The 218,125-nt window shown below is 31.9% G+C and overlaps 11 protein-coding genes, 2 long non-coding RNA genes and 2 other non-coding genes across 25 annotated transcripts; 8 read left to right on the top strand and 7 right to left on the bottom strand.

The window, feature by feature from the left end:
• The first annotated feature begins 1,154 nt into the window (after positions 1 to 1,154).
• LOC126737863 (uncharacterized) lies at positions 1,155 to 9,508 on the top strand. Of its 2 annotated transcripts, none has more exons than XM_050442935.1 (6): positions 1,155 to 1,238; positions 1,924 to 2,372; positions 2,429 to 2,638; positions 2,695 to 2,841; positions 4,111 to 4,308; positions 8,099 to 9,508. In XM_050442935.1, exons 1-6 carry the CDS (start codon positions 1,223 to 1,225, stop codon positions 8,420 to 8,422), a joined length of 1,344 nt encoding a protein of 447 aa, XP_050298892.1. In that variant the 5' UTR covers positions 1,155 to 1,222; the 3' UTR covers positions 8,423 to 9,508. The 2 variants fall into 2 exon arrangements, with proteins under 2 accessions (XP_050298892.1, XP_050298891.1); XM_050442934.1 differs by having other exon boundaries at positions 7,719 to 8,241.
• Positions 9,509 to 11,909: 2,401 nt separating this feature from the next.
• On the top strand, positions 11,910 to 93,505 carry LOC126737084 (unconventional myosin-XV). Of its 2 annotated transcripts, none has more exons than XM_050441788.1 (40): positions 11,910 to 12,077; positions 24,082 to 24,301; positions 30,879 to 31,012; positions 34,048 to 34,234; positions 38,118 to 38,355; positions 38,443 to 38,607; positions 38,663 to 38,831; positions 43,434 to 43,646; positions 43,721 to 43,973; positions 44,037 to 44,192; positions 44,253 to 44,433; positions 46,182 to 46,446; positions 48,600 to 48,685; positions 49,710 to 49,943; positions 50,004 to 50,273; positions 50,332 to 50,785; positions 50,851 to 51,076; positions 51,134 to 51,370; positions 51,429 to 51,691; positions 51,747 to 52,273; positions 52,387 to 52,682; positions 52,806 to 53,309; positions 53,467 to 53,602; positions 53,659 to 53,820; positions 53,878 to 54,144; positions 54,546 to 54,769; positions 54,826 to 55,025; positions 55,091 to 55,290; positions 55,352 to 55,448; positions 57,607 to 57,776; positions 57,833 to 58,048; positions 58,104 to 58,348; positions 61,828 to 62,061; positions 87,748 to 87,971; positions 88,857 to 89,109; positions 91,556 to 91,653; positions 91,711 to 91,925; positions 91,992 to 92,268; positions 92,326 to 92,684; positions 93,015 to 93,505. In XM_050441788.1, exons 2-40 carry the CDS (start codon positions 24,176 to 24,178, stop codon positions 93,329 to 93,331), a joined length of 9,078 nt encoding a protein of 3,025 aa, XP_050297745.1. In that variant the 5' UTR covers positions 11,910 to 12,077; positions 24,082 to 24,175; the 3' UTR covers positions 93,332 to 93,505. The 2 variants fall into 2 exon arrangements, with proteins under 2 accessions (XP_050297745.1, XP_050297744.1); XM_050441787.1 differs by having other exon boundaries at positions 91,538 to 91,653.
• On the bottom strand, positions 40,472 to 91,572 carry LOC126737087 (uncharacterized). Its single transcript, XR_007660876.1, has 4 exons — positions 91,417 to 91,572; positions 41,621 to 41,795; positions 41,132 to 41,557; positions 40,472 to 41,066 (listed from the first exon to the last, which is right to left on the bottom strand). It is a non-coding gene; the product is annotated as an uncharacterized LOC126737087 (long non-coding RNA).
• LOC126737086 (syntaxin-18-like) lies at positions 81,947 to 83,144 on the top strand. Its single transcript, XM_050441791.1, is given in 2 exon segments — positions 81,947 to 82,866; positions 82,868 to 83,144. Coding segments are annotated over 2 exon segments (906 nt in total). The 5' UTR covers positions 81,947 to 81,994; the 3' UTR covers positions 82,902 to 83,144.
• Positions 93,506 to 94,130: 625 nt separating the features above from the next.
• On the bottom strand, positions 94,131 to 101,933 carry LOC126737085 (uncharacterized). Of its 2 annotated transcripts, none has more exons than XM_050441789.1 (6): positions 101,555 to 101,933; positions 100,065 to 100,341; positions 95,797 to 96,086; positions 95,564 to 95,741; positions 95,329 to 95,508; positions 94,131 to 95,111 (listed from the first exon to the last, which is right to left on the bottom strand). In XM_050441789.1, exons 1-6 carry the CDS (start codon positions 101,594 to 101,596, stop codon positions 94,918 to 94,920), a joined length of 1,161 nt encoding a protein of 386 aa, XP_050297746.1. In that variant the 5' UTR covers positions 101,597 to 101,933; the 3' UTR covers positions 94,131 to 94,917. The 2 variants fall into 2 exon arrangements, with proteins under 2 accessions (XP_050297746.1, XP_050297747.1); XM_050441790.1 differs by having other exon boundaries at positions 94,917 to 95,111; positions 95,283 to 95,508; positions 101,555 to 101,931.
• A 4,849-nt stretch (positions 101,934 to 106,782) lies between these two features.
• Positions 106,783 to 110,850, top strand: LOC126737127 (uncharacterized). The gene is made up of 8 exons (XM_050441875.1): positions 106,783 to 107,016; positions 109,364 to 109,509; positions 109,558 to 109,731; positions 109,786 to 109,856; positions 109,913 to 110,083; positions 110,130 to 110,279; positions 110,335 to 110,472; positions 110,533 to 110,850. The coding sequence occupies exons 1-8, from the start codon at positions 106,882 to 106,884 to the stop codon at positions 110,829 to 110,831; spliced, it is 1,284 nt and encodes a 427-aa protein (XP_050297832.1). The 5' UTR covers positions 106,783 to 106,881; the 3' UTR covers positions 110,832 to 110,850.
• A 4,174-nt stretch (positions 110,851 to 115,024) lies between these two features.
• Positions 115,025 to 143,643, bottom strand: LOC126737126 (adenylosuccinate lyase). Its single transcript, XM_050441874.1, has 6 exons — positions 143,356 to 143,643; positions 120,068 to 120,363; positions 119,690 to 120,015; positions 115,709 to 115,910; positions 115,441 to 115,654; positions 115,025 to 115,379 (listed from the first exon to the last, which is right to left on the bottom strand). Exons 1-6 carry the CDS (start codon positions 143,518 to 143,520, stop codon positions 115,113 to 115,115), a joined length of 1,470 nt encoding a protein of 489 aa, XP_050297831.1. The 5' UTR covers positions 143,521 to 143,643; the 3' UTR covers positions 115,025 to 115,112.
• On the top strand, positions 123,889 to 130,484 carry LOC126737125 (uncharacterized). Of its 2 annotated transcripts, none has more exons than XM_050441873.1 (13): positions 123,889 to 124,152; positions 124,222 to 124,402; positions 124,460 to 124,630; positions 124,688 to 124,791; positions 124,861 to 124,896; positions 124,953 to 125,012; positions 126,791 to 127,072; positions 127,126 to 127,444; positions 127,493 to 127,710; positions 127,765 to 127,944; positions 127,999 to 128,129; positions 128,230 to 128,398; positions 130,099 to 130,484. In XM_050441873.1, exons 1-13 carry the CDS (start codon positions 124,116 to 124,118, stop codon positions 130,239 to 130,241), a joined length of 2,031 nt encoding a protein of 676 aa, XP_050297830.1. In that variant the 5' UTR covers positions 123,889 to 124,115; the 3' UTR covers positions 130,242 to 130,484. The 2 variants fall into 2 exon arrangements, with proteins under 2 accessions (XP_050297830.1, XP_050297829.1); XM_050441872.1 differs by having other exon boundaries at positions 124,212 to 124,402.
• On the top strand, positions 130,857 to 141,061 carry LOC126737123 (uncharacterized). 6 transcript variants are annotated; one of them, XM_050441866.1, is made up of 19 exons: positions 130,857 to 131,022; positions 131,069 to 131,239; positions 131,317 to 131,477; positions 131,531 to 131,578; positions 131,643 to 131,705; positions 131,792 to 131,845; positions 131,902 to 131,943; positions 132,012 to 132,204; positions 132,255 to 132,355; positions 132,411 to 132,532; positions 134,969 to 135,314; positions 138,439 to 138,636; positions 138,696 to 138,853; positions 138,980 to 139,354; positions 139,439 to 139,605; positions 139,656 to 139,736; positions 139,808 to 139,990; positions 140,548 to 140,705; positions 140,767 to 141,061. In XM_050441866.1, exons 1-19 carry the CDS (start codon positions 130,976 to 130,978, stop codon positions 140,964 to 140,966), a joined length of 2,868 nt encoding a protein of 955 aa, XP_050297823.1. In that variant the 5' UTR covers positions 130,857 to 130,975; the 3' UTR covers positions 140,967 to 141,061. The 6 variants fall into 6 exon arrangements, with proteins under 6 accessions (XP_050297823.1, XP_050297825.1, XP_050297824.1 ...); XM_050441868.1 differs by having other exon boundaries at positions 131,081 to 131,239; positions 140,767 to 140,981; XM_050441867.1 differs by having other exon boundaries at positions 130,880 to 131,022; positions 140,809 to 140,981.
• A 3,725-nt stretch (positions 143,644 to 147,368) lies between the features above and the next one.
• LOC126737090 (protein snakeskin) lies at positions 147,369 to 156,280 on the top strand. 2 transcript variants are annotated; one of them, XM_050441795.1, is made up of 4 exons: positions 147,369 to 147,530; positions 147,720 to 147,916; positions 155,737 to 155,866; positions 155,926 to 156,280. In XM_050441795.1, the coding sequence occupies exons 1-4, from the start codon at positions 147,483 to 147,485 to the stop codon at positions 156,025 to 156,027; spliced, it is 477 nt and encodes a 158-aa protein (XP_050297752.1). In that variant the 5' UTR covers positions 147,369 to 147,482; the 3' UTR covers positions 156,028 to 156,280. The 2 variants fall into 2 exon arrangements, with proteins under 2 accessions (XP_050297752.1, XP_050297751.1); XM_050441794.1 differs by lacking the exons at positions 147,369 to 147,530; positions 147,720 to 147,916 and adding exons at positions 150,386 to 150,554; positions 151,203 to 151,399.
• A 408-nt stretch (positions 156,281 to 156,688) lies between these two features.
• Positions 156,689 to 199,746, bottom strand: LOC126737088 (uncharacterized). Its single transcript, XM_050441792.1, has 16 exons — positions 199,202 to 199,746; positions 195,982 to 196,281; positions 191,552 to 191,784; positions 175,882 to 176,033; positions 175,452 to 175,612; positions 170,357 to 170,492; positions 170,113 to 170,241; positions 169,825 to 170,058; positions 169,503 to 169,771; positions 168,749 to 169,451; positions 168,408 to 168,581; positions 165,094 to 168,353; positions 162,975 to 163,536; positions 162,561 to 162,922; positions 162,331 to 162,508; positions 156,689 to 157,550 (listed from the first exon to the last, which is right to left on the bottom strand). The coding sequence occupies exons 1-16, from the start codon at positions 199,472 to 199,474 to the stop codon at positions 157,261 to 157,263; spliced, it is 7,416 nt and encodes a 2,471-aa protein (XP_050297749.1). The 5' UTR covers positions 199,475 to 199,746; the 3' UTR covers positions 156,689 to 157,260.
• On the bottom strand, positions 174,042 to 174,113 carry Trnag-ucc (transfer RNA glycine (anticodon UCC)). Its single transcript has one exon. It is a non-coding gene; the product is annotated as a tRNA-Gly (tRNA).
• Trnag-ucc (transfer RNA glycine (anticodon UCC)) lies at positions 174,700 to 174,771 on the top strand. Its single transcript has one exon. It is a non-coding gene; the product is annotated as a tRNA-Gly (tRNA).
• Positions 177,149 to 180,642, bottom strand: LOC126737089 (ubiquitin-like modifier-activating enzyme 1). Its single transcript, XM_050441793.1, has one exon. The coding sequence runs from the start codon at positions 180,433 to 180,435 to the stop codon at positions 177,307 to 177,309; it is 3,129 nt and encodes a 1,042-aa protein (XP_050297750.1). The 5' UTR covers positions 180,436 to 180,642; the 3' UTR covers positions 177,149 to 177,306.
• A 13,222-nt stretch (positions 199,747 to 212,968) lies between the features above and the next one.
• On the bottom strand, positions 212,969 to 215,342 carry LOC126737585 (uncharacterized). Its single transcript, XR_007661058.1, has 2 exons — positions 215,203 to 215,342; positions 212,969 to 214,932 (listed from the first exon to the last, which is right to left on the bottom strand). It is a non-coding gene; the product is annotated as an uncharacterized LOC126737585 (long non-coding RNA).
• Positions 215,343 to 218,125: the final 2,783 nt, after the last annotated feature.

Below are 218,125 nucleotides of genomic sequence, written 5' to 3'. Positions count from 1 at the left end.
GCCTGTGCCTATTGTTCCTTTTATAAAGTGTGTTTATTGATCACTAGGATTCCTCTAAGTCTTCTCTAACTATCATCATAAAAATCCGAGCAGAACAAGATGATTAGAATGATTGAAAAATTGAAAGTTTTACATTTTTAACCCAAAATCCATGAAACCTATATTTTTTTATATTTTATATAAAAAATCAAAAATATTTGCGTGCAGTAGTAATTTCTCTATAAAAACCATAACTAACATACACCAAAAATCTAAACGTCAACATTCGCCAATGTTAGAAATAATGACGTTTAACCATTAATTCGCATATACTTTAAGAATTTCTGAGCTTCACAGTAACATGTATAAAATATGCCCTAAAACACTAAGAAAGTAGATTTTAAAACTTGAAAAACAATCATGCTTAAATATAAAAAGCACTATATTTACCCTGTTTATATAAAAACAGTTATATTCCAGTTTACGGTTATTAAAACATACTTGTTTGATAAATGATTTCATTATTGCAAAAGAAACCTTAGTCAAACTATTGAATATATCCGGTAAACGTTTTCGAAAAGTTTATTTGGGTAGTAATATTAATATTGCACCTGTATATAACTTCCTCAGGATATATATAATTTACTATCTTGAAAAAAGCGATTTTTATACAGATTAACAGTTTACTTTTTTAAATGAAAACACGCAAAGTAAAAAATGGAAAACTATGAAGTTAATTGTCCGTTAATGGTAGTTATTATCGGTAAAGTATTAAATAACCATTATAAAATAGACGTATAAACGTTTTAAAATTAGCGTGGTTTAAATCAAATTAATTAATTAGATTTTGTGATCAAATAACTACTATATTTAAAGTTTTATTAATTTTTTTACCGAAATTAACTTTTCTTGTACATGTGGATCAAATAATAAGTGACAGGAAATAAATTATGTAATCTTAAGACCAAAACGTCCGCACACAAAAGACTAAGTCATGATAATTATACAGAATAATAATAAAACATTTAAATTAAGACCAAAAATATCTCTCCACTCATCAGTTTTTCTAATATCTATTTTCATCAATACCGCGTCAAATATTATCATCCTAATTTATGCCCCGAATTCTTTGTTACGGTTTGAAAAATTGTGGCTTGTAATATTCATAGTTTCGATAAAAGTATTTCATATTTTCTTTGATATATCTAAAAGCCACAGTGTTACTATCAAAGTGATTATAATCATGGATGAGTCGAAAGGTATGAATTAATTTGTCACTTATATATTTTATTAATGGTTTTTATTACTTATATTATGAAGTCTCAATTGTATTATATGTAGTTATGTTGTTTGTTGCATTATTTTATTTTAGTTGTTTATTTACTTTAAACTATAAATCATTTATGTTTAATTTTAAGAAGAATATATATACTATGCGAATTAAGGAATGTACGTGTGCTGATTTCAAAGAAACAGTAATCAGTAAAAACTTGCAGATTCAAAGAAAAATTTATATTTCGGTTCATTTTTCATTAAAAAACATATTTATAGATAAAATTAACTTTTTCAAAAATTGCAAAGAAATAAGGATTACGCATTATTTCGACTTTTATAAGATGGATGTTTATTATCAATACCTATCCAAATTAAAATAGGTGAACAAAATTTTGACTTTTTAATTGGCTATGTGTGTGCTGCATAACATCTTCAATATCAATAGAAAAATTCAAGGTTGAATACAAGACATGTTAAAATTGACAAAAACATATTTAACAATATATAATAATTTAATTTAAAATTTAATTTTTTATTAATACCTTATTGGCCCTGTTACTGGCAATTTTTAATTGATCTTACTATGTAAATCCATTATAGTGTAACATACTTTTTACTTCTGCTTATAAAAAAGGATGTTTTGACTATAATAGCAGATAATTCTTTTAGACTCAGCAGATGATGTACACATGCGCGAGGAACCTCCCACTTGGGAAGACGTAATGAAAGAAAAATCCCAAGAAATAGGAAAAAATCAAAAAGAAAAAATTGCCTGTGACGTTACAGTCCATAATCAGCCACAAAATAAAAATCAAAGAACTATGATTATTACTGAAAACTTTATTAACGGAGAAAAAACCAAGGAAAAACAGCTATCTGAGAATGGTATTATTAAAAGGGCGAACGATAAATCTCTCTTTGAAATTTCTGAAGTAGAAAATAAAGTTAATGGAGATTGTAAAGGGAATGATGTATGCGGTCTAGATGAATTAACAGTTGATAATGCTTACTCAGAACTTACGACAAAAGAGAAGTGTTTGGCTGCTTGTGCTAAAATTTACACAGTTTTAACTATCTTTTGTAAAGGCCTGCTCATTTTCTCAGAGTTAATCATCTTGGTAAGCACTTTTTATAATTTACTCTTATTTTATGTGTAGCAATATTTTGTTCGTAGGCCTGGGCTATTTTAGCAATAGTCTATGTGTCATTTTGGGGTCTAAAATGGACAGAGCAAAAATCAGTTAATGGCTGCAGGAAATTTTACTCCCCAATTATTGGAAAGCTTGAAGAAGCCATCGTGGTTATAGGTTACGTTACGATAGTTATGCCATGTTTAATTGGGATTATTGGTGCTTGGTTTAAAAACCGAAAATTACTCAAATACGTAAGTTAAATAAGCAATTATTGTTACATTTTGATTCTACATCGTTTTTCTTGTAGCACAACAGCTTACTTTTAATATCCCTTTTAATTCAACTGATGGTAGGCTTTCACTTCTTTCGTGGCTATTTTGGAGTCAATTATAATAATAGAAAAAAGATCTTTCAGCAAAATCTTAAGCAATTTTATGGTCACTGTGAAGTCGTAGTAAGTACTTTATTAGATTGAATTTACTTATTTTATTTAGAAAATAGTACGTTTTTTGAGTAATATGTTTTTTTTAATCACCTTATGGGTCAGAAAAGTACCCCACTTTCTAAATTTATATTTGTGATACCTGTAATAAGACTTCTGAACTTACTAGAGAGATGTCCACATCTAATACGCTATTCTTGGATACTCTTATCTTCGGTGACATCTATTTTAATAATAAAAAATTAATACTTAGTAAATAGCGTGGATTTAGCTGTGGAAACTCCTTCTTAGTAAGGAACTTGTACATATTTACAGAAAGATTTGTTAGATGCCTTGGAAAAGGGTCATCATAAGAATGTGATATTTACAGCTAGATTTTCTATGCCTTCGAAGAGTTAATCGCATTATATTGTAAAATAATCTTGTACGAGGTTTTCTGGTTAAATGTATTGCACTATTGGTTAATATATAGAACAAACCGTACTTTAGTACTTTGATTTTGAAAGATCTATTAAATGCCTTGGAGAAGGCAGTTGATCTAATTTTGCAAAAGAAGCTATTAGTTGTTTCCGTTTTTCCCATTATAATCACAAGCTTCCTGTCAAGTTAATATGTATGGAAAAGGTATTTCAGAAGGATGTAATATACAGACTTTTGAATGCTTTCTATAGAGTTAATTGCTGTATTTTGCAGAATAGGCTTTATTGTACCTTTAGAATAAAAACGACAGAGTTGGTCAGAGTATTTTGCTTTAAAAAATATAAAAAAAAATTAAACTAAAAAAATATAAGAATAAACTTCGTTGTACTCGTTATTTATCTTAAAAGTAAAAAATACTAAAAATATATTGGAAGGAGATATAAAAAAGTATGAAAGAATGACATATATACACGAATTTCCAAAGCATTTTAGTAGCTTGCAAAAAAAATCTTAGTTAGTTGGTTTTTCTGGTTAAGAATGGTCTTAACAAACTCAACACAACATGTTTGATTTTATTAAGGAATACCAGGTGCAGTCGTGAATATTGTTTATTGATATAATTAAAAATGATGAGTTTTAAGAAGATGGAGATAAACAAAATCTAACTGAAGCAAAACAGACTTTATCATCCCTTTCAGGATCCCAAGATAAAATAGACAAACTTCTTAGTCATCTCATACTAGCAGTTATTGGACATTAATTTATTGATCTAGTTTTAAGAGACAAATTGGAGATAATATTTAAATACTGTGTCTGTATGACTAGTTTTTTGGTGTTGTAATCTCTTTGTAACATTTTCAGAACAAAACGATATGCAGTTGTGAAACAAGCATGGACGATGTAAACGAAGTGCCTATTGAAAAAAGAATCTCATATATATGGACTTTTATAGGGGATAGATTTCAATGTACGCATCAGAGGGACTTAAAATGTTTCTACGATGCTGATGAGCTCTGGCTTCGGGGCTTCTGGTTTCAATGTATTTTTTTCTCAGCTCAGGTAAAGATATACATATATCTAAAGCAAAATTTCTATGTTGGTTTAAATTGTCAAAATATTAATAGTAATTAAATCTTATATTCAAGCTTATAATACAGTAGTAAAAACAACAGATTTATTATAAGTTACGTCAATAAGAAATAAGAGGGAAACTGAGGCATATAGTGCAAACTAATATTAACTATAATAATAACTATACACCTATCTATGTTGTTAAAATATGTCCAAGATCTATATTGTCAGATTTGAAAATGATCCATATACAGGGTTTCAGAACTATGGTATCAAACTTCTGGGGGTTGTTCAGTGCAACAGAAGAATCCATTTGAGTATAGGAACCCATGTCCGGAAATGCGTCACTACGTCACTACGGCCCTAAGACGCGTTAAAATTTATAAAAAACATTAATTACCTAAATAGGATCTGTTGCATTTATTTTTACCTTTTGTACATGATACCATAACAACAATTGTTTAAAATCAACGCTTATCAATGTTAATTCACAATGTCATGTTTAAAAATTTTATAGCTTACAATTTTTAAACATTTATTGCTAATGGAAAACTTTACCAATCAAGAATTGGCGGATATGCATTTGGCATACGGAGCAACAAACTGCAATGCACGAGCAGCATCGCGGTTGTATCATGAACGTTATCCCAAACGACAGCATCCTGGATACAAAAAGTTTATTTCGGTTCATCGGCGGCCCGCTGAGACAGGCATGTTTAAGACCAGGATGCATGATACTGGTGTTGCTCGAACCGTAAGAACGGTCGAATTTGAAGAAGAGGTGCTTCAGCGAGTTGCCGATGAACCATCAAATAGCACACGTGACGTCGCTAAGAGTGTGAATACGAGTAACGCTTCTGTCTGGCGGGTACTACACGAGCAATAACTCCATCCTTACCACTTCCAGAAAGTTCAAGGTATGACTGCAGCCGATTATCATCCTAGAGTTCAATTTTGTTGATGGCTTCTGGATCACATCTGACTGGACCGATGAAGCCTCTTTCACAAGAGACGGTATTTTTAATAGTAGGAATAGCCATGTTTGGGACGAAGAAAATCCTTATGCAATTTTTCTAAGAAAACATCAGAATCGTTGGTCTGTCAACGTATGGGCAGGCATAGTTGATGATTATTCAATTGGGCCATACCTTCTACCGGAACGGTTAACAGGACCTATTTATCTGCGTTTCTTGGAAGTTCTCCCAGAACTCCTTGAAAATGTTCCACTAAACGTTAGACAGCAAATGTGGTTTCAGCATGATGGAGCGCCGGCTCACTTAGCTTGCGGTTTGGGCACCGTTGGATTGCCAGAGGTGGAACAGTTTCTTGGCCTCCTAGGTCACCCGATTTAACGTCGCTCGATTTTTTATTGTGGGGACATGTAAAGTCTTTAGTCTACGAAACTCCAGTATAATCAGAGCTAGACTTAACTGAACGAATAACAGCAGCATTTGAAATCATTCAAAACGAGGATCAAATTTTTAGTGTAGTCCGCCGAAATCATGTGCGGCGTTTAAATCGGTGTATTGAGGTTGGAGGAAGACATTTTGAACAATTGTTGTAATGGTATAATATACAAAAGGTAAAAATAAATGCATCAGATCCTATTTAGGTAATTGATATTTTTTCTAAATTTAAACGCGTCTTAGGGCCGTAGTGGCGTAGTGACACATTTCCGGACATTAGTTCCTATACTCAAATGGATTCTACTGTTGCACTGAACAACGCCTAGAAGTTTGATCCCATAGTTCTGAAACACCCTGTACAATACTGATGAAAATGATAAAATACGATATATTTTTTTATGTTTGTGTTACCATCCTCCTTTTTTCACCGGTAATAGGAAATGAATAATATCCTTTTACCTAATTTTTTGAAATTTTTTCTTATCATCAGGTTGTTTTTCCACAGTCATTTCGTGCTTCGTTCTCTGATTTACCATTCTCCTAACCCTATTCTTTAACAGAATTATAAGCTGATCTGTTGCTTCTATAGTTATTTCTCATTCTATAAACTCTTAATTGCTGTTATGTGTCGTATACCGTTTCTTTTTCTTTCTTAGTCATGTCATTTGACAGTTATTCCAAAAATCCAAGATGTTCCTTTCTTACTCTTCACCATCATCCATTATGCCATCCATCCTTTTCTTTGCAATTTTCTCAATCTTATGTGACACTAATGCCACTTAGTTAAGATATTTACTTGATTTGTTCAAAATGATTAAAAAATGAGGTTTTGGCGGGGGTCTTTTGGAAATATGAGTAACTAGCTAAAGAGCAACGGTGTGATTGCCTGAGGAAATCTCATTAATATTCTACAAATTTTCTTCTGATCATTGAAATAAAGCATACTCTTGATGAAATTGATATTTTTTTAAATTATCATTGCCAATATTTAGGCAACGCGCTTAAAATACTAATTTTTCAAGAATTTTTTTAATCATTGTTCTTTAAACAGAAGGTGATTAAGTACACTGTAGTACCTTTATTTTTTAATAAAATGGCTACCATTCAAGTGTTGATTCTTTATTATGACAGAGTTGTAATATTTCGTACTTTTGTAGGTCATCTCTAGTTTACTTCTGCCTAGTACTTTAATCCAGAAGTTTGGTAACTCCTTTTGGTTTTATAGCATATTCTGCCAATATTATGAAAAGTCATCTGAATTCATAAATTGATGAACCATGTTTTGAATTCATATTGGTTCATAAGAGTTCTTGAAGATTTCCTGCTTCTGCTATTTTGTATCAAAGAGCAGAAACTACTTACCCTTAAATATCAATCAGTTGTATCACTGTCACTATAGTATAATAAGCAAGGCATAAAGAGGAGATTATATAAACAGGTAAAGCAAGCATTTCTCTTACTGGTATGCAACTCTATACCTTCTCTACTTACTACTTCAGATTCCAGAGAAGAATTATTTAAAGAAATACTGCATGGACAAATGAAGATTAATTGAATAAAAATTTATACTTCCATATTTACGTTTTTGAGCGTTTGTCATCAGCAAAACTAGGTATTGAGTCCGATGTTGATGAGGTATCTCATCAATATGGACTATACTTGAAAGAAGATTGGCATTTTATTTTGTAGAGAAAAGACTTACTACTTTCAAAATGGACTTCTTCACTAAAAGCTTATATTTCTGCTTCGACGCGGTATTTTGGGTACCTACGGTAATTCAGCCATATAATATTTATGGTTAATACTTTGACAATTTAAACCGACGTTTTTTGAATATCTAGTACTTTAATTACCCAAATGAATCCAGGAATTTATACACTTTTTTCATATTTAATTTAGAGATAATTCTTGTTTCGTACATTCATATATTTTGTTACAATTTAAACCCATATAATCTATGAACAAAACCATTTGTTTTAAACACATTTTCAGGTTTCTGCACTATTCTTCGGAATAGTTTTACGGTTGAGTATATCAAAGTATACAAAAGAGGACTATTTGGACGAGGACGAAATAGATGCGATTGACAAAATAAAAGCAACTAAAGAAAAAAAGGAGATGGGGCTATTAAAAAAAGTTTTAATATATTTTTTTGTTAAAAAAGCGTTTTACATAGGCCTTGTAATTTCATTTTGGTTGCTTCTTCTAATATTTAAAAAAGAAGCTCAAAAAATTAACGTTAACGTCAGCAGAGGTGTAAGCGGCGTTTATAGTAAAATGACTTTATGGGATATTTTTTCTGCCGCGACTGGATTAACTGTATAACATTTAGTTTTAAAAGGGTCAAATAAAATCAATGTGTCTTTCTTTAGGTCTCGGCTTTACTATTTGGCATGATCATAAACCACCAAATAACAGCAAAATATTTGGCCAAAAAAAAGAAGAGACGCAAACGTTATCCAAAAGGAAAAGTCCGGAGGATTGCTGTAAAAGCTCAAAATTTTATGTGCAGAAAAATTTTATTAGTTATATTAGGGTTTTTGTTTATTTGTTCTCTTTTTATAGTTAGGCTTTGGTGGAAGGATTGGACGGTTAAGTTCGGTAAGCCTGAGATTGATATAAATATTCTCGAAATAATTAAAAGTCACATTTTTTATAACGAATCACAATTTAAGGAACTGATTAAATTAAAGTAGTTGACAAAAAACTGTTCGGAACTTTGTACGTTTGTTTATTTAAAAATTGTTCACTGATAATAAGTGTAAATTAGAAGTGGGGGCATCATTTTCACATAAAAAACTTTGATGGCATTGAAAATTTATAAGTTATATTTTAATTCTGATGTTTGTAAGCAGGATGATTTAAATTCAAGTGCAGTTATATAGAAGTTTCCAAAATGGTATTAGATAATGATTAATTGTATATAAATTAAATATTACAGTATCAAAAAGTAAATTAACAAAAATCCATCTCTCTAAATCTCATAATTTAAAATTAGTAAAATTTATATAATTTAAAAAGTACAACAATAACAATTAGTTTAAAAAGTATATATACAGAGACGGAATGGTTAATGAAACTAAGTATGTGTTTAAAAATGTAGTAAAAGTGTGTCGTGTATGTACCTTTATCGATAATCTGATAATTAGTACTCATTTTTTGGAATTTCTGTTTTTATCAATCTATAGGAATGGCTGGTAAATAAACGAAGTATTTCCATCAGATGAACCATCGTGAGTATGCAAATTTCATAACAAAGTTATTAAAGTTATGAGATTATTTAAAATTTCTTCTTAAGTCAGCTTGTGCATTTAAGCACTTGTCATTAGAAGACATATCCTTGCGTATTTTTATGTCTTCCAAAACATCCAAACACATACAATTTTTACTTTTGACATTGACTAAAATTTTTGAATCTTTGTCGGGATCAAATTTGTGTTACATCATTTACATCCAAAAGGAGAGTTATTAGGATTTTTCAGAAGCTCAATAAGCCTAAAATTCAGTGATCTGCAAGTTCTCCCAACATACATTGTTTCTCATTTACCACTGTTTAACTTGTATACACCACTTTTATCTAATTTATTAAATCCGTCTTTAGAATTTACTGAAACTTTCTGTATATTGATATTTATCTTGTAAGAAAATTTTATATTAGGAACATGCTCAATAAATTCTTAGTAAGAATCTTGCCAAATATTTTTAGTAAGAATTTTAGTTAAAAACCGGATACATAGCCGAAAGCGCTAATAATTAGCTAATTGCTATTGGTTTATGAAAAATATATACACGATATACAAATCACTTCTACGTATATACAGTCACTCTTGCAAGTTTAATATTTATTGACAATCAAGATCTATACATTTTTCAATTAATACATTGGAATGGCATTGATATATCTTTTCCTGGCTGGCAGATTACAGAGGAAGTGGTTTATTTTCCAACTAAATTAATGTTGGATGTATATTGGTACGTTTGGAGTAGGATCTGATTCTACTTTCTTAAAAGCATTATTGTGTTCATTTCAATTCCAAGAGATCTTGGTTAAAATTGACTGGACCGGTGGCTTAATGAATGGTAAAATGCCAGTTATAAAAATTAAATGAAATTCTGAAAGAATATTGAAATTCGTTTCCCTGATAGTTCAGCAATGTGTTTAGAGCGTGGGTTGTGGGAGATTGGATAGAAATTTGACTTTTTTTCCTAAGCAGAGTGTTTCAGTCTTTTTGATCTTTTTACAGGATGCTTTAAGATGTCCAAATTTTTTAAAGAAACACGATTGATTATGTGATGATTTGACGAAATATTTTTCAGACCAACCCATTGAGGTCATTTTAAAGAACATGAAGATTTTTGATCCTTGTGAATTGGGTTCACCGAGTTTTCATCAATTTTATTGAGAAAACTTCTAAATCCCATATGGTACCATTTATCTATTAATTTTGCTTTTTTTCACAAATTAGATAAAAAAAGAGAATCGGGTTTTAGGATAACGTTTATCTATTGTGAAGCTATATTCTATTTTCCCTTTGTATTTTGATTATTTTTCACATTTCTGATATTTTTTTGGCATTTTTCATCCTTAGCCTTGAATATTAATCCTCCTAAAAGCTAGTTTTTCTTTTAATTTTTTTATGAACAAAATAAGTATTAATCATACCACTAGAATTTTTATTATAAAATAATAAATAATTCGAAATTTATTTAAAAACCATTTATAGTACGTACGTTTTTGCCTTAAAATTTGAAGTATCTATTTCATGCCAATTATTCTTAAGTTAATTAAACAATTGAATTAAATGTATGTTTGTGTACAAATTTGAATAAATATTTACTTAAAAAATATATTTTATTTTTTTAAATTACCCTACGTTAACTGTAATTATATGACCTTGCATTTAATTGTTAATTTTATCAGCACGTTTGGTAGATTATGCTTTAGTATTTAAATATCATAAGGTAAGCATTGTCAAGGAATAGAATTAATAAATAAATGCCATTTAAAATGTGGTTTAGTTTGAAATAAACTTAATGTAAAATGAATAGTGAGCTTTTGAAAAACATCACTGTGGTTTTAAACTTTTACTGGTTCAAACTAAACGTCGATTCTCTTTAGAACAAATAAAATATTGATTTGGCGTTTGATACCATTTCAATATTTCCTTCAAAAAAGCATAAAAACATATCTAGATTTATTATTAAGTGAATCATTACTGACTTCTCGACCGAATAAATTATGTAAGAAATTTACAATTTCCGGCAAAATCAATCCTCCTTAGACTTCTATAGATGTGGGTCACAATAATAATAAAATTCCAACAAATCCCCGCCAATCTTACTTTTCTCGATATCCCTTATAAACATTTCCTACCGATATCGAAAATCAAGCCGCGAGCAAGAAAAATGGAAAGTTGCTGTATCGTCTGCACCGGACGACCAAGTGATTTCATCAAAGAAGTGTTACGGAGACATACTTAGACAAAAAGAAGTGTATGTGAATGCGCAAAAGAGATTTTTAAACGTTGAACCAACCAAATAATCTTCAATGGTAAACAAATCTATAGCAACAACGTAAGACGTGTCAATTTTATATAGCTTGTGCCTTGAGGTCAGACAAGTTTGGGTGGATTGCCGTTGTTTGCACCAATAGCCGTCAGATTTAATATAAAATTATGTTTTTAAATGTTGATAAGTCAAACATATGAAGAATTTTATCCACTTGCAGTCTTTTTTGAAGATGGTTTATATTAAGGCCGAAACATCGGCATTTCTTCTAAAATAAAATCAGTTTTATTTGCGGTCCTAAATATGCTACATTTTCCCTCTATCCATGGAAGTTAAACTTTATTAATAATTATCTTTTTTCTAAGTAAAGAAAACTAGAATTTTATAAACGATAAACGAATCTATTTAACATTTAATCATTGGATTTATTGAAACAATTAATGGTTTGCTTGTGGTACCCCTGGTACATATTCACTCACCACTAATAATTTCCGTATATTTTTATTATATTTTATATAATATGATATTAGAGTACCATCAAGCCTAACCTTCTTGGTGTAGACCATCTGTTTCGCATGCATACCAACCTAACGGGACGCACCTCTACCTCACCTTTCTTTCGTAAATGTTCGTGTCCAGGCAGGCCACCCGAGATGGTACGAATCGAACGGCAGTACTTCGATAGGTTACGTTAGTACGAATTCTTATGAACCAGGTACTTCTTATTAAAAATCGGTCGAAAATGCAATGGTGACAACGGTACGGTGGTTTTTTGATCGCTCTTAGTGTTTTTTACTGATATATTTTTGGATAATTTTCAGTGGATTTTACAATAATTTTAAGGTAAGTTAATGGTACTGCGGTCAAAATGTTGTGGTAATACACGGTTTGTTGTTACTAGATTGGAAGGTCGTACGGGTTCGTTTCTTAGGTATTTAAAGTAAAACTCAAACTTTTATCTGTAAATTTGCAATGAAATTAATCTGAAAATTTTTTCGAACTAATTCTCGTTACTCATATGGTGGTAATAATTCGAATTTAAATACTGGCACCAGGAAATAATTAAATTATCCTATATTAAAACCGTGCTAATATAATTAATGAAATATAATTGCCTCAGGATGTATTTTGATTTCGTGTCTCTTAAACTAATTCTATCAGAATTTATTATATATTTTAATATCCTGTATTCCACAATAATAAATTTTAAAAGACTTCAATTTAATTAGGTTGAATTTAAACGAAATATGATATTCAAAATCAGTTTCTTGATGTCATCGCTTTAATGATTTATTAAGACATCTTTAAGTCACCACAACTGAGGTTTAAATAGTTTATTAAAAAAGCCAAAATATAAAATAAATTATTGGTATTTAAATCCCTTGCAAATACCAAAAACATTAAAGCAAATATTTAAGAAAGACTCTGCCTTACTGGAGAGTTGAACTCCTTTGTGACTTTAACGATAGATTAAGTAAGAAACTTCTGTAAAGTTCTTATAAAAATTCCAAATATAGTATGATAATCAATAGATGAGATAATAGTTATGACAATTGAACAGCTGCGAAGTAGTTTATTTAAGTATTTCATAAGACCAAGATATTAAGCTTTAGATATAAATCTAGAAAATGTATGGTCAATTTTCCATCTATTCTTTTGACGAATAAACTAGAGAATTTTGCTTGTTTTGCTGGTACTAAATGGTCCTACAATTTTACTAAAAAAACCCAATCCTAGAAAGCACGCTTTTCCCAATTTTGCATCACAGATAAAAATTAAAATTGCTCTAAAATATGGTAAATTATTCTATTTTCTATCTGCTAAACCTTCACGCCGAAGCTAGCAAAGTACGTTTCCAATATTTTTTGCTTAATTGCCTTATTTTCATTCACATTTAATAATTGACAGTAAGTAGTGAGGATACCTTTCACTAGACATAGTTTCCTTCTAGCCAGAGACAATTTGTAAATTCCTTCCGACTTCCTGACATTAATGACTCCATAGACAATTTGCATGTTACTAAACCAAGTTTAGTGTAGGGATCAATCAAACAAACTTAATTTAAGTGAGCCTTAATTACAGCATTTTGGCTTGTCTGTATTTATGATAAATTTTCGTGTTTTCAAAACATTCATCCATATATAATTAATTAAGAGCAACCTGAAGATCAGGTTGTTATTTTTGGTTATATTATTTACTGGATACTTTTCAACTTCTTCCTGCCTTCCTAATAATTCTTTTTTTTCATTTCCCTAATTTTAAGGGAATACTTCCGCTTAAAAAACTGTTTAATATCTCCAAGTCATAAACATGCGTTCATTCATAATTCTCCAATTCACTGTTTGCCAAAATCCCATTTAGTTAAACTGATTTCCATCTACTAAACACGTAAGATCTATACATTTCTGAACTGCTTATGTACTAGCTCTGGTGTTTTAGACCGTTTCTTTCTGATTTCTTGATTTGTTTTTTTAAAGCTCTTTTGGAAATCTGTTCGCTTTCCATGGCTCTTGGAACAAGCAAAAACATTTTTAGGGTAGCGTAAAGGTCAGATTATATTTCCGTTTTTTAACTTCTTTTATTAGAAGAAGGAACATTCTTCAAGCTTGAAAAATGGGTATCTTCCATCCCCAAAGCCTGTTCTTTAACATGTTCGCTCTTAGACAAAGCAAAAAATCGATAGCTGCATTTGAGCTTAAAAAATCAAATTGCTTGTTCATTTAATTATAAATAAAACCTTCAATTTATTGCGTTCCATACAAAATCATCTTTAGTCCAACCGATTGTCTCCTAGCCATAAGTCACTCAAACCATGTCTTTAATCTACTTTTCTGAACCGTTCTTAAACTTCTTTTTGTCATTTGGTAAATAACCACTACTTTACTTCTGTAAATAAAACTATATTTTAATAAAAAATTACTTCTTACTTCTAAAGTGAAGTTGCTGCTTCATGAATTCTCATTATAATATGCGATCTTTGTGCTCAAATTTTAATTCTTTATGAATTTTCGGATACGGAAGAAATTGATAAATTGGGATTATTAATTGGTTGATTGGTAGTATTTTGAGTAGAGCAATCGGTATTCCTGAATATCAATTGGCTAGAAAGGATAGAGTTGGGCACGGAGGCGGAGTAGCTTTTTATGATTGTGATACCATAAAGTCTAAAGTCTTGTATAGTACCACAGTTCTGCTTCGTGAATGTTTGGATTTTTAAAATAGTTCTTGCTTAGTACCTAGTATGGAATTACAAGAAAGCGTTCGAGATGCCCGACCATTCAATTTTACGTGCTAAATTGAGTAACTTTGGTCTGGAAATGAAATCAGTTGAATTAATTCAAAATTATTTAAGTCATAAATTGCAAGGAGAATCAATTGGTCAGGAATTATGGGAACTAGTAAAAGTAGAGCGGAAACTCACAGGGAAGTGTCATGAGTCCTTTATAATTTTCCCTTTATACAGATTTACATACACTTTGCCGATGACATCCAACTATATTATTTGTTTAATAAAAACCTGTTTAATAAATTCTGATTTATTCACTATTTTTGAGTTGACTTTTATTTTATGAGTCAAAAACTAAACTGTTATTCTTCGCATTATTCTGAGAGAACAATTTAACGTAAACATTAATAATATTAAAGTGACAGCTACCGACTTTTATAAAACTCTGGGTAATCTGCTACTGCAAAAAAGTTATTGTAAATTAAAAACACTTTATATTTTATAAGGACTTCCTAGATCAACAAGTAAGATTAAACTTGTGTGGTATCTAATCCTTTTTGTAGCGTTTATGGTGAAGTTCTATTGGCCTGTGCTTTTTAACAGAGATAAGGATAGATAAGGAGTTGCTTGATATATTGTTTAGGTATCAAAAAGTACGATCATATTTTCCTTGCTTAAGTTGGAGGATACATCATTTATACATACGTGTGGTTCAGTTTTTAGAATCAACCACTTTAATAAACCAAAATATTTATTCGAGAAACTCATAAAAGGCTCTGACATATATAACATCTCACTCGCCTCTACTTTATTCTTAAACATAGAACCGCTCTCTTTTAGTGCACATTTTCCTATAACTCATTTAGTATACTGGATATATGACCTAGCTTTATTTTTTTTATTAGGATTAGGTTTGGGTGGTTAAGTGAGTAGCTGTGCTACATCTTTCTCGTCAATACGTTAATTGATTCGTTACTGAATGACGAACTTAGGATGACTTCTCTCCTCTTTCATTAAATGCGCACAATGAATCCTATGAAACCTAGGTGCAGTATTGTATACAAAAGTATTAGTTAAGCAATCAAAAATTCGTCACGGAGAAGAAATTGAAAGAAGACATAAAAGATTCTTAGAAAAGTTTAAGATTTTTTTTTTGATAATAGTGCCTCAATAGTAAATAGTTTTTCCTTATTATTATGTAATCACTGTTTTTGTAGAATTCTAACAAATATCCGAGAAATAATCAAAAAAAAACCTGCAGAAAATACACCATTACAAAACTTTTTCACTATTTTCTATTATTTTTAAGCACTTCAAATTCTTTGTGGTTTAGGATATTAGATCCTTTTACCAAAATCATTGTTCATATTAAACCTATGCCTCCTAAAAAACTCAAATATCCATGAAATTGCTTTACCAAAATTGGTAGATTTGACTTAGAATACTTTAAAAACTGTAATACACCACATTAAGTATTGGCAACACAATAAATAACTTTATCTTATAGGCCATTTGTAAATACATTCAACCTTCTTCGGGGTCAAAAAACCGGAAAGAGTCCAAATAAATTTCTAAAACAATAAACATATTCAATCACAGATTTGGCATGCACAATGACTTTTTTGTACAGTTAGACGGTAAAGTCTATATATTCTTCGACATGTTTGGGTTTACCGTGCATACTAATGATAATGTCATTAAAATGGTTTCACTGTCAGTGTCTTCTTCGTGTTGGTGTTATTGCAACTTAAGGATGTTTTTGCATTTATTTAAGACGAGTGTTGTTTCAGTAAATAATTTAAGGGGTCATTGGTTTGGTTTCAAGTGGTGACTAATATCAGATTTTAACGGATAAAAGAACAGAGTGCTCTCAAAATTGTCTGTCAGCATTCATGAGTTTTTAAACAGACCTTTCAATATTACCCTTATTTAAGCTTAACTATTGGTGACGCAGTCGTAGTTCTTCTGTGATTTCTTTAAGGCATTCGATTGCGTGAACCACAAATTATTACTTAATGCCATGGTTTCAAAGGCATTGCATTCTTGTCTGGCAGAACGCAGTGAGTACTGCTTTGAGGAAGCAAATAAGACATATGTCTTCCAGGCAGTTCAAACAACAGAAAAAAACTTCAACTTGTTGTAAGAAGACAAAATGAGAATATATCTTCAAGGACTGCCTGTAAGAAGAAAAAAATTTCGATAGATCTTCGAAGAGTGCCTGGACAAATGCGAAAGGTATTGTAGCATCCATGAGTTCTTATAAAGAGCTTTCAATATACAAAAGATGTATTGATACTTTTGACATTATTTTACCGGTTATGCTACCCCTTTGAACTTATTTTAGTCGTATATGAAGAAAGAAAAAGACCATCATCAATAAATATAATATGATAATCAATAGATGAGATAATAGTTATGATAATTTAACGGCTGCGAAGTAGTTTATTTAGGTATTTCATAAATATAAATTAAGCCTTATTATATAATTACTTTGAGGTGATTGGTGATTCTCTTGTTTAGGTCACAATAGTTCTGAATTTGGTCAAAGTTTTGGTTTTGATCAAACATTTTTTAGTACTTTTCGTTTGCTTCCAGATATAGATAAAATCATGTTAATCATTAATTTCTTTAAATCATGATGGTTTGATGTTAATTATTTTTAATGAAATTTCTTTTGGCTCGTTGAGGTCGAATTTTTTGCAGACTATCCCTGTATTTTTAAAAACGACATTGGAGCATTCATTCATTTGGGCATATTCAGGCAGTTTTTATTTAATTCTGAATTTAAAGACTTAAACTGAAAAATATAACTAAATATATAGACTAAGGAAACAAAAGCTATTAATGAGTTAACAGCAGAATAAGTGTGAAACAAGAAAACTATAAAAAAAAAATATTATATATATGCTTCAATATGTATGGCTATTCAATTGAACACCATCAATCCAAATAATTAACAAAAGCCTTACACATCTACGTTCCTTTCTTTAGCTTACTCAATGCAAAGAACAACAAATCTCTTGTGATTAATTGCGAAATCGAATGTGTTAATAAGAAGTGTGTTTTAATGATATAGGATTGCCTCGGAGCCGGAATTCGAGGAATGCTTGTTTATGTATTTGACATACATACACCATCAGATCCGCGGCATGCAAAAGGTAACTAATAGATGTAATTTCCTTCATGTTATAATAAACTTTAAAACAGACATACGGTGAAATTCCTTTAAATTTTCCAGCGATACATCATCATGTGTCTTAGATAAGAAATAAAATTGACTACCTGCTCAAGTTACTGTATTGTATACACATCCTGTTCTACCTGAACTAAACACCATGGATAAAGTATTAAAAAAAAGGCCAGTGTACCCTAAAGGTATTAAATTATGGGAGTTCCCACCATTGTTGGGTCCGAAAGAAATCATGACTGATTCATATGGAGGTCAACAAATACCTACTTATTGTAGCAGGTTGTTTTCGTCAATGAGTGGTTTTATTTGTGACTGACGTGTACAAGACGACTGTAATTCAAGTGCTTTTTAGAAGCAAAATGACACAAATACATATCAGCTTATATAACGTTTTAAAAGGCTTTAATTACATCATAATCTACATACAATGCATTATGATGAATGAGCTATTGAAGTTTATGACCATATGGTGCAAAATTAATATGGGCTTCTGCTTTCAGTAGCATGATCGACGGGTCAGGTTTTACTGCATAAATCACTTTCTAAAGGATTTTTTAGCGTTTTACTTTAAACTACGGTAATTGCAAATACAAACGTGACCTAGTTGAAACACATGTGAGTCAGGTAAATTAATAGGTACATCAGGTAATTTTTGGAAATGTTTTATGAAATTTTTTCGGTAGGAAGAATCGTTTTTTAATAAGGGTCTTAATACTTTCATCGTAAGATTTGTCTTCTCATTATTGTGAATGTCTGTATTAGGCGATCTATGAGAGTTTTAATTTGATTTATTTTTGTATATATGGAAAATAGTCGTACTTTTAGTAACTAGAAATTCTGGTTAGTAATCTAATTTATATTTTGCTCCTCTGATAATTACAATGTCAGGTTTCTGTAATCAATCAGCGACTTTATAAACAAGCAATTAGCTTAATTTTATTATGTGTGTGTAGAGTTGCCGATTTCTGATCTTATTCACATTATTTAAAAAATTGTCTCTAGGGAATTATTGATACAAATGAATGAAGACTTTCATCCTTTTTACCCAGTAGCCATTTCTAGCTTTTTATATAAACTTGTAATCTCAGTGTTTGATGGTCTCTAGATATCCCAAATGCATAGCATTAATAAGCAACTTTAATTCTTAGGCAAAGAGTTAAGTTCGTGTTGGAAAGATAATACATTAATTTCTGCACTCTCCGCTATGTTGGTAGGGCCTGTTTAGTAATTACCAATATCTCTTTGGATTCTTGGCTCACATGTTACATTTCTGACAGTATAATATAATTGTAGTGTTTCTGCTTTTGGAAGTGTTGATTTTCAAGTAACCACAACTTTTTCGCATTCCAGCAAGACACTTTAACTTAATTTTCTGTATTAAATTCTATTTATCACTAACTTAGATAGCCTGGAACCTATGTAGACTACTGTTTTCTGGATTTTGACGTTTTCTCTCGATGAAAATTGTTCTGAACCAAAGCGACTGAAAATTAATTGAATTTTAGATGAATTTTCTAAATAAAAATTCTAAGTGTTTTAGCAGGTTTTATATCGTCCTTTAATATTTTTATAATTTCTAGTTATAAGCTAAAAAGCATAAGCCCATATGATGCTATTATTTTACTACTGTATTTTTTACTCAGTATCATTCCAGTCTGAGAAATCACGACTTATTGAGATTAAATTAAGACTTTTTAAAATTAGGACTTTAGAAACTAGCAATCTGCTTGAATTGCATTAAACAAATCGAATTCAAATAAATGGTATCAAAGGAGATGCTAGTGAAGACATTCAAGTGGATTAAGAAACCCTCTCAAGGTACTGTATTGGCTTATATATAATTTGAGGAGTTCGCATGCATAACCGGATATATCCACTTTCAGAAAATTTTCAGGAAACACGAAAAACACCCTGTGTATTTATATTTAAAAATAGTAATATTTTAAGAAAATAGCTTTAATTAAGCGGGGTTGACCGTTTTATTAACATAAAAAAAAACAAAAAAAAATTAACAATTCGTCATTATTAGCAATAAAAGTTTGGATATATCCGTTTTTGCACACAAATGAGACATAGTACGAAAGAATATATATTTATTTCTCTTTAGATAAATTGGATCAAGTTAATTAATTTGACAAAAGTAATAAAAGGAAAATTAAATACGTATTGCATTCTTCATGCAGACAATTGCATAACTTATTTTTTTCTTGGGTTTCAAAATTTACCGAAGTATCCATATTGGCTCCAGTATTGTTACTATTTAATAGGTTTTTGTACCACAAAAAATCTTTCGTATTTCACCAATGGTACCCCAAATGTTCCATCAAATGATTTAAACTTTTTTTCTGGTATCGAATTACCTAGTGGCAGCGTGCTAAGCTGTATGTTGTCTTCTGATTTACCTTCTTAAGAAGTGATTCCCAAACTGTGTCACCCAGTGATGTAAACCGATAAAATTGAGACATCTTAATTTTTACAGTGGTTTTGTGTTGGTTCATTCTCAATTTTTTTTAGTGAATTCTTTTGCACTCTGAAATTCGCAGTTCTTTAACATTATACATTTGCCAGTCCAGGCCCAGTGTTTTTACCAAACCCACTTCAGAATATATTTCAACAAATTTTCCTTTTGTTGTAATGACTGGATGTCTTATGAACTTAAAACACTAAAAGAACACTTTTATTCGACTGGCCTTACAGGAGTTAAAAGCGCGTGGAATCACAACTTCCAACGTCCAAACAACTACTAGAATAGATAATAAAAAGTGCAATAGAATACGCACAACTTGTTTATTTGAATATATCCGCTATTGTTATCAAAATTTGGATATATCCGGTTTTGCTCCAAATGTCGAAGTTTACTTAACGTTTTACATGGGATTAATTCGGTTTTGCTTCTAAACAAATAAATGAACATATAGAAATGATAACAAAGAACCAAAAACCGTCAAAAAACGTGGATATATCCGGTTTTGCACCCAAACTCCTCATTTACATAAACTGAATATTCAAGTTGAATTTAAATAGTAATATATTATAATTTGCAGATGATACCATAATGCTTGTAAGCGGCGAAACATGGTTAAAGATCAAGAGAATTGCAGAAAGAGACCTAAAAAATTAAATTTTGATTTAATGAAATCTCATTGTAACTATTAGCTTCAGATGAGCCAAATTTACCTATGGATCCTTCTTACAATACCTTAAATATACCATTACCAACTACCCTAAGTGTTAAGGTATAGTGTGCAATTACCTATTATAGTAAAAAACTGAGTTCTTATATACATATGAATAAAGTTGCTTCAGAAAAATCGAAATAATAAATACAGAAATAATTAATATCCTTTTTCTACAAACACTACTGCAGTATAGTATTACAGACTAGGGAATAGGTCTAGACTAGGGATAGTCGTTTATCACATCAGCATAGCTAATGTGATAAACGACTATCTACGAGCACTATAATGGATTCATTAATAATGGACTGATTTGACATAAAAGCGTCGAATATCACAGAGGGCCAAGATGACCGTTTCCAGAAGAAGAAAAAAGAAGTTAGAGGATGATGAATTACGGGATATAAAAGTTCAGTTTTCAGGTAACATTATATTTGACAACGTCGATCCTGAGTTAAAAAAAAGGTGCCTAACATATGAAAAAATCCATGACAAATTTTCTCTGATTACTGAATTTGGCAACATCGATTAAAATGAAACTTGTAAAAGATCTCTTCAACATCCGTAATATAGATTATGTAATTATTTTCCTACGATTCTTCAATCAATAAATACAATTACGTGAAATGCTGTATGATTAATATACAAAAAAATCATTCAACGGTGCCTTGAAAAACCCTAATATCCATTTCTGCTTCTTCACATTACTTCCATTCAATTTCAGCACCTATTTTTTATACTGTACCTAAACATAAGTTTGAAAGAATTCTGCATCTATAAGTTACAGAGAACTCGTCAGAGATCTTTATTAGGAACAAGTATTTTCATTCACCAAAAAATAGGAAAGGTTTTTCTCAAAATATTGATTATACCCTACAGACCTTTTGTTTAAGGAAAGTTACCTATTCTTTGCATATATAGCTTTGATTATAATTTATATTTTATATAATAGCTTTAGTCCGATAGAGCACCCGTATCAAGTATCTATACCCTAAAGATAGAACGAGATTTTCTTACTTTATTACCAGTGAATTGGTCAACGCGAATTTTATTTTATTGTTTCAAAATTGTACCTCAAATTAGCTCACTAAAGAAAAATGTTATCGGGCCTATTTTAACGTACAAAAAATCGAAATATTGGTTTCTACAAAATCCTAGAGAAGTTATTGCGTTAAGTTATTACATAGATATCTTTTAATATTTCTTTTCACTTTTTATTTTCATTGTTTGCTTTTTTTGTTTTTTCCAATTTTTTAATAATTTCCTCCAAAATAATTTTTTTCATATAGTTCTTTATATACAACATTGACATACTAAGCCTGATCTTTCTGCATATAAGGGCATAATTTAATTTTGAGGCACAGCTTCGCAAGACTGTAAAATCGTTTTTCCTGAATATCTCTTTCCTCTCACTACAGATTACAAAGAATGAACGAAATTTATTTGATCTTGATTTAATTTAATATTGAGATATGCATAAATGTTGTCCAGTATATTAGGGGCGTATTATATAGATTCTTTATTGACGTAAACGCGATGGATTGTTAGTGCGTAAATCTGCGTGATACGACAATATACAAGTATATTTTACTCAGTAGTAATTTTTTGATACCTGAAAATGTATAGAGGTTTATTAATTAATTTTTTTTAAATTTTGAATCTGTTTATTCTGGAAAAAAATATAAAAGCCTGACGATTCTCTTTGGTAAAGATTAGGTTAAATTAGGAAAAAGTTGACTTTTTTTAAGCGTATTCATCTGCCCTTGAAAAATTTGTTTCCTGCTAAGATATTTTGAAATTAGAAAAATTAAATACGAAATAAATAATGTCAATATTTTTTCTGACTTTATTTTAAGATATGTCAACAGATTAATTATTAAAAGTACCACCATTTATAACCTTAAAGTTACAGAAAACTGGAATTTTTGGGGTTTGTGTTAAGTTCCTCATTTAATACATCGATAGTAACTTGACTAAAAAATATTTTTGTACCATCTGCATAATGATTACACGTACAATACAATGCTTAAAAATCTTATGGTAGTCTTATCTATATATTTTTTATTATTATTATATATAAACTGGTATTTTATAATTTCCGTAATTATTTTGCATCATACCACAAATAAAAAGCAATTCATTACGTAATACAAAACTATTACTTAAAAGTAATGATAAAAGAAAAATACTTTTTCTTCTAGAAAAACGAATTAATAAACCAAAGCCAATAATAACATTTGCAAAACAACTCAAGATTGACATTCCAAGCAAAAGAAAAATTGCATAACGCTTATCTTCAGGTGTTACAGTTGGTAAACCCGAGGAATGTTTGAAGCAACAAATAATAAAAAAAAATAAAGTCAGTATTATTTGTTGCGTGTTTTAGAAAAACCAGGTCTAACATGTAAACCTCATTACCTACAAGAATGTATGCTAATTTATGACCTGGTGGAGGTTGCGTTAAAACTGTAGAACTAACATTTACTTAAGACGAGTTAAAAATCCATTAAGTTGATAAGTAATTTGATTATAATTATTATTGTTGAAACTAAACTTAGCATTAAGACAACAAGCTGCTTTTATAATGCAAATATCGTATCTCAAGGTTCCCTACGACATTCTTCAGTAACTAATAATTTCTTGTTGTTTAGTCAATACAGCACACCATTTATGCCGTATTTTTTATGATAAATTAGCAATAACCTTATTGCAATACAGTTATTAAAAAACTGTATATATTTTTTGTGTATAAATTTGTCATTGTAAATACCATAGTTTGCATAACGAAACTGTAAACGTATATAAACATTTTAATAATTATAATTTTATTGTTAGGTAGTGAAAGCGATTTAATAATAAATATGACTCTTCTTCTAGTTTTAATAAGTGTTAATCTTCAATAAATAAATTACTGTATTTAGGTAAAAATAGAACAACAGCATTATTAAATCATAAAAATATTGACGACACCCAATTCTTTTTGATTTTTACGCCCAATAATAATAGTTTACTTCTTACTAGATAATAATACTTCTAATTATCCAGTAAGAAGTAAACTATTACTGAACATTTGAATTAATAATTAGACTAGAAGTACCAGCAACCGCACTTTGTGCTTCTTATTCTTTATCATAATCATCTTGTTTTAGCTGCTTTATTAAACCCACATCTATTTGGATCTCTGAAAAATTATTTCTGACTAACTTATCTATGAATTTATAATATTTTTTAACTAAATTTCCTTTTTCTTTTCAGGTACCATGGACTAGAACTTCGTGTATCAGTGTTCTTGTGATACATAATGACAAACGTGTATAAATAGTGAATATAGTAACTTAATAAAGACAATATGGAGTGGAACGCGGGTGATTTAATATGGTTTGATCCAGGATTGGGTCATTCCATCCCTGGAGAAGTTCTCGAGTGCCATAGGAGTGCAAACGTCATTACTGTGCAGGCTGTTATCAATGGCAAGGTAATAAACGTTTGTTTTATGAATAATTAAGTATCACACGAGTGTAATTAGATTATGAAAGTAAGAACATAAAAACTTCTATTTTTTTTAAATTTTAAGTCCGTGGTGGAGTTTAATAAGCAAGCACAGAGTGCGAATTGCACGCTTTTCAAATAGCAGGTAAACTTAAAACTGCTTGCTCTTCAACGAACACATTTTTTATTACATCACGTCTTTAAATAAATTCCTAATCATCTTTAATGCATCATGTTGTTACATAATTAAGTTATAAACATTTTTCAGTAATGACAAAAATATTTCTCATAATGGATCACCCTTCACTCTGTTTCAGATAATGAGACACACTTTTCGGTTATGTTTTTAAACAATAAAGATTTTGATATCTCGTCATCTTTGTTTAGCAATATTTTTTTTTGAAGATGATCCATTGTATTGCTATTGCAAGATTTGGTGTTCTGACATTTACTTATATAGTATCTTTATGTCTCTTTTTAGCGAATTGATTGGTTGATGTTTTTACAGCTTAAGATCTATTTTTAGTAAAGATAGAGAAGTTGTTGATTGCATTTCATTTAGGTCGCAATTGGAACATTGTACATCTTCTTATTAAAAGAGATTTTGATCAAGCTTTTCCGATAGAGAATCGCAATAGCATTTTTATATTTTATTTGTTTTAAATTTGTTTTAAAGATATTAGAGGATCATGGATAGCTTTATAGTTGAGAAAGCTTATAGTTCAGACATTCATACTGAACTAAATGCTCCAAACAAATTACTTATGCAATCAAAGTAATCCATAAATATTGTTCAGTTTTAACTAAATTGCAAGCAATAGCTAGTATCAGAATCAGTAATAGAAGATGTTTTTCATTTTCCTTTCATTATCTCAAAAAATTGATAGCATAGCAAATCTAGATTTTCTACTTTGTAAGAAAACATCATATCTACATACTCCACTTTAATAGTGGTCGTTATTTACTGTTTACTGTTTTATTTGATCATTTAATAAACAAACTGATAATAATGAGATGGTGGAGAGTGACAAAGCAAAGTTACGAAGTGAGCCTAAAAAGTTAAATAAAGTAGATATAATTGAATTAATTATTACAAGAATGTTACCAAAATGTGTATCCAGTGCAAGTCTTGGGAAATTACTAACGAGTTTTATTTAATTTTGAAGACAATGACAAAAGATCGGCTCAAAACGACAAAAACGGCCATGACACCATTTTTTGTTGTGATAAAAAACTGATGACACAAAAACAGATATTAGAACAGAATATCAATGAAACCAAGCTACGATATTTGCATACCGCTCTGTAGTAGTTCCAGTTATTTAGAAACACGTGATAAAAATACTTCTTTCTCAGTGTTGTTATCGTCTTGACCACTTGTAATTAAATAACTCTTCAACAGTCAGCTAGTTTAGATTTCGTAAAAAAAATAAAGAGCCTGGCAATTGACCTCTTAGAAACAATTCAGAGTCATTTATTTTCACTCTCCTGTATTTACTTATGTAATCTTTCAAGATCTTGTCAAGGAGTTTGATCTTATCAAGTCCGTTCTAAGAAAATTATCCTATTTAATGGCAGCACACAACCCACACTGTTATTATTCGCTACTGATGATATTAAATTTATCATCAATCTGAGGAATCAACTTTAAGATGTTGTGGGGAATTCAAGCTTAGCCTTAATAATTCAAAATAATTTAAGAACTATTAATACTACTCACAGTTTGTGAATTTTTTCTTATAAAAACACATCAACAGAACACCCTCTTTATATAAACTGCTAGAAAAGTTAAATTTCTTAAAGTTTATAATATAAGCCGTACCTGTGACCACTCTTTTACTATCTTTATATCTGGTCTTATTTCGGTCCATTCAAATTCGTCACGTAAAAAGAAGTCACAGGGAACAGGGAATCACGAACTATAAGGAATTTTTCAATAAATTTGCTTCATTCATTGATTGAACACCATAATCACTCTTACTTTTATTCAAGTCTTGTAGGATTGTCTCAAAGCTAAGATAGCTATGTATTCTAATAATAGCAGTAATTCTAATAAACTGCTAGTAGCCAATTATCGTTAGATGATATTTGAAAATGCTCCAATGAAAATTTTTAAGTAGTATCTCCAAGTTGTTGCATTTCCTGATCTTCTAGATATTTTTAAGCTGAAATTTTAGATGCTTTTTGCACCTTGCTTAGAAATTTCATTATTTCAGTAAAAGTTACCATGATAGTAAATTCAATCGATGTTAGTACAAGTAACTGTCATTGAAAACCATCAATACGGCTTCAGTTGCTAATCATATGTATATATATACCGCTCTTACTTTGTAACAGCTATTTAGATGCAGGTCATAGCAAAATTCCTATTTCTTAAAGTTGTTACCGTTTTGATCCCTTCCAATTAAATAACCTTTTAACCGTCAGCTAGTTTAGATTTCTACTTACTAATACATCTAATTTTTTGAAGGATATTTTAAGCATGTCAGTACCGTTTTATGTCAAACTAATTTTTTTTGGAAACTTTTAAACTTCATCACAAAATAAGAAATCTGACTAAAATCAACGCCGCTTCAAGTACAGCTTCAATCTTGCACGTAATAATCATTAATCAAAATATTGAATGTAAAACCGCAGAATCTATTCTTAAGCCTGAAAGTATTACTAATCATAATTTAACAGATGTAAATTTAAATATCCCTAAATACAAGCAATATAGTAAAATTATAAGATATTGCGATTATGATAGTACTGATACCTTAGCATTTAAAAATGAAGCTGAGCATTTGCCATGGCATGATTTATACTATACTAATAATATTAATTAAAAAGTGACGATAATTAAGAACAATATTACTTATTTAATTAATAAATATGTCACTGTTAAAAAAACTTTTACCAAAGAGTTTTAGAAAACCTATTTATTCCTTGCCAATTGGATTGCTGCCAACATAAAAGTTTTAATGAAGCTTATCGCGCATCAAAAATAGAGTTCAGTAAAGTTTTATTGGACATTCCCCAAAAACAGAACCCATACCTTAATCTTTACTCAAAATTAATATATTATTTTCTACAAGTTTCTTCGGATGTGTTTTTATAAATAATTTAAAAAATTAATTATTTTTTTTCAAAATCACCCTGTAGCAGAAAACTAAGATAGCTATAGCAAATTTGACTAGTGCATCTTTCGTTTCACTAAAAAGCAGTACGCATGAGGCGGAAAACTAAAGGTAGTATAAATTAATACAGAGAGTTGAAAATTTACACTAAACATGCAATAAACAGGGAAAAACTAGCTTACTTTTAACAAATCTTATCAAAAAAGAATAAGAATTTTGGAATAATGCTAAAAAACTAAATTTTCCAAAAAATAAAGGCAGCTATTTGCCAGATAATTTAAATAATGCAGAAGACTCATAATATATCAACAATTTTTAAAAACAAATTAAAAAACTCTATGGTATTTCAAAAATTAACATCCAATGAAAACATCAATTTCTACCTTACGAGTAAAAAAAGGAGAATTTAACATAAAATTAACAAATGAAGAAAAAGCTGTACATATTATAAAAAATATTGGAACTAATGCAGTAGGAATTAATGGAATTTCTATTAAAAATGTTAGGTTATACATTCCTAACTGCCTGAAACCTTTGGTAAATATTATCATTTGTTGTGTTTTGCGAAACAGTTTTCCAAGTGTATTGATGAAAGCTATTATTGCACCCTTATCTAAAATCCATCTTCTTAATATTTTAAAGGTATTAGACCTATCAGCATTGTACCAGTGGTTTCAAAAATTTTAAAACGTCATATTTATAATGAAATTTCAGAGTTTGTATATAAGCTAAAAATAATCCCAGACTCTCAATCAGGTTTCCGAAAATCATTGAACATCACCACATATTTTGAGCATGATTAGTGACATCATTTAGCCAAACATTACATTAAAGAAATAAAGTGTTTAGCCCTGCTGGAGTTTAGTAAAGCCTTTGATACTATAGATCATAAATTACGACTAGCTAAATAACAGTACTCTGGGTTTTCAAAAAATACTATTAAATTTTTAAAATCTTATCTTGAAAATCGCTGTTTTGCAAGAAATTTGAGTATTTGATTCATATCTAGAATACTCAAATTTCTTGCCATTATTTATAGGTGTCCCACAGGGTTCTATATTGGGACTACTACTTTTTTCTATTTATGTGGCTGATATGGAGGACTGCCTATAATATTCGAGATTGCAACAATTCAGACGACTCTCAGGTGTATCTATTTTTTGACATACCAGGCTTGGTCATAGCTCAAAATAAAATCAAGAGTGATTTGGAAAAATTGACTTCAATCATGGAAAATCATAATTTAAAACAGAAAACTTTGAAGTCCTGTTTAATGTTTATAACAAATGATGATTTGTTAGAATCTGCACTTTGGTCATCTTGAGAGGACTACAAATTTGATTCATTAATCACTATCACTCTAATTCTTATTTAAGTCTTGTAGGATTCTTTCAAAACTGCTACTATTACAGCCAATTTTCGATTTGTATTATTTATGTCTACTCCTCTATTACTGTATTTTAGTGAATAAGAAGTCCAGTTTTAGGATGTTTTGTTGGTGCTTCGTTGAAAACTCTTATTTAGTTTCTCCAATTATTGTATCTCCTGTAATTTATATATTTTTAAACTGAAATTTTTGATGTTTTTTGAACCTTGCCTAACAATTTCATTATTTTATTCAAATTAATAGATACAACATAATTTCAAAACAAAATGTGCAGTTGGAAACTCAACAAAAAATTGAATTCTCTAAAAAATCTAAATATTCCAGTCTATTACATTATATTGAATTTATATTTCTGGTAAAAACTTGCTTTTAGTACTTTCTATTGTTTACCTTTAAGAGCTAGTCATGAGGTCTTGCTTATCGCTCTTTTTAAATGAACTTTTAATAAACAATCTCGATATAAAGTTTTTCAATAATCATTTTAATTTTACTTTAGAAGGAATGCGTCATTAGTCAATTCATTTGCTATTAGTACAAGTAATCATATCAAAAATCTTCAATTTTAAACTATGACTTCATCTTTACACATGAACAACGAAGCTTATTATTATTATTATTTGCAATAACCGACCTTCAATATAATTATACGTTAGCACTGCACCGAAAAATTATAAGTTAAAATTTTAATTCGCGTTGGGCAAAGGCGAGTAAATGTGGTAACAATGAAAGAACTTGGTGGCATTGACTTTCTTTCCTGTCAGCCTAACTTATCTATGTGTAGGTGTGCGTATGTGTGTATTATACGTAGAATATTGTCTTTCATAGAGCCGCAATTTTTCTTGAAATCAGATAGGCGTGCATGTACGCTGTCTAAAGTTTCTTAAGATATTGGTTGTAGCTATATGGCTTGTGTTAATAAAATACAATGGTTAAGGTTAAGTAGTTTGCAGGGTTCACGATAAAACGAGTTGTATAAGGTTATTCTAACAAAGGTCAAAGTTTTTGGTCAAAAAGAAGATTAAAAACTGTCCTAGAGGCATGCCAATATTAACTTTAAGTTTCTTAGTTGATTATTAAGTAAACGTTAAACATGCCACAAATTTACATTTTTTAACCGCATTTTCAGATTTAAACGTCCATTAATGTCACCGTCGTTAATAAATCTAATATTTAATGCTTAGTAACATGGTAAGTTCGAGTTATAAAACAGGTACGTGTCACCCAGAGAGATGTGTGAATATACAATTTATTTGTACAAAATAAATTATCCGGTTGACCTGTGAGCGGCGGCGTGCTTCACTGGTTTTTTGTCTGCGGGGAAAGTTTGAGAACTTCTCTGTTAGCCGTGCAGACTGAAAAGAATTTACTTGAATAGGATGTTAAGATATTGCAAATTTAAGACAGAAAATCCTTAGAAGAGAATCGGATTTATAAAATGCGAATATGACAATATTCGCGATAATTTATTCAATCTAGTATTGCCGTGAAAAGATACTAAAGTCGAGTTGAGTTTAAAAATTAAGAAATTGAAACTAACCTCAACTATTACCATTTTGACCTATAAAGATCTTTAAGATCTGATTATTTCTAAGTGATCTCTGATCTAATTCTCTCCGCTATTATTTGTTTCAATATTTCGCGTGAGGGTTCTAACTAAAAAAATAAACGCACATTAATAATTCTGTTCCTAGATAATATTGCCATCAACTAATAATATACAAACTTCTACCACAGTTTACTTTCAATATGAAATGTCATGTTTACACGCATTATTATTATAATGATGATTAAGGTATCTCTTTTATTCCTAGCAAGTGTAGATTTATTATGTAATTAATCACCGATGCATGAAATAACTACTAAAATAGCCATTAAAATTCTTTAGATGTAACTTTGCGATTGTAAATTGTAATTTTTTACATGATATTCGAAAATAATATTATAGCATACAATAAGTACTTGGCACGATTGTTGCTAATTTATTAGATAAATTGATCACGATTGAGTAATGTTTTAGATGTGATTAGACGAATATTATACAGAGTTAATTTTTTCAGACTCAAACTTTCGCTCTTCAAGATGATGAGGGTCAAGTCAGACGAAGACAAGATCTTGGGAATGATGGGGTAGAGGACATGATTCAGTTGACTGACCTTCATGAGGCTGCTCTATTATGGAATCTAAAGTTGAGGTAAATATTTATATTGACTTTAGCATACTTTATTAAGATAATCTGAATACTCACACTTTAAAGAATTAGCAAACTATGACTTCTCCTTATGGTAACAAGGATTCTGGCCATCAAATACAAGATCGTGAATACTGATTGACTGCATCTAATTTTGCAATCCTTATTTTTGTTTAAAATTGCATCCCTTATCCTATAGATCTGCAGTTCTTTTAGGCTATAGAATAGTATTATCTATGAATCGATTATTGAGTAATACAAAGGCGGAATTTAGCCAATACCAAGCTACACTTTGCAATGTTCTGATTAACAGAATCAGAATCGTTGGATGGATAAGTTCTAGTATTCAATCATAGCGATCTCTTATGGTGTCTTTTAAGAATAAAAACTTAAAGATGTCACCTTGACTTCTACTTTAAACAATGTTGTTATTAATAGTTGTTAATCACACACCACATACTGTTTCATAATAGTTCCGAGGATCTTGACTTAATGTTACGTATAGTTTTTATTCATTAGCTTTAGTCAATTTAAAACTTAAAACTTAAGGACCCATAACTTTTAGAATATGCTCATGACCTTATAATGAATATCAAATACGAAAAACATAAATTAATAGACTCTGCTAATGCATTTGACCAAATTTTTTTTTGGAAAATTATTCCTCTATTAATTTCTCTATCTTATAAGCTCCTTATTCCATGAGATAAAATATCTTTAATTTGATTGGTGATTAATGAATAATTGATAATATTGTATGAAGATAATTTGTTAAATAAGCTAAATGTTCTTAGGATTTTCAGGATTAAGTTAAGTTCAAGATGTCTACAAAAATTATTTTTAAGTAATGGCTTAAACTTGACTATAACTGAAGCTTAAGGTTAACTATAAGTTATTGATTTCACTGGCTCTTTGTTGCATTTATATATATAAACTTTTTAAAAACGGAAGATGACAACCAGTTACCTAGTTTGAAATCCAAATATAGTGATTTTGCAGGGATTTTTTTAAGGGAAAAATTTAAAAAAATTTAATTTTCGTGCCAAAATAGGAAACTTACCTACAATTCAAAAATTCTGCTCAATTGCTTTTTTAGAATAATGGAACCAAAGGACTCAGAACTTATATTAAAACCAACAAATTCTTTAAATGTAGAACTCAACTCCCTTGTTACTAAGCTAATTCATAAATCGAAGACCAGGTAGCAAAAGTTATCAATAAAGCTCTCATGGATAATTAACATCATTTCTTTGTATGTATTCGTTAGTAATTTTATATAAGTATATACCAAATTTTTCTTTAGAATGTTATAATCCACTAGAGTATTGAAGTCTTTAACACAAAAAAAGAGAAAAATTATTTGCTGCAAACTCTCTGTCAGCTCTGTGCTTTACTGAGTATATCAGATCTGTTGTTGATGTTAATCTTAAGAATCTATTTGCTGATAATATAATAATTTATGACAAAGTTGACTTTTTTATTAATTTTTCAAGATTAACGAGGTTTGAAGTGTTAACATAACATGACATTATAATAATTCTTTTATTTTTTCTGTATCAAAAGTTACATAATTCATAAGCATTAAAATTAGTATTAATTAACAAATTACTGAGACTGAAATTATTCAGTGAAACTGAAATTAACTTTTTATTACTTTAAATTCAGTTTAATTAGAACTTATGCTGTATTCGACTTGGACACATCCATATTCGACATGAATTAAAAGAGAGGCACTATGCTAAGTTTGATTTTATTAAAAAATTATTGATAGATAAACGGCTCATCTAAGCACTAATTTTTTACTACAATTTATAAACATGAGTTTATACTAACGAGCATTTTTGCACATGCATAGTTAGACTAATATCAGGTGGAATTTGCAATTGCCCAGACAAACTAACTACACGCATAAACTAAGGATGGCTACTTCCACGATGATAATTAGAATTTAATTATAGTGTAAGTAGATACGGGAAAGTTGGAGCTCAGTTAAAGAATTACGAGACGAATTAGTTGAATTTTCGGTTTTAGTTCGGTAACATGAAACCTTGTGGAAAATTGTTTGGGTTTCCAAGAAAAACTAGACAAAAGTTAGGTGTAAGAAAGTTAATTTTAAGGAAAAAGAAATCAAAATGGAAGTACTATCATAAGTTCTTTTTAAATAAAAGGTAACATAAAATTATAACTTCTATATATTTTCATTTTACTTCATAAATCAATATCTTTTAAACAATGCCTGTATTTAATAGATTTAATTAGATCTGCACAAGGTATACCTAATAAATATTCATATATTAGTTAAATTGCCGTTTCCACAGAAAATCTCAAGCAAACCTCCACACGTGATTTTTCCTCACGTTCTTCAGACTATAAATATTGCATTTTACACAATATGTATGTAGGCATAAATTATAATAACATATTATATAAAAGCAACTGTATTTGTGTAACATAAAAACACTTCCGTTATCATTAACATGAATGTAAAATAATTGCTAAAATAATTTTCTTGCAGCTTTTACGTTATGAGAACAAAAAGTTTAAATAACCAATTAGTAATTGAATAAAGGATTTGTATGGTTACTTAACTATTATCACTTTTCACTTACATTTAAAATGCTTTTCATTACGTTATGGATGTAATGTGCATATTTTCATAGAAATAACTAAGCCACCTTATTCACAAATTGTATAAAAACTGGCATAACAAAAATGGATATGATACACTTAATTATTTTTAAAAGCGCTTTAAATCGCTAGTTAACTGAAATAGAACATTATTGTATTAAATAACTTATTGTTATGAGTAAAATGAGTTTATATGCATATTAGTCATTCGGTTAATGTGATTTGTCATTAACTTTATTTATAACACCTGAAAGAATAATTACACTCTATAGTACTGAACATCTAATTGCCTATTAGAATTACATCTGACTTTCTACTTTGTTCCATCTTATCTACTCTTGTTCTTTCTGAATGCTACTTTATTCCTAAATTATGGTATGAAAACACCCCATTAACAACGTCTTTTATAGGTACGATCGAAATCTTATCTACACCTATGCCGGAAGCATTTTAGTTGCGGTAAATCCATATCGTATGTTCGATGGATGCTATGGAATAGAATCGGCACAAAAATATAGAGGAAGAATGATTGGGGAACTACCTCCTCATCTGTTCGCTTTAGCTTCTTCGGCATATAGCGCATTGCCTTCACCGCAGGTAAGTTTCATTAAAAATATAATTTTGTTTTCATCATCCAGTATATATTAATAAACCACCATTTAAAATGTTCTGCTATACTTAATAGTCGGAAGATACAGTTGCAAATTCTAACTATGTTAGCATTAAATATATGATTTTAATTTTAAGCCCTATGCAAGCTAAATATCAGTAAAAATTCTTCGGAACTAATAAGAAGTTTGTTATTGGCTTATAATATTTAAGAAGGTTATCTGATGACTTATGGTGTTATGACTATAGTTATCTCTAAAATAAATCCATTCCACCACATTTTTGATCAAACTCAACGAGGAATGAAAACGAGTGAAGATTATTTGGCAAAAGGGATGACCTTATTTAAGAAATTAAATTACGTTTCTATTACTAAAATATTACAAAAACTAAATAAAGAAAAGATGGATACATATGAGTAATGCAAAAAAAATAATTTTAGAAACATATTAGTAGCACACATTATTATTTTTATATTCTCAGACTAAAGGTTGATGAACCAAGTTGATTATTTTCAGGTAGAGTCTGTACAGGCTTTTCATTAGATTTTTACATCGGGTACTGACATAACTCTTCCCTGAGGATGAAAATAATTTTATTACTGGACAATACAAGTTCTTATAAGATTTTAGTTTTATATGTAGACTTCTCTAAGGCATTTCACTAGGTAAACCATAAGCTTTTTGATCAGCAAAACATATATCGAGAATAAAATAAAGAGTTTTGATTAGTGGTAAAATTGTTTCGTGATGGGAGAGAACTCAAGTTATGAGAGATATTCTAAGAGAGCTTTAAATTTCATAAGATTTAATATTGGGATTCTGCAAGTTTTATATTTAATCGCTCTATTGTTTTTTTGCATCTTTATTAAAATTTTATCTAAAAGGGTCAAAGTTACAAAAGATTGTAGTCATATTTATGCGAGATTTGTCTCTAAAGTGCTAAAGCTATGGATCTTAATAGCAACAAGTATTTTCCAACACATTTCAGAAAAACTAAGCAGCCTTAGCTCTTTCTTATTGATAATGCTATATCGAACCTACATCCCAAATTGAAGTTCTTCGAGCAATTCTTTATCACCATCTTAGTTTTATTTCACGTCGTTCCTTGACATAAAGCGTTAATTATTAGTTCAGTTTTTTTCCTGTGCTGATTATTTGCATTTCCATATTGGAAACATCGTTTCTGTGTTTGCTGTACATGTTACAATAAGCATACACATAATATGGAAAGTATCCAATATAAATTCAAGCAGAAAGTAAGTAAGTAAACTTTTAAAGTAAACTTTTCATATTTTGAAAACTTGATTAAGTTGGATCATTCAGAATTGATAAAAATAAAGAATATTTACACTATGAGTGTGAACGTTATGAAATGGCTTTTAAAGACCTAATAATACCCTAGCCAAAGCGAAACACGTGTAACCATTTATTATACAGGGTGTCCGGAAAAAGGAGGCCAAGTTCTAGTAAAAAAATTTAATTATTCAATATTTTCTTAATAAAAAAAGTATTCTTACTAAATGTCGGCCTGAGAATCCGTTTATTAAATATCTTAATTTTAAAATCTAGATACATTTTAATAAGTTAACAAAATAAACGTAAATTATTTTTTCTAAATTAATGCTAAATTACTTATTATAATAAAAATCATAGAATAATGACCCTAAATTATTTGTTCTACGTGAACTCCATTCCTTTGTATATATATACGAGCCCTCTCCAGCTGCTATGATTCTTTCCCTTAAATTATCCTCGTTTAAAATCGGAACCATATACACATAAGTCTTTCATACATCCCCAGACTGAAAAATCAAAGGTATAAGGTCGGGCGAACGGGGTGGCCACGGAACAGGAGCATCTCGACCCCGACCAATCCAGCGATTAGGAAATACTTTATGTAAATAGTTCCTAACATTTACATCAAAATGAGCCGGAGCACTGTCGAGTTAAAACCAAAGATTTTCTCTTAAATTTAGAGCCAAATCATCAAGCAAATCGGGCAGTATTTCTTGTAGAAACAGCAGAAATGAATCACCAGTCAAATTACCTGATAAAATTACAGGTCCTAAAAGAAAGTGATCCACAACACCTGCCAACACATTGGCTTTAAAATTTACTTGATGATGTGTCTCAACTATGACCCTAGGATTCTCTTCAGCCCATATGTGTGCGTTATGGATATTTATCATGTCGTTTCTCGTGAACGTGGCTTCGTCAGTAAACAGAATCGCCCTTATAAAATCCACATTTCTATTATTCATTTCACATAACCATCTCCAAAAAGCAAGTCTTGCCTCGGAATCGTCGGGTAAAAGACCCTGCACTTTTTGAAAATGAAATCGGTAAAGTTGTTGAGTCCATAAAATATTATGTGTCTCTGTTTTCCCAATATTTCTACACGTTCAGCCAAAACCCTAGTACTAATGTTTGGTGATTCTTCAATAATTCTTAAAATTTCTTTCTCTTGCCCTGGTGTAACTGCACGAGGTCGGCAGCAATTATCCTTCCGTCTTTCGCTGAAACTTCCAGTCTCCCTTAGGCGATTAATCAAACTTAAAAAATATTTTGAATGAAATCGGTTTGGGAATGTCTGGGCATAGCGTCTAGCGGTTAAACTGTCATTGGAGTCACATTTTCCTAGTTGAGAATTGACATGTATTTAGTCTTTACAATAATATTTAAAACTTACCAAACATAAAAACCATATCTGCCATTTTGGAAAAGGGTAAATTTATTGGTCTATGAGCCATTATGTGTTTTATAAGTTGTAAGAAAATACATGAAATACAAATATGTAATTAAAAAATTTAGATTTATTTTAGGAGTAATTGAGAAGCTTGTTAATAGTGTCAGATGCGTTTAAATTTGTCACTTTACAGTACGTAAAAAGTTACTGGAGCCCGAGGTCAGCCAATTTGTTTAAAAAGAAGTATTTAGATTTTAAAATTAAAATATCTAATAAACGGATTCTCAGGCCGAAATTTACTAAGAGTACTTTTTTTACAAGAAAAGACTGGATAATTAGAATTTTTTACTAGAACTTTATTATACAGGGGTACACAAATTTTTTTGTATTTTTAACACATGCAATATACCGCAGATGGCGCCCTCTGCAAGGTATAGCGAATTGGTGAACGGATTTCAATTTCTCGTTCCAAAAAACCCCCTCACACCAAATTTTAATTTAAGATCTTATGATATTAAATTAAACATTATGATTTATGAACACTCTACATACTTCAAAAAAACGATTTTATATTTCTCATTTTGACGCCCTGTATATTGAATACCGAGCACCCAATTAAAAAATGGCATTACGAAAGTCGCATTATTTTGGTTCACCCTATATGTGGCCGGCGGATTGGCCTCCTTTTTCCGGACACCCTGTATATTGTAAGAACGTGACTATGTTTCCTTTACTTTCGTCAATTTTGTATGTTAATCTCTTTGCGAAGAATGGATGAGTTTGTAATTGGATCATTCAGTATAAATTAAAAGTATTGCCAGGATTTGAAGTGAATGTTTCACTCGAATATTATTGTGAGTTTCTTTTATTTTTGTGTCTGTTAATGGCATATTACTTAACATGACATTTACCTATTACATAACTACATCAGAGGTCTCTGAACAAAATAATATGATTTTTGTGACAATATTCCTCTTAATCTTTAAACAAATAAGGAAGCCACATATCATATATAAGTCAAGAGAATTACTTTTTTTTGACAATCTTACCTTTATCTAAGTGATTTCATAGTAAAATTAAATCTAGTAGTTTTTCATATTTCTTAATAAAAATTGATTTATAGAGCTACCATTTTCATCAATTATTTTTCAGTAATGTATATCCTTTTTTTATCTTTTTATAGGTAGTAGTAATAAGCGGTGAAAGTGGCTCTGGAAAAACTGAATCGACAAAACTAGTGATGCAGTATTTAGCGGCAGTGGCGCCATCTGCGCCGCGTGGTCAAGCGCTCGTAACCGAACAGATACTCGAAGCCACGCCCCTTTTGGAAGCATTTGGAAATGCTCGAACTGTAAGGAACGACAACAGCTCCAGATTCGGAAAGTATTTGGAGGTTTATTTTAAAAATGGCGCTATTATCGGTAAGTACTTTTATGATTTTTAAGTGGAATTTAGTAAGAATACGAAATGAGTGAATGGTAATTATTCTTTGTTAATGTCTATTTTAGGTGCCAAAGTAACGCAGTACCTTCTGGAAAAATCCAGGATTGTAACGCAAGCTCCAGGTGAAAGAAACTATCATGTTTTTTACGAACTTCTTGGGGGGTTAAGTAAAACCGAAAGGGAGAAATATGGAATGGTGGAGGCTGAGAAGTACTTTTATCTTAATCAAGGTATAATTTTAAACAAAATATATGTATAGGTGTAATTTCAAACGAAAATTTGTAGGTGGCAGCGACTGTTCTCCTGGACATTCTGGTTCAGGTGCGGATTGGAAAGCGCTTACGAGAGCGATGCAAGTGTTGGGAGTTAGCGAGAGCGAACAGGAAGGGATAGTAAAGATTTTGGCATCCGTGTTGCATCTTGGAAATGTCTATTTCCATCGAAGGCAACTAAGGTAAGACTTTTAGGCAAAATAGTGATGTAGTATTATGGAAAAGAATGAAGTCGCATATTTGTCATATTTGACGGATAGTTGTCTATATACAAGGTATTAATTAATTGCCTATAATAAATTTAACGGGCGATTCATTAAGTAACTTTAAGACAAAATAAGCATGTGCATGCAACGGTTTTGTTTACGAAAGAAAGAGTGTTAAACTTCCGGATTTCCATAGATTGTATGAGTGAGTATCCGTAATTTGTTCGGCTTAAGTTTGCTGCCTTTAACAATGTAATTATTAGAGACTCTTGATTAGGTCTTATGATGCCTTTAGGGACGATACACGTGTTACCAATTATCGTTAATCGAAATGTATGTAAGTTCGAGACCTTGAGCAAACTTATAATTTTTCCATACGTTTTTTCCATACAACAAATATGGAATAAGTTTCTTTTGGAAATGTTGTTATCTTTCATAATTTTTTTATTAACAATCATGTAACAGCAACAATAGATTTTAATAACCACTCTATTAAATTGCATTACATTTACACCTAAACTAACGGTTTTTTACTTAAATAATTAAGGAATACGTAGTAGATAATAATTAAGGGTTGCCTTGGAAAGCAATTGCAATATTTAGTAAATAAATTGACAGTTGTTATCAACCTATTCTAGGTTATTATCGGGAGGCCTGTAGCTGTAGGTACAGTTCAAATTGAAGAAGCTGCCTATATAAAATTGAAGCAAATCCTAATACCAGCACTTGAAAAATATCCAATGAATTGAATAGTAACCATGGCACATCTTAAGAGATCAGTAGCTCTGCCGCCCGAAGGTGAACGGAGATTTTTGTCAAAATTCAGTTTGTTACATCAGTGGATTCATTATGGATTTAACTTAAATTCAGTTAGCCGCTTTTATGCTTTGTACGGCAGAGCTTTATCCTTATTATGTGCAACGTGTAGGTATAAAATAAGAAGAAATCCAAGATTCCTAAGACAAATATTGTTTACTGATGAAGATCGCTTTTCACGAGTTTCAATGATCAATTTTTATAAAAATCACATTTTTAGAATAATGGCACAATTTCATCACACTTTAGAATAATGGCACAGGGTTTGAATGCAAATTATCATAATCGCTAGATTGGGAGAGCAGGCCCATAATAGCTCAGGCCTCTTCGCTCGCCTGATATGAATCTTTTAGATTTTTTTTTGGGATACATTAAAGAGATGGTATACAAAACACCCATTGAAAGTGACGAGAATCTACGGAACAGAACTTATGTAAATTGTTTATTACGAACATTGGTGCATGTGACCTCATAAGAAATACGCTATAGGTAATTCAATGATGAGGCGAAGACTGTTTATTCATTTTTACTAAAATCTATTTATTTTTTCTCAAAAACGAAGCTAAGATAAACAAAAATTTAAGACGATAAAAAAGGATCGAAAAGAAACAAGCGAGAACCAGCTAAAGCGGAAGTGATGGCAGTGATGAACATTTGTTCCGGTTGTGATGGAGAGCCGTTCGATAAAGCTCTCGTCTTTCTCGAGCGTTTTATGGTCCGACCGTAACGCAGTGTCGGATCTTTTAGGGAACGCATCTAATTTTAGGTATTTTTTTGGTGCTATAATATGTAAGGGTATTTGTAAGTGAGTTGTGGCTCGTTCGTGTTTAATGCAAAGGCAGCACTATAAATGAGGCGTTAAGAATCGTAGTGGCGTAACATCAAATATATTGAAGAAATTAGTAATTTATATATAAAAATTGCTACTTTTTTCAATGGCGGTTTTTGTAAAGTTCCTATAAGATTTTTAATTAAAAATGTTTTGATTTATGTTTGTTATTAAAAATGTACAGCCAAGTGAAACTAGATTTTTGAACTTATTATCTTACATCTCTAAAGAAGTCTAGAGTAACTTTTCAATACATATGGAGTACACAAACAAAATCATTAAAAAAAATTAATGGAGGATGACCGAAGTATCTTTAGTTACCCATTAACTTTATTCAAGGTTTTCTTTATCTAATCATAGCCATTTTCTAGTTTTGTCCTCCAGTTTGTCAATGAAAAACAGATAAACAAAAACAAAAAAACAGATGAAACATATGCAAGAAGTTTAATAGGACCTACTTTCTTCCGTTTTTCTATTGGGCCTCTTAATAGATAAAGCAGATCCAAATTTTCAATTCATGCACAAGGCTTACGTTTTGCTACACTTACCAAGTTGAGTTTGAATACCTAAAATCAAATTAGTATTTAGTGTCATTCGGAAATTTAGTCCATTGTATTTTCATTCATTTCACCTTAGAACCTAGATAATTAGAACCTTTCTATTAGCAATAGCATCCTCCAGGTTCTTGGTAGAAAAAAAAATATCATTTCACTACTTGAAATGGCTTTCGTTTGCATGCAGATTTAATTACAGTCATCCAGTGATTCGGTATATACATACATGTTTATGACACTTCTTTTCTTTTTCTACAATACCGAAATCCTGATCACAGGGAAGATATAAACAAAATATAAGAGAATTGCGTTGAACTTGTCATAAAGTAGAGCAAATTAGGGCTATCTTAATGTTGCGATATTGGTTATTGTGATTACACCAGAAGTTTTGTTTCTGAGACAACATTTTTGCAACAGTAAATAAGGCAAGACAAATAATTAAGGCCCTTTGGATTAATTTCAGATATAAATAACGGCAGTATTAGCACCTAAATCATGGACCCCTAAAACAAAAAACACTTAAAAAAAAGATATTGTATTATTAATTTCGTGATAAGCTAACTTACCTAAACAATCTTTCCATAGTTGATGTTTAAAGTACGTTAATCCTGTGGACAGATCTGAAGTGGGCAAAGTCATTAAGTCGATTAAAGATAAAAAAGGATTACTTCTGATTGACGAAGTCAGTGGCATGCATTTTTCTAGTTAAAAATATTGGTTATAGTATTCCTCGGGATCCCACTGTAAAAAAATTAAGCTGAATCCACACCTTACTTTATAAATTATACGGCCAAATTACAACAAAATTGAGTAAGGATATTCAAGATATTTACTGCAAAATATTTTTTTATTTAAGCTTAACACTGTATTTCTTGTAAACGAAATACTTGTCTATAATATGTCTAATTTATTTCAACTTTTTGTTTTGAAGTTACCCAAAGAATCGCCTGTCAAATTTGTTGTACAGGGTGGGCAAATAAGCGAGGTAAGCGCTTCAATCTCAGTACATCTGATGCATTTTTTTAATTATGAGAGCATTCCGAAAAAATATTTTTAAGTTCCGTATTTCACTGCTACAAATTAAATAAGACTAAAAATTAACTAATAAAAACGTCTTTTTCCGAAAACGTATATATATTAATCTATACTTTTGATAATACTATTATTAATGCTACCTAAAAAATTCTCTATCATTTTGGTTTAAGGCTCATTGACATATAAAGGATACTAGGAATGGAAGAAGTTATTGAAAGCGTAATCATTAATATCGGTGTAACTTCTAAGCCACTTATTCGATTTTAGGAATTCAAAATTTGTTCGCAAGATCAATGTAGCTGTTTTAATTGTCCGATCTCATTACTACTCTATAGTTCCTAATAAAAGAGCTAAAGGGTGCAATTTGAAGAAATTCCTATTTTTTTTCATTTTACTCCAAAAGTTCAAATTGAACCGTATATTTTTGATATCATATTTGAAAGGTAGATGAAATTTGCAAAATTACTTTTAAAACCGGACGATGATATATTTGCTCGTTTTAAAATTAAAGCGAATTAAATTAATTTTTAGGCACTGAGTCAAAATTTATGTACCGCTATCTAGCGTTAGAATGTGTACGTCTTAGTTACGCTTCCTTGCGGTGAAATACGGAACTTGAAAATAATCCAGAATTTTCTCAGAGACACTCTTATAAAAATAAGAACAATTCCATTATTGCCAGATGTACAGGTCCTGAGATACAGCCGATACATCATTAACATTTCTTTTGTAAATTATTTTACTCAATATTTTAAACAGTATGTAAATCCTTAAGACAGCTCGTAAAAATATCGTAGCAAATAAACGATTGGGTCATTGAATTTATTACGCCTTCTTAATTATGCAGAAGAATGTTCATTTGCATTAAATTTATATGCGCCTTAATATGAATTTCATCAGTACAGGTTGCCGAGCCTCGACTTTGATGACCAAAATATATAATTGCCATTTTGTATTAAAGATTATTTTTGAAAAATTTATGTGACCAGAGAATTTTTTATAAGCGGCATATTAATATTCCTTACAGATTACTATAAGAAGACTATACAAAGAAACTAGGTTGGGTTGTATAAGTGCATTGGACTAACTTCTTCGTCCGCTATATTTAAAGGAACCTTTAAAATCAATTTATGGCTATACGTAGTACCTAATTAATTTCTTTTAAAACAGCGCAATATTACCTATGTGCGTAGTGCCCAACAAGTATTTATATGGTATGTGATCTGTAAATAATGCTTATATGCTAATCAGGATGTTAATATTTCCTCATAGTTTCATAAGATGTACAGTCACTTTAAGGATCTTCTCATATATACCTAATTTATGTGTAAAATTTCAATTTAGACATGGACAAGAGGGCGTTGAGGTAGGCTCCGATGTTGAAATCAAGTGGGCCGCACATCTTTTGCAGATCTCTGCCAATGGGCTACAGAGGGCCCTGACGTCGCGTATAACGGAAGCGCGGGCGGAACGCGTTTTTTCGCCGCTCAGCATCGATCAGGCGTTAGACGCGCGGGACGCGTTCGCGAAAGCGCTTTATTCTGCGCTTTTTAATTGGTAAGTGTTTTATTTATTAATTAAATATTATAACAATAATGTAAAGAATTTAATATATGTGTATCTTCTTATAGGTTAGTAACAAGGGTGAACTCCATAATCCAACGGGGAGGACTCCACAACGCAGCCCGAGTTTCGCTCCTAGACATCTTCGGTTTTGAGAACCTCAATGAAAACTCATTTGAGCAACTCTGCATCAATTTCGCCTCTGAGTCTCTGCAACTTTACTTTAATAAGCACGTTTTTAAATTGGAGCAGCAGGAGTACGCAAAGGAAAGACTCGAATGGACCAATTTGACTTGGAACGATAATACTCCAGTTATACAAGTAAGTGCCATTGAAGCATCTTGTTTTTTAATTTATAAATTATATGATTTCTTTTCTTTTAAGCTATTAGGCAAGAAACCAGTAGGTATATTCCACTTACTGGATGACGAAAGTAACTTTCCTAGAGCCTCTGATGCGTCATTTCTGGAAAAATGTCACTACAATCACGCCTTGAATGAGAACTATTGTCGGCCCAGGGTTGGAGGCAAAGAATTTGGGGTAAATATATTATTCTTTGCAATTTATTTTACCTCATATATAAAATACAAAAATTACCAGATTCGTCACTATGCTGGTCAAGTCTGGTACTCCGTAGATGGATTCTTGGACAAGAACAGAGATATCCTGCGACCAGAAGTAATAGAACTTCTGACATCCAGTAAAGAACCATTGGTAAATGCTATAGCAAAACCATTAAGCAACCAGTCACAAAGCAGAACATTACCAAAGGGAGCCAATGGTAAGACTTTACGTTCAAAATATGAACTTGCTTTCTTACTTTGCATACTGAAATTATATTTGTTACTAATTCCTTCAAGCATACATGCAGAGTGTCCCGAAAAGGTCTTTGCAAAATCTCACCACATATTCCTGAGAACAAAATAGGCCCATTTAAAGCAACTTATCTTAGTCCGGCATTGCTTCGACTCACAGGAAGGTAAAGTTAAAAAATGAAAATCGTTTTTCTTTTTAATTTATGAACATTTTTTAACGTATTATTAAAAATGTGAATCCAGAAGTTTTTTGGAATACGTTTAATGGTTTCTTAGCTTTTTTGTCATCAATTAACAAAAAGGGCCCTTTTGTTAAAACCCAATAAAGTTAGCTGTTTTCGCGGTAATTCGGTTTTTAGATGTTCAGTTTCGCAATATCGGTGATATAGTGGGTGTATTCAATTTTTTTTAATAAGAAAATTAGTTGTCTTATTTAAGCACGAAATTAATTTATTAAACAATACGGATTTTATAAAAATTGTTCAAAATGCTTGCCATTTTCATGAATACAAAGATTTACATGCATAAGAGAACTAAAATTAACTTTCTGCATTAGCTCGAAGATTATTTGTTGCGTCTTCAATGCATTGCCATAATTCCTCTTCATTATTATTAATTATTATTCGCATTGACTTAATACGCCCTAGAAAAAAAAATCCAGAGGAGTCAAATCTGGGGAATATGGGGGCATCATTACCTCAGGGCATAAACCACATATTTCTGCGAACTTGAAGAGTTAAATCTTCCAATAAATTCGGCAAAGTGTTTTGCAGACGCTGCTGATAAATTTCTCCCGTTAATCTTGGAATTACAGAACCAATAATGAAATTGCCAATTATACCAGCCCATACATTAATGTTAAATTCGTATTGAACATCATGTTTTCTTACTGCATCTGGATTTTCTTTATCACATACAAGCTTCGTCGGTAAACAGAATATTATTGCTTAGGTTTAAGTTTTTTTTTCTTTGTAAATGAATAAAATTATAAAAATTTAGGCGCATTGCAGAATCTTGGAATAACATGTCTAGAACTGGCGACTTATGTTATGGATATAAACACTGTTCTCTGGTCACTCTATTAACGACATATAAAATGTATAAATAAAATGCAGCTACTTTAAAAAATGATCAAATCAAAAAGTCTCAAAAAAAACATTTTGCACAAAAAATAAAATATAACATAAATAAATAAAAATTCGAGCTAATGCAGAAGATATGCAGAGATTTAATTTTAATTTTCTTTGGCTTTTAAATTTGTATTCGTGAAAACGGGGAACATTTTGAACATCTAACAACCGAATTTTAGGAAAAACGGCTAACTTTAACAGGTTTTAACAAAGAATTTTTTTTGTTTAAAATTTATGATAAAATTGTTTTTTTTTAACAAAAAACGAAAGAAATTACACTTAGAAAAAAGTTATGGACATTTTAAACCAATATTAGTGCAGTGTGAAGCGCCCTCTGATGGCCACAGTGAAAGGGTGTGCATTTTCGGGTTTTACATCCCAAAAAAACCCTGGATTCGCATGTTTAAAGTAATACGTTAAAAAACTTATTTTTTGAATTTACCGTCCTATATAGGTCGGAATCGGAGCAATTTCGAAAAAAAAGTAAGTTGCTTTAAATCGGCCAATTTTAATCTCAAAAATATGTGATGAGACTTTATAAAGACCTTTCGGGGACACCCTGTATAGATTTCCCGATTTTTTAGGCCGGTTTGTTACTATGAAACCTCGTACTCCTACAGTGGCGGCTCGATTTGGTGATAGTTTACAACAACTATTGGAAAACATGTCCAAGTGCAACCCTTGGTTCGTCAGATGCATTAAGCCCAATAATGATAAGACTCCAATGAAATTTGATATGCCTGTGGTTTTGGAGCAGCTTCGGTACGCTGGGATGTTAGATACGATTAAGATCAGGCAGTCCGGTTATCCTATCAGGATGAAGTTTCATCACTTCGTGGAAAGATACAGGTGAGAGTATGTTGCATTTGTAGACGTTTTATTTAATTATTTTTCATTAAAAACTTTTCATTCTTAATGCTAGGAGAAGTTGGATTTACATAAAGGCCATTGCACATTAAGCAACGTTATTTGAACCTGTATTATGAAGTTCGTCTTTATTATTCATTTCATCTCTTATCAACCTAATGCTTTTGCCATTTTTTTTGTATTACCTTTTATAATTCTTATTGATTTTTTTATAAATGAAGGTTACTCTTGCTATTCAAAAAATTCTTAATAATGCTAGAATCGTATTTAATAATAGGAAAATAAAAAGTTGTATTCTGGAATGGTTCTTCTAATTCTAGTGTCTAGGTTAATCAAATAGCAATCATTTTTTCACAAATCCAACGTATTAAATTATTTAACAAAATGTTACTTAATTAGCCTACTTAGGCCTGTGTCAATATATCTTTTTTTAAATCTACGCCAAATAAATCCAAGCTTTTTATAAATATCTGTAATTAAACCATTAATTGGATCTTCGGTAGATTTTTTTAAACTAAAAATCCTATAACCCTGACAGATTAAAATTAAAAAAAAAATAGGGCAGAAAATAAAATAAATACTATGAATAGTAATGGACAATAATAGTTTTAAAGAGCCTGACAAAGTTTCTATTTTAAACCTAAATTAATTAGATACTGTAAAATGGGTGTCTCCAAATACCAGTGTGACCAAGTGTTTTTAAATACTGATACGGCAAATTTATTCCTTGGATGCATAAATACCAATGCATTAACATACAACATATTAAAAATAAGTCGTTTTCTCTTCTCTATAAAAAAGACAGAACCTTCTTATCAAATAGTTCCCTGATCGCAAGTTAACACTTTAATTTCCATACCAATCTTTGGCCAAGCCGGTATATTTTTTAATTCATAGGTATAAATATTGATTTGTAAGTATTTGATGCATTCCTTGATGCAATTCCTTGATGATTCCCTTCTTCAGTTTACAGATAGAATAATGCGTTTGAGTTGACTTTTTAGAGTTTGAACGTGAAATTTTCTTATTCTGCTGTGATTTACTTCAGAGATTGTAAAATCCTAAAAAATCATGTCCTATAAATTGTATGCCTCTAAAAATGAATAAGTTCAAAAGCTAGCTTCTATCTAAGAGACTGGGACAGAGCTTTGATCAAAATGAAGAGGGTTAAATAATTTTTGTGTTTTTTTCACTTTAAATGAAAGTCGTTAAAAGTTACATTGAGAAGTTGGCATTGGGATTATATTAGTAAAGCAACAGCAATCAACGTTGAACCTAGTTAAATGTCTATACTACTTAATGAGATTATTAGCTTATATGGTTGTTTTTAAACCTTTGTTCCTAACTAATGGTTACATCACTATAATAATACTATTCACTCAATTTAAAAAAAAATGATATTAACCAAGAAAAGAATTTTATTAAAAATCTAAAGCATAACGATAACGGTATATGCTCTCCGCGATAGACCTCTACTAAATTTCTCATAATAATTAAAAGGATATTTCATAATATGTGTATAGCAATTAAATACACGGTAAATTGGTTACTTAAATAGGTTTGTTTTTAATGCGACTAAGGAATACCAAGTTTCGCATTTAGAAATGAAGATCTGGTGCACGATTATGTGAACTTGTTAATTTTATTTTGTGTATTACCATAATTATTGACGTAGGATTGCCAGTGGGTTTCAAAATATATTTTTTTGGTCTGCTAGTTCTTTGCTAAATTTTAAAATTGTTTTTTCTTAATACTTACGTTTATTTACTAAATTTACACGTAAATATAAAGCAGAAAATACTTAGTTTAGGCTCTTAAGAAAAATTATATATTGTTCTAAAATTTTAATATGCTTGTTCGTTGTTTTGTTGACCATACTTTATAGAACCTTGAACATGTTTTAAATTGTTTAAATTTCTTCCCTAATTTTTACAACTCGACTACGATAATAATCAATAAAAATACCGTAACGGTAAACTCGAGTAGTGCCTCTCTAAATCCGCGATATTTCAAATAAATTACAACTAATTAGCATTTGCTGAAGAACAGAAAGTAATATGTTATTTCATATTTAAAACGTATTAAGGTATTATGTGGTCTAGACGTCATAATTTTAAAATTTTACATTTCGGCAGGTACCTGTTGACGAGAATACCAAGAGGGGCGCCTTATAGGGATTTGTGTAGGGCCATTTTGGAGCAGATGCCCTACAGTGGTACCGGTAAGTACTAGTTATTTGTGCAATTCATAAAAAGTATTAAGGTTACATTTTCAAAAGAATAACTTTAGGCGTTCCAGGTGTCGGCTTCATTTTATTAATTTGTTTTTATTGTAAGATAAGTTTCATTGTAAAGTTTATGATTTTTAATATTATTTTTTCTTAATTTAAATTTTTTATCTCATTGTTTTTTGTTCTTTAAATTTTGATTTAAGTTCTTCGAACTTGTTGAAATTTTTTTTGTTTTTTTGTACTAAAGCTTTCTTCTAGAAAACATTAAAATAAATTTTTGTGATATTAGGTGTATATATCATATTTGTTTACCTTTTTCACCATCTGTTTCACAGAAAATTGAAAGTAAATTTAGGATTAATCTTATTCCTAATAATAATAATTATGATTAAGAAACATTTGACTGTAATGATGTGCATCATTTTCTCAATTTTTATTACCGTTTTCTATATTATCCTTTCAGATCATTCTTTTATTTCCTCTTTATTAGTTCGGGTAGTTTTTAATTTATAAGACTTTATTTAATTGCTTTTTAGCAGGAATCGCCATTTAAAGAATATTTAAATAGTCTTCTTTTAATACTAATTAATTTATTTAATAATTTTAATTTCTTTTTAACGTGTTTCTTCAATCTTTTTAAGAAAACAATACCAAAATATTTTTTTTTCCAATCATATCCTACTTTTACAATTGGTATGTAAAATTTTGTACAAAATTTAAGACCCCTAAGTCTTAAATCATCCTTTATAGTTACTGAATGTATTATGTCTCCTTTTATCGATAAGCGATAAGGTGACAAACCTGTCCTCTAGACTTATCACTACTCATGCTCTAAATGTAGGTAGAGGTTGTTAATAAGATGAAAGGCCTTATTTATCACGTTGGTTCTGAAGGTCAAGAGGTTCACTTCTGACCCTCAGTATGATTTTCAATGAAATAACAATTAAATCATAACTGATCAAATAAATATTAACATGACCAGTTAAGTTCAACAAATATTGTTTTCCAAATTCAGAGGGTCCAGACTATCAACTGGGTGCCACCAGAGTATTCCTTCGTGAGAAACTTGAACGAGAACTGGAACGCCAAAGAGGTGAATCCCTTAAAGGAGCAGCTATCGTAATCCAGAAAAATATCAGAGGCTTTTTGGCTAGAAAACGCTATAGGAAACTTAGAAGAAGTGCTGTTACTTTACAGAAACACTGGCGTGGATACAAGCAGAGAAGAGATTACTATAAAATTAAACAAGGTAGCCACAATCGGAAAATATATTGATTCAATATTTATTAACAGCATTAAATTTTTCTAGGTATTATTAAGGCTCAAGCTCTATATAGAGGGCGTAGAGAGCGTAAACTCTACGGTAGACGCAAGGCCGAATTCAAGCGCCGAGTCGAAGCTGAGAAGATCGCTCAGGAACGAGCTAAGCAACGTGCAGCTAGAGAAGCTCAGCTGCAGGCGCAAGCGCAAAAAGCCAACGCGAGTGCTAAGGCTGCTGCTAAGAATATTGATAATAAAACAGCTGTTAACCATTTGGAAATACCTGCAGAGTTAGCCTTTATATTTTCTAAGTTAGATGGTAAGTCATTACATTTTAATATCCTCCAAAGATGTTCACTCCACTAATAATTTTTCAGGCTACACTCCAATCCACACCGAACGCAACCTAGTAAAAGTCTTAGGTGGAGTGACAGGCAACCCTCCTCCTCTCAACCTCCCCCACGACCTTAACCAGTTCGAATTTTCCAAATTCTCTTCGGTTTACTTTAAGGACGCCGATCTACACTATAAAAAGGACCCAATTACCACTCCTTTCCTCTCCAAGGCCGCAGCTAGAGACCAAGACTTCCAAGATGCTGTAGCTCTATTCAAACTAATACTGAGATGGAGTAATGACTCTCAATTAGCAGGACCTAGAGAAAGAGCTTTGGCTGACTATATGGTGTATAAAGGATTGAATTCTAGGGGATTGAGAGACGAGCTTTTAGTGCAGCTTTGCAACCAGACCTACAAAAATGATAATTCTGATAGAGTATGGCAGCTGATGGCTCATTGTTTAAGTAGTTTCCAGCCGAGTCCACCATTAAGCAAGTAAGTTGATAATATCAAGAAAATATTTTATTTACAATGATTTTAACTTAAATACCACTTTACAGATACCTTTTGAAATTTATCACCGACCACGCTCCAGCTTCAATAAGAGAAACTCTTCAGCGAAAGCTAACGAGGAGTCTTCAGAAAGCACCACATTCTAGAAATATGCCCCCCAGTTTACTGGAGTGGAAAAGTATCCGCCAAAAGGCAAATTGCGCTTTACCGCTCACTCTTCCAGATGACACAGTGGCTAGCGTTAATGCTGATTCTTGGACTACATGTGAGGAGGTAACATTTGAATTAAAAATACTAGTTGAACTCTTTAAAATTTATTTTACCTTACAGGCTGCCGCTCTGGCTATGCAATCTCAAGATATCTCTCCAGATGGATGGACAGTAATTATGGATGATGCTGGTGTAGTCTATGAAGGAAATGGTCTAGACTACGTGTTTGATTTGGTATCGGAACTAGAGTTGTGTCCAGCTTTTCCCATTCAAAAGTCTACCTTATTAAGAACTGGTACTAGAAGAAATTTTCCGGTGGAGGTGGACCATCATGTCCCAAGTCCAACGAGACCCCAGGTAGTAAGAAAATAATGAGCAATTATGAAACTTTCTAATGAATATTTTGACACTGTAGGTTCCACCACCTGAACCTCCAATAAATATCACCAGAAAAGTATCTAGAGAACCGCCAAGAGAGATAGTGAGATCTTCGCCACCAGCTCCAATTATGATGAACGCATCAAAACAAAGCTCCAGAAGGTCTTCTAGAGACGTACAAAATGTTGAAACAAGATATAGTCCTAGCAATAGAGGCTCACCCGTGGTAAATACCACTGAATCTCCTATTAGAAAAGCATCACATGAAGCACTCTCCAGATCGTCTGCATTAAATGACAGGTATAATAATTTTTTATAAGTGATTCACTACCTATTATAATTTTAATTTTTTTAGATATTTTGACCAAGAAAAAACCACACGATCGAGAAGCTTAGACAATCTCTTGGGCGAGCCAGAACCCAATCCTTTGGCAGAACTGGGCCTCTCTCAAACTTCAAAGCTAAATGAAAGATACCACTCCGTAGAACAGTTGGCTCCCATTAAGCCGGTAGTAATGAATCACCAAAACTACATGGGTAAACAAGATCTCGACTTCGAATATCCCGATATTGCAAGCGTTAGTACCTCGCATAGAGACCGCGGAGGCCCTAGGTACATTAAATCACAATATGCTGGTAAGAAAGCCCCTCCGGGAAGCCATTCTAGCAGGGCTTACATAGAAAAGTCTGAGTTTGGAGTTAGAAGTTCAGCTATGTCAGACACAAGTGAGGCTCCAAGTTTAGCGTCACATGTGCGAAGAGTGAGGGTACCCTCACAGGCTAGTGATGTTGATCAGTTTCTTGATGAATTGTTTAGTCCAGTTTTGGATGGAAATTTGGATGAATTATCTGATGCAAGATCTCTGGCAGCTAGTATTAAAGGTAAATAGTAGTTTTGAAGCTGGCACTAGTTGAACAAAGAGATTCTAATCGTGTTATATTAAATGTAGCTTCTTTTTCGTTGTGACTTTTCTTTAAAAAATGATAATTTTCAGGAGGCGACGAATCTCAAATGGATGAATTTGTTGACCGTCTGTTTAGTCCCATATTAGATGAAGATCTAGATGATCTATCGAGTTCTGACCATTTAGTTGGAAGAATTAAAGGAGGCAATAGCCATCTAGAAACTCCTATGGATTATGATGAAATAGAAGGTTTAGATGAATTTTTAGATGAAGTGCTTGGGAACACTGTAGATCCTGATATTGACTTACTATCAGATGCTACCCAAATGGTGTTAAGAATAAAAGGAGGTGGAAATAGAGATAGGTCCAGCAGCCAGATGAGTGAGGTATGCATTTGTTGATTTATGGCTTAAAATGTATTTTCAAATAATATATTATATTTACTTAAAATCAATGAAAAATTATAATCCTATAGAGAAATATCTGTAAAAGTTTGTTTATTTTTGTAGGGTTCCTCAATGTTAGACCAAGAAGTAGAGAACATTACAACACCACAACCGCAAGGCTCCGGAAGTAACACCAACGTCGACGACTACATTAGCGATCTTTTTCGACCAATATTCATCAACGACAGCATTAAAACCTTAGCAGAAAAACACAATCTCGTAGACTCTATCAAAGGAGGTGGTTCTACCCAAAGTGGCGCCTCTTCATCGAACTACAACTTTCCAAACATGTCTTCTCCACTAGTGACGCCAGCTCCTCTGATGATGCCCCTTCTAAGTCCTACCCAAGAGGGTTTTGTTCCAATGTTTAATATGCCTGCAGTGGGAATGAACGGGATGCCACAGAATAACACCGATTTGGCGGCATACCAGCAGAACTTACAGAGGGCGTTTTTACAAAGTGCCATGGCCCAAAATATTCAGATTCAGCAGCAGTTGCTTGCACAGAATCAGGCGTTACAGCAACTTTTGACTCAGAATGTCACAACCGGCGATCTGAATGTAAAGGTAACTTTTTAAAGCGTTAATCAATCAAATAATTGTGCTAATCGAAGTACATAACAAATACTGGTAAATGAGGACATAAACTGTTATGTTTGTGTTGCAGTGATTCTGCTTAATTTTTATTGTTTGCTTTAATTTAAATCCAAAATGTTAATTTTAGGTTACTGAGACCATTCAAACAACAGTCAAGGCCCAAGTACATGCAACACCTCAAACTGATACCAAGAGATCCAGCTTCAGGGGAAGCAACAATGCTATCACCAGAAAATCTAGTTCTCCTAGTGTTGGATCTTCTGGTAAAACCACTTCCAATAGCTTCGTGGTATATTATTGCTAATAAACCTATTTTCAGACTACAAATCAAGAAAAACCAGCTCCGACTCTAACCAGAGCATTCACAATAGAAGTGGCATTCCAGCTCCACCTCCAATGCCTCCGCCTATAGACGAATGCGATCCAAATGAAACTAGACCATTTATGGATCCATATGGAAGAGCAAAAACAGTTCGAATTGGTAATAGTTACACTTTAATAATGTATTTCTTGTATAATGAGTTTTATTCAATTTTAGGCAAATGGCGTTGGCCTCCTCCTAAAGGTGACATGAGCCACGGGCAGATAGGAGAAGACTTCATGCAGTTTAAGATGCGACAGAAAGAGAGAAAAGTCACTCCAAATAAAGATCAAAATATTAGTAATGGAAATGGATCGGTAAAGACTGATACCTCACTGGAATGGGACGAAATCGATTTCGAGCCAATTGTTAAAGAAAGTGATAAATTAACAAGAACCAATTCTAAAAAAGCTTTTGAGATTGGGGCATCTCGGCCCTCACCAGGTAATTTTTTAATTTTAATACAAAAAAAGTTAATATTGTTATTTTCAATTTTAAAGGTTAAGTTTAATGTGAGGATGAAGTAAAATCCAAGCCGTTTCAATTTTTTTCTCTTTATTGCCAACGCTTTTCGTTTGTCGTAAAGTAGAACATTGTTGTATCTTTTGATGATCCCATTAAGTGTCTAGTTTTTAAGGATATATATCGAAGTACTAGTGTGCAAGCAACAAGATTAAATGAATCCTTAAGAAAGCCGAATATAAGCCGAAACGTTGGCAATAAAGAGGAAAAGATTTAAACGTCTTGGATTTTACTTGACTTCACATCCAACTCAACCCTTAAAGCTCAAAACAATTAAACTGGGTCACTAAAATAATATATTAAATTTTGATATCATTTTTTAGGGAGCATAGGAAAAATCAAACTAAGCTCAGAAATGAAGTTGAGGCTGGAAAGGGTTACAGCTAATCATTCGGTAAGATCTACGAGTAGCAGTAAAGTTGATAAACCCTCAAGGTCTGTTAGCAAATTGGAAGATACACGAAAATTAATGCTGGAACAACAGCTAGCCGGCAGATGGGGTGATGATAGTGCTAGTGGAAAGTCTAGTCCTGATACGCCACCACATGTAATAAAGATAAAACTTATGTATTATGCAACTTCTTGAGTGCAATTTTGTTCCAGATATCCCATAATGGTAATAAATCGCCAACGCAGCAGAGCTGGGCCAGTAGCAATTGGAAACCTGGACCTCCGCCTCCACCTATAGGACCAAACTCTTTACCCCCAGCTCCGCCTGGGCCCGCACCTCCTCCTCCAGTTGTAAGACCGAATCAACCTCCTCCACCAGTAGAACCTATAAGGGACAGTTTTAAAACACATCGGTAAAAACGAATTAAAATTAAGAACTCACATTAAGGGTATTAAATCGTATTTATTTACTTTTTAGGGATATGATAACTCAAAAGCAAGACCTTAGAGAGCAGTCGTCTTTTATGACCCAACGACAAGATAGAGACGCATTTGGAGTCCATCAAAATAGAGTAATGCAACAAAACAACTCTAAAAGGAATTCTTTTAGTGCCAATTGGGAGGTGCATAGTAGTATGACTGAAACCCATAATGACGGAACTAGCTGGGCACAAGAGGGTACTAGATTTTAAATTAATGGTTTTTGTTTCAAGTTTTTTTATATATGTTTCTATTTCAGAGAGTGATAGGCATGACGGGAGAATATCTAGAGACAGCTGGGAGCTTGCAGAATCGACAACTATTACCTCTATCGAGCCAAGGGATGTTGGAGGAAGGTAAGTTTTATTATTGCAGTAAATAAATAAATAAAAAGTCGTTTGGATGTGGATCAAGTGCAAACTCTTAAGATATAGCTTATGATTCGGTGAATATTCTTTTAAAAATATAAGAATACTTTTAATGGTAAAAACTATAATTGCAACAATGTATTCGCAGCAATCATCTTCGGAATGAAAATTAAAAAAAACAAGAGTAACATAGAGGTAAGACCATCTTTTATAAACAATAAAAGCAGCTTTCCTATTATCATGAATGAGAATTTATAGGTTCTAAAAAAGATCATGTAAGAATAACAAGACATCAAGATTTTTGATAAATAGGGTCTGCCAACGTCGTGTATTATCACCTCTTAATAAAACAAAAATAATTGATAATTTGTAGATGAAGTAAGACTTAATTTATTTAGAATCTACTCTGAAGTCTCAACCTCCTGGTGAACCTATAGTTAGAATCATCAAGAACCACAATTGCCTAGAACTATGAAACTTCACAAACAAATGTAAAATAGATGAGTTAAAATATGTCAAAAATAAGAATTTATATTATGAGTAAAATAAAGAATATCAGGAAATCTCATTGAACCATTGCTTAAAAAAAAGTTCTGACAGAAGAAAATACTCTGTAGATTTCCAAAAATGTTTTATTAAATATCTGCAAATAATGAAATGAGCAAAACTGTGCATTATGAAACCTTTGAATAAAATAAAACAGGTAATAATCAGTATGAACGTAAAATTGACTTGATCCATATTAATAAACTGGTAAAATAAATATCAAGTAATTGACATCTCAAATGAATAAAATTACTGCCTAAACTATTTACATAATTCTCAAGAAATAGACCAAGCTTAATTTATCGATCTACCCAAATAATTCTAGTTTAAAATCAATGAAGGGCCTCGGGAGAAAACCATGGATATCACAAAAACTTGTTTATGAGAAAATTAATTTTTAAAGTTTAACACTGTATATTACAGTACTTAATATATTATTAATACTTATAATATATTGAGTGTTATATAATTATAATAATATTGAGTGTTACTTATCAATAAATATATTGGTCACATAAGTTTTAATAAAAATAGAAAAAATATGATTGGGTGTAAAGCTTTTACTGGAAAAAAAATCCAGTTGTTGCTTATTTTTATTTTAAGCATGACTTTCCACTTTGGGGTTTACTAGATAATTTTGTTCAAAGTCGCTGGAACCCTTGGATTTTGATCTAAAAAAATTTACTAGCTATTTATTAAGGTTAAAATATTACCTTTTGATGTAAAAAGGATGTATGATTTATTACCTGATGGGACTGGTACTACTGAATCATTGTCATAAAATGGTCCTAAAATTCGTTATTCATCTTAAAACTTTATTGAGTTCATAAAAGCATTTCCAATTACCTGATTTTCTCTTACGATTACAACTTTTACTTTTCTTAGTTTCAACTGGGTGGAGATCACCAGGATCGCAACTTGTATTTGATACAAGTTTGCAGAAAAAGCTAGGTGTTATATAGGAGATACCTTGGGAGAAGGATACTGGTCAAATAGCTTAAGAGTCTGATTTCAACACTTATACTATATAGCACTATTCAAAGCATTAAAACAATTTTAAATGCTGAATTTCTTTTTATTGTTTAATACTACTGCTTTTCTTTCATTCAGGTCTTCATTGACTTCTTAAAAGAACAAATTAAAAACATTTACTTTACGTCGAATTCCATATTCGAATTTCTATTAACTTACCCTCGTATATCTAACAACCTTAAATCGAAGCCCAAGTTTTCGATTTCAATGCAACAAAACGGTAAAGATACATAATTAAATTGTTTCGTCATCTCCGTTAGGTACTTATTATCGCGATTAATTGCATATATTGATCCTTTTACTATGCATTGAACAAAGACAGATCACTTTCTAAGGTATTTTGAATGTTTTAAGCAGACTAGTTTGTGGCCGTGTTCTTTGCTAAATACCAGTTTAGTAAGCGATATGATTGTGATATATTTATTATTCGTTACGGTGTGTGTGCCTTTTTGGGGATTATGATGGTGTATGATAGTGCAAATGCTAGATTTTTTCCTACAATTAAATTAATAAGGTTTACATTTTAATAAAGCCTCCTTTCATAAAAATAAATGTTTTGTTGTTTTAGATGGGATAGAGAGGAAAGAAAATTTGAGAAGTCTCGTGGAGCAATGAAGGAATCGTCAAGTGAAAGGGCCACTTTTAGAACTCACCAGATGAACAAAAGTGCTTTAGAAAGAGAGAAGAAACATTCTATAGCATCCACTTCCGTGACAGATAAGACGGATCGTCATGAAGGTATTTAATAAATCTTAATTTATATTATCATCAAATAGTTGATAATAATTTTTTAGTTCAAGAATGGCCAGAATTTATGCGACCAATTAAAACTCCGCCATCAAAATCACCTGTCAATGTCCCATTCATGGCGGACGATAATGAGGAGCCAAGATCTCCTTCAACCCCCAACAGAGTTCTCCCATTGAGTGCCTCTGCTTATGTTACTTACAACAGGGTTTCTTGGTTACTTCGTGTGAGAAAAGAATATTTTTCTCCTTCAGAACCTCTAGGTAACTTTTATCAAACGCAAACATCATCCAGAAATATTAAGTTAAATTGTTTCAGGTCCTCTCAACGCCCTTCATCTGATATTCTGTCAAATAGTAGCGGACGTTTACGGGTTGACACCTTGCATACGATTAAATCCGAACGAGAAACGTGCTGGGGTTAATATGTTGTCAGGATATGGAGTCACAGCTGAGAACTACAATACTTCTCATAGGGCTAATATTAAGAGGAACGCCATTGAATTGGCAAGGACGTGGCCGCTGTATTTCGCAAGGTTATTTCCAGTATCTGGCGCAGCACAGGTAAATCTTCATGATCAATGTATTATAGCATTATAATTATATTTTTTTTCAATTTTTTATTTATACTGAAGTCAGAGTTTATATGACACATGTGCCTTAAATTAAATATGACAAGGGCTGGTGAATGATCTGTTTGAAGATAAATTAGCTCCTAAGATATAGCTCCAAAGCTCTGACAATTTTTAACATTAGCCTCAGTTATGATTTTTTCTATTTTTTTATTAGCTTTTCTTCTATTTTAGAAACTAGAAGATAGAACTGAAATCAGGCCTTTTAAACATTTCAAACAAAATTTTCTCAATAATTAAGCTTAACTTACTTAACGTCTTCTGATATTTATTAATGATTTTATTTTATATTCATAATCCTTAATTTATAGGCTTTAGAACTAAGTTATTTCTATAAAACTTTCTTTGAAGATGTTTATCACTAATTTATTGCACGTATGTCATATATTTTGTGATTTTGGATCAGATATTTCCTATACTTCCTTTAAATGTTTATTGTCATCTAACATCTTTTATATAGTTAAATTGCAATGATTCATTACATCATTTATTGTTACCAATTTTTACAAAGGTTTAGAAAATTTACATACTTTAAAGTGGTATGTCATCCACTTACATCAACCTGTAAATAAAAAATAAATTCTTCTCATATAAATTAATATAAAAGGATTATACAACGCTTGATAAATTTCTTTATATACAGATCGTGTTATCGTGAGCTACCTATTACCCAAAATAATGGCAACACCGCTCGGTTGCGGCTTGCAGGCGGCGGAATTTTTCGTTTTTATTTTTTGAACTGGGAGTCAGCAGATCTCACTTTGCTGTCTTACTGCACGTTGCATTAATAATTTTTGAGCATTATTTTCGTGTTTTTTTCACTATGGCTGTTTATGCCCCTTCCGAAAGGGTTCAACTAATTAAATCGTTTTATGGAGGCAATTCGGCAGTACAATGTAGAGATTTGTTTTCAGTGACATTTGAGAATAGACCGATTCCTTGTGCAAAAACGGTTCTAAATGTGGTTACAAATTTTGAGACATCTTTTTGTCTTCAAGATTATAAAAAATGCGACACAAAACGTCAAGAACCACCTGTTGAAGTGGTCCAGGATATAGAACGGCGGGAAGAAAAGGTTTGCAGTACCCTAGAACTTGATTCGACACGGTCCACTAGAAGTATTGGAGAGGAACTGGGAATAAGCAATAAAACTGTTGCTCGTATCTGGAAAAAATATAGGTACAAATGTTTCAACGGTACAAAGGTATAAACGGTACAAACGGTTCAATGGTACAAAGTATTCAAAAACTCAGGAAATATTTCCTGAAGACCAGTGGCGAAGAATGGAATTTTGTGAAACCATGATGGAAAAGGCAAATGAAAACGAATATTTTTTAAAAAATATTTTGTTTTCTGATGAATCTTCTTTTCCATTACATGGCAAACACAATCCTTCCATTGTTCGTTATTGATCTCAGGAAAACGAGCACAGAAGTTTTCAGTTTCGTACCCAGTATCCTCAGAAATTGAATGTTTGGGCAGGTATTTTGGGCGACAATGTTATAGGACCATTTTTTATTGATGGCACTTTAATGAAACGCCCAAAAGTACCTTGAGTTGCTGCAAAACCAAGTTCTTCCTGCCATTCAAATCCTACCTGATGTAGACCTGGGATCGGTTTATTTTCAGCAAGATGGCTGTCCTGCTCATAACGCGGCTAGGGTAAAAGAATTTTTAACAAATACTTTTCCTAACCGCCTTAGTGGGACTGGCGATATTAAATGGCCTCCTAGATCTTCAGATTTGTCTCTAAATGACTTTTATCTGTGGGGTTACCTTAAGCAGACCATTTACAAGCATGAATTTAGTGGGCCAACAAATTTAGAGAAGTTGCGAAATAAAATTGTCGAAGGTGTCAATTCCATTTTACCTGAAACTCTTTTGGAGGTGCGAAATAGCTTTTACGATAGGTTAAGTTTTTGTTTAGCGAAAGAAGGCGATTTATTTCAGCCTTTTATTTAAAAAATGATATGTTGTTAAGTTTGTTTATTAGGGTTTTATTTTTGATTTTTTATTATATTTTTATCAGAGTTGATATTTTATTTTTTATTAGAATAATGCTTTAATTTTCATTATGCAAAACACAGCATATTAAACATTTTAAGATTACAATTTTATGCGGGTTTTACACATTGTCATGCCTGTAAAACCCGCATTAATCCCGTCCTCGGGCCGGCCGGGGCGGTGCTCTGTCGCAGGCACTCGTACACGCGCGACGTTGCAAAATTTCGCCTCTATGCGGTTTCCTATAAGTAACGAACGAAAACACGATCACGATAAATAAATTAATCCATAAGAAATGAGTTTGAACATTAAATATATTAGGTATCCTATCAGCTCAAAGATAGTCTTGTCAGCAAATGATGGATCTTTTAAAAAATGTGTCTTTATCATAAAAGCATTTTAGAAAATTTGTATATTATTGACGTCCCTTTTTATAATTTATTTTTTATCTTTTAATTTGCATAAAACATTATTAACCTTCTAAAATATCATTTTTTTACATTTGGAACTCAAACGAATTATTTCCATCAAAACTTTTTTTTCACCAACAACGAAAAACGAATATTTCTTGTTTCCGTTTATTTTAAACCTCCATTGTAAGGTTTTTTCATAGATACCGGTCGATACTTCTGTAAATAGTTCTAATTGAAATTAAAACCAACAAACCATGTGACAAAAAAACAATAAACAGTTGGACATAACGCTTTTTGATCCACTACTGTGGATATAATGCGTTTTGTTGTGGTCAATATGGGACATAATGCTGGATGTTGTAAACATTAAATACGGAATAAAAAAGATTAGACCCAACTGAGCAGTTTTTTCACTTAATATAAAATAAAATAAATAAAACCAAGATACGAGAAATAATTTTAATAGAAAAACTTCTTGCTTGAGAAAAAATCTAGCTTGGAGCAATTTTATATAATTTTTTTTTAAATCTTCGTTGATTAAATTCAGAAGTAGGATATCAGATAGCTCTTGTCACAATTTTTTTCTCGACCCTTAGCTATTTTCTTCTACAGAAACACGATGATCAAGATTTTCCAACATAACAACAACAAGCACTGAGCACTTCTCGAGTGGATATAATGCGCTTTGATAAGTTGCTCCTCATTTACATGAGTTGTTGTCTTCAAACTTCTTATCCAGGATGTTATTAATTATTATTGATTTATTACACTTTACCCTTTAACCTCAGATATTTTATGTACCCATTTTAAAGATTAATTTTCATCTAAAAGCTTCTATGTTGAAAAAATTATTAATTTCGTTCATTAATTCATTACATCATTATCATTAAGTTTTAAATCAATAATATATCTTATTACCAGTTCTTAAGCTGTAAATAAAAAATAAACTCCTCGCATTTAAGATTGCAACCTTAAATCCATCTATTTTTTACAGCTTTCTGACGTTCAACTAGTAGCAGTTTCACACTGGGGAGTACATCTAGTAAAAAGGGAACAAACGTACCTTCAAGTAATCAAGTCTTTTCCATTGAACGAAATTAGTTCTTGTACGGCTCCTAGACCGACTACCGTGAGTTTGGATGGACCTCAGGGTAGAATCAGTCTACACACACCCAGAGCGCAACAACTTTCTGAGATGGTCAGTAGGTTTTGTGCAGAAGCAAAGAAGGTAAGTGAATATTCAAACAGTCAATTAATCTATTTAAACATGCAAGTTACAGAGATATTAATAAATATCTTGCATCTATTTATTGGGACCAAGTTTTATGGTGGATATACAGTGTATAAAATGGTGAATAGATTTTATGGGCATATAACTCTTGTGATAAATCCAGTTTGAAAATTTTTTTGCTGAGTTTGTAAAAGCTGAGCAAGGTTGGTTTTATAAATATGTTTCATTAAAAGTATGCAAAATCAAGTATACAATGATTTTTGTGCTATTATGCTAGAGTACCTTAAATATTTATCACAAACGCAAAGCAAATGATACCAAGAAATATGAAGTATTTTCAAACTTACGTTAACAGTTTACATAACAATATCAGTGGATTATAAAGGATTAAGTAGAAGGACTCCTGAAGAGCTAACTAATGCTTTTGGGGACCACTTTGGGTCCTGTTATACTGATTTCTCCTTATACAATTAAATGTCTATAATAAGCCGAGTTATTTTTTATAATTTTTTATACATAATATAATCCATACAATATATCTTTTTTTTTAATCCACGGAATATTTTTTTAATGCGTTGTATTTTGTTATAGGTAAAACATTTACTCTTTAAAATTTTGTTTTATTTAACAATTACTAATATATACTTTAAAACTAATCAACAAACTTTTTAAAATAAAAAAAATATTCTGAAGAAAAAAGTTAAGGAAAAAAAAGCAACTTGGCTCCTATGTTTACAATGCACGGTAACCATTGTTGCCATTTTGCGTTGTCCCTCTAGATATTTTTGCATGTGTGTGAAACTATAATATATAAATAAAATATATATTAATATATATATAAATTATAGCGTCCGATCGATATCTAGTAACCAAAAGCAAGAACGCAGCATATGTCGTATTTATAGTCCGCACCCCCTATTATTTAATGGACCTTTAACCGCCCATATCTATTGATATTCCCAAGCAATTTTAATTATTTTTTGTCCAGATATTAAAAATAAATAATTAAATCGATTCAAGGTGGTTACAAACTAAGGTTTTTTTTGTTAAAATTAATTAAAAAGTTAAAGAAATGAAAAAGTAAAGAAAGACAAGGAAAAGAAAGAAAAGAAAAAAGTCTCAAAGGATTTGGCTAAAAATTTATTAGACTATATTTCTAATTCGATTTGTGGTAATGGTATTTTTTAAATGGTATTTTTTTTTCTTTTGTTTGTTGGCTCTAATATATTTATTTTAATAATTATTTATTTTTTTATCACGAGAAATTATGAGTTTAATAAAATCTCAATCAAGTATTATAATTTTATGTCAAAAAAATATATAAACTAAACTAATTATATAAACCATTTTATAAATTTCTGGTTTCAATTCTGATTAAAGTAGACTCTCATTAGCAATATTTTTTATTACATAGATGAAAATATCATAATTTTTTAAAAAAAGTTAATCTAACTGTATGTAATTTTTTTTTCTTTTTTAATAAAAAAAAATATTTTAATTAAAAATACTTGATTACATTTGAATAAAAAATCCAATAAGATTTAACTGAATTTAAAAGATTTTCATAAACAAAATAGCCGTAAAAAATTACGAAATAGGTGAATTTAACGTTTAATCAAAAAACTATAAATTAGACATTAAAAACTTCAATAGATTTTCTTTTTGAACCTGTTTTAAAAATTTACTATTATGACCACAAATTATAGCAATATTGTATCAAAAATAATTAATACAACAACAACAACTAATTTAAGAAACCGCAGCCATACTAATTAAACAAAATAACCACATTAAAGAGGAATGCAGAGGCGTAACTAATATAACATATTTTCCACTCTGATTCTTCTATTTATTTTTATTAATCGATGGTTGCAGGTAGCGTGCTAATGGTACCTATTTTCATACATCGTAATGGGCTATATTAGTATACCGACCATATTACCGTGAATATTAGTGCGAAAAATGCATTCAGTTTTCGAGATCTTCCTTATTATTAGACGATGGAAACTCTCTGTTTTAAGTGGGTTTTGAGAAGTTTATCATGCGTGTTTTTTATGATTTCTTTTGTTTAAAAACAGCTTTTTTTGCACGATACCAATGTAAGTAACGTAAAATTTTCATATTATATGAGGTAAGATCCGATGGTAAGATATCCTAGACTCACTATTAATATCGTGGAAGCTAAAGGAGATTTGCTTGCTTGCGAACACTGTGGGTTATTAAAAATAAATAAGAAATTAGTTCAGAAAGCACCAAATAAAAATACGGTTGAATATTAATCTATCGACATCTTATGAAAAAAATATATATACGTAAATACAGTAACATGGAATATTGGGCAATTAAGCTAAGCTAAGAAAGTGTGTTGAGGTTAAGTACAATATGTAATTCTAAGAGCTTCAATTTAGGAATAACACACACATCTCATAGGTGAAATGTATAATGAAACAATCTTTTGTGTATATAGTCTATATTATCTTCCTATCTTAAACTCCTTTTGGCTATTACGCATGTGTCTGGAAGGTATATCAAAATAATTTAAAAACAACAGATCAGAACAGTCAGTAATATTATTTAAAATTTAAAAAAAAATAAGGCAAAAAATATCTTTAGTGCTCTAGGGTTGGCAGGTTGTAAATATTTTAAAATATGGACTTAATAATTAAGTATATTTATCATTATAAGCATCATTTCAACAACCTTTGGTGGGTCTTGGCTGACTGACTATTAAGGATCGTATTATATTTCCATCGATCTCAGATCTGCAACGATTTTGTCTCTCCATCTCATACGCGGATTTTGTTCTCACACAATTTGAGTCTGGTTGGCGGTTGTCGATCTGCATGTCCAGCCTATCTTAACCGTTCAGCCTTAATTACTTTGATAAGATCTACTTAATTCCTCATAGAGCTGAGTCAGTTCATTGTTTGTTTCCGTACAGCACTGCTCTGTTCTTGCATCTTTGAATGGTCCAAAGGTCTTTTACAAAACTTTTTGTTCGAAAATTCGATTTTTGAGGTTAGTTAACTACTTCTAAAGCGTCCATGCATGTTAAGCTGCATTGGATGTTATTTTGACTTTATCAGATATAATGTTTAACTCGTTGATTTTAGCCTCTTGGTACCTAAAACTTGTTACCCTCTTGAAATTGTACTTTTCCATTGTAACGTTTTGCCCTATCCTAACTCATTTCGTTCTTTTGCCAACATACATTCGATTTGTTCTCGGTAATGTTAAGACCCATTACATCCTCCTGTCTTTTAACTTTATTAAATAAATATATACAGTTAATTGCTATAAATCTTAGTAAGTTGTGCTGGACCAAATAACTGTGGCATATTCCGTGGTTGGATTCCTATTACTTCTATAGAGAAGTTATTACAATTTCTTTGAAGAAACCCCAATGACTGCATGCCCTTCAAATTGTTTTGCTCATAAGGTTCCATAAAGCTCAGCCTTTTATTACAGGTTGATGAAAGCTGTTGTTTTATATTTTCCATGTCATTTATATTGATTTTGTATTTAATGGAATTGTATATTTCATATTAACAGATCTGGCGAACAAGCATTTGTCAGTTTTCCATTAGAAAGTGTGCACTGCAAAATAGCATCTAGTAAAAATTAATCTTTCTGTACATTCTGAATATCGCAAGTTTTACAATATTCAAGCTGTCAGCAAATATAATGCCTAGAACTCCGTAGAACTTCTGTTTCGTCATTTACAAATAGAATGAATAGAAGGAGAATGTACTCCTGTGGACCTCTGATGTTATTAAAATATCAAGCCTCCCTTTGAGAATGTCACAGCGCTGACAGTTTAGTCTTCAGGTTATTCAAGCTTATTCTATTGCAGGCCTTGGAAATTTTCTACCACAACTCTCATAAAACCAAACTGACTGTTCAAATTTCGAATTTGAAACCAGAATAATCGTTGCAATCTAAATGAGTTGGCTAGATTTTTTACAAATCAATTAATTTATGCTACAAAATAAACTATCTTGGGCCGAGATATTATTCATATGGTTAAGTCTGCTAATTTGGCCAAGCTATAATACCTCTAATTAGGTTTCTATCAATTAGCATATTATTTCAAAATGTGGTTTAATAAATTTTAATCTGAAAAAATAATCCATAATACTTTTAATATTATATTTAAATGGGTTGACACAGAAATCTGCATTAGTTATGCATACAGCATAAGTTTGAACTATTGAATGAATGAGTTTGACTTTGAATTATAGAAAGTCAAGAGAAATGTATTAAAAAAGATAAATGGCAATTTTAATAATTTATTTCTCCTTAATAAAATTTGAAATGTTTTCATAGGAAATTGAGCAAATAAGCTTTCGCAAAAATTAACCGTGATGGTTAAATCAAACCTTAAAAAACATTATGACGACTGAAAAATAACTACAAAATATTAGGCACATCATTGCATATATTACAGTGAACACGTTCTATCATTGGTGATGCCTATTTACTTTTTTATTTACAATAAAAGCATATAAAAAAAGTAAATATTCACATGTGTATATTCTATGTAGATATTTTTTATACTTAGGAATACTTATTTTAAATCTCTAGAGTATCCAAAATAAAAATGCCTGAAATATTTTACGTATACGTATACGTATATATTCATAATTGCCATAAAAAACTTTTTTCAATTTACAGTAAATATTATAATTGTTAAATATTGATAATTACAATTTCCTCAACTGAATTCTAGTAAAAAGAGAAACAAATAGGACTTTTAAAGTGTATCTTTAAGTTTTCGATAGTTATATTTTTAAATGTTTCGAAATTTAACATAAATTAGAAGTATCATTCAGAATAAATAATAAATTTGGCAATAAAAGTTAAATCACCAAATAATAAATCTTTTATAGAAAAAGTTAAAATTTATTCAATCGTTTTAAAATTTATTAAATTAATTAGACATTTAGATAGAGACATCAAGACCAATATCTTATACAAACATACTCAACTTTACTTACAATTTTTGCTCTACGTACCAGTAAAAAGGACAACTTCATTAAAATTACAGTAAATAATTAAAACTTTTTTCTAATTGATAAAATAATTAATATAAGTTATTTTACACTTAAAGGTGTTAAATCTTTACGCATGTTTTTTATGAAAGTTTTTTTTCAAACCCTTAGAGCATATTTCTATTTTACGATTTTATTCAATTGCTATGAATTTATATAAAATATCTGAATAATACAATTCATTCTATTTTGCAAGTGGTCTAACTATTCAAATGCCTGTTATATGGTTTCATCTACGTATTTTAGTATTAAAACAATCGCTTTATTTTATGAAAAAATACTTTAATTCAATTACTATAGAAATATTTCATTACTATTTCTGCTTTAACTTTATTATGTAAGTCGGAACATATTTACTTCAGTTTCTTTAAATACTAGTAGCATATAGATGCAATATTTGAAAGCATGTTTGTAAAAAATACTGGGAATGTTGCAATAAACAAGAGCAACATTTTCTTTCTATATTATTTTTTATAACATTCATATCACGTGTCGCGTCACTATTTTGAAAAAAAAAATATTTTCAGTTTATGATAAAGATATCCTACCTCATTTTTCGTCTCATAATTTCATAATACTTGATGGTTTTGTCCTACTGCCTGGCATTGTTTTCCTTAAAAGTAACTTTAGTAGTCTATGATAAAGTAAAAATATTGAAAATTACCTTTTAAGGTTTAAATGCGAAAATTTTAAAAAGTACTTACTTAAATTGCGTCAAACCAAGTACCCTTGAAGAGAATTAAAAGACCTTTCCAATAAGGTATCACTCGACCCCCCTTCCCATTTAAGATTTTAGGGGTAGTGCCATCCCCGCTTAGGGGGTTGTAGGTGGGAAAGTGATTTTGTGATTATTAAGTGTCCCCCTCGAAAATAAAATCGACGGGTCCGAGCGTTATTTTTAAAAGTTAATGGACTGCCCGTAATTGGCTCTGTTTCGTTTTCGATGCGCCACTCGGTATAAAAGACATTAATAAAACAAATGTCATTATCTAATTTTATTAAGTTTGCCATCTCGTGTGTTATGTACTTTTGGATACGGTATACTGTATCTAGGAGGGCATTTTTTAATTTTCGTAACATTCCGCAATTTGCTAGTGCTATTCAACCGAATATAAATTATCCATAAATGTACGCATTTGTCTTAGATATTCTAAAAAATAATCGATTATCGTCGTTAAGTATCAGAACTATAAGCAATAAAATAGCATTAAATTAAAAGCAAAAAACCCTATTCCTATTAAGTCCATATTAACTGAAACTAAGAAAACCGCACTGTATGTACCGTTTCGCTTTTTGATTCGAACTATAAGAGATTTCTCCACACATTTCAGTTATTTCGTCTCCTAAAAAGAACTTTTATAATAACTCTCATAGAGGAAACATTTATTTATCCTATGCACTTTCTCTTAGGCGAACGTTTCAATTGAAATTCTTATGCATTTTCGTGTAAATTGTAAAAAATCATTAAGCCAGTTAATTGTCGAAAATGCATATTTATTGATTTATTAGCGGTCGCGTTAATTGACCGTGTTAAAAGTAGTTTGTAGTTCCAAGGATGTTTAATTAGAACTAGTGTATATTTATTATTTTATTTATTTATACATAATAAACAAAGACATTCTTTATTATTACATTAGCTTAATTACTGATGAACTTTTGAAAGCAATTTATATGAAATTTCTATATTTTTTATTCACACTATGTTAGTAATTCTTCTTTTATTACATTTTCTAAATTAATTTTTTTACCATTAATTCTTTGACTTTGGTTAAGATTTGTGCAGAAAGCACCTGTTACGTATATTAGATATACTCTGGCATGTCCTACAAAACAGCCATTGCATTTAAATGGCCTACTATGTCGCCTCCGTTAATATTTTAAATATTTAGTCAGAACAAATTTTAAATAAAGACCAGGTAACCAGACATTATAAATCCATGTTTAATATTTAATGTGTTTTTCTTAAAATCGGGTATGATATTTTTAATTGTAAGTTATTATACAGGATATTTACAAAGTAGTCGTTTATTTTAACATCCTGTAGAAAGTATGATTTATCACAAGCATTTGATTATGGTTATTAATTCATGGAATACTATGCTTAGGATGACACTGGTTAAGAGAACAGGTAGATTATACTGAAATGATTTACATTTAAGGCTAATTGATCCTTAATTTATCAATAGTTCTTTCTATTCATCTTAGAATGATCATAATGACTTACCCATTGATACAACCATTGGTATTAACATACTTATACAGTGAAATCGAATATTAAAAATTATTATTAACATTGAATAAACAGCATCAAAAGCAATAGTTTAAGCTTCCAGCCAGCCCAATTTAACCTTCCTAACCAGTCTCAATTATTAAGCTTAATTATATTAAAACATAAAAAATCGAATATTACCTTATTTATTTGCAGTTTTTACTTTATGAAATATTATGCTATAAACGAGGAAGTATACAATGAAGCTAAAGTTCAGAGATCATCGAGTAGTATCCGCCATTCTGCAAATGTGAAGATTAATCCTTAAACCATTATTTATTCCGTCTGTAAAAGAATTTTTTTTACCTGGATGATCTTTCATAGTTATCGTAGATGTTACAAAATTATAGATACACAAGCATACTTAATTCTCTTGCCAAAATATTTAAAAGTATTATACATGAAGATCTTTTAAAAAATATCAATGATAAAATTTCTGATCAACAGCATGCTTTTCTTGTTGGAAAGTTTACAGTTTCAAATTTATGCAAAATTACCACATAAGCGTTTGATGCCGTGAATAATCAAATACAACTTGACACAATATATACAGATTGTGCTAAAGCATTTGACCTGATTAACCATGACCTTCTAATTGTGTGTCTGGCGAAGATACTTTTTCCAAAAAGACATGTACGTTCTTTGTCGCATATCTTTCAGATAGTACACATTAAATTAAAATAAGTGAACCATTGTCAAAACCATACATTGAAACCTCTGGAGTTCTTCAAGGAAGTAATGTTGGTCCCTTACTTTTTATTGTCTTTATTAATATAATAGTAAAATGCATGAACATGCAAAAATAATCTTCTTCTTAGTTTTTGCGGATGATTTTAAGCTTTTCAAGGAAATCGTATCTTTATCAGATTGTTTCCTTCCTTCCAATTGGTTTTTACAAAACAAAATGTATCGGAACACTGGAAAATTGGTCACAGTAACTTACATAAAAAAACTCAAGCCTATATGTATGTAATAACTTTGACTACTCCATCAGCAACTCAGTTATAGAACAAAAGAAGGAAGTAAAAGATATAGGGACAGAGTAATTTAAAATTTACATCTCATCATGAATCTTTTTTGTTATTAAGGCATATAAAAATTGGGTTTTATACTTCGTAAATCTAAGAATTTGAAACATCTAAGCACTGTTATAAAACTGCAATGCTGTTGTTAGGCCTTACTTAGAATATGTGGCTATAAGATGGTTACCTAAAGCTCATTGTCGTTCAGAGTATATTGAACGTGTACAGTAAAAATTTCTATTGTTTCTATACCTAAAAGATAATAATGCACGTTCTTCCCTCAAACAAGTCATTCATGTTTCTCTAAGATATTAATTTTTAATCCGTGTTAAAATAGAAGCTTAAGCAAATAGAACATATAATGTACTTATGATAACATGTTTTGCCTTAAGGGCATCATTGGACCTAGAACTTTTCTCCCCAAATTATAAACCTTAAAAAGCTTGTCGGACATTCAACACAACATTCACAATATAAACATTTAATGACTAGAAAAAATTTAATAGTTACTAAAATATAAATAAATTGGATGGATAAAATAACAAAAATAGATGGCATTAGTTATTACAAAATACACGGTACTACATGATAAAATTATTGGTCTACTATATTACTAAAAACAAAGTGCGAGTTATACGGCTGTTCCTCATTTACACATATAAAATCAGTGCTTCTTAGGGCTTTGCTTATCTCAAAAAATTTTAAAAGATCAAGCTTTGGCCCTTATTACATGCCTGTAGTAATTTTATGCCATCCTCCGGTGGAAATTAATGTTTTTTGGCCAACAAATGATTGGCAGAAGCAGATTTGAAAATAGTTATGTCGGTAAGGTATTTAAAAAACTGATGTTTGTGTTCTTTGATTCTCTGCGAAGTTTTTCGGCCAGACTGACTCCGAGCATTTAATTTCGTAAAAACCGGAAGATAACAAAAGGCATAATTTGTCTTTAGTTTTACCTAAATGCTTTTTCAAAGTATTTCTGGTTGAGAAATAACATTCGACGGCGTAAAGATCCTAGCTGTGACCATAATGTCTATACGTACTCACAGATTTTTCTGTTTTCCAAAACTCTCTAATAGAAACATTAATCTATGATTTTTATTTATTTTATATTAAACAACATAAATTACCAAAGATGCCCTCGTATTAATACATTTTTAAGTTCCTAAGGTTAGTCCTAGATGTAGGCATGACAATGATGGGCTGTTTACTATTAGGCCCTCATTCGAGAGTCCTTCAAATAAAATGTTAGAACATTGTAATTGTCTGTGTAAGTGTAATAATACTGACTTTTTTAACACATTTGTAAGTGAACTTAGAAATTGACTAATATCTTAATGTGTGATGATGTCGCGAAGTCAAAAGATGTATTTCAGCAGCAGTTATTATTTTTGACCTTGCTAATATTGTTATTTCAGTTGCATTTTGTTATTTTTAAATCGTAAGTGGCCACACCACTATGCAAATAAAATCTGCGATATCTAACTTTCCTATTGAATTTCTATAACCTAAACAATTTCCGGCCTTCAGCCAACTTACAGGCCCCTTACTGGTCATCTAGTGGGTCATCGCGAACTATCAGAGCTCATCTACTTCTCGCCAGCAAAACGAACCGCGACGTTCCATCGAGTACTCGATTTCGGTACGCTCTGCGGTGAGCATCTTCATTCACAGTTATAGCGGTTAAAGTAGCGCGTTTGTTTTTATTTTTTGTTTTAGAAGATGATTTTTCAAATTTTTTAATATAAATCGCGAGCAAAATGAGTAACAAAACGAGCTGGAAAACTTACGCCGGGAGTAAAAAGAACTTGTGCGAAAACTTCAGGGCGAACTCGCTGGATAGTTTGGCCAACTCGTCGCATCACTCAGAGAGTTTAAGTGAGGAGAGTCTGGACTCTGACTCGGGTGATGGAAAGGTGGAGAGTAATTCGTTTCAGGTGAAGTGTGAGGTTTACTCGCAGGATGCCTGCGGAAGCACCAGGTGAGGAGTCTTTGAATTGAGTGATTTGTCTTGTTTGGAGTGTTGGGACCATGGACCACGGATGGCGCGTACTTTGAAGAAAACTAAAATGAGCATGTTTCAAAATTTGATTTTAAATTATGAAAATCACTCAATATTAAAAAAATAATTTTCACGCAATATATAGAAAATGTGTGTATAAATGTTAATCGGTGCCTTGAAAAAAAATTAAATGTTTTTAACCACATTCAACTTTTTCTAAAATTCAATTCAGACTAAGAAAGTACTATTACTATTACTATATAAAACTGATTTTGACAACCTAGTTTATTTTGTTTATAGTTGGAGAAAATATCAGTCATCTCACCAAATAAAAAAATATGGATATAAGAATAAAGGATATAAAAAAAGTATAATTTTTATAAGATTCTGTGCCATAATTGGGACATCTTATCAAAATTTAATAACTTAAAAAAAATTTTTTTTCACTGAATATTGATACCTTTGATTTTCTGAGAAATTCTAAAATCCTAGGAGAAAAAAATATTGATAATATATACCAAGAAATTTGAAATGAATTTTCCTTAAAGTGGGAGAAGAACTCAAAAAACTATAGACAAAAAGCACTAATTTTCTCAAAATATATGGAATATTTAATTACAAATTAGGAAAACTTAAATAAAATTAATAAGAGAGAATATTCTTTTCAAAAAATCTATTAAGCCGAAACAAGAAAAGAATGCAAAATATCAATTGTAGAAATTTATTTTCATTTTTACAATAATTTACCATGATTTCTCAGGTATCATCTCGCTTGCAAAATGTAAAAACTTTTAAAAGTATCTAAATCAATTTATCTTTTTTTACTAATCACATACCTAATATCCACATATCACAAAAGCCCAGTGATACATCAGTGTATGTAATTCTGATAGAGTTATGTAGATACAGATTTTTGGAAAAGTTAATAATTTGAAAGGAAATATTTTAAATTTAGGGTTCAATGTATGGCCACTCTAATAATCTAGAAAAAATTATTTTAATATAAATATGAACACAATTTGCATCTTTTACCATATTCTAAATATTTTACATTTTAGACATTGTAATAACTTTGCAGACAAACATATCAGACTTATATTCATCAACACATTCTATTTAAATAAAAATATAAGATGAAGTGAACATTTTTAAATTGAAGATACAGAGTGAGCCAATCAAAATGAAACGAGGCTGATATTTCATATACCACTTTTAAAAAAAAATTGCTTGTCGTCTTAACCCGTCTTTTTAATTTTTGAGGGAATAAAGAATTTGTGCATGTCATCAGCTTTGGAATTCAACCCTTCTGCGAAGGTGAGCTTTAACCCCAAATTCTTAAAAGGGATTCTTAAAGGGTCAAACAATACTTTCATTTAAAGGTATTAAAATTCTTTTCTCAATAATTTTTTTTTAATTATCCTTTAAATGAAAATGGGGTTAAATTTTGTTAAGGTTTATTTTCATCAGATATATAGAAAATAAAATAAACCCAAGTTCTTAGCAAAGGCATAGCTCGATGACAGAAATTTAAAAGATAATTGCTAAGGTATTTTAGTGCTAAAGTTAATAAAATAAACAATTACCATTTCAGTATTAATTCTATTTTCAATATCAATAATTTTCAACCCTCATAAAGAAACTAAAAGTATTAATCATAATATTATTTTTTTAATGGTTTTTTATTTCACTAATGGCAAAAGCCATATCCTAGCACATAAGATCCCATCCCATTTTGAGACCATTTCTGGTCTCAAAATTTTTGACCTCTAGGAGTCTTAGGAAGAATGAGTTGTTGATACTTTTGCCAATTTTACTTCACTGAAAAGTTGAGAACTCACCTTTTTAGGTATTTTAGTTAGTAGATAGTAAATATCATACTATAATAGTGCAGAATTATAAGTTGTGAAGTTATATCCCAACTTTTTAATGGTTCTTTTTTTAGTATCCAGTTTCATGTTCCCGAGAAAAGGCCAATTCCACAAGTCCTAAAATTTTCATTTGGCATCTTGATTTATGATCCCTAGTATTCTTCCACTTTCAGACCTATTCTCTTTCTCTTTGCGTATTTTTTGTCTACTGCTACAAGAAATAGAATATATTCCAATAACTTCCACATCTACATTGACATCGTTGAGCCAGGTTTGATCTATGTTTATGATGTATAGTGAAACATGCAGTCAGTAAACCATCTAACCAGTATATCAAAGTCCTAGCGACATTTGTTAGCTTACTATAGTCTATTATGCTAAATATTATTCTCAGAAACATGTTAGGCCCTTATTTTTAGATTTCATTACTAATTTTTTTTTTAATTTTTTTTAATAATAAATTTATATTGGTTATTTCATAATAATAAATCATATAAATATACTTGTAAACTGGATAAATAGACCTATTTCGAGAGTTTTAAGGCGCGCTTACACTAAACCCTATAATTTAATAGCCAAAGTAAGGGTTAATACTTATTTATCTGATTAATTTATGAAAGGGAGAAGAAAGGCACAAATTGTTTATGACAATAAGTGCTCAAATTGTTGGCCTTCTGGATCCCTATATTAATAAAAATTTTGTTCAAAACTTTCCCGGATGTTATGAAGCATTTCTGATCATAATTCAGCAATGATGCGCCGGCATAATCTATTTATTGACTCTGGCTGAGTTTTATAAATTTTGCCTCTAAGTCACTCCGTGAAAAAAATCTAAAGGGGTCTGATCAGGTGATCTTGCGTGCCATTCTCTTGATCCTCTTCGACCGATCCATCTACCAGGATACGTCCGATTTAGATATTCTCGAACAGCAAGGTATAAGGAGGTGCATCATCTTGTTGAAATCTTAACTCTTCGGCAATGGAATTATTATTATTTTTTAACGTTTCTGTTAACGCAGGATTGACGGCGTCGTCTAATAATTGTTGATACAGTTCTCCATTAAGATTTCCTTGAATAAAAAAGGACCAATTAAACAATTGCTATAAATTCCAACCCAGACGTTCAGACTAGATTTGGATTTTTGTCAGACCAGTAATGATAACTGTGACGGTTAACAGTTTCGTTTAGAAAAAATTAACTCATCGGAAAAACCAATGTTAAATACTAAATCTGGATTATTTATTATTTGTTCGGTCATAATCCCGTAAAATTCCAAATGCCTATCAAAATCATCTTCGTTCTAAGAGAAGTCTAAGAGAAGTATGTAGTGGTGAAATTTATATGTCTTTATTTATTCTTAAATTCTGCGAATGCTTGTACGAGACATGACACACACTGCAGGTAATTGCCTGGTGCCTAATGTAGGATCCATATGTGGTCCAAAAGAGCACTTTTCGCAAATTTAACAGCAAGGTTTGTTACAACTATCCATCGATTTAGAGCAATTGGTGTTTGGTTTGCAAAGTGATTCTCTCTTCCTAAACTTTACCACTGGCTCAATTATGTACTTTCGGTCAACATGTTATTTAAAAATAATCTGAGCTGCAACCCAGCACATCTACCATTTTCGTAATACAGTTCAATTAGCAATTGTACTCTTTCTGTAATTAAATAAACTATTTTAGGATTAAATAAAGTTTAGCCACAAACACTTTAAAATAATAAATTGAAATAATTAAACTAAATGCAATTGCTAAGGAAGAAAAAACCGCAGATTTGTAGACACAAACAGCTATTTCACAGCAGAAAAAACTAATAACCATTACTTTTTTATTCAAATAAAGTTAGAATTTACACTAAAAGCGATAAGTCTAGAAAACAATCATTTTTATGTTGAGTGATCTTGGATATAATGAAAAGGGAAGTCCAACCCCATTTTCATTTAAGGAATCAAGTTCACTCCTACATGAGGTTAATGATGAAGTTGAAAATAAAGCACAAAAGACTTCTCCGACATAAAAGTTAACGGGCTTTGTCATTTTTTGAAGAAGCAATAAATAGGTTTAATAAAAAGCAATTATTTTTTTAATTATTCTTTTTTCCTATTTTCTCAAAAATAGCTGCATACAATTAAAAAAAGATGCATTGAAAGAAGAATTCAATTACTTTTAACATGTATATAAAAATCATTATGAAATATTAGCCTTGTTTCGTTTTTAATAGAATTATTCTTTCTGAAAAATGTTACTATATTTTCGAATATATATTTTTGCATTTTATAGGAGACCAGCTTCAAATCCTTATTTAACATCGTACAAATTCCAAGAGTTGATAAACTTGCATCATTTTGCAAAGAATCACGCAGATCATATTTGCAATAGTAATTTTAATTTTGCCAAAGGCCTTATGTCGTAGCTTAAAATGTATTAAAAGCTTGGGAAAAAAAGCAATTTAGTTTTTGGGGTCATTATTTCCTTTGGTTAAAACTTGCAATTTTTTTACAAATTAGATTGGCAATATGTCTATTATCACCTTTAATTAAAAAAAATGCTTTTCGGGTGTGCGTGAGAACCGAGAAGTTATAGTTTATGTCATAACCAGCTGGTATAAGCAGCATTAATATTATAAGTTTTAATGTTAATTAATTAAATTTAAATGTTAATTAATTAAAAGGTATACGGTCTTAAAAAATATTCTATGGGATCCATTCGGTTATTAAACTATAAATTATTTCTAACCTCAATTACATCATATTTCTATTATTATAATAATTTTTAATAGTTTTAATAATCTCCATGACATTGAAACTTTCACCTGGTTTAAACAATAGCACCAATCATTCGGAAAAATATTAGAGAGCTTAAGAAAAAATATTTTAAATTTATAAGAATTATGAATCTAACTCCAGTCTTTTAAGGCAAGAAGTTCTATGGGGTTGCAGCTTAGTAGAAGTTAAGATAATAAAGTAGCAAATTTTTAAATAAATTTAATAGGATAAATACTAGGTAGAGAGTTAATCGTGTGAAAGGAAGATACTGCCAACACTCGACTATACCCAGAGTTGTTACAAAACCTATAATTGCGCATTTTGCGCAACTTCGGTTGCTTTTTGTAACTTTGATCATCTACTTATTGTTGTATACGTTGTGTATTCTGGTTCTATTTTCTTAATTCACTTATATGCTAGTTTTTATCGTAGGTCGATTTGTAAAACTCTTGATAATGTACTCTCTATGCTTCCACTGTATACGGTTTAAAATATATTTGGGTCAAAAATGCTTGTTCCAAATTGATTTTTAAATTAGTATTATGCTGGTAGAGTTCAACCAAAGTTGAAATATAATTTATATTTAAAATAAATGATAAATTTTTTGTGTTTCTCAATCTATTTTCTGTATTTCTACCTCTATAAATATGAAGCCTTTACTCGTTCCATAATATTGAATGTAATACATTGTTCCATATTTATGTGAAGTATATCTGAGAACTCATACTTTGTTACCAGATTTAATTTGGAATCTTAAGACCGAAGATGTTGATTTTGATTTCAAATTTTGAAAAAAAAAGAAAATTATGCGTGAATCCTAAATTAAACCTGTCAAATGAAATAACGACTTAAGGTAACTTTTGATCATGTTTTATATTCAACTTTTTACAAATCTAAGCCCGATTTCCTTTTTTTTATACATTTTTGCAACATTATAGCAGGTATTTCTAAACAATTAAATTAAGATATTTTAAAAACAATCCCTTAAATCATAATTTTGCAAGAGTTACTTTTTTTCCAAATTAAATAGAAAATCTAACAGTTGACTTCTTATAGAAAAATATTTTATCACCTCGCAGATTTGAGGCAACAAAGCCCATGTCCCTCCGTATGTTACGCCACTGGCAATTATTCTAAAAATTGGCTTCATCAGTAATTGACAACTTACTACAGTAACCTGTATGCAAAATTTAATTGAGCTGGTAGTTTAAGAGTTATGATAAATAAACAAATAATTATTCTTAACTTTAACACCCTGTATATTTGTTATTAAGCATTTGTGAGAAAAATTTTATAATGAAAGTCTATTTCTTTTTTAATTCTTTATCAAGTGTTAAAATTAATGACGTTTAAACTAGACCACACTGTATATATAAAGGTGCTCGAAAAACGTGCAGTTTTAATAATAAGCCTTCATTAGGTTCATTATTGTACCAGGTTAACGAATCTTCCATAGTTAGTTTATTCGTAATTTTTTTCTTTTAATTTTCATGCAAAATCAAGCACCTGAAAAATTGTAGTAAAATTGATTTTAAAAATAAACTTACAATACTGTACTTGTAAAAGTAGTGACAAATGAAAAGCATTCGAATGACAGTGTAGGTAACAAAATTTATAACGTCATTTGTGTATTTGTATATTTTACGAGCAATTTTAATAAAATAAAAAAATTAATAAATTAAATCATCACATGCACTAATCTTAAAAAAAACTTTTAGGATTTTTATTTTTAAAGCATCTTATGCACGAAATAGAGCATCTAAAAGGGCATAACGGTAAGCATTTATAAACAAATAGTGCTTATTGTAAAAACTTTTCTGGAGATATTAAAGACCATTGCTTACTATTTATAATCAATAATTTAAAATAAAAATTAAATTATTAACTGCTAAGCCTCTCTAAAAAGACTAAACTGTATATATTGCATTATATACAACAAAAAGAATTTTATGGTGACTAATTTGTTTTAACACCGTAACAGCTGAAGAAAATTGTCTCTCACAAAATTATTACGATCCGTATTATAATCAGTGCTACTTTAACGTTTCTCTTGGCTGGTTCTACTGTAGTTTTACTGTATATTAAAAAACTGACGGGACGGTGGTTAATTAAAAAAATTATTTAGTTTTTAATTGGTATGTAACGGTTTTATAAAATGCGTCGCCTACCCAAACCATGGTTCTAAATTTCCAACACTTCTTACGACTATTGGATACGTCATATTTTCACCTTAACAGATCCTGGACCAAATCCGATTCCAGTAACTCAGAAAACTGTTACGAGTATGTCACCTCTGAGTACTTAGGAAATGACAATTGTTATGATGGCAAGGTCTGCGCCGGCGCAGATAAGCGATGCGAGCAGAACGCGCGTATGGAAACTATTCCAGAGGAATACGAGCCTAAAGTATCTGTAAAGGAAATATTGGCAAGGTTTGAGAATCTGCGAGAAGAAAAACAGAGATTAAGTGAAGTAAAAAAGGATAAAAATAATAATAATTGTGTAGAAGTTAACCGGAACTCAAAGCTCAAAAAGGATCATTCCAATAGTAAAAAAAGTGAGCCAGCAGTTATAGTGAAAGAACACAAAAAATTGTGCAGCAAGGATAAACTAGAAAAAATACACCATAATAATAATAATAAAAATAATGCGAAACCTCAAGAGGCAAAGGTATATTCATGTACCACAAGTGTCCTAGAATTGGTAACACAGAGTTCTTTACCGCAACAAGAGGCGGCCAAAGAGGTTTCGGTAGTAAAAGACGATTTGATATCTTCAGAGACAAATAGTGCTGCTAGTACTTGTAGTGCTTTATCAACTGCGTCTTCTATAGATTCTGTCGGTGGATCTTGTGGTGAAAACGAGGTAAGAACATTTTTACACAAATTTTATTATTATAGGATCTGTGCAATTAAATTTAAATAGAAAAAAGATATATGTAGGTATATATATTTATAACTAACGATGAAAGTACTTTCAAAGCACTTCTTTTTGTTAAAAATAACTACCATTAAAAGATAGATGGTTGATGGTCTAAGCATACTGTTATTTTCCGATCAAATATAATTTCCTTGCATTAGATATTTAAAAAATCTTTGACTGATAGTAATACACTTGATGATCAAATGTACTCCTATAGGGAATTTTTCAAATCTAGATAGGAAAAGAATAAATTCAATGTACCTCTAACCTAAAACTGAAGAATTAAGAGAAATAGAAGACTCAAGTCTTCTATTTTCTAATTAAAAAGGTGTCAAGTAGGTATATATTAAGAAATCTTTTCACTTTATAATATCCGAAACAAAACCTGTTAATATCGACAAATTAACTGCATTAATTAGCAATTATTCATCTATATGATTAAGGAAGTTTTTTAAAATGCACTTGAGTACCAGCAGGTACTTAATTAAAACTAAAAATGTTCAGTGAAGAAATAAGTGACTAACGCCTTGCAAACTGTACTACGATTTTTCACATTTTGTACATGCATATGAAAAACCGTTATGGCACAACAGATTGTAGATTTTAAGTGGTATAATCATCCGTTTAGCCAATTAAGAATATTAATTGGAGAAAAATATTTTACTTTGAAATGATTTTAATTTTTATGCATTAGATATAAAAATAATTGTTTTAAATTTAAACACAACTTTAAATCACCAATATAAGCATATTTCTAGTGAGCTTTCATAGTCAAAAACACTGTTTTATTCTGTTTTATGGGTAAGATGCACTCCGTTTGTCAATCCAGATGCCTCAGTTGTTTAGTGTACAGTGTTTGGATCTTATGCTGGTAGAGATTGTAAATTTTGCGGAATAGTCCTAACGCTACACAGAACTATGGATCTGAATGCCTTGGATTTGGAGCTTTTAAATAATAGATTCTAATATTTTGGTATTTTATTTAAGGTTCTGCTAGCAATTTTGCACAATTGCATCTTAGTGGCGTGAAGTTTAGTCTGAAGTATTGACTTATAGGTTTCAAAGTGTTTATTTCCCATAATTGATTTGATATTTAAGTGTGTGTATACTGTGAATGTGCCCTGTTACTCTTATGACCACCGAGAAAACTTTTGTTTTTATGTTCCACATTCTATCTACTTCTATCTCATCTAGGTTCTTGTATTTCAGCCTCCTGTCTGCCTCTTTCGATGTAATGCTATAATCAGATGGCATAGAAACACCGATAATTAGGCACAGTCTCTTCACTTTGTCTTTCAGTACAGGATCTGATTATATTGCCTTCATAAATTCATCAGTATCTATATTTTGGTTACATATGAGTGTAATCTCTTTGTAGGTACCTACAGGGTCAGTTTTATTATCATACCATTTTTTGATTACTTTAATACCGTACTCTTTACTTATATTCGGGTGGCCGGCAACTGCGTTGTGACGTTCAAGATATTGGTTCTTAGCAAGGATAGATCAAGCTGAAAGAACATGGTGACTAGTCTCACATTCTGTCCGGCGCAGTCTACATTTTTACTCTTTGCCGGCTCTTCTTGATTCTTGAATGATAAGGATGACTCGTTCTTGATGACGAGTGATAAGTGTCTTCATCTACACTTTGAAATTTCCATATTTGAGCCACATTCAGGTATCTGGTTTGTTAATGATTTCTTTTAGAATCTCTCCATGTCTCCATTATCTTTCCATCTGTTAGTTATTTCTATTGAAGAAGTTTATGTTAGAAGTGGAGAGAATGGTTAATAAAGAATATGTTTCCTTAAATGAAATATTTTCTCCACAAAATTAATGCCAATTTTGTTTTAAGAGCATTTCGATGACATAATTCATCATCATTGGATTCGATGCTTAGTTTTACTGATTAAAAATAATCAAAACTATAAATATTGTACAGTATTATTATAAATATGTAAATAAAACGAATGAATGAATGAACATTCCGAAATATTTAAAAATAAATAATAAAATTAGTAAAAAATAATGGACGTGACTACTTTATTTAAGGCCTGTGTGAATACGGTGAAAACTAAAAACCGAAACATGGGCCTAGTCGAACAAAAAAGTCAACTTTTAAAAGCAAGAAACCGCGATCCTCATCTTGTTAAACCCAAAGAGATCCTGAAGCATATTAGTGAATTAGAGCAATTCTTGCTTAAAAACAAAGCCGCTTATCTAAATGTAATAAATTATTTATCAACCAATAAAACCATGAACGAATTAGACAGGGAACAAGTCGATCATATAAGCTGTTCGACCCTCATCAGCGAGTACAAGCAAGAAATTAACACATTAAGTATAAAATCGAGACAGTTACAGTAACATTATGAGAACGTATTACATTCCCTACAAACTCACCTCAAAGATGTTTCCAAAATCTATACTGAGGCAAAGGCGGTGAGGGTCAAAAGGGTCATAGATACACACAAACTTTCAAAACTGGAAACACAGCCCAAACCGCAAGATGAGGGTATGCAAAAAGGAATTTCAAAAGATGGCTCTGGGGATTTTGAACTTAGGAGTCCTTCCCAATGCCCACTGCCACAAAAGTATGAAAATGAGTTAAGTGCAGAAGATATGCAGATGTTTGAAGAAGAAAATGAGCTGCTTTATAATGAGTTAAATAGTATTTCTGATGAGGTAAAACAAATGGAAGGCAAAGTGGTTCACATATCCGAACTGCAAGAATTATTTACGGAAAAAGTTCTGCAACAGGAAAAAGAAATCGAAAGAATCGCCGAGACTGTGGTGGGAGCCACAGAAAACGTGCGAGATGCCAACGACCAGATTAGGCAGGCCATACAACGTAATGCCGGCCTAAGGGTGTGGATTCTCTTCTTCCTTTTGGTTATGTCCTAGTCTTTTATTTCTAGATTGGTATAATGATTAATTAAATGCTCCTTACGATGTCAAACTGGCTTGTTGATTTATATCATTGACAGCTAGGTAATAATAAATATAACTGGCTTGACATGTAGAGTCCATGACTGGAATTATCAGTTTTATTTCAATATTCCTTGTACCAGTAAATTATTATTTATTCTTATATTGTTTTTATATGGTTATAGTTAATTGAAAAACTTAAAATTGAAAGCATTACTTTATTTATTAGTATTAAATTATAATATGTATATATGCCTTGTTAAATATTTTATAAATAAATTATTATTACAAATATTTATGTTTTTAATTGTTTTTAGTCAGCATACATTATTAATGAGATAATTCATCGAAATGCATCACCCTCAAAACAAGATTGGCAATTATTTTGTGGAAAAAGGACTTCCTTTAAGTAAACATCTTCTTTGTTGGTTGTTTTTTCCTTTGATTTCAATCTTGATTTTTTTCCCTTTTTTCAGGCATATTTGTAGTTCTTGATGTGACAGTGGGACCTAGTTTTCATACGTTTTGCATATAAATCATTCCGAGATCTTTGTCATGTTCTTTTAGTTCTAGATTTTGTGTTAGTCACCAAGTTGCCGATTTATATATTAGTTAGTCTTCTACCGCTATCGTTACTTTCTTTTTTTTTTGTCTATTACTTTGGTTTCTACCTGAGTCCATCCTAATATTTTAAAGCTGCATTGCAACACAGAAACTGCTAGTGTTGTGATAGGCAACATCTGACTTTTGGCCATCTTGATGATTTCTCTGATTCTTTTTAAGAATTCTTATCCAACTTTGTTTCCTTATTTGCTTGAGATTAATTTTCTTGTTTCCTAGGTATTTACTTATGTCGTATTTTTTTTCGCCAATAATAAAGGGAGGGGATGGGTATTTACTTCATGAACCCGAAGAATTATATTATACTTCCTTTTTAAAATATTATACTTCCGATGACCATTTTCAATTCATATTCATGTCATGGCTGAATTTGTTTACTATATCAAATTGAATTTCTGGTATCTATTTTAAAGAGTTGAATGCAAGTATAAAGAGTAGTAGCGACAGCGTATCTCCTTGTTGAGTCCATGTCTAAGTCAGATATTCTCGACGGTTATGGTTTTAGAAACAGTAGTCAGATGGAAATTGATATTTCATTGTGTCATAAGAAAGCAGCACAACAGATCGGATAGGATAATTATTAATGAAGATACAAGAACCTGTCACATTATAGATTTCTCAATACCTATGCATGATAATATTAAAAGAACATACATATTGACTAAATATCAAGATCTGTGTTATCAATGGAGCTTACAGCAACTTATTTTACCGATTGTTATTATTGCAAATGGATTATTATATAAAAAATAAGTTAAGAATATCCACGATTTAAATGTAATGGATGAAAAAGAAGGTAATAGTATAATAGTAAGGTAATAGTAGGAACCTGTAATATTGTTCCATGCACGATTTCCACACCCTGACCATTTTAGAACCTTAAGAATTCTTCGGGTTCATGAAGTAAATACCCTTCCCCTCCCTTTATTATTGGCGAAAAAAAATCATTTTTATTATTTAAAGAAAAGGATTTAAATGAATTCTAATCCTTGCTAATTAGAAACGAACTATTGGTTTAGCCATTGATACAATTCGAGAGTCAATTTACAGGGTCCTGATTTTTAAAATTTTCTGTTCCATTCTGTTGACCGCTTACTGATCATTTTCAGGATCATATCACGATATTGTATCAGAGTACTGTGAAAACATATTTTATCTAGGAGCTATTGATTTCATCCTGAATTTTTTTCTAAATACGACGTATTAGTTACTGAAAAAAATACAAAGTATAGGGGCTCGTAGAATGCCATCAATCTTATATTCTTATAAATATTCTAAGACAATAATTCTTTTAATAATATTATAGTCAATAAATGTTTTGATCAAAATAGTACTTAGGGCATGACAAAACTTTAAGATGTTGCTTTTCTTCTTATTAATTATGAATCGATGTGTTATATTATATTTTTACAATAATGAACGAAAAGAAAAGAAAGTACCGTACTGTGCAATTCTGTAAAAAGAATATCCATTTTATGATGATGGCAAGTGTCTAATTTCTATTTGCTTTATACTGTTACTGGTTCGAATGTATCATCTCGATTTTCTTCAGAACACTTCTGCTTTTTCTGTTGTTATGAATGGGCTTTATATGGTTGTTTTAAAATGAAACTAACAGAATAACAACGATTTTATTACTTTCACAAAACTTTACTGTAAATCTCCTTTTGAAATTGTCTTGCAAAAAATATTGGATAAGATAGTTTATGCACCTGTGAATTACCGAATATATAGTAGTTTTTTATTAAAAATTTATTGAAATTTGTAAATTAAAACATTTGTATATAAAAGCACCCCAGTTATTCATTATTAACTTGTTCAATATAATTTTTTTTTTCTAAATGCTATATTTTTTTATACTTATCAAATAGCTGTTAACCAAGTATTTTTATGTATTTTACTCTGTAATGTTTCTTTTTATGTATTAAAACCAGTCTATCAATAAAATTTTTTGATGTTATTATTATTATCCCTTATATATGGGAAACTAAATATTTGAAATTGTTTTATAATTATTTGATTTTATTTATTGTAATGTAATATTCTCTACTAAATTAAAAATAAGGATTTTGGGCTTATACTAATGTGTATCTTGAATGATTTTTTTTAAATATCTACAATAGTATTTCTTACAATTAATTTATATCCAGGTCGCGCATTAATATATGTTTTTTAATTATTTATTCACTAAAATGTCCGAGTCATTTAAGTGTATATTTGTATTATCTCTATAATTAACGCAGAGCTTTGCATAATCATGTCAAATTGCCCTTGGACGGACCGGTGTTAATTTTATTATTATAAATCATCCACCATTACCCGTTACCATTTAATTTCCGGAAGTATACATCAACGGTTTGTATTCACTTCCGGAACTTAATGCGTCTATAATTTTAATTTTTTGCTTTATTTTTAATGCAATATGCTGCTTCCTTATAGCGTCGGTTTAAAAAATATCACTTCTATTATCGGATATCAATTCAATAAGTTTATTGACTCTTGCATTTCACTAACGTATTGCCAAAAAAGGTTTATTATCCTTACCCTATGACCATATTAGTTGCATTTTTCCATGTACATGCAACTCTCACTTTTCTTTTCTTCGATGTCGTACTTAAAAAAATGCCGGATCCTATTTGGTGTGACTTAAGTAGCATTTTTAATGTACTTGTCCAATTAAAGACTTGTACGTTTTGCATGCTAAGTAGAGTAGAAAATATCAGAGTGCGTTCACTTGTTCCTTTATTTTTTTTTGTATAATGAATTTTGCAATACTTTCTGCAAAAACCTCACATATTATTAAATTTAGAATATAAAACAATTTATGTATCATTTAAATTCTTAGAATTTATTGAAGGTATTAATTTTGCTAAAGAGCCACGATTTTCACTTTTGAATATGTTATATATTTGTATTACTTATGTGTTATTGAGATAGAACTATATTCCCGAGAATAATATTTCAAGTATATTTATTTAAGAACCCTTGCTTAACTATCTCAATCTCTTCAACATATTTTATCAGCTTCTCTTTTTGCTAGTATCTTTGAATGGTTAAACATTTCTGTTTCTTAATTAATGGATTTTCACCACTGATAATAATTAGGAACTGGCTACATCTTTTGCTTACTTAAGCGTATCTTAAATGGTCATTTTTTAATTTCATTTTCCTAAAGGTAGATCAATAGAGCCGACTGCTCAAGTCAGTTTTTTGAACGGTATAAAGCGAAAAATCTCCTTGATATCAATTTTGGTTCTTATAGGCTCAGAATAATGATTTTCTTAAACTACCTAAGCCTTAATAATAGGAGAGGCTACTACAGCTGTGTTTTCTGATTTGACAAAAGCCTTTAACTGATTTACGTCTAGTCTATCAAAAAGGACATTTGATGGCGTTTTTTGTGAATTACGTAGTGTTTCCAAGCTCTGTTCTCGGTTTGGTTTCTCTATTTACGATCTTTTGCTAATGATTAATTTTTATGTAACGGTAGTAAAAATTTATTCAAGACAAGAAGTTATAACAAAAAATACTTGACTTTTACTATATCTAAATCCAAAATTGTCTTGAAATGTCTTGAAACATACATTCAAGCTACTTATAATTATAATTTTCTTCTAATACATCTTGTGACATTTAAGATATATCAGTATTTGACAAACTTAGGCAGATTTTGTAAAGTGGGATCATATCTTCTACTTTTAACCAAAGAAGCGACGTTGGTAGAATGAATTAATTCAATATCCTTGGAAATATTTCCTTTAATCTGTAAAGACGACACTTTCTGAAAATAAGTACAATTCTTTATTATATAAATAATAATGTTTAAAAAGATGATGTAAGCAACGTAATATTTTAAAAAGAAAATAATGTAAAAAAAAGTAAAAAAAACTTTTTGACACTTGGATCCTTCTTTCAAATGTATCCTTAAAATTAAATTAAAAATCAATTCAATAAATCACATCGTAACTGCTATACGTCTAACATACATACATCTTTTCAGATTTTTGCTGAAGCAAGTGTTACTTAGATATCCTATAAATGACAGTTTATTAAAGCCATGTAAATAATAATTAAATAAGTAATCTACCCTGAGAAATCAATTCATATATTCATATACTGTTTGAAGGAAAGATGTTAAATCTATAACTCTCTCTTTTCTCATTTTTTTTTACATTGCAGCGACGACCTGTAAGAAGTTATTTCTTTATTTTGTATGCACTTTTCTTTTCTAGATTCAGGCCAAATCTCAACAGAGAGCGAGATCACCAGCAATGGAACGACTGGATATCATATCAAACGATATGAGTCCGAAATCCAGAAGCGAAACGTCGCCAACTCACATAATTTCCCGAGATGACTATAGAGATGGCACCAGGTCACCTAGCAGTCCTTTACCTTCGACAGGAAAATATTCTTTAATGCAATTTGCCATGCAGAATTTCAGACAGTTAGCAGAGTAAGTAGGACAATTTAAGTAATTTCGTAATATCAATAATAATTCTTGGGAAACTTGTAATATAGAGAAAGTCCCAGAATGTTTTGCTTGTTAGCCATCTTATTGGCCTTGCATGATCCAAATAATAGTTTTTTTTTAATTAATTTACTCAATTTTATCTCAGATTCCAACGTAGTAGTTTTAATATGCATAATTTGTAAAATCTACATTGCTGTTAATGACAGGGCTTTGTGTAGCGATGTGCATCGAGTAAGCAAACGTTTATTATTGTAAAAAATTAGAAAGCATACGTTAATAGTAAGCAGTTTATAATTTTTTATGGAATGTGAATGAATGAGTGATTGCTTCCAAACTTACGTTAGATCAGGGTCTCTTGATGGCTTACATTTGATAAAATATTTAACTCAACTATTCCTTTACTCTTCGATTTATCAGCACTCCTGTGTCTTACTAAATTATTCATCAGTTCATCAGTTTTTCCTTAATTATTTTTTTTCTTGAATCCTGCTACAATTACACTTTGTAAATATTCCCATCACTAAGTTCTAATTATAATTTAGCAGTTCCCTTAAAATTCATCATCTATTACTTCGGTATCTTCAACTACAAGTATTCACTAATAATTTATGTACCATCATAGTTTCATTTTTCATTGAAATCCCCCGATGCTCAACGATCGACTTATGCTTTCGCAATTCTTTTGTTATAATAATTCATCATTTACTTGAAAATAAAAGTTCAATGTTCAGCGCGTCTATGTTGTCACAAGCAGTGAGACACAATATTTTTTCTAGTTGCTGGTAAAAAGCTTTAAATAGAATTTTGTATATAGATAAGCAACTTTTCTTTATCATTGACTATAATCTGATTAATTGACTGTTTCAGCTTAGACCATCAAAGAATGGACCAAACGCACCAAAAACCTTCCAAAAACAAGTCGAAAGATTGGACGTGGAAGCAACAGACTGACGTCATTAAGTGGCAAGGCACATCAATTGATGGTCCGCTATTACGGTTAGAGGATCCCGAACTCACTCCATTGGCTATAGAATGTTTTGATTGCATTTTACGGTACTGCGGAGATCAACCCTTAACGCCGGAAATGTCAGAAGTCAAGTGTGTTTACACTGTTCTTATGGTAAATATATTTTATTAGGGTCCTTTTCCAAATATTGACTTCATAGTGTTATTTTTGCTTTTAAGTATTCTTACACGTAGTTTTCATTCATAACCAGCAGAATCAACAATTTTTGAGAGGTAACCAGTAACCGCTTGGTTCACGTCAACGTTTAATGTACTGAAGCCACGAACTTAATAAATATACCTGTACTCTTAGAACATTAGATTCAAGCCAAGCCATTGCCAAGCCAAGCCAAGCTTAGCCATTGAAAGGCCTTTCAATGTTCTAAACCTGTACTTCTAATGCACCTGGTAGCCGCCATTTTTATAGTGGTTGTGTCCTTTTAATATTGGTCACTCTGAACATCTTTAGTGTTGCCAACAAAAAATATAATTAATAACGGTAATGAAGTTGACAACGCTGACGTTTGGGTATACCTTGATTGGGTGTATATTTCATTTCGATTTTTATAGATGGTTAAGTTAATTAAAACTTTGTCTCATTTTAGGTGAGGATTATTTCCTTTCATGCATTTTACCGAAATTCTTAACTAAATGTAACTTTCTATTTTGTATGTTTATAAACATAACCCCTCAAAAACTTTAATTGTCTTGTTTTCCTACAATTGGCACATCTGAAATTTGTCAGAGTGACCAACATCGAAAGGACACAATCACGCAAAATGGCGACTCTCTAGTAGTTGTCATTTACTTTTCATTGAATTGGCAGCCCAGGTATATTTATTAAGTTCGTGAGTGAAACTAAGAACCATGTTAGCACAATTTCAATTTTAGTTTTAGCCACACGGTGTTCAATGTTCAACATAGTAAAACGTTGAGTTTATGAAAAGCCAACTGACATTGTGGATAAAAAACCCGTTTTGTGACGTTGTCTTTTTGTCACTGTATTAATTAAAGACCTGTTGTTGATATCTAAATCTTATTATGTTCATCATAATTGACCGTGTCAAACCGAAAGTTTATTTTTCAATGATGCAGTAGGTGGATAAGATTCTGGTCAAAGACTAGTAACAGAGATTCATGTTTAGTTCTAAAGGTTAAAAAAGAGTTATTGTTTATTAAGCAAAATAGATCAGTATTTAATAATTGTACAGCCAAAAAAGAGAAAGAACTTTAAATCCAGTCGTTCGATGCAAAGGAATTTCAAATCTTATAATATTTCTGCGATTTAGATTATGTAGGTCTTGTCTAACTTTAAAGAGTTCAAGCAGATGACAAGGGCATTGGTGCCTATATACCCTATTCATAAATGCTACAAATTGGAGATGAAAGCACTGATCATATTAAGTCAAAATATTATTAGCTGTGTAAATAGGTATTTACACACTGTATCACATGTAACACTATGCTGAGCATGCAATAGTCCAGTTATGGTAAAATAAAGGATTCAATTAACATAGGCTTAGTACTTGCAGCCAACATAAACTTGAAGGAATAAAAACTTACAGACAGCAGTATACTTTAGTTTAAAGTATACTGTTGAGTCTTCTTTTGACTTGTGCCTCAAAACTTTTTCTTCAAAAAGGTTCTTATCAAATATTACTTCAAGATCACGAGTAAATATACTAGACAAATTATCGTTAATCCTCTGGATTGATCCATTGGACTGTTTCCATCGAAATCAAATTGCAATTTGAGTATACAATATACCCAATATACAATTCGGGATTAATCAGGTCAAAGGCTTTGCTATAATCAAGATCTATATGAGTGAATAGTTCATTTGCAATGTTGCAGAGCATCGTTACCGTACTATGGCCTGCCTTAAATCCAGATTGCACGGAGGGCAAGATGTTCCCTTCAGCGAAAAACATTATCATATTCATATCAAGTGTCAAGCACCTTTGCAAGTATTGGTAAGGGATAAATTTATCTCAGATCTACATGAGGCTTGACCCTTGGGCTGTAAGGCAGAGGTCTAACAATAGAAGCCTTCCACACATCAGGAAAGACATCGTCCTGCAAAAGCATGTTAAGCAGTCTAGCCAGTAACCTCATGATATAATTCATCAATCCAATGTGATTTAATTCTAGAAAAAGCGCGATATATATCATATTCGGAAACGTTCTTAAATCTAACTTGGAAGTCATGGAACCTATTTGAGTTGTAAAACGCCAAAGTATCAATACCTATTTGCATAGCTAGCAGATATACAGTAGAGAAGTGGTTGCTGATTTGTTGTATATATTTTAAGTTTTTGATCCAATGTTAATCTCTTTTATTCATCTCTAGCAATTTGTTATTTACGTTAGTCTTTCTTTTTTTACACGTTTAATGTTTTATTTATAAACAGAGATGACTTACCAGTAAGGATTATTGGGTTGTCAACATAAGAGGTTTTATTTATATCATTTATTAAAACATACCATCCAAATTACTTATATTTTCAAAACATAAAGAAGATTTTACACAATGCCGAAATTAGATCAAATATCTTTCGCAGCACTGTCACAAGTATGCGCAACTCCGGGACGAGGTCTACTGTCAACTTATGAAGCAAACCACCAGCAATAAGTCTGAGTCACCTGAGTCCAGCCAAAGGTAATTGATTTTACCCTACTCGATGAAAATGAGAAGTTCAGTTGGTTTTTTTTCTAGAGCATGGAGGTTGATGTCCATAGTGGCGGCATACTTTGCGTGTTCAGACAACCTTCTGCCGTATCTTATGGAGCACCTGTCAAGCGCGGCCAATGACAGACGAAGAATCTGTCACGGAACAGCAGCCGTCTGTGTCACCAACCTCAGAAAAACTCAGAGGTGTGGAGGAAGAAAGAATGTGCCCAGTGTGGAGGAAGTCACAGCCGTAAGCGCAGGTGAGCTTCATCAATAAAATATTAAACTCCTAGTAAATCTGGTTGTTTTAACTATTGTTTCTTTAGGTCGTAGTGCCCGCAGACAAATTTACCGACTACCAGGAGGTGCTGAACGTGTAGTAAACACCAGATGCAGCACGGTGGTGGCAGACGTTATACAAGAGCTCTGCGGACTTATTGGGATTAACGCTGAGCAAGAACAGCAAGAGTTCAGTCTGTATTGCATTGTACAGGGAGATGCATTTACTATGCCTTTAGCAGCTGACGAGTATATCCTAGATGTCACCACTGAGCTACATAAAGCTGCACAACCATTTTATCTAATATTTTGTAGATCTGTTTGGTAAGCTTTTAATATAACCCAATTATAATTTCTTTTGTTGAATAATAATGTTTCTAGGTATCATCCGCTCAAACACGATGCTAGTCCCCTTTACACCGAAGTGTTATTTAACCAAGTTGCTCCAGACTACTTAGAAGGGTTGCTTCTACGATTAAGCAATCCTAATCTACCTCCAAGTGTTGTCAGGGACATGGCCTTGGTGGCTTCGCTGCTACATAGGGCTGCTGATTTAGGACACGCGCCAAGTTTAAAAGAAGTTAAATTTTTGTTACCAAAACCGGTGTTGGGTCTGAGGGAACCCAGACCTCCTCAGTGGCTGGCTTTGGTTCAGACGAGCTGGGGTCAAGCTGCTGGCTTATCTGTATCTAGGGCGAAACATAGGGTGTTGCAAGTGTTGAGCAGTTGGCCTTTATTCGGTAAGTTTGTTATTTTTATTATATATCGTAGCGCTTTTACCATTCGTTAGGTTTGAATTAAAACAGTCAAAAATAGTCACTTATGACTACTATATTTATAGTATAGTATATAAATATTTATTTATTTTCACTGGATTAATTGACTACTATTTATGTCCGATTAAATATCGCGCCAATCAACTGACTCCTAGCGGCGACGCAGCTCCATAACGGAGCATAACGGAGAATCAGCCGGTTTCTCGGAGTTTCCAATGTCGTTTTAACACTTACGTACATTGCTTTTTTATCTTCCTTGTTTCACGGTTTCTATATATTTACTTTCTCTTACAGGTAGCTCATTCTTTGCTGTGAAGCGCGTCATAGGTGAACCAGAACACTGGCAAGAACATATATTGGCACTGAACCGAGGTGGTGTTCACTTTCTGGATATGAACACTCACGAGACTCTTCAGCACTGGCCGTTTGCCGAAGTGATCAGCACAAGGAAAGTAAGATCTGAAGACGGAGCATTATTCTTAGATATGAAATGTGGCAACTTGTTGCAACAACGGGTGACGAGGTTGCAAACTGAGCAAGCCCATGAGATTTCCAGATTGGTGCGTCAGTATATCAATTTGGAACAGGAGTATAGTAGCCGAAATAAATAAAATTTGAATTTGATTTGATATCTTTATTAATTTTCTTTGTAAAAAGTACAGTAGTTATTTAAAAAATTTCTATTCTTTCTGTATTTACGTCCATTTTATTTAAGAATTCAGTTTTAAAGTGAAACCAATTTGTAAAGGTCTATTATATATCCCAATATACATTCTAATTATGAATTATTTATGAAAATATTTTCACATGTTTGAGCTTTAACAATAATTTTTAATAAAATCGAATACATATAAATTTTATTGTAAACAGATTTAAAGATTTATATGCTTTAGTTTTATATGCTAATCAGATTTTTACCTTCACAAATAATCATCAGAATTGTATTATACATAATTGTCCATATCATAGTCTATACAAACGAATATTATATATGGCAAACACACGTAATGATTTAAATATTAAATTAGTGCAATCATAGTCTTTCGAAGAGATTAATCAGAAATATATAGAATAGATTTTTTACATCACAAGCCAAAATAATGTTACTTTGTATGTTATATATACGTATACCTGGACGTATAAAATATTATAAAATGTATTAAAAAACTGTTGATTTGTTTTTATTTCTTACCAAATATTAATCGTTTTTGACCCTATCCTAATACATCTCTACAGGTTCAGTTAATTTAAACGAGTTATTACATAGGGGCTGACAATATCTGTTCTTAGTAATTACAAAGATCTCAGGGATATCAATGCAAGGTCCAATTAAAGTAACTATACGAAATGGAATTATTTAGGTATGAATGACCTTATATTCGTTAAAATCTTAAATTGACAAACTATATATAATTTTGACTTAGTTTATTATGGCCACCATAAGAGAAAAAATTGACAAGTTTCTCTAGACTCTAGAGGCTGAGTAAGTTTTGCTATAGTTTTTACAATAAACTTAAACCTGATTCTTAGATTTCACCACTTTTTTTTAAACCAAGCGACTTACTTTAGAATCTAATCTAGGTAACACTTAGATTAGAATACATATTGGTCTTTTAATATAATAACTTTTATTGCCAGTTAAAGAAAATCTTATTTTCGACACTAATTAATTTTAATCCTGTTTTAGGACTAGCATTACAATTAATTAAAGTAACTTGAAAAATTGAGCCTGCTATCCACTTTACGATTGCAAGACGACATATCTGCTATGAAAAAAAAAATTTCGGGAATACGCCAATGAGAGTTATTCCTTAATAATGGAATTCGCAAAGAAATAAAATAAAACGTTACTCATTTTGCACTCCTAAATGTCTATCCTAGAAACAGTATATACCATATATATACTATACTAGAAGAGAAGACTCATGATAAGTCGTATAGATATTTTTGCAGAAGGTTTTTAAAGAAAAAGTTTATTAATTGTGTAGAAACGTTAATAATTTTCCTTAAAATTAATATAGTGGTTATCAATCTTGAATCTAATCAAATGAACGAATAGATGTTTATAACATTACTGTAAATGAATCATATTTTAATATACGCATTTTTTATAATATAAAAATACTGTAAATAATAAAAGAATAAAAACTAATTAAAATATAAAGTATTGCGCAAACCTTAACGTTAATACTTAATTTCAAACTTCTGTATTCTCAGGGCTATTTCTAGGTGTTTTTGTTTTACCGGGCTTAAGATCTTCCCAGTGTTCCACTGTATACTGTACATATCCAGGGTCTAAAGGTCCACTCGGTGGTCTCTCAGGCCGATCCTCTTCACGGCTACTGCTTTGGGGCAAAACTACTGAAGGGACCGATATTTTTTGGGGGGTTTCTAGACAAGGAATAATTAATTGAAATGAAAAAAATCCAATTTATTTGCAATATTTTAACATTCAATGTTCGTGACTTATCGTGAAAAAAAGTGGGTGTGTTATACACGGAAAAACATCAAGCGAGAAACTCCCACGCCACACAAAAAAAAACACATAAAAAAGCCTTTCACCTGAAACTAACTACCCCATAATTTGAAGTACTGTTGGTGTCTCTACCCTTGCGAATGTTTGCCCATATGGGAGTGTGTAATTCAATTTTTGGTGGTATACTAGCGGTTTCGTCCGTATCGTAGTCGGTGGCATCTCGCCCATAAATGCCAAATCTTCTGGGTATATCAAAGTCATCGTCACGCATTTTTTTGTAACCTTTTGAGGTTGGATCCAAGTGGATATAACCTAAAATAACTCATATATTGATACATAAAAATATAATTCATATACGTTAACCTACTTCTTCCTGGTAAACTTGGCGGTTCTTTTAAGACCATTTCGATTTTACTATCTATGTCATTTTTAGAAGATCCATTTCTAATACCAAAGTTCCTAAAATCTTTTTTGGTTTTTCTTCTTTCACCGTTTCCTTTAACAGTTTCATGCGACCGCAATGGATCTTCAGATATATCAATCTCCTAAAATTAGTTTTATTTTTTCATAATGATAAACAACATATTTTTTAACATTTACTCTCTCAATATCATAAACTCGTTCCACCACATCTCTCCCAACATCGTTTCCGTTTATAATTGTTTCACGATGACCATCGTAGGTGTGTGCAGGTTCCTCTTTGACATTGTTATTCTTTTTCTTTCCGATGTCTTGGATTTGTGCCGGAGGTGGAGTGTATGGTTTAGCTTTGGGTGCGCCCATGTCCAATAGAAAAAGCGCACCAGTTACCACAGAAAGAGTTCCTAAGATAGCAGCATTGTCCACTAGACTTGGTGTCACTGAATCTATGGAGGCAAACGCCAAACTACCTAAGAATCATAAAATACATAATAATAATAATAATACTATAATCATAATAATTTATTGTTCAGTATATTTAGCACCTCGTAAAAAGTCGAAGGTTAATGTTAAGTGCAAGATGCGTCAACTTAGCACGTAATGTATAAATTATGCAATTATGAAAATTAAACTATAAAAAAATTGTATTTTTAATAAATAGCACAAGGTGGAGTACATTAAAGCAGCTTTATATGGTATTTTTCCAAGAATATAGGTGGTATATTATTGTTGTTTTCATTTAAATAGAAAAGTTACTGATGTATACAAATAAGAACTTCTTTGTTTTTTTATTTTACAATGGTAAAGCAGTAATATTGCTAAAGGTGTGGTCGGGATAAATCATGCGTATCAATTTAAATAAATGTATTCGTTGCTTTTGCGTGCTACAATTTAGAAATTCGTATTAAGAGACACATATAAATATTTATTTAATGGATTTCCTTGCTTATAATTAATTAGTTCAGAAGCCTGAAAAGTGTAGGGATGCAGTAACGAGTTATAAAATTAATCTTAATATTATTGCCGTCATAGATAATCTATTTACTTTCATTTGTATGTGCTATATACTTAATATGTATTTTATAGACAATAAACCAATGTAGCTACACATTCAATTTTAAAAACAAAAAAAATATGTTCTTTAAAAAAAAACTATTTACAGTAATTCAATGAATATAATAACCTCCATGTAAAAATCCTTACCGGACTAAAAACCAGACTTTCGAAGATTATTTGCCGGTGTTCAGTTGTGCAGGTCCGGGTTTATATTCTCTGATATTTTTTTAGATATATACACTACTCACTGACATAAAAAAATGTTACACCTAGAAGAAATAATTTTTTCAACTTGATTTTTCAGCAACATGATGACTATATTTTAAACATGCTGTCGTAACAACGCCAACGTTGTGTCATTGTTTTTGTTTACCGTTCTTAAAATTTTATCTCTTAGTTTTTTGTGAAGAAATCATTTTCTGAGGCAACTCTGGGAGATAGAATGATGGCATCATCAAGGATAATGACATCATCAAGGACCAATACCGATTCTGTCTAGGTATGCACAGTGGCCCTAGAAAGGTAGTAGTAGTTGTAGTAATAAGGCTGGGGAGATAGAGCTCGCCAAGTAGGCCTAAAAGTCCCTTTTTTTCAATCGCAGAATAACCTACCCCTAACGCCTCCCAATGCATGGTCTTCAGTGATTCGGCCGGTCCTCTTAATAAAGTCTTGCACGTCTGGACTGGGATCCAGATCTTCAAGATCTTTTTATTCAAATGTCGTTCCAACGATTTTCCTCTCCTTTACTACATTTATCCTAAATTCCTAATAGGTGGAATGAAGTTTCCTTCCTTGTACCGCACTTTGGACAAAGCTCCCTTCTCTTATACCAAGATGATGTAGATGTCTATTTAGGCAGTTATGCTCAGTTAAGATTTCCACCAATTCCTTGATCCCCTGTCGGGTTCCTTGTTCGTTCTTCCTTGATTTTTCTAGGCCCAATTTCCCAGTTAAGTTCTTGGGAAATTTGTTTTTTACTGAGGTCGAGACACGGCTCAAATCTTAAGAAGGAGCTGCCAGAACCTTATCTTGCTAGTTCGTCAGCCCGTTTATTGCTCTAGAGAGCATGGCGTCCTGCGACCCACCTTAGTCTCACTTTCTTCGTGTGCTGCCAGCCTCTCCATTGCATCTTTATACTCCAGGATAAGCGCTGAGCTTGCCCTGGACGTTCTTCTCTTGAGGGCAGCTTGACTATTAGAGTAGATCCAAATTTCCTCGTTTGTTTGTTTGCTATATTTCCCTAGCGAAAATGATTCCGCTAGGTTCGTTTCCATCTTGCACATATCGGCTTCAACTGATTTGGTGCTTTCTATCTGTGTACCAGGTCTGATAACCGTTTAGCTCTGACAGTTTTTCCCTTGTTGGGATTTCCACCTGAAGGCCTTTCTTTTACGGGTGACTTTGGTTTAAGTAAGTTTTAAACGTGAGTTTGTTGTCTAAACTCCCAGGTATTTGACCTATTGCCTCAATGTTAGGTGAGTCTGATTTACAAGGCGAGGTTTGAGGCCTATCAAATTCCGCCTCTTAATAAAGAGAATGAGCATCGTCTGCTTTGGGTTGACCGGCAGCTCTGTCTCCTGACTCCACTGTTCATCATCCTGAACGCGGCTTGCACGCGCTCACAGACTGTGTTCATGAATTTACTTGTGATCATCATTAGTTCATCGTCTGTGTATGTTTGTGCATATAATCCTTGAAGTTTTAACTGCCTTGTGGGCAGCCACCCTTCACCTTGGTCTCAATACGACAATCTTAGTGTAGCCAGTGTATTCCGGTCTTCCAGCGCCGCTTTGATCCACCTGACCAGGTGAGCCGGAGTAACCCTGGTCAGAAGGACGTGGCAGATGGTATCTGGTTTCACCTTATCAAATGCTACTTTTACTTTAAAGAGAAGAACAAGGCCATTTCGCTCAATACAGAATAAAGTGGCATTTCCATCGACTTTCCTTTCATGTAGGCATGCTCATTTCAATATAGTAGCGATTATGTTAGCAACTTCTCTGTTATATACCTGTCTATAAGGCTTTCTATCATTTTCATTAGAAATGAAGTCAGGCGTGTTGCTCTAAAGGACTTTGGTTGGCGTTAATCGAGCTAATAGAACATACCCCATTGCAATGCTGGCCTCAAGTACTTTCTTAGAGTAAGGGAGTGTAGTTTCGGAGCCTTCCTGCATCATTATGGGTATAATTCCAGGCCCCGCAGCCTTATATGAGCTAAACTCACCCTTAGCAGCCCCTTAAAGTGTTGCCACAGGATAACACTTCAAGAAAGGACAAGAAAAGGCAAGAAAATTGATGGACTCTTCTTTGTTTGAGGTTCATAGTTCACTCGTCTGCACGCATCTTATCGCAATTTTCCTGTCAGAGCCTAGTAGCTTCAGAAGACGAGCTGTGTCTGAGAGAGATCCATCTCTCTACAGAACTTGCGCAGCAGTCTCTTTAACAGCATCGGACTTACGTCTTTTTTAAGATAGTTTAGAGTGTCATTCCACCAGTGCAATCTCTTGCTGCTTACGGTCCTGAGTCGACATGCTGCTCCGTAAGAATTGATAACTAATCGTAGAAAGGTAAGACGTCACCGGTGTGGATTTGCTCTTCAAAGGCATATACACAGGACTCTTGGGAGTAATGGTTTGGGAAAGTATTGCTTATGGTAATCGATCACCCATTCTTTTTGTTTGAGGCAATATCACTGTCAAGCGTTAGGTTAACGATGTCCACAAAACTACTTTACTGTCTTGTCTAGAGAGCCCACACATCCTTTTGTCAGCAAGACAGCGCACGTCCCTATATTGCTTACTGCATTACTGTTTTGCCATGGCCAATCCGTTCACCGGGTTTAAACCCATCAAAATGTGTGGGATATGATAGGGAGGAGACGAACCACTTTGCACCGTCCGCCACAGACTCTGGCACAGCTAATCCACGAAGTTGAAGTTGCTTAGAATGAGGTACCACAACTAGATCATCAATTTTCCCAATGCCTAGACGTATAAGTATATACAGGAGGGTATTTAGTTGCAGAATCGCCAAAGACATTATAATTTTCTTATTACTTGTCTATGAACATTCTTGCAAATGTTGTCATTTTATTATTGATATAAAACTATTTCATTGTCAAAAAATTAAATTGCAGACATTTGATTAATTACTTCTGGGGGTAATACTTTTTGTAAGCCTAACGTTTTTTTATGTTGCATTCCCGATTTTACTACAAATGAGTACATTTAGAATGTTTATACTTAAAATTTCAGGAAATAAATAAAAGCATTTCATATTTTCTTTCTTTGATCACGACTTGTTATCGTCTTACTGTTTTAGTTGATGAAAGCAATAATATCAATTCGCTGGATGCTGCTCCTTTTACCACTACTAGTGATTCTTACTTACCTAAAACAATAAATAGCACCGCACCAACGCCTAAAAGGATCCACTCCGTTATTCTTCGTTTTGTAGGTAACTCCTCAAATAATTTTCCAAATAGTAGTGCAGCTGTGATTATAAGGTATCCGCCATAGGTCGCGTATGCCACCGCATTGCCTACTCTATCCCATGTGACGTTAGTGAGGAGGCTCCATTCTCTGGATAGCTTTTGGAGATAGAGAAAAGCACTTCGTGCTTCATCGTCTGTTACTCGTTTAAAGACTAGACAGGCTAGGACTAAAAGCTAAGCAAAGAATTTTAATTATTTATAAAATGGTTATTTATATTAATAGATATGTCTAAGCTCTTTATATATAGTGTCACTTAATATTACCAACTATTGGAATATCCGAAACAAATAAGTAATTACTAGGATGTTCCCAAAATCAGATTTTAACTTGCTTATTTGTCTCTTTTTGATACCTCTGAACTCATAAATTATTTTATTTATTTATTTTTTAAAATATATGTTTCTTAAATTTAAAAAAAATGTAATTTTTTTGTGTAATAGGAAAGCAGGATAAAAACTGTCTTGTTTTAATAAATGTCTTTATTTAAATATTAAATGGTGGTGGAAGATATGCAATTTGCCATAGAAAATGTTTTATTAACATCACATAAAATGCATTTAAGATTCTGCAAATATGATAAAAATTAAAAGTCAAATTAAGACACGGAACTAATAAAAATTTAGGACTAAGGCAATATTTTTCCAGTTCCTAAATTACACTTAATAAAAAATTGTTATATAGTTAAAATATATAAAAAGTAGACCACTTTCGAACATTACAAACAAATTAATTAAAATCCAGTTAGTAAATTATAATTTAAGGAGTTTTAAAATTAGATTTAAAAATGCATTAAAAAAACTGTGGAAAAGTAAAAATAAAAAAAAAGTCACTGTTACATCCAGTTTATTATGTTTCTCATATATTTATGTCAAAATACGTATTTCGTTCAATTTAAAAACATCATCAGATCCTATAAAATCGTTAAATATGAAATCATCATTATCGGGTAGGTACCGTATAAAGTTCTTCTTAACCTATAAGCTGTACAAGAAGTATTTGTATAAAATATTCCTTACTTATTTTCGCAGAAAAATATTGCACTTTGTCTTTAAAACTGTCCCTATTAAATGTTCCTGAATTTAGTAATTTTAAATTATCACTTTTTTAGCTTTGTTCAATTTTAATAATTTATTAATTCTTTTTTATATTTTATATATGAAATTATATTCCAATCAACGTCGCCTCATCAATCATTAAACTACAATAAATAAAGTCTTATAAAAGGTGTTAGATGTTTTACGATACGTACGTAGTATTTATTACCCTCATCGTATATGGTAAACTTATTGTATTGTAAATAATTAAAACATTTGTTTTAAGATATTAATTTCCTTAAATTAAATAAAAAATATTTATGACAGCAATACTAATACATTTTTTACTTACCACTTCTACAATGCTCAAAATTGTCCATTTATCAAACTTCATGTTGTCAACACGAAAAAAAATTAAGATTTTATTAAGTCTCGCTTTTTATTCCACACAGCATACCACCAGTCTAAATTTCTTTAAGTTTTAAATAAACTCATATTTTTAACACTTGGAAACTCACTGCTCTAATATAGTTCAATACAAAGTAAATTATAAATGTATCGTTTTACAAAACTTACTATTCACATCTAAAACCTTTATGCGTAATTTTATCACTTGCCCCAGAAACTTGCTAAATAGATTACCACCCGCGACTGTACACTTCGTGAATGTTATGGTAGTTCCTTATTAAGTAATAATCAACAACTGATTTGCTGTTCCGCGGTAGTTCCACTCGTACATCGATTGTTAATAAAAAAAATACCGGGTTTTGTTTAAAATAATTATCTGGGTTCTTTTGCTTTTTGTATGAGTGCGCTCGGAAGCATTCTCGGCGTCTTTGTAATCAGACTGTTATTCTTAGAGTAATATGAATGATTTTGAAACCTATGTGTTAAAAATACGTAGTTTAAAAACGATTATAATTTAGTGGATTAAAGATCTTTCTTTCATATATGGCTTACACTTCTTATTAAACAAATATATTTCTAGAATTATCAGATAAAGAGAAAACGGAATAGCAACTAGAAAAATTTTGTCTATATTAACAATATGGACCTAAAGACATACTAGGAATGATGGTACTTTAGATATTTATAAGCATCAGGGGAATATTATGACTAGTCCAAGGATGTATGTATTTCTTGAATATTCTACTTAAATATTACATTATTCCCAATAACCTTTTAGAGTACTTTAGAAAGCAACAACAATTTTTCAAAATTAAAAACTCAAAAAAATTTGAATAAAATTGCAACTTTGTTAAATAAGATGAGTTAGATGAGACAACGATATTTAGACTTTCTTTTAATATTTATTAAGAGAAGAATATCCTTACAAAATCAAATCTGATTTTTAATATATTTATTTCATCTAGTAATGAATTGCAATATTACGACTTTCATAAGATAATTTCCCATTTCATTGATAGTACCAATAAACTTTCCGGTTTAAAGTGCAGCCAATCAAGTTCAATTTTTAATTCTAATTCAGGTTTATTTATGTGTGGCTTTTAATTACTGGAATAATTAATAAATATTCAGTAAGCACTTATTTATTAAAAAAATAAAACTAATTTTTTTAAGCCGAATGAATGGTATAAAGTAGTTAAAATTGTAAAAAATATAAAAAGAGACATAAAGTCATAAAAATGTTATTGGCAGCTAACACGTATTTTGTTCTTAAATACAGCATAATCAAGTTTGAAAAATAACAATGAAAATGTCATATGATTTTCCTTTAATAGTATTTAAATTCTTTAAAAAAATTTATGATAACTTTCTACTTTAACACCTGAAGATGGCTACACATAAATACGTGTAATTTTTTTACATTTTGCCCTTCTATGCTTCTCTGGATATATATCCAATGAGATGATATGCCAAAAGTAGATATACTATGCTAGTAAGATATACAATTTATTTCTTTAATAGTCAATGCTAAATTTACAGGAGAGCTTCTGTACTATTTAGAGCTCTCGCCTAATATAGTGCAGTATAAATACTAAAGGGAAAATTTGCTAAATTTTTAAAAGATAATTTGGAAATATGTGTTTATCGTTTAATAATTTGAATATTCTATATCCTTTACTATGTTGGTATAATTTTCATTTTGTGGGTCCTTTTTTCTTTTTGCTGATTTTAATTTTAATAGGTAGTCTGTATTTTATTTATTTGATATTAATTATTTTTAGTTACTTGGAGTTTAGATATTTCTCTATGTAACATCGAAAATAACTGTTTAAATATTTAAAATTTCTTTAATTTTAATAAATTTAAAATTCTTAAATATAGAGAAACAACTGTTACATAATGCCAGAGTGTTATTTCCAATCCGTTTTGAAAACCAGTTTTTATAAGAGGATAATAATTTAAAACTAATTTAATTTAAACCTGTATGTTCATTTATTTTGATAAATCGTTAAAATGATCTGGATTTTAAATACATATATTATGCATTTATGGTATGGCTGACTTGTAATGCGATATCAAAAATGTTAAACAAAGATAGAAAAATAGTTAATGGCCAAATGCTTAGGCAATTCCTTATATTTAACCTTTTATCTCTTTTGCATTTTTACAAATATCCTGTATTACAATTTCTCTAAAACTTTTAATAAAAAGATACTTTATATAGAATATAGTTTCATTAGATTTTGTTTCCAAACACTAAAAGTCAAGAGTCAAAGATCTTATTTTTAATTTATAAAAAAAAAATCACTAAATATGCCTTTAGCATTATATTTTGACTTGAGGCATAACTTAAATGTATATGATTTTTCCGTAATTATTAAATATTTAAAACAAACTATATTATATTAAAACAAGATACTAAATGCGAACAACATAATATAAGTACAAAAATATAATACGTCATTTAAAAATTTTTAAACCGATATGGAATACATATTAAAAGGAAGTAAATATCACATATTAAAAAAAGGCCAATTTTCATACGCAGAATACCTCTTGTTATTGTAAAAACCTCTGAAAAAACTTTTCAGATCCATTACCTTATTAGAAGAGCCATGTAACCTTAATTCTTTAATTACGAATGTAATAGCTGTATTTTTCAGGTATTTTCAATTCCTTTAAAAGGTATTAAATAATATTTGCATTTAACCCGTTCAAAGGTCATATGGAAGCAAAGTTCCTTTATTTCGCCATCGCATACGACATACACCTTGAAATATGATTTTCACACGTTCTTATTGTGTCTGTACGTATGTATACTTGTATTGTTTAAAATAAGAAGCCGTGGTAAAACCACACAACTATTTATTAATAGACTAACTAAGACATTTTTCTGCTTATTAGCAGCAATTATGTTAAATACGAGATTAATTTGGAGGCTATTTTTGATATGGCAGATTGTTGCATTTTTTTTAATAAATAAGGGATTTAATATTGCAACTACTACATTATTATAAAAAAAATATGATTTAATAACCATTTTTTATTTGTTCTCTATTATTATTTATTTCTGATTTTGCAGCACACTGTTATTAAAAATATGCAATAAAGCCTGAGATACCTTAAATTACGCGCCCGAACGAAAATAAATGAGTAATTCTTTATTAACGTGGGCGCAAGAATTCGAAATATTAATTTAAAGGTTGTATTAGGGTTAATTCTTCTTGATTAGACAATATACTAAAGGTAAACGTCCATTCGGAAAGTTTATTAGATCGAGAGAACATAGTACATTGGGTGTGTGATAACTTTATTTGGTGTTTTAATGTAACACATATCAAGCACTGATTTTTGTTTAAAAAAGGTAAGTTTTGTACTTGCAAATAAAAATATTTTGTAACGAAAAACAACTTATCTGCTCAAGCTAAAATTAGAAAGTCTAGATTACTATATTTATACTATCTTTAATAACAGTACAACATTTGTAAAAATTCTATTACAATTAAAGTATGGTTGATGATGATAGACAAAATGTGAAACGTATATAACGTAAATAAAACGTATGTTCTCTATGCAATTGTGTATTTCATGTCTTTATACCAGTTCAAAGCTGAGTTCTTTTTCATTAATTTTAAAATGATTGTAACTAAGAATTGATGAAAGGTAGTTAGAAATTATTAGCTGCAGGCTGAATACATTGAGTATATTTATATCAAATTCTTAGGAGAAGCTATTTTTTCTTAGCAGTGAATTGTATTCAAGTTTCTGAGAAATATAAAATATCAACATAATTTTTTTTTTTTTAATTTATAGATACAATTAACTATTAATTTTCAGTGACAGACACATTATTAGTTTAGTTAATTTTTTGCTTATTTTTATGGATTACATAAATACGCATGCAAGTGTCAACACTTTCTTCCAAAACACCACATCTCTATATGCATCTTTAATACCAGATAAAGGCTTTCTGCAAAATAAATATCCAGAAAAATAGGATTCAATTAGTGAAAAGTAGATGCTAAGCACTTAATACAAACTACTCTCAAAGCATTACAGCCGGATGCAACCCTACCACTAATACGATTGATGTAATGATCAACCTTTAATCATCTTTACTGTATAAAATAACACGAACACAATACTAATTTTTTTTTTGTTTCACTTGTAACTTTAACTTAAATTAAAATTTTTATTACTTTTTTTAAACAATGGAAATGCACTATTGATTTAGATTAACAAACTCGATTCAAAGTGGCGAGTCGCGAGTCCGTTTACGACATACCGAAAAAAGTTAGAATGTCAGCCGATGTAAAAAAAATCGAAGATAAGCCCATAAAGGAAGAGGAATCAAAGCCAAAAGAAATCCATGAACAAATTGTTAAGGCAACTGAAAGAGATGAGCTTGAAGAAGAAGACAAGAAAAGTATTTTAAGGAGACTGAAGGATGAGTGGCAATGTATTATGAAGCTGATTGAAATTGTATATTAAATTGTTTTATCAGACTTTAATTATGTATGTAAATCGAATACATTTTAGGTAATATGTGCATTATGTTATGGATTTTTTTACGAACCAGCTAGCTTGTCAGCCAACTTAGCCAAACATAACCTAGAACAAGTTGGAGTATTTTTTTTAGCTTTCGTAGGTTATTTGTTAATCAACATAATATTTGTAGCAGCTCATTTATTAAAAGACAAAATCCCTTACAGGTAAAAGTTAGATCTTAAGAACTAAGACATTAATTTTGTAATTTTGAATTCTTTTCTGTTTTAGGATCTCTGCCATGTTTTCTATAATAGGTGCCCTAATGTTTTTTATCTCAGGAATTTTGCTAATAGAAAATAAAAAAGACAAATTTCAAGGACCTTACTATGGTAGTAACGACTTAAGATATTACCACTTGGTCAGTTATGTTATTGCAGCATCTGTTTTATCATTTTTCAATGCTGCCATTTTTGCCATGGATGGATTTTACACTTATAAGCAAAAGAAAGATTTTTAGGTTTTAGTATTAGAGATTCGATATAAGTTGTATATGTATACTTAGCACAATTTTGTTTGCTCTTATCAGGCCCGTCCAAAGATGTAAATATAATTTAATAAATAAAATATTATGCATCCTGATCCTATTATTCAATTTATCGAATATACCTTAATAATTACGTCAAATCGAACTTCAACAGACATGACATTTTGTTTTAAATAAAAAAATACTAATTTTATAAATAAAGTACAGCAGTACATTTTAAAATTTATGATTAGAAGTAGATGTACGCTGACTACGAAGATACAGTACTCCCAGTGAGAAGTAAATTTCGAATACCGAGCAAATGTCAAACTCGAATCTTTTTTGTACAAGAGAAGACTCATAAGTCTCTCTATGTATTAAAATGGGTGGAACTGGTAAGTAGGGTTTAGTTCAAACAAATCTTGCCCAAGATCAATAATCAAAAATATTTCAAAATAATTTATTTCATTGATTAATTAATTATTTAAATAATTTTTGTGAAATGTCAATTTTGTTTTTATTTTTTTGGAAAAATTAGAGAAAATCCACCACTAGATCTTAGTGAGGATTATGCTGGCTAATTCGAAAATAAATGTTAAAATGATAATAATCTTGATAATGGTAATTATGTTATCTGGGGGTAACCGAGCGATTGCCAATTCCAAGTAGCTGAACCATCTTTTACAGCCAGGACATTGTTTAATAAAATGTTACCGCATAATACTAAAATATATAATGTATTAAACTTAAATTATATTAGTGAAGAAAATAAGTTTTCGAAGATTGCAGCCATTTGTCTTAGAGAGCAGAATGAATGTATATCACAGAAAATTCATCGTCATCATATAAATAGGAGACTTTGTAGTAATATTAGTTCGAATTATCTAACAATAAAAAGTTTCCTTAATCCTATCCCTTGGAATGTACACGAAAATGTGTAATTGATAAAAGGTGTGTAAGAATTAACAAGATTATAAACTATTTTATACAAGCCATTTAGAGAGATGAGGATTCTTCTAAATTTTAGTGATTGAATACTACATTGTGATAACAAAATAATTGAAAATGTCCATTTTGGAAAAAAATATTAAAATAAAGAACTAATGATGAAGAGACATATTGTGTAGAGAGGGATAGCCGAGAATGTCCATTGTACATCTATTTCCCAAAGTTTCTCTATTTTCTAAAGTCCCATATATGATGAAAATTTGCAGGAAAAGCTTCAATTAGTGTTTTTTTTAGGCATTATTAAAAGCAGTAGTCCATTCCTACTAATGTTTGGAATATATTTGAATGTTGTATATCGAGGCATTTATACCAAGCCATATAAAAATAAAAGTAAGCAGTTTGTTCTTTAAAGACTAAAAAATAAAAAGTATATTACAAAACGAGAACGTTTGTTAGATCTATAAAAATTTGAAACCAATGTTGTATCATTTAGTTATTTGATTGAAAATGTCAAAATATACTCATTAAAATAAACGTTTTCTAAAAAGAGATGAACGTCTGATATATTTATAAAAATTAAAGTAATTAAAACTGTAGTATGTCCTATAAATTCAAAAAAATAATTAAACATTTTTTAAGAATAGATGCGAGTCTAAAAGAGAAATAATTTGCCAAATTCTCTGTATCAATTAACCTCAGAAAGACTGATTTTGTGCTATTCACTAGAACGAAAAAACATCGCATCGTCCCTAATATATCCTATCCCTATTATCAGGGCCTATCAGGTCCTCACTAAGTTTAGCATATATCTTGGTGTGACTCTAGAGAACAAATCAAATTGATCCTCTTATATCATAAAGAGAATACAGAAATTTCATAATTGGTAGAACTTGGGAGTTCTCCCCCAGATTAGTTACGCGGATCAAGTATAACCCTGGCCGTATAAATAATCAGCAGCATCATCAAACTGACAAAATGGAGTATATTTGCTAATATTGTAGAGAGGCACGTTCTTCCACTCTCTAGATGTAACCCGTCCCTTACATCAAAACTAGTGCAGCAATCTCCTCTCCAATGTAGTCCCCGCACCCTTGTGGAAACTTCCACCAAAAACAGGTTAGCAAATGGATCAAGAGATAAGCATAGCAAGGATAATTGAACAATTGATAATAGCCAAGAGGATCGCTGCTCTTAAACATCGAAGAGTTAATCAAAATACACTCATGCATTATTTAAAAAGGGGGAGGGAGATGAAACCCACGACTGTCCAATGTATCTGAGGATCTTCTCAGCTACATGGACAAATCGGAAGCAATTCGGAAATTATCTCAGACCAGAAGGAAACTACGCCTGGTAACAGATATCCTTACTAGTCACTGTCAAATAAATAATCCTCTGTTCAAATTGAATCTAAGTAGAAGTCCACTAAACCATGAAGTTGAGACAATGAAGCAGATACCTTGCAATTGTTTTGCTCTTTCGTCAACAGGCTGTAGAATTCTTGGTGTATCCCACATGTTACAGATGAGTTCAATGGGTTTTCTCAAGTCTTAGAAAAAGTAGTTTTGGAAAAAAAAACGACTTTTTAATTCAGAGATAAATCTGATAGTACTGGAGTAATGAAAGAAGAACTTTTTGTCATATGGTGCTTTTTTGCTCCAGTGAGTTTAAATCATTCAGACATAATTTTGAAACAAAACTTTGAAAGATCCGAGCGTTTACTTTACCCACCTCCACTGCACATCTTATACTGTTCCAACTAGTAAGTACTATCTCCTATTTTAATTATTTTAGGTTTTAGGCCTCCTTTGCTTTACCTTTGGAATTTTAGTAGCAACCACTACAACCCTCCCAAATTGGTCAAAAGCTCTGCCAATAGTCCTTAATATTTTTACCATAGTTATAGTAGGAGGTGAAGCAATATATCCCTATTTTGATAGGTATTAAAATATTAACATGTAAATTCTTGTTAATTTATACATTTGTAGATCTCTAAGCATCCGCCAGCAAGTTATATGCACCGCATTTAACATCATTGTGCATGCAACAATTACAGCACTCATGCATAAATTCCACAACTGGCATGAACTAGCTCAAACTGTTATGTACTTAAACGGCTTCGCAACTATACTGTTTTTTGTAGATGTGGTTTGTAGAATGATGTAAGTAGATGATGCCAGTGAACGACTTTTATATGAACTATAATATATTTCTAGCATATGCTCATATCTCAGCCAAATTGTTAGAGTCCAATCAATGGTAGATGTTGCAGTAAGCACTATTTTTCGTATGAACACCATATTTGACCTGATCAAATTCGATGTTAAAATTTGAGTTTTTTAGCCCAAACCAGCAACAACCAGTCAAATTCAGCAACCCCATCGCCGGGAAAATATAGATCTTCCAGGTCATGTCTAACATCTACTCCTATAACTTATGGTGGAACATTTCCGTTAGGAAAGGATCAGCCACCATTCAGAAGTCCACCATCTGAGGGATCTAATCTTGAAAAAGGTAACGAATTTCCTAATAAAAACAACTGTTTATTCCCATTTATCAGGTGGCCGGAGTCGTTCAGCTCAGACTGCGCAATATACTGGCGATTTTAAAATACTTTCGCCCATGGAATTTAGTTCTTATTCGATTGATAAAATACCAGATACCCGACTTAGTCAGAACTATTACTCACGTTTCAATAAGGAAGAAAAAGGTTGGTTTATTGTATATCTTCCTACAGTATGTCAATAATTGATGTTTTATTTTAGAAACAAATACTATGCCTCCATTTTACTTAGAGGAAGAACGCAGAAAAAAGATGCTTGTGACTTGCTCGATGCCAGGTTCTAGTAGAAAATCCGAATCCCGAAAGCAAGCCACCATGTCTACCCCTATTACTTATGGTGGTCAGTTAATCAAGTATTACAAATATAACTCAGATAATATTCTTTCAATATCTGAAACAGGAACATTCGCAGTCAATAAAGAAATAGTTCCAGCAACTCCTGAGGGTACATCTGCCATCTCTCCCAAAAGCTCCCCTAGAGGCAAGAAGGTCATCAAGTCCGAAGGCAGCTCCCCAAGAAGAATCGATTATCAATTATTTTTCCAAAATAGTCGTTTGGATCAAATATCCGAAGAAAAACTATCGCAAAAACGATCGTCTGAGAGTTGTTTGACAAGCACGACACATCTGCCTGGAAGTATTGTAGAAGAAATTGAGTATGCGCCGAAAAAAAATAAAAATAATTACGAATTAATATAGAATATATTTTAAAAAATTACTCACGTTGATAATTGAATGGTACCGGGGAATAACAACAATAGTTCAAGGTAATAAGGCTAGTATTAAGACTTACCTTGTTACAAAGTAGAATTTTGAAAAAATAAGTCGTAAAGAATATTTTCCCTAAACAGTGGGTTTAATATTAAAAAATAAGTTTATAAAATAAACTAAATAAAATGTTTAACTCGGGACTCGTGCTGTACTTTTCCCTGCTTTAAGCGTCTATTGGCCAGAAGGCATCATTGATGCCTTCTGGTTGATCTAGAGCTTAAAAACTGTTGATAAAACGTCTTGGCTGCTGCTCTCTCAAGAAATGTAGTTAGATCCTGGAAATCTCTTCATTTAGCTCTTTTGATGGGCATTGGCCCCTGGTAAGGTTTTCTCAATATTTCCTCCTATTTTTTCTGTCGATCTTCTTGTTTTTTTTTTTAGATTCTTCCGAATTAACTTATCAAATTTATACCTAGATTATAGGCCCATATAAGTCGATTCGTGAATAGTGACTCAGTTTACGAAACTTGAGCATCCTGATTATTGGTCGGGTTCGAAAGGTGTACTTTGTTCGATAAAGCGATGATAAAAACGTACTCCAATCGTGAAAATCAAAATTTTTGTCACAATCAATGAATTCAAATGGTGTAGGTTTGTAAAACGTGCAATTCCATCCTCAACCAATCGGACACGATAACTAAACGAGGCATTATTAAGCCTCGACTCTGCTTTATTTTTTCGAGGACGTCTACGCATGATAAGATAAGCGTTTTGTGCATTAGTTTTTCGTAGTTCATCAAATTCACGAAGGATTCTACGGCGATCAGGTTCAGAAACAACACTAAAATAGCGAGAACGTTCACGAAAACAATTAGATCCAAGTTCGTGGTTAGTCGCGCGTATATATAATATCATTATCAAAATGCCCCCAAAATAAACAGAAAGCTTAATTAAGCCAAAAAATGCCGTTTTTTCCCTGGACTCTTTAATTGATTATATAGGAATAAACATTTTTAAATATGAGGATTTTTTATTTTTGCTCAAACGTTAAACTTTGCTTAAGCCTCTAAAAAATTTGCATTGGACCAGAGGGAATAAATTCCACCAATGTTTAAATATTTCGACATTTAAATATCCCTAATACGTTTTTGGTGAAACGTTCATAGAATGTGTGGTATTAATTGATAGTTGTTTGAAAACATATTTTATAGAAAATCAGAAAATGTGAATTAATTTTGACTTGATTTGATAAACGAAATCAGCCATAAATTCAAGTAATTAGAGCATTCCATGCTCTTTGCCAAATCTATCCAATGGACATCCAAATGTTTCTTCTTTTTTGAAATATTAATTATTATCCAGTGGATATCCAAGGGATGTCTGTAGGATTATACAAATGTTACAAACTTTGCCGGCCATATGACCATTAAATAAAATTATCCACTGGACAGATAATTTATTGATGCAGAGGGATATGTAGTATAGAAAGTTCAATTTATAGTAGCTCTTCCTTATCTATAATATATCCAAATAACTACGAAACACTAAAAGGACGGAGGTCCAATAACATACATTTTGCTGAAAAAAGTTGCGAAACAGGTAATTTAAACGGTACTACCTTGGTTCTCGTTGTAAAGACATTCATTAGAATGTCCGATGTCGAATGGCTTGCTTTTTATTATTATTTGTCCAATAACTTCCTAAATTCCTTTGATTAAAGCTATGAGATTCATAATTTCGTAAATTCATAAGACGTCCAATATAGTTATGTTATTATAATAACGATACATTTTTTGACAAGAGATGGACGTCGAATAAAGCTAAAATAATAAGAGTCTAATGGCTTTTCACTCTTTCAATCCATGGGCTTGACATTTACCTAAATCCATAGTATGTCCTGTAATGTGTGTATAAAAATATAAGTCGAATGGCTTTTCATTATTCATTAGTTCAATGGTTTTTAATATTTTGTAAGCTGTGGGATTAAGAAGCACTTTCGACCAGTAATGGATGTCTGATATACCTATGAAAAGATGACGAGTCAAATGGCTTCTCAAAATCTATTCATTACACTCAGATAAGCTGTCTTTTGGATTGTACGAAATTATCAACTGGAAAATGTCCATGGACCTTTCATGGAATACGACTTTTCATGGTTACGAATAGTTGGAGTAGCTGGATAATGTTTAATATTTGTCCCATGTAAATAATGAAAAAACGTTTATCGGGATACTCCGTTAGAGAGAAAGCAGAAAAAGTAAAGGTGGTCTACCGATCTACCGACACGTGTTTCTGCTTTTTGGCTTCTTTAGGTCTCTGGTTGATTATGGTGACACTGTATACAATAATTATTTGCTGTCACACGTAAAAAAGAATGATACAAAAGGTACAAAATACCTGTCTAAGACTTTCTTTTAATATAAATTTTAGAGAACACATTACACCACATATGAATAGAGTAAATATTTAAATATGTAAAACCGGAGAAAACTTCATATGTATAATTTTATTTACCGCATTATAAATAATAATAAGCCTACCTATTTAAGAAATATTTTAAGGCCTGCCAGTCATATTCGCAACACTAGGTTTAATCACAAATTTGTAATCCCTCAGCATCATACGGCATCATTTCAACGCTCATTCTCTTTTGTTGTTGCGTACTTGTGGAACCAACTGCTGGATCAAAACACGTAGCAAAAAGAGTTTCTCAAAGCATGTCAGATTAAAGTTACTCTATGAACAAGGTTCTCAAGCTTAGGAAATCAAACATGTCATTAATAATTCAACAGACAACAGCGTCATATCATATTATATTATAATAATCTTTTTTTTTCTCGCTTTTCCCGCGGCCAGGCTGTCCTTACTGTGGACCCTCGCTTCTGCCTCCCTAATTGCTAATTTTTTGTTTTTTTTTATAACTTAACATTATATTTCATGAATTATATTCAAAAAGAAACATGCGGGATCACAAACAGGAGCGAACAAACAATTTATGTAATCAGCTTTAATACCTTCAGTTTTGGAGAAAAAATAGGTACAGCATCGACAATAAGGAAGCATATGCTAACTGTGTGGCATTAACCTAAGCCAATATAGTTTCAAAAAAAGAAAGTTAGATCGAAGAATTAAAAGGCAAAAGGACAAGTTTGTCGGAATACTCAGTAAGGCAAGAAGCAGAAAAAGTAAAGGTGGAACCTGGCAGCATGTGTTCTCCTCGAAATTTTCCCTCTAAACTCGAAGGTACTGGAGTTGATTACACAAATTAGTTGTTCGCTCCTATTCGTGATCCCTCATGTTTTTTTTTCCGCTCTCTTTCTTTTGGTTTTTGATTGCCTTACCCTGAGAAAGCCAAAAAGCAGAAACACGTATCGGCAGGCACCACCTTTACTTCTTCTGCTTCCTGTCTCAGTGCGTATCCCGATAAAATTGTCTTTTTTCCGTTTAATTCTCCGACCTAGCTTCCTTTCTTTGAATATATAAATAACATTAGATGTTATGTATAAAATGTAGGATATTTTTCCTAAAACATTTACCAACGAACAAATTTTTTCGACAGACATTTTTAAATTATACTATACTTGTCCCCTTGGTTCTGTTCGACTCTAAATATTGCTTTCCAGTTTCGCCAATGATTTTTTAATTCGAACTAATTAGCAAAAATGTTTCTTACCTGGCATTTGTCCAGTTGCCCTTCTTTCATCTCAATTAAGCTCTGCATTCTGATTTTCCTTTATTTCAAAGATGCTGCGAATCCTCGTGAAATTAATTTGTCAAAGTCGTTTTTTGGATTAGTTACTACTGGAATTTTGGAAATAAATTTGTGATAAAGAAAGAATCTTTCTAAATGTTTAAATGTGAAACTCTATAATCATTTATCTTAATATCATATAGCCGGATTAAACATTAAACCGTAGGTACTAGGAAATCAAATCGTTTAAAAAATATAAAAATGTAAGCATTCACTTTAAACAATTAACCTAAAATTTTATAAAGTAATTATAAAATCTTTAGAATTTTATAAATAGCGCAAAAATTTGTAAAATGCATTTTACCGCATAGTTACCACTACAATATAAATTTTTTCATGTATTTTTCCTCTTCTTTGCAGAGCCAATTTTTTTTTTTGCAAAATAGGAAACTAATAAAATCTAATTATGGAAAAAATATAATAAAAAATAAACAGATTAGTAATATATTTTTTGACCACATAATTTTAATACACTTTTTCTTTCAAAACGTTTTAAAGTATATGTAAATATAAAACATCTATATATTTAAGCTAACAGGTTTGTTAATTTCCTCCAAGTTATACAGCTCCAAAACAGGTTTGACCTCGCTTTCTAAAAACTCAGTAACTTGCTCAGGTGCTCTTCCGATATAAGTGGAAGGATCTAATAATGAGTCCAGTTCTTTAACTATAGGAGCAAAATAAGAGTCCGCCCTCACACGTTCCAACAGATCATTTTCTTTACCGTGGATTTTCACTTGGTTGCCAGCTTCTTGGGATAAAACTCGAATTTTCTCGTGGCAAACCTTAAAAATACAGAAAAAAAATAATTTATAAGGAAAATCGTTTAATTGTCCACTGCCTTACCTGCCTATCACCTCCCTTTTTCACCATCGCCATAATGATATTTTCAGCAGACATAAACGGCAATTCTTGATTAATTCGGCGTTCAATAACCTTCGGATAAACTACTAAACCTTGAGTTATGTTCGTTAACGTTATAAGGGCGGCATCGGCACTCAAGAATGCTTCGGCCAAGGTTATTCTTCGGTTGGCCGAGTCGTCCAAAGTACGTTCCAGCCTAAACCAAGAAATGTGTACGCATCTTTCAAAAATAACTACCTAAAACACTTACCATTGAACAGCATGTGTATTAGCGGCATTACTAAACAAGGCCATTAAATGTCTAGCTAAAGCACAACACCTTTCAGATCTCATTGGGTTTCGTTTATATGGCATAGCTGAGCTACCAATTTGACTTTTCTCAAATGGCTCTTCGATTTCTTTCATATTGGCTAAGAGACGTAAGTCTGAACACATTTTATGTATAGAGGACCCTGAATAAAATAAATTTTTTAGTTTGTTATCAGGAGAATCAAAATAATATCAAACATGTATTTAGTATAAGAAATGTCGACCATAAAAATAAATACAGGGTGACCCACTGTACATACTTATGTGAAGTACAAGGCATACCTGGGGTATGCCGAAATGGATATTTAAATTGATCAGTTCGGATTTATTACTAAGATACGGGGTAATTTTCGTATTTTGGTAAGAACTTATTCACCCTGTAGTTTCTAAAAGGTTTTGCTGATTTTTTTAATTTTTTGTATACAAACATCTTTCGGGTAAAAAGTACAAAAGTTCAGTAACAAAATTTCAAAGTCAGATTTAGCGAATTCACAAAATAAATTCTCACAATTCACCCTGAAATTTGAGATCGGAATTGAATTTTTTTGAGTTTTTTTTTAAACTACATACATTTACATATTATGTTGAATGGCACACCAAAGGTTATGTACAACAGAAGATCTTTAGATGGTACACACGTCTTTTTAGCGATGTGTGTATTAAAGCTATACCTAAAAATATTTAGTGCTTGGCCTTTTAAACAAATCAAAACTAGAGGAAAGTCGCCTAATATGGGGATAGTCCCTAATATAGGGTAGTTCAATTTTGAGCTAGAACTAGTTGCGACATTTATTATATGCATTACGTACCAACCACGAAGATGCGCCAGAAGCGCTTATTCCCTCCTTGAAGCAAAGACGTAGTTCGTTTTGACGTTTAAGGTTAAGTTTGTTTGAAAAATAAAGTTTTTTTGCCGGTTGTAGATTTGGATATTTTAAGCGACTTAAAGGTAAGTTTTAAACTTTTAATATTACTATTCTTTATTACATTTTGCGTAGTTTATGAAAATGAATATGATTTTTAAAAAAACATCTTAATTTTTGTAAAAAGTCGCCCCTTCCAAAAATCTAATTTGCTCCTAATTTGGGGTACCCAATATTAGGAGATAATTATTTACTTTTTGATTAATACCAAATATTTTATTTTAGATGCCTAAAAAAAGGAAAGTTTGGGACAAGCAGCAAATGATTTCAGCAATTTTAGCTGTCAGACAAGGTCAAATGGGTTACAAAAAGAGTGCGAGAACCCACGATGTGCCCCAAACGATCTTGGAAAAGTACGTAAAAATGGAAGGCAATCCTGAAGATATTGTGAATTCTTCTCTGGGACACTTTGATTGGACTTGAATTCTTCACTGTCTTTTCACAAGAAATGGAATCGCTGCTCGCAAAGCACTGCTTAGAAATGGAAAGAAATTTTTTTGGTATTACACAAAAAGATGTGTGCAGATTGGCATATAGCTTATGCAAAGCTAATAATATAATAAAAAGTCCATTTAGCGTCGCCAAAGAATCTGCTGGGAAGAAATGGTTTCTGTCAAGACACAAAGAATTATCATTACGAACTCCTCAAGGAATATCATATGCACGAATTAAATCCTTCACTAGAGAAAATGTTGCAGCATTTTTTAATTTGTATGAGCCACTTTGTGGAATGGCTTCGCCATTTTATTAATCTGACAAAGCCTAGCTCTGATGATCCAGTGGTTTTAATACTTGACGGCCATTATTCCCACACAAAAAATTTGGAGGTCATAACTGTGGCGCGAGAAAATTATGTTCACATAATATGCCTTCCACCACATTCAACTCATTGGATGCAACCATTGGACGTTGCTTTTATGTCTCCGTTTAAAACGTACTACACACAGGAAATTACAAACTGGCTAAGGTTGAATCCCGGACGTGTAGTAACAGGCTATCAGATAGGAGAACTTTTTGGGAAAGCCTACATAAAAGCGGCCACCATGGACACGGCCATCAGCGGCTTTAGAAAAACTGGAATGTTCCCTCCTGACAGACACATATTTAAAGAACATGACTTTGTGGCAGAAGTGCAGGATATGCCTGGTGAAGAACTAGTAGAAGCAGAAACAGTTCAGGAAGAAAATATAGAAATAGAAACAATAGAGGATGAATTAGATAAGAACGAGCCAAAAGAAAAAAGCCCTGAGAGACGGATTACCCCAGAGAGACAGATTACTGCTTTGAAACAGGTTACTCCTGCAAATTTAATGCCTGTTCCAACTACTTCACAAGATATTATTAAAAAAAAGAGTACAAGAAGTGGTAAAGCTGCGGTTATAACTAGCACGCCCTACAAAGAAGAATTGGAAAGCAGCATGGAAAAAAGAAAACTTGAAGGTAATTTTCTTCACAGTACATAAATAAAACTTTATATACTGTGAAGTGTGTGGATGGCTTCTAAAGGCCTGCGAAACAGGTGTAGCCCGTTTTATTACATGTTGTGAGACCGTGACTTTGTGTTTTTCTTTGTTTTTCGTCAATTTCATAAAAGATATGCCAATGAAAGCGGGGCTTAATGTTTTAAAAACACGCCGGATAAGTGTCAACGCGTTAAAATCTATAAAATGTTTACAAAATGCATACCACCGATTTCTCTATATTTTTGTGCACGCTTTTGTTTAAATCGAGCGGTGAATCAATTGAGGGCTTGCTTTAATATCGTCACAATAATAATTTATCCGATTTATTAATTAAGTTTTAGTTTCGATTGGAACACTGTATATTTTTTGTTTTAGATGCCCCCATAAAAAATAGTCGACTGGATTAAAGTCTGCCGACCTAGCTGGCCAAGGATGTGAACCGCCGCGTCCAATCCATCAATCAGCAAGTTGTTGATCAAGATCATGTCTTGAATATCAATTCCATAATACGCGGCTGCCCCATCGTGTTGGAAGTATATGCCTTTTAAATTTACTCTTCAAACAAGCCCGGTAAAATATTTTGAAGAAAGTTTAAATACACAGCAGCCGTTAGTCGTTCGGGGAAAAAAATGTGGTCCAATTAAACGATCATTTATTAGGCCGCACCAAACATTCACCGAAAACTTCCGTTGAGCATTAGCCTAAATGGGGATTTTTATTGGCTCATACATGAAAGTTTCTTGAAGTAAAGACTCCGTCCCTTGTGAATTGGGTTTCATCAGTAAAAAGCGGTCTTAAAATACTTGTTCGGTTATTTGTCTAGGCAAGTGGTCACCTTCTTCTAATCTTTGTACCTCTTGTGCATGGAAAGGGTATAAATTTTAATTTTTTATGATTTTCCATACTCGTGACTATGGTACCGTTAATTGAGAAAAAATTTGCCTAGTGCTTGTGATGGGATCTTTTCGAAACGTTTGGTGATTCAGAATTCTTCGATCCGGAAATCACAATACATAAACACGATATCTGCATATTCAACATTGAACTTTTTTTGTGTAACCAAATAAAAAAATCAGTTAGAAGAGACGGTAATTTGAATTTATTAGTATGAGAGATCGTTTTGATTTAAAGGCCAAGCAGTAAACATTTTTATTATTAACGCTTACATCGCAAGATTTCTTTGCTACATAACCTTTGGTATGCCGCTCAACATAGTGGCATATTTTTCTTCAGAAATATATGCAGTTTTTAAGTCAAAAAAACTGAATTCTGATATACAGGGTATGTCACAATTAAAGGGCCCCTTTTGTGAATTGGCTGAATCCGGCCCTAAAACTTCGCTACTTTTTAAGCGTCAAAAAGTGTATATGCCCGAAAGGGTTTGTATTTTGGCTAAGCCGTTTAGGAACTATAGAGTAAACAAGTTTTTATTAAAATACGAAAATTTAAATATCCTTAAAAACCTTATGCATGCCTTATACTCCACATAAGTATGTACAGTGGGTCGCAAATCACCCCTGTATAAACCCTATTTACCTAAAGATGATAAAACTGAAACGACTTCCACATCGACCTTTCTACTATATGTCTGGCCAGTGACAGGATACACCTTATTAAAACCGCACAGCTCAGACACTCTCTTATCCAATGCTTTAACCTTTTCAGTATTTCCGTTAAAAATTTGTAAAAAGGAGGCTTGAGTTCCTGTAGTACCCTTAGCACCTCTAAACCTCAGATCGTCCTTGGCTCTTCGCAACGCTCTTTCATCCATCAGCAGGTCGAAAAGCCACAAGGTAGCTCTTTTACCTATTGTCGTTAGCTGAGCTGGTTGCAAGTGGGTAAAACCCAAAGCTGGAACAGATCTTAACAGTGTGTTAAATAATTTTACAATAAAATAGGTAACCACACTCTTACTTATATTCATCGCAGAATTTTGCCAAATTTCCTATTACTGCAGCAACTCTGCTCTGTAGCATCTCCAAGCCGTCCCGAAGGATGATAAGGTCAGTGTTGTCGCCAACAAAACATGACGTGGCTCCGGCGTGGATAATAGGAGCGGCTAAGGGGCAAAGCTTAGCATACACGTGAACGTGAGCCATAACGTCATGTCTCGTAAGTTTTTCTTCCTCTGCGGCCGCTTTAAAATCAATATCGTAGATGTGCGCTTCCATTTCTTTAATCTGGGCATCTGTAATGTTGAAGCCTAATTCCTGCAAAACAAGATAAACGTGGAATGTTATTTTCTATACCGTAAATCTATAATTCAAGTTTCTTAGTAAATTATATAAAAAATATTTAATGTATTTATTGGAGGATTAAAATATTGTATTTGCAAGGAAAGTTTCACTATAGTTTTGATGTTTTAGTTTTAATTTGTCATTAGTGTTTGTAGGTCGCTAGAAGTGGTGTCAATTTGAACAGATAGCACCCTCTATATTTCTGCCCCTGTATAAAATTTAAAAATTTCCAAAAACCCGTCAACTTTATTTTTAAAGGAGACATTTTTTAGGTTAGTTTACAATCGAATTGCAGCAGCCCCCTGGCGGGGGCAGACATAACCTCTAAAATCATAAATGGAAAGGGGGGTTGGTTGATACCTCCCTTTTCAAGTCTTTTAATTACCGTTTCAAAGATACCACATACTTTATCTTTTTGTTATTACTTTATAAGAAACAAATTAAAACCGTAAAGATTTTTATTTGTTTAAGTAATAGCTATTGTAATGAAATAGAACATAAAGAAGTAATAAAAGATAACTTAGTTTATTAAATGTTCAAAAGTTGTCTGTCATTCTTTGCCAAACAGTAATAAAGTCTCCTTTTTAATATTTTGAAAAAGTTCTGCCTGGATTTCTCTACACGCAGCTGTGATTGTTCTTTTTAAATCTTCCAAATTACTAGGTTGAGTTTTAAAAACAACTGATTTTAAATGCCCCCATAAAAAAAATCTAAAAGTGATAAATCGGGTGATCGTGGCGGCCATTCAATTGCTCTCCGTCGACCAATCCATCTGCCAGGAAATCTATCATTTAACCATTTTCTAACCGGAAGAAAATAGTGTGGTAGAGCTCCATCTTGTTGGAGTGTATTAAATTTTCTTTCAAAATCATATTACCCGCTGCATCAGTTTGATTTTCTAAGCTAGATGTTATTAAGGGGTCTAATGCATCTTCCAGCAGATTAAGGTAGAGTTCACCGGTTAGATTTTCTTCAATAAATAATCAAATTCCTATAATAGAATTTCGAAAGAAAAAATGAACTTAGCCTAGGACTCAAATTGATTTTTTTCTTTTAAATATTTTCCACCGATTTGCTTGGCAGTCAGATTTGGGCCCAAGAAATGGAATTAGATTTTCAGGCATTTTTTTAATTTAATTTTTCAATAATAAGATATTGAGGGGCGCTAAAAACAAACCATTTTAGCGGTCACAAAACCAATTTTTACAGTTTTGTCCAAGAAAATGCTCACTGCTTTTCAACAACCAACATATGTGAGATTATTACGAAAGAAGGTAAATAAACTTTCGAGAAACTCACCAATTAAGCAATTTATAGGTGCTCCAACGACCAGTAGGTCTATGTAACTGTTCCTTAATTTTATTATGGTTCAAGTTAGTTCCGCCACTGTAATCTTTCCGGCTCGTTAGCAAAACCCGCGAATCTCAATAAATGACAATAAATTGTACAAAATTACGGAATAATCATGGCAGAGCACCTCTGAAACTGCGGTAATAAATATGTAAAATAATATCGGTTTAGAAAGACACGTTATGATCGACCAACTTGACTCTTGGGTTTTTTCCCCGGTACTGTCATAACGAATCGTTTACCACCGAGTACTGAAACGGTATTTTATTGAAACACATGGTTGTCAAAATATTTTGTACGTAAATTAATCGGCTGTTTGAACTAATGTTACAGCAACTAATATTGAGCCTGAAAACAGAGAAGTGGTTTTTAGATACGTAAATAAGGAAGAGAGGGTTTAAAAGAATTATCATTCCAAGGTATAGAAAGTGATTTTGATCTTAGTATTTTTCCAGACTTTAGGTCATCAAAGTAAATTTATTTATGGCTCTTCCAGGCAACTGAAGGCAGTTTTCTCATCCTTTGGGTGCTTAAAATCAATTTGCTTTTCTTCCAGACAGTTAAAGTCTATTTTTATCTCGTTTTAGACGAATACTGTCAATTTTTCGTCTTTTTTCAAGCACTTTATTCTTTTCTAAAAAAAAATTTCCATAAATTTTATATATAAACAAAGTGACAATTTAAAAACTTGAAATGAACATATATGAGGAACGAAAAACTGAGTAAAAAAAACGCTGAAGGCAGTTTCTATAAAACGAACGGGGAACAAAAACAAGCATCTGATATCATATTATAATAAAGAATGACTTTATTTTGAAAAAAGTTAATGGACAATATATTCATAATCTCCTTGTTGAATGCAGGCTTATGCCTGTAAGACAACAGATGATGTAGTTATACGTATTTGACCCCTGTTTTGTTGTATCTGTTCAGCAGCTGAATACGCTCCAATAAATCTTCCCTTAAATTTGAAACTTGCGCATAGACTAAATCTTTTATGTACCACTATAAATTAAAATCAAGGGAAATGTGATTGGGTGATCTTGGTGGCCAGGCAATAGGACCACCTCGACTTGACCTTGACGGTAACTGAATTTCCGACAGCAAAAGACATCAGAAATTAAAGGTTGATAAACTGTTCGCATTTAACCTTGCAGGAAGCACAATACGACCAATCCAAAATTTTCTGATAACGTCCAAACATTAACAGAAAATTCTTGGTAAAACTTACATGGACGTACAGTTTTTGGAATTTGGCCATAATAATAAGAGACACCTTATTATAATAGGATATTAGTGTAACAGATATATGAAAAATTTAGGCTATATTATAACAAAGGGGATCATATAGAGCAACAGATAGAGCTGAGATCTTCATAAAAATATGAAAAAACACTTTTTTGCAAAGAAATTTTTTTGCAAAAAAGTTCCTACGGTACTGCAAATTTAGATTTAATATCTCATTGTTTGCTTCTCTATCGAATTCGTACAGTACCGAATTTGGGCACAGGCAAACTCAAAATACCATCCTATTAGCCTAAAATGTTCTATTTTTCATTTGTACAATCGCAACTAAGTTATGGAGTTAAATTATTGTAAGTAACTCATATTGGATATCTGGAACCTATAAAAATTGATTTGAATAAGAAAGAAGGATTTCGAAAATTGTTCTTTATAAGAATATATTACACAGATCAGATCAAGCTAGATTCAGCTTTTAGAGATTCCAGGGTACTTGATTTACCCGAATTATGTTGCTTTAACTTATTATTAAAAATTGACAATAAGCAACCAAATCAATAGATTACTTAGACTTAAAGTTTTCTAAGAAGATAGTAGTTGATTGGTTCAAGGAAACACCTAAGACAAATGTTTTATAGCCTGTTGAAAGATAAATAAATTTTATTTAGCTAGAACCATTTAATGGAGTATACTTGGAAGGCAAACATGAAACATGATGTAAATATTTCCTTTGAACTTCGTTTCTAGGCAAAGACCATGAGCATTATTATCAATACCTTCATCATTACTTTCAAAACGCATCAAATCCAAACACCCAGCACAAAGTCAACTTCATAACCTACCAAGAACCCCATCAAATCACCTGAAGATCGATTTAGGTGAAAATCTTAGAACCTCAGTTAAACCATTAAATGCCAAATTCGAAACATGTCTGTCAACGTGATTAGACAATTGTTCTAAAAATGATGTAATATTATCCAGAAATAATAAACCAAATTAAAATTAACGTAATCTATACCAGAAAAAATGCCATATTCAGCTAACAGAAGTCGAAGCAGAGGTCTCCAGGATGACAAAGAAAGTAAAAAAGTAAAATCTCGGCAAGAAAATGTAAAAAAGGAGCGGGCCGTAAAATGGTTTCAGATGATTGGTCTAACCGTCGCGGAGTTTGTGAGTAACAGTATTAAACTAGAAGGGTTTTGACCTCAGACATGCGTAACTACTTTCAGATCCTTTCAGTAATATGTCTTGCGTTGGCTGCCGTGTATTTCCAAAAAGTCGAATATTACAGAAACCAACATCAAATTAAACATCCGCTTGATAGTGTTCGATACATTTTGCTACCTCCAGCTCCGATGGCTATAGCAGGAACGTTCGTAGCAATTACATGGGTGGATCTTGCTTCTTGGAATAGCGTCAGGTTAAAAAAAATATAATAATAAATATTTAACTTTATAAGCAACTAAGACAATTTTAGACCAGTAACCTACTTCGGATGGGTGATGGTCGCCGCAGCGGGATTTCTAATGTTCTGTCTATACTCTGGATGTATTTTACTCACCACCAACGACACAATTTGCATTATTGGAATTGTTTTTGGTTTCATCACAGCGTTACTGTTTTTAGGTGATTTAATATGCCTCCTAGTGTAAGTACAGTGGTATATAATTAATATTCAAGACATGTTGATTTGTTCATTTGATAGATCTTTGAAGCGTTTCCCTGCCCCATACTGGACTATGAAAAGAAGGCATGATAGGATGGACCAATGTGTTTGTACTACTGATTACAAAGCAAACCAGGCAATTAGTATGTTGTTGCTGATTCAAATTAATAAAAAACATACGATTATAAATAAACTAATAATTTTTTTTTTAGTTGATAGGCCGTTATGCAGATGCGGGGACCACTGGGGTAATTTATTTATTTTAAATCACAAATATTACTTTATTACAATTAGTTGCTTTTAGACGAGCCATGTACTTGTGATGATCCTGATTTGACTTGCGGTTGTGGTTCTGGGAAAGATGGTAAGTATTGTAAAAAAATATTATTTTGTCCCCTTTTATTGAGGGTTTTAATGTAGTATGAACTTTTTGTGTGACAACACCATATCAGTATTAAATAAGTTTTCTTTCTTATTGAATCTGTTTTTTCCTTTATTGGAAGACCAGTACCAAATATTAATTGGGAATGATCATTATTTGAACTTTCCTTATAATCAATGGAATTTATAGTAAAACTAAGGCAGTTTATGGACTATTATTTACTTAAGTTAGTTTATTCATCTCTCGTAAAAACTATATTAAATTAATGCATTGCTGTATGGGAAGCAGCAAATAAAACAATTGCAGAATTAATATTCTAACTAAATACTAGTATTCAACTTTTCCCCCTATTTCTATATCACCGTTTGGTTTTCCTAATAGTATTTGGATCATCTGTAAATAGTGTCTTTATACTTTAACTTGTTTAAGTGTACAAGAAAAACATCACTCTGTTCTCATACACCTCTAATTTAAAAACTGAGATAAAGATATATAAATGAGTATTCAACTTTTCCCCCTATTTTCTTAATAGTATTTGTATCATCTGTAAATAGTGTTTTTCTTCTTTAACCTGTTTAATTATAAAAGAAAAACATCACTGTGTTCCTATAATCCTCTAATTTAAAAACTAAGATAAGGATATACAAGATTTTGATTTGATTTTTTTTTGATATTAATAAAAGATACAAACTCTTCAAATTACACCTGAAAAGGTGTAGTGAAGAAAATAAAAATAAATAAAAATGCGAAAAATAAGATTTAGAAAGAAGGCTGCCATTTTGCTATGGGTAGCAGTAATTGCTTAAATATTCTAGGGCCAGAAAGTATTCAGTTGGAGCTTTCAAATGATATATGGGAAATTATATTCAAAATGTCGTCCCGCCGCCATTTTGAAGTTTGAAGGGACGAAAAAGTAGTATTAAGGTTGCTAATGATATGTGCCAAATTTAAATTTTTTATATAAACGTATTCAAAAGGTAAGAGGGGGAGGGGGACAATTAAGAGCCGCACTGTATGTATATCTCTAGTAATATTTATATTTGGAACGCATTTTTAAAAACAGGTGCATGTTTATACAATATCATTAAAAATATTCAATATTTAACTAAAAGTTGAAAGTTACTTCTAGACTAAAGGTTGGTGATATATGCATCTGATGTTTAAACGGTCAATTTTCTTGGATCAATGAATTTTGCAGAGTAGACGAACTAAATTCATTATAGATGGGGTGCAAAACCTCAGCACAAAAAGATAATGCCCACGTCATCTAGCTTAATAATTCAATGTAGAAAAAGCCACTTTCCTGATCTCTTCATCCTCAATATTCATGATAAACTAGGGTTAGTCTACAACACTGGAACACTATGACACTTAGATTTTTAAGAATATCAGGTTTAGCTTATTATATATTTTTGAGAGGTGTGTAAGAACATTCTTTAATATTATCAGAACTGATTGATTCAGCATGATCAGGTTTGCTAGTCCCAGACAGTTGTTTATTGTTTTCCTTGTTGCATTGGTTCTAATTTAAAAAAATTGGGATTTCTGCTTTCATTAGTTAAAGGGACTATTTAGATCTAGTATAATTCAATAAAGCGCTAATAAAAAAAGTTGATGATGGAGTCTAAAAATTGAATTGGTTACCGTGATCGGAGCCACAAAAGATCTCATGGTTAAAATATCTTCTATGTAGTTATCGCACTATTATCATGCCAATCGTATCTGTAATATAAACAACTTATCTATCACCTTTTTTACAGGCAAGAAACCACCATGCGACTCAGGCGAATGCACCGAATATGGCGATGGATTAAGGCCGCAATCACCAGACGATCCACCAAGAATATCCACCATGACTGGACGGGACCAAATCGAAGACAAACGTAAAAATATCCTTACACAATGCACCCTTGCGATGGAAGAGGACGTAGCAGATTTAACTTATTGCTCTCAAGTTTTTCCTGGACAGTACTGTGTCGATTCTCTTCCAGACGGTCGTCGAGCTACCTCCATTCTTCATCCAAGAATGAGCACTTTTTCAGGTGCACTTATTATAACACTGTATTTCAAACATTAAAGGCAATTTGAATTTCAGAAATCGCCCGACAAAGAAAGTCTGTTGCCCTGTCTCAGGCACCTCTATTAGCAGAGAAATCAGGCATTTCTATGCATATGGAAGCCGAAGGTATGGAATTACCAAATGCGATCACCAACGTACCACATCCGGGACATCATTATAGTGTAACTGCCGGTAATAGGCTTTTGAAAAGGTCACAATTAATTCCTCCTTCTCCGAAAGCTATTCCTCAAGAAGAAGTGCTTTCACCACCACTCGTGGAAATGGATACTCCTAAATCGAGACGTTTTACTATGACATCTCAATTTGGAGAGTATGCGAGTGATCCGTCTAATAGGTAAGAGAATATAGTACATTTACGAAATGTATATCAAATATTTCTTAGAGCATCAATAAGTCCTTCAAAGATGGCGGGGCCGTCAATAGCGCAGGCTGCTGAACATGGCATCTTGAATGAGGTATTAACAAATACAATAAGTACACCAACAGCAGCAAGAGTTAGTAAAATGGAGCCTGCTCACCCGAGAAAGCCTAAAGACTCTAGAAAATCTACGTATATGAAATATTCGCTTTGCGATAGCACTATCGACGATAAGGCCATCGGTAATATCATATAGAATAAGTCAGATATACCATCTAACAAACAATTCATTTCAGCATCAAAATATGCTATTAAGGAGAATAAACATGTGGAATCTAATAAGCCAATACTAAGAAAGTCTATTTTCCATGATGCCAGCGAAAAACCAATTCAACTAATCAGCAAATTATCATCTGATGATGAATACGGAGAGGGCGACTATGGTAAAAAAGGTGATTCTCCCGAAAACAAAAAAGGTAAATTCAACATTTTTAAATGAACTAACTGCTAAAATTTTAATGTTCCCTCAGGTCATTCAAAAGATTTAAAACTAAAACAAAAATACTCAACCGACGCACTACTAGAATCAATCAAAAAAGCAGACTCTGAGATAAGATACCAGAACGACATGGAAACACACCTGCAAATAACTCCGACATCGGTCAGTGAAACTATGATCACTCGAACTTGTAAATCCATCTAAAATTTGAATATACACACGTCTGACAAAAAAATTTAAAAATGGTTTTTATTTTGTATAGTTGCCTGGACGTGTTGAATGGCTGGATGAGAGAGGAAGGACGTATGGATACAAATCTGGAAGCCCCAGAAAACATTCGAGTGTGTCTGCCAAAGCACGGACGCCACGGAAAGATTCTTCTACTCAAGTACGATCTAAGAGCAGTGTTGATAGTTTAGGTGCAGTAAAACGTAAGTACAGGATGAAATTGAAAATGAAATCGTCCTATATATCTTACAATAAATAAGGTATATTAGCTTAATGTCAAGAAGTCTTTTAGACGACTTTTTTCATTACAAATTTCTAATATTTCGCAGATTATTGACTTCAAATCATGATAGAACTAATCCGTGTGCAAAAGAAGAGATAAATAATAGGCTCTCTTATCCTGATTACGATTGTCACTCCTGCAAAATCTCTTTGGTTTCTTACTTAAAAGAATGTAAATGTCCTTCGGAATATTCAGCCTTATGAAAGAAAATCCAACATCTTCCATGTAATTTGTTTCTTCAAGTTTATTGAATTCTTAATTCTGAAATTATCGCTTAAAACAAACCAAGCGTTTTGTTTACATTGTTTAATTCAGAGAAATCTGATACTTCCACGGCTCCAAGGGAGGATTAAGAGAATAGATTCTCTAATTTGGGTTTTATTGTTGTTCTGTTATTCTGTCCTACTATAACTGGATAAAGAGTTTTTTCTGGCTAAGCATATTTTCTTTTTATGCTTTTTAAGTAAATTACAAATTTGTCTTTCAATTTTTTCTGAAGGATCTTTAGATAATTTAGAATAATTACCATCATTAATTAATAAATTTAATTTATTTTCATAAGTGTTAATATTTAAAAGAACAGTAGCATTCATTACCTTTATCGGCTGGAAGTATTTTAATAGTGTTATCGGATTTAAGTGTCCTTGAAGATTTTAATTCTTAAGAGTTAAATTTTGTTTAATTTTAAATGGTTTTTTAATTTATATCTTTGTCTTAATTCTAAATTCATCTTGTTGATCCATTGGTAAGTCTTTCGTTGCGTTTTTTATAGTTGAAATGATATTTAATTTAGGCAGAACTTTTGGATAAAATCATTATTATTTGTGTTTAAAAGTTCTTGATTTATATCGTTTTAATTAACTAAATTAAATAAGTAATTTTTTAATTTTTGTATTTCATTATTTAAATTAATTTTATTATATCTATGAATTCTTTCTCTCAAATCAAAGATATGGGCCTAATTGTTTAGATATTTTTAGACATTTAGAAAAAACGTATATTAAACTAAAATTTTTATATAAATGCAAAATGAATAATTTAGGACCAACATGCTTAAGATTACACATATCATACAAAAATAATAAAACAAATAAAATCTTAGAAAGAGCAAAATTGGCGAAAAACAAAGAAAAACAAAAAGTCACGGTTTCACAACATGTAACAAAACGGGCTACACGTATTTCGCTCTAGTTAGAGCATCATCAGGCCTTTAGAAGCCATCCACACACTTCACAGTACATAAATAAACAACGTTGTTTACCAGATGAATTTAAAATTAGGACAAAGATAGAAATTGAAAAACCAATTAAAATGAAACAAAATTTAAACTCCTTAGAATTAAAAGCTTTAAAAACACTTAAATCCGATAACACTATTAAAATACTTCCAGCCGATAAAGGTAATGTTACTGTCCTTTTAAATATTAACACTTATGAAAATAAATTAAATTTATTAATTAATGATGGTAATTATTCTAAATTATCTAATGATCCTACAGAAAAAATTTAAAGACAAATTTATAATTTACTTAAAAAGCATAAAAACCAATTTATTACCTGATATTGATAGCTTTAAATTAACTCCACATAAGCATTTCTTATTGGATAAAAACCTTTTTAGATGTAAGAAATGTGTCAACTACTGTGAAAGCAGTAAGAACTCTAAGCAGAGTTATGGAGGCTGAAAACGAAGCAAAAAGCGCAGAAAAAGGGGAAGAGTATTCCAGTTCAAGTACAATTACTATAAAAAAGCCTCATAAATGAACAAATAGGAAAAAGTTTACAATACACTCAATAAATTTGGCATCCATTTGCTAAAATAGGAACTGATGACCAAAAAATCTTTTTTGTATCGTTTCATATTAGATGTAAAGCTTTAGTTTTACTTTTATACACTTTTTTTTTTGTTTAATGATTTTACACATCACAGTTCAAAGTTTAACATTTTTATATTGTTTATTTGCGATCCTAAGTTTTAAGAAAGTTTAATTAAATTCCTAATTATGGCGAGGTGTTTTATTTTTAATATATTAAGGGTCAATTTTCATGCAAGAAGATAAAACTTAAAATTAAAAAGAAATTCTATCAAAATTTTGACAAAAAATAATCAGGAAGACGCAAACTACAAACAAAGTTTTATTAAGGAATACGATGAGAAGAAATTATTGGACTGAATCGAAGACAAAAGCTTGCGGATAGTAACTTAGGCAGATATGATGCGCAGCATTACTTGATAACCAATTTTTAAACGACAAAAATAATGCTAAAAATTGCAACATTTAATAATAGCAGCGGATAGAATACTTAATAGTGAAACATTCCAAAATGGTTCTTCTGAACTTAGTCACGACTACTACAAAGTCACCACCAAACAAGGTAAAAAAAAAAATCAAATGTCAAAAATGACAGTTTTACAAATTTCTTAAACATTTCGACAACTTTGAGATCAAAATTCAAGTTTTCTAAATTGTTTGTATAAATTGCGAAATAACTTGAAAATGCTTCGTTGGAAGCAGTACCCGACAGCGCAACATAGCGAGCACTGGTAAGCAATTATTCTTCTTCAATTATATTATAATTATTCAAAAAAGTGAATGTCCTAGATGCGTTCACATACCTCAGAAACCATACGAGGAACACTATTGCCAACCACAACCCGTACAATATGATTGCCAACCACTAGGAATATGCAATATGCCGGAATATGCAGTACAATGCCCCCAACTAGGAATATGTTACTGTAAACCAGAACCAATGTTTGAGTAAGTAGGTATTTTAAATTACGTTTTTACACATTTGATCTAACCCAAGAACTGAATTAGAAAACTATGACTTTTAGACCGTATCGCCCATCAGTCTACCATCAGTACAGTCAACAACCTTGTAACACCTGCGGCAGAGTTCACTTTCAACAAAACACCAATGTATCTGGAATACTTCCATTGGAATACGAATACAATATGTCGAGCTGCTATTCAATGGCGAATTCCACCCATTCAGGTATGTTATAATACACCTAAACTATAGAATATTAAATTATTTATTATGCTTAGGGTGTGGAGGACCCAGCACGGTTTGCCAGGTTCAAAGAAGAATGACTAGTAAGAATGCTATTTTTATAAAAAAATTGTATATATGCTAATAAAACGCATACATTTTTATTAGCTGCATCCATGATGCCCAGGAGATCAACAGTTGTCGGCAGAAGAAATGGTTTGGAAGATGATGGTATGGTTAAGGACTATTAAAACAATTTTTACTCAGAAGGGAGACCTCGAGATTTTAACAATATATAAAACTAATATATTTTTTAGATAATTTTCCTAAGAATATTGCACTTCAAACTTGTAAGGATACAGGAGTAGGAGGTATTGAATGATCTAACAAGTCAAGGATAGAAACTAAAAAATTTGCCTAATTTCAGATTGCCCCGCCTGTCTTGGTACAACAACAAACTGTCATGACAGTAAGTAACTTTAAATGCTTGCTTAAAATTACTTAAAATTTTAATTATTTGCTTCATCTCTTAATTAGAAGAATGCCAATTATGTTGCGAAGTCAAAGTTTGCGGACCAAGCTTTAAAAACTGTCCATTCCAAGAAGGTATGGGAATCCAAACCGATCCAATATGCCAGTTCCTTGAGAGACCTTGTAGATGTGTAGACCCTTGCGGTTACGGAGTTTGCACTATCGATGAAAATTGCGAGGATATTGGGCTTACATGCAGGTAAATCAAGTTATATTTAGTTTTACAATTATAATTTCAATTCGTTTCAGATGCATAGACAAAGACTGTAACACCAGTAAACATTGCATCGTTATTGATGATATAGGCCCGTGTGTTTTTACGGAAGAGGAGTGCCGATGCACCACCAAAAGTAACTGTTGCCACTTTTGGCTTATTGATGTTTTACTAATCTCGCATTATCTTAGATTGTGATGTTACACAAAAATGTACGCTTATGGAAGAAGATGAATTTAGGGACGTCCAACAGTATACTACCTGTTCAAGCCCTTGCCTAAATACTCAGAAGGCCAGATGTGGTCAATCCTATGTAAGTAACAAGTTGAATTAGGTTAGACTGCAGCGTTATACATATACGAACATTTAATATATGTATTATTAAGTAAATGCGCGACCTATTACATCGAAATGTTACAGCGTTACTCGTACGCCACCATTCGCCCCCGGACTATAAGCAATCGAATGACCTCGGTTCGTCGCGCTGTTTGTCGTGCTCGTACGCGTACTTCGGAGAAAATCGTCTGGCTCTCCGAAGTTTCTGAGGAATTCGAGATGATTCGATGGTGGCTGGTATAATATAAAGGAGGATGAATCGAGCAACGTACCGCAAAATTTACTCGCACCGCGCTCAGTATTTTATGTTCGCTTGTCTTGTTGTTGTTCGTAGTGGTTGTAAAATCTTGTATTTCGTGCATCAAGAGATACTATTTGTCATAAAATTGACCAAATCAAATTAGTGTTAAATAAAAATGGAGCGCTGGCTTAAAGGTCTTGCAAAAAAAGTGGTTCGCTTGGGTGATGCGTCAAATTCAAATCAAGGTGATATGACGGAGTCAAGTTCTAGTTTTATGGTTTCAAGTTTAAGTAGTAAAACATCTAATGACACTGAAGGTAAAAAAACGAAAGTATTACGAATCATACATTAATCACTCTTTGCGTTGTTATGTTGTGCAGCAAACTCCTTCCTAATAGTTCGATGGTGCCTGCTAAGATGCGCTGACATTTAGAAACTGTACATCCCGACTTCAAAAACAAAAATAAAGAATTTTTTCTACGTAAAAAGGAACAATTATTAAGAAGCCAAAAAATTATGACGTATGCGACTCAGACTGTGAATGAAAAGGCCACGGAGGCATCGTATTTGGTTAGTTACCGCATTGCCCAAGCAGGAGAAGCGCACACTATCGCTGAAAAGCTAATAAAACCATGTGTGGTAGACATAACAAAATGTATGCTCGACGCGCCAAATTGTAGTTTTAGTCACTGCATCCTGCATAGAGAATCACTCGCGGTTAAGAAAATGCCACCAAATCTAAAATTGGTTCTTGATGAGTCAGTAAAAATAATTAATTTTGTCAAGTCACGTCCACTACAATCCCGATTGTTCTCAATATTATATGAAGATTATGGAAGCGATCATAAAACACTATTGCTCCATACTGAGCTGGTTGTCTCGGGGTAAAACTTTGACAAGGCTTTTTGAAGTAAGAACAGAATTAGAAGCTTTTCTTACAGATGTTCCTTTTAATTTAAAAGAACGTTTGTCCGATAAAAGCTGGTTATTTAGACTAGCGTTTTTAGCAGACATGTTTGGAAAACTTAACGAATTAAACAAGTTACTATAAGGAAAACAGACAACACTTTTCAATGCTAACAACAAAATAACTGCCTTTAAAAGAAAATTAGATTTTTGGATTACTTGTTTTGGTGAGGGAGAAACCGAAAGCTTTTCATTGCTTTGAGTTCCTTAGTCACCATAGTCTTAGTGATACAGAAATATTTCAAAATGAAATATTTGTTGAATTGGTGCAATATCTCAATGATCTGCAAGTCACTTACTTTCCTGAAGAACAGAATACAAAACTGAAAATAAACTCATGGATTCGAAACCCTTTTTCATCTAAATTGAAAATTTGTCAAATCAGATCTATGAATCATTTCTAGAAATGACATCGGATACAAGCATGGAATCATTGTTCAAAACAATTTCACTAAATGATTTTTGGTGCAGGGTTCGTGATGAATATTTACAACTTGCCACAGAAGCTCTGAATGTTCTTCTGCCGTTCCCAACAACGTATTTGTGTGAAACGGGATTTTCAGCATACACAGCTACAAAAACAAAATACCGCAATGGATTGGATGCCGAACCAGACATGAGAATTCAACTTTCTTCTATCAAGACGTTACCTAGTTGATGAGGAATAAAAAACAATTACTTTACATGCCTCGCATTAAATGAACTTTGTGTTATCATTTGCTTACTATCTCACTACTAAGAGTTTAGGGTTCCGTTAAAAATTTAGTTTTTTAAAAGGGTTCCGTCACGCAAAAAGTTTAAGTAACACTGGGTTAGAGCTATTTCAGTTTAGTATAGCATGTATACGTGTGATCTGAATTGGTTATACACAATTAAAGGCAATTGGCCCGATGGTATCTTAACTTTTAGAAATCTAAACCAGACAAGATTAAAAATTGTGGAGTTTATCTTATCAGGTGTAATAGGACAGTCTAAGAATATCATAGAATACCTTTACAACACCACATGCACTAGAGACTGACCTGGATCGTTTAACTGTCTAACTTTAATGACTTTTAATCACAAGGGCATTTCATTTGTGTTACGTATTCTTGTTTTATGATGTAAATATATGAAAGCCCCGTAAATAGATCCAATTACCTTACTGCGTAGCGATTCTTCAAGAAATCATATCAGACGTAATTACCACTTGCTTCTCGATTTTAGGCTAGTACAGGGCAGCCACCATATCCATGTGAAGCAAAACCAGAATTTTACCATGAACAAAGCAGCTCTTATCCAGCAATATCTCAAGAGCTCCATCCAATGAATACTAGTGCTCCAGTACAAGAGTTAAATCAACCACAATTAACCTATTATTATCCACCCATATATGCAGAATCCCAAGGAACGAATACCTCTCCTCCAATACAGAAGTATAGTCAAACGCAACAAAACTACTATCATCCACCCACAAGTCAGGAATCCCAGCCAATGAATAACAACTATACAGCAGTACGGGAACATAGTTACGTAAACAATGCTTTATGTCAGACGTCGCCAGGACCTCCAGGTAAATCTGGCAAATCTACACAATGCAATTTTTTTATTAAAGTTGTCATGTGAACATAAAAATCTAAATGAACCGCACGACTGTGAGCATCTCGAATTTTAATATTATTCGTATCCAAGATGAAACAAAATAGCTATTAATTGAAGTAGGAAATCTTTGATTTTATGAGACATAGGTATATCACCCAAAAATTTTTTGGTTCGAGTAGTTTTAGGCTAGGTCTTCTTTAGATATATGCGGGTATTGTTCGCTCAGAAGAATAAATACGATTAAAAGAGAATATAGTAGTTTGATATTTAAGTCACATATTAAAAAAAAAATGGGGTTGCCGAAGAGTGTAACGTTTTTCTCTCAGTCTCCTATAAAATAGTAATTCATTTTCAACAATGAGCAAATATTTGGCTGCTTTTAAATCTTTTCATCTATAACATTTCCAAAATACTTATCGTTGTAATTCGGCATAAAGTTCTGTTTTTCCGAATTGTCAGCAGACGTTGACTGCATGCTAAAACAAATAAATAAAGCTTAAAACGTGTTCGAACTAATTCACTTCTTGGTATTCAGATGGAAATCACTAAAGGTGAGTCAATAAGTACGAAGATGTCCCTTGTCCATTTAAATCAATAGTAACTATACACTTTTTTGGCTGTTTTGTTTGAAGTTGTCTTAAATTGTTCTACAATTGTATTTGTTGTCGTTCACTTTTCCATGAGATTCCATGAGAAAAACAGCAGTAGCTTCATGCCTAAGTGTTTGAAGAGAACTTCTCTTATTTACTAAACGAAGTGTTCGACGCAATTGTTAATTGATGAATCTTTTGTCACAGGATGAATGTGAAACACCCAGATGAGGTGGGTAAAAGACCCTGATGATGCTCGTCATGTAGACTTCGTTTGTGTATATTTTCGTGAATGAGTGGGAGTAATTTTAGAAGTGTGACTTTCTGTAGGTCTTTGAAGATGATGATGTTCCTGACAAACCAAAGCAAATTAAAGCCAGTTTACTTAATGATTTACTGAGCAGATATTAAAAATGATTAGATGATAGAAATAATTTTAAGACGTGCTTACGTTTTATCAGTTTATACTATTTACATAATTAAAAATATCTTTTTCTAAAGAAAAAAAAATTAAATTTTATAAATATCTGTTGCACAACTCAATCTTCAAGTTCTTAGAAAGTGGTAGTGTTATAGTTCAGTAATTTATTTAAGGTAAGTCACTTTAAAGTAAATCAAATTTAATATGCCTATATCACTTATGCTTTCTAAGAATTTGAAAAACACGAGCAAACCCGGTAGTAAAGTCATTTCCATTCGAACATAATATCATGCTATTCTAACAATATCTTTCAAATTCTTAGATACAAGTCAAATACACTTCAGCTAAATGAATAATTTTAACTCTTTTAGAATTTAGGCGCTGCAAGTTGGATTTAGCAACAGTGGAAAAGCTCCATGATCTGACACTTTGTCCTTGTGATCTTAAGAAGAAAGGCTTATCTCTCAATCGGTAGGAGAATAAAATACGAAAAAAAGAATATATAGCTTTTACTTTACTTTCATTTATTGGCGTTATAGAAGAAAGAAGCGGACAAGATCTCCAGGCGAGTGTTCAGGAAATGAAACGGATCACTTCTCAATTATCTTAGAAGATGAGGAAAAAGACGTTGAGATACAATGCAATCTGGAAGTCTCAAGCACATGTTATACTCGTCCTATATTAGAAGTTAAGTCCTATACTAAAGTTCAATCTGGAGTTTGGTAAGAATTATTATTGGACCATATTAAAAACTAATCTACTCAACTTTTCAGCCTCAAGCCAATAAGGGACTGTAGAAGTAATACCAACTTAAAATTGCCCTGTCAAAGTCGAAATAAACCTGCGGTTCAAAGAAATAAAGACCCTTCGACTGTAAATAGACGGCCATTAATAAATTGGAAATCTGACAAGCAGAAGGTCTGCATTCAAGCGAAGCAACTAAGATCGTCCCATTGCCCAAACCCTGCCAAGTGCCAAATCTGCAAACCAGAAAACGTTCTGAAAATGCAAAGGAAATAATCTTTATGTCGAGTGTTTTTTTGGAATATGCCAGAAGTGCTCAATCAAATCACTAATAAAATCGCTCATAGTGCTTTGTTAAATTTTGCAACAAGTAATACGTTTTAGGTACTGCATTCAACCGTCATAATAAATATAGATTGCCTTTAAATCAGGATTATTAAAGTTCTTTTAAGAAAATAGCACGTGTTTTCATGAGTTTTTCTAAGTAACGAAGTAAGTTCTACCTGACTTGCTCTATGGTTGGAATTTTTGGTGTGACACTCAGGAGTTTTAATCTTCACCTGAAGATGCTAACTTCGTTAGCGAAACACTTGTCCAGAGAAAAATAAAGTTTTGGTTAGTGGTAAAACTGTCTCGTAATTCTACCTGAGTTGACAGGAAGAAAAACTAAAAGGACTAAAGCAAACTAGGTCGAAATAATTTAAAAATTCGAGCAGAACGACTATACTAAAAAAGGGAAAAGAAAATTGACAATGGCCAGAGAAAAGTTAAAACGATAAAGGACTCTAAGATGCATTGCCACCCAATATTAGAAGAGAAAATTAAATAATTAAAAAAACTTTAGGTAATGCAATCAAGATAATTTTAAAAAAAAGATCCAAGAATGCAAATAGAGAAATTCAAAAACAGGAGCATAGTTAGACTGTAGTACTTTAGATCTACTATAACATATGATCGTGTTTGACTATTAACATCGATCATAATTGTCTAACAATTGCATCATTTAAATTAATTTTTACCTTAGCTCTAAGAACCGTCTACTGGAAACGCGTTGTTTCAGAAGAGATTAGTGAGAAACTTAATTCACTGATTTTAGAAAATTCCGAAAGCTGTATATAATGATCAAAAAAATTATACAAAAATTTAAATTTTCGTTTTAGCTAACATATATAATCATACGTGACAGTATTTACTATTTTAATCTGGTCTATGGGTCGCAAATTAGGTCAATTTATGTCGTATTAGTCGGAGAAAATATTTATTTCTAATTATAACTACCAATCATTATTTAAAGCTGGAGCTACTTTAAATTTACCTCCACTCTTATATATTGATTCTAGGTGATTCTCCCATGTCAGTGTCGAGCACAACTTTGAATACCTGTAACGATACTGATCCAGAAGATGTTCTTAGTTTCACAAAACTACAAAAGAATATGGATACAAATTTTAATGCATCATCAAGCAAAATTACAAACATCTCAGTTGGACAACCGACAGTCGGAACTATAAGCTTAGGTCGACCTGGCGTGGTACAAGGTAATTTAATGAAATAAAAACTAAACTAATAAAAATTCCATTAATTTTATTTATTTAAGGTAACTTAAAGTGTAGCGCAGAAAAATCTAGCAGTATTAAGGACTGCAATTGCTTAAATGAGAACTACGGTGGCGTAGCTGACCTAGTAGAAATTCATATTCCTTTAACATCTAATATGGAATCAAACAACAACCCAAAAAATCCGATAGATTTTACGGTGAGTCCTACGGAGGTTATACCGAACAAGTTATGTGATGTATACACAAAACAAGAAATTCTAGTCTGCACAATACCGCGAACTAATTTAAATTCTGAAATATGTGCATCACCTATTTTGTTTCAGCCTAAAATGAACCCTGGACTATCTCATGTACCTCCAAATACAAACCAACAAACAAATCTGGAACCAGAAAAATGTTACAATGCAGCAAGTGCAGGAACGCGTCCTATAAATCAAGGAACGAATTTTGGAACATATTCAGCATGTTCTGGTACGAATCAAATAACGAATCCCGGAATATGCGTGTGTCCCCAAAGTGAACAAGTTCCATTAGACCGGGGATTTAATATTCAAGCCTCAATGTTCAGGCCACAAATGGTTTTGCCACATCAAAGACCACAAAGTGAGGCTGTGGAACAGAATATGTATCCTTCACCGATTTCAGAACAACCGACTTACCAGGCGAATAATAGAAGATCGCGTTTAGCAAACAGGAAAGTAAGCTGAACACTGAATTTTTCTGTTTTTTATTCCTTAACGAAAGATAGCCACAGTGTGAATAACTTTTTATTGAAATTTTAGGTAAGCATTGTATCTCCTTGTAACTCGAACAGTGCAGATTCTAAAGCTTATATAAATGGAAGACAAAGTATGGTAAATCGAGAAGCAAAAAGCAGTATGGTTCCTTCATCTTGCAGGCCTAATATTTTACGACCGGCAATGCTAAATAAGAAAATTTACTGCATCGAGTAAGTCGTTTTTTTTTAATTATAAGAGGTGCTAATTTGCTGTATCTTAGTGGCACCGATGAATATGATCGTATACAAGAGCAAGACCAAACTTGTGATACGGACACCTGTTCTTTTGCTAGGGAGCCTTTGTGAGTTACAATAACATTGATTTTTCGTAGAAGTATTTATATTTAAAAACTAATTGTTGTTAATTTAACAGTATGCCACAACCAATTCCAAAATATCCGTCAACTGATCAGCCGCAAGATCGAATAGTAAACACCGATCCCCAAAGTATATCTACTACTGATCCAAACTATGAGGTAATAATAAAAGAAATTCCTATGCCTAATGGACAAACAAGAAGCAAAATTAGTATAAGAGCTGTTTCACATTCAAACTTGTAAGTAAACCAAATATGTATATAGAAATAATACAGATTCTAATTATGTAATAAAAATGTAGCATGTAAATTACTAGTTTTCTATGTACCATAGGGCTTTTATTAGAATTAAAAAGTTTTGATTGAATTGGAGATAATTTGAGATCATCTTCCTGGAGTTTTTTTGCTGCACAGTGTCCGTTGCAAATAGCAACCAAGATAAACAAAAACCCGTTTTATTATTTTGAGCATAGTTTAGCTTAGCTTAGTAGTTAAACTTAGTAGTACTTAGTAGTAGAAACTTAAGTTTGTGGATGTAAGAGAAGTTTATTACATTGGTAATAATATGGTGTTCTTATGACTTCAATTTTTATGTGGCTCCAGAGTCGTCCTCTAACAATTGATTGATAATATAGTCTTAGAAGAAAACCAATTAGAATGGAAACAGAAGAATTCAGAAAATAATTGTTCTTTTGTATTTCTTTTTGAACTGTACTATATTTTTCTGTCACCCTAATGCAAATCATATGTGCTACTTCAAATGCTTAAAATACACTTATGTTTCCACTATTTTGTAGATCTCCATCCACAAGAGTACAGCAAAAAAACAATGCCGAGTGCAGTTTGCAACATAAGGCTATGCAGTCTCTTCCCATGAAACGACGACAGCAATCGACCCAGAGTTTATCACAGGAAGTGAGGCCTGGGGTGACTAGGAGAAATTTCCCAATAATGGGTGAGATTTTTTTTGTTTTTTTTTTGAAGTCTAAAAATTACAACTGTGATATTTCTTATAGGAGTATCTACACATACCCCAAAGCCTATATATCCTATTTTAGCAAAGAGCAAGTCGAATGTTCACTTTGACATTGATGTTTTTGATGAGGAAAATAACGATAAGACGATAGTGTTAAGAAGAAGTGTTCAAAGTCAGTCCAAAACCAATACAGTGAGGCAGTCTCCTTCTAATAAGAGCACTAAAAGCCGAAAACGCTAAACAAGAGGGATGTATGTAGTACATGATGTATGTAATTTGTAATATAGCTTTGTTATTTATTATTTTTTAATATAAATATTTTAAGATTTGAATAAGTTGGGTTAGAAATATTGGTAGAATTGATTTTTTTTGGCTAGAAAAATCAAATAGGAAAAAAGCCAATTAGCAGAATTATATTTTTTCCCAGATACCTTCAAAACTTACTATAATTTTGGTTTTTAAGAATTTGTTGGTGGCACCAAAATTACTTTTCTAGCAAGGACATAATAAGTAAAATATATGAATAGTGGTAAACGTCGGAACTAGTAGACCTTAAAAAAGTCTATTAGAGCCGGGAAGAGCAAGTTAATCCTTAGTTTAATTTAAAATATAAAGATTAGTTCTAAAGCAAACTTCTCTCCATAAATTAAATATTTAAAAATAAAAAATAAAAGAATGAGTAGTCTGACATAGTGACATGCATATTTATCCATTAATTTTTTAAATGCATGTTTCATATTCTTGTATACCCTGGATGACTTATCCAGGGTAGAAGAAGGCAGCTATTTTGCAGTCTCTAAATTAGGTTGAATCTACCTTTTTTAAGCAAGATCTATGTATCACATCACAGTAGTTTACTTGAGATTAAACATAAGCCTCACAGAACTATTTGTTATAGAAGTTGATGATACTGATAGCGTTTTTTACATTTATACCCTCTGTACAAGCATACATTGACATGCTCAGACTCAGTTAATTTAAATTAAAGTCTATAACTAAGCTTAAATTTTTTAAGGTTTTGTAAAGTGAGATGGATGTAGAATTTAATATAATTTTGTCTTTATACCCATTTTCAAATTGTAACCATTGTTTTTTTCACTGAAGCACCATCATGCTAGACTTGAGTTTAAATTAGTGCAATGTTTAATTGATAATGTTTATTTAACATTTATACAAATTGATTGCCGTAGCAGCTTGATGTCCAAAGGGAGCGAAATGTACATTTGAGTCATCCACATAATAGAGTTTGTCTAGCTAAGGAAAGGTACACCATCTGTTTCAAAGCTGCGCCAAGTTTTGTCCCCTAATAACGCGCGATTAGCGACAGTAGCGCGCCTTTTTTTAATTTAATTTAATTTAATTTAAAGGCACAGAACACAAATATAAGAATTAACGCAACGGCACTGTTTATATGCAAATCGGGGCGATTGATACCCTTGCTTTGGCAGCGGCGTAAACAAATTTACTGCGCAACCGAGCCGAACAACACGTGCTATACCTTTCCTTAGCTAGACAAAGTCTAGCAGTAGTTGCAAGACAAAAGGCCAAAACAAAGTCAGATGCAGGATAACAATTTAAAAACTTAAAATGGCAATATACTAGGAACGCAAACTAAATTAAAAAAAACACTATAAACCGAAGAGAACAAAAACAAGCATATATTCTCACACTTATCTGCAATCCCTTGAACAGGGTGAGATACTAAAATCTTAAATAGAAAAGGGAGGTTGAGTGATACATTATCCTAAATCTTTTGAAAAATGCTTTCCAATAAAAACATAGAAAGCCATATTTCAGAAAATTCTTGTGTTTATCAAGAAAAACAAAAAATAAAAATGCATTTTTGATATTTTATGATAATTTCCATTACTTTGAAAACAATAATAAAGCCTACCTTCATATTCTTGATAAACAAATGTTTCTCTGGATATAGCACTGCATTCCTGAATTATTCTATGGTGGATTTGTTCTAGTGACCCTGGTTGTATTTTAAAAACCACAGATTTTAGGTGACCTTCCTTGTTCTAAAAGAAATCAAGAGTTGTTAGGTCTGGGGATCTAGGTGGCCATTTAAAAGGAACTTTTCTTCCAATCCCCTGGTTAAGATAATGATGACCTAATGGGAAGTATACATAATGAGGCATAATAAGTGCTCCATTCTGTTGGAATTGTAGGAAGCTTTCTTCTAAAGATAAATTTCAGTTTTTCATTTCTAATATATGGCCATTTTAAGTTTTTAAATTGGCACCCTGTATGGCTTAGTGGGTTTCAAATCAACCAAAAGAAGAGAGATGAAAAATAAATTACATCATGGTGTATAATTATGCAATAAATTACATGGAAAAATTTCTCTTGCCCTTTTTAACCTTACGTCTTATCTCTTTTCAATATATATGTAATATATGAAGATTTATGACGTATAGCCGGAAACACAATTAAAACGGAACTAGTTGGATCAGACTGATTATATCAGATCAACATTTTATATTAGAAATGAGTCCGGCACTGTATACGGCTCTCAAAAACCTACAACACACAATCTCATGTACATAAGTCAATGTAAACATTCTCTATTATATTATTATCATGAATATTCTTCATAATATATATATAAAAAATAATTACAAACCTGTTCAGCCTTCGCAAGGTTAATCCACAACTTCCTCCATGTAGAAAACTTCTTTTGATCGCTAAAATTGTATTGCATTTCTTTGCTGGCATATCGGGTGCTTAATGGTGACCTGTAGTTGGCGAAAGGACTGTTAAAATCGATAATTTCACCCTCGGTCGACATATTTCACGTTAAATTATTAATAAACGACACCGAACAAGGATAACAGTAAGGCAGAACTGCAAAATAAGAGATTATTTTTCGGCTCCACGATTGTCGATTACCGACATAACCTACAACATAAAAACAGCTGAGTATCATGAGTGAGAGAAAGTGAGATGGATCATGAGGTTGTGTGTGATGTAAGAGAGATGGCAATAGTGACCCTCTGTGATATCTGTGTTGGTTGCGTAGTTGCTAGTCAGGGCAGGATTAAGGAGCAACTATTTATATAGTAAAAAATTATAATTTAGTAAACAATATGTAGATTTCTATATTACATGAAATATTGAATTAAAATATTTGGTAATACTTATTTTTTTTAAATTTTATAAATTAAAATACTAAATAGACTTTTTAGCCACGCCCAGAAGCACCTAATAAATTCAGTGAAATTAAATTATTGATTTTTCATTTGCGTCGTAAGAATCCCAAATTTATTAAATAAATAATTAAAAAAAATTACTTACTCCAAAAGTTTTTTAAACCAAAACTGACTTCGTTTCAATAAACTCACCTCTTAAAATAGCCCTCTCTCTTTCTACTTTACATCCTTGGATTATAGAAAATTTCAAGCCTAATCCTTGTTATAAATTTCAAAATGAAAGAACGAAAAAAAAACATATTTTCATGTAATTTATATGATTTTTATTTTATGTAATACAATTTTTCAAGTATATTCAATATAATTATCGCAAATTATAGAGATGGAGAATGGCAAAAAGTTATATTATGAAAGTATCTATATTATCTGTTAATATAATTTAAATATTATTTTTACATTTATAATGGCGTATACAAAAATATATAGTTAAAACACGAAAAAAATAACACGACACTCTACTGGAGGGATATGAGGCTGTATATAATGCCACTTGCTTGTACTAAGGAAACATTATTATTTATCTGTAAAGAAGTTAGATCTCCCTTTGTAGATAAATATGTATTAAAATGAAAAATATGAATCCTAATATCATTATAAGAAATTATATATAAAGTGAAATTTATCTACAACGATCAATTCTTCTTTTCTTATTTTCCTAATCTTGACTTATGACTAATGTTAAAATTATTCCATTTAACAAGGCACAATTCCAAAATACTTTGAATAATCAATTGTCACACCAATATATAAAAAACGACTTAGGGCAAATATTGAAAACTATCGGCCAATCAGTCTATTAAATAATCTTGCAAAAGTATTAGAAACATGTATCAAAGATTTTTCATGTAGTAAACCTTTTTAGAATCTCTTGGGGTATTATCACAGTATCAATTATCAATTTGGTTTTTCAGAGGGTCTTAGCACAACAAACGCAGTATACAAACTAAAATCTGAAATCACCAAGAACTTGAAGGGCTTGTTTTTATTGACTTAGCGAAGGCCTGGGATATTGTGCCTCATGACTTCCTTTTGGATACCCTGGAACACTATGGTATTAGAGGTGTATGGTATTAGCTATTTAAGAGTTACTTCAAAGATAAAGAACAGTGCCAAAAAATAAATGATATACTCAGCGACCCAGATTTCATAAAAATTTATGTACTGTAAGAAGCAGATGATATGACTATTATTCAGACGAAATGCATGGGAAGAAGTGAAAAGTTTGTTGTGTAAAGGACTTGGACAAGTGAAGAATTGGTTATGCTCCTACACACTTACAATTAATAAGGTTAGCTTTTTCACCAATCAACATAAATTGACCACTCATTAATAAAATACATTTAAACCATTTAACTAAAAAGAAATTTCTGTAATCAATAAAATTTAGTAACTTAATATCATAATTAATCAAAACTTAAAATGGAGTGATCATGTTGATTACTTCTACTACATTATCACACTTATGTTTTAAGTGTGATAATGTATACCCACCTCACGGTTTTCCACATGATGATCTGCTCCAACGTTTTAATATTTGCTCCCTAGAAACTCGACGAACCTTTTCTGCTCTTATGACATTGCATAAATTACTTAATTATCTAATCGATAGTCCGCCATTAGTGTCAAAATTATATTTTTTTGTGCCTCGTCTCAATAACAGACATCATACCACGTTTCATCTCACTACTCCTAGAACAAATCTACTTAAATTTTCACCAATTTATACCATGTGTAGTATTTACAATAATGATGCTCATTTTGACATTTTCAATATTACAAAGGAAGCCTTATGTCGCTCACTTGAACACTAAGCCACAAGTAACCTGAGTTTGTATTAAGCTATTTTTTGTAAATAATATAGCCATTTCCGTTAATAAAAATTGAGGTTTATAGTCAGCACATTAGGTTTTGATCGTTTTTGTTACTTATTTTCTATGCCTCTTATTACTTTTTATGTAATTTTTTAGTTAGTTTTAGTTAGCTTAGAAGATTTTTGTAACAAGTTATATATACATTTTTCTTAGTTAGCATAAGTTATATTTATGTATTTGAAGGTCTTTCCTGCCTTGTAGATGGGTATTTATTTACCTGTAAGGCTTGTATTGTAAAATAAATAAATAAATAAATAAATTACCTTTGCGATAAAATTCATAGTTTGACTTATAAATTCTATGTGGTTCGAGAGAAATTATGTAATAAATAAAGTCTACTTATTTATAATCTTTGGTCAATGTTATAAGAAAATGTCAATTTATGAAAAGAACAAACTATACTCAACGGAATTATTATACAGTGTGGCTCTTAATTGCTATCTTATTTTTTGAAAGCGTTTATATAAAAATTTGAAATTTGGCACATATCATTATCAACCTAAATACTACTTTTTGGTTCCTAGCTCATTTTGCAAAACTCATTCAAAAATAAAATTAAATAGAAAGAGCAGTCATGGTGTCTGAAAGCTCCCACTAAATGCTTGATGGTCCTAAAATATTAAGTCATTACTTCTACCCATAGCAAAATGGCAGCCTTTCAAAATCTTATTTTTCGCATTGATTGCAATCGCAAGTGATAACCAAAAACTTTACGCCTCTATCGACTTCCTCCACGTCATAAGATCTAAGTGAAAACACTCTGTTTTAGGTCTTGCTACGATTAAGATAGTTAGTTTTTTATCTATAAACCACGTCATTCACGCTCCTAATGGATGCATTTCTACATTGGATGAGAGTGGTCTCAGACTTCCAAAAACTCTCTTCTTTGAACTGCAGAAAGCGGTCTAGGAACCTATAACTTAATAAGACAAGTTTTAAATAAAAATAGTTAATGCTGAAAACCTTGCAACTTACCTTGCCGGTTGCACGACAGATAATCCGGTTAACTCGAAGTAAAAACAAATCTCCTCTACTGATCTATATACATTTTCTACTCTATTTCAACTTTTCATGTTATATATGCTTTATTTAATTTTATTTTTGAAGCGATATGGTATACAAATTTCCATTCTTACACCCCTGTTCCGTAATTTCACTTCTTATGGTCAATGTTATATACGCTTCATTGATAACCTATTAACCAAATTTTTCAAAAATTACGATAATATTACAGATAGATTTCTATTTTTTTGGCCCCCAACAAAGCTGATAATATTTTGTTTTACTTTTCGCAACAATCTTATTTTTAGAAGAGCTGTTCTTGTTTAAATATATACTGTATGTTTAAAAAGTACTATTTATTGAATTGATGAATGATTACGAAATAATATTTAGTATTTTTTACTTTATTTCCTAGCTAATAAATACCAACATCTAGCCTTTATATAAAATTATAAATGTCAAATAAAAATAGGTACTATAATTTTATTGAGTCACTATATACTAAATTTAATACATACAAACACATAATCTTATCTGGAGATATTTACCGATCATTACTCTTATCTTTGTTTCACCTCATTCTAGTTTGGCTGCAGGTGCTTCCATCTGAACAAATTTTAATTTTTTTGTTAACCTAGATATATATAACGTGAAAATATAGTGCCAAAATGGTTCTGGATACAGTGGCTTCGATCATAGTGAAAATAGTGAAGTTGGTAGGTGCTCTAAAAGAATTTCTAAGTTTAATTTATGTCTTATGGGTGGGGAAAGCATTTCTAATATGATATACATATGTATGTATAGTTGTCATTATTGTCATGACTAATATTACAGTATTTTGGAAACATTTATTATTTACTATGATCATGCACAAGGAGTTTATAAATGTATAACCTTTTTTTTAGATTTTAAACTTCATTATAATTATTCTTTATCGAGTTGGATTTCAAGGTGGATTTTTGGGTGTAGGTGGAACTTGGAATCTGTTTGAAGAGAAAAGCTCGGACGTGGAGATCATCGCCTCTGGAATATTCGTTGGATACTTTATTTACACAGCGGTTTCTCTGATTAGTTTGTGCTTTGCTAGCAGCGAAAATAAAAGGTTAGTTTAGGTTGAAAAATGCTGAGAAATTCCACATAAGCATTTAAACCATAATAAAATTATAATTTTAAATTTTAAAATTTTTTAAATAATAATTTTAATAATGGCTTAAAGATCCTTTTAATTATTTTAATAACACTAGGAATTGGTGTAGCAATCATGAAGAGTTTCATATTTCCTTTTATGGAATTGAAATTAAGATACTTCAGATATTTCTATATTAATGAATGTCATATTATGGTAATCATTACACTTCACACCATAAGACTTTTGAAAAAGTCGTTATATAGCATAAATCATTTTTTATAATGTTCTAGGGACATTTCTTTTGCCTTTATTTCTGTATAGATGTCCACCCTTAGCATATGATATAGATTTTCCAAAAATGTGGAAAAAAATTATATAAGCCGTATTATTGTGATTATCAAGCTCTTCTACAAAGTATATATGAGTACTGAATATGCTTACGACTATAAAATAAATATATCATAAATAAATATAATAATTAATATAATATTTACTATAAGAATATATAATAGAAACCGATCTGTATGAAATAAGATTATCTAGAATACTAGATTGATTTAAATTAGACATAGTTTAGTAGGTATAAGATCTAGGAATATTTTATGACAAACTATACCGACATTGAAAATAGGTCTATTTAATTACAAAACCAAGAATATTTTGAACATAATACTAAAAAATTATTTAAACAGTAAATTGAATATAACTATTTATTTTTCGGGATAATATGAAGTTTTATATTACATTTTTGAGCACTTGCCGTGGTAAAGTCTCTAAGAGATAAGGAAAATTTGAAATACCTTCAATATTCTGATATGTTTGAATTGAATTATTGGTTCTCTCCAGATTTCAAAGGAAAACATTGTAGAATTAGTCATTTAACGTCATTTTAATACATGATTCACTTAATGTCATTAGGGTATTAGACTACTTAATAAGGCATTTTTAGAAAACATTGACGAATCAATTTTGAATATCATTCTGATCATGATAAGTCTTCTTCAATGTATAAAGTATATTAAACTAGGCCTAATCAGTGATAATTTTTTAATTCAAGTTCAACTTTATTCTTGAACATCACTTTCACAAGTAATAGTTATACTTCAATACTCCTTTAATTTGTAGTTTTTTGTGTAGGTGTATTTGCTATCAAAATAGGGCTAATGGATTTGGATTAATGTGCTGAATGGTAACGTAATTGAAAGCGCAATGCTTTCAATGATAGAAAAAGTATCTACTTTTAGATATTTACATTTGTAAAGGGTAACTTATAATTCAATTTGTGAAAATTAAACAATTATTTAGTACAAATTTCCTATTTTCTTATATCATTACGGCCTCAACTCAAATATTACATTATAATTTTAAATATTTAAAAGAGTTATGGCCCTGTACTATTACATTTTCTTCACAGCATTCTCTATGCTCTTCAGAGCTTTCGTACGCTATATAAATTGCCAGATCTAACACTTTTGTAATATTCCCCAAATATGCTGCTGTTAGTTGCATAGTTCATATGAACAACACTTTTTTCTCACACATCTCTCTATCTTCACCATTTTACACCTATTTAATTAATAGTATTAGAATCTTCAGCAGAATATCAGCTACGACAAAATTCAGTTTTAATCTGCTCCTGAAGATGCTAACATATTTATGAAAACACGCGTCAAATAGATACAACAAGTTGTAATCTATAGACGGTGGTAATTAAGCCGTTTTGGTTGCTATTTCGTTAAATGAATTCCCAATAAGTGACTCATTTGCGATCATATACTTACACACTTTTTTGCGTCACCATAATCGCTATTTAGCCACCCATTTCTGTCTTATCTTCTTTATCTATCATTAATTACACCATTTCGTGAAAAATATATACTAGGCAATAAAATTGTACTTAACTGAAAGTTACGAAAAAAATGTCCGCCTTATTTACCTTATTATTAATCACCACTTGATTCTGTTGAAATCTAATACATTTGATATTTACAACACGATGTGTTTTCATTAATTTTTTTTTAGTTTCGAATGTAATTTATTATTTATAAAAACAACCAAAGTAAGAGATATTGAATCAATGTATGATTTATATGAAATAGAGTATTGAAAACTACTGAGAGTATCCGAATAAAAAAAGAGGGTGTAATAAATAAGTTCAGGAGCTGAAAAAGCATTTTTACACGACCTACTTCTGGAACCTTGATAAGATAGTATTTGTCTATACATTTTCAATTTTAAAATATACTTTTTTACTTAAGCTACCATATATATATCTATCCTGCCATGATTCACTTTACTCCATGAAAAATGATGACAAATTCCAACCTGTAGATATCATATTTTTGTAATCCTAATAAACAGGCATAAGCAAGAACGACTATACTAAACAAAGCTGCCCCCTTATCTTATCTGTCTTATCCTAATTATTTTTTCCTTATCTCACTTCACACCATTTCGTTTACAGCAGGTGCTTATTCACTTGTATCTCTAGGTTTTCGTATAGTTTTCAACCCTTATCGGAGTTCGTTTTGCTTAGTGGTGCCAAAAATAAAACTCGAAAATGACCAGTATAGAAACAGTGGGAACTGTGGTGTTAAAGTTTCTAAAACTCGTAAGTTTTCGGCCAGATTATTGACCGGATTTGGTGGTATGTGGCGTGCAGTGCTGGGCGTATACTTTTAGTTTTTTTTTTCACTCTGATAAGCAGGTTAATATTTGAAGTTTGGGGAATTTAAGGTCGTAGTCTTTAAAGTAGGTTATATTTACATAAATATTATTTGTAACTTTTAATTTAGTTACACGTATGTAGAATATTTATCTATGATATGTTTACTTACTTCTGATATTTTTATTTACTTATGTATAAAGAATTTAAATGCCTATATTCTGAGTTAACTCTCTTTCAGTTAAAAAAACTATTAGGAACTTTAAGTTTTTAGTACACGGTTAATGGGATATTTATATAAGTCGTAAGAAAACTCTGATATTTCACTTTAAATTAAAGATTCCAGAGCTATTTATACAATGCAACAAAATCGCATGTTGCCCTTATAAATACGATGTTGATATTTTTTGAATATAAAAACTTTCATAGAAATTAATATCGTCCATAGTGTTTTCACTGATCTTACGATAACTTAAATTCTGTTTTTGTTGCCTAATGACTGTTGAGATCAGCACTAGCAAACGAACATGCCCAAGAATCCAAGAAACTCAACAACGTAATAAAAGATCACCCTTAACTCTTTATATTTTCCAGGCCATAAACATCATATGCATCTACCTCTACAGAACCGGCACAGATGGTACCTTCCTTGGAGTCGGTGGTACCTGGAATATGGCCGAGAATAAAAATGCGGACGCAGAAATTTTCGCGTCCGGAATTTTTATCGGTTATTTGATTTATACTTGTGCTTCGTTGGTGTCGTTGTGTTTTGCTGCTGGTGATCATAAAAAGTAGGGTATTATTGGTAGATTTTTACAACATAATCAATAAAAAAGCGATATTTAAATATGTTTTCGTTATCTAAAAGTATGATTTTTTTATATTGGGCTTTGCAAAATGTGAAATTTTAGTTATTAAAGTCACATGCTTTTGGCTAAAGTATTCTGCGGGTAAAACTATAACTAATAATGATGTAATTGATCGAAATGACTACTATATATAGAGCATTTTCTATACAGTTATGGTAAAACTTCATTACTGTTTTTAGAAAATTAAAATATTATATGAAACATGCAAACTGGTGAACAAAGAACCATTTTCTTAATATTGGCACTAGTGCATTCCCGTCATATACTCTTCTCGTCGTTTTTATTGCAGACGTTAATTAAGCCTAAAGTAATTATCGATGATTTCCGAATATGTACTAGAAACTTTGTTATAATTTTTAAGCCTGATAATATTAATATAAGTGGAAATATTTTAGCATCAAAAAACTAGTTCTAAAATTTTGACTAAAAGTTGGTGGTATTCGTGAGATATAAGTTGCTTTAATCACTTTTCATTCTTACTATAAACATTGAGGTTAATCAAATTGTAAAAAAGCTAAATAATTAACAATAAAATTATAGCTATTATTGTAGCAACAAAATATTTACATAGTATTTGTATTTCATAAAATTTGATGCTTTACTCATAATTGAATGATAAATTTGTTGATTTCATTAGTCAGACTAATTATTTATAACAAGGTGTGTAGAACATGTTAATCATATAAATTCGTCTCTTTCTTTGTTAATACGTTTGAGTTTTTCTTTACCTTCTGTATTTTTTTAATTATTATTGAATATTTCTTATCTAGTTTATAAGCCTTTCTACATCTCCCATCATATTTAATTTTTTATTCACCTATGAAATTTCGAATGTTCCTTCTTATAATTTATTGCAGAAAGTACGTTGATACTTATTTTTAATTATGTAATTAAGAAAACTGTTATTGATCCTATACTCTTTTTTTTATTAGCAAAATAGATTTTACGTCATTTTATTAGCATAACTTTAGCTATATTTCTTATAAAGGGATTAGTTTATCCATGATTAATAATTCCGTTTACAGGGTTGATCTGTTTCAAATGACGACCTGAAGAACTAGACCACCATTGTTTTTCAGAACATCTGAAACACATAACTTTAACCCTACGACGAGAAGGTTTTCCCTTAAACGATGCTACTGTCACTTCTTCCAACTACGTTACTTTGTGTCTGATTCCCAAGCAGTTTTGTCTTCTATTTCAAATTTTTGCTTTAAAGGTTCCAGTGTCCAGAGATTTTCTTAAATTCAGCGACCAATTTTATATTGTCTAATTTAAAAGTAGTATGCTGGTCATCTAAAAAAGGTCCTTATTATTCGCTATGTAGAATTTATTATAAGTGCTTCACATGCACCGACTCAGCCACTCATAATTTTATTAACTAGTCCATTTCAGACTCCTGTGCTGCTAAGATATCTTCTTGTGTCTTTTAGATATGGTCAAAAATCCATCAGGTCTGACAATGGCCAAAGAGAACTGGTGTTTCTGGTATTTCTTTGTATAAGGTTCATCTTACAATACACACCACAAGATAAAAGGCGAGTTGAAGAACTAGATAGCTCTTGTTCTTTCTTCTTCTTTTATGTCCTAGTATCTGGGGGCCATAACTTGTTGATGTTCATTCATTACTTTTTAATCCTTTACAACATCATTAAGACTTTTCCATATTAGAAGCTTTAAAAAAAATGTTGTTAAATATATGCTCTATATAAATAGGTTAACCTTGCTTTAAAGATTATATTTATTTTAGAGAAGATGCTGTAGGGGAAAGGCGGGCAAAATGGCGTAGTTTGTCTCCAAATAAAGATAACTTTAGTATTAATTGACACAGAAACTATAATTAACGAAAAAATAATTTCTACATATCATGCCTAAGTTATAAGAGCTTAAAATAAAATAAAAAATATACAAGTTTTTTGTTACAGTAATTTTAGCAAAAAAATGCTAATTGCCCTGTTTTGCCCGCATGGTCGGGCAAAATGGGATTGGACCTTACTTGCATAACTCACAAACTAAAACGTCATCTTCGTCTTCAAATCCTGCGCATGAATTATGGGCCCAGTGGTGACACATTGAGCATGCTATCCATCCTTCCGTTGACGAAGAGTAAAAATTTCCACAGTAGAGGCACTCCGCATCACTAACTTCACTGTCACTTGAGTCATTATTTTTCAGAATAGTGGAGGCTTTAGTAATTTTTTTCTTTTTTGTTGATGGTGCAAGGTTTTGCTTCACAAGAGTTTTCCCTTTAGAATTTTTATTCTTTGTTTTTGCTCAGCTTTCTCTAGCTCGTTTTTGTAAGGCAAAGACGATAAAATAGCAGTCTTTCCTCTTTTACGAGAAACACTTTTCTCAGTTTGTTTTATTTTAGGGATTGGATCAGGACTAACAATCTTAAAGCTTACCTCTGAATCTTTTGATGTACCTGGTTTGGAAATATCATTGGTTCTGGAGTTTTTTCTTTAACTAAATTAATTTCCGATAGTTGTGTTTCATTCATAGTTTTACTATTATTGTTTTTAGGTGGTAAGTTTTCATTTTGTTCAATATTTGTTGTTTCGGAAGGCAAAAAGTCTGCAACTGGCCAAACTCCAGTTTTTAAAAATCCATTCATGGCAGTAAGCGGTGTAGCTGCTCTGAGGTAAGCTACACAAAATAATTTAGTTATTTGTTGTAAGGTAACTACACAATCAGGATTAGCTCTAAGCCATTTGCGTAGTTCTTCAGCGTAATAGGTACTTATTGCTTTCATTAAAGCTACATCTAGGGCTTGTAGCCGATGGGTGCAATGCGGAGGGTAGCAGATCAAAATAACTCCATGTTCCCTGGCGTAATTAATAACTTCCAGGTTTTTTGTGTGGGATGAATGTCCATCCAAAAGAAGCAGAATTGGTCGGACTTTTGAGGGCTTGGCAAATTCAACAAATTTTTTGAACCAAATAAAGAATAAATTTTTATCCATCCGCTCACTATCATTTAGCTCTACTCAACCGCCAGGAACAATTCCATCCATGAAAGCTTGTTGCATTTTTTTCTACCAAATATAAACATGAAAGGCATGTATGCTCCTGAAGCCAAAAAGCATATTTCAACAGTAACGGTCTCACCCCTCTCCCCTGACGTAAAGGCTCCGACTTATCTTTTCCCTTTAGTGGCAATAATTTTAGACATTCTCTTTGGATTAACTTACACTCCGGTTTCCATTATTTGTCCACATTATAGATTTTATCAGCTGTCAGTTGATATTTATCTACAGTTTCGATAAGTAAGTTAAAAAAAAGTACCTACAGCCACTTTATTAAACCCCATTGCTCGAGCTCCAGATGTTGCTTCTGATGTTCTGATCTGGATGTCGACGCAAAAGTATCCAATCCTTCACAGCCATCGCAAGTTCTTTATTAAACGAATGATCAAGTTCATTGAGCTGAGCTAATTGAAATGCTAAACGCCTTCATTCAGTCATCGTTAATCCAAACAATCTTTTTTCCATGTGCATTAAATAATTTGCAAGGTCTTGTTCCTATTCAGGAGTGAATTTGCCTTAATAAGATTTAGTAACAACATACCCGGGATTTTCCCTAGCTTTTTTAACGTGGCGCTCTAATTTAGATTGAGACACATTAAAACTGGTAGATGCTTTGTAGTACCCCATTTTTCCATTTAATACTGCTATTACAGCATTCTGCATACTGTCCGTGGACCATTCGTGTCGGTCAGAATGGCGGTTGTACTTAAACACCATCTGAAAATAATAATTATTATTATTGTTTTATATTGGGCGGGTAAAATGCCCAAGTGCACATTTTGAGGTTAGGTATATTTTTTCCCTGTTCGATTAAAAATTACTAAAGATTTTTACACAGAAATATGCCTAAATATGTATACTTTTCCATAAAGAATGACAATTAAATATAAATTACAATTATGGTTCACTTACCTTTTATTAAATTATTGACGAAAATATACCTACACCTCTAAAACAAACACCGCTGGACTGACCGATATTCACGCAGCTTCTGAGCAGACAATGGCATCGCTTTTTGCCATCGATCGGGCATGTTCTTGAACTAAGCTGTACAAACTTTCGGATACATGGAGTTGACTGTACTAAAAATAATCACGGCACCCCGTTTTCCGCCTACCCCATCTTGCCCGCCTTTCCCCTATTACAATTACAATGAGAATCTAGAAAAATCATCATCGTCACATATAAAACCTTTTTTTTTTAAGAATGTTTATTTAATACAATTTTTTTTTAGCACCTTCACCGATATTCTTATGAATGTTTTTGGAATCTTCCTCTGGATTGCTGTAGGAGCCACTGCTCTTCACTATTGGCACGGATACCTCAGCGAACATAAGTACACGTATGTGAATTCAGAAAGACAGGTAACGCTAGAATTATCTTAGGGTGAAGTGAAGTTTTTAATGGATTTTTAATTTTTTAGGTCGGATTGGCATTGGGGTCCCTTTGTGTTTTGAACGGTGCAGTCTACCTGATCGATAGCGTTATTTCGGTTATTTTCCTAATAAAGGCCAAATTTAATTAGGATAGTCGGTCAATACTAAAAGTTATCTGAATACGTTTTTTTATGAAAGTTAATTTTAAGGTATTTTTATTTGAGAATGCAGCTTTTATACAAAATTCAAATTAAACGGGATTTTTTTCAGTATTTATAACTAGATAAGGTTAATCATGAGAATAGTATGAGCCAAAAAATAGTTAAAAGACTTATCTCTTTAAATCTGTACAAAAGTTAAAAGTAAAGAATATTAGTTGGGTTTTAAAATAGCTTATTTTAGGGCAGCATTTAGATTTAAATTTATGTACATATACAGTTTTAGGCTTTGGCCGGGTTGTGCTATTTTCTAATTTTATTTTTACACGCCTAAAAAGCGTTTAAAAATAGAAACTAAGTTAAATTTAGGTAAAAACTTATAATATAGATTAAGAGATATTACATAATTTGTTATGACATGACAGGAATTATATAATACAAGTTCATTTAAAAAAACATGCCGTTACTTACTGCCACGACTTTGGTGACTTTTCTCATACTTTGTATGTAAATTAATATGTTTCATAATCTCTGTATATTGGTTGTTCGAAAATATCAGTTTTGTACTTATATTTATATTTTTTTCATTTTAGACAGGCCGAAAAATGAATCATTGTATTTATTGTAAAAATATATAAATAAAAAAAAAAACTTCAATAATTTAGTTTAATTATATAGAAATATAACCTAAAAATATACAACGTCTTTACATAAAGAATATTTTATACAAGTCCCAATAAATTATTAATATTTGTCGATTCTACAAGGAGTTTCTTGAATTTAAAAAACTTTTCAGTTAAATTAAGAGAAGTTGAAAGAAAAATACTATAAACTTGTAAAATCATAATGCTATAAAATATAACAATGCAACTAAATAATAAGCTAAAATAAATAAAATGACAATAATTATATGATTTAAATGGAGGCCCTTTTTTAAAAAGTGGCTGGTAAAATGAATTTGAATAACATAGTAAAAAATAAATACTTTTAACAGTAAGAATGTGAACATCTTCAAAAATATCACAAAAGCATATAAACCGATTATAAAGAAATTAAAACATCCCAGCAAAGAAAACTATAATAACATAAGTAATATACACAATACCAACAATGTATCCCTTTAATGAATCTATTAATTTTTTTTTTGTAAAAAGATCCCTTTTAATACATATCGATTTTTATATGGCAATAATAATTTCACACAAAAGAAACGTCTTTACTCGTCTAATCGCTGGTAATCAAAGTATTTTCTACGCAGGCAGGTCCTTGACTTGGCCAGTTACAAGCTCCCAAACTATTGTCAAAAGTCAAATGTACGGGGCAATTAAATACGTGAAGGGTAAAGCGTTTCTTCGTACAATCCCATCTGCAAGCGTAGAACTTATTGCATTCCGTCGGATGTCGGAAAAGTCCGGCCCTTTGACAGTCGACGGATCCTTGAAGGGTTTCTGAGCGACTTCGGACACCTCCTGATCCATAACGGTCCAAGGAATTGGAGAGAACCTCTGCTGTGCCTAAGAATTGATTTTATTATTGACACTTTACGTTAAACTAGGAGTATTCTATTAGTGATATCACACTCTAGTTATCTAGATTGCATCTTGACTATTTACGACAATAGTTAACAAATATTTCAAAGTATATACAGGAGTTCAGAGGGCGATCCGTTAGGTCGTTTAAAGAAAAAAGTTCCTATCAATATATGTTGAATATCTTAAAACTGCATTCATTTCTCATTGAGTAACGCCTGATTCCTAAACTCACTCAATTTTATAAATTATAGACTTCAGATGATTCCTTAAATAAAAATCTCGGGGATTTATATCTGGACTGGAAGCTGGCGAATTTTCAGGTTCTGCACGTCCAACCTAATCTAATACAAAATTAGTCTGATTGACTGTGTTAACGATGCTGATAAGTAAGGCATACAAGATGTACTAAAGTTCCGTAATGCTTAGATAATTCCTGCATAAAGGAGCAAAGAAAATTGTTGCTGAAAATGACATTCTCTAATGTCTTCGAGATTTTCCTCCAAGTGAATGTGGGAACAAGAACTTTTAAAATGGTCTGACTTTAAGCTGCAGTGCCATTTTTCGATCATACTAAATATAAGCTTCTTCTAGTTCAGGCGTTGTTACAGTTTCTAGTCGTCCACCATCGGTATTTTTATTAAAACTCGCTTTCTGATATAATCTTGCACATAGAATAACTCTTTTAGGGCATTATTCCTGGCAATTTTTTTTAAATAATACTATTACTGTGGTATGTACTTATTTAAAGTAAAGTGGATACTTGATTGAACTTGGCAACAATTTACTATAAGTAATGTACTATAAGTATGCAAAAAATGTGATAATAAAAGTCATAGAAACAAGCAGATATGAAGAGTCTAAAATATTGCCTTTTAAATTACTTAATTTAAAAAAATTAAAAAATGACATATTTTCTCAATAATATAGTAGTGGTGCCCACTAAGATCCTACTGGACCTCATAAATTCAATTTATTCAGAGTTAGGTTTAAGAATTTTTATAATACTCGTATTTGACAAATAGGAATAAAAAGGGTAACTGAACTAAAGAAATTTTTTTGGAGATCTTGCAACAATAGTCGGGAAACATGTAATTTTTTTAATAAAATTTGTATATATTTTAATATATTTGTATATAATCTCTATATCACAAGTTTGACACCTTGTGATATAGAGACTTGAGGCAGAAAATAAAGCATATGATATAAATTATTTCTCTGAAAACTAAGAATTAAAAACCACTTTAAAAGTAACTACTCTCATAATATATCAGAATTTTTTGTTGGGTACCTTTGAGAGTTACAAGCAAGTGGATGCATATTACGATGATTTCTCGAAGGCATTCGACAGAATTAATCATGTTTTACTGAAATTTAGATACTTAGCTATGACCGTGAATTAGAGAAAGCTAAATAGACCAGATGATATTATATATTACATGAGGTAAATATATAACAAAGCAAGTAATAAAACCACTTTCCAGAAAGAACCATGACATAAATTATCAAACATTTTTTGTATTTGCCTTTAATTAATAATTACAATTGAACGCAAAAATATTGTGACTGCAGTATATTGTTTAATTTACTAACAAAATCGTGGATTTACAAATCTATAACATTAATAAAAAAATATAAACTAATGATATAGAAAAAAATTAAAGAATTATAAGAAAAGGAAAAATTATTAATTATAAGGAATTGTATTAAAAGATAGAAACATTCTCATATTCAAACTGATTTTAAATCTAATTTCCATTGTTTATATAAATGATATCTTTGATCTAAAAATAACTAGTGTCCTTGGAATTTTGCTGATGATACCTTTATGTTTGTAAAGAGTAATTCATGGAATGAAAGAGAGTGGAAAGCAAAACGGGAATTTTATATAGTTAAGGAATGGTTCGATTTAAATGACCTTATACCTAACGTAGAAAAGACTCTTTATTATGTTTTAGAATTCCAAATATTAATAATTTGAATATATCTGATTCTCTTAAACGAACGGTCACAGAGTTAAATGAATATCTAGGAATCATAAATGACAAGCATTTAAGATGGAATTTTCAAATTTAGTATCTATCTAAGTCTAAAGTTAAGATACCTTTAGCTAAAGATTCTTTATCAAGCACTATTTCAGTCACATTTAACCTATGAACTGTGGTGTAAATAGATAAAACCTTTCGAACCTAAATGGGTAATAAAAGTAATATTTAATAGAAATATGACATAATCGACACAAAAACTACTTAAAGAATCAGGCCTCTTAAATATAGTCAATTATTTTGTCTAAAATGGCTACTAGAAAATTTCAAGGAAAAGAAAACGTGGAATATTACCAACATTTACACAGAAAAAGAAATAGGGTTACAAAAAAATATGTAATATAGAGTTCACATAGTCATTGGAACCAATAATATTATATCACTAGCACCTAAGTTACACAGTGACCGCCTAAAGTTCCGCATAAATTCGATAAAAATTAGAGACATGATTTTTTGAGAAAACGCTCGGACCCGTCGATTTTTATTTTAAGTTGCGCATTATTTCACATAAATTTTTGCATACAGGATGGAACAAAAAATTACGTCATCGGTCATTTTTTTTAATTGGAATGCTATATTTTTTATTGCATTTATGAAATAAAGGCAAAATTATAAGCAAGTTTCATATAACACACCTTATCTCAAAACTCAACTGTTTCATAAATATTTACATTTAACCAACAAGAAAGCAAGTAAGTACGTCTATTTACAAATTAAGATAAAATGGAGGATAAAATGTTATAAACTGTGAACACTCTTATTAATGTATTAAGTATTCAAACTGATCCCCATTTACTTCTTGACAGAAAGCAAGACGGTTTACAAACTCATGTAAAACACTATCAATTATTTCGGGTGATATTCGTCTAATTTCATATCTAATTCTATTTTTCAAATCTTCTACGTTGTTTGGCTTCTCAATATCAACTTTACTTTTCAGGTACCCCTATAGAAAATAGTCGCAGGGATTTAGGTCTGGTGATCTGGCCGGCCACTCTATTGGCCCTCTTCGTCCTATCCATCTTCCTGGGAACACTGTCTGGTTTTGTTCGTCTGGGTATAGGGCAGCCAAAGCAGGGATAAGATCTTCTTGAAGAAAATCCAAATAGCGTTGTCCTGTTAAGTTTTCTTCGAAAAAGTATGGCCTTATTACTTTATTTTCCACGATACCAGCCCAAACATTAATAGATTTACGGTACTGTGTATGAGCCTCAGTTGCCCAGTGTGGATTTGACACTGACCAGTACCGACAATTTTTCCGATTTACGACACCGTTTAAACAAAAAGTTGCTTCATCCGAAAATAAAACTTGTAACACAAACTGACGGTTATTATTGCAAATGTTCATCATTTGCTCGCAAAATTGGTTTCTTCGATCAGGATCGTCCTCATTTAATTCGTGTATTAGTCTAATTTTATAAGGGTGGTATTTATTTGCTTTTAAGATACGTCTTACTGACGTTCCGGCTATATTATTATCAACTGAAATTTGTGAAGTTTCATTGTTTGGATTTTCTTCGACGGAGAGCAGAACGTTTAATTTTGTTTGTTCACAAATTTTTGGACGACCTGATCTTGGCAAATCCCTAACATGACCTGAAGTTATGAATTTGTGCTCTATTTTACTAACTGTTCCCTGAGAAATAGGATGGTTTCGGTATTTGGCATTAAACAGTTCATTACTTACTACACTCAATCCCCGTACCCTAGCATTATCAAAAATTCAATTCATTGGGTTTCCGTTAATTTAGCCATAATTTATTCTGATAAAAACTATTAATTTTCGAACTGACAGTGACATTCGAAAAAAGAGATTCTTTACAAGTGCAGCCATGGGAATAGAAACAATTGGCAGTGTTTATAACATTATTTTTATCCTCGATTTTACCTTAATTTGTAAATCGACGTACTTATTTGTTTTCTTGTTATTTAAATGTAAATATTTCGGAAACAGTTGAGTTTTGAGATAAGGTGTGTTATACGAAACTTGCTTGAAATTTCATAAAAATATAGCATTCCATTTAATAAAAAATGACCGATGAGGTCATATCTTTTTTTTTGTTCCACCCTGTATACAAAAATTTATGTGAAATAATGCGCAACTTAAAATAAAAATCGACGGGTCCGAGCGATTTTTCAAAAAATCATGTCTCTAATTGTTATCGAGTTTATGCGGAACTTTAGGCGGTCACTGTATAATTTAATTCCAAATCAAATAAAAAATATTACGAAGGTGAGACTATTTAAAAAAAATGATAAAAGAATGGATTTATAAATCGAATAGAGACAGAAAATTTATTTATCTAACATGCATAGGTACTAATGATTGAATTTTTTAAAATTATGTATTTAGTTCTAGATTTAAAAAAAAAAAAGTGTCAAGAAGAGAGAAATCGTGAAATGTGACTTTATCTGAAAATTGACTGCTTTATCATATTTATATATATGTATATCCATTTTGTACATGAATAAACATACAATTTTTATGTATTTTTTTTATCAAAAGGAAAGAATACAAATCTGATAAAAGTTAGAAATTGTCAAAATACCATTTTCTAAATCTTCATCGATATTTTTACTATAATACAAGAATAACTCTTTTTTCTCCCATACTCTTCCAACAGTATATCATATCCTGTATAACTAAACTACAAATTTTTAATGAAAATCCCTTATCCACTACCATTGTATATATTTATAAAATAAATAATCAGACTAACCTTCTTTAGCACCTTCCTTGGCAGCCTGTTTCACTAATTTCAATCCAGTTCGCACGGCTTTAGCAATTTCTTTATCTGAAGGTGAATCGTCATCGATTATAGCTGGACTAGTATTTTTCCTTATGAATACTTCAGACACTTCAGTTACTGGAAGGTATCTGTTTGATACAGGACGTACCTAAATATAAAAACATGCTAAATCATAATTTACAACTAAAAAAATGGCTTACTTTAACTCTGCTCCTAATCTCGAGTGGTTTAGGTGTAGTGCTCTTCAGATACACTTGCTCAGCATTGGGCGTAATATCAACTACTCGTTGAGCTTCATAGTTCTCCACGATACCTTGCTCTCCGTTATCAACAATGTAGCCATCATCATCGTCTTCGTTCTCCTCATCTTCTACAATAATGATCTTTTGATTCTTGCGTAATTTTAAAGTGTTGGATACGCAAGTGCATTGAGCACCCAATTTTGCAGAGAGGAGCGGATGAGCATCGTTTTGCTTGATTACCGTTACCGGCCTGGAGACTTTGATCGCTGCGGGTCTAACTCGAGGTCTAACTGTGTAAGTTTGATCTTCAATTGGAGATGCTAAAAATGATTATATTACAAAAATATTAAGTCATAATATAACATTATATACCTGTTGTGGTAATTTGCACTCTTGCTCTAACAGGCAAATATTCTCGATTTAAAGTGGTGATTTCTGGAGTGGCTGTAGTACTAGTAACTTTAATTCTTCTACGAGGCTCTGTGGAAACTTCTACCGGTAAATATTCTCGTGATGGAGCCTTGGTGCTGATTCTTACAGGTACATAATCTCTTACCAAAGTGGTTACCTCTGGGGCAATGTATTCTTCGACCACCTTGCCTTTAGTCACGCTCGGAAGTGCACTGGTATATTTCACTGTAGAAGTTACTGGAATATATGTTCTCACTGGCTGAGCTGTAGTGGATTTCACTAAATTTTTGTATTGATATTGTTCGTCTTGGCTACCGAATTCAAATTTAGAAATTGGTCTGCTAGTACTGGTTACGCGAATCTCTGGAGTATATGTGGAACTGTAAACTGGGGTCGATGTGTAACGACTGTCATAGAAGGTTACAGTTGCTGGCGTTACTGGTTGACTCTTCTTTCTAGCGATAGTTCTGATTGTTGATGCAAAGGTGGGTTTTGGCGTCGATTGGACATAGTTTAGAATAACCTGGAATATAAATTAAGTAATAATGTATTAATAAAAAGGAATAAAAAAAATCTTCTAGGCATTTAAAGTGGCTTCAAGTGCCTAGAAGAAATAAAAAATGACCCTGAAAAATGAAAATATGCCTGAAAAAAAATTTACTCACAAGAGAGATTGACTACTGAAAAGAAATTATACCTGTGTACCCGAGAGAATTGAAAGTTGAACCTCACAGTATTGAGAATGTATTACAAATGTACTTAAAATAATCGTAGATTCCTGTACACAAGTTGAGAAAAAAACGCGATTTGTTTTTTGAGTAGTAAATAGAGAACTATTTAATAGTCAGAAGTACTTGATATTTGGAAAAGATAGAACCTACAAAGTCCTTAATTGTGATAGAGGTGGAGGTGTTCTCCTGGCTATTAATTCTGACAACTCATCCAGAGTTATAGAGGGCAGTTCTACAAATACGAGGCATGTTTTTAAAGTAAGTACCGTCTTTAAATTACGCCGCCGCAGCGGTGCAGTCGCCGTTTAGCGTATGCGCTTAGTGTAGCTACATCAGTTGGGAAGCCACAGACGCCATTACGACGCCGTTTGATCGAGTCTTCGTTTGTTTATGTGATTTTAAAATGCCGCCGACTATCGAGAATCCCGCCGACTGTGAAGTGCGTAGTGTAATTCGTTTTCTCTGTGCTAAGGGCTTGAAAGCAATTGAAACGATCAATGCAACCGCGTACTGTGAAACTTTAAAAAACTGCGCCGCGCAATTGAAAACAAAAGGAGTGGCATGCTGAGTGCAGGCGTCGTTTTGCTTCACGATAATGCTCGTCCACATTCGGCAAATCGAACTCAAAAGCTCATCACTTCATTTGGCTGGGAACAATTGGACCATCCTCCATACAGTCCCGATCTAGCGCCTAGCGACTACCATTTGTTTCTAAAGACGCATTTGGCGGGGAAGTGTCATTCCGATGATGAAGAAGTAAAAACGTCTGTGCAGCAGGGGTTATCCGGTCTGGCGGCAAGCTTTTTTGACGACGGCATACAAAAGCTGGTTCCAAGATACGACAAGTGCCTTAATAATAATGGAAATTATGTAGAGAAGTGGAGGAAAGAATGCTCTCTCAGGTTAATAAAGTTTTGTTTGAAAAAATTTACTTGCCTCGTATGTTTAAAAACCTGTGGCTATATTGTTCATGTCGCGAAAGTAAGTTGTTGATCAATATTATCGATACTTCGCACCTTAATCTTGTTTTGATGCTTACAAGTTGAGCAATGAGTATAAGTATATGTTTAATATATTTTACAATATAATAGAATTGCAAAGAAAAAATATGTAAGAATTAAATAGCAGACGACAAATAAAGAGAAGCATTGAAAATAAAACGACAAAAATTGTAACTTAGCAATAATAAGAGAAAATTACAAAAAACAAAAAAATAACGCATCTTCAACCGAATACGTTTTAGCTGGATCAACAAAAATATTTTCCTTATGAGCTTAATATATTTTTTAGTAGATACTTCAGACTGCGAATTATTTTATTTGTTGCAAAGTTAGAAGACTATATCTTACCTGCGGTTGTTGATACTGAATTTGCTCTTGCTTTCGATACAGTTTTTCTCCAAATAGCACTTGCTTCACTTTTTCATACTGAGGAAATTGGTAGTTTTCTACTACCTCTCCATTCTGCCTATAATCAAAATTATCTTGTATATTTTGCTCATACTGCCCTGTAACGTATGCAGTCTTTTTAACAAAAGGCTCCTCTTTAACTAGCTGAGGCATTTCTACGAAACCAACAGAAGGTTTTGGATAAGTATATCCGACATTTTCTTGTATAGCAGGCCTAGGAGTACTTGGCGCTACATAACTATAACTGCTCACTACAGCTGGCTTTGGAGTAGAATAGATTGTTTGCTCATAGTCCCCATTTTGAGCGTAAACTTCTGGTTTGGAGGTTGAACTACCAAGATTAAAATAACTTGTAACTACAGCTGCCTGTGCTGGTTTAGGAGCTGAGTATACCGCAGGTCTCTCTTCATAACGTACATTCTGCTGCTCGTCATGTTTGGAACCAATATTTACATAACTGCTAACAACAGCTGGCTGTACCGTCGGTTGAGGTGTAGAGTATACTACAAGTGTCTCTTCAGACTTCACAGCAGTTTTAGGATAACTATATCCAAAATTCTCTTGTTTCACTTCAAAAGGTTTTGGAGTCGAAATAATCAACGGGGCCTCTTCAAACTTCACTGCTGGCTTGGGATAAGAGTATCCAACATTTAATTGCTGATGTTCTGAGTTTTCTTGGTTGGATTGCGAATTAAAGTAAGTGCTGACTACACCAGGGATCGCTGAGGTATCCACTTGTTGTACGGCCGGCTGGGAGTAAACATATCCACCATTGGAATTCTCCAAGTTAGACTGCGAATTATCTAAATTAAAGTAGCTTGTTACAACAGCAGGTTTTTGTTGCTCTACTGCCACCACAGGTTTAGCTGTCGAATAAGTCACTGGTGTTTCATGGAATTCAATAGATGGTTTGTTGTAAACATAACCACCGCTAGACTGATGCGAACTACTTTCAGATTGGGCACGAGAGTTTTCTAAGTTGAAATAACTGGTCACCACGGCTGCCTGCGGCTGTTCTATTGGTACCACAGGTTGTACGGTAATCGCAGGTTTAGGTGTAGAGTACGTTACGGGAGATTCAATAAATTCAACAGAGGGTTTGTCATAAACGTAGCCAGTACCAGACTGCTGTGAAATACCCTCGGATTTTGTATGAGTATTCTCCAAGTTGAAATAGCTTGTTACAACAGCCGGCTGAGGTTGTTCTACTGGTACCACAGGTTGTAGGTCAACAATAGGTTTAGGGGTGGAATAAGTAACTGCCACCTGCTCTACGGCTTCAAATGGTTTAGGTGTGGTATACGTAACTGGAGCTTCATGGAATTCAACGGAGGGTTTGTTATAGACATAGGCCCCTCCAGACTGATGTGAACTGCTCTCAGATTTTGCATTAGCGTTTTCAAAATTGAAATAACTGGTTACCACAGCTGCTTGTGGTTGCTTTACTGGTACTATAGGTTGAACGGTAACTAGAGGCTTAGGTGTGGAATATGTGACTGATGATTCATGAAGTTGAACAGATGGCTTATTATAGACATAGCCACTGCTACTTTGGTATGAATTGCTATCAGAATTTGCACCAGTGTTTTGCAAATTGAAGTAGCTGGTAACAACAGCTGGCTGGGGTTGCTCTATTGGTACCACAGGCTGTACGGCAAGCGCGGGTTTAGGAGTAGAATACGTTACTGGAGCTTCGTGAAATTCAACGGATGGTTTTTTATAGACATACCCGCTACCAAACTGGTTTTCAGATTTTGCATGAGAGTTTTCTATATTGAAATAACTGGTTACCACTGCTGGTTGCGCTTCTTCTACCGGTTGAATAGTAACCAACGGTTTAGGTGTGGAATATGTTACTGGTGATTCGTGGAATTCAATAGACGGTTTATTATAAACGTAACCGGTGCTGCTCTTATGCGAATTAGTCTCAGATTGTGCGTCATAGCTGGTTAGAACTGATTGCTGAGGTTGTTCCACTGATACTATGGGTTGGACAGTAACAACAGGTCGAGGGGTAGAATAGGTTACTGGAGTTTCGTGGAATTGAATTGCTGGTTTGTTATAAATATAGCCACTGCCAACTTGCTGCGAACTGCCTGATTTAGCATGAGAGTTTTCTAGATTAAAATAGCTGGTTACAACAGCAGGTTTTGGTGTTTCTGCTACAACGGTTGGACGGGGAGTGGAATATGTAACGGAAGCTTCCTGGACTTCAACGGAAGGTTTATTATAAACATAGCCAGTAGTCTCTTGAGATTTTACGTGTGAATTATCAATGTTATAATAGGTATTAACCACCGCTGGTTTCGGTGTAGAATACACTACAGGATTTTCTTCAAATCTAATAGAGGGTTTATCATATACATAACCTTCTTGCTGCTTATTACCATAAATAGCATATTGATTTCTAGATCCATAGATTTCAACAGGAGTAACTTGAGGCTGCTGATAAGCACCTACAGCTTGTAGTGCAACATTTTTATAGCTATACGTGCTAACTGGTTGTTTTTGGTAGGAGTAAGTCTTAAGCAATTCTGGTTGTTGATACAACTGCACACTTGGTTGCTGGTAATAAGTTTGAGGCTGTTGATAGGTGTAATCTTCAATGACAGTTTTTTGCTTTAATTGAACTACGGGTTTTCTAATAGAAAATTTGGAAATTATGGTGGGGTTGGAAGGTTTCTCATAAACAAAACCACCTTTGTCAGTTTGTTGGGTATAACTATAAGTTGATACTGCCGGCGCAGCTGGAGTAGATGATACAATAATTTGAGGTTGTTGCTGTACAATAACAGGTCTGGCAGTTGATACTGCTACTAACTGAGGCTTTTGTTCAAATTCTAAAGAAGCTTTTTCATATTTATAGCCTCCATTTGTATTATATTCTTGGAAGTTATTGGAAGATACACTGACGGGAGTTTGATGCTCTACGGTAACAACAGGCTGTACAGTAGATGAAATGTAGGTTTGCGGTTGAGCTGTTGTAACTGATACAAAAGGTCTTGCAGTGGTCACTGTGACTCTATTCAGTTTATTACCGAATCCACCATTATGGGAATAGGTTTGCAAATGCTCGTTTTGATTGGTTATAGTTGGAGTAACCACAAAGTTAGCGAAACCGTTAGAAAAGTTTTTGAATAGGCCAATATCATGAGTTTTAACTTTGTACTGAAGTTCAGGGATGTTGGCGATTACTCCACCTAAAATTATTTTTGAAAATATTACTCAAAACCGCGTAAAGTTTAATAAGTTACCTCTTAACGTCTCAAAACCAGTTGCAGTTTTAATTCCAGGTACAGGCACAGAAACTACTGTGGGGACAGATACTATTTTATCAGATGGTGCAGTGGTTGAAGAAATTATAGCAGGCGAGCCCGAAAATATATGTGTTTCTCCATTATTTGAAACGTCAACTCCTGATAGGGATCCTAAAAGAGGTATTTAGCTGTTTGGTATATCAACGATCAAAAAACAACAATTTTTTAAAGTAGAAATGGTGAAAATTTTGCTTTTACTGCATTAATTTAGTAGTTTTGTGTTACAAGAAGTTATTAACAAATAATTTCTTAAACATTAATTAAAAAATATTACTTACCAACTGCAGAATATCCTCCACCAATAATATTAATACTTCCGGCATCTGCGCTTGCTCCACTAACTTCTCCCTGACCATGATACTGGGTTATAGTTTGAGTTGAGACCGCTCCACTATGACCATCTTGAATTGTTCCTTGATATTTTCCTTCCAGTTTATTTCCAAATGTATTTTCTCCCGAACCAACATACTCATAATTGTAAGCCTGCTTACCAAGCTCTATGCTGCCACCATCATAGTCGGTGCCTTGTACATCACTTCCTTGAGTAACTCTTTGAGAAGAAGTTCCAGATCCAGTTGAACTGTAGCCTGTTGCTAGATTATTACCTTGGACAATATTAACGTTTTTGTCTTGATAATTATTATATCCACTTGCAATTGTTCCCACATTTTGATAATTAATTACCGCTCCTTGAGCCTCAGTAGAGTATTGACCTGAGTGCCCACCATAACCAGTAGCAACATTTTCCTGGACCACATGGAGATTGCCTGCTTCTTGATATCCATTACCGATAGATGCATCGTATTGTCCTGAAGAATAAACCTTAGCTCCATTTGCGCTATATTGTCCAGTTTGATAATTAGTAGCGTGCCCAAAAGCTGCATTATCAGAACCATAATTTTCTCCTGTATTGACTAAAATCGCACCTTGAGATTGACCTGAATATTGCGTTCCTTGTCCAGATGTACCGTATATTGTTGCCTAAAGGATCATAGTTAATAATAGACTTATTAATGTGTTGATAAATCTTACCTGTTGTCCATTGGCCTGATATCCGACTCCATTATTAACTTTAAGTAATCCGGCATTTTGTAATGCTAAAGCGGCCTTATAACTTAGTCCACCACCTTCAATATATCCGTTGCTGTTTTGGTATCCCAAACCCAAGGAGCCTGATCCAACATTACTGTAAACTGTGGCGATTGGTTTTACAAATTTACCGGAGACTCCTTCTAATTTAAGAGTTCCAAGTTGTCCCAAGCCGTTGTAGTTTTCCAAAATTACACCAGCTGACTGAGGACCTAAAAAACAGATTTTATTTATAAGGGGCACACATGAAGCAATCCATTATTACCTCGTAGCGCATAACCTTGACCAGAACCAGTACCACCATAGTAGTACTCGGTATCAAGGCCTACACCGAGATCACTTGCACACCTGGCTACCAGCCAAGGCCATTCACAGACTAACCGTTTACCATCGAATACCAAACCGTAGGGGCACCTAAACTCATAGGCGGATAAAGGAGATTTGCCATGATCCAGACAAGCAAAGAACCAACGACAGTTTTCTGGATCTGGGTAATAGCCTAAAACCCAACCAGATAAATCTATTATACAAGTTTAGTTTTTTTTAATTTTACCTGGTTCTGACGGGCATACAAATCTTTCTTTTGGTACTGGAGCGATTTCACTGCTTCCAGAACATGGCGTGCCATGAGGAAGGCTTCCAGGCCAGACGCATACTTCCACTCTCTCATCAAAGGCCAAACCTAAACGTGATTGTAATGGGATAATCTTAATTGTGATTGCAAGGAATTAAAAAATAATAAGTAAGCAGTATTATAACCGGTAAGTATATCTACCTGTGGTAAAATATATTCATACCTGCTGGACAATCGAACTCAAATACGTTGTAATCTTCGGATGTTTGATCGAATTTCACGCATCGATAAAATCTGTTGCAAGATCTTGGATGAACGAAATATCCTTGTCTGGAGCATTGAAATTCTGTTCTTGTATCCTAAAATAAAGTAACAAAATCAGCATGCTTTGAGGTTTACTGTTAATGGATTGTGTATCTATTTAAAAGTGTTTGTTGATTGAGGTTTGAAAAAAAGTGCCTTTTTCATCGATTATTTACGTTCAGACTTGTTACACTTGTAATTTGAATGTTGCAAGATATTTTGAATATCATAGGATCATTCTCGCTAAATATATTTCTAGTAAAAGTAATAGATATGTACCACCTTTTCATGCAGGATCTATATTATAACTTTTATAAGTATTATATATAATTAATTTTAAGGCCGGATAACTGGCCTAGAGGGGTTATCTTGCGAAAATTTTGGTTAAATAATAAACGCAAGATAAATTTTCATCAAAATCAAATGAATCAAACCATAATTTAGTGCGGGATGGCCCTTCTGGTTCAGGTGTTTGCGTGTATTATGCTAATACAGGTGGTATGAGAACTAAAATAAAAGATTTTCAGCAGGCACTTAGTTGCTGCTGCTATGATATTGTTATGATTGCAGAGACTTGGTTAACATCTGAATATTCAGATGCTGAAATTGGAGTACCAAACTATGATTTATATAGATATGATCGTTAAATGGGTACAAATACTACCAAGGCTCGTGGAGGTGGTGTATTGATTGCGGCTAAAAAGAGTTTATGTACACATAGAATTGGTATCTATTTGACTTTTACAATTGACAATGAAAGCTTTGTTGTTGGTTGCATTTATATACCATCTCCATTTCCACTTCAAGCCTATTTAAGCCATTGTGAATCCGTTGAACATGTATATAGTAGATATTCAAGTAGTTTGTTTGTCTTGGCAGGTGATTACAATTTACCACATGCTAAATGGACGAATGATGATCTTGGTTTGGTGGTTGGTGGTTGTCTGGAGAATGACAGAGAGTCTGTGCTTTCTCTGGCCCACTGCTTTAGCTTCTATAACTTTTTTCAGGTAAATGGGGTTTTAAATACCAACGGGGTTGCCTTGGATCTTGTATTTAATAGCTCAGATTTAATTAGTGTCGAACGTGCAATAGACAAGATTTTTGAGAATAGCTTGCACCATACAGCAATTAGTTTTGACCTTTGTTGTGCAGAAAATTCTGATGATATATGAGGAATATTTTTATGATTTTGGTAAGGGAGATTACATAGCAATTAACGATTGTCTTGCTGGGATAGACTGGAATCAATTGTTTTTGGGAGAGACATCTATTGATGTCATAGTTTCAATTTTCTATAATGTGATCTACTCCTCAATGGAAAGGTTTATTCCTCTAAAGAGATACAAAAGTTCTTCTTTTCCATGTTGGTTTTCTTCAGAGCTTCGCAGTTTGATCATAAGAAAGAAACAAATTCACAAAAAGTTTAAAATTAGTGGTCAACAGCAGGAATATGATGAATTTGTATTTTTGAGACATCAATGTGAGTACTCAAGAGAGTTGTGCTATCATCAATATATTAATAAGGTGGAAATGAATCTGGCTAGCAATCCGAGGTACTTCTGGTCATATATTCGAAATAAAAGAACTGGTTTTAGCCTTCCCTCCAGAATGACATACAATAACATGATTAGTATGAATATCTCGGATACTGTGGTTATGTTTGCAGAATACTTTTCATTCGTCTATTCGGATGAGCAAGTCAATGACATACCATCTTTTGATTTTGATAAATCAATTTGTCTGAGCAATTTAACTCTGTCAACGCAGGATGTTTATGAGGCTATTACTTCCTCTAAGAATAAGCTCTGCGCTGGACCAGATGGGATTCCGGCATTCTTCCTAAAGAAATGTCTTTGTGCTCTTACGAAACCAATACTGTTCATTTTTAACAAATCTCTAGGTACTGGTTCTTATCCCACTCTCTGGAAAAGAAGTTTTCTAAAACCCATTTTTAAATCTGGTAGTAGAAATGAAATTTTGAATTATCGGGCGGTGTGTAACCAATCTGAGTTGCCAAAGCTGCTTGACTGCCTGGTCAGTCATAGTAGGATTGCCTGGAGTTTTAAATCTTTATTTATTCCTGAACAATTTGGATTTATAAAAGGCAGATCTACTGCTACTAATTTGGTGCTGTATGTCAACTACCTCTACCGCTGCTTGGAGAAGGGACTTCAGGTTGACTCAATATATACAGATTTTTCCAAGGCTTTTGATAGGGTTAACCATGGGGTACTCTTGCAGAAGCTTGGGGCCTCTTTTTCAGTGGATCTCGGAATTCATCAGAGGTAGAACCCAGATTGTTAATCTTGGAGGAACATGTTCCTCTGAAATTTTGGTGCCATCTGGGGTGTCACAAGGCTCTCACTCAGGCCCTGTTTTGTTTTGCCTCTTTTTGATTGATTTAGTTTGGAAACTTGAAAATTGTCGTGTGCTAATGTTTGCTGATGATGTGAAGCTATTTAGGCCTATCACATCCCTTTCCGATGCTGTGCTCCTGCAAAAAGACCTTAATTTGTTCTTTGATTGGTGCCACTTGAATAGAATGTCCCTTAATATCAATAAGTGCTATAAGATTACTTTTTCTAAGCATCAAAAAAACCCTATTGCTTTTCTTTATAAAATAAATAATGTAGCAATTGGTGTCAAAACAGAGGTTTCTAACTTAGGAATATTTATTGACTCCAGGTTGTCTTTTAAAAGTCACATCAATCAGGTGACTGGTAGGGCAATGAAAATGCTGGGTTTTATCCAACGGTCTACAACTGATTTGTCTTTGTTTACTTTTAGATTACTTTATTGCTCTCTTGTTAGGCCTATCTTGGAGTATGGCTCAATTGTGTCCGTGGTCCTCGTCATATAATTGCTACATTGACCAGATTGAAATAACTCAAAATAAATTTTTAAGGGTGGCTGCTTTTAGATGTGGTTACAGGAGACAGGAGTATTACTATCAGTGGGTCAGAAATAACCTGAACTTACCCACATTAGAGTCACGAAGAACATTACTCGACTTATGTTTTATGCATAAGGTTTTAAATGCTAATATAGATTGTCCCGAGTTATTGTCTCTTTTTAAACTTAGGGTGCCTTTCAGATTGAATAGACAATCAGAAATATTTTCAGTCCCATTCCACCATACCAATAATTATGGTATTAATGAGCCAATTACACGAATGGCTCGAAGTGCTAATGGTCTGTCAGGACAGATAAGCTTTTTTGACTCTAGGATTACATCTTTTAAGGGGCAGTTCAAGAATATTATTTCATAGTGGCTTTAATTAATTAACTCATCTACACCTTTCATTGATTTATAGATAGTTTTGTATCTGAATATATATGTTTGTATGGGTATGCTATGTAACACTTTTGTAAATGGATTCCGTAAATAAATAAATAAATATATATATATGGATGAAAGTTGGATCATGAACGCAAGTATTAAGACAACTATAATTTTTTTTTAATATTGTTCATGCACATTTTCCATTAGAGAAAATAATAAAAAATTGAAATCATTGCAAAATCAATAAATTTAATGATATTTCTTTTTAATTACTGAAAAATTACTTCAAAGCATTTTCAGACAAGAAAAAAAAAAGTCATGCGATGGCCGGGAATCGAACCCGGATCAACTGCTTGGAAGGCAACTATGCTGACCATTACACCACCATCGCACTCGACTTTAAATGGCGAAATCACGATGTTACTGTAGCGTGAATGTGGATTACGAGGCACATTTACAAAACACAATAAAAAATAATTTAATTAATAGGAATGAAAATTTTATAAAAAGAGAACATTTATTCAGATGTTTATGTTTTGTGAACGTGTGAAGATAATTAATAAGTTTCTGTAAGTTTTTCACAATTTTATAATTTTGATCTGTATTTTTTTTTAATTTTCGTAATGGTTTTTAAAGTGTTTGTAATATATTTTAGAGTCTGATGATGGCAAAAATACTTGCCGAAACGCATCAGTTGACCTAATATTGAAATTGGAAAATAAATATATTTTCTGGAGAAAAGACCTCTAGAAAACTTTTCCATATTTATACAGATACCTAATATATGTACTTTATGTTAACAATTTCTAAATTAAATTTTGTATACCTAACCAGTTTAATGAAGTATGCTAAAAACAGTCAATAAAATAAAAATGTCTATTTATCAATAATTATTTGTTCATTAAATAATACAAAATATTAAATAGAGCGTTTCGTTGCAACAACTATGTATGGACTTTTCCAAAAATCTACCAAGGGCGATGGTGGTGTAATGGTCAGCATAGTTGCCTTCCAAGCAGTTGATCCGGGTTCGATTCCCGGCCATCGCATAACTTTTTTTATTTTTAATATAGATAAGCCAAATAGTCTGAATAATCTTTTATAATAAAAATTATTATTTTTTCATTATCTATAAGTATTTTAGTAATAAAATTGTAAAAATGTAAATAACCAAAATTGTAAATGAAAATATGTTCCAAAATTTGTCAAAAAGGTTTCTGGCTTTTGTTATACAGTTTACTAAAAGGGAATGAAATAAAGTAATATTTGATACATTTGTTATTTTCTATATAAAATTAATAAGTTTAATAATCCATGTATAAAACTACTTGTAGGTATTCTTAGGTATATTACTTGGCAATTATCTTTCTTGTGATAAATTTTTATTATTTTCAAAACGGCGATTTTATCATATAGAGAATAAATTTTCCTTTTGATAAATCCTATACCTTTTAATCACCATTTGCTCTTATAATTTAACTTTAACTTTTTTACACTTTATTTTAGTTTTATTTATTATATAATTCATGATGTCCACCCCACAATAGCCCCAAAATAGTACCAGATAGGTAATTCCATTGGGTTAACTCCATTCTATTTTAATACTTATAATTTACACAATGTTTCCTCACCCTCCGTTAAGCAAAACGAAAGATTAAAACGTTTTTATTAAGAAAAAGCCTCAAGTTTTAATCCTAATTTGCCATTGCAAAGAATAAACGTATTTTACCTGTCTTGTAACATGAATTTTTCCCTCGGTGTCGATAATTCTAGAAATCCTAAATGGGGACAACTGAACAGAATCTAAAGATTTTGATGAACCATCGGTAATTTCCCTTTCTAGCGAATGAAGTACTGCACCTCTTGGAGCTCTAGCTTGTCGCGATAATCCTTTTAACAAATAAATAAAAAAATATTAAAATAAGATTCCTCAAAGGATGCCGTCAGCATTTTGCTAAGTATAACATTTCCGAAATTCATTATTTTAAGAATTTTTCCTTATAGTACTCGTTGTAGTAAAAGTACTAATAATCTCTGAATTTGCTATCTGCGATGTGAGCACTTTATATTTAAGACGATTCAAATTAGATTTTCACATATATGAAGGATGTGCATATCATACTTGGTTATAACAAATGTGATAAACATGGATATCTTACCATTATAAGCATCCTCTAAAATCGTTGATCCACACCCATTGCCATCTTGAGATAAATCCTTAAGGGCTATACCAGCTAAACCTCTCACTCTGGAATATTTAGCCTTAATATCTATGGATTTTGAATCTTCAAAAGCTATCCATTGGTTTTTGCTAAAAAGTAAGCGAATATATAATTGAACATCGTTATTAAAGGTCATTGAAAAAAGGTACCTACCATCAACCTTAATATGAGTTTTTTCATCTACGTTAATGTTACTAATTAAGATTTGCTCACTTTCGCTGTGTAAGTAAAAGTCGTTATTTATATATAAAAGCAGTTTTTGTCAAGGCTTGCCTCAATAGGTCGACAACACTAAAACCCATTATCTTGTACGCTAATTGCTAAAAAATGTGTTGTGCTTTGTAATATATTGTTACAAGTCAACATCTATTTATTGATTAATATTTCCTTCGCAATTGAATATTAATAAATTAGCGAATGGCGAAGAAGGCAATTAGTTCCGCCAATTAGATTGGAGATAAATAACACAAGATATTTTTTCGATCAATATAACAAGTTTCTTGGGTGTTGGTGACTCATAGTAAAACTAGATGATTAGGTATTCAAATAAGAGCAAAATTTATTAACTAAATTTAATAAATTGGTATATGCTCAGAAGAATTCTGATCGTTATCGTACTTAATTTTTCATATTTTCCTATGGATAACACTAATAATAAAGCTATTCGAGTTTTATTAAATGAAAACTACATGTCTCTCTCCCCTATACCTAAATGCATCATCAATCAACAATCGAAGATGTTAATGGATGGTAATTAACACCAAGTATTAACACTGTAAAACAAGGCACTCAGCATGAGATCGCAATAATAACAAAATATCAATCAAATTATGTCGGTATTACCGACCTCTCAAGTGAAAAAAAAGAAGTAGGTATAATTTTTTTTTTATCAATTCTAATAGGTAGGTGCTTTAGACATAATTATATTCGAATGATGTATTGGCTCGAATACAATGGCGATGGTATTCCTGGGATGATCTAATAGCATTGCGCCTTAAACCCATTATTATTTTGTAATCAGTTACCATTTGTGACGCATCATAATTGAATTAAATCTAAATGGTTTATCAGGCAAATTTTTATCGCGAGTTTTATAGTGAAAATATTTTTGTGATTACAAGCGATAGCTAAAGAAACATCAACCAAACTTCGAAGTGAGTCAATATAGTTAAAAAACAAATTCATTTAACTAAAACAACATTAGTTACTGGCAAAAATATTCTATTAAGAAAAGCATATCACAATTTCGAAATATCGTTTAGTAAATAAAAGTACCAAAATCTCTTCATGTCAGAACACAAAATTTAAAAAAGAAAGCAACAGAAGCAGAGTAACGTATATTTCAAAATGCGCAAATGTTCTTCAACCAAGATTATATTTAACATATGGTACTTCAACGTCTTCACCATCAGGACCGTTACAACATAGTTCAAACACCAAAGACTTAACGTGTGGTTCTATCTTCTTCTTTGAGATTCTCTTTACGACCTCCGCCATAGTTAAGCCCATTCGCTCCTGGGCCTTAGATTTTTGCATGAAGAATGAATATAGCATGCACACCCCCTGCGACAACATCGTTATCTCTAAACTATATTTGTCTTTAAAATACTGCAAGAACTCTGCCAAAGTCATCTCCCCTTGGATTTCGAACCTGTCCCATAAGGTCCACTTCTTGCCATCATATTCCTTTTCTTCTGGAGGTTTTGGTTCGCAAATCGTAAACAATGGCAATGCCAAATTAGCAAAACAGTTTTTAAACATCTCACGATTTTTTTGTGTTCTCAGCAATTTGTAAAATTCCAAACACACCAAGCCGGCGACCATTGAAGTGGTGGTTGCAATTGCTGGAATTATTTTACCCGCGATCAGTTTGGACTTGTGCCTATCGGCTGGTGTGATTTTATAATTAATAGCTCTAAGATTTGACGCCGCCACAATAAAGTCCATGTGAAAATTTGAGTCGTCATCTTTTTCAAATTCTTGAGGATGTAAATTTAAACTTTTTAACTCCTCACCTGAAGGTAACTGGGCTTTAATCGCCATAACCTTGTCTAAGTCCACATTATTCCCGTGAGCAGCCATTTGCGAGTCTGTAATTGCGATTTTCACACCCGACTTTGGAGTAAATTCTGGAATATTAACCTGCAACGCCACTTTCGCGATATACTGCCTATCTCTGTTTGTAGGAATGCCATAAACCTTTGCCTTCAAATTTGCAGCTGCAACGATATAGTCCAAATGCAACGGGTCATTAATATCAAAAGTAAGCGGCTGTGGGCAGCGTTTAGGACCTGACCAGAATAGCTGACCAGTACTGGTTTGTTGATCTGGTGGAAAATTAAACAATAGCTGACGAATTTGATTATTGTATTGATCTTCCCAGTAATGTCTAGCCCATGTAATGCAATCTTCAAAGTTTTTGGGCCGTTCGTCCAATAAAGCTGCTTTTATTGACTCCAGGGTATCAAGCGGCTGTGTGCCAGGTAGTTTCATGGTTTGTTCCAAAAAGTCTGGATCTTTTAAGAACTGTGAGGCCTTCTCTGCACTATATTTAAATAATCCTTCAAAAGCATCTCTTGCCCATTGTAACGTATGTTCTATGGCATGGGGAAAATTTTTTAATGTGCATATCGGAATACTCTTTTCTGGTGGGTCCTGACTTGAACCGTATGACTCTGTGAGGTATGGCACTACTACCTGAGTATTTCCTTTGGTTCCCAAAGTGCCAGATTCAAGCAAAGGTTTACGGTAGTACACACAACGCCTATCCATATAAATTCTTGCATCAAAATTGTCCAATGCATTTGCCACGCCGTCCAAACTCTCAAAAAATTCATCGTCGTAAATATTCTCAGTATCTGGACATACTCGATTCTCGTGTGCAATTATGTTAACTTGTGGATTCATTTTCATTATAGCCCTAGCAGCTGTAACTGATTTTGGTTTTTGCACGTCATGTGCTCTAAACAAAAACTGCCTGTTAAGATTGGACTTTTCAATAAAATCCATATCGGTGACAGTGATACATCCTCCGTTAGTACCCAGTCCCATCATGGCGAAGTTCTTTAATAGTTCGCATCCTATCGCTCCGGCACCGACCACAAAATATTTCTGCGCCGAAATATTTTTTTGAAATTCCGATCCGTAAACAGCAGTTTGTGCATCGTACCTGCTACCCTGCGGAGCGGCAAGTTCTTCTGTAATTTCTGATTTGTCTGACGGTAAGGTTTCAATGGCGTCAAAGTAAAACCATTGCATTATAGGATGAAATTTCCCAGAGCAAGCTTTCATTACTTCTTGAGCCACTATTCCTCCAATTGCGGCATTTATTGGACTGAGATCTCCGGCAGCGACTTTGGCGAACGTTTCTAGCAAACCTTCATTTACTTCAGTATCACCGCTGTTAGCATTAGCCCGGGCAATAGAGAGAAATTCAGCTGCGTCTTCGTTTGACCAAGATTTTGGAAGTCTACCATGCTTCTCTATGAAGCAGTGTAAAGTACTGAAAGCTAAATGCAATTGTGGCGGATAATCCATTTTGGCAAAGTCAACCATTAAAAACTCTGGATTTTCTAAAGATTCTTTTAGAGGCTTAAAATGTAGGTCCTTAGGCATTTTCACTTGAGTAGTGAATCCGCCACGCTGATATGGCGTAAAAGTAGTAGTGTCGCCAATGGAAAAAGTATATGGGCCAAGAACTTTAACTTTTTTAGGTGCACAATTGTTTAATTCAGTCATACCTTCTAGTTCCGAGAATGTTACATAGTCACCATCCTCTAGGTCATGCTTCATGTCCTCGGCGCAGGTAACCACGCCTTCCTTATCATTGCTGATATTGTCTACCATAACGGAAACAGCTGGCTCCCCTGTAGTATCTACCACGGTAAAAGATTCTCCAAAATCACAAAATATCTGTGCAAAGACGCCTTTTGTGTCAGCGATTATCAAAGCGATGTTGTTTTCATGAGTAATTTCACTGATCTGTAACTGTTCTTCTCTTGTGGAATTAGTTAAGACGACTACACGAAACTTTTTGATGAAGTCCTTTTCTAGGGCATCAGTATACGCGTAAGTAGGGACATAACTATTAAGCTCCGAAAGTTTTTTAAAGCAAGCCGATGCGCGATTTTTTCCAAGGTCTTCTTCAGCGAGAAAGAATTGCGTGCTGAGGTCCCTTATAGTTGTGAGTTGGTCGTCGTGGAGTGTTACAGACTTTACACCACCCAGAATGACGTTCTTTGCAATTTCTACCCCAAGACCCCCGAGACCGGATATAAGGATATCGCTAGTAGCCATTTTCCTCATTGCTTCATGGCCCAACACATACAATTGCCTGGAGTAGAGTCCTTCATCGATATCGCTACGGCCTGCAGAGCTTGATGGCAAGCTGCTGCTTGTGTTCGCCATGCTTGAACCGGCTTGCGCGTCGTCAAACTTACGTTTCTTGGATGGAGGACCGGTAAACGTTTCTGCCGAGTCAGCACTAGACATGGAGTAAATCGCTGGCCAGTTTTAACAATCAATTTTGTCAGCCCGATTTAGTGAAAAATAACACGCGAAACTAACGGTAGGATGAACCGAAGCGACGGAACGGGTTTAAACACGCGTTGCCGGACTTAAAACACGATATTCACGCAAAAACCAAAATTAAATTTCGGAATGACTAATGGTAATGAATGACATTGACAATGCGATCTACATAACCTAAAATTTTCTGACATATCGCGAGGGTTAAGGCTGGGAGACACCGCGGCGAACGGTCAGCGCGAAATCGATACGTCAAGCAGGCGCAGGTAGAGTTCGACGGTGGATTTTTGGGTTCATCAGCGGTTAACAGTTCGACCTAATATAATACGATGATGATCCGATGGAATTCTGATTGGTTTAATTTATTATTCTCGCCAAATTATATTCGAAAATTGTAACAAATATAATTAAATTTATGGACAAACTTGAATCTATTTTATCCCAGTTGTCCCTACACTCTAAGGTTATATTGGCTGGTGACTTTAATATGAACTACACTGATGAAACTTGCCACGTACTTCTCTTTTAAGTATTTTAAATTCTTACGACTTGAAAATGCACGTTCTTTCTCCCACACGAATAACTTCTTCATCTGCAACTACCATTGACTATTTCTGTACAAATGTTGATGACGTTTTATGCACAGTACTCTCATCTGGTATTTCCGACCATGAAGCTATTCTTGCTAAAATGCCATATAATACTGTATTATCTTCATCTCATTATATGGGAAGAATTTTCAGCAGGAGAAATTTCAATGCTTTTTCTGCTGCTACAGCTTCGGTAAATTGGAATGCACTTGAAACGGCTTCTGACCCACTTACTATATTTTTTCAAGTTCTGTGTGATAAAATCAATCAGTGCTTTCTTAAAATGAGGCTTAAAACTAAGAAACGAAAACCATGGGTTACAAGAGGCCTTAGAATTTCAGCTAAAAACCTCCGTTTTTTGACTAAATTGTGCAAATATACCACAAATGAAAATATCCTTGTATATCATCAGAAATACCGTAGTCTGTACAGAAAGACAATTAAAGCAGCAAAATCTAATTATTATAGGGATCGCTTAAATATGTCATCAAATAGGCAAAGAGAGTGTTGGCCGATTATTAATGATTTTAGACATTGCCATAGAAAAGTATCTGAACCGGAGTTAAGACCTGACATTTTAAACGACTATTATTGTGATATACCTAATATCTTGCTCAAGGGCATTCGTAGTAACATTGTCCCTTACACTATCTTCAACAAGTGTCGGTTGAGCATTCATTTTTGTTTCATCCTGTCGATCTTACCGAAGTAAAAAATGAAATCAAACGCCTAAAAAACCATAAATCATCTGGAGCTGATGGGATATCTTCGAGGTTGTTACTCTTTTTTGCCTAATTCAGCCTTAAATGCTTTAGTTTCTGCCATAAACAATTCCTTACATATTGGCATTTTTCCTTCATGTTTAAAAGAGGCAGTTGTTATCCCTCTTTATAAGGGTGGAGATTTGGATCAGCCTTGTAATTTCCGTCCCATTTGTATTTTGTCTACCCTCTCTAAGATAGTTGAAAAACTTGCAAAAAGCAGAATTTTGTCCTTTTTACATCATAATGGCATTTTGTCTGCAAATCAGTTTGGATTTCAAGCCGGTAAAGGGAATCATAATGCTGTTTTTAGCTTTTTGGAGAGCGTCTATGTGTCCCTGAATTCTGGAGAGTCATCGGCGGCAGTGTTTTGTGATCTATCCAAAGCATTTGACTGTGTGGATCATGGAATACTGTTATCTAAGTTCGATAAATATGGTTTTAGGGGCGTAGCGTTGCGATGGCTTGTTGAGTCCTATCTATCAAATCGTACTCAGAAGGTTACAGTGTCTGGGCGTTTGTCTGCCTCTAGATCCCTGAAATGCAGCGTTCCCCAGGGTTCAGTGTTAGGACCACTGTTATTTTTACTATATGTGGATGACTTGAGTTCATTGAAACTGCAGGGCAAGGTGGTTCAGTTTGCTGATGATACCACCATACTATGGAGCCATAAAAATTCTGATTATATTAAGACTTGTTTCCTTAAAGACCTTCAGATTTTATCAGGGTGGTGTGCTTGACGAAAATTCCCTCTTGCAGAATAAAGAGTACTGCAAGTAAGTTCCTAGGAATTATCATTGATGGTCGCCTTCGGTTTGAAGATCATATTTCACATTTAGCTGGGAAATTGTCTTCTGGATGTTTTGCAGTAAGAATGGCAAAACAAAAGCTGGGAGGGGTGGTTGCACGTTCAGTGTACTTTTCACTTATTGAATCTCATATTCGGTATGGCTTGCCTTTTAAGGGTTTAACCAATAAGGGGCTACTTAACATTGTCTTTGTTATTCAAAAAAAAGCAGTTAGATACCTGTGTTCTGCTAAGTTAAGAGATTCTTGCAAACCCCTCTTCATTTCTGAAAAAATCCTAACTCTTTTTTCACTCTTTATCTTAGAAACAGCTGCTCTTATTCACAAAATTCCCAAACTACCCTCTGACACTGGCCATTTGACTCGTCGTGTAAATGATGTTCCCCTACCTATTCCTAGGTCTTCCCTTACCAAAAACTCATTAATTTACATAAGTAAAAAAATTTACAATCATGTTCCTCTATGTGTTAGACAAATATCGGATGTTAAGAAATTTAAAATAGAATTAAAGACGCCTTTATTGGCTAAGGCATATTATAACCTGGATGACTTTTTTAATGATAGGTTTTAACCTTGGACATGTTGGAAAGTTTTTTTTCTCTATAGTTTTGTCAACAAGTTTACCTTTATTTGGTAATTGATTGTTTTATTTAGTTATCTTTAATTCAAGTATGTTCAAAAAGTTTTGTCTTCTTGTGTTTAATTTTGTTCATTGTTTTGTCAATTTTTGAAATTGTATTTTTGTTTTGTTTTCCTAGCTTGTAGGATGTTTGTACACAAGATTATTCTTACGTAATATAGCACATTTCGTTTATTTCTTTATTTCTTTCTTAAATTCTGTTTATTTCAAAAATAATTCTACAAAGCGGCCATTTTAAATGTAATTGGAAACACGATGAACTTGCAAATTTGTGTATGTTTCTAGTTTAGATGAAATAAAACCAAGATCTTTAAAGAGTATTATACTTAAAAGCTAGTAATAGTACCTAACATAATATAGTTACATAAACGTAAAGGAGAAAAACTTTAAACGTAAAAGAGTAAGGAAGCAAAGAAAAGTGAAAGTAAAATTATAAGTGTTTAATTTAAGGAAGCAAATGCTCAAGATTTGTTAAGAAGCTCCAAAACTAAATTTTATACTTAATTTTGAATCATCTAAATTCAAAAGGCATAATACTGTTAGTTTTTGATGCTGCAGAAACGAGAGATCTTTTAATAAATGAAAAGTTTATTTTTTGGGTAAACGAAATTAATTAATACTTTTATATTTTGACACCTTATTGCTATAAGGTCTATTTTGGCTAATTTTATTACTGCATAAGGATCTTATCACTAAATTAATATAAATATGTTGAGTTTGAAAAACATCTGCCACTTCAACTAGGTCAGTTGATGGATAGTTTTCATCAACAAATCTTTTAGCAATGCAACACTGGGGATGCGGGTGAAGCGTCGGTTCACCACAAATTTGAACTGATTTATGCTTCATTTTATCAAAATAGAAGCCTTGTCTCGATATAGAAAAACAGGGAGAGTTGGAACCATGGTTCGTAAATCACGAGGCAGATTTACCACTGACCAAAACTCTTTATTTTACTTTTGAGACGTGATTCTCTAACGATGTTAGCATCTTCGGGAGAAGATTAAAGCTAGACTTAATCTACTTACAAGTCGCCTTATACAGTGTGGTGACTTTAACTGGAATAAATTCAGTTAAAACCAATCAAATTTTATCTCGCAAAATTCCTGAGACCCGTCGATTTTTGTTTATTTTTTTTCACATTTCAAGATAGTTTTTGTATTTTTTCACCTACAAAGGGGGTCCAAATTAACCCAAACTTTTTTTTTTTCAAATGGAAAGCCACTTTTTTTAAACTCTCATTAAAAAGAGCCCTTTTTCCTGATTAAATTGCCCTATTTACTTTTGTGATTATCTAAAGGAGAAATACGAAAAAAAAAATAAAAACCATTAAATTATTAAAAATCTCGAAATATTTTGTGTTGGTAAATTTTTGGCGTGTTTGTTTATTTTATTGGTATCGAGACATTTCCTGACATTGTTGTAGTGGCACTGTTATAAAGTGAATTTCAACCAGTTGAAGTGTCAGTCAACCAGTAAAGTGAATTTCAATAAGTTAACTTATATTGAAAAAATGCCTTATTTATCCGAATCCCACAAGATTGAAATCTTAAAATGATTGGTTATGGGGACAGAAGTCGTACCCAGCTAGACGTTGTCCACTTATTCAGGTAGAAATATCCAGATTTGCCACCTATTAACCAAGGTACGCTTAGTAAAATCGAAAGCAGATTTCGAGAAGTTGGGCACGTAAGGGATGTTTCAAGACAAAGGTCTTCTAAAATCGATGAAAACACCCAATTAAATGTATTGTTAGCGATGCAAGAAAATCCGGTAACTGCAGCCAGAAGAGTAGCTCGCGAAAACTCTATTCATCATAAATCTGTGCTAAAAATTTTAAAAAGTGCAAACAAACGACCTTATAAAATGCAACCCGTTTAAGAGTTATTGGAAGACGAGCCAGATCGCAGAGTTCAGTTCTGTGAATTAATAATGAACACAATTGACGAAAATCGCATATCTTCGGAGTGGATCCTTTTTTCTGATGAGGCTACATTCACCCTTATTGGCCATTTTAATAAGCAGAACTGTCGCTACTGGTCTGACGAGAACCCACACTGGGTAAGGGAAGCTAATACACAATATCCCCAGAAAACTAATGTTTGGGCTGGCATAATTGGCAGGCAAGTTATAGGGCCCATATTCTTCAATGATACTTTAACTGGGGAAAGATATCTAGAATTTCTTGAAGATGAACTAGTTCCAGTCTTACGTGCCTTATATCCGAGTCAGTTCGATCCAGATTTGTATGATGAAAAAATCTGGATGCAACAAGATGGTGCTCCCCCACATTATGCCCGTAATGTACGCCAGTATTTAGATGACAATTTTCCAAACAGATTGATTGGTAGAAGGGGTGCAATCGAGTGGCCGGCACGTTCTCCCGATCTCACCCCACTTGATTTTTTTCTGTGGGGACATTTGAAAAGTCAAATTTATATGAGCAAACCAGGAAACCTAGACGAACTCAAAGAACATATTAGGCAAGAAATCCGACAAATATCTTTAGAAGTGTTAGAAAATGTCAGAAACGAATTTTATTATCGTCTTGGGCTTTGCCAACAAGTAAATGGTGCTTATTTTGAGCATCTTATACATTAAACGCAACTTTTAATAATTTAATTGTTTTTATTTTTTTTTCGTATTTCTCCTTTAGATAATCACAAAAGTAAATAGGGCAATTTAATCAAGAAAAAGGGCTATTTTCAATGAGAGATTAAAAAAAGTGGCTCTGTAGGTAAAAAAATCAAAAACTATCTTGAAATGTGAAAAAAAATAAACAAAAATCGACGGGTCTCAGGAATTTTGCGAGATAAATTTTGATTAGTTTTAACTGAATTTATTCCAGTTAAAGTCACCACACTGTATATTAAAAAAGTCAGCAATAGTGCGAAAAACACTAACTAAACGATACAATTAACTACAAGGGATTGGATCTTTATCCCTCTTGAGAATGGTCTTTTGATTTTTAAATATTGCTAAGCTTTCGTATGCATCTAATTTTCTATTGTTAATAACTGGTTTACGTAATGTTAAGTTCTCTATCACTACAAAGTGACCAGTGTTTTTTAAGCATTAACTTTAAAGTAAATACATATAACACGTAAACTATTAGGTAAATAAATACTATCGCGGATGTCATAATAAATGTGAGTGTGAAGTGCCCTCTTCTGTTTTAAAATTTTGTTTTTGCGGGTTATAATATATTTTGGGTTATGCCTTTCACATGTTTCTATGTTCACGAGCCGCTACTAGATTACAAGTGCATCAACAACGGATTTAGAAGAGCTCCTCATATGCGTATACCAAAAGCAAGTACAGATTCCGCCATAGTTTTATACACTAGTATTTTTTCGACAAAGACTAAGATGTAAAATGTATGTAACAATTTACGGATTTTATTTATTACATTATCAATATGAACATCTCATTTAAGTAGACTGTAAAAATATAGCACTAAATATTTTAAACTATTTACACAAACAATTCTAGTGCTACACTGACAGTTACCGTAATTTAGACAATAAGAATTATGATTGTATGAATATTAATTATTAATATTATAATATATTAATTACAATATGAATTATTAATAACATATTGTAGTGGAACCTGATCACTACAATATTTTTAGATCCAATTAAATCAATTATTTACCCTTGACACAATCAACTCAGCTTTATTTTTGACTCCCCCCCAACTGTTGTTTTTCATAATTTGGTAAGTATCATCTGCAAAATAAATTACACTATCCCTTGAAATAACCGACAAATAACCAACAAAATAGTTAATATATAGTATAAATAAAAGAGGCCCAAGCATAGTACTTTGAGATATATCATACTCCAATGCACGTCCAGAGACTAAGTATGATAGTAATTTGGTAATCCAATAATACCCACATCTTCTAGGCGTTTCAGCAGAACATCGTGAGCATCAAAGGCCTTAGGTAAATATCGTGCAAACGTGAGACAATGCAATTACTTACTTTATAATTACACTTTCCGTTTTTTCCTTAATTCGTATTGTTCATTGGATAATAAATTACACATGTAAATTAAGTAAAGCAAAATTTTAAGCACTTTTTAATTAATTTACTAATAGCACTAGTCAAAGCAATTGCCCTGTAATTAGGTAAGGTTCCTCTTTAATACCAGACTTCTATACAGGGATAATAATTGTCTTTTTAAGTATAATTCAAATTCAAATTCAAATATGCTTTATTGTTTGAACAAAATATTGTTATAAACAAAGCTTCACCTAATCCTAAAGACACAGAGTTACAAGGTTAAAATTATATTTAAAAATATAAGTTACAATGACGAATCAAAGTTAAACAGTCAAAATTTAGATTTCTTTCTTCCTTTTTTTTTTCTTCTCCTCTTTTTCCTTCCTTTTCTTGTTCTTCCCTTCTTTTCCCTTCTTGAATCAATAAAATCAACTATATCTAACTTTTCTTAACTAAGTACAGTTCAACATTTAGGGATTAAAAAAAAAAGAAAAACATTTAAAACAAACAGGTTAGGAAAAGAGCTAGGTCTCCCTTAATTAATTAAAATCTGATTGTCGTTGAAATATTCAGCCACAGAGTAATAAGCTCGACTACTCAGAAATCTCCTCAAGAGAATAAATATGAAGAAATATATCAGAATAAATTTCTGAGAAGGGAATTAGGTTAATTAAATAGCAAAAGGGTTTAATAGGGCTTTATACTTTTATTTAATTTAACTTAATTATGCAGTATTTCTTTGTGTTTGAATTTTTTTTAATGAGTTATTTGTTAATTTTTTAATATCATTAGCAAAATGAGACCCAAAAAGATATTATGTTTGGCCTTTGCATTAGGAAATTTGTTACTCGCAGATTTTTCTCCGTTAGTTCCAGGTAATTTAAAGAGCTAAAAAAAAGATCAAATTCCTCATCTATTAAAATGTTGGTACTAAGGGATTCCCGTAATTAAGTTATCCGTTATCGAATAAATTAAAAATGCATTTAACGTTTTATACGCTATCGGACTTATTTGAAAACTATGATAATGCATTGTGTTTACTTTTTTTGTTTAATGTCTTTACTATTCATGAAATTGGAAAATTACTTCTTGTCTTTAATATTTTTTGTTGTTATAAACTAGTAGGATAATATATCGTTATAGAAAGCTGAAAAGAAAAATTTATTATGGAGTTGTCCCATCTTTTGGATTCAACAAAGTATTCCTTAAATACGAAATCGACATCATCCAGGATGGCATTGGAATGACACCAATGGGTTAGTCCACTACAAAAAGTTCCTGAGCTTTGATGCTAGGAGGATGGATCTCTAAGACTGGACAGGAAAAGTTTACGGATGCAGGCAGGGGTAATCAAAGCATCACCACACCTGCAACGGCCACCTATACAGAATGGGTTTAACCGGCACAGACATCTCCAGATTCTGCGGAAAGCACTGGACCACAAAAGATACAGGATTCCACACAAATCTACGCTGAGTGAATAGGATCTGTTGATGCTCCCACTGAAAGAGCTACCCTGGTCCAGACCCCATTGCTCTACACTACATTACATTACATTACCAATTACTTAATAAGATCAAGCTTTCTAACACAGCAAAATATTTCAATTAAGACCTCAAAATATTTCAATAAGACCTAAATTAACAAAACCTTATTGTAAGAATAGCAATATATAGTGGTGAACGACTTGCAATACCGTTTGTCCTTTTTGAGTCATTAAGGCTAACATATCAGATATTCTCTGACAGATGTGAGCAGTATATTGCATGATAGAAGTAGGTATCTGCATTCACTTTTTCAAGTGCCTTCAAAATGCCTCCCTTTGTTTATGTCTCCCTTTATCACCACTAATGGGAGGTGTCAGTGGTGATGGGGCAGCTGAAGACGCAATTCTGACATTGGCAGTAAATAGGATAACGGATATAATAATTTTGTCAGTCCGATATCGGATGCATGAAAACCAATTAAATTTAAAGATATGTAATATAATTTTCTGACTAATAAGATAGGCCAATAGACACGATTTCGTACCGTCGTATGATCATATGACGGATGCATGAAAAATCACCTTTAGGGTACAGGTTGTTAATTTTAATAAGCTATTATTATTTAGTGAAGTGCATAAATAGATATTTTACTCAGTGACTCTAGTCCAAATATTCTTATATTATTAGCAAAACAATTAGACTTATTTTAAAATAATTCTAAAATATAGTGTTATACTATATATAATATTTATGATTATACATTTTAAAAAATGATAAAATGTATGATAAGATTAATAACATGCAACAATACCTATTACATTGAAAGTACACAAAACAAAATAATTTACATAATAAAATCCATGACAAAATCATACACAGGTTGTTTCCTAACTACAGTGCAAAACTTCAGAGTGATTCGTCAGATTGTTTTAAGAAAAATGTTCCTATCAACATATGTCCGAAGTTTCTTCGTTTCAGAAATATAATTTTGTTAGCTGCTCCCTTTATTATTGGCCTAGACCCTCAAATAGCAAAATAATGAGAGTTATGTTAATAGAATATAATACCATTATCATACGTTTTATAATGAGAACTAGTAAATCTGGACGACAATTGACACGTCCGCCAGGTTACACTTAACCGCAATGATCTGATAGTTTACTAGGTTAATGGTTAAGTCTCTAATAATTTAGAAATTTCAAGATCATTCATAGAATGCAGAAATAGAATTAAACCCAAAGCTGAACCTTGGAGTCTGATCAACTGATTTATACGAATATATCTGATTTATGATCACTTAGATATAGTAAGAGACATGTTGATGATGACCTTTTAGGAGGTAATTTGTTTTAAAAGTCTAATATTTTTTTAAATTTTTTCGTCTTATTTTTTACATTTTGCGGATTTCTGGGAAGATTCTTTTGATAAATTTTAATTTTTAAAGAGGTTCTTTTGAAGAAAACTGCTTAATTTAACAGTAACCACATTAATTAAAAATTTTCAGTTTTATGGCGACCTGATATTATTTCAGTGAGAATAGATTTTACTTAGTAAACAAACTTAATTTTGAAAATTATCTATTTGTTGAACGACAAAATTGAGATGATAGAAATTTCCCTGGAGAGCGACAATCATTTGAACAAATTAGAAAAGCAGTAGACCTACATTTTTAAACAAAAACTGAGCTATTAAAAAAGACGTAACAGAGTTTGTACGATTTTGGAAGAAGTCACACAAATCGGACTCTAAGGAAGGTTTTTGTTGAGTCCACACCATAAAGTCAAATATCATTTTAAGGTTGATTGTCTTTCTATAGAGAAAGTAGAAGTGGGTTCTTCTGACTTAGTTAAGAATTCTTTAATAGTTTGTACTACGACAAGAAAAACAGAATAAGTAGTTAACTAAGTTTTACTGTAGCTATTGGAAAAACTAGGAAATCAGTGATTTATGATCGATTCTTAATTTTAGTGTTCAGGAACTTTAGATTTATTGCATTTGACCAGTGCCATAGTTATGAAACTTAAATTATTAAAGTCCAGCTAGAAAGAACTTTTTAAAGGCTTTCGATTTTAAAACCATAAAAAGACACAATATGAAAATGTTGTTGAAAAAGTTGCAATTTCTTACTGAGATTAAAATTTAATTATTTTTAGTTCAATAATGCAAAAAAAAAACGTTTTTTGATAAATCTTTGAATTGGCTGCCGAGCTAAATATTACAAGAAGTATAAATAAGTATATTGTATATGTTTTAAAACCTTTAATATTGAAAGTAGAACGGTAACTATTATAAAATTAAGCAGTGACTAAAAAGGTCATTAGTATTGGAAAAATATCAAACACATTCACTGCAATTTTTTTGCAATTTTATACAAATTTTTAATTAAAGCGTAATTATATTATGTTTGGAGTTTACGATAATATTGCAATTTTCCATTATTCTACAAAAATGTTTTGAAACTTCATTCAGATCGCAGTAAAAATGATATAACCACTGTCATGGCCTTTCATGTTGTGGTACCGCCAGTCAGTACTGTTACGGTAGAGGTACCACCACGGGCAATGTCGGTCGTCGTATTAATCGGTCTCGTTCTCAGTCAGACAGGTTCAGAAAGTGGAGCAACTCTGTTATGTAACTTAAGATACTGGCACGAGTTTTTATTATAAATAGTTGATTGATGTTTAAAAAAACATTTGATGGCAGATATAATTATAGTTTGTACTGAATTATTAGTTTTTTTAATCAAATGCATGACTTCCTTATTTGATAATTCTTTAAAAATTTACCTGAAAATGTAGGGTCCGGCTTGGTCTTCATCCCTCTCCAAAGTCCAATTTTTATTGCCCTTCATTAACCTACATAATTCTTTTCTTGTGATTGACTGTAACTCTAAAGCTGGGCTTCCTGGAGCCGAATATTCTGAATTTTGAAGTGTGAACTGGAAAGCTTGCACTGGAGCAGCTATTACCACTTTTGCTAGAGGAGCTCCAAGACCACTGACAAGATCAACCACGGAGTCCTGGAAAATAAATTATAAAGAAAAAATACTTGATTCATTTCCTACCATTCACAACAAATTAATATTCCTTATATGAGTAGTAGGTGAATACAACATCTACATATGCATGGATATACCTAGTGGGTGGAGCTACTTTCAAATTTCCCACCGATTTTTCAGATTTTTCAAAAATAGATCGGTGCTAAAGTCCTTGATATGTTTAATGCTGGTAAAGGTAAGGCGCCTACTCACCCAGACATCAGGGTTTAACCACCTACGGTTTTTACACCTTTTAAGGGAGATCCTTGTTACGTACCATTCGTAATGGTTTAATACGAATGCATGAACTCATGAAGGTTTTATGTTCATTTTTTTATGAATGCTTAATTGCATATGATGTTGTGAATATTTTAACGGCCGAGATGCAGTAGGTTGTTATTATTATTGTTAAGTCTAGAAATTAAAAGAATCCATAAAGAACCGCTTAATTATAAGCTTCTTACAAAACGGGTCGAGAAATATACAATAAGTACTATTGGAAGGAATACTTGCAAAGGCAATAAGAATATATCTAAATGGCTTCATATGAAGATTTCAATTAGCTAATCCGTCTATAAAAAATTTGATTTAATTTATTGGTTATATCCATATGAAAGATTGGATTGCTTAGAAGCATCATATCATTCTATGCATAATTTGAGCCTTCGAAGTAACCTCACTTAATTTTGTTTAACCTTTTTACAGTGATTTTTGAACAAAAAACAAATTTCTTAATTCGAGTTATAATGCATATCATCAACTAGAACCTAACAAAAAAATTTTAAAAATTCCCCATTGAATGCAAATTATACAATTCATAAAACACAATAGAACTTTTAAAAAATCCCACTAATTAAGCAATCGCTTACAAGACAGGTACAAGTTAAGTATTATATCCTGTTACATTTCACCGAATAGCAAAACCAATTTCTTTTGATGTATAGTACTCGGTATAGGTACCCGGAAGAATATTTTCCGCAGTTATATTTTATATCTGTATCGAACCTTTTTCTTCCTGCTTTGGGACACTCTCTTATAAGATTTTTGCATTTTTCCTAACGTTCAAGCCTTTATTATTACCCCGGGGCATCTTATGAATGGACATTTCGCTCGCGTTCTTCAGATCTGTTACGAAATCGGAGCAAGAGTTACGTGCGATTATATCATTTGATATGAGCACGGATTGTCATTTATTAAATGGTTTTAATTTTCTCTTTTATAATAAATTGCCCTGTTACTTACGATTTGCAGTGCTTTGTCATTATGCTTAATTACATCCTCATATTTCACATTTAAATTTACTGCAAAAAAATACTAATGATTGACACCAATCAACGCCTCATTGATGTCAACTTTTAAAGATGTAACATGCCTTTAAAGGAACTGTAACACATCCTTTACGAAAATGTGAAGGTCCCATTCTAGCGGAGCCAATTTTTTTCTACTGAGCCGAACCTTCTATGACCTCGCAACAAGTTTTTCGCTATCAATCATGAATGGTAAAGAAGATATAATGAATTGTACTATAATATTCAAATGTTTCTCGACCTCCAAGGCATTTCTTAAATCATGCTACATGCAAGAACTGCATATTTGTAAAGTATGTAAATGGGAAAGTCATCTTTATAACACATCTACAAGTATTTTAAGTTTATGTTGATTTCGGGTATATCTTCTTTGAGAGAGAGAAAAGCTCTGAAAAGTTATTCCAGGTAGGTTGAAAGAGACTTCAAAAAATTACATTCTAGGTGGTAATACAAGGATTATACTGATCTAAGTATCAGCAACTGTACATATTGGACCTAAAATCTCTAATAAAATAAAAGTAAAAATAGGCATATTAGGTTTATATCAGCTTTATTATTTAGTATTCGCTCTGAAGATATGATAGTTTCTTTGGAAGTCATGGAATATAAATAGTCGAGTAATATCTAAGGAGATCTTGAGGTTAGGAGTATCATAACAGATTGAAAGGTTAAAGAATACCAGAATTAAGAAAGTAAACATAGATCGTGGACTTATTGAGAGATTTAGATAATTACTAAATAACACGGTTGAGTTCAAATGGGAAAGGGAACCTAAAATAGCAACAAAAGAAGGAACTGAGTAACACTTTCCCAAAATAGCAGACCTATAAAGTCCTTTACATAGAAAAGATCTTAGTTGAAGTTAATTGCTAAAATAATGTTCCATAAGCTGCAGTACTCATAATTGGAGAAATTATTATTTTGCAAAGTACCGGATGTAGAAATGAGATGAAAGCTATAATAGCATCAGGGAGAAACTCTAAAGTCTGAATCTGAAATATTCATAGAAATAAAAACGTAGAAATGGTGAGGTAAGAACATTGACCATGTACTAAAGGTTCTAAAATCTATAAGGATAAAAACATTCTAGGAGTCCACTAAGTCGAAGAAGTTGCGAGTGTGTGCACATTGGAAAATGATATCGAAATATTGAAGAAATAAAATTGAAAAGGCACGTATCAATTTGATTGTTGATGTAACAAGAAGACTTTTTACTTAAGGACTTACAGAAAGATGTGAAAGATTTTAGAAAGAAGTTAAAAATGTTGTACTACGATATCGAAAGAATTCTCATTTTCCTATAAACACCATATCGATAAATCACTCCAAGTAAGATATATAGATTCTAATTGGAATTATTTGATGAAGATGCAACGGAGTTGGAGGATATCCTAATTAAAAAGATTTTTAATCCTAATGAACACTTCAGCAATTCGAAAATAAATTATACGTCCTACAAAAATGGAAAGTAGAATCAAGAAAGGATCATGATTGAAGCATAATCTTATGAAATGTAGATAGAAATCTATAAAGGAATTCATGAGTTTACTACCGTATTAACAATGAAAGAAAATATTACCTCGAAAATCATGGACTTAGTGAAACTAATGGAGGAAAATAATAAGAAGTAGTAAAATATTACAAGGAATAACTAAATGTGTTATGTATTAAAGCAAATAAAGAATTTTAATGATAATAATAACCTCTGATCTAAAACACCTCTGCACTACCAGTTTCTTGTGAAACAAAAACATTTTATTCCCAGCAAAACAAACCTTGACAAACTGCTCTGATTCAAATAAATATCAATAAAAATAGCATTGCTGTTAAAGCCAGTCGTTGGTTGAAATAAATAAATAAATATTTCAATTAATTTTATTAAAAATTATCCTTATCAAGGATAATCTGATATTTGAACATAATTTCAATCAAAAATTCTTGACATTTAGGAGACATATTTTGTTGTTCAATGTAAATCACGTGTTATATAAAGCGGATCTGAAATGATGTATAGGTTGCTTAATAATGTAATTGGTACTATTTATTCTAAATACCAATTAAGCAAGACAACTGAAAAACTTGTTTTGTATATATATCTTTAAATATGGATCTGTATGAGTTAAACGTGTTTACAGAAATTATTTTTTAAATAACAGTTTGTATTGAAAAAAATGTTTTATTTATATGAATATTTAATAGCCTTTTTGCATATGTATGTTCCTGAACTGATTATATATGGGCGCTATTAGATAAATCTCTTCATGGAAAACATTTAGGAATTTTGAAAATTAGGCGTTCTATCAAACACAACTTTGTCATTTTTTCAAATTCTATCAAAACCAAAACTTTATTAAATAAAATTTGAAAGTTGTACAGTCCTAATTCTGCCTTGCATTTGGAGGAGATTGGAGACAAAATTTTTCGTGTTTTTCATATTTTACTATAAATGCAAGAATAATACTGAAATGAATCAATTAAAAGAAAAATAATTTAACATTAATTACACATGGAAAGGAATAGAAAGAAGACTTTAAGCCAAATCTAGAGAATAAAACTGATCTTCAACTCATGGTAATAATTTTTACTAAAAACAGTGAACCAGTTTTTGTTCGGTGCAGAAAAATAAATCTTAAAAAAATTCTTGATGTTTACTATAAAAATTAAATCTTTAAATCGTACGTATATCCTATAAATCACGTCAATCAGTTCAGTAAATGATACCCAATCGCCGTCCGTTGACGTTAAACCGTGAATCACGTTGTTTTTATGTGCCTTAACATCACATTAACGTCCTAAATATTACCTCGTATTTTGATGTTGATTAGTTTTTTTAGTAAACAAAATCTAAATTAAAAATGTTCTGTTTACTTACCGTGTTCTGCATATCCCACATTCCAGACAATCTGCTTGGATGGAAAGTGACATTGGCCGATGCTCCCAAGAATGCCGTTTCCAATATGAAGAGGTCAGTATGCTTGTTCAATGCTTTAAAATCAAAGTATTTAGCAACCAGTTCAGCTTTAGAGGGGACTGCCAAAGCGATATCCAGGTCAGTTCCGATCTTTGATTTGACCGTCGATATGAAATCGCTGATGTCATTTTTCGAGTCAAGTTTTTTTAAGTTCAGCTCCAAACCGTCGATTTTTGTTGATTTTAGAAGATCGATTAGACCCTATAAAAATAAATATGATCTAAAATCTCATTTAATTTTTTTTTAGAACACACAAGTTGATCACTATTTAATATCCACCATATCGAGAGCCAAAAACGGACAATGTGTATGTGAAATTAATATTACATGAGGATATTGCCATTTAATCATCTATTATTTCGGTTAGTCACGGTCAAAAATTAGATATTAGTAATTTTCATCTTAGGGTTCGTTAGCAAAACGGTAATTACACTTTTGCAAGCACTTATTAAGTAAATGGTTTTACTTTACACGCTTTGGTAACCTGTTTTTTTTTTGCCAGCCTATATATATTAGCAAGAAGAATTGAGATTCTAGGGCAAAATAAAAAAATGGGATTTATCTTTAATAATCTGATTTAGCTATTATTTAGCAATGACTAGTGAAGTTTGAAATAAGCATTTATATTTATGTGTTTAAGATCTGATATATAAATACTTTATCACTCTTACTTGTATTAGTTGTAACAAACCATAAGCAATTATCACGGAATGCCCGGGGCTTTTGATTGCTACAAGAAATTAAGTAGGCTTTTCATTATTAAGCACTTTAAAACCCTATTTCATTGTAATTGTGTATCAATTTAAATATGGTAAATTGCACATTCCTTTTTTATTATGGATGATTTGTCAAATTTGCAAAGTGCTTTAATCAGTTTTAAGACAGAGGATCCTTATTGTTCTTGATGTTGGAAATTGATGGGTGATTTAACTGTAAGACTAATATCCATCATATTGGTTTTACAGTCAATTTTATGTAAATTATAGAAGAAAATCGACGTTCGTTTGACTAATTTTAATATTTATTTTAAGAATCGTTATATTCTCCATTATCATCTTAAGTCAAAATAAAGATAGACGTCGTCACACGTTTTAATGACAGGCAAGATAAGTATCATTACTAATTCTATAAGAATGGAACTGACTGTATGAGAATCTAGTGATAATGAAGAATTACCATTATATTGAAATGCATCAGGCATTATATGAATACAGTCATGTTAAAGCGACTCTAATAATGAAACAGAAATCCAAAACATACTAACTGATCAACTGAAGTCTATGCTTAAGAACAATAAATCATTTCATTAATCACCAACAACAGATTAGTAATATATTCAGTTAAAATTCACACTTGCAAAGTACAAAGAGAAACACGATATCTAGAAAGACATCATAATCATTTAACCATCACAACACGCAGTTCTCTAGTAAAAATAAGACTGAAAAAATTGAAAAAATGTAAGTACACTTTACATGGTAGAGCAATAAAGAAAAACACTATTCTAGTAAAGCTGGAAATATTCCTAGAGCTGCTGTACGAATATCAGAGTCAGTTATCTGGGTCCAACCATATACTAGAATTAGAATGATCTGACCCTAGTTAAAAAGAAGAAATAACTGCTTTAAATAATACGATCGAATGATAAACAATATAAAGAATATTAGGAAAGATGAAATAAAACATCCAAAAAATGTGATTAAAAAATTCACTTGCTAATTGGGTGCATACAGGAAGAAGTTCGACAGATGATATACAAAAAGAGTAAATATAAGAAGATTTTTTATTTACCAGAGAATTGAAGAAATATGGAAAGACTGAATGAAAAGAGGATAAATAAACCAAGTTTGTTTAGAGAACACCTATCTGGAAGAAGATGGAGATAAGACGGAAGAGAATGAATCAACTACAAATGTGTATGTAAAGAGACTTGAAGTATAGTGGGACCTAAATACCATTTAAAAGATACTGCGAATATCTTCTGTACTACTCTTTCAATTAAAGATTTCCTTAGAAAAACAGATGCAAAAAGAAATTTTGCAACTCAAGCCTAATAATATTAATGAAATATTCGTGAAAGTTAAATTATAAGACTATTTTAAAGTAGGAATAATAAAACAGAAGCAATACAAAATATAAACAAGTATATTTTTAAAAAGAGTTTTATTAAAACGAAATTGCTTTAGCATAAAAAAATATATGAAACAAATTATTTAAATCTTCTAAAGGAAAGTTTACGTCATATGTTATTCAATTGTAATTTAGTTTAGGAAAAAAAATAAAAAATAAATTAAAAGACAGTTTTAATGAATTTGAAATAAAATATTTACTAAAAAATATAAATATTACGAAAATAATAAAAGCCCGAAAAATAATAAATCATAAATAACATTACAGGTTTTTTTAAGATAATTTGATGTTTTGTATCTTTTTCAAGAGGCGGAGAAAAAATTAATATTAAATGGTTAAAAAAGTCTTAACCAATAAACAAATTTTGATTATTGTAAATTCAAACTGTTGCTTTTATTTAATTAGTAAATTACTTAAATTATTTTTTTTAACAATAAGTTAATTAATTAACTACTTTTCAGTTTTATATAGACTGACTGGTAATGGCTACACTAAACGTTAAGAAACTTTAACAGGGTGTGGCTCTCAAAAAGCGATTTATCAGATGGTTAACAATTTATTATGCATATATTATCATAATAAAGAAGAAAAGAAATTTAATTATTCATTTACAAGATGTTTCATAATTGATTGTCAATATTAAAGGCAGATCAGATAATCTGGGCATAATTTTAAGATAAAATTTTTGTATAAACGTACATCTTAATTTAGATCAGCTTTAAAGAAATTTGATATTTTTTTATTACAACTGAAATATGAGATTATCTTTTTTTTATTTTATTAATTCTACTTAACTATGATGGTAAACCTACAATTTTTGCTATTCTTCTATATATTTTTGTTAGATTTTAAGAAAAAACAATATTTTGACAATTCTATTATAAAGCGACAAAAAGCAAGAGAAATCCCATTTTACATAGATCTGCTATAAATGAAATTTGTTTTTATGGTGACATGATAAAATGTTACTTATTAAGCTGATAATACTGACCTGATTAAACTCATTGACGGTCACATAGATCTTCACGCCCTTTGCCTTTTCTTTCACTTTTTCGATACCTTTAACGTCCGAATTGGCCGGCAAAATGACATGACTGCAGTAGCACCCGTCAACCTCCTCTAAAGAACTATAATAACAAACCAACTTACTGGTACTCAGTCTTTTGCTTTGAGGGCATTCTTTGCCAGAGTTCACTTGTACGTAAAAACACAGTAATAGAGCTAGTACCCAAGGTACCATAGAGCCAATGTTTACAGTCCTCATGTTGATTTATTCTTTTTTTATTGACAATAATTACGGATGTGATGCTATAAGAGCATTTTTTCGCGACTAAAGTGCAAGTACTCTTCAGGTGTTACCCACTTAAATAATAAACAAAATTATTATATCACTGAGAGATTAAAGGAGGTGTGTATGGTACGCGCCGTCTAAGTGGTACTCTGCAGGTACTCGGGCTTATTATTCGCTCTTACTTTCGTTCATTGACGAATTTGGAGCGTCCTTAAAAACGAGTTGTGTACTTTTCGATCGATCGTTTAAAACTGGATCAGAAACTGGCCAGTTCGTACCTTGTAGATTTTTAGGGATGGCTTATGGGGGAAGCTGTATCGGGTTTCGAAAGCTTTAAGGCGTTGGCGGGAAATGGGTGGTGGCGACAGAATAAGAAGGGATGGATCCGCTTTTTTTGCAAATGAATTAGTCGATTGAAAAATTGTGAAACTTTCAACACACACTCACTGGGTATTAATAAATGTTACGGGTATATTTTTTATTGTAAGTAGTTAACTGGGAATGGGGTCTAAAATAATTTTGTTACGAGCTGCAATGTAATTAAATTACTTTTTACATCGAAGATAAAAGATGTCACGAAAACATGAAAAAATCAGCGGCTTAAGAAAGGAGTAGATCTAAGTAACGCTCCCATTATCGAATCATCGGTCTCCAACAATAAAATATGAAACTTGGAACAAGATGTTGATTCTCGTTATAATAAAAAACTTGACTCTATTTTATACAAAAAATAGTAAACTGATACAGAAACTCTATTTAGATAACACCTATTTTTAAAAAAAAACTTCAAGGAAATTTGAATGTATGAAAATTGCAAATGTGAGAAGGTAAAAGGAAGATTTTTAATGATTATGCCCACAAATAATTGAGTCAAAGAAAACAGAAAAACATAATGCTAAAATAAAAAGTCATAATAGAGACCGTGCATACATAAAAGGAAACCTCTCAGTAATAATCTTCAATCCTCTATATTTTTGAAACTGCTCATATAAATGGAAACAAGAAAGATGATAAGATTTCTACGGACTTTTTACTATATCTCTTTAAATGGCATCAATCATTCCTCTTTCTCATATTCATATGTTAGACGATTTTGGCTTTGTTCTCCTTTGCAATCTCAAAAAACTTCTGGTTCTCTTTATAGTTGCTTAGCTTCAATAACTTTATATTCGCTTCCCTTAAGACTTATTGCCGATGGTTTCTGCTTATAAACTTAATGTTATTTTAAATTATGAGATTTGGAGAAACTCATTTAGATCATCAATCTACAAGTTGCAGTTCATTTGTTGGATTTTTTGATATATGTAAGTGTCTTGCTTTATGGACGTTTAAGTTAAAGCAACGGTACGATCCGTCATGTATATAACATCATTCATTAATTTGTTCTCTGGTGTAAGTAATTTTTTCTAGAACCAGTCAAAAACAAGGCACTCTTTTACTCAATGTAAACCTTTGTATTATGGTTTGCAGTAGAGAGTAGCGATCTTTATTTCTCATAACATGACTTCTACATCTTTGTGCATTTTTCTTAGCACTTCTATGTTTGTATTGTGAGCTGTCTATGGTATTCTGAGCATTTTTATAAACAGCCACATCTCAAATGCTTCCAGATTTTTAATAGTGGCTTCTGTAAGTATCCAGAAATTTACGCCATACAATTAAACACAAAATACATAGCATTCTAAGTGCCTTACTTCCGTTAAGAGATATGTTGTGACTTATGAAGATTGGTACTCATTTTGTGAATAACCATCCTTGCTTTTCCTATACGACATTTTATTTCTTGTGCACTGTCCCATTGTGCATTTATGATGGTTCCAAGGTAGCAATATTGTTGAGCACATTTAATTCGAGTTCCGCCGACATATGGGTGATCTACATTTATATTTTGTTGACGATCATGTGTTTCGTCTTCGTTACATTGTTATTAGGAAGGTAATAAGAAATATTGTTGACTGTACTGCGGGATATGGTATATTTATCTTTGCAGTGTTTCCAAGCTATCTGCTATCACCATGGTATCTTCAGCGTATCGATTTTATTTAGCCTGACTCCTTTCAAAAGGATACCTTCTTCTACTCCGTTAACGGCTTCGTTGAAATTTTTTTCGGAATATAAGTTTAATATCAAAGGCGAGACCATACATTCCTATGGTCGTTCAATTTCCGTCAAGTTTGATGTCTGATTTCAATAGAGATTTGAAATTAATCGGATATCTTCATTGTCCATGTCGACTTTTTCCAGGATATTAATAATTTTATGATATTGAAAGCGATCAAGTAGTTTCTTATAATCAATTAGAAATCACAGTTGACGTCTCTGGATATTTGGAATAAAATTTGAACTTCAAAGAGTATCTCTAGTTCCTACGGTATTTACAAAACCAAATTAATTTTCGGATATTTATTCTTCCCATTTACTGCAAATTCTTCCGTAAGTGATTTTAAGAACCATTTTAAGCATATTAAACTGGATCCAGTATTCCTTGCACCTCTTTGCTCCAGGTGCCTTGGGCAACGCTATAAATTCTGATTGCAGCCATTTTTCAGAAATTTCCAAAGCTATAGATTCTGTTAAAAATGTCGGTAATCCAGTCTATTCCTTCATTATCCAGCTTCAGAAATTCAGCCTCTATGTTGTCTGATTTCTTTTTTGCTATTTTATTTGTCTTATTGCTATTTCTACCTCCTGGATTAGTATGGTTAAGCCTGTAGCTTCTTCCGACAATAAGTACATTGATCCTCAAAACGCTTTTCTAATGATGACTTCTACCTGTTTTTCGGATCATGTTTGTCCATAATAATGTTTCCATTTGTGTCTGTGATCTTCATAGCGCTTTTTAAACATTCCAGTAACCACTTTTATTTTTTCTGTAGATTATAGCTGTTATATCTGACTTGCAGTATTTCTATATTTGCGCATCACTCCGCTGCTTCTTTTTCTTTGTGTTTTTATTCTTCCCTAGTCTTTTTTTTTATCTGTGTCTATTTTTTTTACTCTTCTTCATTACTTTTATGTGTTGTTTTCTGTACCAATAATTTTAAAATTTTACAAACCTGCCTGCATACAAAGCAGGTTCTTATGATTAAGTATGGAGTAGTACCAGAACGTTCCACTAAGTGTCTTCTGGCAAAATGTTCTTTGGGGTGAAAATAAATGAAGAACTCAAAAGAAAAACATGGTTTGGGGTTGAAAAAGTTAATAGAAGAAGAAACTAACCTACAAAAGAAATATTTGTAGTAGTGGATATTTACCAATTGGGCCACGAAATTGGGCACCTCTTAAAAATTGGTTTATTTATTATTCATTTTTTATCAGGGGAGGAAGGCCATAGAAAAGAATTATTTAATGATTCACAAAAAGAGAGCCGATCAATAAGAGAGCTTAAAAAAAAGAAAAATATTTTGTGGTAGAAGTAAGAGAAGAACAAAACTGAAAGTAGAGTAGAAACGAAAAAAGACGAGAGAAATAGGATATAAAGAAAAACACTATAAAAATAAATCAGTAGGGTTGAGACTTAAAAACCTTTCTGAGTGAAATAAATATAAATGATGAGTTTTTTAAAAAAGAGATTCGATGATATTGGCCAACTTTAGTTTCTATTAAATTAGTGATTTTGATTTGCCATTAAATTGCTGATACTAAACTTCAAATAATTCGTTCAACTCATTATGAGATCTTTAAGAGCGTTATTGCAAAAAATAAAAGAAATATTGAGGTTTAAATGAAAAGATTTAGAAGGAGAAAGAAGAGATGCTGAAAAGCCAAAGTTAAAATGTTAAAAAAACATAGTGTAGAAAAATATGATTAAAAAATAAGAGAAATAGAAACAAGTGAAGAATATTGAAAACATAAATTAGAAAATGTAAGAGAACAAAGCGAAAGGTAGAAATGAAAAAAAGTCGAAGAAAGAAAGAGAAAAGGAATGATGCATAAAATAGTAGCCGAGAAGAGAAAACAGAAAAATTTGAAGTGTACGAATATTAAACGCTTATGAAAAAAAAATGAAATTTTATTAGCTCACTGTATTTTACACTAAAAAATTTTAATATTTATTAATTTAAGTATTACGTAACGAAAACAATTTCCTTGATGATGAATACTGTTGCAAATTTTCGGGTGTATCACAGAAGCCACTTGATCTTTAAATAATGTAGGTTGGTTCAAACAATAGAATTTTACAAAGAGGGCGTGAACATCTATTATCTTTTATATTAGAACAATTTATGCTTATGACTATTATGTGTATGACCATGTTATTTATACTACAAAGAAATACCGTGAATATCTGTTAAAAATTTTAATTACGTTAATTTACATCCTCTTGAGAGCGAAACGTGCATACATAAAAAATTACTAGTCTATCTGAAACTAATGAATATAAGGCATCATTAAAAATGGTAAATCCCCTTAATGATATTTTTATTTTTTAATTAGACAACTTGCCGGCCCCACCCCATTAGCTTAAAACTAAAATTAATTAAAAAAAATAAACAAGATAAACACCATTGCAAAATATAACCCAGTTTCGCGTTACCATTTATCAGCAACTAATCGACACCATAATGGTATTAAGATCTGCAAATCGTAAAAGGCCGCCCACTAAATTTTTCCTTAAAGAGATAGTACCGAGTAGTCCGGGCGGAAGAAAAAAATTGTTTGGAAATATTGGATATTATGGATTTAGGTAGTTTTTTTCCAAGATAAAATCATACAAACATCTACAAAATAAATGGTCACCTTTTGCTCGAAGGTTTTATAGGAACAATTATATACAGCAGGTAAGCAGCGTGTTTTCCTTTTTCGTTTGTCTGAATATTAACCAGGAAATAATCGTGCTCCTTAACTTAGTCCAGACTCGTCGATTTTGTCAAGATTTTTCATCACTGTTGTTTTAAAAAGATGCTTGTGTCTTTTATTCCTCTTTAGAGTCCCTTAGTGCATAACTTCTGTTTGCCAGATATTGAAATCCTAATAGCTGCTAACTAGATTCTCCAAATATACATCATCAATCATAAAACTACAGTAAAGAAGCAAACAATAGTCATGATTAGACAAAATTGTTCCACTTGATAATGAAGCGTCCTCTAGATCGTATTATATGATATGACCATACTTGGTAGAATCACCATTAGCGCTGAATAGTGCTTTAACCTTCCTGTGAAACCTAAGAAACATAATACTACGAGAAATATCCGCAATATGGAAAAAATATTGCACCAACCAACATAAAATAAAGTATAAGAAGCATTGAACTCACTTCTTTTCTGGATATTGATATACGAAGTAATAGTTACTGATAAAAAAGCAGATGAATGAGCTACCAGGATCTCAATATCATCGGTAAATAAGAAAACCGCTAGCTATTTTTTTACAAGAATCAATCCTAATTATAGGTATACATAAGGTAAGTCATTTCGCAATCTTTAGCAGTAATCCCAAAATCACGAGGGACAGATTTTCAGTGGAGTTAAACGTTTTATAAACTTTTATATTTTGTGGAAACATGCAGTCCTGAGAACATTTTACAGTACGAAGGTGTTCATATTATTTGCAAAAGATTTGCTATTAATACTCATAGAAATATTAATAAATAAAATCGAGAATAAAAATGGAGGAAGATTTGTGTAGCACACTGATATGTAGCCGTAACCTTACTATAAAAGTATGTCAAGTTATTTATATTTATTAGGAAAAAGATGGGTCTAATATTGATCTCTGAGATCTCATGAAAATTAAAAAGCGGTTGCATAAGTTGCAATTTCTAATATAAATATTTGCAAAATAGGAAATCAATGATTTATTTCTAGTTTTCAAAAAATATTTCTTCTCAAAGGCAAGTGAACTAGCGGTTGCTCTTTTCTAGCTAGTTACTCAGTAGATGTTATTTCTCTTCATATATGAAGGGTCAGGGTAAAAAAGCATGTAAGTTAATTGTTCACGAAACTGAGAAAAACACAATTTAATGTTAAAAATGGTACAAAATTAGTATGAGAGCTTATCAAAAGACTGTTTATAAAAATAACTACAGTATTATGTTCTAAGAACATAAAAAGCAAGTTTCCATGATGTCGGTTGTATCCAGATTGATCCAGAGCTGAAAAAAAACCACATCAATGTAATGTGATTGTAGTAAATAATATTTTAACTTGCATTAAAGTGGTCATGAGGTAGATTCAGAAAGAACTTGACAGCAGAGGGGCTACAAAACTTCATTAAACTTTGAAAATCGTTGAATTTGGCTCTGGAAACTGGCAGGAGGCCTAAAAAAAGATTTTGTTAAATCTAAGTAATACTTATTTATCTGGCATACTTTGATAGCAACATTGTCTTCCAATCCAATACAATTATTTTAGTAACACTGACCACAGTAAAAGGGGATGGTTTCGATCGTGATTAGGAAGACGCAGTCTTTATTGCGTCGCTGAAGGACAAACAGAGGCAGTAAGCTGAAAAAAATAAAATTTTAAGCTTGTTTAATTAATAAAAATATGGTTTTCTTACTATGGCAAAAATGGAAATTTTTCCCAGAGAATGGAAGCAGCAGTCAGTTCACCATTTCTTCAAAATCTTTTCGTATTTCCATTGGTGCTTTTATGTTCCATAGACCAACATTTTTATCGCACTCCAAGTATGAGTGTCCACGTATAGGAAATCTAATTTTAATATCTGTGAGGCCACGGATGCGATTGTTCGTTAAGTAATGAATGAATCTAAGTATCATGTAATTTTTGTTCTGCCCTCCTGCAGAATCACAGAAAATTTCCAATTCCTGAACTTCGTCATCCAAATAGTTCATAATAAAATAAAAAAGGAATGAGACCACTTCGTTCGGTCCTTTTTTGGCAACACTTTCATCGTACACGTAAAAAAAGGACTCACCAGTTGCAAGAACGTGGACATAGGAATACATAGAAAGTTGACGTTTATAATATACATCGTTGGTAGCTATCTGCGGCAGGGAGACATTTTTAGCGAAATCTATGCAAATAGCTTCTTTCTTTTTATTTTTTCTTGCCTGGAATTTGGCTTTCTTCTTATGGTTGTAAAAACATTCCGCCTTCTTCTTATGAAGAATATTATTTGTTGTTAGCTGTTGAATTTGTTGTTTATCAGTTTCCGCAGATAAAGCTTTAACTTTTGCTGTATATTCATCACAAGTTGCAAAGTGTCTGTGCGGGGATACCCAAAAGAAATATTAAATTTCGTGTTGAAAATCATCGGGTAAGTATCGTAAGATACCACTGCTGCAGGGTGTAATTCTTTGAATAGCTTATACCTTTTTTATGTTTAGACTTTCTGGCAAATAAGTTTTACCTGAATCTTTAAGGCTATAATGACTCTGGCGACTTTTAGAACTTTTGATATGGTTCTCAACCAGAGCTGCAGTGACCCTATTTAGCTGTTTGTGTTCCTTAGAATGCTTACCTACCCTTTCTATCCTTAGGTGCACAACCCATTGATTTTAAAATTTTCTGCACATAGTAAATCTTATTTTTGCTAATGCCATGTAATGAGCAAAACACACATGCCTTTGCACATACAGGATTATATTTATTTCCCGCCTCGTCGGTGACTCGAACTCTATACGAAAAACTAGCATCACGCAACATCGCCTCCTCTTCTTCCTTTCGAGGTCGTCTCTGTGCCTCGTGTCCTACAGTAACTAACCCAGCCAGGTACATATTTTGTTCATCGTAGGATTGTAACTGGTTAAAGTAGCGTAATATCTCTTTTCTGTTATGTTCAGAGACTAAGTCATAACACTTAAATCGTTTGCAATGGCAAGGGGGACCAGCTTCATGTGTCGCAAGTCTTAATTTTTTATTTACATCAGACATCCGACCAGTTTTCTTCCTTTTTTTTGGCTCACTATGAAGTTTATCACATTCGTCCGAGCTTGATATTACGGTATAGTCACAAATACAAAGCTAAACAGATGATACAAAACTAACGAAACAATAGTAAACGAAAAGCAATCTAACGGCTTTAAACGCTATTGACACACTAATAATGCGGTAGCAGGAACCGTGCCAGGTGGCAATGGAGGCGGCGGCGTTTTTATAATAATTACTGGACTTGCCTGGTTTTTTCCTCTTTTCGCTTGACTTATTTGCTTTTTTTCTCTTATAGTAAAACTTTGAAGCCGTATATCGGTTGACTAGCCTGCTTTTTATCCAGTTTAAGTATTTCTAAAGATACTTACGCTAATGCTGAACTGAATGCTCCCAATATCTAAATATATCAAAAAAATTGACTTACCTGCTTTTTTCCCCTAACCCTTCATATGTTCTTCTGAGTCTTTTTGCAATCCGTTTAGCTGTTTTAAATCTCAATTCACTTAAAAGCATTTTTCGCACGATGTCTTCTTTGTCTTCGTAAACGTACCGATCATATAAAAATATCTTTATAAAAATTAATCAATATCATTAATCGATTGCACCCAGATTAGGTGGTAGAGCTTTTGAGTCACGATTTTTGTTAAGTTTTCTTTAACTGATCTGCTGTGGCTCTCTTTTAGTTTTCTTACTATGGCACTATAGATTTTGGGTTTTCATTTATATTGCAATAATCTGGAGATTACTAGCATCATTCAATTGAAATCATCTTATTTTTTTCTTAAGTTGTTCTTTTGTTCGTGTTTCTTCTCTCAATTATTATTTGGTAGTATATTTTTCATGTATAGATCAGCAGGGATAATATCGCTTGCAGTGCGTGCAGAACTGCTGTAAATTTATTTTTGACTTAAGAAAGTTTGATCATATTTCTGGATCAATTCATTTCTTGAAATGGTTAAAGTATCTATGAACCCTATGTATATAAATTTCTGCTTTATTATAAGGACATTTTACTAAAAATAGTCCAATATGTATACAACTATGTCACTTCACTCAACGGCCCTTCTTATAAGATCTTATTCATAAATGCTTAATGCTGTCCGCCTTTTTAATGCCTTTACGTTTGTGTTTACTCTGTTTACTGTTTTCATATTTTTAAAAGAAACTTTAAGCATTTTTCTTTCTGGTGGAATCATATAGGTGAACATATAATGTCATTAAAATATTTTATATTTTATCTCTTCTTGTTACTGTTAAGTGTACTTTGTCACTATTTTAGAAGGTTAAGAGTTTAAGTGTAGCTTTAGCTAATATTCGCCTTCGTAGGCAATAATGGTGCATTCTATTGTTACCGGAATAAAGACATGTTAAATTGAATTGAATCTTTGACGCTGTTTTGGCTCTGTCAACTTTTGATCAGTTTTTATGCAATTTTTTGCTTTGGAAAATTTTGACCGCTATTTGTTTGATTTGTTATCAAACAAATAGTTAAAACCTGAAAACTTCAAAAGGTTTTTGAGGAAGTCTTAAAAAATTACTTAAATTTACATGAAGTAAGAGCCAAAACCGTCAACAATTTAGTAATTTTTTAAATAAACGCTATGGGGACATTTGTATCAGAGGAATCTTACCTAAATCAAATACAAGAAAATTGCTCAGTATCTAAGATTGTGGTATTATTTTCAAAAAAAAATAAGCTTAAATTTATTTATAGTTCGTTAATTGAGTATTCATAAAATTGACAACGTAAGATGATAATTATTCAGCTTGAAGGTAGGTTCCACCACCAACTACTCAGTTTTTTCTACGGTACCTATATTATCAGGGTTAATTCTTAGACGAATAATGTATCTCATTAAGTCAGTTGCTTTGCCCACGTTCTAAATTACTTATGTGTCCTAATTTTACTTTTATAACCCATACTAATGCTTCTTAGAAAGATAATAATTATAATAATAATAAAATAATGTGCGTTTGGATAACAAGAAAGTGCCCGCGATAAAAACTGGTTCAAAATAATTTAGTAAAATCCGCGTTATGTAACCGAAGTGTTTTAAACGCTTGTCTCACTAGATCAGATCACCCAGATATGTCAATGTAATAATCGTATTTCTAATATTTTATCGGACATTTGCTTTTATTTTGCATTTTAACTTTTATTAGAAGGTATTTTCAATAATCACTGCATACGAGCATACGCCTAGACTATTAAAGTAATGACGTTTGCGTAAATAAGAAGTAAAATTTAATTGAAAGGGTATAGTTTTAAAGGTTAACAAAATTTTATAAATTTATCCAAAAGTAAGAATATTGTGTAAGTGTATGAATTGGGTTACAAGTAACGATTTTTTGATCCGTTAAATTAATTTAGTTTCACAAAATAATCAGTTTTATTTATTTAAATTCTGTACTATTTTTAATTCGATAATTTTATTTGGAAATTAATTTTAATTTATAAACGTTGCTTTATGAGTGGCAGATGAATTAATTATGTAGCGCTGTTATTGTAATTTACATCAAATGGTAAAATGGTACCGTACTCGTAAAGTGGGTAAAAAACAGCAAATAGGGAACGTAATATTTGCTAAGCAATTTTTCGACCTTCTACTAGATCCTCTTCAGGCCTGCCAGTATTGCATCATGATGTTACATGCAGAAAGTCTGAAGATCCTCTGTCTACTACCTAAATATATTACTATTTTAGATGCATTAATGAGAATGCGTCACTTTCAGGTAGTGTCAGTTAGTTTGATAAAGAAATAAACAACTATAATTTGTATAGTAGTACATGAAAGTAAAAATGATCAAAGATGGATACAATTTTGTCACGAATTATGATACGTAAGCAATAAACTTTTTGTTTTTAAACCCAACTTCAGAAGCAAATACTCGAAATTGCAATATATCGATTATAACACCATAAGAACTTAATTTTTGATTATTTTTCATATAAATGTAAGGGACAAAAGAAATTTTTATATAAAAAAATCCAAAACCATCTTGGACGTATAGCTAGGGCCTTTGATTGAATTAAGAAAGATTACAGTATTGTTTTCTTAATGAATCCTGTTTAAAACTTTAATTTGTAATTAATTTCTTGTAAATTGCTATTTGGATCATGTCAGAATAATTAATCATATTACCCGCAAACAAAATTATTTGAAATTTAAATTCGCTAATGAGTGTGTTTTATAATAATAATATACAATAAATTTTGCTCTACTTTGGAATAGCTTATATATAAAAAAAACCATATCAAATGAATTTATTTATTTAATGAGGTGTTTTACACCTGTATTCATTACAATATATTATCCTATTAAAATGTAATAAAAATACTCGTTAATATACTACGTAAAATGTACATAAAAAGCATCATCCAAAGGTTACTTTTAAAACTTACTTTGGCATCAAAAATTAAATTACCGAATACTTATTTAAATATATATTACTGCTTACTTCAATTTGAATGTGACTTAAAGCCACTTTGGTAAAATTAAGAAAGATTACAGTAAGATGATTTCTTTAAATAAATTACTCCTGATCCAAATTTTAATTTGCAAATAGGTATTTGGATCATGTCAGAATAACTAATCATAATGATCCGATAAATGATTTTTTTTTTGTAAATTAAAGTTGCTAATTAGCGTCTCTTAAAATAATATAACCATATCAATGATAAAAGTTTATTTAATTAGGTTATTTATCTATATATATTTATTAAGATATATTACGCTATTTAAACATTAAAAAAATATGTATGAATTATTCATTAAGTTTATATGACCAATATAGTTATTTTTTATGAAATTTATCCGTTACAGTTTTGAAAATGATCTCTCTCATTTCAGCTTGAATTTTTAAGATAAGTTCTTTTTTAGTTACTAAAAATATAGCTCTCACTACAGTTTAATAAATTAGATTTCCTTGATTATCTGCCCTGTCGATTATAATAACTTATTGACACTCATTTCAATATTACATGGTCCAATTACTGACTATTGGAATTTTGGGCATGGTACCTTCTTACCTAATATATATTGAGTAAGAACCCGGCGAGACGTAACCGCGTGTATCATTTCACTTTTTATCTTCTTATTTGGGTTTTGCGTGTGGGTTTATCGCCAAGTCAGACGGTCTTGATCGTATAATAATATATTTTTCTGGCTTCACTTCCCTGAATATCGTCTGCGAAAATTGACCTACTAAAGGCGATTTACGATTGTTGTTGATGCGGTTTAATTTTTATTTTTTTTGGAAAGTCGATATCTTCACGTGGACGTCTGCCATAAGTATTGTGTTGAAAGGGATTTTTTTAAAGTTTTATCTTTTTTTAGGGTCTTTAAGGACTATAATTTAACGCTGAAATGAACCAGATTTAATGACCTTCCATTTTATAATTAGATAATAGAATTTTGCGATTTTCATAATTTCATTCCAAGCTGTCAGTCCGGTTGTCGTAAATAGTTCAGTACAACTATTTGTTTTTCAGACAATTTGCTAAATTTATTAGGTCATATCTTTCTGATAAATTCTATAGTGTCTTAATTAAAAATCAACACTTAATTTCAAAATCGAACTATGTACATTTATGAGTATCACAAGACTCTAGTCTAAAACCTTTACTATATTTCCTGTATGTAGATATGGAAACAAAATTGACTTATACAAATCTTGAGCAGTTTGTTGATGATTCACAGATGTATACGGCATTTGATCTCATTTCCTTACCTCTTGCCCGGACACACTTTAATAATGGTCTGGATAACATTTCTAAATCACAATGTAAAACTTAATCGTAATAAATCATGTGCCCTTTTCTTAGGATCCAAACAAATTCAGTGCGAAGTAGCAAGGAATAGCTATACTCTAAAAATCCAAAAAACAAATATACTAGTAGTGGATAAAGCCAAAAATTTAAGATTAATTGTTGATCGCAGCTTAAACTTCTTAGCTCATATAAATTAAAAGATGAGCATAATCTGAGGGGTCTGCATAATCTGAAGCGTCACATTGCAATCAAAACTAAATACTTCTTATGTAACGCATTAATATAATAATAATATAATTAATTATAATAATGCAATTACTAGTGCAGTATCTAATTCTATCCAAAAACTGAAAAATTCTTGTATGAGGTTTTTTTATGGTATCTCATACAGAAGTTGCATAACTCCTTTTCAATATGGAAAATAAGCAAAAATATCATTTATACTGTTTTATTTCACGTATAATCAAAACTGGACAACCACTGTCCCTAAAAGAGCAATGTAATATTTGTGATTACTCCTACTATTGATACTGCGAGTGATTTGATACTACTAGTAGATATTTTAATCGCTAACGAGTAGACCTACATCGAACAGCCGCGTATTAGCGATCTCTCAGATCTAAATTTTAGTCGGATTAGGTTTATCAAATTGATGGTTCGAATTTTTTTCAGAATTCATTCAGAAATTATGTTACATAAAAAGATACTTAAACGTTAAAGCTATATTTCTTATACTTAACTTGCCCTACTGCAACAAACCTTGATTGATAAAAATATTAAGGGAGGATGGGGCAAGTGAGACACCTTAAGGCTCTGCGGCATATACCTTACTAAGTTTTAGAAATAAAAAAATTTTCATCGTTTGTAACACGAGTTTAATCGGTTTCAAACATTCTAACATAACCTTAAAAATAAACTAAACATTAACTCTTTGGAAAAATATCAAACTTAAAACAAAAAAAGAAAAATGACTCTCTTGCCCCAAGTTATAGGAGTAAGTGAGTCACCCACCTGAGGCAAGTGAGTCCGAATGCTAATTAATCAACGATAATTGTTACAAACATAATTATTAGTACTTGGCTCATTATCGGAACAATCCTCATGTAACCAGGCACCACATTGCATGCACATTATCCATTCTTCAGAACAAGTGTCTCTTCGTAGGTCTCATAATAGTAAATGCTTAATGTGTTTTTCTCTTCGTCCGGCATTGTTTTTGTGTTGTGTTGTTCCTCTTCTGCTCTTGACTTTGCTTCTTTTGCTTAGAAATTCCTTCTTTTAATTTTTATCCATTACTAGCTTTGTCGTCTAGTTTCTTTTTTGCTTGCTTAGCTTTCACTGGTTTTAATTTTTCTTCCAATTGATCTTTGTAAGGAGAACTGGTTATTATTTTAGATCCTTCTATGCGCCTAAATTTGGATTTGGCATTTTCATTCTTTTGAGAGGGTTATGGAACTGGGCTTAAAGTTGAAACTGAAACATAACTACATGATGGTTGCTCTTGTTCAAAATTGTTTACTAATTATTTAGAAGTACTCTGGATATCATCTTTTCTCAACAAGACTTCATCACTTATTACGGGACCCTCGACGGGATTAATGTTTTCTGTCCTACATTCCTTTTGAAGAATGTTTACGGCTGGCGCAAAGTCACTGTCTTGAAACACATATGGATTATATGGGTAGATTCCTGTTTTTTCAAAACCCTTAATAATATTTATTAGTGTAAAAGCCTTAATAAGCACATTTTTAATAATAGGAGCCATATCATATTCTGTGATCCTAGAGCCTGGATGATTTGTAAGCCAGTGATCCATTTCTCCTGCCAGATAGGTTTTAAATGGTCCAAAGACACTTACGTCTAGCGGTTGCAACTTATTTGATGTGTGAGGAGGTAAGGTTATAATAGAAACTCCTGATTTTCTAGCCAGGTTTACTAAATTAATGGACTTATGACTTGAATGTCCATCTAGTATAAGTAGACTTGGACAATCTGTTGTTGTTTTGGTGCAGCCTATAAAATAATTTAAAAATTTGATAAATAGGTCAGCATCCATCCAGCCTGATGGAGCAGGAGATCCTACTGCTCCAGGAAACGAACCGCTCAAAAAACCAGGATTCATTCGAACACGAGGGAAGACCATAAATGGTGGAATAAACGTACCTGTAGCGCTGACACAAGCTAATAAAGTTGTGTTTTTTCCTCTCTCTAAAGAAGTTAATCTTCCCACTTGCTTTCTTCCCTTTTCAGCTAAAATTTTTCCCGGTTTTTGAACGCAGGTAATCCCCGTCTCATCGCAGTTAAAAATCCGATGCGGCGAAAAATTAAACTTGTCTAAGGGCCTTTTTTAAGTTTTGAAAAAAATCATTAACCCTAGAATTGGAAAATCCTGTTACTCTTGCAATGCTGGTTTTTTCAGATCTTCGAATGGAGAGGATTTTCTGACGATTTAAAAATGAGCTCACCCAGTTCTTTATTAAAAGGATGACTTATTTGATTGGCTTCAGTAAATTGAAATGCAATCCTTCAAAGATCTGTGGTCGAAAGTCCACAAAACAGTTTTTCCAACAAAATTATGTGTTCACATAATTCATTTTCCATTTTTTCAGTGAATACGGGTTTCAACCTGCCGTGGTTTATAAGTGGAGTGAGCTGTCGACGCTTTAATCGTGATTGTATAGTTCTCGGAATACTAACAACCGCACTAGCTTTTTTAATTGACATCTCTTTATTTTGAATCGCTTCTAAGGTACCACGAATGGCATCTTCTGAGGATGATCCTTTTTGGGTTTTTGCGCACGTAGTTACGCACCATTTTTCCTCTGCAATATATAAAATATATTTATAAGAACTTTTTATACTACAGTGGGGCAAGTGAGTCATGCCTGATTCACTTACCCCAATCGTTCTTAAAATATAAAAATTTAAATCTTGAAGAGACAGATAAATGTGGCAACATTTTAAGCATAACGCGGTATTAAGCAAATATAAGGTTATGGTATGCACTTCATACAATATTAAGAAAATGCCTTTAAATTGGGGAAAATCCTTATTGATTTCGCTTAAAATATTAAAAAAATGTTAATATTTACCTTAATTTTAGTAATTTTCAGCTAAATGCTTAAGGACACAATACGCGCTAATAGACATGTACACTACACTGATCATTGTCGTGCTATGATGCCGGTTGCTCGACATATTTCTAGAAACGCACTTGCTCCCTATGATTCACTTGCCCCACTCTCCTCTATGTTAATATACTGGTAATAAAGCTACATTAGAAAAGCATGCCAAAAATACTTATAAGAATGAGAACTAGGAACTATTCTAGGAAATTATAATGCTTCAGGGGTGAATGTGGATTGGAAGAGATTTATAGTGGCCACATTAAGACGTAATAGAAATTTATTAAGTTTAACGAAAAATTTATGTAATTGTTTAATGGTGCCCAGTACATTGAAGTGGTTAGTTGGAAGATAAGCTTACATAATTCTACGAATAGTTAAAAAACCTAATTAAAGAGCAGGCCCTTAGAGGTAGAGCTAAGGATCCAAGTATGATCAGCAACTAATACTTCCTTCTAAGAAAGTATTTTCCTTAGTAATCATTGATTCCACTTTCAAAATAGACTTCTTTAATAAAAAAATATGATGAGAGAGTACATACACCTCATGAAATTCTTCTGAAATACTTCAGCCTAGAAGACAGTTGCAGACTGTCGGTTCTATCAAAAGATCTATCTATCAAGTCCTGTTCTCCACGAAGATTAGAATAATTATTATTCTGTGTATAGCAAAGACTTTTTTACTAAAAGACAGTATTTCGATAGATACGGAATTAGTAATCCACCTTTGAAAGGTCTGTAGTATAACAGGCCGTTATAGTACTGCTTTGCAATCAGCAGACAGGTGTAAGCTATGACTTTGCCTAGAAACTTCTTCTTATTCTTCTTCTTGATTTGCATGATCATAAATGCCTAATAATAGTTTCGAATTCATCCGGATATAATATATAGTATTTATATAAACAATTTGTTCTCATTTTTTCAATCGCAGCTAAAACGATATCATATCATTTCGATATCATATAATATATCCATTAGCGAAAACATGAGAAATGGTCTACTAATGGAAACAGGATACTTAAGAAACCGTGACATATCCAAAAGATATCCGGTAGTATTTCAAATATACCTACGCCAGCATTAGATGACGTTCACTGTAACATCAGTGACTAGCATATACATCAATTATGATTTCCATTTTCATTTTTTTTCAAGTTTAAAATTAATATGGAAAGTTGTATTACACATTAGTAACTATAGTAACTAAGATTTTATGGGAAAATTGTTGCTCTGATGGTAAAAGAAAGGGATAACTCACAACTCAAATTGGAACATGATAACTTTTCTAGTACTGCATATCCTAATATGTACTAACTTAGATTTTTCACAAATGCCTTTGAAGGACCTATTACTATTATGTTACAATTTTAAGAACAATGAAAGAAAGAGGTAGCGATATGCAAAAATTAGCATCATTGCTATAACAAACATAGAGCTATTAGACAATTCCCTAAATTACATTTACCGACCATTTTTACACCTTACTAAGTACACACACCTTTGTTTCCTAGAAAACACTTAAACGAATATCAAAGTATCCGGTTGGTATCATTAATCTGCAAAAACCGCATTCATTACCACACCAATTCGAGACTTACGCACGTAAGGCGGTACCTAATAATTTTTGTTGCTGTCAACTGAATTTTTCGACCCGATTAAATGGCTTTTGCACTTAATGCAGCAACTGCTCATACCTTTCAGCTGATTTCGAAATTCTTATGCCATTTAGGTACCACGATATTTTTTACGGCACGTATTTATAATTTAATGCAGTTTACGGTCAAATTTATATTGAATTGCAATTAGGGAATTCCTACAGTGGTTTCTAGATATGCTTAGTCTAAAATATATGAGTCAACGGGTATATTTCACAAGGTACTCAATAATTTAATACATAATAGTTTATTCATTACTTAATATATAAATGGCCATTGAGTTATATATACATCAGTACATAAACGACCTTAGGACATCTTTAATAAGTTTTTTATTTGTTAAATTAATATTTGTCAAACTATTCTGATCTTATCAATTTGTTTATTATTCTTATATTTTTACAGTTAAGATTACTTGAAGTTGAGACTGATTTACAGCTAACTCAAATCTATAATAAATTCTTTTTTGATGAAGTTGTAAATCGAGGTCCTTAAAATCTCTTTAGGATATGCTCATGATAGCTAAAGACGCTTTTGAAAGCACACTATAGAAGTTCAGCCAAGGAAGTATCGCAAAAGAATGGGGATTTCTTTAGTGGGAATCCTGTCATTTATTCGTAAAATGAAAATACAAATTTTCAGTGCATTTGATGAACAACTTCTAAAGCAAACAAATGAAATGAATTATTAGTTAAAATTCACACTAAACCATAAAATTTGCTTCAAGTTCACCTCAAAGCTGACGTCAAGTCAACAAAGGAGTGTTTTTATGAGGCAGTGATTTGGTATGGATATACAAAGGTGAGCACTACAAGTTAATGAAATCTAATAGCAGCACTGAAGATTATACTTGCTAGTGCACCTCTGCAACTGTCGATAAGTGAGGGTTCTAAAATGGTTGTATTAAAACTATCTATGGTAACAAGAACAAGGTCGACATAATCGTTTAGAAAGTATGGACAGTTAAGACACTATACATTCTCACAACGATTGATAGAAGACGCGATTGGATAAATGGAAAACCTAGATAACACCATTAAATGGTACACAGATAGTTTGAAAATCAACGAATCAAGTGGAGCAGTATATTCGGGCAGCACACTAAATAGTGAAATCACTGGGTGTGAACTATACACAATTTAAACGTGTGCTAAACTAATTTTTGAAAGAAAGTTTCTAACAAGTCATCGCTATTTTGAGAGTCAAGTGGCTATATCAGCAATATGCTCATATGTT

Source organism: Anthonomus grandis, chromosome 6 (assembly GCF_022605725.1).
Source record: "Anthonomus grandis grandis chromosome 6, icAntGran1.3, whole genome shotgun sequence".
Taxonomy (NCBI): Eukaryota; Metazoa; Arthropoda; class Insecta; order Coleoptera; family Curculionidae; genus Anthonomus; species Anthonomus grandis.
This window is presented reverse-complemented; position numbering and strand designations above follow the sequence as displayed.

Bases quoted from the DNA above. Each gene is read 5' to 3' on its own strand.
- LOC126737863 (XM_050442934.1), top strand. The intron at 2,373-2,428 runs GTAAGCACTTTT...TTTTGTTCGTAG, and splicing joins TCTCAGAGTTAATCATCTTG to GCCTGGGCTATTTTAGCAAT. The intron at 2,842-4,110 runs GTAAGTACTTTA...TAACATTTTCAG, and splicing joins ATGGTCACTGTGAAGTCGTA to AACAAAACGATATGCAGTTG.
- LOC126737084 (XM_050441787.1), top strand. From the start codon at position 24,176: ATGGAGTGGAACGCGGGTGATTTAATATGGTTTGATCCAGGATTGGGT. The intron at 44,434-46,181 runs GTAAGACTTTAC...CCGATTTTTTAG, and splicing joins ATTACCAAAGGGAGCCAATG to GCCGGTTTGTTACTATGAAA. The intron at 55,291-55,351 runs GTACTAGATTTT...TTTCTATTTCAG, and splicing joins AACTAGCTGGGCACAAGAGG to AGAGTGATAGGCATGACGGG.
- LOC126737085 (XM_050441789.1), bottom strand. From the start codon at position 101,596: ATGAAGTTTGATAAATGGACAATTTTGAGCATTGTAGAAGTG. The intron at 96,087-100,064 runs GTAAGTAAGAAT...TATGATTCTTAG, and splicing joins GGTGCTATTTATTGTTTTAG to GTAGTTTGGCGTTTGCCTCC. The intron at 95,112-95,328 runs GTAGAGACACCA...TTCCTTGTCTAG, and splicing joins ATGGGCAAACATTCGCAAGG to AAACCCCCCAAAAAATATCG.
- LOC126737089 (XM_050441793.1), bottom strand. From the start codon at position 180,435: ATGTCTAGTGCTGACTCGGCAGAAACGTTTACCGGTCCTCCATCCAAG.
- LOC126737125 (XM_050441872.1), top strand. From the start codon at position 124,009: ATGCCATATTCAGCTAACAGAAGTCGAAGCAGAGGTCTCCAGGATGAC. The intron at 128,130-128,229 runs GTCAGTGAAACT...TATTTTGTATAG, and splicing joins TGCAAATAACTCCGACATCG to TTGCCTGGACGTGTTGAATG. The intron at 128,399-130,098 runs GTAAGTACAGGA...AAACCTTTTTAG, and splicing joins TAGTTTAGGTGCAGTAAAAC to ATGTAAGAAATGTGTCAACT.
- LOC126737127 (XM_050441875.1), top strand. From the start codon at position 106,882: ATGTACGCTGACTACGAAGATACAGTACTCCCAGTGAGAAGTAAATTT. The intron at 110,084-110,129 runs GTAACGAATTTC...CCCATTTATCAG, and splicing joins GGGATCTAATCTTGAAAAAG to GTGGCCGGAGTCGTTCAGCT. The intron at 110,473-110,532 runs GTCAGTTAATCA...TATCTGAAACAG, and splicing joins TACCCCTATTACTTATGGTG to GAACATTCGCAGTCAATAAA.
- LOC126737090 (XM_050441794.1), top strand. From the start codon at position 150,504: ATGACCAGTATAGAAACAGTGGGAACTGTGGTGTTAAAGTTTCTAAAA. The intron at 150,555-151,202 runs GTAAGTTTTCGG...TATATTTTCCAG, and splicing joins TGTTAAAGTTTCTAAAACTC to GCCATAAACATCATATGCAT. The intron at 151,400-155,736 runs GTAGGGTATTAT...ATTTTTTTTTAG, and splicing joins GCTGCTGGTGATCATAAAAA to CACCTTCACCGATATTCTTA.
- LOC126737123 (XM_050441866.1), top strand. From the start codon at position 130,976: ATGCTTCGTTGGAAGCAGTACCCGACAGCGCAACATAGCGAGCACTG. The intron at 138,637-138,695 runs GTAATTTAATGA...TATTTATTTAAG, and splicing joins TCGACCTGGCGTGGTACAAG to GTAACTTAAAGTGTAGCGCA. The intron at 139,737-139,807 runs GTGAGTTACAAT...TTAATTTAACAG, and splicing joins TCTTTTGCTAGGGAGCCTTT to TATGCCACAACCAATTCCAA.
- LOC126737126 (XM_050441874.1), bottom strand. From the start codon at position 143,520: ATGTCGACCGAGGGTGAAATTATCGATTTTAACAGTCCTTTCGCCAAC. The intron at 120,016-120,067 runs GTAAGAGTGTGG...CACACTGTTAAG, and splicing joins AAATTCTGCGATGAATATAA to ATCTGTTCCAGCTTTGGGTT. The intron at 115,911-119,689 runs GTAAATAGGGTT...TATTTTATTCAG, and splicing joins TTCAGTTTTATCATCTTTAG to GGTCCTCTATACATAAAATG.
- LOC126737088 (XM_050441792.1), bottom strand. From the start codon at position 199,474: ATGAGGACTGTAAACATTGGCTCTATGGTACCTTGGGTACTAGCTCTA. The intron at 176,034-191,551 runs GTAAATTTTTAA...CTTACTTTTTAG, and splicing joins GCCGGACCCTACATTTTCAG to CAAAAACCAATGGATAGCTT. The intron at 168,582-168,748 runs GTAAGTAATATT...TACCTCTTTTAG, and splicing joins TGGAGGATATTCTGCAGTTG to GATCCCTATCAGGAGTTGAC.